The 268,448-nt window shown below is 41.6% G+C and overlaps 4 protein-coding genes across 7 annotated transcripts; 2 read left to right on the top strand and 2 right to left on the bottom strand.

Moving 5' to 3' along the window:
- Positions 1 to 13,849: 13,849 nt before the first annotated feature.
- Positions 13,850 to 25,364, bottom strand: nfyba (nuclear transcription factor Y, beta a). Of its 2 annotated transcripts, none has more exons than XM_061070194.1 (7): positions 25,295 to 25,364; positions 22,740 to 22,833; positions 22,532 to 22,662; positions 16,422 to 16,619; positions 14,698 to 14,776; positions 14,480 to 14,559; positions 13,850 to 14,382 (listed from the first exon to the last, which is right to left on the bottom strand). In XM_061070194.1, the coding sequence occupies exons 2-7, from the start codon at positions 22,831 to 22,833 to the stop codon at positions 14,350 to 14,352; spliced, it is 615 nt and encodes a 204-aa protein (XP_060926177.1). In that variant the 5' UTR covers positions 25,295 to 25,364; the 3' UTR covers positions 13,850 to 14,349. The 2 variants fall into 2 exon arrangements, with proteins under 2 accessions (XP_060926177.1, XP_060926186.1); XM_061070203.1 differs by lacking the exon at positions 25,295 to 25,364 and adding an exon at positions 25,005 to 25,282.
- A 17,402-nt stretch (positions 25,365 to 42,766) lies between these two features.
- Positions 42,767 to 113,353, bottom strand: tmtc1 (transmembrane O-mannosyltransferase targeting cadherins 1). Its single transcript, XM_061075801.1, has 18 exons — positions 113,183 to 113,353; positions 93,486 to 93,559; positions 92,724 to 92,900; positions 88,718 to 88,799; positions 85,684 to 85,787; positions 81,312 to 81,501; positions 77,126 to 77,247; positions 73,662 to 73,829; positions 70,625 to 70,738; positions 67,442 to 67,585; positions 60,387 to 60,495; positions 60,004 to 60,106; positions 59,162 to 59,297; positions 55,548 to 55,692; positions 55,079 to 55,216; positions 53,013 to 53,135; positions 43,894 to 43,971; positions 42,767 to 43,341 (listed from the first exon to the last, which is right to left on the bottom strand). Exons 1-18 carry the CDS (start codon positions 113,336 to 113,338, stop codon positions 43,216 to 43,218), a joined length of 2,289 nt encoding a protein of 762 aa, XP_060931784.1. The 5' UTR covers positions 113,339 to 113,353; the 3' UTR covers positions 42,767 to 43,215.
- A 15,077-nt stretch (positions 113,354 to 128,430) lies between these two features.
- Positions 128,431 to 206,764, top strand: ipo8 (importin 8). 3 transcript variants are annotated; one of them, XM_061078264.1, is made up of 25 exons: positions 128,431 to 128,614; positions 136,826 to 136,907; positions 144,689 to 144,845; positions 145,126 to 145,284; positions 148,886 to 149,042; positions 154,626 to 154,715; positions 155,547 to 155,641; positions 155,736 to 155,820; positions 155,911 to 156,045; positions 156,410 to 156,509; positions 156,875 to 156,951; positions 162,107 to 162,223; positions 162,343 to 162,432; positions 165,396 to 165,561; positions 175,274 to 175,434; positions 177,253 to 177,378; positions 177,455 to 177,521; positions 182,892 to 183,017; positions 183,187 to 183,284; positions 183,407 to 183,502; positions 185,528 to 185,748; positions 187,585 to 187,790; positions 197,658 to 197,873; positions 205,892 to 206,021; positions 206,475 to 206,764. In XM_061078264.1, coding segments are annotated over exons 1-25 (3,042 nt in total). In that variant the 5' UTR covers positions 128,431 to 128,530; the 3' UTR covers positions 206,476 to 206,764. The 3 variants fall into 3 exon arrangements, with proteins under 3 accessions (XP_060934247.1, XP_060934239.1, XP_060934256.1); XM_061078256.1 differs by having other exon boundaries at positions 177,455 to 177,530; XM_061078273.1 differs by lacking the exon at positions 156,410 to 156,509 and having other exon boundaries at positions 156,875 to 156,943; positions 177,455 to 177,530.
- A 24,953-nt stretch (positions 206,765 to 231,717) lies between these two features.
- On the top strand, positions 231,718 to 253,739 carry dbi (diazepam binding inhibitor (GABA receptor modulator, acyl-CoA binding protein)). Its single transcript, XM_061072067.1, has 4 exons — positions 231,718 to 231,858; positions 233,345 to 233,462; positions 236,873 to 236,935; positions 253,413 to 253,739. Exons 1-4 carry the CDS (start codon positions 231,844 to 231,846, stop codon positions 253,484 to 253,486), a joined length of 270 nt encoding a protein of 89 aa, XP_060928050.1. The 5' UTR covers positions 231,718 to 231,843; the 3' UTR covers positions 253,487 to 253,739.
- The last annotated feature ends 14,709 nt before the right edge of the window (positions 253,740 to 268,448 follow it).

Genomic DNA, 268,448 nt, shown 5'->3' with positions numbered 1-268,448 from the left:
TATTTACTTACTCCCCACCTCCCTCACACACAGTGTAGGCTACGATGGCAACTAAATAAAATAAATTGACACCCAGCAGGTCAAAATGCTGATGTAATCGTTTCTTAGCGCAGCGGTTCCCCGGTCTTGTTTCCGAACTGTGTTGCTAATTCCACAGCTTGAAGCTACACGGAGCTAGCTAGCTTCCGCCCCAGCTAGCTTCAACTCCAGCTTCCACACACAGTCAGCAGGGACACCCGATACTAACTACTACCCAGTGTTTGCTTGTAACCTGACGGTATTGTAGAAACAGTGTAATGATAGAAGTGGAATTAAAGTCGTGACAGCGGGTTTTTGCCCTGTTACCACCGCAGTTAGCATGGTTGCTAGCCCGCTAGCCTAGCCCGCTAGCGCCATTTTTTATAGCTCGTTATAACCGTATGTGACCGTGCACACATGCCGTCAGTGCTCTAACGAGCCACCGTCAGCCGGACAACTCCGCTGGCTTAACACACAAGTCACATTAATTGTAGAATCGTAGTTGTGTTTGTGTTTATTGTGATACAGGAAAAGCAGCAGGAAGTTTGAGGTCCGGATATGACGTTGTATGGAAATTATGTCGTTAGTGGACCAATCACAGCCAAGGGCTGTCCGTAGGCTATCCGAAATAAACACGGAGAGTTAGAAAAATCAGAGGTGCACTTAAAGCTCTCCGAGGCGCTCGGAGAGGGCGTTCCACGGCGGATAGGGCAGTCCTATCTGTCCGTGTCCGTCAAAAACGGAGAAGCATATATCGGCCTTTACTTGTTGTCCCTTAAGTCTCTAAAAGTAGAGTTGGAGCCAGAGCTTTAGGCCATCAAGCTCCTCTCCTGTGGAATCATCTCCCTCTTTCAGTTGGGGAGGCAGACGCCATCTGTACAAACGTACATCTGGTCTTAAACAAGAGTAGGCTCAAAACCTTCCTTTATGATAAAGCGGTCCAGGCTTGTCTTAGACCTGCTCTTAGTTATGCTGCTATACTGTAGGTCTAGAAGGTCGCAGGACACATGACACACTGAGCTTCTTCCCAGCTTCTCCTTCCTCTTCTCCATCTCACATCCAAGAAATGAATATCTCATCAGTACAGACTTGGCTTATTCCCCAGAGTCCTTTTGCCTTATCGTCCGCAGATTAGCCCAGGCAAAGTAACTCATTTTGAACCCCGAATGCACCCAAATCGGCTTAATTTTTCCTTTACTCCTACCACAGTAAAACTTTACGTGGTAAAAGTATACATGAAAAGTAACTTTTCTTGTATTACAAGTTTCTTTTGAAATGAATATGCATATGAGCTCCACACTTAGTGACTATGTCCTAATTTGCATAGGCAGAAACACCATTCATATGTATGACAAATACATTGGCCCAATCTTCATCCAATCATCCTACTGCCAATGGGTGATGGCAAAGCTGCTTTTAGACTGGCCTCTAACCTGAAAACTGCCTGGCTTGGTAGTACCTGCCAGGGGTATAACCCCCGCTGGTATAGTCTTCATGGTCACAGAGGCACACAAGCCTCCCCACCATGAAAGAATAAAGAATGACACTAGCTTTCTCGAACTAGCTAAGGTGTTCAGCCAGTCACAGGAAAATGTGCAGGTGAAAAAGCTCTAGTTAAGATTAAGATACATTTATTTGTCCCAAACACATGCACAGACATGCACAAGCACACTCATGCAAGGAGGGAAATGTAACCTCTGCTTTTAACCCATCTGGTGCAGGACACACAGAGAATTGGGCAGCCGTGTACGGCGCCCGGGGAGCAGATGTTGGGGGAGTAAGGTGCCTTGCTCAGGGGCACTAGACAGGGTAGGGAGAATCCTCTTGGATTTTTTTTTTTTTTGGACAGATCAATCCAGGTCTGTTCCTCTTTTTTTGGTTCTTGTCAGGAACATGCTGCAGCATTTTGGACAAACTGCACAGATGTTAACAATTTACTGCTGGAGCCTGATAATAAGGAATTACAATACTCAAGTCTGGACATTGTAGGTTATTGTTTAGTAAATAACGCTTTTCCAGTCTTGATGACCACTCAAAGCTCTTTACAGTACAGTTTTACATTCACCCATTCACACGCAGATTTATACAGTGCATCTATTGGCAGCACTTTGTTGTTCAATGAGGGGCAATGAAGGGTTCAGCATCTTGCCCAAGGACACTTAGGCATGCAGATGGGGACGGCTGGTGATCAAACTGCTGACCTTCAGGTTGAAGGATGACCGCTCTAGCCCTCAGCCACAGCCGGCCTTAGTAGGATTCTGAGCTGTTCTTGAGATTTCTGAGGTTGATGATGCATTAGCATCAATTGAGGGCAGGAGATGGTAGATTATATTTCTAATAGTTAGAATTTAATCGTTAAACAAATTCATAAAGACATGGATATTCAGGAATGGGGGAATACCTGATACCTGTGAGTCTCTATCAGCCAGGTTACAGTGCTAAAGATAAACCTGGGGTTGTTGTTGTTTTCTTCTATTAATGTGGAGTAATAGGCAGATCTTGCTTTGTTGAGGGCCTTCTTTTATACTTTAACAATATCTAAACAGGATTGGTAATTTTCAACACAGTTGCTGGAGCACAGCTTCCTTTCTAGTTTTCTTGACGCTTGTTTTAATTCATGTGTGTTGGAATTATACCAAGGAGCTAATTTAATATGTTTTACACGTTTCTTTTTTAGAGGCGCTATGGAGTCTAATTCTAATCGTAAGGAGTCTGCAGTGCTATCAACAAGATGGGCAATCTCAGTGGAAATACCGTTACAAATCCGGAATAAGGCCCCGGAGCAAGGTAAACTACAGCAAATATGATTGGCTGTTTTGATTTCTTGGATGGGTTGGGAAGACTAAGTACAAGACTTTCAAATGAGTTATAGTTTAGTTTAGGTTTCGGAGTAATTGGTGAACTGGAGTTAAAAATAGCTGCAACTCCACCTCCTCTCTCTGGGAATGTGTGTATTTATGAAGCTCGCGCAAGTTCAGTGAGGAAGACTTAAGCTGCACACGGTCAGCTGATCTACGGAGCACCTAACCTGCAAAGTGATCAGCTGATCGTGGGCGTTTCTAAATGCCCAATCAAGTCTGGCGCGGGCTTTTCAGCCAATCATTCAGCACCTGGCAAACTTTAAAAATCCCTTCTGTTCTCTTCCGCAGTCAGGCGTCCTTCAGCGACGCGCATAACCCTTCCTCCACCCCAATCTCCTCCAGTCCCCAGTAGGATATTCATCGACCTCAACCGACTACATGCCTAATCTCACATCATGCTGGCAGAGATCATGGACCTTGATGACGGATCCCAAGACTGTCAGCGGATCGTGATTACGGCGGCACCCGATCACGGTGGGAGCTGATCGCGGACTAAAAAGGCAACAACCTGCCGACAATATACCTAGTACTCGTGGCATCCATTGCACTTCTGTCCGTCCTGGAAGAGGGATCCCTCGCATGCGGCTCTTCCTGAGGTTTCTACGTTTTTCCTTTAAGAAGGTTTTGTAGTTTTTCCTTACTCTTGTGAGGGTTAAGGGCAGAGGATGTCACAATTGGCGAAGTCCAATAGGACAATTCTCACGGACATGGGCCATCCAAAACTATCGCTTGACTGATGAACCACCACCAGTGTCTAGACCCCGGGGGGGTGTTCCTGTTCGATGTCCTGCTCCGCCCCCTTCTAACCCTGACATCTCACAGGGGTCTAAATGCCACAGACCGTAAACATTCATATCTTGTGTGTTTACAAAATAAATATTGTAAAGTAAAAACCAAGTCTCTCCTCATTGAAATGTGACAGGGGGGAGTACATTCATTTAGGCTGACAAATTCTTCAGAATGCAGCCAGGTCTCAGTGAGAGACAGTAATTTAATATTGTGATCTTAGATTAATTCATTAACTAAAACAGCCTTCGATGACAATAATCTTACGTTTAAAAGTCGACATTTAAATGTCTTGTTGTGTTGTTGCAGAGGTAGTGTTAATTTTAATTAGGTTTTTATTTAAATAATTGAATGGGGTGCGGGGCACACACAGTCTGGGGTTGTGGTTGTGTGACTGATCCAGAGGGAGCGCAGAGAAGTGTATAGGACTGCAACTCTGCCTCCTGGGCCCACCTCTGGTTTGTCATTTTGGGTTCCTAATCTGTGCTATATTCCTAGATAGCCGGGGTAGGATGAATGCTGTCTCTCCTCACAAGACGAGGTTTCCTAAAGAAAGTTTTCCAATTGTCTACAAAGCCCTCACCGTTTGTAGGACACCACTTCGACAGCCAGCGGTTGTGCACTTAAGAGTGACACCATCAAATAGTGTGCTTTTGCGCATTCAATAAATTTGGCTAGTCAAAAACATATTTGATATTAATATTAATAATATTAGTCTTGGACTAAAATTACTTTTGCATCAAGATTTTCCACTCACAATTTAGTTTAATCCCGCACTAGACATGATCTGTGTCCAGGAAACCATTCCACAAATTTTGATAAAACAAACTGGTGTGCATGCTTCAGTCAAGGTATACACGACATTTCAAAACATAAACAATCAGTTGCTTACCTTTGGATGAATTCCAGGGTGTCATACATAAAACAGAGAGAAAGTGTATCTCAGGACCAAAATGGGGGTGTTGATGGCGACATTAACAATTTCCTAATCAACAGTAATATTGATTCATCTGTCACCTAAATATATTTTGGTAAAAACCTAAGACTTGCTTATAATCTAAATTCTTTTATCAGCAACCACTTTATTTTTCCTCGGGACATTTTCTCAGCCTAACATCTAAACACAGTGGAAGATTTCTGCATATTCAATCCACATTGTCCTGATCATTACTTCAAATCAACAAACTCCCAGGGCCATATTTATAAAGATTCTTTGTACTAAGAGTAGCTCATTATCTATTCAGTTTAAAAGCGTATCTTTTATCCAAACTAGTGAATTACCTCTTTAAGAAAATCCTAAACATTCAAGAATACTTTTTCCCCAATAAAACGGAAATATCAACAGGTAGCCCTTGGTTGGCATGGAGAACCACTGACTTTGAAACAAGACCACCTTGGACGCAGACTCGCAGGTGCATTGACATGCATCACTCTGACTTCATGACCCGTGGGTGACAGAAGTCCTATTCCACGACAACTCTTCACACACATGCAGTCTCCTCAGACCTTGACCTTGGCAATCAGAGTTCAGTACAGCTCCTCTCCATAGTAACTCCACAGGTGAGGCAGCTGGACCCAGCTCCTCTCCTCCGACGGCTTTACTTCTCGTCCCACAAACACACACATGCTGCGAAGAAAATGCTGCGCTAATGTTTAGGCAAATGATTAGGCTAACATTAGCACTGCACGGCGAGAGGCTATTATGAACAACCTTTTTTCAAAAAATTATCCTCTCCTCCGCTGACTTCCCCAGTGGTTTCCACAATACAGCCAGTCGTCCTTCTCTCTTCTGGAAAACAGACAAATACTCCCCGGTTATGTTTATTTGTGCATCACCCATTACCCTACCGCATGTCCTCCCTCTCCACTCTCCTGCTGACTGCGCTCACTTTACATGTTAACAATAAACATCAACACTAATCAAAAGTTACACGTCAGTACTTAAAGTTTACTTTGTGATTGATTTACTCTGAAGTTTATGAGACACATACTTATCGGGATATCCCAGTTAGTCTGTGTTTTCGGCCACCACCACAAATTATTTTAAGATATGTTGGTGAGAATGCAAATATCCGAATGAGAGGCTCTGGACTCACTTTTGCAAAAAAACACAGGTGTCGATGTGCTGTAAATAAAAACACCTGTACTTCTTATGAAAGCATTTACGTTTTCTAGGTTCTTTTGACCCTGTTAAGAGAACGTTTTTTTGTAATTTTTCCTTACTCTTGTAGAGGGTTAAGGGCAGAGGATGTCACACCTTGTTAAAGCCCTATGAGACAAATTGTGATGGGATTACAATAAACTAATTTAAAATAACTTGTGAATATACCTTCTAAAAAAAAGAAAAAAACTTCTGTATAATTTTTTATTTCAGGATGAAAAAGCATTTAGAGCCTCTGGTAACACTCAACCTTTCTTTTCAAGTGAAGGATTGAAATAAGATATTGATAATAAGCCATTCTCTTGTTTTAGTTTAGTTTTTCTAGTCAGAAAGGAGTCTTCATCGTGTCAGCTGTATATGGCCAGGACTGGCTGACATCGGACATTGCATAGCAACCCTGTTATACCACGCACCCTGGTAAAAATGTGTCTTTTGGGTGTGCGACTGTTAAAAAGTCTTGGCAGTGAGCCACACCCTCTCATGTCCGGCATTCGGAATTCCTCAGCTGTGAGCTCAGCCACTCGATGTTGGCCGACACTCTGCTGGTTTTGTCCATTCTGTGGGCCCAGGACAGTACTCCCTCGCCTCATTAGCTTGCTACAATCAGGCAGGTATGCCAGGAATGTGAGTGTATATTATTCCTCCTACCCCCCCAACTCCCCACAAGAAACCTCCTCAGCACCTCCTCTGTCTTCTTTAAATACTACTGCCCCCTCCACCACAATCCTCTCCTCACACTTCACATCAGAATCAAATCAAATTTTATTTGTATAACCCATATTCACAAAAGACCGTTTGCCTCATAGGGCTTACCAATCTGTACATGGTGCAACATCCTGTAACCCTCAAGAAAACCTGTGAGGAAAACCATCCAAAATAGAAAAAGAACACAGAAACCGCAGGGGTGAGGGGTCCCTCTCCCAGGACGGACAGATGTACAATAGATGTTGCATGTAACAGAGCACATCATAACATACACATACATAAAAATTCATGACCAAAAGCAATGTTTAATATAAATGGAGAGGTGTATCAAGTATTTATGTAAAAAGCACAGAAATGATGTGCAAGGGGCGGTGGACATATAAGGCAGAGCAGCAGTGACAATTGGATTGTAAGCTTAGTTAAAAAGGTAAGTTCTAAGCTTATTCTTAAATGTAGAATTAGTTGGAGATGATTTCACTGGAGAGGAGCTTGATAGCAGAAAGCTCTGTCACCCACTCTACATTTGGAGACCTTAGGGGACGACAAGTGTGCCTGTGTTCTTGGAGTGCAGTGCAGTTATATGTCACGATGAGCTCTTTAAAGTATGTTGGTTCCATATCATTATGAGCTTTCTAGGTGAGGAGGAGAACTTTAAAGATATATATATATATAATTTTAATAGGAAGCCAGTGTAGTGGAGGTTATACGGGAGAAACGTGATCTGTTTTCCTCCTGCTTCTTGTCAGTACATTTGCTGCAGCATTTTGGAGAAGCTAAAAAGTCTTTAAAGACCAACTATTGCAGCCTGTGACAATTCTCGCATAACATCCCCCCTACACATATCTTCCCACCCATGGCTCCCCTCCTTACCAGATTCAAATGTTGTCTTCCAGACTCTAGCAGAGCTTTCTGAAATTCTTTAGAGACATGGTACCAATCGCAGGGAGATAACATTCCAATCCTCCCCATGATTTACTGGATATTTGTTATTTGCTCTAAGCAGATAAATTGTGGGTAACCCTAACATCTGGGTCGAAGAGAGAAAGGTTCACTTATGCTTGTATAGATCTGACTGATACTGTGATAAAACATTTCCACTCACACATGGTGAATGGCAAAATGGGTGGAAAAATTACCTGTAAAGCGCTTTTAATGGTCATCAAGACTAGAGAAGTGCTATAAAAATACTAGGGCTGTCAAAATTAACGTGTTAATCTATGAGATTATTGTGCCCGAGATTAATGCGATAATAATATTTAACGCAGTTAATGCAACTTTGTTTACTTCCGGTGTGCGGAAGAAAATTCAGCTCCTTGAGCAAGCTGCCAGCGTCTCTCTCACCAGTGACTACTGCACGTCAGTCAGCACTTTCACCGGAGCTGGCTAAACTGGAGAAGTTGGAGAAGCTACTTGTACCATGCAGTCAACTCCACTCTTTCCGTCCTCTCATGTGCACTTTTTTTATCTTCCTCGAACTGTGTGTGTGCGCATGTTCGTCTGCGCGGCGATAGCGGAGCTTTCGCGGAGCTAACCGTGGCGCTAGCGCGGAGCTAACCGGGTTGCTAACCTGAGCTATGGGCAGTGGGCAGTGGGAGCGGGCCTGCGCTGGGGCTCTAGCAGCCAGGCTTCGGTCCACCTCACTCTGGTTCAAAACGATATGGTTGCAATATTGTATCTTCGTCTCCAGCATTCTAAACAGGTCAATCTGAGGAGGGCTGTTTTAGACAGGGTAACAAGGTGCTGTTTTAAATGATCCTTGTGGTATTTTGACCAAAATATGTGTCAGACATTTCATTAAGACCCCAAGGAACCATATCAACTGTGTTAAAATGTGCATATGGTGGGACCTTTGAAGTAGCAGAGATCTTCCTGTTTGTTTGCACTTTAAGTTTTTGCACTTTAACATTACAGATTTGAATGTCAGTTCAGTTTACCAAGGCCACTTGTTATGCGGTTGTGTGTGTTGTTCAATGTTAAAGGTGACAGTACCAATGGTGTCTCAAATAAACCTCTTTTTTTACCTTTTACTAATCTGGATGTTTCAATGAAGAAAGAAGCAGGGTTATTGTTTCCCAGGACATTGGGAATATGGTTTTAAAAAAAAAATTTGTACACAATTTATCATACATGATATTTAACGACCTGGCTGCCACTTTATAGGTAGGTGTTATAGGCCTGAGCCTCTTTGAAAACGCAACATTGTGTAAAATACAGGCTGTCTGAATTGATTACTCGTTAATTTATAAGATTTAGTCTTTAGAAGAAAAACAAACTTTTAATCGCGATTAATCTAGATTAATGAATTTCAAAATGTGAGATTAATTAGTTAATTTTTTTTAATCTATTGACAGCCCTAATAAATACAGATCATTTATCAAGGTGACCTCCTTTGGGCATAGTAATTATGATGGGAGCGAATAAGGAGGCGTAGTCAGTCAATGGAGTGCTAAAATAGTTACAAACGCTGACACATACATGGACATTCAATTTTGAACAACCATTGTTTTCAGCAGTGTTCTGTGTTCCAGGCCAGCCACTTCATGCTAGGGCCAGGGAAAAATAAAAACAGTCTGACTGTGCTTAAATACAAGGGTTACACTACTATATCTGCTGTCTAGTGGAAGGAACATATATCAGACTACAAAGTCATAGACATAAATTATTTTGTGTAGTTCTTATCATACTGATGTATGTTCAAGAGTTAATTTTCTTGATTGTAAACATCAGTAATTGTGTGATTTAATGTCTCTTCTCTCCCGACCACCCTTCTTTTAACCATCCCTATGCTAACCCTCCCTCTACCCCACTTTTAATGACAATAATTAAAACCAAGAAAAACAAATGATAGTTAAAGATGAGGTACATCAATGTAGCAAGAGAGAAAGATAAATATATAATAAAATACATAAACTGATAAATAAAGTTTTAAAAAAGTGTTAAAATGGAAACCGAGAGGTTGTGGCATGGTGAATTGTCATACACCCAGCACTTAGTATGTTCTGACAGCTATTATGTTAGCTGTCTCATTCTGGGGAAACTCTGGGGGAGCTCTAATTAGTAAAAGGCTGCAAATTTCATGATACAAATATATAAATCTAAATTGTACGCAATGTTTATCTGAACATTTGTTGTTGGCTACTAAATGAAGCTACCCTCCAGTATTAAACAACAAAAGACCTTATGATAAATTAAATAAAGTGCTCTCGAAAGCCAAAGTGCTCTCGAAAGCCATTGTTTTAAGGAATAGGAAGTAGAATAAGTGGTTCCATTCCACTTGGTCAAGCGATAGTCTGTTTTTACTGTTTATCTTTCTCTTTTTAGAGCATGCCATTATTATTTTCTTACTATTCTCTGACTAGTGTACTCCTGCTCTCTTGTCTATCCCTGACATGTGTATCTTACTCACACATTAAAGAAAAACATCTGTGATGTGATAGTAGTATACAGATATCTTTGCATCTTTTTGTGTTGCTGGTTTGTGTCAGCCAGTTGTTAACATTGTTAAAAGTTGATACTGCAGAACAGAGGCAGCATAGTTGATCCACCAAAAAGGTTATGTTTGTTTATACAAACTTAACAAAGACAGACTCTGGCAATATTTTACTAATATTTCAATGGTGACAAAAAGTTCTTAGTTGAGAAATAATAATAATTTGATTCCATGTTTTCCATATGTTAATGTGTGTAGTGAAAACAACAAATGTTTCATCAGGAGAATGTTCAGTGTTCGGCAGTGGGAGGAGGTCTGACATGAGAGTAATAGTAGGACACAGACCATTCCACACCTTGTTATCAGAAGCCTGGTACCAAGTGGAGCTGCATCTGGAGCCTGACGTACAATAAGTGTGTGTGTGTGTGTGTGTGTGTGTGCGTGCGTGTGTGTGGTGTGTGTGTGTGTGTGTGTGTGTGTGTGTGTGTGTGTGTGTAGGTGTGTGTAGGTGTGTGAGAAAGAGAAAGATGTTCAGTATCAGGGGATTCTGCAAATACCTCTTTCCTCTGCTTTGTCTCCAAAAAACCTTTGTTGTTAGCCATACAACCAGCTTCCCCTTTCGGGGGGGAACAGGAGGATCTATGGTCAAAGGTTCAAGGTTAAAGGAAGGAAGGAGGTGATGTAGAAAAAAAGAAGGATGATTTGGAGTGCTGAGGAATTTTTTACCATTCTCACACATCTGTACAGGAGAATAGTTCCTGTCTAATTCCACACATAATCCCTTCTCTCTCTAAGCAGTACCCAAGGTCAGGTTATAGATAAAGGGCCAACCAACAGTTCATTGTAGTGTCTAGGCTTAGCGACTTTCATATCTAAACCAGATGCGCCAGACAGAGAGGCACCAACTGTAAATTTTTTGAGTATTTCCCCAGTGGCAAGACTTAAGGAGAGCGTGGTTTAGAAATGCATATTTAGGCCTAACTGTCCAATAGGATGCCAAACCTACATGTAACATAGAGACTTGGATATGCTGTTAGAATGGGCAATGCAAGTAGAGGCTGTGGGACACATCTCCAGACTTGTTGGGGACAATTGCTCATGTTACTCTGTTAGTGTTTGTATATTATTTAACCTTCTGGTCTTGAGCTCTAAGAGGAAGCTATCATTAGGGCAGAGGAGTGCCAGATGAATCAGTGACAGCCAGGGTCAAGTTGACAGTCTGATATATCTATCTGCCTTTGATAGGACACACAACACAGACTTATTTGGTGGTGCTGCTAAATTGCTACTTTTCTGACTGATATCACAATCTGGTTGGCCACATTACATTAACTTTCCACTGAATTCAACAAGTTACCTCTTCCCTTTTGTTATGCTGTTAGTTTTATGTCAAAAGTTGCAAGCACAAAAACACATCAAACTGTATTTGTACAGCCCATATTCACAAATCACAATTTGTCTCATAGGGCTTTAACATGGTGTGACATCCTCTGTCCTTAACCCTCAACAAGAGTAAGGAAAAACTACTAAACCATCTTTGTATTCTCTCGTTCGGAGCCATTTTCTGCTTTGATGTTGTTTGTATAGTTTTATGCACTGGACTCAATATTTTCTCTGGAGCAGGTGTATGTGTGAACGCAAACAACACCAAGAAGGACCAGTGGTGGACCATGAAGCTTGAACATGAGCTACTCAAAGGAGGCAAGGTTGTTACAGGCTATTAGGTCACAATTTAAGTGATTCTTCTGGACAGTGATAAGGCTGCCACCAAGGCCACAGTCCCTAGGTCTGTTAAATAAGTTATAGTATGGAGAACACAATTCAGCAAGCTGTGTGAGTTGAACAAAGATCCTGTTAAAGACATAACATCCAAATTAGTTGAGAAGATAAAGACATTTAGAATAAATTAATTTAGGGGCAATCTGAGGGTTCAAGATGCGACTGAGCTTTGAGCGGGATAAGGCAGTGCTAGCAGTTTGAAAATTACAGTTAAAACACACATTTCCAAGATGTCCAGAAGATACCTATCTACCTATGAAATGCAATTGCCAAAATACTGTTTTGTGTGTCAAATACATGTATTATAAATACTGCCCATCACTGCATGGAGGAAATTTGATTTGTTTAGTCTTATGGGACAATTTTCTGTTATTTATAATACCTTAAATACAAAGAAATGGTGAAGGGGGGATGGACCAACAAATGGCTAAAACTGCTGAAAAGGAGGAAGAGGAAAGGGAGGAGGCTGTGTTGTGTGTGTCTTTTTTGGGAGTTGCTCCTCAGACAGAAGATAAATCTGCAGCCAGTGTATTGTGAGTGTGTGTGTGCGTGTCTGTCTGTCTGTCTGTCCACGAAGGGGATGTAGGAGCCTACAGGCAAATAACGCAGTGTGCTGTTTATTCAAAGAGTGGGAGTGGCTCAGGAAACCGCCAACAGAAGCTTCCCAAGGAAAAGGCGACAGGCGATCCCAACCGTTCAATAGAAGGAAATGAGCCATATGCGCAAGGGCCTGAGGGAGACCACTTCCAGCTCAGGGGCCCTGATGTGGGGCCACCCACAGGAAATATGACATTTAAATTTAACATTTCATGCACTTCAGATATTTAGATGATCAAAAATGACAGTACAATAAAACACTAAGTCAGGGAATGAATAAGATTATCTAGAAAAGGAAGAAAAATTATTCAACTTCCCAGTCGATCCCAGTCTTCCCCATCTGCATGCTACATGAATTGGAAGTTGCTTTGGATTGAAGTGTCAGCTAAATTACATGAAATGTAACTTCAACAATACACAACAAATCTGCAGCCATCTTTTACATTTTGATTACTATATATTACTTCTGCATATCTCCACTGCTGTAAATTTAGTTTGACCCACATTACACTTTGCATTCAGTTTATCTTTGCACATTATGTCCGACCTTTTGTTAAATCTCTGTTAATCAAAAGCTCATTCAAATGTTTGTAGTTCATTTGTCTAGTTTTTATTGATTTACTGTGTATTTATTGCAATTGTTACTATTTTATTGAATGCTGATTGATCAACTGCAACAGTTTTTCTGCCTGGGCCACACTGGATGGGCGGCATGTGTGGCGAACGTGCATTATGAAATGTCGGAATTGCCGGACTGTCCTTCCAGAGAGTTGAGGCCATTTTCTTCATATACCGCATGCAGTTCACAGCAAAACAGAGTGATAATTATCTTTCACCCCAGTTTCAATGTCTATATCAGTTGATTATGTCACAATCATAAATACTTGAAACACTTCCTGTACTTTCTAACCATCAAAGCAAAAGCCCTCTAGCATATCCTGTTGAGTCCATTAATTTGTTTTAACAAAGTTTTTAGGTTTTTGCGAGTCAGGAAGATGCCCAGCTTCATTGTCCTGGCATTTAGTTGAGTGCATAGCCTCTCTTTTATTCAAGGATATACGGTAGTCATACCAGAAACTCCAACTAGGCTGCAGGCACGCTCTCTGAGTGAACAGACGCCCACAAAACAGATCAGTGACACAGCCATCACGCAATGCACACACACCTTGTGTACTGGTGTCTACAATATTCAGTCCTCTCTTTTTTTGTAAACTAACCACAGATTTGTGACTATCCTTCATTTATGATAGACGTGAATTAATCACAACCACTGTCCTGCTACTACTGAAGATGAAAAACTGATCATAGACATTCAACTGTCACTGACATTATGGATACATAAAAGTAAAACTTTCACATCTAAAACTCTCACCAAATGCCTGAAGGACTTTTTTAGTGCCGTTTCCCTGCAGAGTAGGAAAATGCAGTGTAACCCCTTTCCAGTTGCGATTGCATAGCTTTAAAAGACTAATTCCATCTTCATGTCAAACTTCGTAGTAATAAAGGTGAAAGTTTCAACATTTACTCGAGTATTTATTCAAAGGATTCACATGACATTAAAGCACATCGTAAATTTTCCGAACTTACAAAAGAGCTGTATGATCTGATCTGACAGCAACATCTCTCAATTCAAACACAGGACCTTCAAAAATAAGCTTCCTGCATAACATTTCCCCCTACTACCACCCAACTCACGAGAAAAGAATAAGTACAAGCAAACACATACACACAAAAAATTCCACCACTAAATCCTGCAATAAGACTAGCCTTTAAATAAAGCCTCACATTGGCCAGCTGCTTCGGAAACACTCCAAAACATTTGGTACCTCACAACTAAAAACAACACTTTGTACTCAACAGATAATGTTTTCTCTGTACATGAGGGTTTGTGTAGATGCCTCTTCCTCCTTCCTCCCTGTCTGGTAACCCTTACTCTGTGGCAGGGCTTAGGTCATCAGATGAATGGAAGCCCAGTGTAGAGCCCCTGTGTTCGTGCTCGGAGTATGTCCTTGTCATGAAAACTGGATCTGTTGTACGGTGGGAATCTGGAACACAGCAACACAGTTTAGTTGGAGACAGTGTGAATCATTCTCAATCATTCATCAGTAAGGTGAGCTGCCACTGCTTCAGTAGGGATTCTACCTGTTGATATGAGGTGGTATACACCATGACGTTCTGCTGCTGTCCATCGGCTGTGATAATCCCGGCTGGCAGTGGATTTGCTGAGAAAGAAAATGTAAATTAATGAGAATGAATTTGGAACATCAAGGACAAATTGGCCATAGCAAATAGACAAATGCTGAACCAACTAGAATTAATTCTAAAATATTAACTATAAAAACCTGACTAGTTGTACTTACTGAAGCCATCATCTGTGAGATCCTCTCCCAGGCTGTCTCCCACCACCACCCCAGGCATCCCCTTCTCCCCTTTCATTGCCTGGAAAGCACCATATGAGCACAAAGCATTGTTATGTACACGTGAGCACAATAATACATGGAACTAATCCTTATTTCAGGCCTTTCCAGTGACATGAGTTAAGAATTGAAGAAACTTGAGTGTGTTCAATAAAATCAGATTAAGCATCCAATCAGGTGTATCTAAAAACATTCCTGCTTCACAGAGAATGTTCAAATGAATTTGACCACGATAGATTAGGTCTTGATTTTCATCCAAGTGTCTGTAAGCCCAGAAATTCACATTCAACTCGAAACAAGGTTATCAACTCGTGAACTCGGCTCTGGAGGAGGACAACAGAGGCATAAACCAGAACATTGTTTACCTTGTTTGAATAAGTGGTCACCATTTACTTCAATTGTATTGGATTTGGCTGCAATTTTGTTTACATAGTGGTGAGTAGATAATGAGTGAATTAAAATTTTTGCTTGGCAGATCTACAGAGTTCAGTGTATGTCATGCTCCAGCGTTTCATCAAATGGTGTGGTCTATGCATCATTTCTTATATGCATTCACACTGCAGTTAAAGAAAATCTGTAATGTGGCCCCACATCATCACACCATTCACTTGTTTGAGAACAGTCCAGGATGGAATATAAGACTAGAAGACAACAGACAAAATGTCAGTGTTGGTAACTGAATAGAAAATGCCTAAATCTTACTTTGCCATTTTCTCCAAGCAAGTTCAACAGATCTGGTCAACATGAAAATGTTCACTTTTAATGTAAAACAGATTGGTCTTTTATTTTTCTGGTGTGACAGCAATACGTTTCAATTGCTTTCACATCCTGATGGCAAGGTAAAAAAAACTGGTCACTGGGATATTTGACCACTGAAATATAATCACTTCACCTTTGAGTTCAAGTGACATCTGATCGAAAGTTGAAGACATTCCCTCAAGCAGTCTTGAGATAATACATTAAAGAGGACCTTTGACCACAGAGATCTAATCAGTTAATCGCCAAGTCCAAGTGTACATGTTTACTAAATTTTAAAGAATTGCCTTGAAATGCTCGTGAGATATTACATTCACAAGGCAAAATGTGTTTGAGAGGCCACAAATTCTAATCAGGTCATCCATGAGTCAAAGTGATTTGTGCCAGATGGAATAAAATTCCCTGACGGAAGTCCTGATATATCACATTCACAAGATTGTGAGGTCACTGTGACATTGACCTTTGACCTCTAGTCATAGTGATCGTTTGTACCACATTTGAAGAAGTTTCTTAAAATACCTCTCTAATCGCTACTTTGAAGAGTTCACGCATAGCAAATGATCACTACCTAGTGAGGGAGCGGCCATCCCAGTGTAGTGAGCTTGGTCAGCCTTCCCCTGCCTAAGCAAGCCCGCTGCCATTAAACTCATCATTCCTCTGGGCAGTGTGAACTGTGAACGTGATTTCTCCACCACAATTTATAGTAATATAAATCGACCCTTTATTTTAGAATTTACCTAAAAAAATATCCTCTTCACTTTTTGTAGGTTAAAGCAGACCTGATGAAAGGTAAGTACTTGGAGGCGACAATTTCCATACCATGATGAAACTTTTTTCCAAAACCAAGTAAAAAGGTGTAGCAATGACTTGTGCAGTGTTCATGATCATCAAAAAAATGCTTTCTATCTCACCTCTCTGAACTTTTGCAGGTAGAGCTTCAGCGGCTCCACATACATGTCAAAGCCAAGCGTAGACATGGCAAAAAGGATGTCCTCTCCATTGATGGTCTTTCTCTTCTCCTGGTGGCAGCGCTCGCTCGCCTCCGATGTGATGAAGCTGATGAACTCACTAACACACTCCTGCACACACTCTTTGGCATCTTTTGCTATCTGTGGACGGACACACACACACACACATAACAAAATAGTGTTGTAACAATACCAACATTTTTGTTTTGATACAGATACAAATTCATGAATTTCGATTACATTACGATTTTTAGATACTTTAAAAAATGATGGTGATACATTTGTCATAGCAGAGTGTTTAATTATTTTGTGAGGCTACCAGTAGTATGCAAGATAATCCTGGGTTTAAGCTTAATCACCATAAAATTCCAGACTTACAATGTCATTTATGTTAATTATTTCCCTGCTAAAAATTTTAACAATTGTTTTGTTTGTTTTCATGAATGCACGGCAGGTTTTTGACAATGGATAAGTAGCCTTCATCTTATAGCATTAGGATACTTATAATCTCGATTATTGTTTAAATCAAGATCATAACACGTTACCTTTAAATAACTAACGTTAATTTTGGGGGTTTTATTGCCTTCAATGTCACTCAGTAGAGTAGAAAGCATCTTTGCATAAGATGAACAGGGGTGAAAAACATGTCTTTTAACAGTTAAACATATGGACAATTAATCTTTACTGTAAACGTATTGCCATGTTTTCATTTGCATAGTGGTTGTACATTCCGCTGTTAAATGGTTTGTATATATATATGTATGTAATAATAGGTTTATGGCTAATGGCTTCACTACACTTGAAAATATGGATTTGTGACATGCACTCTATGCATTAAAGGGATAGTTAGGGATGAGGAGTCTAAGGCAGCAGTGTTGCAGCAAAATATAATACAATTGAAGGAACTAGTGATCTCTTCTTCAGATGTAATAAAGCAATAGAAAAAACACAACATGCCCTCATATTGTTCCTGTCGTGTCATCCAAGTGTCATTCGTTCATTTTCTCGTGGCCGCGCATCGGCGGGTCACGTGAAAAAGGATCCAAAGACTCGTATCCGGCAGAAGAAAGAAACATTGATCCAAAGACACGGTCGGGAGGTGAAGGATTCGTTCATCTGCCGGGTACGAGTCTTTGGGTCATTTGCCACGCTAGAGAAAACAGAAATGATTCGTTCATTTTGACTGGGTCTTCAAATAGGGATCTTTGGATCATTTTTCACGTGACCTGCATAGGCTCAGAAGAGGAAACAGAAAGGATTTGTTTACCTTTACCACACTGTTTACCACTTTCGCATGACTAGGTAAGACGTGAATGATATTCGTTCACAAGTAATAATTACAGGTTTAGTTATTTTAACTTTTTTGTACTTTACTAACAGTTCGGTGCAGCGTAATTGTTTGTTATTTTAACTTTTTTGTACTTTATTTACAGTTCAGTGCAGCGTAATTGTTTGCCGTGATAATTAAATGCTAGTGTTATAATAAATGACCATTTCAAATCATCCAAACTGTCATGATACATTATCTTAATGCAGGAATTTCATGCAGGAATCCCCCCCCCCCCCCGGTTGAAATGAACGAATGACTCGAAAAAAGATTCGTTCATTTTACTGAACGAGATTCAAAAAATCGAGTCTGTAAAAAGATCCGAACTTCCCATCCCTACATCCTGAGGATTTGACAGTGGTGGAGACACACCATATCTTATAGTAGGGAAGGAATCGACAGGGACCTCCCGATAAGATACAATCCTGATACTTAGCTGGCGATACAATATGTATTGCGACTCTGTGGGTATTGCGATTCTGTAAGTATTGCGATTCGATATAACGATTTCTTTTGGAAATTTTCTTTTTTTTAAATACTGGACCATGTTAAACAGTTGAATCATACCTTAAAATATAACAGTCAAATTCACTTAGAGCTTTACAAGTTTTATTTTAAATATTAACATTAACTTAATGACTGCCGGGCAGCCAATAGAGAAAGAAAATAAAAATGTGCCCAATTATTGTATAGCCCCTGTCGACTGCACACAAACTGACAGATTAAGAAATGTATGCCACTTAGGCTACTTTAAACAATAAATAAAAGGTAAATTAAAAAGAATGAATAAAACTTAATATATAAACTTTGAAATAAACAAAAAGTAGGCTATGCTTCACAGTTGTTTGCATGTAGGCTATGAAAAGCTCGTGCTTGGGTATGTTTAGATCCTTGTGCAAAAACAAGAGCTGGTCAACATGCTCAGGGGTGAGGTTGCTCCCCCCCCCCCGCCCCCCCCCCCGTATAAAACCAATAAATAGATGTTTAAAAATGTATATATATATATATATATATATCGATTTGGGAGGCAGCGTGGCTATTTAAAAATCGTCATTCACAAGAATCGCGATTTGTAACTGTATCGATTCCCCCCCCATCCCTATCTTATAGTACGTGATATTAAACTATCCGCTGTTATAATAGAGGATGATACTGGACAAATTCCTGCAGAGCAACTCTGAGGCAGCAAAAGACAGAATAAAACACATCTACATTTAACCAGACTGCATCTTGTTTGCTTTTTTACCTTTTCTTGAATCTTAATCTAACCCGGGCCGTCGGTAAGTGCAGTCATGTCTTCTAAAGCAAGTAAGGTGGTAGGTCGATCAGCAATTAAAATGCTCACAACTAATTTAATTTTCCTCCAACTTTTAAGCCGTGTATTTATGTTACAGAATGGTTGGTTACACTAAAAATGCAAATCCTGTCTAAAATCTGAGAAAAAGTTGTAGCCAATCAGCTGTGTGAGTTTCTCCAGGAAAATAATATATATGAAGACTTTCAGTCTGGGTTTATAGCACAGGGACAGCCTTGGCAAAAGTCACTAATGACCTTCTATTAGCTTCAGACCAGATATTTGGGTCTGTCCTTGTTCTGTTAGATCATTGCATTGATTGTTAGATCATTGCAGCGTCAATTGTGTTGAATGCTGCAGTTGACCATCACATTTTATTACAGAGACTAGAACAGTTAATTAGCATTATAGGAACCGCCCTAAACTGGTTTAAATGTTATTTTTCTAATGTTTCCAATTGGTGCAAATTAATGATGAGTCATCTGTGCACACCACAGTTAACCATGGTGCTCGGGGCAATTTTATTCTCATTATATATGCTTCCACTAGGAAACATTATCAGGATACACTCTATAAATTTCCACTGCTATGCCGATGACACCCAGTTATACTTGTCAATAAAACCTGAACAAAGTATTCAATTAACTAAACTTCAAGCATGTCTCAAGGACATAAAAACCTGGTTGACCCGCAATTTTCTCAAACAAATTTCTAGGACCGCCTTTTTCCACTTGCGTATTATCTAAAAAATCAGACATGTCCTTTTGCAAAAAGATACAGAAAAACTAGTCCACATCTTTGTTACATCCAGACTGGATTATAGTAATTCATTATTATCAGGCTCCAGCAGTAAGTCGTTAAAAACTATGCAGCTTGGAGAGACATTATGCTGAAATGTGCGCGGGACACTTTACTGACGTTGCACAGCAGTGGAATGTGTCAAATAAAGTCACCACACGTAGCACAGATAGTGCACGAAATATGATCTCTGCTGCGAGACAACTGCCTTTTGATCATGTCCCCTGCTTCGCGCACAGTCTCCAGCGTATGACCATCTGCATAACAGTGCGTTTGACAATATCCTGGCCAAGTGTGGAAAGGTTGTGGGGCACTTTAAACACAGTCCAGCAAGTTCAGCAGAATTAGAGCAACAACAAGTTGAACATGAACAGAAGAAGGAGTCGCCTATGCAAGACGTTCAAACCAGATGGAATTCTACTCTGGACATGAAAAAAAGCATCCGCAGAAACGTACAGCCACTGAGGGAGGTCCTCACCACAAACACCAAGATTGTCATGCCAACAACAGCTGAAATGGACAAACTGCAGAGGTTGGAAACGCTACTGGAGCCTTGCAGGTATGTCTCATATTTCTCACTATCCTGTCTTAGTGCATGTAAGAGAAATAGTGTAAATGTGTAAATGGAGCATGAATATGTAGAGGATAATGTTGTGTATACTGTAAGTGAATGCAATTTATTTTTTACTGAAGTGGAGTTGATTTTCTGTTGCAGGTATTTGACTGAACTTTTGGGAGGAGAAAAGTATGTCTCATGCTCTGTGGCTCTGCCTGCTTTTTGCCATCTGTCCCGGGTGATGGAGAGCTCAGATGATGACCCTGTCTACGTGACCAAGTTCAAGTCTACATTCAGAAACGACATGGAGACACGCAAGGGAAATGCCAACATTGCATATCTGAAGATTGCTTCTGCATTGGACACTAGATTCAAGGACCTCAAGTCTATACCCAGAGCTGAGAGGAGTGAGGTGTGGGCCTCAGTCACCAACTTAGTCAAGGAACAGAGGGTTATTGCAGAGAAACCTAGGGAAGAGAAAAACTCAGAGCCACCAAAGAAAAAGTTAACCCTATTGGCTGTTTCATCTGAGTCTCATTCTGAACAGGAAGAAGACTCAATTGAGAACAGTGTGCGTCGATACAGAGCAGAGCCTGCCATTAGTTCAGATTCCTGTCCATTAGAGTGGTGGTTCAAACATGCAGGCTCACACAGCAGGCTGGCCCCCTATGCACAGAAGAACTTGGCCACACCGGCAACCTCCGGGACGGTTGTTGCCGGTGCGAAAGGTTGTTTTCTCTTGCTGGTCATATTGTCCAGAAGAAGAGAGCTTCTTTATCATCTGAAAATATAAATAATCTGGTGTGCCTTAGCAACTGGCTTAGTGCAGAGGAGTAAAAAACATAAAGTTTTGGGAATCTACAAACTGCACTGAAAGTGTTTTCTGGTTTGCCAGCAGTGAACTTTTTGGTGCTTCACCACACTCTAACATTAATGCCCTGGCAGTGTTAGTTTTGTGTTTGTTTTGTTAACATTGTTTAAGTTGAGATTTACACAAAGTATTTATTTTATTTAACTGCTGCTATATAAAAATGCTGATGTTAAGTGTTTGTTTGCACAACAAATGTTATGGCACTTTAGTTCATATGGCAGTACATTTAAAATAACAGTGTCAAGTTCTAGGATTTGACAAACTGCACTGAAAATGTTTTCTGGTGTCTCACTCTAACAGGGACATTTGGTACTAGACTGGTTATGCTGCTCCCTGAAGAAAGTAAAATGTTTCTGCTGTTACCTCAGAAATTGCCTGTTTTAATGATATGATTGTGGCTCAGGATTTTTTGGCCAGTTTTTTTCTTTTTCATAACGAACAGGACAGATACTATATACTGTATATATTGTCTTACTGTATATATTGTTGTTTTGTACAGTGCACCAACCACACCATGGCAATTTCCAATATATGCAAATATACGTGGCAATAAAAATAATTCTGATTCTGATTCTGATAATGCCCTGGCAGTGGCAATGAGCTTTAATTTTGTATTTGCTTTGATAACATTGTTTAAGTTGAGATTTACACTGAATATTTTATGTATTAAAATGCTGATCTTAAAAGTGTTTGCACAACAAATGTTATCGCACTTTTGTTCATATGGCAGAACATTTAAAATAAAAGTGCGCTATAAACTACTTTTGAATTCATTATTGGATTTTGCATATACAAATGCGATTAATCGCAATATATCAGGGAAATCATGCGATTAATCGCGATTAAAACTTTTAATCGTTGCCGAAGCTTAATATTTAGATGTCTGTGCCAGTGTCACTACTTCATGACTCCATCCTGCGCTTATTACAGGAATGAATGTAATGTGAACAGAAGTTAAGTGGACAAAGGTTGAAGATGATAGCAGGATAGCAGCGGATAACATTGCAAGAACTGTCTGGTGAAAGTAAAATACACCGTCAACACCACAAAGCCATCTGAATCGCCACCATCCTGAGCAAACGCTAACATTGTAAGTCCAGCCTGTCAACATGAGGCTTTGAGTTATAATTAGATTAGGACAGTGGAAATAAACTACTCAAAAATGAAACATATTATTCCCACTCCTTCCTTTCTCTCCCTCACAAACCTTTCCAGTCTGAGGAACAGCATTCTTCATGATACGAGCCACATTGGCAATAGGTAGATAAATGTCCTGTTCCCTGTAGTTCTCTTTAATTCCGCCATCGTCATGGTCATTCAGATTCTCCTCTCCTTCATCTACAGAAAACAAAACACACAGAGTCAGCAAGTCTTCACTTCCTACAGTGATGGTTGTTTTTATACCAGCTCCTCACCATCTTGAGACTGGAGAACATAGTGACTGGATGCCATGTACTCTCCAGTCATTCCCAGCTGGGAAGCATCGGTGGTCGTGCCGTCTCCGTCCATCTGTAATGCAAACACACATCACACACACACATTGACTTCTGTACACAGGAGAAACTCAGATCACAGATATAGCGATTGACCGCTTATATAGATTTGGGACAGAATCATTCCTATGCAAATGCTGTTTAAATTATTCGGTTAAGTGATCAAGTAGTCCACTTACAGTTTTTTTCTTTTGGGTCTTTTCATGCCTGGACCATAAAAGTTATTCTTTTAACCGTATTAACTGGCTCTGTAAGTAATTTACTGCTCCTCTCTGTGTCTCTATCATTCGCACTGCACACTGCCAACTGAATCGAGCCAAATCAAGAATGGCCTGCCATCTCCTCCTGCTGACCATACATTGAGAAAGTTTACAAATTCTGTTTTTACCCAGTCTGAGTTAGCACGTGTCTGATGACACTGTGTGTGTGTGAGAGTACGTGTGTGTGTCAGCAAAAGAGATGAGAATAATGAATGAATCAAGGCAAGCAGCTATGAAGATTTTACTCATTTAAGAACAGTATAGTTTATTATGTGGTGATCAGCGTTGACATCATGGTGGTCATTTGAAACAACAGTGTGTGTATGGGGGGGTTCTCTGCTCCCACATACTCACAACAGCAACAAATTTTCCCATGGATTAAGGAGAGGGGTGGTGCAGTAGGCAGAGGCAGGATGTCAGCTATTAATTCCATCTTGGAGATCCCATGATTTTGTTTACTGCACATCAACACTTGCATCTGCTGTTATTCCAGCAAAATCGCTTTGAAATTTTTACCTATGTCTTCTTCATGTGTGACACCGCTTTTTCACCCTGATATATTTCTTTTCCTTTTTACGTCTGTCACGAGTTAGAAGCATCATCAAATCCCCCACTTGCTCATGGTGTATCCAGCAGGGGATCCCCTGTTGTGTTCTCACATTGATTTCTGCTTACTTTATACTAGGTTACTACACCAGGCAGAGAATATTCACAGAAACTCAGAAGGATCTAACAAGGACATTTGCGTTCACACATACACCGCATCCGAAGAAACTGAAGAGGATCTCCGGAGTGAAGTGCTAGTCTAGATGTATCTTAATTGGACACTGATATATATGCAAATTAGTAAATTATATTTTTTAAGTACTTGTTTTAGGCAGATTATTATGGAACTTTCTACCCCAATTTTTTTTTACTGAAGGAAATTACTGAATTATGTTTTCGGTGTATTGTCTTTTATTTTATTTGAAGAGGGATTTCAATTAAATAGGCTTCAAATTATATAAATGTAATATGAGTCTCAAGTTTGTTTTGCACAGATACAGCTAGTAGAAAACACCTTCAGGAGATACTTCTTACTCTTACACATTGAGTAAACTTCAGAGCCTTTACATTTATACTTTTATTTGAGCAAAAACTGTGATTCGGTACTTCTACTTTTACTTGACTGTTTTTAAAGACAAGTATATGTACTTATACTTGAGTAAAAAAAATATAAATTTTGCCACCTCTGAATGCAACCTCATCATGCACAAGTCACTTGAAATGTTAATATTCTTCTAAATCTGTATCGTTTACAGTGTTTGATTAAGCCAGATTCTTTCTGCGAGCCCCATCATGTCATTACAGTCATATGGAACTATCTTCAATGTTAAGAATAACAAAGAGTTATGTCATACTGTTTATAAAAATGTACAGTTACTACAGCCATAGAAAACTTACATCCTCATACGAAATCTCAAACAAATTATTTTCAATTAAATGGAGCGACTTTCAATTACAATAGTCCACAATCCTTTTGTTTTGTCTGTAGCTGTTAACGTGAGGGACGACCCCCTAACAGGACATTAACGTTCTGTTTCCATTTGAGATAAGCTTGTTGTGCAGCCTCATTCTGAGGACTGGCATTTTAGACACTCTCTTCACATTGTCGACAGTTTGGAGGGTTGTTATGAATTGCGTAAATGGGCTCCGACACGACAACTACCTAGTTGAATTACATGTTGTACAGCTATAACCTGGGCAATAACTATTTTCGTTAGCCACACGCTAAACACATTGATCTCTGCTTAGCTATCGTGTGCTAACCAGACTAGCTTATGTCAGGCGCGGGTAAGCGACATGTTCAGCTAACTAGCCACTTTACTGGTCTCCAATGAACTAAGTTAATGAGTTGAGTGAGGAGAGACTATTGATGGGATGTTACCTTCTACAGTTACCAGTTCAGGTACAGACTGTCCGCTGAACAAATTCGCACACCGGAGCTGGTGCCAGCACAGACCGCGTTGGCCTGTTCATTGTCGTCGGGAGCAGAGCAAGACGTGGCCCAGGCCGGAATTATTAAGACTTATTTTTAAAGTTTCAACCACTAGACACTTCCTGATAAGCAAGACTCGTTGACTCAGACAACAAATACAAAATCAGACAGAGACGGACATTTCCATTCGAGCTAACAAGAAATCGGTTAACAATCATTGGCCGGAGCCAGGCACAAACCTGCAATGAAGCCCTGGTTGGTTACCTCCCTGAGACGGCTGTTTGGTTGGACAGAAAATGGCTGCGGAAGGACCAGTCCCAGCGCGGAGCCGCGGCTGCACTACCATCTGTAGTCGAGAGGAGGCCGCGCTGCTTTCATGAACTTCTGACAAACTCCGAACGCAGAGGTGTAAAAAATATCCGGCGGTCGAAGAATATCAAATTAAGTATACGATCTCAATTGTGTTTCCAATTGTATATTTTGCATTTTGTTTATTGCAACAGTTAATATCAGGTTTAGCTGCGCTCTGAAACGACAGAACAAGGATAAAGTACACACATAACATGCATTGATTATTAAAAACGATGATCATTTAGAGCCTTTACACAGCAACTTGTCGCGTGGTATTATCCCCATTTCAGGCATACTACAACGCAGATTCTGCGTAAAACCTTTAGCATACATCGAAGATCAGAAGATCGCTGTGTTGATCCTCACATTTCCGACGGCATGTGAAGGCATCTCTTACCATTTCCCTCCTGTTCGAAGCGCAACTCGTCTGCCTGTGTGTGTGCGTGTGTGCGTGTGTGTGTTCGCGTTCGTTCCTTTATGCGTGCGTGGACGCGCGTGTTCATGTGTATGCTGTTAGGAATTTCAAACTTTTAACTATAGGTTGTGTCTGAAAGAACTCTTAACAATAAAGATAGAAGTAGTTTTAGCTATATATTAGGCAATCATACAAATGATTTTAATAATAACCTTTCCTTCCTAGGGTTTAATCTACAAATTAAGAATTAATGTTTCACTAGTTCTCATTTCTATTAAAGTGTTATTCCATCAGATTCATTAAACTGTGACTTTGTTGATTTCATTCTGTATTTTGTTATGGTTAAGTTGGTGCAGCCGAGATGGCTGGACCAAGACACTTTCTACTCAAGGCTGAATTACGAGACAACATCAGACTGTCAGGGTAGATAGGGTTGCCCTAGCAACCAGCAGAGTAGCGTAGGAACATGACTGAACTATATCTACTCTGGTTTCAGTGGCGGCTCCTGCCAAATTTCTCAGGGGGGGCAATTGTTGCGATGATGGTTAAGGTTACTGTTAAATGGGTAAATACAGAAACCTGTGTTGCTGTGTATGGGGTGCCGTTTGTCAAGCAGCTCACGCTGAAAATAACAGCAACATTTTGTCACATTTAGCTTCAAACCATGTTTAAAAAACTGGTGTGAATTTTTGAGAGTCACTTTTTTGCACATTTACAACAATGTTTGTCAACTTGGAGATATTTTAAATATTTAAATCCAAATGTTAAATGTAACACTTAAATGTTAAATCTAAATGCTAAATCTAAATCTAAATGTTAAATCTAAATCTAAATGTTACATTTAAATTTAAATCTAAATGTTAAATCTGAATCTGAATCTAAATGTTAAATCTAAATGTTAAATCTAAATATAAATGTTAAATCTAAATGTTTAATCTAAATGTTAAATTTAAATCTAAATATAAATATAAATGTTAAATCTAAATGTTTCGGGTGAAACTAAATATTTAGCTAATATGCAAATTAAAATGCCGGTTACAGGAAGTAGTAACAAAATAAAAGCTCGAGGAAGTCAGAGTGTGTTTATTGCGGAGCCCCCCAGGGGACACGGGGGAAAATGAGGACAGCAAAATGACTTTTGCGAGATCCCGAGAAAGTTTAGGACAATGTACATCCGGGTATCTCATAATAATGACATATTAAGTCATTATTATGAGATACGGGTTGTGGGCGGGGCGCCACAGAGCAGGGAATTCGAGGCTTAGCGGCTGCGGGGACAGCCGCCCTACTCGCGGAAGTGGGCGACTGTGCATCGATACAGAGACATAACAGGATCGATCCATGTTTTCTGCTCCGTTCATTGTCTTAGCGATGTGCTGCCGCTGAATCATTATAACCAGCGCTGCTCCAGCATCAGAACAGACGCTCATTAAAAGTCCGGTTGTCCTGTGTGTGTCTGTGTCTGCTTCCGCCTCACTTCCCTCTGTCCCGCGCTCGCTTTACACTTTAACAATAAACACCAGCGCTGATCACAAGTTATTAGGACACGTACAGGACTGATGTTTACTTTGTGTTTGTTTGAGCTCATGAAACACATGTTTAAACACCGTGTACACGTAGTCCCCCGCTCCACACAACACGAGCAGAACGTGACGCGCAGTCAGGACTGACAGCGTTAAAGTGACGGAGCGATCCGAAGTCATGATCGGTCATCATCGGATAATAACTAAAAAATACATGTGATTATCAGTTTTAGTGAAGAGGAACAGAGACAAGCATACACCCCCCCAACACACACACACACAAACGCACACAGCCCACACACACACACACAGTCTCCCATGACAGACCCTGCAGTCAGTATCTCATTATTATGAGATAGTATGAGATCATAACATCAGTCCTGTAGGTGTCCTAATAACTTGTGATCAGCGCTGGTGTTTATTGTTAAAGTGTAAAGTGAGCGGGGGACAGAGGGACGTGAGGCGGAAGCAGACACAGACACACACAGGACTTCGCTTAGACTTCCTCGAGCTTTTATTTTGTTACTACTTCCTGTAACCGGCATTTGAATTTGCATATTAGCTAAATATTTAGTTTCACCCGAAACATTTAGATTTAACATTTAGATTTAGATTTAACATTTAGATTTAAATTTAACATTTAGATTTAAATTTAACATTTAGATTTAAATCTAACATTTAGATTAAACATTTAGATTTAAATTTAGATTTAACATTTAGATTTAGATTCAGATTTAACATTTAGATTTAAATTTAACAATTAGATTTAAATTTAACATTTAGATTTAACATTTAGATTTAAATTTAACATTTAGATTTAAATTTAACATATAGATTTAAATTTAACATTTAGATTTAGCATTTAGATTTAACATTTAACATTTAAGTGTAACATTTAACATTTGGATTTAAATATTTAAAATATCTCAAATCTGCAAAAAAGTGACTCAAAAATTCACACCAGTTTTTTAAACATGGTTTGAAGCTAAATGTGACAAAATGTTGCTGTTATTTTCAGCGTGAGCTGCTTGACAAACGGCACCCCATAGCTGTGGTCACTTTAAAACTCCTGCTGTTGTTGATGTTGTACTGAGCACAAAATGTTGACAAGTAATTTTTCATGATGTTTAAAGGCAGTCTCATAAACTATGGAGCAAATCAAACAAACACTTCAGGTAAACTTCATGTACTGACCAGGGGTCTCATTTGTAACAGTTGCTTACGCACAAAACGGGGCCTGAAATGTGCATACGCCACTCCTCACGCAAACGTTTATAAACTTTAGAAAAACAATGAATAAAACTTGACGTCAAAATGTGCGCATTTCCACGCAAACTCTGACCCATGCATACAAGAGACGTAGACGGGAAAGTGGCGATGCAGACCCTCTCCCAGGACAGACAGAAGTGCAACAGATGTCAAGTGAAGAGGAAAACATCATCAGGATAAAGGTTTTAGCAGCATTGATGAGGGTAAACATTTTGAAGGATAACTGAAGGTCAGATACTATATGTCAAGCAGTCCTGCTGCAATCATAGTCTCTGGTCAGCAGCCAGCAAGATCATGATCCACCATCAAGATCGGATGCCATTATAGTCCATAGTCATTGTCCACTGCTGCCAATTAGGATCCATCATCAGCTGCCACCTAGGTCATGGTCCACCACCATTATCTGATGCCAACGCGATAAAGGATCCGCCATTATTATTACCATCAGCCCGCACGATATAGAATCCGCCATACTGGATCCACCATTACGATCTCTGATACGCAATCCACAAATCCTAATCCGTGATGATGTGGCCACAGCTGCGGCCCTGGATCTGTGGGCGATAAGGCAAAGGGACTCCGGGGAAGGGTTCAAGTCAGTAACATGTATTGATGAGATATGAATTACTTTGATGTGATAAGGATGGAGAAGAGGAAGGAGAAGCTGGAAAGAGAAGCTCCGTGTGTCATGTGTCATAAATTCCCTTGGCACCTTAGCGTCATCAGGTGTTTTTGCCTTGATACAATGACACTGAGGCTCAAGGTAAATCTGACTGGCTACTGGTTTGTATGGCAGTACTAGAAAAGCCATGTGGCTCAGTAGATCAGACATCAATACCTCTATGCCTTTTTAAACTAAACGCTTCCCATTTTAGAACATAGGACAAGTCACGTTCTGATGCACTAATTAATGCATACCGCCAGTTGATGTTATCGACCTTCTAGACCAGGGGTTTTCAACCGGGGGCCCTGGTTGTCCGCGACGGCATTGCAGGAGGTCCGTAAAATTTGCTTTGATATTTCCACACATATCCAGATTATTCTTGAATATTGTGAAAAATATCTAAAATAAGACAAATATGTCTTAAATAGTATAAAGGTGATAAGGGGAACCTTGAAACCGGCTTGGGGCTAGAAACTGCCAGTAGTTTCCCCCTGTGTATGCGTGTTAAAGGTAGATGTAGAAGAGCGGTTGAGCTAGGTAGAAAAACTCTCAGGAGGTCTTGGAGATGTAGTTTGTATGATGGCAATTTTTATTTTCCCAAAAAGAAAGCCCAAAAGGGCAGAATTAATAATGAAATTATTAAATAAAACAAAAGAGTGTAAAACAATTACTTTGGCCTCCAAAGAGCTCAGTGTTGAGCTCAGTGATGTGTTTGGTGTCGTGGTCAAGACTGTTAACTTCATTAAACGTAATATATTGAATACACGCCTGTTTTCATCAGAGAGTGGTAACCTAGAGATGTTGTCTTCAGTTGAAGAATACTCTGACAGCACTGACATCGACAACACTATATGTGAGCGTTTGAGGAAACTTGTGCGTCAATTCCAAAAGTACTTCACTGATTCTGATGAGTGGTGCCGTGACAGCAAGTGGATCCTGCTCCCATTCAGTGACGATGCAGCAGTAAGGTCAAGTCTGATGGCTGTGGAAGAGGATGAGCTGATTGAGATGTCCACAGACTCTGTCAGGAGGAATATGTATGACACACAGCTCTTGTTAAGTCCTGGATAAGTTGCCAAACAGAATTTCCACAGCTTTCTGCAAAAGCAATGAGGTGTCTTTTGCCCTTTCCAACAACCTACCTGTGTGAGAGCGTTTTTTCTACACTGGCGTACTTGAAGAATAAGTACAGGGCAAAGCTTGAACCAGAGAATGATATGAGACTGTCGCTGTCTACCATTTCGCCACGAATAGACATGCTGTGTGGACTTCACCATGCCCAGATATCACATTGATAGGTATTTCCCTCTCGACACACACACACAGAAGTACTACTCACCCACCACCCTCCCCCCCAACACTAGCAGTAGGTAGGATTTGCTGCTGGTGATCATGAGGTTAAACTTAATTAGGCCTCAATTGTGTGTGTGATATTGTATGATTATCATTTGTGACATATTCTGAAATACTTTGTCATCTTCCCTCTTCAGTTGTAGCCCCAGTTTATATTGATTGTTATTGATCACCGTTACTTTAACGTTCTCTCAACATGTCAGCTTCATGTCTGTACATTTAAGTCATGAACGTTATATATTGATGTAAATATGGTTCTGAGATGCAGTACAACTACAAACTGCATTTTAATTTTGTTTTCAATTCTTAATCACTGAAAATCCACCGTTTTTGTTGTTTTTTACACCGATTTGTCTAGATTTGTTTGAGGTTTTTAAGTAGATATATCTAGATTTGTTTGAGGTTTTTAAAAAAAAACAACATGGAAATCCAAATGTTAAAACTTCCTTCTATCCACATGTACGCACGCACACACACACGTAGGCACGCGCGTGCGTATCAGTGGGCCGCGGATTACTTTCTAGTCAGAATGGTGGTCCCTGGGACAAAACCAGTTGAAGACCCCTGTTCTAGACCTATAGCAGCATAGCTAAGAGCAGGTGTAGGACAAGCCTGGACCAGCTCTAACTATAAGTTTTATCAAAAAGGAAGGTTTTAAGCCTACTCTTAAAAGTACAGATGGTGTCTGCTTCCCAAACTGAAAGTGAGAGATTATTCCACAGGAGAGGAGCTTGATGGCTGAAAGCTCTGGCTCCTACTCTACTTTTAGAGACTTTAGTGACGACAAGAAAGCCTGAATTCTGGGAGCGGAGTGCTCTAGTGGGTTGATAAGGTAGTAACAGCTCTTTAAGGTAAAATGGCGCCATATTATTAGAGCCTTGAAGGTGAGGAGGAGAATTTTAATTTCTATTCTAGATTTAACCGGAAGCCAGTGTAGCGATGCTAATACTTGAAGAAGTGGAAGATGGCGGTCCTAGAAATTTGTTTTAAGTGAGAATTAAATGACAAATCAGGATCGAAGATCACTCTGTTAAGATCACGGTGCTCTAAGACTTTTTACTTTGTGCCTCCTGCATGTGTGTTGTTATTTCATGTGTTTCCCCTGTTTATTTATGTTGTCATGTGCTTGTTGTGTTTACGTTGTCAGACCATGTGTTTTCTGTTATTGTCCGGAGACTCCGCCCTCTGCTGCTTCCCGCTCTTTGTCCCTCTCACCTGTTCCCTATCATCACCCTGAGTGTTTGCCTCATTTGTTCACCTGTGTCTTGCCTTTGTTCCTCCTCTTATATAAGCTCAGTCTTTCTGTTGTTCCCTGTCGGATTGTCTTGTTTGTTCCCTGTGAGAAGCCATGCCAGTTTTTGAGGTCTGTTTACTTGATATGTTATTTGGATTTCTGATTTTTGAAACCTCTTTGTTTTTCCATTTTTTGGAATTCTGTTTTGCCTTTTTGGATCCTTGTTTTTGCCATTTTTTGAAAGAATAAAATAGAATTTTTTGCATTTGGTCTGCGATTGAGTCCTTATCTTGAGAAAGCCTAACAGTACAATCCGACCAGAATGGACTCAGCAGACCAAGTGAGGGCCGCCATTGAACAGCATGACACAGTCCTGGGTCAACACAAGACTCAGCTGGAAGCCGCCCTCAAGAGCGTCGGAGACCTGACGGCCCAGATGCAGGCCTTGCAGCTCAGCTGATCCTCCGTGGCTAATCCGCCCTATCCCCAGCCTCCAGCACCAGCCCATGAACCTAAGCTGCCTCCTCCTCAGAAATACGCTGGTGAGCCCGGCACATGCCGCTCTTTTCTCTCCCAGTGCTCTGTCGTTTTTGAACTGCAACCAACCTCCTTCCCTTCTGAGCGCTCAAAGGTGGCGTACGTCATCATCCAGCTGTCCGGACGGGCAAGAGAGTGGGGGACCGCTCTCTGGAAGGCCCAGTCGCCCTCATGCAACACCTTCAAGGACTTTGCTGACGAGATGAGAAGGGTTTTTGATCGGTCCAAACACGGGCATGAGGCTGCTCGTGAACTATTACATATGCGCCAGGGGCAAGGGTCCGTTTCGGATTATGCCATCGACTTCCAGACCCTCGCAGCATCCTCTGGCTGGAACGCTGATGCGCTTTTTGATACGTTCTTGAACGGGCTGTCGGAGGAAATCAAGGACGAGCTGATTGCCCATGATCTACCCCACACCTGCGATGCCCTGGTCAACCTTGCCATCAGAATCGACACGAGGATGCAACAGCGCCAACGCATGAGGGCTTCCGGGGGGTCCCGCAGATTCTCCATGGTCACCCCGGTCACCCAACCAGCACTCTTTTCGGCTTCTGATGATCCTGGACCAGAACCCATGCAGGTGGATCGCACCCGTCTGACCCTGGCTGAGTGGCAGAGAAGATTCGCCTCCCGTTCATGCCTGTACTGTGGCCAGCCAGGGCACTTCATCTCTGCCTGCCCGGTAAAAACCAACGCTCACCAGTAGGAGGGGTACTGGTGAGCGTGACATCCCTTCTACCCTCCTCAGAACAACGCACTTCTTTTTCTGCCATCCTGAAGTGGGGGGCCCAACAACAGGAGGTGGTGGCTTTGATTGACTCCGGAGCGGAGGAGAACTTCCTCGACTCCTGCTTCGTGGCTCAGTGGGGATTACCGACCATTCAACTTAAGACTCCAATGGTGGCCAATGCGCTGAATGGCCAAAGGCTGGCCAACATCACACACGTCAGCGCTCCGGTGAGTCTCTTCCTCTCCGGAAACCATCATGAAGTAATGAGCTTTTATGTTATCGACTCCCCTAATTCCCCTCTGGTGCTTGGCCACCCCTGGCTCGCCAAGCATAATCCCCATATCGACTGGAGAGGCATGAGAATTGTGTCTCATTCAAGCCCAGACCCAGTTGCCCCCAGCTTCTGGATCGCCAGAGGAGTTTCCAGACCTGTCAGCTGTTCCCCGTGAGTACATGGATCTTAAGACTGTTTTTAGTAAATCCAGAGCCTCTTCGTTACCCCCCCATCGGCCCTATGATTGTTGCATTGACCTCTTACCTGGCACTTCCCCCCCAGAGGTCGCCTCTTTTCGCTGTCATGGCCTGAGACAGAGGCTATGACTGTATACATCAGAGATGCTCTCGCAGCAGGCATAATACGCCCATCCTCCTCCCCCGCAGGAGCTGGTTTCTTTTTTGTTGGCAAGAAAGACGGCTCTTTGCGCCCGTGCATCGACTATCGGGGTCTCAACGACATTACAATCAAGAATCGTTACCCTCTACCTCTAATGTCCTCAGCCTTTGAGCTACTTCATAACGCAACAGTGTTCACTAAGCTTGATCTCCGGAATGCCTACCATCTCGTTCGTATCCGTGAGGGAGATGAGTGGAAGACAGCCTTCAATACCGCCTCTGGCCACTACGAGTACCTTGTCCTTCCATTCGGTCTTACGAACGCCCCTGCGGTGTTTCAGAGTTTAGTGAACGATGTCCTGAGAGACATGCTGAATAGATTTGTGTTTGTCTATTTAGATGACATTTTAATTTTTTCAAATTCTCTGTCCGAGCATGTGTCCCATGTACATTCTGTCCTTCAACGCCTGCTGGAGAACCGGCTCTTTGTGAAGGCTGAGAAGTGCGAGTTCCATCAACAAAGAGTCACCTTCCTAGGATACGTGATCTCCCCCGGAACCATCCAAATGGATAGGCAAAAGGTCGAAGCAGTCCTGGAGTGGCCCCCTCCTTCGACCCGCAAGGAGCTTCAAAGCTTCCTCGGATTTGCTAACTTTTATCGACGCTTCATCCGGAATTACGGTTCACTGGCGGCTCCCCTCACAGCCCTGACGTCCACAGCTGTTAAATTCCTCTGGTCCTACGCTGCGGAGGAAGCATTTCAAGCCATAAAACAACGCTTCACCTCAGCCCCCATCCTGATCCAACCTGACCCCAGTAGACAGTTCATCGTGGAGGTTGATGCCTCCGACATTGGCGTCGGAGCTCTGCTCTCCCAACGCTCAGCCAGAGATAACAAGGTCCACCCCTGTGCCTTCTATTCACACCGTCTCACGCCTACTGAGCAGAATTATGACGTCGGCAATAGGGAATTGCTGGCAGTGAAGCTAGCTCTGGAGGAGTGGAGACATTGGCTGGAGGGCGCTTCTGTGCCATTCCTGGTCTGGACTGACCATAAGAACTTGCAGTACATCCGCACTGCCAAGAGGCTCAATCCCCGTCAAGCACGCTGGGCCATGTTCTTCTCCCGATTTAATTTTACCCTGTCTTACCGTCCTGGTCACAAGAATGTAAAGGCCAACGCACTGTCTCGACGATTCAGTCCCCGTGAGAGACCCCAGGAACCTGATACCATCCTCCCCCCTCATTGTGTTCTAGGAGCAGCTCAGTTTGATATAGAGACTATTGTTACTGCTGCTCAACCTAATGAGGTAAAACCCAGTCAGTGTCCTACTAACCGTCTTTTTGTGCCCAGTTCTGTCCATCCACAAGTCTTACGGTGGGGTCATTCAACCCAGCTGTCCGGTCACCCGGGAACCAAACGAACGCAAGCCTTCATTGGCCGACGATTCTGGTGGCTGTCCATGAGGGAGGAGGTCCACAAGTTCGTCCAGACTTGTCCAGTCTGCCCTCGGAATAAAACATCTACCCGACCGCCAGCCGGCCTACTGCAACCCCTACAGGTTCCTAGGAGACCATGGTCTCACATATCGCTTGATTTTGTTACTGGTCTACCCCTATCCGATGGCAACACCACGATCCTCACGGTGGTGGATCGGTTTTCTAAGTCTGTCCATTTCATTCCCCTCCCCAAGCTTCCCTCTGCCATAGACACTGCTAAACTGATGTTTCAGCATGTTTTTAAATTACATGGTTTACCTGTAGAGGTTGTTTCTGACAGGGGCCCTCAGTTTACGTCCAGTTTCTGGAAGGCCTTTTGTGGTCTTATTGGTGCATCTGTCTGTTTATCATCTGGTTTTCACCCGCAGTCCAACGGCCAAACAGAGAGGGCGAACCAGCAGTTGGAGACAGTGCTGCGATGCCTGGCATCCCAGAACCCCACCTCCTGGAGCCAACAACTGCCCTGGGCCGAGTATGCCATAAATTCCCATATTACATCCTCCACGGGCCGGTCCCCCTTCGAGTGCTCCCTGGGCTATCAACCACCTCTGTTCCCAGACCAGGAGAGGGAGGTGGGCGTTCCTTCTGCTGAGGCATACATCCGTCGCTGCCGCCGGACATGGAAACGCACACGCTCGGCACTCCTGCTCTCCTCTGCCAGGATGAAGGTCCAAGCAGACAAACACCGCTCTCAACCCCCCCCTTATCGCCAGGGACAGCAGGTGTGGCTCTCCACCCAAGACCTCCCCCTCAAGACTGAGTCCCGTAAGCTCTCTCCCCGCTTCATCAGACCCTTTCCCATCGCCGGAGTCATCAGTCCCACTGCTGTTCGTCTCAACCTCCCTGGACCCCTTCGCCGCATCCACCCCACCTTCCACGTTTCCCGAATCAAGCCATATATTTGTAGCCCCTTGCACCCTGCCCCCAAACCCCCCCACCCCCACGTCTCATCGATGGTTCAGAGGCGCACACGGTGCGTCGATTGCTGGATGTTCGCCGCCGTGGCCGGGGACTCCAGTACCTCGTGGACTGGGAGGGCTATGGCATCGAGGAGAGATCCTTGGTCCCATCTCGCTTCATCCTTTGCCCAAACCTCCGCAAGGACTTTCACCGCCAGCACCCCATTCCGCCCAAGAAAACGCCTGGAGGTTTGGGTTTGGGGGGAGGTACTGTTAAGATCACGGTGCTCTAAGACTTTTTACTTTGTGCCTCCTGCATGTGTGTTGTTATTTCATGTGTTTCCCCTGTTTATTTATGTTGTCATGTGCTTGTTGTGTTTACGTTGTCAGACCATGTGTTTTCTGTTATTGTCCGGAGACTCCGCCCTCTGCTGCTTCCCGCTCTTTGTCCCTCTCACCTGTTCCCTATCATCACCCTGAGTGTTTGCCTCATTTGTTCACCTGTGTCTTGCCTTTGTTCCTCCGCTTATATAAGCTCAGTCTTTCTGTTGTTCCCTGTCGGATTGTCTTGTTTGTTCCCTGTGAGAAGCCATGCCAGTTTTTGAGGTCTGTTTACTTGATATGTTATTTGGATTTCTGATTTTTGAAACCTCTTTGTTTTTCCATTTTTTGGAATTCTGTTTTGCCTTTTTGGATCCTTGTTTTTGCCATTTTTTGAAAGAATAAAATAGAATTTTTTGCATTTGGTCTGCGATTGAGTCCTTATCTTGAGAAAGCCTAACACACTCCCAATCTCCTGACTGTTTCATTGGAAGCAAGGGCAATGTCGTCTAGCGCAGCTATATCATTAGATAATGTATCTCTAAGCTGTTTAGGGCCAAGTATTATAACCTCTGTTTTATCTGAGTTTAATTAGAGAAAATTGCAGGTCATCCAGGTTTTTATGTCCTTGAGACATGCTTGAAGTTTAGTTAATTGATTACTTTGTTCAGGTTTTATTGACAAGTATAACTGGGTGTCATCCGCATAGCAGTGGAAATTTACAGAGTGTGTCCTGATAACGTTTCCTAGTGGAAGCATATATAATGTGAATAAAATTGGGCCGAGCACCATGGTTAACTGTGGTGCACACAGATGACTCATCATTAATTTGCACCAATTGGAAACATCAGAAAAATAACATTTAAACCAGTTTAGGGCGGTTCCTATAATGCTAATTAACTGTTCTAGTCTCTGTAATAAAATGTGATGGTCAATTGTGTTGAATGCTGCACTGCAGCATTCAACACAATTGACGCTGCAATGATCTAACAATGAATGCAATGATCTAACAGAACAAGGACAGACCCAAATATCTGGTCTGAAGCTAATAGAAGGTCATTAGTGACTTTTGCCAAGGCTGTCTCTGTGCTATGATTAGCTCTAAACCCAGACTGAAAGTCTTCATATATATTATTTCCTGGAGAAACTCACACAGCTGATTGGCTACAACTTTTTCTCAGATTTAAGACAGGAAGGGGAGATTAGATATTGGTCTGTACTGTAATTGGCTAAAACCTCTGGGTCTAAGGGTTTGATTACTGCTATTATAAGGGACTTTGGTTCCATATCCTGATGATAATGCCATATTGATTGTGTTCAGTAACGAACTATCAATTAGGGGCAGAATTTCTTAAAGTAATTTTGTAGGAATGGGATCTAAGATAAATCTCAGGTTGGTTTAGAACCTGAGATTATTTTTGGTAAACTGAACACGGGTGATCAAAGAAGCTGTCTAAATAATGGGTAGGATTCTCAGCTGTTTCTGAGATTTCTGTTCTTGGTAGGGTATTAGTGCCAATTGAGGGCAGGAGATGGATGATTTTATTTCTAATAGTTAGAATTGAATCATTAAAGAAGATCATAAAGATATTGCTATTGTAGGAGCCATATTAACCTTTGTTATCTTTCTTTATTAGCCATGCATGTGTGTGTGTGTGTGAGAGTGACACTGTGTCTGTAGGTGTTTTTACCCCATCTACAGGACACCTGAAATGAACCTGAGAGGCGGAGGGTGGAGCCAAGAGGAAAGGCTTAAAGAGCCAGCCACGAGAGCATCTGGGCGTGGCTGAGGAAGGCAACACTTTTTTGACCATGTTTGGTGACGTTCGATGTGCTCTACGAGATACTCTTTAGTTTAATGTATTTAGTTTGTTTTAAGCAAATTGTAAACCATCTTTTTTCTACAATAAATGGTCAAAGGGACCAACCGGACAAACCTCTACTCCTCATTTTTTATAGATGCGTCAGGATCAAACCCAACTCAGCCACCAGTAGCAATTAAATAGAAATTGCTGCTACAGCTATTTAGGGATCGAGGAATACTGGACTCGGTGGAGGTGTGTCTCAGTCAGCCTGGCTACTGTGCTGAAGAGAAATCTGGGGTTGTTTTTATTCTCTTCTATTAGTTTTGAATAATAGGCAGCTCTTTCTTCGTAGAGAACCTTTTTATATTCTTTAACACTACTCTTCCAAAATAAAAGCAGGATGGTAATAAGACCTTACCAGGAAGACTGAAGGAGGCTAGATTTTCAAAACAAAAAGTCCTGGATGGTAATGACACCTTACCAGGAAGCCTGAAGGAGGCTGCCACAGTGGATTTTCAAAATAAAAGCCCCCAGACAGTTAGAGGATGTTACCAGGAAACCCAAAGGAAGCTGCCACAGTGTCTCTCTCTCTCAAATTGGCACAGTCTTTTTCTCTCTCTCACCAACCTGTTATTCATCATAGACAATCATGAGTACCCTCTCCTTAGTCGACAGACAGCAGATCACTCTCTCCAACAGACTGGTTTGCTGTAAGAACAGATACAGGAAGTCTTTCCTGCCCACAGCTATACGACTGTACAATTCTCGTCTCTTGTAGTTTCTATCCACAAAAAAAAATGTTTTTAATCCAGCCCTATGACCAATCAGAAATCAGGAAATTCTGATTGTGGTGAATAAAATAGGCGTGATTGGCAGATTCAAATAGCATAGAATAGAGTCAATTGGGTGGGCAGAGCAGAGAGGGTCCTTGTGAATGTCCATGATGAATAACAGTTTGTTCAATTCCCTGCTCTCCTCCACCACTTCAAAAGATCCTGGTTTGCAGGCAATGACAGAGCCAGCCATCTAAATCAGCTGGTTAAGTCTAAGTCCAATGCTTCACCCCCAGCAGACCACAGCAAAGTACAGTGCACTGGCTAAAACAGACTGATAGAGGATTTCCAACATCTTGCTGCACACGTTGGAAGATCTCAGATTCTTCAGGAACTAGAGCCTGCTCTTTCTGCTCTTTCTTGTACACAGCGTCAGTGTTGGTTTTCCACTTCAGTCTTGAGTCGATGTGGATGCCCAGGTAATCCTCCACTGTCACAACATTCTCTCCCAGAATACACAGTGGCTGTGAAACCGTCCTCTTCCTCCTGAAGTCGATCACCATCTCCCTGGTCCTGGCAACATTCAGAAGACGATGATTTCCACCGGCCCACTCCACAAAACCCTTTTACAGGCACTCTGAACTCACCCTCCCTCTCATCACAAAAACCCAACCACTGCAGTCATTAGAGAACTTCTGCAAGTGGCATGACTCTGAGTTGTACTGAAAGTTAGAGGTGTACAGAGTGAAGAGGAAGGGTGACAGCACAGTCCCCTGCAGAGCTCCTGCAGGACTCTGAGTGGGCTCACTGCAGCAGGTAGATAATTGCATGATCCACTCCCAGATGAGGCTGGTAGGCGAACTGTAGAGGGTCAAGCGATGATTTCTCCTTTGGTCTGGAGTGGGTGTAAGGATTTCAATATTTTAACTATAGGTTGTGTCTAACAGAATTCTAAAAAAATAAAGATAGAAGCATGTCAAATTATACTTGTACTCTTAACAATAAAGATAGGAGTAGTTTTGGCTAGATATTATGCCTTCATACAAATGATTTTAATAACCGTTGCTGCTTGGTGTTAATCATGAATCTTTTACTTGTTCTCATTTCTAACTTTTGATATTAAAGCATAATTCCCTTAGCTGCATTCGACATCAGACAGAGTTCAAGGAGCGACATTGTTGACATTGTTTTGATAAAGCAGGAACACAATATTTTCTTCTCCAATGGACAACCACTGGCCCACAATACGTCGGCCGAGTCAAGGCTAGTTTATGAGACACAACATCGAACTGTCATGGTAGGAACAGTTGGCCTAGCAACTATCAGAGGAGGCGTGAGATTGGGAGTGGCTCCTGTTCACTTCCTTATTCCAATGCCAAGATGATGGACTACGCCTGCACACTATCGAGGAAGAACCAAGGACTGTTATAAAATCTTACAGACGCGGGCTGTTTGATGCGTTCTGATGCGACTCGAGACTGTGTTGGAGGCCTGTTGTTTAGCTGTTCATACCTTTCATTGCTTTCTAAATAAATACTTGATTGAACAAAGCGGAGTTCGGCTCATCTTCTCATATTCAGGATAAACGACCACGCAACGACATCTGCCGAGTTGGGGGAGGGCAGCAGTACTGTATACATCTAGAGCATTTGCATACAAATGGTTTTGGTAAATGGTTTTGTATTTATATAGCGCTTTTCTAGTCTACAGCAGGTCAAGCGTTTTACTGTCTCTTGCTGGGCAGTTAACATGATTGAAGTCACCAGGGATGGCTATAAAAGCATTGAGATGTTGTGCTTGAGTCCTTGCCACATTGGAGTGAATGGTGTCGGTAGCTACAGTCCCATCAGCTGAAGGAGACATTTAAAGCGCCATGGCGGAAGTAAACTCCCTCGGCAAATAATATGGGCCCATTCCCACTGCTAGCAGTTCAATGTCTGGGCAACAGAGACGCCACTTCTGATTAATATGTCCAGGATTACACCATTTTTAACTCACATATAGTGCAATCCCTCCTTCCTTCTCCTTACTGATCTGTATAACGCCCCTGTACACCCGAACAGTCGTGAAGCCGGGTAACTCCGCGCAGCCATGTCTCGATGAAACACAACAAGCTGCACTCAAGGTATTATCTCTGAAGGTTCAGTCTTCGCTTAGTTCCTGCTCTGCCTCCACGGCGTCTCCTATGTAGCTCCTCTCAGCATCACAGGTTTACTAAGGGCAATCAGCTGGTTGCGTGAGTAAACAATGCTCTCATGGCATGGCTCGTCATAACAAAGAGTGTGGAATTCTGGGCTGCATGCAAATGCCCAACACAAGGGTTATTAGAACCTGGATAGAATCAGCCTTGATTTCACCCGGCTGAATTGTGTTAGTTGCCAAATTTTCCAATCGTTTGTTTAAATGTCATTATCATATCATCGCATATAAAGTTCGGATGGTCATATTGGGGATATAGATGTCAGGTTTAACCTTACTTCAATACGCCGCCCTCAAGATGCCGCACCGTGTTTTGTGAGTGTATTGAGCAGTACAGGGTTAACACAAATCACTTTTATTGTTTTAAATTAAAAAAAAAAATTGCAAGTCCCTGTATATACAAAACAATATTTTTTATAACGTATAATATATATAAATATACAGAGTTAAATGAGAAAATGCTTAAAATTATTATTTTATAATTGCCTATTTGTCTTAGGGTTAGAGTTATCTCACATTTACTTATTCTCTTTATTTATCTCTATATTTCCAACCATTATACTTACTTGTTTATTCTTTTATTATTCCAATTGTACTCCCACACATGATGGAAAGCTTCAAAGGTTTTGGCCACAAATATCAAAAAGACTCATCCAGACACACTTATTATACTTGAAGAAGCATTGTTTCATCAGGTTGTACATAGAGTTCTGAAAAATGGAAGTCATATGAACATGGAATACCTGATATTAACATCTGTCGGGAGAGATACAGTCACACGTGGCCACCATCTTAGTATGTCAGTTACAGCTTGACATTAGAAGATGTTCTGAATGTGTTCATTAAGGAGGCAGTGCTTCAATGTGGCCGGGGACATATTTGCAAAACCACTGCTAAAAAGAATGTGGTCACATGCTTCCTAGACCACCTCATAATCGAGCCTGAATGGATCTGAAATGGGTCCCCAATGTATCTTTGGCGTGTTCACACCAATGCTAAGACCTGTCCGCTGGTGATTGAACCTGTGTCTGACCTGACCCGAGCAGAAAGCAGTTAAAGTAAGCTCCAATGAATTTGTGTTACTCTCTGACACGAATGGTAATTTTTCACAGATTACAGAAATGAGCAGAGTAAAACATCAGACCAACCAACGTGACAGACCTGACCCAAGTACTGTGTGGTCAATGATGCGCTGGTCCAACTCAGATAATACATAACTTTGTGTTTTTTTAAATAATTTTCTATCCACTGCTGACACTACAAAATATAACAGCTTTTTCCTTTGTGCCATCATCCATTTCGTTTAGACATTCTTGACTTCAGTTTCATGCCTTTTATGGGCTTTGGCAAGGTTAACCTATGCTAATAAGGAACTTACATGACATGTCATTCGTCAATATAAGAAATCAGGTGCAAACAATTTTGCAGTTTAAGATTACATCATGAATCGAGTTTTCTACAGAATATTCTTAAGAACAAATTAAAGAAAATTCTAAAGAAGATATTGGTGCATGTCGCCCAAAGTCACTACCAGTTCTGCAAGATCAAATAGACTTAAATTAATCTTATGTCAAACCATTCCAAAACCATTGCACAATTTCACAATGATCCAAACTTTATGGTCCATTTACTTGGCTTTCAACAGTTACACCTCCGATAATTTTGAGTTTCACTCTCTCTATACCCCTCTCAGGAGAAAAACTGCCTCAGCCACCTGAGATGAAGGTGCCTGAGGCAGGTGAATAATGAAGACAGGTGAGGAATGAATTTCATTCCCTTCCTGAAACACATGAAGCAAAAGGTTTCTGGACTGCGGCATGACCCATCTCCTTACACACCAAACACCCTAAAGTCCAAACAAGTCCATCCAATCCTAGTCTATTTTGTCCAGACTGGCTCCAGAAGTGTGGGCAGTGTCTTCCTCCCTTGATCTATACCCATGATGATGCAGAATCTTCCAGAATGTGGTGGTCTATGCCTCGACTGTCCTTTTCCTTTCTAGCCGGTCCAGCTTGGCCAAGTTTTCCGTCAGAACTTTGAAACCAGGGTTCAAAAGCAGGGCTCGCTGGTAGTAGATCCTGGCTGCTGCATAATCTCCCTGCATGTGCAGACACATAGAGGAAAAAAAGCCAGTTTAATCATGTTAAACATAATTTAATTAGATAATAAAGGTTTACGGAGAAGAACAGAAAAGAAACTGGGTCTATGTAAATGTGATTTGTAGCAAGGCTAGGAGCCAACTTCTATGAAGCAGGGAGAGTAAATTGGCCTACCTGAATTAGGATTACAGTGTACAATTAGAGGTCATTAGAGGTAAAGGAACTTCAGATTTTCCAGTGTGTGCTTGTTTTTCACAAAATTGATTTGATTGGTTTCATTTATGTCAGGGGCATAATTATATTTTTACATATTTAAATTTTTTTTTTTATATCCATCTCACAACACATGGTGCAGAAATCTGAAGGGAAAATACTATCACACTTTTACACCCCATGATAAAACTGTCTAATCTTCCTCTCCGTCTGTGTTTCGGTCTTGACAAAAACAGATATAGGTCTAAAAGACAATTACAAAGAAATTGCATTCATTCTACAAAAAACTACTTTTGTTTGCATAAATAGTTAGTTCTTAGGGGGGAGCTAAGCACTACCTTAATGTGTTGAATCCCTCCCATATTCATCCAGGCCTGGGATCTATCAGGTTTGAGTTCAACCGCTAGTTTGTAGCTCTAATGGGAGAAAAAAACAAAAAATGTTAATTAAATCTAAAGACTTAGTGATGACAGTGATACCATTTTGTTACAGCAACTCCATATATAATGTAACAGTATTGAGATACAGCTAAAGTTGTCTTCCAAACAAAGTCATATTAAATCTTTGCATTAGGGACTAATTGGTGTGTTGATTAAGGAACCATAGGAAGACAGGAGGAGCTGGAGATTGAACCAGTTACTCAAAAGTTAGACAACCAGTTGGACATTCTGAGCCACAGCAGCCCAAATAAATATGTAATACTTATCTTTTGATTTAAATGTAAGCTTGCAATGTACACCATTATTTCTCCAGTTTATGGATTTAAAGCTCCATCACTTGTGGATCCTTCACTTTCTATGATTCAAGTCAATAGTGACACCTTCTACCAAATTAACACCCACTGCTTTCAGAGTTTGAGCCCTTGAACCCCTTCTTGCATGCATCACCCAATATTTCTGACGATACGACAAAGCTACACAAGCCTCACGCAGCCCGCAAGGCTGTGATTGGTCTGCTAACTACATTCTTTCAGGAGTCACATTTCCGGTTTCACGCCCCATAATACCGGCAGAAACCACGGAAGATTTAGAAGAACCAATATGGACCAAATAGAAGAGCGTTTGGCAGAAGAGATCTGAAAGTATGACCACTTGTATAACCCGTCATTGACTGGTGGATTTGTCCGCCAGAAAAAGGTTATGAGGAGCTGCAGTGGCGATGTAAATAAAAAGTCGATGACGACTGCCACACACAAAGAAGGTGTCTCTAATGCTCGATCAAATTTAGCTCGTACAATGTGATGTTGACAGTGTTGACACTTCCAAACTATCCGATTCCAAGGCAGAGTAAAAAGACGGTTGTAAGAAAGAGTGCAAAGAAATGAAATTATTATTACATGGAAATCATTTGTCAGATTGTCAGGGAGAAAACATTGCAGAAATATATTGACAATTAAACCAATTCAGCCCCAGACAAAGAGGCACCAAACTCCAACTCTTTTGCGTATTACACCAGTGGCAAGCCGGCAAGCTAGCAAGCTGGTAGGCTGTGGCTGATTGGGTACAGCAGTTGTCCTCCAACCAGAAGTTCAGTGGCTCAAATCCAAGCCCATGGCCCAAAAATTGTCTAATTGTTATGGGGAAGAGCAGTTGTCCTCCAACCAGAAGGTCAATGGCTCGAATCCCAGCCCATGCCCCCCAAAAATAGCCTAATTGCAATTTGGACAAAAGCGTCAGCTAAATAACATCTAATGTTATGGCAAGACATAAGGACACATGATTAGAAATGCATCTGTTAGGCTTAACTATCGACTAGGACGCCAACACCTACGTGTAACATGAGGATGCTGTTTGGGACATATTCAGACATGGGGTGACAATTGCTTATGTTACTCTGAAAGTGTTGTTATATTCTGTAAGCATTGTAAGAAAATAGAAAAAGACTCACATACAACTATTACTAATCAATTTTTGCCCTATGTTACTCCCACATTAGCCTCTTTATATTGGCTTGATGTGAAATTCAGAATAGAATTTCAAATCCTGCCCCGTATCTACAAAGCCTTTAATGATCAAGCCTCATCATATCACAAAGGAGACATTTTGTGAAATTGTCCCCTTTCAATGCTTTTGAACTTGTAATTGGGTCTTTTGGAAGCCTAGGAATGCAGATACCGATACATTGCAAAACATTTTCACACTTTCATCTATTTCCTTGTGAGTGATGCATTGATCTTACTGAATAAAAGCATGCTCATTTATTAATGGACTAAATGTATGAGTGTGTGCAATTTGGTGCGGATCCAAATGAAAATCTGGATTCTAGTAGACTTAAATGGGGACCTGGACAGAGGTATGTATTGTAGTGGTTCTGAAGCACACATTTTTGGGGACCTGGTCACTAGGGGCGCTGCTACAAAACTAGCTGAGTGAAGTTACACATTCCTGAAAGCAGCAGTGTCAGTGTTTTACATTGTATCAGTTCAATGAGAGTTTGAGGTGATACTCTGCTGTAGCCTGTAGTTGGTCCTCCAGTTGTTTTCATGTGTGTGCTGTGGGAGCCCGGCCTTGCAAGAGGAGAACAGTGGGTATAAAAACTGGAAACAGAGCAGTCAGACGCAGGGGTCTATGGCAAATAGAAATTAGGCGTTTATTTACAACTGAGGGGGAAAAGGGAGGAGGGCGCATAAAGATAACTCAAATAGCTTTGCCGGACTGGCAGTTGGGGTCTGGGGCTCCAGCGGGCTCTTCCTGATTCAACGAGAGAGAAAGACAGCAGTTAATCCTCTTCATCTGACAAAAAGGCAGGCCGTTGGCCTCTTACCCTGAGACTCCTTTTGAAAGTGCCTGGTTCCTACTCCCTCAGTGGCTCAAGAGACTCTGGCCCCATTTCCTCTGGTTTTTAAAAGGGCTCCTGATTGCCTCTTGATTCAGTCCACCTGTGAGGGACAACCAGAGACACCTGGGAGGGGAGGAGCTCTCCAGGATGATCCCCTGGGGTAGTACAGCCCCTCCAACACCACGCCTCTGGATTGCCCCTGCCTGGCTGTCCTCAGCCATGTGTGGCACGGCTGACAGGCTGGGCCATCACAGTGCGTCCAGAGGAAAGTAGAATCAGATTAGAATTGGGATGTCCAACTTGATGTTGTTTTTGATGGTGTAAAAAGCTCTTCCTGCCTTGTCTCTCAGGTCATTCACAGCTTTGTTAAAGTTACCTGTAGAACTGATGTTTAGGCCGAGGTACGTATAGGTTTTTGTTTGTTCTAGAGCAAAAGTATCTAAAAATAGTTTGTATTTGTGGGGTAGAGGCTGGATCTTTTTTGGAATATCATAATTTTAGTTTTTGTTAGGTTCACTGTCAAGGCCAAGGTCTGTGAAAATTGGTGCAGAAGGTCGAGGTGCCGTTGTAAGCTTTCTTTGGTTGGAGACAGCAGAACCAGATTATCTGCAAACAGTTGGCATTTGATTTGGGGAAAAAGGTCTGTGTGGTTTTTGACAAACTTGACGCACTTGTTGTTTGTGTACATTGATTTAATGATGCCATGTGTTTATTCCCCCAACATCACTTTCTAACAGTTTATACAGCAGACCCTTGTGCAAAAGTGAATCAAAGGCTTTTTTGAAGTCAACAAAGCAGGAGAATAATTAACTTTTGTTCACAATTGTTTGGTTGTCAATTTGGGTGCTGAGGGTGAAGATATGGTCTGTTTTTTGATAATTTGGGATTTGCTGAGGACATTATTTTCAATAATAATGTTGCAGGAGTCTGGGATTTATAATCCCACGAAGGATTTTCCCAAGGTTACTATTACTACAGATCCCACGGTAGTTATTGGGGTCAAATTTGTCTTCACTCTTGTGGAGTGGTTTTATCAGTCCTTGTTTCCAAATCCCAAAGCTAAGAACAATATTAAAGAGTTTTAGTATAGCCAATTGGAATTCGAGGTATGCGATTTGATTAAGGATGCCGTCAATACCCCTGTCTTTCTTGGTTTTGAGCGATTTCATTTTGCCCTGTAGTTATTTTAATGTTATTGGGGGGACTAGGGGGTTCTGATAGTCGTTTATGGTTGATTCTAAACTTTGTAGTTTATCTCGAATGTGTTTTTGCTGTTCATTCTTTTCTATGGTTAAAAGAGATTGGAGAAGTGTTCCACTTTTCCAGAAGTCGTTTGTTTTTATGGATTCCTCAAAGGCATGGAGCTGGTTTCTAACATGGTTAATTATTTACATCACTATATTTTTACACTGTTTTAAGGTTTCACCATAGTGAAGACGTATATTCTGGTTTTGCTGTGGTCTGACAGGGGTGTTAGTTTGCCGACAGTGAACGCTCTGAGAGACACCAGTCTCTCTCTATCTCTCGATCGCATTTCAGTATCTAATGTGGAAAACCTGTTGACTCAACTGTAAATGCAGACTTCCCAGAAAGAAGTTATGATGATAAGGCTGAAATGTCCCAGGAAGATCGTCAGTTCCTTGAATCTACTCAGATATTAAATGGTCATTACTGCATAGGATTGCCACGTAAAGACAAAGATGTAAAAATGCCTGACAACAGACAACTTGGCTTCCACATAGACTAAATTGGATTATGACAGAGAAAGGAAATGCCACCAGAGTTCCAGAGGAGCAGCTAGACTGCAGCAAGCTTTTTGATTGACGCTTTTGTCCAAGCGATTACAACTAGTACACTCAACATTTATGAGGGGCCATTTAGGGGTTCAGTATCTTGCCCCATATGCATGCAGATGGGGAAGAGTGGGAATTGAACCGGCAACCTTCTTGTTGGAGAACGACCACTCTACCCCCTTGGCCACACTGCCCTACATCTATCTTCTATTCGCCAAATTGTTCATTTACCTCATTGGTATACTCTCTCAGACTCTCAATCTGAGGTCTGAGCCAGTAGAATACAGGATGTGTGTACAATTGTTATGAGCAACTTCCTCCAATAGCAGTGCCCTATAAAGGACAGCTGAAGAAAGAATTGAGAGAACCACCTCTAAAGCAGCTTTTATGTTGCTCAGTGTCATCAGAACAACATGCTTTTGTTCTCGCTGAGGACTTGAGGACATATTGACTGGGTAGGATTTTGCTTGACTAAATGGACAAGCAACTCAAAAGCATTGATAATGTTGATTCCAAAAGTAGAGAGGGCTTCAAAGGTTAAAGACCTCAACCTTGAAAAAAATGGGCTCACGTGCAGAGGGCTTTAGGTGTCCAGTGGTGCACACAATCTGACACCTTTAAGCTCAAAATTGAAATGCAAGAGAAGCCTTGTACAAGAAAAGGAATCTTGTCAACCATAAGTTCAGCCTACAACCTCAAGGTTTGCTGGCGCCTTTCATCCTTTTTGAGCAAAGACAAAAAGTCTTTGCTCTCTTTGCTCTTTTCCTTATGTTATTTTTTTTAGCATACCAGTTCTTGCTATTTACTGCCTCTTTAGTTTATTATGAATTGTATTGCTTGGTTTTATCGTGCACTATTTGCACCCGTTTTAATAAGTCTGTTTTTATTTTTTGTTGTTTCTTCACTTTATTGTAAAACACTTTGAGCTACTAATGAACCCTAATGAATCAACTTTTAATCAAATATAACGTTTTAGGCATAGCTGCTAAAATAACTGTCATATGCCATAAAAGAAAGGTTGAGATCATCACAATTCAGAGCGGGCACTTTAAAGCTTTGAAACACACTTTGAACACTGACCAATCAAAATCCTTGTCCCGCCTGCTTCATTTGCTTGCAGTCCACTAGTTTTCTAGTGGACATTTGCGCCCCACTAGTGACACTAGTGGCTGCATTTGCAGTTTACATGTTAACTAGTGAGGCATAAATGTCCACTAGTAAACTAGTTTGGGTCTGTTTGACCTTACTAGTTAACTAGTGCGGCTTTAAAAGAGTCACTAGTTTAACAAGTAAGAGCCAAATTGTCCACTAGTCACACTAGTGAGGTTGTTTATTACTTTACTAGTAAACTAGTGAGGCTCAAAATTGCTCACTAGCTTACTAGTGGAGCCTAAAAGTCCACTAGTAGCACTAGTTGGGGTCTTTTTGGCAGTACTAGTGAGCTAGTTACAGCCACATTATTTTTACTAGTAAACTAGTAAGGTCCAAAAAGAGCCACTAGTGAACTAGTGGCACTGATGTTTCCCTCACTAGTTTACTAGTGAAAGACATTTTGTCATTTTGTCTGTACAGAAAATGAAGGGACTTTTTTACGAACATGTTGAACATTTTTCTTACATGTTGGGCATTTTCTTCAGCTAGTTGAGCTTTGCTCAGAACTAGTGAACAACTGTGCGCTACTAGTAAGACACTTGTTCAATATGTTGGGCTTTTTGTCCAGCTAGTTGAACTTTTTGGCGCACTAGTTGATGTTATCGTCTTACTGGTCTGACAAAACTGCTCGCTAGTCAACATGTGCATGCAACTAGTTAACTAGTGAAATTCTGTACTGTCATACATGTAATCTAGTGACCCTTTATCACATCACTAGTTAACTAGTTGCATGCACATGTTGACTAGTGAGCAGTTTTGTCAAACTAGTAAGACGATACATGCATTTTGTTGTATCAACAGTAAAATAAAAGAGGAAGAAGCCTGTAATGCCAGCAGAATATAATTGAAATGGACTTTACTGATGTGGGATTTTCAAAGAGGTAAATTTTGACCCCTGCCACTCCCGAGGCTCCCGAGTCCTGGGACTATACAAAACTTGAAATATCAAAACATTAATGGAGGGTGCTATATTGTAGACCTTAAATGCGCTTAGTGATGATCCTTTCTGATAGCTAACCATTGTAACACTAGCACATTAAGATGCTGAACTAGTGCGTCCAAATGTCCAACTAGTGCTGACAAAGACCAAACTAGTGGAGGGGACTGCTATTTTATACCAAGGATATGGAATAAATGCTCAAAACCTTCATTCATAATGTCCTATCACTGCCCAGTCAAACTGATGGGCAGAGACCATCTGTCCATTTTTCCATAGTTTTGGCATCACACCCAGATGGTTTAAACGTTTCTATAATGCCTGTAGCCAGATAGTTACACTTCATTCATGAGTGGTAATTTTTTCGATCTTAATGACAGTGCCCCATTTTCATATTTGTGTGTGCTCACAGTACAAAGGCAGAAAGTATCACGACATCTGATTTACACACTGCATGTCAGTAGGGCCAGGTGCAAAATAGGTGGGAGTTTGCAACAGGAAGTCAGTTGCAGTAGAAATACTGTATTTATTGGACAGAAGAGGTTGCTGCTGTTTCTGTATCTCTGTCACATTGACAAGCTAACTTCTGTGGCAGGCTTTTAATGTCACAATCCATCCACAATGTCTTATAAAGCTAAATTACCCTTGTAGGAAGTGTGATTTATGGTATATACTAATAATTAGGGATGAGCGAGTACAGCATTATCTGTATCTGTATCTGTTAACCATATGAATTATCCTTATCCGTACTCGGAGTGGGCGGGGCCTAACCCGGAAGTGGGTGTGATTTAACCCGGAAGTGGGCTGGTTCAACATAACTTTCTTTTTTAACTTTGAAATTTTTTTATGATTTTTTTATTTTTATTTTTTTTAAATTTATTTCCACACCAGGTGTGTGTGTGTGTGTGTGTGTGTGTGAGTGTGTGTGTGAGTGACATGCGAGGGACGTTCACTGTCTCCCGGAGAAATTAACACTCTGTGTTTTTAGTATAGAAAATCGTGAATTATATTCGTTCACAAGTCATACAGACTGGTTTTGTTATTTTCACTTTACATTAACACTTAAAGTTTAGTGCAGTGTAATTGTTTGCCGTGATAATTAAATGCCAGTGTGATAATAAATGACAATTTCAAACCATACAAACTGTCATGTTGTACTGTATTTAATAGAGGTTTACTTTACTGTAAAGTAAGTGTAAATGTAAAGTGAAAATAACAAAACCAGTCATATTGACTTGTGAACAAATATAATTCACGTCTTTCTATACTAAAAAACACAGAGTGTTCATTTCTCCGGGAGACAGTGAACGTCCCTCGCATCTCACTCATCAAGACTCGTACTCGAAGACCCAGTCGGGAAATTAACGAATCATTTCTGCTTCCTTGACTGAGCCTATGGAACAGTCCCGATGCGCAGTGAACCTGAGTGACTGAGAGACAGAGAGCTGTTCTGTGAGTGAGTGAGCAGAGCCGTGTGTGAAGGGGAGCGCTGTGACGCTGTGTGAGGATTTTCATTCAGTCCGAGCACAGATAATGACTCCGATTACTCGTATTATACTCGTAGTCGGCAAAAGTGCTTTATCCGTACCGGATACTCGTTTCAGCCGAGTATCCGGCTCATCTCTACTAATAATGACACATTGTTTATGCATGCCTTATGGTTAACTCTACATACAACATTATTTCCCTTCCCATAAATTTCCACCACAGGGAGAAAGAACTCAGCCTTTGGGGGAGCAAGTGCTGATGGTCCAGCAACCAGTCATGTTTGCACAGTTTTACTTTCCTTGGTGGCAAATGTTGTGCACCCTTACGGGAGCTACTGAACTGGGGAAGGTGGAAGTGCAGCTCATTGAGAATGGAGTCACAGGGGATGGCGTTATAGGCACACTTTACATAGTGTGGTCGAGACCTTACAAAAGAGTTCAGTATTGATCCATACAACAAAGTCTGAAGCGAAATATGAAGAAAAATCATTTTTTCCCACCGTCAACCTATATTTCAGCTTGTTGTACAGTGTACACATGAGGGGAAAAAAGTATTCCTGGTAACAGTGTGTAAAGTCTGTGCCAGCAGAGATACACCAGCAAGTTTCCCTCTTCTCTGGCATTTCATTGCATGGACAATGGCAAGAGCACATTTTACCAGAATGTCCAGGAAATCTTCAGATGAGGTAAGAAAAGTGAGAAATAAGTCCATTGGAGTTGTTCCTCTGATGTTCCTGAGCATTATAGACTGTAAGAAAACATTGAATTAACAAACAAAACAAGAAAAAACAGTGCACATTAACACAATGAGGCAGCCATCTGCAGCAACATTTTGCCAACATCAAGTCAAGCTTGTTAGGTCAGGGAGCAGAATTAACTGTTAACTGAACCAATTTGGTCAGACCAACTGACAACCTGTGAATAGTTTTACACGGAAATGACAGGAATAAACACCAGTTTTAAAATAAATCAGCTACCACTTTTATTGTGTGTTTATGGCTTTTTATTAAACACAATGTGACAGTAGTTTATAATTTCATGTTTCAAATCATTGACAGCTCATTAAGGAATACAATAATGGCTTTGTTGAAAATATGTCAAGTTCTTTTTCTTCTAAGGCATTTCATTTTCTCTTGGCCGTGTTTGCGAACATTACTGTTTTCTTTGCAGAATACATCAGCCAGGGTGCTAGAGTGCTGATCTGTAGCCACAGACTATAGAAAAGGTTTACCTGCTAGGAGACATAGTGGGGGGAAAGGCAGTGGGCAAGAGAAAAAAAGTAAAAGAGAGTGTGGAAGATAGCGTAATACCTCAAAGGCCCGGTCCAGCTGGTTCATCTCTCGGAGCTGGTTTCCTTTGGAGAAATACAGCTCTGCTCTTACTGTCAGATCACTGGGATTCTGCTGCAGGGCCCTATCCAGAGCATCCAGGGCCTGGCATGTACACACAGCGAAAGCACACATAAATACAGAGCCAACACATAAAAACACATAGATATCCATACACATTTTGAGCATACTTTCTTGCTAACCTACTGAGAGTCACTGCTGGTTTACAACAGAAATTACATCGGGCTCTGTAAAAAAACAGCAAATATTTTGAACAATGAAGGAGAGCAAGAAGGGGGAAGGCACGAAAGAGCTGAAAATTAAGAAAGGAAAAGGTCTGAACTGATTTAGAACAGAGTAGTCAGGCAGAAAAAGGAGGAGGATAGAGATCCAGTAGAAGAACTGAGAACAATGAATATGCAGGAGGTCAAAATTCTAAACAGGAAAAAAATATTATCATGAGAAATTTCTATATCCTATGTATCTGAAGAATTACTGTGAATTACTATCTTTCACTTCTTACGTGAGAAGTAAAACATGCAGACAATGCCCAGTGCTTCACTCAATATCCAAGGACAGGACAAGATAAGATATCTTAGGAGATGCCCTGGGGCCTGTAGTACTATGAACCAGCATTTGCACTTATCCGAGTATCTTCAAGTTTAACTCAGGGTTTTCAGTCTTACAAAGCTCTTTCACTTCTTATTGGGGTAAATCCCCATGGTAATTTATGATGAATGGCTAAATTGGAGATTCCAGATCAGCCAGTACAACAGCACCACCAACTGACCAATCAATTACTTTGAAAAGTGACATCACATCAAAAACTCAACAAAAAAATATATATATATATATTTAGTACCACTTCTATGGCACTTAAAATATAGAGCTTTCTAGTTTGGCTTTCCTGAAGAAAATTGTACTTGCTTGATTCTTGTTGTTTTATGATTTGTACCCTCATGGTTAAATGCAATTATTGTAAGTCGCTTTGGATAAATGCTAAACGAAATGTAATGTAATGTAGTGTTCTTAGAGGATCCCGTGGAGCTTGGTTCATGGATTGTTAGAAGGTCTTTGAGGATGCAGAGCTATAGTCAACAAAAATAATCCATACATAGGTGTCTCGCTGTTCCAGGTGTGCCAGAACAGTGTGAGCCCTGTTAGCAAACTGGGGCTCCCCTGCAATGTCAGCTTATTTATGGGCGGGTTGTTGCTTCAGTCGTACCATGCAAAGAAATGGTAAAGATCTTCAGGGAGAGATACGTTTTCTGTGTGTATTGGCCAGGAGTTGTAAGCTCTGTCGTCTGTGATGGCTTATTTGCCCAAGCGCCAAGAGTCAGAGTTGATGAAGTGCCCTGATGCTATTTTATCAGGGTTATAGTGAGTATTTTAGTTTTTGTCAGATGATGAGGAGAGGACGGATGTCAGTCTGTTTGTTGTTAAAAGAGAGGAAGGTAAATAAGTAGTTCATGTGGGATGATATGTCCAGCATATGATATGTTAATTTAAATTTGATAAAATCTAACAGTGTTTTTGTATAATTTCTCTAATAAAAGACATCAGAGATTGTAGGTTTTTTCTCTCATGTTATTTGACTCTTTATTGATATGATAAAACACTAAAAGCATCAACACTGTCAGGCAATATGTCTGGAATCTTTGTTGAATTAAAATTAAGCTGTAATGGTTGATATATTTTTGTATTCCGATGGAAGGTCTGTGAGTGAACACATGAAAGTGTGGAAAAAAACAAACTAGGTTCAACAAAAATATGAATGCCACTCTCAAATTGTGTTCTCAGTCAGTGTTAGTGAGACAATCTGTCCATCTGACAGGTGTGACATTAAAAGATGCTGATTATTATTGCCTTCTACTAGTCACAACAAAAGGCCATTTTAAATTGTGCAGTTTATCTAAAAGAGAATCGGAGGTGATTAGATCCCTGGGCATAAACAATGTATCAGAGTCTTAGGAACACAGATTATGTTATTTCATAAATCATCAGCAGACACCATCAGATAGACGTACACCTGCAACATGCACACAAACCTCTGTAAAGTTGCCATGCTTGCTGTAGATGGCAGACAGTAGTCTGTAACATTCAATACAGCTGCCTTCTCTGGATATGATGTCCAAGGTTATCTTCTCTGCTTCTATGGTGTGGCTGACCATAACTAAAACCTGAGCCTGGTAAAATGTTTGAAACAAGAGAAGTATCTTATTTAGTTTGTCAAAGTGTTTAAGGGAACACAAATGGATTAGGGTTGTGTGTGTGTGTGTGCACCCATGTCTATCTATGGTTATGAGGGGCAATTTTGGTTTAATGCCATCATGAAGAGGACATTTTGACGTTGGGAGGACATTTTTGCTGGTCCTCGTAAATTGAATGGGCTGTTTGAGGGTTAGGACTTGGTTTTAGGGCTATTTTTTTAGTTTTAGGGGATGTTTGTGTCAATGAGTGTCCTCACAACTATAGAGAAACATGTGTGTGTGTGTGTGTGTGTGTTTGTTTGTTCACCAGAGACAGCCAAATGTCTGTGTTGTCTGGCTGCAGGGCTGCAGCCTCTCTATACACCAGCAGAGCCTCTTCAAATCGGCCTGTGTTGTAGTACAGTGCTCCAAGCGGTGTCAGGATGTCCACCTTCCTTGTTATCTGCAGCGCCCTGCAGGCAATGGGTCAAAGGTCATGAGGATGGCCTGTTATGGAGGTGGTTTACACCCATGTACAGGATCAACAGCTACAGACTCACTCTATCTGCATTGAAACTGTAATCTGCAGTTGCTGTAGAAAACTTTTGAATGCTTATGCTGTGCGTAAACTTTGAAAAACATCTGCTTTTGAGTTGCATCTGATTATGTGTATGATAAGCCTTCAGCACTGTGCATAGCCTTTGAAAAATGTCTAATAAACAACAGACACAGAAAGAGTCTCCCTCGAAAGGAAATGCGCTCATCCAGCTAAGCATGTTACAGTTGACTATGTGCTACACTCAGGGATGACAAACACCCACCATACAGGTCAAACCCATGCAGAACAGATTTCTCTGTGCAAATACACGCCTTCACAAGACTAAATCAATCTCTGTGAATCGCTAACTAATCGTGGTGAAGGGGTTTGTGTGTCACAGTGACATGACAGTTGTGTTGTCTGGAGCCTCTAGTGGGGTCTCCCAAGGCAAAGCAAATACAGGGGAAGGGTCAGACAGTGATGAAGAAAACCATGATGAAAAATGGTAACAGACTAATGTTAATCTTGCCTGGAATAGGGAACCAGTGGCCCCAACCTTGAGTCAGACCTGGGAAAGGAGCTCAGTGGCAAGCATCCAGTGGCCTCATTTATTACAGTTTGTAGGATTAATACTAGAAATGTATGTGAGCACAAAGGCCTGAAAATGGCAAAAACAAGATTATGATTTATAAAACTGTGTGCACACACACCTGAAAACTGTAAGAGCACTATGCAGCCTGCGTGTGTGTAGTTAGATATTTATGTTGGTTTGATACTTTCTTATATTATCCAGGTTTGTAGTTTTAGTTTTATACAGTTAAAATACATTTTGAATAGTGTGTCTGCTCTATTCAATTATATTCTGTTCTGGTTCATCGCACATGCGCATGGGTCTTGTGGAGGCGCATGAAGATCGTGGTGAGCTGGAGTGGACACAAATCTGACATATGTCACAGGACCATGACTTTAGTTAATGGAGTCTGTTAAGTGGAATGAAACAAGTTTTGACGTGGAAACGTGATAAAGGGACATCGTGACAGGTTTGGAAAGATAGCTTGCCAATTTCGATAAAGGATAGTTAAAAGGTGTGTCTGTAATGTGCTGGAACGGAAAATAAAACCCCTTTTTAACCTGCCTCCTGGAGTTGTGTGACATTGGGTTCTCACAACGGGGCAGGGTCTATTTGTTGGACATGAGTCAAATGCAAGAAACACTCCTCAGACATAATACAAGTGGCCATTGTAATGTGGAACCAAATGGAACAGCCACTACAGACAATATTCCCCTTATATATCACCCTCCACCTGGAAACATGCATAGTTGAATCTGTCTCTACACGCCCATTTTCAACCATAAGTGGCAAAGCACCTCATTAATGCTGATGCATATAAATGAACCTACTGATCATTGAATTTTTACGGTGAATCATGTCACAGAGGGAGACCAACCAGCACAACATAGCGGACACTAAAATCGAGGCTTGTGAGTGAAGAGTAGGTGAGAAAAGCAGGTATTGTTTGGTGGCCACCGCAGTGGCATAAAAAATAAGAGAAAATGTACCGAGTGGCAATGTGTAACTGCTGAAGTTAATGCAGTGAGTGCCACAAAGTGTAAGAAGGGTGACAATGACAGTCACTACCTTTACATGATGGCATAAACCCGATTTCGGCTGAAGCCCGGTTTCTCTATCCATGGGGGGTTAACTGCTCTATCTCAGGGTACATGGCACTGAGAAATCTGACTCTTGTCCGAAAGCATTTCATACCCCGCTACGATAGGTGGCGCTGTTTTCATTACAGCTAGTGGTGATACAGCCATTTCCGCTTGACCTCGTCACCACTTCCAACAAAAAACAACAACAGCCTTCAACTCAGCATGCGAGAAAGATGACGAACGGAGAGCAAGGTGAAGCTACTTCCCTCTACATGATGTTGTGCATGTTTACTCTAGGAGTACTGCGAATGCGAACGCCGCATTTCCGGATCACGGCCCGGAGGGAGGGGGGGGGGCAGGATCTCAAGCATGCGCAAAGACGTCATCTCTAGTTGTTGTCTAGCTTCCAGAGTTACATGCGCGCGTTGTCCGATATACAGCCAAATCCGATCCACTTATCTGGAGGTGGTTATCCGACTTCAGTCGAACACAAGAAATCTAGATTTGTGGAGTTACATGAAATGGATGTTCGATTGAAACCCGACAACGCCAGAAATCGGGTTTCAATCGGACACATGTAACCGTGACATGGCCGAGACCACAGAAGATCCAGTTAAACCACAGTTCGAAGTTTGATTGAAATAAAAATTAAACTCAAAAAAGTACAGTGATATGCTGTATCCTTTGGTTGCAGCATGAGGTAAGGAGGTCCCCGGCAGGGGAGCCACCAGCAAGAAGGCCCCTGTAGAGAGCAATACCCGTGCTGCACACGCATAGAGACAATAAATAATTTTTAATTGTTTCTTGCCTGAAATGCAGCTCAGTCAGAAAGACTGTTCTCTTGGGCATGCCTCCTAAATCACTGGCACAGTCTCTGCTGACCCTAAGCACTACCAGGTTATCCTCTTTTTATCTAATCACAGCCTGGCATGCTTGCCTTCAGCCAATCCTGCTTAAGGTGAGACAGTTTAAAATGCTCTTTCTCGTCTGTAATTCAGCTCTCTTTACAGCACGGTGCTACAGCATTAAAGCCCCCCCCCCCCCTCGCCAACTTTAATCTAGATCCCTGTTCATCTGCTCAAACCATCATCTAAAAGCCCCTCACAGACATTCCAATCCATGTACCATCCCTAATTATCACCAACAGTGTCACTTAAAGATTTATTGATCCCATCTCAAGTATATTTATCCAGTGTCTGACTATGCGGTTTCAATGAAGTTGAGTTTTGGCTATTAGTGGAGATAAGAGATGGGAATCTCCAAACATCAGACACATATGTGAAATGCTTTGGAATAGTCTTGTGTGTAGATCCTATGTCTGATCATAATGAAAAATTCGTCAACATTTTACTGCAGTCAGTGGAGGATCCAGATTCATGATCCGACACCATCGATATAAAACTAAATACACAATCGTAACTTTGTCATCTTAATTATCCCAATAAAAAACAGAACAAAGTGGTGTATAGGATAGACTGGACTGATATTATTTGGTTTGAGGATCCTGATATGATTCCGCAAAATGCCCGCATATTGGGTCATGCACACTTTAATACTGTTGGCACTTTGAGCACACTAGTGTTGCACTTAATTGCACTAGGGATCTAGTGCACTAGCACTTTATGTGTATGGCATATTAGCATTGGTGTGTTGTTGCTTGTATGGTATGTTGCAAAAAGAGGGGCGGTCTGAGTATTCTTCGCTAAAACCGGCAGAAGTGCACACGCCGGTCCTGCTTATCATATATTCACCTCTTGTACCAAGACTCCGCTGCTTCATTCTCATTGGATGATCTGAGAAGGCGGCCCAGGTTTACCATGGCAACATAGTGTGCTGGTTTAAGTTGAACTGCTTGCAAGTAGTGAGCTGCTGCTAGCGCTCCTTTTCCTGTTATAGAGAAATAAGAAGAATGAAAAAGCAAATGGATGAATGTAAAAGGATAGAGTGAAATCAGATTGAAGGAAAGAGGGAGAAAAAACTAATTATGTGATCATGTTTTCCCAAATGTAATGGCTCTTACTGATCATGAGACCTGTGTGGCCTCTGGTATCGACAGAATTAGTTGAGGTGAAGTGATAAGAAGTTTTCAGACATGACCTCAGGGTAAAACCCAGAAGAGGAGAATTTACCCAAAAAAAAAAAAATCAGAGAGAAAACAAATATCCCCAGATGAAAAAGCAGAGCCATACATGTAGAAGACAACAACCCAGTTGTCGAAGGGTTTGTGGCGATAAGAGCTGGTGTCTGTGTGTTGTCAAGTAAATCATGTGATCTCCGCAGTGGAATAAATACGTTACTTTCTTCTCTGCCTGCTTCACCACCTTTCACCTGAAAGATGCAGAGGATTTGTGACTGTTGTGAACACGCCTGTGCAGAGAACCTCTCGCGGCATTGTGCATGTGTGAAAAGCAGACTCTGGGTATACTCTGTAGCAAATTCTCTGGGTCATGTCTGGAAACGACTTTAGTGTATAATATTGATAAATTCAAGCTTAATTTAGTTAATGTATTTTGACCATCCTGCCTATTTTTGTCCCCTATGCCTGTATTGACCAACCCTTTCAGAGGCCAGAATGTCTATAGGCTCCACTCACCTGTATCTACCAGGAACACACCATAATTATTATGCAGGTCAGAATTGTCTGGACAGTTCTGTATGCCTTTCAGATACACTTCATTGGCTTCAGGAAAGAGTTTCTGTGGGAGAATGCAGATTAAAATATTTCAGGTTAAATTAAAACAGGCATGACCTAGACCATTGTTTCAAGAAGCTGTAAAGTGTACAAATTAACTTGTTATTAACTATGTGTCATTACTGTATTACAGCTACTTGCACACAAATCAACTATCTACAGCTAAAGCTAATTTAGTTCCATTAATTAGTGATGAGTCATAATACGCCTTTGAGCAAATAAGCCAAATACGGCTATGAGAATGTTGTGAATGTCGGAGGAAGTGCACTTTCTGTATGTTTCACCTGTTCAGCATAAAGTGATGCCAGACAGGAGTAAGCATCAGCAAAATGGGCACCGAAGTGTATGGAGTCCATCAGCAGAGCCTCAGCCTCTTTTGCCTTCCCCTGGTACCTGGAACACAGCATCAGTGGTATCACCCTGAATCTAAAGATGGCGCCCCCCTAGTGGCTGCCTGTTGCAGCAACTCTAGCTCTAGCGTTGAGCATTTTTTCTCTGTAACTTCGTCTTTTTCCTTCTTTCTATAAATTTATTTTATATTCCTACTGTTTACAACTGATGTCTTTTTGCTGCTGTAATATTGCAAATTTCCCAATTGCGGTACTAATAAAGGACTTCTTATTCTTACTCTCATTGTCACAGTCATGGTCATCTTCATCATTATTACTAAACTCTTTCTCATAATCATTTATTGTATAAGTTAATTCATATTTTCATACTTATTTCAGACACAGACATTGTAATTTTTGTAACAGTAAAGTTGTGCCTTTGGGCGTCCATTTAATAACAATAAGGCCCCACCCCTTAAAGAAAGGGAACACATAGCCAATTTACTTATTCAGTAACTAGGGATTTGGAACTTTGATTAATAACAAACTTAATAATGAAACCCCAAATCACCATATCAGCAGTTAGCAAGTTGAAGGATTTGTAGTTCTTGGCATTGTAGAGGTTTGTACAATTCACACTTAAAGAGACATATATTTATATTCATAAATAAATATAAACAAACAAAGTTCAAAAACAATATCTAATAAACAAATTTAGCTATATACAGTATATATATATGTCTGTGTTTGTCTGTGCAGTAGAGATGTGCAGATCGGCTCTGACGACATCTAAATCCACACGTATGTTTGACTCATCCACCTATCATCCATCGAGGCCTGTCGCACAGTGAGAATCACAGTCTTTGATTTTCCCAGTGCGTGAGGAAGAAAATGACAGTAAATGTAAGACAGAACTAGGGCTACATTGTAGCACTTGCTGGCCCGAGCACCCGCACGTTGAATCCTGATGCGGTCGGTGAAGACAGCGATCGATGACCAAGCGCACGTCTCCGTGTTGCATGCGTGTTGCGCACTGCGGGAAGGATAAACGCTTCACTTCCTGTCCGTCACGCGACGTCGATCTTTGCCTGCTAATTGCTCATTACAGTCCACGTTATCAAAAAGCACATCACTCTGTGAAAATTTTATGTAAATCGAATGATAGTTGTAAAAAAAAGCTTACTTCCTGTTGCCAGTAGGTGCCGCCATCACTATTATTACGCAAAGACATATAGATCTGTTCAAGTAGGCGCTCTGATGTAGCGTGATCAGTTTTGTGTCAATTGGACAATGTTACCACAACTTAATTTTCACACTGATCAGTAGGTGGCGCTATGACCCTGAAATAATATTTATATATGGAGCGGTTCAGGTCAGGATTGTGATCATAGGTCAGTATTTCAGAGCCTGTTGGATAGTGCAGAGTGGATTAACAAAGTACTTCCTGTTTCATGCCGAATCAGGAGGTGGCGCTGTGACACTGAGAAAATGTTGACACATAGAGTTGTTCAGGCTCGGACTCTGATCAGGAGACAGAAGTCTGGTAGTGATAGGACAATGCAGAGGGGAGTTATGACAACACCGGTCCTTTGGCAAAGGACTATCCTTCGCCGCACATCCATGTTTACATAGTTTGAGGAAATGTCAAAGTTGACCATGATCCAATGACTTGACTGAGCTCATTTGAGCAGTATATTGTAAAGCAGCCAGGAGCAGTTCATCAAAGTATAAAACATGTCACTTCCTGTAGCCACCAGGGGGCGCTGTGATTTCAAGTCATAATTTCTGTGTAGATGTCATCAGGCCTGGACTCTTGTCTTACATGTCTAGTTTGGACTCGATTGGACAATATATGTCCGAGATACAGAACCTCGTGTTTTGATGGCGTTTAATTAAACTTTGATGCCACGCCAGTCACACGGCCTTAAAACCATATGAATATCTTCGGTGGAGGGGGGGGGCTGTTGATACACACATGTAGTTTGAGTGAGATAGAACCATGAACACTGAGGTTACAGCAATTTCGTGTTTCACAGCGAGTTGATGAACTTTGATGCCACGCCACGGTCACACAGTTTGACGAAAAATCGATCTCTAAATCAGTCTTTATCTCCATCTTGTTATGATGACACTCATCTCAATCTGAAGGTGATCTGATGAAAGCCCTGAGACAAGTACATCAAAGTAAAAATGGTGAATATGGCCAAAAATGGCGGGCTTCCTGTTTGGTCTAGCATATCTATCCAAGAGACTTATTTGTTTGTAATAAAAAGACACATGCCCCAATCGGTTTTTGTACATGTCGGCCAAACGTAGTGCCGAGGCTGCCCTTTAGGGGGCGCTAGTCAGTTTTTTTGCCACGCCCATTCCTTAAAACCATATGAATATATTCGGGGGGGATGTTAATACACACATGAACACGGAAGTTACAGCAATTTCGTGTTTCACGGCGAGTTGATGAACTTTAATGCCACGCCATTAATATGACAAAAAGTCACAGTAATCTTATTCCTACATTATCAATGTCTTGAGACCCATTTGATAAAGTTTGACATGGCTGAGGTCAGTGGATGAGGTGGAATACATCCAAGTGTAAGACGTGCAAAAAACATGTCATTTTAAAGAATAAATAAATCTAAATCGAGTTAAAGGTCAGAGCTGGTGTTATAGTTTCTCAGCGTACAGACGTTTAGCTTCTCTCACCTCCTTGCTAAACCTGTATTTCGCCTCTATAAACCTGGTTCTGACCCCGCTCCTGAACGCCTCTTCCTTCTCCAACCTTAACTTTTGAGTTTGGCTGTGTGTTTCAAGTGAAAACAAGCTGATTAGGATGGCTGGCTCTCTCATTGGCTGCAAACCTGACTCTTTTGAAGTGGTGGTGGAGAGGAAGGTTTTGAACAAACTATTATCCATCATGGACAATAACGAGCAAGGAAAGATACGGGAAGTTTTCCTGCCCACATCAATAAGACTGTACAATCTATCTATCTATCTATCTATCTATCTATCTATCTATCTATCTATCTATCTATCTATCTATCTATCTATCTATCTATCTATCTATCTATCAATCAATCAATCAATCAATCATGTGTGTCATGCTATGTCTGGGGCCAGCACCGGAAATGTGAATGCACTCTGTCCTTTGTAACATACAAGCTGCAGTCAATATCATTAATAAGGAGCGCTTCTCTTTTGAGGGCATCATGCCATTCATGACAAGCATCCCGTGGTCAGCATCACTCACAACTTAATTGTTACAGCACGTCACATGCATTACAAAACTCTAGCTGATTCTCTCTCCAGTTTTAATTTCCACATATTCCGACGCATCTGTACAGAAGCCTGGTTCCATCCGATTCAAGTTCCTTCCCTCCGCGTTGTTGCGCTCTATTAAATAATGAACCCCTGTCTAAATACTTAGAATCAGCCAGGGTCAACATTAGAAAGGACTAGTGTGGTGGATGTGTCATTTTCTAATATTGTTTGCAATTGTTTGCAGGGGTTTAATTATCCGTGACGTCTGCGATCTGTTTCTTTGGTCTTTGGGTTGTTTTCACACTGGGGTTCCAGGTTTGGACAGTAGAGGGGGTGGCTCGTTCATTACACTTGGATGTGAAGCCAGCAAACACCGTGTCCGTTTCATTTCTGTCCTTTACCCTTTTCTAGGTAAGGACAGGTGTTGTAATATGGGGCTGCACGCTTGTGCTGTGAGTTATAGGTCGCGGGCAGAGCGCTGGTGGTATATTTGTTTACAGGGAGTTTGATAGGTAGTTTTAGAGAGTTTGAACATGAGGGAGCCCGCCCGATGCGCCTTGCTTGCTGGGTGGGCACACAAAGACGGCGCATGGTCTGGGTGTGCGGGAAGCGCCCGTGCCGCTGTGTGTGTTGTATGGTGGAGGTGTTACTGTTGTTTGGGTGAATATTGTCAATGTGTGTATTAGGGCTGCTCGATTATGGAAAAATTCATAATCACGATTATTTTGGACAATATCCAAATCACGATTATTCACACAATTATTAATATGTGCCCTTATTCTGAAGTCTATGCTTTATTCTTCAAATGACTGGAGCGTGCGCAATAAAGTGAATCACTTCCGGTTCAGGTAAACACCGATGACAGCGGCGTGTCTTATTCCTCCATGAAACCAGGATATCGGTGCCCGGTTATTCAAACCCTTAATTATGGCAACCCTAACACTCACCAAAAAAATAATTTGTAACTGAGAACTTTGAAATTTCCTCTCATTATTAAATGTACCCATCTGCGTTCATTTCCTATACCCGGCTGGATATAAACACCGTCCTTTCGGATCAAAGTTCTCTAAAACCCTGATCTCGGTAAGTCATGCATGTAACAAGTGGTGGTTTTGTATTATCTGCATGCTGTTGCGGGTCGTGCTAAAAATGTAAGTTACTTCTCATTTAAACATGCACTCACATGTCTTCAGAACTTCACACCTGGTCACTCCCCTCACTCATTGCATACACTGTCTTTGTGACCTTGCATGGTTTACGGACACCAAACGGGCTTCGCGACATATGTGCTGCACACAGTATTTTACTTTCGTTCCTTAAGACCTAAATTTCTATTTGTCAAGCTGACTTTATTTCTGTTGTGGTGGATGTACTACTTTAAAAAAAAATTTACCTTTTATTTAAGTTCGGTCCTTGGTAACCTTTTGTTACCAAGGACCGAACTTAAATAAGGTGTCGGTTTGTCAAGCTGAGTTAATTTCTGTTCCGTTTGCTGTTCCAATTTATAATTTCTGTTGGCATTTTTTATAATTGGGTCCTCTGAACTTAATTTCCGTTTGGTCAAACCTTAACCTTATTTCGGTCTTGCTGACCTTTGGTCATGCTCTACATTTTTGACCCAATATCACTATTATATTTAATTTGTTTTTTCTGCTCTAAATTTTGATCTCTTACTTGTTTGGTCTCCACACCTTTGTCTCAAATCATTATCAGTCCGGCTGCAGATGCATTCTATAATTATGTGTCTATTCTTACCAAGACATAAATCTTTATTTCACTAATGCCTAGAGTACTACATCAACTCGATATAATCTCACTTCTCCTCCAAAATCATCCACCTTCGTCACTTTTTTGTCTTCTCTTCTCTTTTTGGGGGAATTCCTGTTCTGAGCTCTGCTTCACCCCCTTTTAATCCTGCTGATATAACACAGGGGTCTAAAAATGCCAAAGACTTCAACATTCACATCACTTCTGTGCACTTGTAAAATAAACATGGTTAAATCGTAAATCAAGTCTCATGATTTAAATGAAGCACAGCGTTCAGGCAGAAAGACTTAACCTGCTTATTGATCAGCTGATTGTTGGCGTTTCTAAATGGCCAATTATATCTGCCACGGTATCTTCCAGCTCATCATTCAGCAGCTTTCAAACTTTAAATCCCTTCTCCTCTCTTCCGCAGTGAGCCGTCATTCAGTGACACGATGTTTATGAATATGGGCCATCCAAACAAATTTGATTGACTTATTGAACCACCACCAGTGTGTTCACCCTCTTTTAATCCTGATGATATCACAGAGGGGAATAAAATGCCAAAGACTAAAACATTCACATAACTTCTGTGCACTGATTGAACTAAAAACTGACCAGGCCTGACCAGCTGGGGTTCAGTTTCCACAGTAACTTTGGTCTAATGTATTTAAACCATCCTCCATGAAATGTTACTGAAATAACGTGTTACCTTGCTTTGTTAAAAACACCCCTTAGGTCATGGACCAGAACAAGACAAAAAATAGACATTAGATTAATGAAAGAAAAAAAAAATCATCAGTCTCTATGTCATTATTGGTTTTTGGTCAAAACAAATGAAGGTGATTGAATGATTAAATATATTTGTGTGCTCATACATTGGGCAGGGTTAAAGAAAAAGGTAGTTCTTTCTTAAGAATTTGCTGGAAGAAAATTGAGATTGTCCCTTATTGCCAGTTTTGGGGAGTTATTTAAAAACTTAAAAACAAAATAGTACAGCCGTGGCCAAAGGTTTTGAGAAATATTAATTTTCACAAATTCTGCTGCCTCAGTTTTTATAATGGCAATTTGCATATACACCAGAATGTTATGAAGAGTGATCAGATGAATTGCAATTAATTGCAAAGTCCCTCTTTGCCACGAAAATGAACTTAATCCCCAAAAAAACATCTCCACTGCATTTCAGCCCTGCCACAGAAGGACTACCTGACATCATCTCAGTGATTCTCTTGTTAACACAGGGGAGAGTGTCGACAAGGACAAGGCTGGAGATTAATGAAGAATGGTACCAAACATCCTCTGAGAGCAACTTCTCCCAACCATCCAAGAACAGTTTGGTGACGAACAATGCCTTTTCCAGCATGATGGAGCACCTTGGCATAAGGCAAAAGTGATAACTAAGTGGCTCTGGGAACAAAACATCGAAATTTTGGGTCCATGGCTAGGAAATTCCCCAGACCTGAAACACATTCAGAACTTGTGGTCAATCCTTAAGAGGCGGGTGGACAAACAAAAACCCACAAATTCTGACAAACTCCAAGCATTGATTATGTAAGGATGAGCTGCCATCGGATGTGGCCTCGAAGATAATTGATAGCTTGCCAGGGCGAATGCAGAGGTCTTGAAAAAGAAGGGTCGACACTGCAAATATTGATTATTTTCATAAACTCAATGTAAGTGTCAATAAAATCTTATGACACTTATGAAATGCTTGTAATTATACTTCAGTATACCATAGTAACATCTGACCAAAATATCTAAAAACACGGAAGCAACACACTTTGTGAAAACCAATACTTGTGTCATTCTCAAAACTTTTGGCCACAGCTGTACTTCCACTACAAAACAATAAAATGTTGCAACAGTTACAATGTTACCAAAGTTTACAGCAGTGTTAGGCCTCTTCAGTTTCTGTCATATTCACAAAATGATGACCAGATTTTTGATACTGTCACCATGTGTTTTCAAAAAGCATTTTGATGTGTTTGTGAGAATGTGTGTCCTACTTGAGGAGGTTGGCCAGGTTAAAGAGAGCGCGGTTATGTTGAGGGTTGGTATCCAGTGCTTTCCTATAGAAGTGCTCGGCCTCCTCTGGGCATTGTGTCAGAGTGCCAAGATTGTTCATGGCACTGGCATGACGAGGATATAACCTAAGAGGAGATGACAGATGTGAGAACAGAGGAAAAACGGGAGAGAAGAGTCAAAATATTTCCTTCTTTTTCACTGGAAAATAGATCCACAGTTAAATAACCAGTATGTGAACAATTTGTGAATAAACTGCTGGAACTCTGCATAGCTGAAAACTATTTTTAACTTAGTAGCCTCTGATGGCTCAACACTTTCACATGGAGGCATCCCATACCACGATCCTGATTGGACTAAGTGCATTGTCACAGTTATAGGGATTATCTTCGGAGCAGATAAATCATCAGAGTGTCAGTAATGGCATTTTCTGCTACTTTGCCTCAATGCTACAAACTCCTCTGTGTAATTGCAATAAACTTATATAGTCAGTGTCCTTATTGGTGACACAAGCCTGAAGAGCTGCCCATGGCAGGAGGGAGTTGGGTGCTATGGCAATATTTCTACAGCAACATTGTTCCACATATTATGGGATAAGCTTTCGACAGAGAAGACAGAGTAGCAGCTGTGGAAACACCTGAGAGAAATAGGCAAGGTTTAGTTAATCATGTATTTGGCAAAGAAATTAAATGAGATTCTGATTTGTCTTTTAATTCTCACTTCGTTGATTATGATGGTGGGTCGCGATTTCAGAGATCGTGATTGTAATGGCAAATCCTGTATCATGTTGGCATCCTGTATTGTGTAGGTGGTGGATCCTGATGGCGGCAGGGGGTCATGATTGTGGATTATGGCTGCATCCGATTTTGATGGTGGATCCTGATCGTGGTGGCTGCTGCTGACCATGGACTATGATTACAACAAGCCTGCTTGATATACAATATTGATACTCAGATACTCTACCGTTACTGTCAATAATCCATAATTTTTCATCATGGATTTCATTTACCTTCCATTATTCTACAAAGTATTTATTCTAATCAATGCTGCAAATAGAATTACACTTCTGTCCGTCCTGGGAGAGGGATCCCTCAAATGTGGCTCTCCCTGATGTTTCTATGTTATTTTTACCCTGTTAAAAGGTTGTTTTTTTTGTAGTTTTTCCTTACTTTTATTGATGGTTCAGGGCAGATGATGTCACACCTTGTTAAAACCCTATGAGAGGAATTGTGATTTATGCACACCAGTTGCCTGCTGGAGGCAATTTTGTAGGGCAGTGCTCCTCCTGTTCCCCAGGAGTGGAACTGGTGTGGTCTTCTGCTGCTGTAGCCCATCTGCTTCAAGGTTCAAGGTGTTGTGCGTTCAAAGATGGTATTCTTGGTTGTAACGAGTGGTTATTTGAGTTACTGTTGCCTTTCTATCATATCGATCACTCTGCCCATTCCCATCTGACTTCTGACATCAGCTAGGCATTTTCATCCACACAACTGCCGCTCACTGGATATTTTCTCTTTTTCGGACCATTCTCTGTAAACCCTAGAAGTGGTCGGCGTGAAAATCCCAGTCGATCAGCAGTTTTTGAAATACTATGATCAGCCCGTCTAGCACCAACAACCATGCCACGTTCAAAGTCATTTAAATTCGCTATCTTTCCCATTCTGATGCTTGGTTTGAACTTCAGCAAGTCATCTTCACTACGTCGCTTCGCTGTCTTCTGGATCAGCGGAGTTTTGTTGTCACGCGGAATTCTGGCTGCGGGTGAGGACAGCGGCCCGGTGCCCTACTCTCGTTCGCACGTTATAATCGCGCACGTTGCGATTAGGAAATCGCGTTTTTTATCATAATCGCGATTTTATCGCAACTGCAATTAACCCTAACAACAACCATAAGTAAACAGCCAAGATAACAAAGGAGTGGCTTCGGGACAGCTCTGTGAATGTCCTTGAGTGGCCCATAAAGAGCCCAGACTTGAACCCGATTGAACATCTCTGGAGAGATCTGAAAATGGCTGTCCACCGACATTCCCATCCAACCTGATGGAGCTTGAGAGGTCCTGCAAAGTTGAATGGGCGAAACTGCCCAAAAATAGGTGTGCCAAGCTTGAAGCATCATACTCAAAAGGACTTGAGGCTGTAATTGCTGCCAAAGATGCTCAACAAAGTATTAAGCAAAGGCTGTGAATACTTATGTACAAGTTATAATTTTATTTTTAATAATTTAAAAAAAATTTAAACAAACTTTTTTCACTTTGTCATTATGAGGTATTGTGTTTTGAGGATAAAATGAATTGAATCCATTTTGGAATAAGGCTGTAACACAACAAAATGTGGAAAAAGTGAAGCGCTGTCTTGTCTCAGGACAGGTTGCATTCACTTCCTTGTAGTTGTTGCATTATGTTGCTGTTATGGATTTAGAGGTTATCCCTAGATTGTCTCTGACAGTTCGTTAGATACACTATGTCAATCGTTGAAACTGGCCAATGGACTGCCGTAATCCTCTGCATGTCCATGTTGTGTGACTTTAAGATCACCTGCTACTATGCTATCGTATGTGGAGTTATATTTAGAGAGCTTGTACACCACTTTATTTAAGAAGTAGTTGTATTTAGATTAAATGAATACCTATTGTTAAATATAAGGGTAAATAAAGAAGTTTTCATCTGCATAATTTCATTTGAGATATTCACTCTTAAATGATACATTTCTGTTAGGTTTATTTCATATAACTTGTGTAATATCTTCATTATGTCTGACACAGTTACACCACAGACATCCCACAAGTGTTACCTTTATATAGATACCAAGATTATTTATATTGAGCATGCACTGTAGTTGCAGAATTATTATATTATTGTTGTTGTCACTCTTACTGTTGTCTCCTTGTCAATAAGAGTTTTGGAACTTCAAAGACAGTTAATCGTTTATCAAAGTAGTTGTGTATTCATGCCATTTAAAGACTGGCATTTTACCCACACAATATGACCATAAACACCATCAAACGTGTATTTTCATGCTGTATGGATTTTAAGTTTTCTTGTTTTTGTAGTTTTTATGTATTTATGTAAATGAATGAAGACATTGCTCTGCTAACATAGTGCACATGCTACCTCTTCTGTGTTAACACACTGCTTGAAGCATATACAGTCTCAGTTTGGAATGATATTACACCTGAGGGCAGTGGTGTAGTGGTGAATGGCCTCCTCGTGTCGGCCACTGTCTTTCAGGAAGTTGGCGTAGTTGTAGTGGGCTTTGGCATTGTGAGGCAGAGTCTGGATACCAGACCTAAAATAAGGAGGAAGAGAAGGAAGGAAAGAAGAGGAGGCATTATGTTGATCTAAAGAAAGACAAAAAAGGTTATCGGTAATCCCTGTTGGAACACAACACCTTTCGACGAAAGACAAAAATTTAGCCCTTTATCGACTACATTAATGATTATATTAGGTGAGATCATTTTGATATTACTTGCACTGATCAGTGCTTTTTATCCTGTCTGGAATATAGGTATGTATTGTGACTTCAGAAAGTATTCAGACTCTTCACTTCTTATTGTGGTGAAGAATAAAATTTGAAAGTATTAAAAAGGTCCCTCATTCTAACATAACATTTGTCGATAACAGTAGGCAATCAATAATAGCAATGTGAAAACAAGTATTACGAATTTAGTAAACATCAAAAAGTAAAATCTTTATCTTAACATGCCATTCAGTAATTTGTAGATGCCTCGGTGGCAGCTCTAACAATTTTCAGTCTTAGTCAGTACAAGATTTGTAGATCTTGATTTGGGTAGTTTATCCCATTCTTCCTGGGAAATATTCTCAAGCCCCATCTGACTGGGCGGAATGTGTCTGTCAACTGCTATCTTCAAGTTTCTCTACAGATGTATTACCACCACTGGTGCAATAGTGCCTCCAACTTTTTCCCAAGGCAAGAAATGGGACGTATTGAGAGCAAGTCATGAAAACTCAATGACACATTCATGTAAGAGCTGTGGCGGGCAAGGGAAACAAAGGCTGTAGCCACAACAGGGAAGGGGGCGTTTGTCCTTCACCCACGTGGCCCTGTAAGGGTGAGGATGAAAAAGCTTCATGGAGCCACAACCACATGGCCCACTACCCACTGGGATAGGAATAAGGCTTGGATGCTATGTAGGTCCTGGTGGCAGGCAAAGTCAGGAGCCTCTGTGTGCTGACGTCTGGCATTGCAGACTAGTTCTAGGGACATGGAATGTCACCTCTGGTGACGAAGGACCCTGAGCTGGTTGAGTGGCACCAGCTAGCCCACCTCAACGCATGAACATGGTTTCCTCAACCATAAACTCATTTTAAAGAATGTTAACCAGAGTGACAGGAATTTTCCCTGGATAATGACAGGGTTGCCTCTTTGTGACTTCAAGTTGCTTAGGAGAAAGCTCTGGGTGTTGTGCAGTTCATAGTACCTGACATTTTTGAATATCCCTAGGTGGGGTCCTGGTGCACTTCAATGCTAGGGGCAATGTTTGGGAGTATTGCCTTATATGATCTGAGCCTGAGCAGTGCCTTGTTATTTGACCCTCTGTGCAAGATTATCCATAATTAACTCCATGTTCAACCATAAGAGGGTTCATATAAGTGTACCTGCTTCAACAACACCTGAGCAGCACCAACGACAGATTATCTACTTTGAGGTTGTATCATCAGATCTGTAGTTGTATGTTGCATACACTGGTAAAGAGAAGATAAGGGCTGACAACTAATCGGCATCTGATCAGGGATCAGTGCAATCCAGAGAAGACTTGGCACACCCAAATTTATAGTGAGGGTGAACTGCCTCCTACAGAAGATAATCCTGGCATCCTGAGGTAGGTTGGGGACATGGAGTCCATCCTCCTTGACTGTCTCAGAGGAGAACTGCTGCAGAATATTGGCAGGCGGTAGAAAGAGAACTTCATAGCATCCCATCCTACACAGTCTCTGTGGATGAAGCAAAGTTTGAAGAGTCGGGGGAAGCATCATCTATTTTCCTGGCAGAGGTCACAGAGGTAAATAAGAAGCTCCTCGACTACAAGAAGCCAGAGGTAATAAGATTAGCCAGAACCAGTTCAGTTTGAAAGGTAAACTCCACTTAAGTTTAAGACAGATGTCAAGGATATTTATAACAGACTGGATGGAGTTGAGCACAGTTCAGAAACACGCCAAATGGTCTGAATACGTACTTATAAATGGGCTGTTAAATACTGGTATTCCATTTTTTTTGCCCTAATTAGCAATGTAGGCTCATAAAATATAATGAGTTACAACTTTAACATTCTTGGGGAGACTTTTGGCTTTCTTTTTTAGCTTTGTCTTGCTGAATTTCCTTATCTGTTACAGAAAAAATCCTGTATTTTTCTGTGTTTAAAATGCCATCTGGAATTATGTATTAAATTACAAAAGAGAACAGCTAATATTTCATTCACTAACTCTCCCTGTAATGTTGATCATGTCCTAGTGTTACATATAAAAGCATCTTCAAACAGATGTAATTTATCATGGAGGGAGAAAGAGATAGGTCATAGATAAATTAATGATCAACATGCAGGGTAGTTTGACATTCAGATAAGCTGAACAACATCATATAAGTATCATGTATGTAACTGACCTACTGGTTTGTGTACATGTGTAAACATTTGAACATATCCATCCTGTTAATCACAAGACACACACACACACACACACACACACATTCTTAAGCCTACATTTGCTTACATACTGGCACAATTTAAGATCTGGTGAGCTAGGTATCAAAATGGGGGGGGGGGGTTGTTGGTCCATTGCAGGACACAAGCCAGCAGACACACATTAAGGTTACCTGATGTCTGATTTGGCAACAAATCATTATTGAGCTGAAACTTAATTTTATTAAATGCATTAAAACAATTGTGGCAGAAGTGGCACAAAGCAGAAGGTAAGTGTTTTTTGAAAATTAAAATATCATACATGACATTAATCATGTTGTAATTCTACATATCACTGTTTTGAAAAGATGAGTTTTGAGTCTTCAGTTAATTCCCCATGGTGCATGTGAGTGGACTGCTGTCATTACAGTATGTTTATTACAGACATCAACATTCTACTTGTAAAAGTATAAAGCATTTATTGTGTGGCAGTGTGGCAGTCATTGTGAAATTAACATTTGTTCTCTCTCTCTTTCTTTCTTTCTTTCTCTCACTCTCTCACTCTCTCCTTACTGGAAAAGGGCCTCCCTGGTTAGCCAGACATGGTTCTGCTGGATGGTCTTCCAGGAGAAGAGAAGTAGGAGCAACAGCATGGAGACACTGAGGACTGTGGTGCCCCAGCGGCCTACCACTGCACACAACCGACCCATGCCATGAGCCACTAAGATACAGTAACCCATACTACAGAAAAGGGAGGGAGGAAGTAATTAAATGGAAAGAAGAAAATTATAAGGAAGTTTGGGAGAGCAATAAGGGAGGAAAAGAAAGTAAAGAAATGGATAGGAGGGAGGGTGAGAGACAAAGCAAAAATTCATTGTTAAGTCCTATATCATGTAGTTAAGTCCCACTGCCTGTTTTCAATCAGCATACTCATCTTTAAACAGATGTGATATAACTTAATGGCCTAAAATCTCTTGATGTCTCATGGCTGCATATATTTTCACTACAGTCGACCTGCTGTGGGCTCTTAAAAAAAAACACAATCTCAATCCCGTTCCTCAACTTTTTTGACCCTCTTACATGGTTATACTCGGGTGTGTGTGTTTCATTGAGGCTTCAGATGGTAGGGTTTAGTGACAAGCCTTCTAAACACTGGTTCCATCCAAGAGCATATACACAGTGTTAGTACACCTTGTAAAACAGCAGCACAATAAATGGACAGAAGGAAGGCAAATCTCTGAGAAAAAATATCAAACAAGGCTTTCACTTAAATCTTGGAAATGGTGAAGTGACTTAAAAAATAGATTTGATGAGAGCTCAGTCAAGACAGCAAAATATGGTTATGAAAGAAGACAAAGTGAGTTTCAGTACCTTTTCTGTGCACAAAATACTAAAAGAGGCCCTAATTGGGTTAATTCTACTTGTCCTTATAAAAAATGATTACTGTAGTCCATTCTTCATAGCTGAGCTGCTTCTGTCCTATTTCCAGTCTTTATTGCAAATGCTGTTTTCTACTTCAGCCAAACATAAACATTTAAAACTAAGTTTAGTTGATTTTGCATGTGTCATTTTGGCTAGTATAAGCCTTTGTGTTAGTTTTGAGGCCAAAAATAATTCCAATCAACTCTGCTGTTGTTGCAATAAAGTAGAAAGTAAGAGTTAAGTCTTTTTAAAATTGAAATATCATACATCGATCTCGTTGTAATTCTTCGTATCACTTTTTTGAAAAGAAGAAATTTGAGTTTGGAGTCTTCTGAATAATTCCCCATGCTGCATGTGAGTGGACTGCTATCATTACAGTAGGTTTATCTTGGTCATCCACATTCTACATGTAAAAGCATAAAGCATTTCTTGTGTGCCAAATGTCATTGTGAAATAAACTTGAATGTCACATTTGTGAAGCCATTTTGATAAAGTTAGCTTAGTTTCAAGCAGCTATTCAATTTCAATATTGGCATAATTACCAGTTGACCTAATGTTACAGAAACTAACCCATACATGTTGCACAAGAAATGCAGAAACATAATGTTAGTATTTTGGTGTTGGGTAAAAAAGGAGCTACATTTTCTGCTTTTTGAAAACAACAACACAGTGCAAAATGTTCTGGAAACTACATGTGTTCTCTTGAGAATAAAAAGATATTAAACCTTAAAGTGCCTTTACGGAGTGCAAAATGTAGTGGAGACTAGGTCTGTTCTCTTGAAAAGGAGTAAAGAGAAATCAATTTTAAAGGGATAGTTCGAAAAACTGAAAATTCACTCATTATCTACTCACCACTATGCCAAACAAGGGGTGGGTGAAGTGTTTGAGGCCACAAAACCCTTTAGAAGTCGCAGGGTTAAACAGTATTGCAACCTAATCCAATACAATTGAAGTAACTGGTGACTCCTTCTTCAGACTTTGCTATTACCAGCGTGATCTCAGTCTTGGTTTCGTACATTACAATTTTAAAGCTCTGGCTACTGTTCATCTTTCACTCTGAAAACATTACCATTATTCATCTGATCTGTTCAGTTTTATTGAACCATGATGAGAATGACTAGTCTGCATGGTCTAAGATTACGATGCCACCCCCTGGAGGCTGGTGCAAACAGAGTTAGGAGATATGAGCCGCCATCATCGATTAAGACCTAAATATATATGATTATCACATTGTGTGTAAAGAGGGACAGAGACGAGCACTCACACACACACTCACACACACATACACTCCTGCAGACAGACGTTATTCCTGCAGTTTATGACGCAACGCAGTGTTTTAACTTCATTGTTGCAAAAGAAGCGATGCATCGTTTATCCAGGAACATAAATATGAATAAAGCAGGTTTTTATAATGATCAGTTCTATAAAAACAGGCGAACCAGGTACGTGAAATAATTAAACTTAAAAACACGCAAACATAGTTTCTATACAAGAATCTCATATGATCCCTCATATGATGAAGAGAAGGTGGCAAGAACAAGTGTTTGGAGCCTCTTACAGCTCCCATGTTCAAGGAGTTTTAATTTGAATTCATAAAACAATACCATTCTGTGTAGACAATTCAATGATTGAACCTGAGGGCCAATGTATTATACTTTAAGGAAGCTTATTATATGAAAAACTCTATTTAGTGTCTACAAGTCTACAGGCTTGGATTTGTCTCAAAGAAAACCTAGAAAGTTGATATTAAACTTTATGAAGGATCAAACTCCTATGAAGTTTGGCCTGAACTGAACTCATAATATTGAATATTCTTGTTACTATAGCATACATAAACATATTCAAGAATATGTTTCTTTCTAATATCAACAAAGATTAGACAAAGATTAGAATGGTAATAAGGGTTACCATTATGATAGCATAGTAATATCGGATCATGCCCCAATATCTTTTACATGGATACTAAATTGATTAATAGCCCTCAGAGATTGCATTTCCATATGAATTTGCTACAGGACCCTGATTTTATAGAGGCCATTGGCAAACAAATAGATATGTTTTGACATACAGTATACAGAGGGCTGAATGTATATTATGTTCTTTGATATTATGTTGGAAAATTGCTTCTAAAGACATGTTACAAATAGATTTTTAATGGCTTTTTATTGCAATGCAAACCTCTATAAAAAACCTATTTCAACACTGTGAAATAAAAATGTTCAACCTGGTTATCTAATATTCTGGAAAAAATTAGGTAATACCTAATTTGCATGTTTACTGATGGAAATTCATAAAACCTGCAATACAATGAATAGATGTCCTATTGTAAATGAGTAACTGACCACATTTCATACTGATATCAATTCATTAAAATGTGTAACCTATTTACCTGCAGTGAACAGTACAATTGTAGAAGAATGAAGAATTGAATAAGGATCTAATGGTTTTACACTTGGAAGGTTTTAGAAAAACTGTAGACTTTGGTGATTGTTTAAAAAAAACTTGAGAATATCGAACAAAACAATATGTATTGCTTTATAGCAATTACAAGAGTATACAAGAGTCAGACTAGAACTATCCATAGATACTGTGGATGCCCACATGCACACACTCACCTCGGCATGTAGAGAACCCTTTCAGCCACAACAAATCCAACCCTGAAGAAAAGGTTACTGGCAGGAATGAATGGAAACACCAGAAACAACACTCCAACCAACACCTCCCTGCTCTCTTGTCTCTGCAGAGAGGGAAAAGGGGGTGAAAAAGAATACTGAAGACAAACACAGATTGTTCTTAAGCACATGTTGTTTGGGGACCTAGCAACCAAGGGCACTACTACACTTTTAGGAGAAGACATTACACATACAGGCTGCTTTCGGAAAGTTAGTTTTGCTTTGACCTGGAAGTATTTCAGTGGCTGCCAGCTGTTGGAATTCTCTAAATGATAAGGAAAAGAGCTGTACTGCTTCTGAACACATCTCCTTTACCATAGGAAACACCGGACGGTCCTTTATGAAAGGAAAGGAGAAAATGACGCCCCCCCCTATTCTTTGCGGCTGCAACATTTAAAGAGACGCAACCTCGTATTTGCACCTGGACACACAAACGTAAATATAAAAAACAGAACATCTGTTTTAATCTTCTGACACGATCCAGAACTGATGTGAATTCTCACACTGTCACATCTGTCCAGTGATCAACAATCTGATTGAACTTAGTTCACAATTTCATTATCAGAACTAAACTTCATAATACAATTTCTAAATTTCTGTCCTGTTTGTTTTATTTACATTTTTAACTATTTAGCTGTTCATTTCATTGAGGAACTGTTGGTTAAATGTTGTCTGTGCATAAACTGAAAATATAATTTCTCAGGACGTGTTATTCTTTTTTCGGAAGGAAACTTTATTATTACTGTCAGCACGGAGTACTGTACATTTTGTGCAAATCTTCTGCTATAAATAAAGTTGTTTTAAAAGAAGAATACTGATTTTCTCTACACAGTGGTTCTCCTTTCCTAACTCCTTACAGCTTGTCCTTCACATCTGTCCATCTAAAATTGATATCGTAATTAATTAGATATTATGGATTTAAGTGTGGTAGTTTTAGTCTGTTTGATTGACACACTGACTCATGGATGGTTGACAGGTAGAGCTTCGGACGCATCAGACCAGAAAGTTTAAAATTTACCGTAGGAGCAATGGAGCTGTATTCACATAGGTTTTAGGAATACTCAGATTTTTCATTATATGTAGGTGGAGAAGGTTTTTTACCGCAACAGTTTTACTGTTAATTTGTTTGAATTAGTTTGGTGTTCAACGGGATTATGACTTGTTCTTTGGTAATAACAGACTCAGACAAGCTGATATCCAGTTTGTTTGGTGAGTAAACTCTTGTTTTCTTAATGTTGTACAGTTTTTATCTTTGCATGTATTTACTATGCACCCCAAATATTACTGTGTGATTGTAGGTGTTCTGACTGGAAAATGGGAAACCTGTGCACTAAATGCTCCTGCCATAGGTAGCTGGGGTCTTTCCTTCCTGCCAGTTGTCTTTCCAGGCTGTAACCAGGGGTCTCATTTATAAAAAAGTGGGTAGGATTCATACTAAAAGTGTACGTACGTACAAAACCCGGATAAAAAGATAATTCCGATTTATAAAACCGTGCGCACGCTCACCTGAACGCAATGTTCGCTTTATAAATCACAGTGCACCTGGAAACATTCGTACGTGGATCTTCCAAATCCGCCCTCCACACGCCCACTTTCAACCATAAATGTCAATGCAAAGCACGGCGTGAATATTAAATGATGCTGCTGCTGACCAATGGGTTTCCACCGTTAGTCCTGACCGAGTCAGGGCATCAAGCGATGTGAAGAGGAAGTGAAACTTTCTGACACTGACATCGAGGTGTCTGATAGTGGGGTGGAGAACGATTTTATGGGACAGCAGTGATGTCACTAATAAAGAAAATACACTGATACTCTGCCGCTGCTGTGTATAACACACTGTGTGAGATCAGAAACTGCTGAACCCTCGCTTCCTCCTCATCCTTCCATTTGCATGCACAGATCACGCAGAACCCCGCACCACTGTCACGGCAGTATTTATTTATTTATTTATTATGAGCATCGGACCGATTCCGTCACATCAGTGGATCCTTGCCTCCACTCTGGGATATTATTTGGAAAGTTCCTTGTAAGTGATCTCCAGTGCGCTCTGTGCGCCTGATGGCACAGTCCCGTTCACTGCAGTGATCTGATGATATACGCACAGTGTTAAAAGATATTATTAAAACCTATTAATGACTCGGCTCTGTAGCTCCGCGGTTAAATCGAATCTGAACGTAATTTGCTGTAAATTGTGTAATATATTTTAAAATTAAAAAGTTTGTGTGGAACAGATGTGTCGCGCGAGCAAAACTAAGCTGTTGGTTTTAATGTAAATGATGATTTGGATCAATAATCTGCTTCTGTTCACCACCTCACGTCTGCATCACCACTTTCCCGTCTCCAAAACGTTTGTACGCATGGGTAAGAAATTGCGTGGAAATACGCAAATTCTCCCGTAAAGTTTGTTTTTATAAATCCTAATGTTGGCGTGAGAAGTGGCGTACGCACGTTTCAGGCCCGTTTTGTGCGTACACAACGGTTATAAATGAGACCCCTGGTCTTTCCTTAGTTACAAGTTGCTCTCTCCACAACACTGGGTGATTCAGGATGATCAGTTCAATTTTAGCACTAGGTGATACAATCTCTTTGTAGATTGCATATACCTGAGATGACATGTTGGAATGAAGGTGCCAACTGAGGGTTTCCAGGAGGGTGTCATGATGGTACTTGTTTTATTTGGAGCATAGGACAAGGTGGACAATATCCCTTGTATTTTAGAAGGTCTACAGCACTATTTAAAATGCCAACCACAAGTTGATCTTGACAGATATTAGCGACCAGCCTTTCAGCCTTTTAATCACAATTACGTTACAAGCCCAATCTGAGGGTGCGCTGAGTATTCAAAAATCCCAAACCCGATTGTCTATTCAGTGAGACAGGGAGTGGGCGGAGAGATTCACCTGTCAGTGCACAGGGGAGGAGATTAGACAAGGGTAGGTAATATAATGGCTGGGTGTTTCTTTTCAAATCCCATAGTCTGAGACCATGCTGCCACACCAGTAATTTTGTTTTATATAACTTTGATATATATTTATATATATAACTGTGAGTATGCCTACATGAGATGCATCCTAATTTAATTTGTATCTGACCTAACAGATCGTGATATATTGTTCCTGAGCAGGCAGAATGATATAAAATAATAATTAAGTAATCTGTTGAAATATATAGGAGAAGTGCTTTATTTTGTTATTCTGTACTTAATTATATTTTCTATAAAAACAACCTGATGCAAACTTGAATGATTCCTTAAATCCATAAATATGTAAGAAAACTTATGTACCTTTGTTGTTATTCTTATTTATGGTGGACATGGAAAGATATTGATTTGAGTTTGTTTATTGTACAGAAATATGCATCGATTCTACCAGTCCTCTTTTCATCGACCTCAGCCAATAAATGGTTAAATGATTGATTTGATTTTGATTTGATTTGAAATGGCTCTTCGACCCTTGTGTGTGTTTAAATGTAATCTTTGCACTACTGAATCAAGTATAGAGTTAAAAGTATTTTTCACTGAGGTTATAGGTAAATCTGACTGGCTACTGGCTTGTATGGCAGTACTGGTACTGGAAACAGCTTTAAACAGCATTTCTTAAGAGCACATTTGTTATAATTTAGACCCAGCACACACACACACAGAAAAAAGTTGAGGAAAACAAATTCTATTATAACAATTGATTCCTTTCCTATTGAGTCAATATATAAGACCATTTACAGTACATCGCATTATTGTTGTGTGTGTCAGTGTTTTCTAAAGTTCCACTGTCATACTGGTGGTAAAGGAAGCAGTGTTTTCTCATGATGGCCTATGGATAGAGGCTGCGGCTGTTTGCCAGTCTTGTTGTCCTGGACTTCACACATCTGTAACTTCTGCCTGATGGCAGGAGTTTAAAGAGGCTGTGTTGTGGATGTGTGCTGTCCCTGGTGATGTTGCATGCACTTCTTATTACCCTGTTGTGATAAATGTCATCAAGTAAGTGGAAGGTTTCTCCTGAAAGGTGCTGGAAGGCCTTCTTGTCCTGGGCAGTGATCACTTTAGTCTCATAATATGAGAGGTGCAAAGCAACAGGAAGAAGAAGACTTGAGAACTGCACATTTTAGCTGCTTGTCACATTCTTGCTCTTACCTGCAGTGAGAAGACGCAGTGCAGGCAAAGTGCAACTATTACAATGGCCAGCAGCATGGCAGCCACGTTGCGAAAGTCACTCAATGACTCCACCAGGGGAATGCTCCCCACCTGCCAGTCGTAACAAAGCATGATGGGGGCAAGCAGCAACCCAGCATTAAATGACAGCAGGTAAGAGTAGGTCAAAATCCTGTAGAGAGGAAGCAAAGAGAGGATGGTGAGAACAAGGAAAAATGGTTGATGGTTTGTGGAGAGAAATGGTAGGGATAAAAAGGAAGTAAGAGAAGAATTGAAAAATAAAGAAAAATATAAGTTGATTTCACTTTATTGTTGTTGCATATATTTGAAGTTATGTTCTTTTTGAATTCTCAACACCAGCTGTCCTAAATGTTCTCTTCCTGTACGTGCCGTTGTATTCACAAGTTTCTACAGACATTTCCTTGAAGTTCATGTTTTATTTTTCACAATTTTTGCTTATTTTAAGAAACTTTAAAAAAGCACAGGTGTACTGGATAAACAAAGACCAACTTTTGAAAATGTCACTGCATATCGCTGATGACAATCACTCAAGGTGTAGATGCCTAAACACTGCAATATAACTTGAATATCTTTATTTATTTGACATCTCTGTAGAAATGTTTAATGTTTAAAATTAAAGGATTTCAGAGATGTATTTATGATTTAGTGTTTTTAGCATTCAATAAAATACAGCAGTGCAGACTATTGCAAATATTTGAATTATGATAACACTTATGGATACTATTAGGTTTCAATTTCAATTATAATTTTAAAACTAAATCAAATTTCTAGGACTGCAAAGCAGCACTGGGTGGGCCCGAGCACCCAGCCGATGCATTTTGAAGCGTTGCATGTGTTTTGCCTGAAAAAAAAAAAAATGACTGAGGAAATATTGACATAAAGAGCTGTTCAGGCTCCGACTCTGATCATGAGACAGAAGTTTGGTGGTGATAGGACAATGCACAGTGGAGTTATGACAACATTGTCTCCTTTGGTGAAGGATGAACCTTCGCCGTACCTCAATGTTTACACGGTTGGAGGAAATGTCCCAATTCTGAGAGAGAGAGAGACGTGACCTTTGCAAGACATAAAGATTCCTTTGATCTTTGACCACTGACTGCAAGAGTGGAGTTGTTTGTTTACGGCTCAGCATCAAAGGATTCATGGTCCATGTATGTTCGCGTAACAGAACATCGTGTTTTAATGGCGTAATCAAACTTTGACGGCATGCCACGGTCACACCGTGTGACGAAGAATTGATCTTTGGATAACTTTCTATCTCCATCTTGTTGTGATGACACTCATCTCAATTTGAAGTTGATCTGATGTAAGCCCTGGTACAAGTACCTCAAAGTAAAAATGTGGAATATGGCCAAAATGGTCATCAAATGCAATATAGCTGGCTTCCTGTTGTGTTTTTCAATTGCACCTAAAGACGTTTTTGTTTGTCTGGTCATGAAACACATGTGTATTGAATTTTGTGAAGATCGGTCAATGTGAACACGTTCCGGGGGTCTCGGGGGGCACTGTTGAGCCATTTTGCGACGCCCATTGAAAATTCCTCCAGAATACGTAAATTTTCACCACTTTCTAACTTTCTGCAAATTTTGGTAATAATTTGAGCATGTTAAAGCCCTCAAAAAGCCAATTCATTTGCCTGAATAATAATAATATTCAGGCCTCATCTGTCAGTGCCTGTCAGTGCTCGGGCCCTACTGAGTAACATACAGAGGATATTAATTGTAACATTAATTGACTTAGAAATGTCAATTATTAAAATTCACTCTTTATCTAAACCTTTATGTGTCTGGCAGTTTACCTGAGAAAACAATAAACAGGTGGTTGTAAAAAGTTAAAGGAATAGTTCCCTCGTCATGATATAAGCTCATGAACAAAAATGTATAAGCCTAAAGTTCCGCTGATATCTTCCTAGGAGTTAGACTCACAGACTGACTAACCACTTCTGGTGAATTTTCGGGCTAAAAATACGGTGTAAATGACCTCATTTCAAATCGATTGCGGACACTTGGATGACCCAACACAAGCCTGATGGAGGTACATTGTGTTTTTTCTCTAATTATATTATGTCTGAAAAATTACTCACCATTGACTTCAATTGTACTGGATTCTGCTGCAACAAAGTTTATCCCTGAAACTCCAGAAGTGTATTGTGGACACTTCACCCACCCCTAGTGGTACAGTGGAGAGTAGATAATGAGTGCCCTTTCATTTTTCAGTGATCTATCCCTTTAATATCTTAAAATTAGGGAAAGAAATAGGAGGAATGGCACTCCCATGTCTGAGAAATTATTTCTATGCCTCTAGACAAACTATGCTCCTCTACTGTACTAGTGTAAAACCACATAGAAGGAAATATAATTTTCAAATTAAGAATGTGGCATAAGGTAGTTTAGGTTATGTTTTCAGATGGTGTGCCTACAATACATAATTCTTCCAATAAAAGGAGATAAACGATCTGAAACCCGGTTTAGGACTTTATATATATATATATATATATATATACACACTACTGTTCAAAAGTTTGGGGTCGCTTAGAAATTTCCTTATTTTTCAAAGAAAAGCACTGTTTTTTTCAATGAAGATAACATTAAATTAATCAGAAATACACTCTATACATTGTTAATGTGGTAAATGATTATTCTAGGTGGAAACATCTGGTTTTTAATGAAATATCTACATCGGTGTATAGAGGCCCATTTCCAGCAACTATCACTCCAGTGTTCTAATGGTACACTGTGTTTGCTAATCGCCTTAGAAAACTAATGGATGATTAGAAAACCCTTGAAAACACTGAAAAAGCTGAAAACTGTTTAGCTGGTGAGAAAACTGGCCTTCCTTTGAGCTAGTTGAGTATCTGGAGCATCACATTTGTGGGTTTGATTATACTCTCAAAATGGCCAGAAAAAGAGAACTTTCATGTGAAACTCGCCAGTCTATTCTTGTTCTAAAAAATTAAGGCTATCCAATGCGCGAAATTGCGAGGAAACTGAAAATTTCCTACAACGGTGTGTACTACTCCCCTCAGAGAACAGCACAAACAGGCTCTAACCAGAGTAGAAAGAGAAGTGGGAGGCCCCGGTGCACAACTCAGCAAGAAGACAAGTATATTAGAGTCTCTAGTTTGAGAAATAGATGCCTCACAGGTCCTTAACTGGCAGCTTCTTTAAATGGTACCCGCAAAACGCCAGTGTCAACGTCTACAGTGAAGAGGCAACTCCGGGATACTGGCCTTCTAGGCAGAGTGGCAAAGAAAAAGCCATATCTGAGAATGGCCAATAAAAAGAAAAGATTGATATGGGCAAAAGAACACAGACATTGGACAGAGGAAGATTAGAAAAAAGTCTTATGGACAGACAAATCAAAGTTTGAGGTGTTGGATCACACAGAAGAACATTTGTGAGACGCAGAATAGGTGAAAAGATGCTGGAGGGGTGCTTGACACAATCTGTCAAGCATGGTGGTAGGTAATGTGATGGTCTGGGGCTGCTTTGGTGCTGGTAAATTGGGAGATTTGTACAAGGTAAAAGGGATTTCAAATATATCACTACATTTTGCAACGCCATGCCATACCCTGTGGACAGCGCTTGATTGGAGCCAATTTCCTCCTACAACAGGACAATGACCCAAAGCACACCTCCAAATAATGCAAGAACTATTTAGGGAAGAAGCAGGCAGCTGGTATGCTGTCTGTAATGGAATGGCCAGCGCAGTCACCAGATCTCAACCCCATTGCCTATATTTTCTATTCATTTTGCATCTCATTTGATAAATCAAAGTGTGAGTTTTCATGGAAAACAGGAATTGTCTGGGTGACCCCAAACTTTTGAACGGTAGATATATGTATCTTTCATTCATGCACAAAAATGAACTGCTAGTGTTCAACACTTGTAGGAAAAACGTGGCCTACAGTAGTATGACTTCTTGATATACCTTCAAATGTGAGTTATTATTATCTCCTTCAGAAGTGCAGACTGCTAAACAGTAGATTTTATTTTTTATATTAAGGAAGAAAGGCAAAGATAGACTAAAAGGGACCAATGAGGCTTGTCGAGAAATTTGCAATTTTCACTGATCCTCAACCAATTCCATGGATTGGAGAGAACCTTTCTGGAAAGATATCCAAGAATCCAACTTACTATATACAGTGCCCTGTTTTAATGTGTGTTGTAATTTGGCAGTAAACAAATACTTTTTTATTTAATTGAACAATAGAAGGCGTACAGCAATCCCAGAGGCTTGACACATCCACACTTATATGTTTCAGATTTGAAACACCAATTTAAAATTCATTCAACGCCTACTTCTGGTGTATATGCATGCTAGAGACATTGACCTGGTAAGCATGTGAGGGGAGAAGGAGGCGGGGTTGTCCTGTTCAGAGAAGAGAGGCATGGATCCTCCCATCAGCCACAGCCTGACTGACATGATGAGCACCACCTGAAAGAGGGAGAATGGAGGGAAAATGTCTCAGCATGGAGTATTATCACTGCATGGAAAGAAGAATTAATCAGTTAGTGCCCCTGTAAATTTCTATGGAAGTTCAGGTTAACGACAGTAATTCCTGCCACAGGAATCAACAGGCAGCACAGAAAACTGCTAGGAACTGCCGGGAACTGTCGTGGGGTTACAGTTTTGGGCAGTTTTACTACAAGCCTGAGAAGCTTGGCAATTGACCTCCCTGGTCCTAGGTATATGAGTGCTTCGATATGTAAATACAAAACTTTGATCTTAACAAATGCAAATCAGGATAGTTTCACTCAGTGGTGCAGAGGAAACACCTTTTTCTAACAGGTACTGACTCCCTTTTAAGAAAATCTCTCCTATAAATACATAAGGCTTAGTACAATTATAGAATCATAAATTGTGCTTGAATAGATTTGCCTTATATAGAGATAAGTATAATATAGTGCTGCTCGATTATGGAAAAAATCATAATCACGATTATTTTGGACAATGTGGAAATCACGATAATTCAAACGATTATTAATATGTGCCCTTATACTGAAGTCTATGCTTTTATTATTTAAATGACTGGAGCGTGCGCAATAAAGTGAATCACTTCCGGTTCAGGTAAACACCGATGACGGCTGGGTGTCTTATTCCTCCGTGAAACCAGGATATCGGTGCCCGGTTATTCAAACCATTAATAATGGCAACGCTACCACTCTCCCAAAAAACACTTTTTAACTGAGAACAACTCGCCTTCTTCACTTTACAGCTGCTTGAGACTGAGCGCCAGTCAGTTGGGCCGCATTGAATGCTTTGGGGGAAGGACTGATTTGCGCATGTGCATCTCTTTCGAAAAAATGCCAAATAATCGTTCCAACTCGATCATAGTAGTTTGGAGATCGTTTGACCCCTTAATCGAAAATAAGATTAATTGCACAGCCCTAGTATAAAATAATGAGTGTAATCAGTGATACAATTTTCAGGGTACATCTGATGATACAGCTAAGAGATGTCTTTCTACTGACAACAAAACACTTTGCTTCACATAAAGCATATCAGTTGTGTCATTGCATGACAAAGTCCCAAACATATGTCCTCCCAAACTACTGGGAAATACTCAGCACCATATGCACATGTCCATAGCATACTAAGCTGTTGACTCTGCTGAAATTGCCTCATGATTTGGAATACAATTGTCCTATTGCTGTAAACTTTCTCAGTATTCCAAAACACTCAACACTTTTATCCAAAGCGACTTACAACCAGTGCATTCAACTATGAGGGTACAAACAGTACATAACCTTAATACCAGAAAGATAGTTATAATTGCTGCTTCAAAGTGAAAAGGTCAGTTGTGAAGTTTTACTCTGAAAACATCACACTCAGATTGTGAATACGTCCATTCCTGAAGATGCCACGTCAGTCGTTAATGTCAATCACAGCCTCGTGAATGAATGAAGAGTCTGTCTCCCGCAGTCAAGAAACTCCGGGCTGTTGTTTTTGGGTGGTTCGATAAATGACTCTGTTGCTGAAGTCACCACGACACTGTTTCCCTGGAGGAGAGGATGACTGCATTGGAAAGCAAAGCCGCGGGCCAAGTAGGGTATTGCAGACGTCCTTCACCCCAGACACTCTTCCCATCTCTTCCTGGGGAATTCCGAGGTGTTACAAGGCCAGATGGGATATGTAACCCCTTCTGGGAACTTAGGGTTTCCTCTTGGTTGGGGGTGAATGGTAAACCTGTCCATCTCATGCTGGCATGAGATAGACAGGTTTGGCTCAGGTTTGGCCAGGTGATGGCTCGCATCCAATTCGCTTCACGCTTGGCTAAAAATTCAGATTCACTGGAGGTCACACCTCTAAAGAGTCAAGACAACCACATTGTCTTTTGACCACATTATTTTTTTTTCTCAAGTGAAGGCAATACGCTTCCAAAGGAACCCACAACCACTTGAAACATTTTTGATTTTGAGCACATGCTCGTGAGTGAACGTCACTCACGTTCATTCTTGAAATCATCGCATCAGGCCATCATGAAATACCAGGAGCGAGAGAAAATGTCTGTGTGTGGTCCCAAACAGCACAGACACACACACACACACACACAGGCCCCGGGGCTCCGCCCCTACTCTCTTGCTTACAGATACACACAGTGTGATCAGAGCTCGTTCACGCAAGCAGCCGGTCAGTGACTTTGTTAAAGAACAGTGGAAACAGTGAAAGTACAGAGTTTCTCTCAAGTAACAGCTTCTCCGTGATCAGAGCAGAAGCTGCAGTTGGTTTATACCCAGCTGGAGTTTCTTTGTCCTCCTCCACTCTGACATGCTCTCACTATAACTAATAAACACGCATCACTAGTTATCAGGACCTGATCAGTACATGAAGTAACTTAGTGTTTGTTTGATTTGGTCTAGAGTTTATGAGACCGCATTTAAACATCATGAAAAATTTGTTAAAATGAGCGGAGCAACACGCAGACATGATCCAACACCATCGATTCATAACCAAACACATGACCACATGTTTGTCACCTAAATCATCCCAATAAAAAATGGAACAAATGAACGTGAACTAGTTCATTTTAATCTGCATGAACTTAACTCTGAACTAGTTCATTTTAAGGTTGAACTGGCAATGAACACTGAAAATAACTATATATAAAACTTTATAAGCTGTGCTATCAAATACGTTTTGCGCCTCCACACAAATTGTATTTGGTGGAAGAGAGGGCAAATGGCTCTTTTGATAATAAAGGTTGCCGACCCCTGGTCTAGAAGGATGGAAAACCATATGTTTATCAAAGTAGAAATCCATCTAATACTTGTCCAACAGTAATGTGGTGTTTGGTAGCTCAGTGACCAAAACATGTAAAATTAACTGAATGGTACTTTTTAATGTAAAAGAAAAAAAGTACTCACATATCCAGAGATAAGGCAGGCTCTTTTGACGAAGGGGCTGCAGATGTAAAGGAGGTTGCCTGGTCTGGAGCTATACAGGTGACTGAAGGAAAAAAACAAATAGAAGGTTGGTCAGTCTGCAACTAAAAAAATAAATATAATAAATGATAATACTAAAAGTAATTGATTGATAAGCAAGAGTAAGATTAGTGGCATGCATGAAAACATCTCAACAATACTTTGTGCTTCACATAGGAAAATATATTGCCTATATCTTAGTCCTGGAGCCCATAAAAAACTTGGATAAGGCCTACTTCTAAAGGCCAACTCTTGAGGAAAACTAAAACTCTGGTGACTGCAGTTTGGTAAGCTACCCCAACTAATGTGGCCACTCATAGTACTTAACGTTCCACAAACAGGAGTTGAGAATATGGAGAGAATGATAAGCTCAGAATAATATAATGGCCTACGAGTCCCACGATGTCTGAGCAACATTAGCCTTTATGGACAAGGCAACCTTGAGCTGCCTATTCCAAGGTATACATCTATACAACCTTTTCTTAAAAGGATGGATATGGACACCAAAAGAAGCAACTCAACAGGCAAAGGTTGTATTCCAGTATGCTGACATTGTGGGCCACGTTCAAGAAGGAAGAGGAGATTTGGGTCTATGCCAGAGTAGAACAGTTGCATCTTGAGTTCCGTCTGCCAGCTATGCTCTGCTCGAGCTGTCCTCATACACAACCTCACTGGTTGTAAGATTGAATCTCTCCCAAGATAGGTACTTATGGAGACACAACCAAGTACTGAAATGTCTGGTAGCCATTGTCTTCAAGCACAGTTCAGAGGACACCATTTGTTCGATAAGAGGACAGAAAGGGTTTCCTCCACTGACCAAGGGCCTCATTTATGACTATTGTTTATGAACAAAACCGGGTCTGAAAGATGTGCACGTCACTTATAAGGCAAAGGTTGGGATCTATAAAAACAATCTTACAAATGTCTTGGAGACAGGAAAGTGGCAACGCACACATGAGCAGATTATTGATCCAATTCATCATTTACATTAAAACCAACAGCTTAGTTAAGCTCACGCGACATATCTGATCCACACTAACCTTTTAATTAAAAAATATATAAAACAACTTACAACAAATTACGTTTAGATTCCATTCAACAGCAGAGTTACGGAGCTGAGTCAGTCTTTCCCCTAGGTTTCCAGTTTTTTGGGGGGGGGCAGACACAGACGCAAAAACTTAAAGGAATCATGATATTAATGTGTTTCTTTTAATGATTTTGAACTGTACATTGGATATCTGACCGGCGCTGACAGGCTATTCTGTGATGCTCAGACATCATGTGTTTGTCCAGTTGTTCTTTCTGTAGGAATGGCAGGGAGACTCTATATACTCTATAAATGGCCGGGTCTGGTTTCCTCTCACAACTGCCTGTTTATGCTGTCTACATATTCGACAGAACATTCCTAAAACCAAAAAGAAAACTGAAATAATCCCATATTCATTCTCTATGAACTGTATTTTATCTATCTATCTATCTGGCTATCTATTTATTTATTTATGCATGCATGCATGTATGTATGTAATGTATGTATTTACTGACTTCCATTCGTAACCTGGATTGCCTGAATCCGGAAACATTTTTGGATCCGGTACTTATGTTTATCACGTCTACACAAAGCCCTGTCACGAAAACACGGAAACGCTGGAGCAGAGTGGTTGAAATCGCTGTGAACTCGTCATGGAGCATGTGCATAAAGTGAAAGAAGACAAAAGTCGAGATCCTACTAAAAATCTTCCCATAACGACTTCTCCACCACCTGAAATCAATGTTACCACAGCAATCAATCAGGACTAGATAGAATAGAGCACTTCGCCATAACCCTCGTTTGTGTTAAGTTACCGCTTTGAAACTTCCGTCTATAATAAAAAATCTTTTCACGTCAGATTTGTGGGTTTTGAACAATGGTCCGATGAAAATAGATTAAACAGTGATAGATAAAAGTGTTGCTTGGTAATGTCATCCCTTTCCTAACCAGCTTCTTAACAACATCGATTTGGTTTATGTTGTTGCTATTATGAAGTGACGCAGCGGGCTTAATTAGGGTTCAGGCTGAGTTTGCGAGGCGAGGCGTGGTGCGTTCACGGTTAAATACAACAAGCGGAGAAAGCAGAATCGCGGGCTGACAGGGCGCTGAGCAATGTGCGTCCCGTTTGAACAGCCAGGCGCCTGCGCGCTGGAGAATTGCTCGGTGCTGCGCTTCGGCGTCTGGTGTAATACTTTACCAAGATCAGTCTTGTACCCGCAAAGCCCCATGAGACGAATTGTAAAGCCCCATGAGACGAATTGTGATTTGTGAATGTGGGCTATACAAATAAAACTTGATTGATTGATTGATTGATTGTACCGCCAGGGGGAATATTTTCCCTCTGAAAGCCAAGCTGGGTCAAAACCTGTAATACGGTGGTGACTGAACTGATGCTTGTCTGGGGCCGGGCGTGCAATACGTGGGCTCTTCTCTGAACTCGGACCCGGAGCAGGAGAGCTACTCCGGTTGCTACTCGCAGGAGAGTGGGCGTGGCCATCTTCAACAACATCATCACCATCATCCACCTGTGAGCGATTAAAAAACGGGGATATTTTTAACTGCTTCTGGTGGTTCATGCAACATGTTTTCAGATGGAGGCTCTCAGCGGGTGGGAGGTTGCTCACATGTATGTGTGCGCACGTGTCAGTGTGTGCGTGCGTGTGTCTGTGTGTGTGGCGCGTGCATCTAGATGGAACTCTGCAGTGCGAGATACAGAGAGCAGAGGAGAAATCTAAACGCGCGACCATGTCAAGACAGAAATGACATGCCTTTGTGTAAATAAGATGAATAAGATAAGACCATTTAGTTGTTTAATAAAAAAGCAAGCTATATACTTGTTTTATAGGAAATGTAACCTTAAAATGATTTTTGTGGAGATCTGGCGCTATATTAAAAAATAAAATAAAATAGGCGCCCTCCCTTATAGAATGGTAGGGGAAACACTGCGAGTCATTAATTGATTTTAATAATATCTTCTAACACTGTGCGTGCATCATCAAATCGCTGCAGTGAACGTGACTGTGCCATCAGGCGCACAGAGCACAGAGCAACCTCGAGATCACTTACAACAAATGAAGACACTTTCCAAATAACATCCCAGAGTGGAGGTAAGGATCCACAGATGTGAAGGAATCGGTCCGATGCTCTAAATAAATAAATACTGCCGTGACAGTGGTGCGGGGTTTGCGTGATGTGTGCATGCAAATGGAAGGATGAGGAAAAGTAGAGGGTTCAGCGACGTTTGATCAGCTGATATAGATTCTATTGATCTGTGATTGTGTTTTTACTTCAGGCTCCGTTCTTTCTATCGGCTTCACCCTCAAACATTGTATCCTCCACAGCAGCGGCAGTTTATCAGTGTAGTTTCTTTATAAGTGACATCATTGCTGTCCCATATAATTCCTCTTCACCTCTACCCCACAAACAAACACCTTGATGTCAGTGTCAGAAAGTTTTGCTTCCTCTTCTCATCGCTTGATGCTGTGACTCCGTCAGGACTCACGGTGGAAACCCGTTGGTCAGCAGCATAATTTAATATACATGCCATGCTTTGCATTGACCATTTATGGTTGAAAGTGGGCATGTTGAGGGCGGATTTGGAGGCAGATCCACGTACGACGCCTGGTGGACTGTGATTTATAAGGCGAACATTGCGTTCAGTTGTGCGTGGGCACGGTTTTATAAATCGAAAATTTATTTTGTGTACGCCATTTCCAGCTTTTGAGCAACAAAAAGCATGTTTGGTAAACACGATAAGTATTAAAGAATCTGCAATGCCATGTCCATCATCATGCCACGCACACAGTAAATATGGCATTGATTGCTAAAAAAGTATGTGCATGCTCATCGGACAATTACCAAACAATTAAATATAAGTAAAAACACAAACATTTAAAACAAATCAGGACTCTGAGTGCTTACTTAATAAGAGGCTTGCAGCAGAGGACCAGGGCATCATAGAGCACGCACACTCCAAACACTGTGATGCCTGTCTCCTTGATCAGCATGGCGCAAGTCCCCAGCAACAAACTGACAATCAGAGAACATGCCGACATGGTGGAGGGCAGAGAATCCTCTGAGACACACACACCCACACTTCTGAGAGAAAGAAAAAAGAACGACAAAATGCATCATATGGAATATATATATATGTATAGGATGACAGAAGATTCCGTTGAATCAGAGAGATAAGTAATGATTTATTTATAGCTATAAATCTGAGATCATAACAAAACATAAAGACAAACCCCCATTCATGCTCTCATTCACAAATAGGGTAATTTGTGTCTCTAATTAACCTGCATGTCTTTGGACTGTGGCAGGAAGCAGCGAAGAGCAACAGGGATAGGGCGAATGTGCAAGCTTCTGAAATATGCAAACTATTAAAATTGTTCTTAATTTAACATCTCTAATTTAGATCATGTACTTTAAAATAACCAAGGAGGAAATTCTGAACATACATAACCACCTCCATATACAGTATATGATACCCACACACTGTAGGAGGTTGATGGATGTTGCCAACCAGCACACAACCTTGTATAATCATCTTTTGTAGCAGCCAAATACTTGCTAATGAAAAACAACATTATCTTGTCTGCATTAAAAACATATCATCATCCGTTTCTCCGGCAGACTAATATCTTATATCTTATACGTGTGTGTGTTAAAGAGTCATCTTACCTAACATAGGAAAGAAAAGTCAGCAAGAACAGCAGACAGGCCAAAACATCAGCCCTGCCCACAACACCAGAAACCTGTAACACACAAACATTTCAGAGCTTACTCACATGTGGGACAGTGAGGAAATACAGCTGGATGTCCTTGTGGAGCCCATTATTTTTACTACACTTTAGTGAGATGCACAACTTAAGCTGCTGATGTAATAAATTATAAATATTCTGCTTAATTACTGACAAAACGCTGTACGCAAAGACAGAAAGCTAGAGTCTGGGACTCTAACCTCAACCTCTCCATCAAACAGGGTAGGCCTGAAGCCTGAGGCCCAGAGCTGCTAACCACTGTGTTCCATTTTACTTGGTGGCTGACAAATTTCTGGTGAGTGTAATTAAAGAATATTCTCGCCAAAAATATAGTGTTTTGTTTTGAATTCTGCTTTAATTTTAATTTGAAAAATGGTGGATAACCAATGAGAGAAAAAAATCATAGGATAAAGGTTGTCACTTGACTACAGCTGCAATGTTTACAGTGTTTATACATAATAAATTGTCAGTTAGAGATTAAGGGAGCCGCAATGACAATTTAAATGGAGGTGTGACAATCCTCAACTAGGCAGAGACTCAGTAGCAAAGAAAGCACGAGAGGCAGAAAAATAAAGTATTAAATAAAACTTTACTTAAATAGTCCAAAGTAACAAGTACATACAGGGAACAGGCAGAAATGGAATGTCATAAATTCAGGCAGAGTCCAAAAACCAGGTAGTCCAAACACGGAAGAAATCGCTGGAGAGCATGTACACACACCGGAGACAATGACAATCTGGCAGAGGGTGAGGGGAAACACAGGGTATAAATAGGGAATGCTTAATGACAACAAGGTACAGGTGTGTGGGGAAACCAACAGGAAGTAAAGCTAGACATGAGACACAAGAACCCAGACACCAAAATAAAACAGGAAGTGAAATCAAAACAGACACAGACTGAACAGATCGTTACAGTACCTCCCCCTCAAGGGACGGCTCCAGACGTCCCCGGTTGGTCCGGGTGACACCGGTGGAAATCTCTAATCAAAGTTTTAGCAATAATGTCCCTAGAGGGGACCCAGGACCTCTCCTCTGGCCCATAACCCTCCCAGTCCACGAGGTACTGAAGTCCCCGGCCCCTGCGGCGGGACCCCAGAAGACGCCTTACAGCGTATGTAGGCCCCCCATCAATGACCTGGGGGGAACCAGCGGACTGGTCCTGACGGGTTTGACCTCGGACACATGGAAGGTCGGATGGACCCTCATAGTCCTAGGAAGCTTGAGCTGCACCGCCACAGGCTTTACCACCTTCGTTATGGAGAACGGACCAACGAATCTGGGTGCTAACTTGCGGGACTCCAGGCCGGAGAGGAAGATCCTGGGTGGACAACCAGACTCTTTGGCCAACCTTGTAGTGTGGAGCTTGAGAACGGCCATTGTCAGCCACACGTTTGTATCGACTGGAGGTGCGGAGGAGCGCCGCCCGGGCTCTTCTCCAAGTGAGATGGCAGCGGCGCACCAAGGCCTGAGCAGATGGCACCGTAATCTCCTCCTCCAGCTCAGGAAACAGTGGGGGCTGATATCCATAAACACACTGGAACGGAGAAAGTCCTGTGGCTGAGACAGGGAGAGAATTATGAGCTTACTCAATCCAGATCAAATTTTTGCTCCAAAGGGAAGGATTTTGTGAAACCACACAGCGGAGTCCAGTCTCCATCTCCTGGTTGTAACGTTCAGTCTGACCGTTCGACTGGGGGTGAAAACCGGAGGAGAGGCTGGCTGTGGCACCAATGAGCCTACAGAATTCTTTCCAAAACCTGAAGGCAAACTGGGGTCCCCGGTCCGACACCACATCCTGAGGGAGTCCATGTAACCGAAAAACATGAGACAACATAACCTCTGCCGTCTCTTTGGCAGAGGGGAGCTTAGGCAGAGGGACAAAATGAGCCATTTTCGAAAATCGATCCAGAATAGTGAGTACAACTGTGTTACCTTCTGATGGAGGCAGTCCAGAAACAAAGTCAATAGATATGTGAGACCAGGGTCTCTGGGGAATAGGCAAAGGGAGGAGCAAACCGTAGGGCCGCTGGCGAGAAGTCTTATTCTGGGAACAGACGGGACAAGCAGCGACGAACTCCTGGACATCCTCCTTCAGTGTGGGCCACCAGAAACGTTGTCGGAGGAGACTAATGGAACGGGAAACCCCTGGATGACAGCTGAATTTGGATGAGTGTCCCCACTGCGGACGGAGAATGGACAGAACAAAAAGCCGGTTCTCCGGACAGCCTGCCGGGATCTCTTTCCCCTCTAGTGCCTGTCTGACCTTATCAGTAATGCCCCAGGTCACAGCTCCAATGACGCATGCTGACGGCAGGATGGTGGCAAGGGTTCCGGGGTCTTCCTCCCGCTCAAACTGGCGGGACAGGGCATCAGCCTTGACGTTTCTGGAGCCAGGGCGATAGGACAGTGTGAAAACAAATGGGTTAAAAAACAGTGCCCACCTGGCTTGACGAGAGTTTAGTCTTTTTGCAGTCCTTATATATTCCAGGTTCTTGTGGTTGGTCCACAACAAAAACGGCTGCTCAGCCCCCTCCAGCCAGTGCCTCCATTCCCCTAGAGCCAGCTTCACAGCCAGCAGCTCCCTGTTGCCCACATCATAATTCCTCTCAGCCGGAGAAAGCCTCCTGGAAAAAAAAGCACAGGGGTGAACCTTGTTATCTTTAGAACAGCGCTGGGAGAGGACTGCCCCTGCCCCCACCCCAGAAGCGTCGACCTCGACGATAAACTGCAGCTTCGGGTCAGGCAAGGTGAGGATGGGTGCAGAGGAGAACCGCTGCTTAAGAGAACGAAAGGCCTCCTTTGCCTGAGGACTCCATGAAAACCTGGTTCCTGGGGACGTAAGGACATGGAGAGGGGCTGCAACAGAGCTGTAGTTCCTGATGAATCTTCTGTAGAAATTAGCAAAGCCCAAGAACCTCTGCAGCTGCTTTCTGTCTGTGGGAACAGGCCAATCCATAACTCCACTGACCTTAGCAGGATCCATCTGGATGCTACCAGGTGCCACAATGAACCCCAGGAAGCTAACAGTTTGCTGATGAAATTCGCACTTTTCAGCCTTTACAAACAGCTGATTCTCCAGCAGCCGCTGAAGTACCAGTCGGACATGCTGCACATGCTCATCCTCTGACTTGGAAAAAATCAAGATGTCATCAAGATAAATAAAAACAAACATATTTAACATGTCCCTCATAACATCGTTGACTAGAGCCTGAAAAACTGCCGGGGCGTTAGTTAACCCAAAAGGCATGACCAGATACTCATAGTGGCCGCTGGGAGTGTTTAAGGCCGTTTTCCATTCGTCCCCCTCCAGTATGCAAACTAAATGGTAAGCATTTCTTGAATCCAGCTTGGAAAAAACTGTTGCCCCTTTTAATAGTTCAAAAGCAGAAGAAATTAGTGGAAGAGGATACCTGTTTTTGACCATGATATTGTTCAGACCTCTGTAGTCAATGCAAGGACGCAGGGATTTGTCCTTCTTACTAACAAAAAACCCCCAGAACCAGTGGGAGAGGAAGAGGGACGGATAATACCAGTAGCCAGAGATTCTTGAATGAACTTGTTCATGGCCTCAGTCTCAGGGGCAGACAAGGAGTAAAGAAGACCCTTGGGAAGAGAGACGCCATGAAGGAGGTCGATGGTGCAGTCATAGGGCCGATGGGGGGGTAAGGAGGTAGCGCGGGACTTGTTGAAAACCTCCTTCAAATCCAGGTAGACGGGTGGGACATCAGAGAGATCAGGGAAATCTGAGGAAGAGTCAGAGTTCTGGGGACAACAACTAGGAGAGGCAGACACAAGACAGGATGAGAGGCAAAATTCACTCCGACCCAAAATTAACCCAGTTGACCAGTCAATGTGTGGATTGTGTCTCTTGAGCCAAGGCAGACCCAAAACGAGTGGCACCTGAGGAGAGTCAATAAGCAAAAAGGATAGCATCTCAGCGTGGTTACCTGAGATTGTGAGGCTCAAAGCTGGAGTACGGTGGGTAACATGACACAACAGGCGGCCATCCAGGGCGTTGGCCTCTAGGGGAACAGGGAGTGGTTCTGGGATAAGCTAGAGCTGCTTAGCTAGCTCCCTATCCAGGAAGTTTTCATCAGCTCCAGAATCCACAAACACAGCTAGCTCCAGGGAAACCTCAGGTGAGCTCAGACAGGCGTGGGTTAATGGTCTGAAGGGAATAGAGGAAATTGAGGTTTGGCTCACCAATAAACCTCTCCTTAATGATGAGCCCGGTCTTTTAACGGACATGACACCAGGAAATGGCCCAGCTTTCCGCAGTAGAGGCATCTTCCCTCCCTACGGCGGCGCTGGCGTTCTTCAGAGGAGAGGGGAGTGCGGCCGAGCTGCATGGGTTCCTCCTGACCCCTAGGAGGCACTGTGGCGCTGTCTGCTGCCGTCACTGGAACCGAAGACGAAACAGGGATATGGGATGGCGAAGGCTGCCCCCACCGGGCTGGCGGTCCATCGTTGAATCGAGCCTTCTCCATCCTCCTTTCATGGAGTCGATTATCAATCTTTATAGCCAGAGTGACCAGAGCATCGAAGTCAGATGGCAGGTCGAGTGGGGCCAGGTGATCTTTAATGTCCTCGGATAAGCTGTGCAGGAAAGTGTCACATAAAGAATTCTCACCCCACTCGCTCTCCGACGCCAGGGTGCGGAAGCGGATAGCATGATCGGCTACTCGACTGCCTTGCTGTCTCAGGTCCAACAGTCCTCGAGCCGCCTCTCTGCCTGATGTGCGGTGATTGAAAACCTTCCGGAGGGCTTCCGCGAAGCTCCTCGCTGAGACACAGGTGACAGATCTCTTGTCCCACTCTGCAGTAGCCCACTCACGGGCTCTTCCTGAAAGGTGAGTAATCATGAAAGCCACACGAGAGCTCTCGGAGGGGTAAGAGTGAGGCTGCAGTTCAAAAGTCATTGAGCAGAGTGACAGGAAGGATCGGCAAGTTGAGGGATCACCATCATACCTCTCGATACTGGGGAGACGGGGATCTGGGTGAATAACAGGTTGAGCCTCCCTGGGCTGGGGAGCAGGCTGAGCAGGTGGAGCCGGAGCAGTGGTCGTCAGGCTAGAGAACATCTGTTGCATCTGGGTAGATAGGTTTTGGAATTGGTCTGACAGGGAAGTTTGAAAAGCGTCCTGCCTGGTTTGCAATTGCTGTACGCCACCCACCAGAGAGGACAGCTGTTGCTCATGATTGTGAAGCAAACTTCCTTGGGCACGGAGAGCCGAACGAAGAACGTCTTCCTCTGCTGAGTCTGTCATGGCCAGATTGTACTGTGACAATCCTCAACTAGGCAGAGACTCAGTAGCAAAAAAAGCACGAGAGGCAGAAAAATAAAGTATTAAATTAAACTTTACTTAAATAGTCCAAAGTAACAAGTCCATACAGGGAACAGGCAGAAATCGAATGTCATAAATCCAGGCAGAGTCCAAAAACCAGGTAGTCCAAACACGGAAGAAATCGCTGGAGAGCATGTACACACACAGGAGACAATGACAATCTGGCAGAGGGTGAGGGGAAACACAGGGTATAAATAGGGAATGCTTAATGACAACAAGGTACAGGTGTGTGGGGAAACCAACAGGAAGTAAAGCTAGACATGAGACACAAGAACCCAGACACCAAAATAAAACAGGAAGTGAAATCAAAACAGACACAGACTGAACAGATCGTTACAGGAGGAGTTATTGCCAGTAATGTTAGAATATGTGAGTAGGCATATGGTATGTCAAGCAGTCTTGTTGTAATCATAGTCTGCCACCAAGATCACATTCCACCACCACAATCAGCTGAAACCACTATCACAATCCACCATCATGATTCACCATTGCTTCAGAGCTGCCAACTCTCACGCCTTCGCGGTGTGACACACGCTTTTGCATGTTTCACACGCACTCACGCCACACATCCAATTTCTCACGCCAAAAAAATTTTGGGCCAAGACGCGTTTGTTCCTTTTCAAACTCCCCGACAGTAGATGGCGCTAAGGAGCACATCTGTAACCCTATTCGCGGCATAGAAATCCAATGTGTATGTGTGTGCTCCCAGATAGCGCACCGGTCCCGGGGCTCCGCCCCCGCTAACTCGCTCAGAGACTCACAGTGGGATGAGAGCTCGTTCACATGAAGCAGCCACTCACTGACTCACCGGCTGCTTCTTATCACTGGAAACAGTGAAACACAGAGTTTCTCTGGTCTCAGCTGATCTGAGATCAGCGCCGCACCTTCTTGGTCAGAGCAGAAGCTGCAGGTGGTTTCTACCGAGCTTCAGTTTCTGTGTCCGCCTGCAGTCTGACCTGCTCTCACTTTTTGTTTTCACATTTCCCCAACTAAAATATATCTTTTTAAGCCATTAGGCTGCAGCTATTTGTTTATTTATTTCAATTATTTCATACATTCCCCACAAATATGGTGAGGACTCAAATAGCCCTACATAGTTCTGTTTTAAAGTTTATTTCAAAGTAGGCCTACACTTGCCTGTGTATTTTCTTCTCCTCTTCATAAGAGTTTGGTGTTTTTAGAAAATGACTAACCAGCTTTTGATCTGGATCTGATACCTAATTTTTCGTTATTTTTGTCAAGTGTTGTTCCATTGTATTGCTTAAAAAGGCTACTGTTTAAGCACTTTATTTGTTGCACTATTTTGTTTGATCGAACGTGTGGTGGGAGGCTTTGAATAATGAAAAATATTTCTCCCTAACCAATCTTGTGTCATTTTTTGCTGAACATAAATCATTAACTGCTCTTAAGAATGCAATTATTAAAAATATAGGTTAGGTTTCAGTTAAGAATTAGTTGAATACAATTGTAATCAAAATGTCAATCAACCTACCTTGGTAAAATATTAAACACAGGTTTATTAATAAGACTATATTGTGGTTCATATTAGACAGTCACGACAATAGTTTTTCTGGTTGAATGTTCAGCTCAAGTCTAGAAGGCCCTACAAGTCATGATCAGATGAACATGAATCAGAATAAGTTCAGGTATTGCACATATTTAGCATACCACCCAAAAATCCACTAGAATGCAAGAAATAACATCTACTTAAACCAAAATTACCTAGGGGTGGACCTTCAGCTATGTCTTTGCTTCAGATAATGTAACCAATGTTGTCCATCTCCAGGAGGCCGCCCCTATCAACGACTTTGGGCCCCACAAACCACCAGAATACAGGGCACAACATGGGTACAACACCCAATTAATTCCAATTCTCTGATATTTGAACGACCAACGTGTGTGGCTGCGTGCGTGGCAAAGTTTTGGTCACCCCCGACAAAATCTCACTCCAAGGTTTTTTGAAAAGTTGGCAGCTCTGTTAGTATCAGCATCCACATCACAATCCATGATCAGCTGCCACCACGATCACGAACCACCATCACGATCTCTGTTTCACCGTCATGATCTAAGGTCCACGATCACAATGTACGGTCCACAATTGATGAAACATTAATGTGATGAAGAGGGAGAAGAGGGAAGACCAACTCCATGTGTCATGTGTCCCCCGACAATCTAGGTCTATAGCCGCATAACCAAGATAAGCCTGGACCAGCTCTAACTATAAGACTTAAAAAAAAAAGGTTTTAAGCCTACTCTGGGCTCTGGCTCCTACTCTACCTTTAGAGACTTTGGGGAGGACAAGTTAGTCTAAATTCTGGGAGTGCAGGGCTCTAGGAGAGTGATATAGTACTATGAGCTATTTAAGGTATGATTGTGCCATATTATATAAGGGCTTTGGAGGTGATGGGGAGAATTTTAAATTCTATTCTAAATTTAACAGGAAGCCAGTGTAGTGAAGCTAATACAGGAGAAATATGGTCTCTTTTCTTGGTTCTTGTCAAAATACCTGCTGCAGCATTTTGGAAAAGCTGCAGAGTCTTTATAAAATAAAATAATAATACATTTGATTTATACAGTGCCTTTCATACAATGCAGCTCAAAGTGCTTTAACGACTTACTGGTTGAGTCTAATAATAAGGAATGACCATAATCAGGTCTTGACACAAAAAAGGCGTGGACACATTTTCCTGCATCATTTTAAGACAGGACTTGCCAGATTTTTGAAATGTTACGCAAGTGAAATAAGCTTACTATGGCAAGTCACACACCAATCTCAGCCAGTCAAGGTAGCGTTCCCGGATGACCACACCGAGCAGGTTAGTTTTTTGATTTTTATATCCCTGCAATACCCGATTTGTTTTTGTATATCTGGATGACATTCTCATATCATGAAAAGACTCAGGTTCACCATGTCCGCCAAGTGCTACAGAGAATCTTTTAGTACCAACTTTATGTTAAGGCTGAAAAATGTTAATTTTGGGTCTCCACCACATCATTCTTAATTTTTGTTATAGCTGAGGGTGAAGTAGATATGGATACCAGTAAGATCCAGGCAGTTGCTGATTGGCCGGTGCCAAGCAATCGCAAAATTGTACAACAGTTTTTGGGCTTTGCTAATTTCTACAGACACAGTAATTTGATCACAGTAGCCGCTCCTTACCATGCTCTCACCTATACCAGAGTCTCTTTCAGCTGGATCAGGCCTCAAGGAGCTAAAGAAATGCTTCACTCAAGCCCACATTCTCATACTGCCCGGCTCCACATCTCAGTTCATTGTAGAGGTGGAAGCCTCGGACGTAGGCGTTGGAGCAGTCCTGTCACACAGGTCAGTGTCTGATAATAAAGCACTTGAGGGAGGGGGTTCTGTCAAGGTTATGACTCTGAACTATTTATTCTTGTATGAAAAGTTTTTTCAGTATGATTATCAACTTGTTTTTCATGTCTATCCTGTGTTTATGTTTGTATTTGACCTGTTCCTATGTTGCATAATTTCCCACTCTCTGTTTAATTCTGTGTTCAGATTTATGTTTTCTCCCTGTATTGTTTCCTGTTTTATTTTGTAGTTTCTACTCCTTGTGTGTTTGCCATCTTCACTTCCTGTCTTTGTTCTGTTTTCCGACCCTTGTGATTGTCTGCCATGACCAGTCCTCGTGTTCCACCTGTGTTCAATTTCCCCTGCCTTCCCTCGCCTTGTCCAGTGCCAGTTCGTCTCGTATTGCACGCAGCGTTCCAGCAATCTCACCAAGTCTTGTCTCATCTTAAGCACGTTTGCCCTGAACGATTGCAGGTAGCACCCCACATTGTAACCTGTTATGTCAGAATCAGAATTCTTTTAATTGCCACGTATATTTTCATGTAATGGAAATTGCCATGGTGTGGTTGGTGCATTGTACATAAAAACAAAACAACAATATATAGAATAAGACAATATATACATTAAGAAACAATACTTTATGGAGATAAATTATGTGCGAGGGAAAGAGTCAGAGTCAGTGTGATGCAGGGGGCTCGTTTGTGAGCCCCACTGCCATGGGGAAAAAACTGTTCAGGTGGCGTGAGGTTTTAGTCCTGATAGCTCGGAATCTTTTTGCGGATGGCAGTCTCTGAAAAAGGTGGTGACCGGGATTGGAAGGATCAGCAATGATCTTGCCCGCTCTCTTACTGCTCCTGGAGTGGAACAGGTCTAGGAGAGCCAGCAGGTCGCTGACCCCTTCTCAACTGACCGTAATATCCGCTGCAGTCTGCCCTTGTCCTTGGCAGTGGAGGCAGCAAACCAGACGGTAATTGATGCGGTGAGGATGGACTCAATGATGGCTGTGTAGAACTCAACCATCACTTTCTGCGGCATGTTGAATTTTTTCAGTTGCCGCAGGAAGAACATCCTTTGCTGGGCCTTCTTGTTGGTGGAGGTGATGTTCTCCGCCCATCTCAGGTCCTGTGCAATGATCGTCACCAGGAATCTGAAAGACTCCACTGTTTTAACTGGGGTGTCACACAGGGTGAGGGGGGCGGTTTGGGCTGGGCTCCTCCTGAAGTCTGCTACCATCTCTACAGTTTTTAAACTGGCAGCTCCAGGTAGTTCTGGCTGCACCAGGAAGCCAGGCTGTTAACTTCCTCTCTGTAGGCGGCCTCGTCCCCATTTGAGAAGAATCCAATTAGGGTTGTGTCGTCTGCAAACTTCAGGAGTTTGACAGAGGGGTGGCTGGAGGTGCAGTTGTTGGTGTAGAGGGAGAAGAGTAGAGGGGGGAGCACACAATCGTTTAGGGCTCCAGTGCTGATGGACCGGGACTCAGATACAAGCTTGCCTTCTCTTCTAGCAATGCTCATAATATTACACTAGCTAAAAATACAAACAAATAAAAAAAAAATGTAGTGCAATATGGTGAGGTGCAGAGTTAAGCGGAATTATGGCAAATTGTAAGAGTTTAAAGTCTTATGGCTTGGGGGATTAAACTGTCTCTGACTCTTAAAATGATGGTGGAGATGAGTGCTACTGGGCGGTAGTCGTTCAGACTCGTTGGTCCCTGTAACCAGGGCGGTGCCCCGCTACGATAAGTAATAATTACAGATTGTATCATTCTTTATTGTTTTCATTAATTATGTAACCTTATCATTTCCGATGAATTATTTTACTATTCTTAAGTGATAGCCTTATCATTTTTAATTAATTTTAATAAATAATTTTAATAATCATATTTCATGATTATTAATAGTTAGCCAACATCAAGTCTACTCCTATTGCACAACAGAGGGGTTCAGTATCTTGCACAGATGAAGAAAACTGAGAGTCGAACCGCTGTCATTCTGGTTGAAGTACGACCACTCTACCTCCTCAGCCACGTTTTTACCCCCTCTCCATCCCCTCTACCCATAGACTGTATATATAAGTGGACGTGGGGTCTGTGACGTCCCCCGTTGGTTTCAGCAGAGGGATAATGAGGCTAGTAGTAGGCGTTTACCCGGCGCCATCTTGCCGGTGCTGACTCCTCCCTGTTCTTGGCTAACCAATAAATGGGCAAAGAGGAGAAGCGCGAGTGAAGTGAGCCACGCCCGCAGAGCTCAATGTTACCTGGTTAGCTGAGGCTAAGGAGCTAGGCTACATGCTAGCCGCGGCTGCTAACCGGCTAGCGCTGCAGTGTTGCTGCTTTCGGATGGTCGCGATTATTACAACAAACTCACTAGAGGTAAGTAACCTTGAAACTACACAACAAAACCTATTGCTTTATCTGTTATCATAATCATATGCTTACATGCCTCAAGGGTATTTTAATATGTAATTGTTATTGCTTGGTTGTCACTTGATTTTAATAAGTAAATATCAATACGCTACATGTGTAATTTGCATGTGATAGTAACTATATGTGTCACAAATGTTCTGATACAGGCTGGTATAACCACCAATACTCTTAACACCTCCTTTATTTAGCCTGTTATGGAATTTACAGTGAATTAGACAGTTTAGATAAGATTATAATCTCCACACACCAGTGTTGTAAACAGTTCTCATATTTATTATATAATGTGTTTTCACACTGAAAAGGGGAGAGACTTGATGTGGACTGTTATCAACAGCTCTGTGGGAGATTATCACCTTGAATATTACAGATGAGGTAGAAAGACATTTTATCTTTTAGTACTAGGGCTGAACGATTTGGGGAAATAATCTAATCCCCCAATATTGCGATTGCGATTTAATATGCAATTTTTTTATTTGATCCTCTTTTTTCCAAACAAAACCTAATTAATGATTTAAATATGACCAACACAATATTAGATACATATAGTGTAAAATATTCTTAAAATTATAGGTGTCTTACTGCTCCCAAGTCAGTAACATTTCACACAACTGAAACATAGAATTTGCCTCTACTATACTTTGAAAATATTTTGTAAAATCAAAGTAAATAAAGTTATAAATAAAAAACGGAGAAATGCACAGGCCACAGTGCACAGAGTCAAACAGTACAACTGCATGTATGAACAGTTTCCTGAAGCTAATGAAATGGTCCCACTCCTCAGACTTTGATTTTTAACCCTTTCGAACACAAGTCATATAACAGACAAAGTGTGTGTGGAGCCACAACACAGCAGACATGAGGCGGTGTAAAGACCTCGAGCGTCCCGTTCATGTCCCGGTGGTCGTACAGCGGTACGGAGGCGCCGGGCCTCAGCAGGAACACCTCTATGCTGAGCACCTCCGTCTCGCAGATGTGCATGTAGGTGACCAGAGGGCTCTGGAGAAAAGCAAGCCGGAGCTCGGCTTGCTTTTCCGGGGAGCGATTTTCAGGTCCGCTGCCGGCATGGCGGTCACCAGCGAGATGAGCTCGCTCTGTGTGTCCGCCACGTCGAAGACTTGAGGCCCCTGTAGGTGACGTAGGCCTGCATCACTATCTTCTGGATCAGCAGAGTTTTGTTGTCCCGCAGCATTCTGGCTGCGGGTGAGGACAGCAGCCCGGTGCCCTACTCTCATTCGCACGTTATAAACGTGTACCTTGCGATTAGATTCAGCCCTAATTAGTACAATTTCTTTCAGTACTTTTATCCAAAGCGATTTACAATATGTGCATTTAACCATGAGGGTACAAATCCAGAGCCCAGTACATCGGTTCTGTCTGAAATCTGTGGTGCTTCTGACTGCTGAACACAGAATAAACTATAAGAACCAGTCTTTGCTGGAACATACACAAATTTTTTTTTTATTTATAGTGAGTAACTTCTTTTCATTAGATGAGGCACAGCAGCATCTGATGTCCTCAGCATCCACTGTGGCAGCAGCAACATGGTTGAGATTGGCAGCTTCAGGCTGGTCAACATGAGGACGACCTGCACCAGCTTCATCTGCACAAAACGTCATGTTTTCCTCCCTTAACTAAAGACGGCCTGCAACTGTTTAGAGTTGGCAGTCATTGCTAAGTGTCATGGATAATAGAGTAAATTTCTATATTCATTATGGTTGGTTAAAAAAATGAACACTTGTCAGAACAATGTTTATCTTTTACTTTCTGATTTGATACACTTTAGATAAGAACAGTGTTTTATTTTTCTTCTTTGCCATAAGAGACAGAAAACGGTCAGCACAGCTGTGTCCTTCAGGCTCGTCCTTTCCTAATAAAAAGACAGGAAACATTAAAAGTATGGCATTATTGTAGAGGAAGTGTTACTTATGAACAAAGTTTGTATCCTCATTTTCTGTGGATATTCAACTATGTATTTGAATATGGTTTTGGATTAAACTGTGCAATACCAAGACAATGAATGTACAGTATGGAGTTCTTCCACATTAAAAGTATTGCATATATTATTTCATTCATTATGTATTATGTGCAATACTTGGCTTTGATTGTTTGTAAGTTATGAAAACAGGTCTGTACCTGGAATCAGTGTTGAGGTGATGACTCAGTGTTCAGTCTGGTTGGAATCCAGTCACCATCCATTTTTAATTGGCCCGCATCAAAAAAAAGTAGCACTTAAATGGCACTTTCTCATAGCACTTTGTAGTTTTGCTTCAAAGTGCAAAACTACCCTCGGGGTTGAATGCACTTATTGTAAGTCACTTTGGATAAAAGCGTCAGCTAAATGGAATGGACGTTGGCCCACTGTATTTCACTTCTCAGTTTACTGACTATGTGGCGCCCAACTCACTCCTGACATGCCAGCTGTCCCTCAGAACACCGCCACGCCCCCCCCGTCCTGAGCGAGACGATTGAGGCGCACTGTCAACTGTCCGCTCCAGGGCAGGGGGGCGTGGCGACGTAAGTGGCCCATACCTTGGTATTTTTTTCTGTATGGGGCCCTTGGGATATAAAGTTTGGATACCCCTGTCCTAGAGGAACATTCAACACAAATACACAGATATGTAAAGTCATACATGTTCTAGGTTAACTCCTTAACCTCTTGAGCTGCACGCGGGCGCGCCGTTTGACCGATCGGCGTCAAACATTGTTATTTACAGAACTGCGTCGTACAGCTAGGTACTAATGCAACACATCGTTAGAAAGCTAAGATTCTTCTGATTCCACTGATGTACACCATTTCAAGATCCGATCACCACAGCTGGTACAAACAACGTATCAGTCAGACAACTTACATAAAAAAAAAAGAAGATAGGCGACGTCACTCACCTATGAAGCATCATATTAATCCACAGATCGATAACATTCGAACAAAAACGGTCCTGGTACATTGCCAAAGGTCCAGCCGATCCAATCCAGTAAAATGATCACTCCCTAACACACTATTTCTTCAAAGAATAGCCACAGTCAGCTGTTGCGTAATCTCAGAGTAGCCAGCAGCTACGTGTCAACTTTGACTTACTTTCCGTTGTAACTTATCTTAGCATGTAAACACAGCAGCTCTCTGGGTATCAAAATGGTGGCTGCACTCTGAACTTTAGATTGACAGCTCATTTGACCCATTTGGAGAAGTTATAGGTTGTCCACAGCCCACAATAGCCAACGAGGTACCTTGTTGTTGGAAAGAGCCTGCCCCTCTTCTGACTTGTATAGGTTGAGCCAATTGAAACCGAACATTCTGATGACTGACGTATAGTATAGCCCAGGGGTGCCCAATATGTCGATCGCACAACTGGACAAGAGGCAGTCACGTGGACACTCCGGCGCGCGTACCCTTTGCCGTCGCCGCCATAGACATATGATCGCCGCCGCCACGCCCCCCGCCCTGGACGATGTTGCGAACGTCAACCGGGGCGGACTGCTCGTCACGCCGGGTTCAAACCGGATGCGGAAGCGGCGCCGAAGCGCCGCGCTAATCCCTAGAGCGCCGGCGCTTGGCTGTTCACAGCGGACGCTGAAGCGCCGTGCTAATAATATCACATACTTTTGCTGTTATCAGCCTGCAGTAAAAACGGCATTTAATCATTTTTTTCAAGTACTTACTTGTTGCTCCAACATGAACTGCAACACAGCCCAACATGTGTCTTCTTTGTCTCATATGTGTTGAGGATCATACAGCTTACTGTACTTCTCCACTTAAATTATTAATTCAATATCATCCATCTACAAGAACTTCTCCGCTGTTTACTATGTTGGGTGTGGAGGGTAAATTATGTATTCTCCACTCAAACCTATGTGGAGAATACGTAGCCCCCCCCCCCCCCTCTCTCTCTTTTTATCTATATGACTGCTTGTGGCTGGGCAGAGGGGGACATTTAATAATTTGATTGGTAAAATTGGTAAAATTAAATCTCCAAGACAACGGAAGGGGAATACAAAGTATGGGATGTTTAATCATTTTTTTTATCATATAAAATATGTTATCAATATCGTTTAAAATCATTTTCAGTGTGTTTCCTGGCGCGAAAAAAGAGGGGGTACATGCGCGCGGGGGGGGGGGGTAGATCTTGTTGAGCTGGTCATTTCAAGAGTAGCTCACAAGCCTATAAAGTGTGGGCACCCCTGGTATAGCCAATGAAATTTCCAACATACACATGTGCTACTTGACGGGGGGAAAAAAAGGAGACAGCAAGCAAATCACTGCGCAACAGTGTTCAGCTGGTCCCAGAGCATCGTGCGTCCGTGCGTAAAAGTCAGAGCGTTGCCTGTGAGATCCATGCGCAGAATTCAGTCTTGCTTTGGAGAGTTTTGAAGCTACAGTATGGCGAAACATTTAGAGAAACGGAACTTCACGACCGATGAAGCCAGGGATCTGTGTCTTCGACGTGAAAGCGACAAGTCTGATGACGACGTATCAGTGGAAGACAGCGAATAAATGTTGTTTGACTCCGAGGCAGAGGCCATGTTTGAGGATGGACAAGACATTACTCTTGACAAGTACGTATTTTATTATAATATATAATTTATAAATTACTGTGTGTGTGTTCGTGTATTTGTGGGTTTTTTAGGATTTATCTATCATGGATAGATATTTACCGCATCTGTACGGCTTTTCTAATTGCTCCCGCCTTATTTTTCTATTCCCATATAGGTCCATCAAGGTGAATTGGTGACTGCTGCAATGGCTGGCATGTATCCAAAAATATGAAAGATGTATATTTGAATACATTTTAAACCATATGACCAGTTTTGTCTCCTTTATATAAAAGTATGATTTTTAGTGTAAAAGTAGCCTTTCTAGCCTATTTGGTTACCATGGTTCCAAAGGGTCCTTTGGAGCCTCCAAATGACATATTTGGAAAACGCCTAGACATGCCCTTAGTAAAACATCTGTAAAATATTCATTTTCTGTTGTATTGTGTTCAATTTTGAACTTGGGCTAGTCAAGCTAGGGTCCCATCATGTTTTCCTTTTCATAAGTCCCAGCTAGAGTCATCAGCAGGCATCTGTTTACCAAAAATATTCAGGCGAAAATAAAAAGCTTCTAACCCACTGTGTGCCAACTGCTATTAGTCAATGCCAGTAGCACTTTAGAGTGATTCTGACTGTTCAGAATGTTACCTTTCAAAGAGACCAAGATCATGCATGTACTCCAAATGGTTCAAGAACAGCTTTCAATATAATCTGGGTGTCCTCAAACAGGCATTTTTAGGCGAATTTCACCTGACTCTTAAGAGGTTAACAGACTTTTACAAGGTAAAAATAAACGTTTATTACTTCAAAGTTCATCAGATCATAATAATTTCAGTTTAGAAAATAGGTGATGGACATCAGCCTCAGGTTCTCTATTTGACTGTCTATTCTAGTTAAGTCACACTTCCTACAATTGATTTATATTTGACAAAAAAATACATATTCTGCATGTCCACTTAGCGTTAGACACACAATAATTCAGTAAAGTCTTCCTAAGATTAATGACAAAAACTGAAGGTACGAGACAAGTTTAGTTTTCACTGTAACACGTAACAACACATAAACACCAATACTCTCAATAAAGAGCTTTGGGAGATGTTATGCTACTTTAAACAGCTTCTATTAAAATGCAGATGTGACTTTAAATACTCACGTGTCAGCTGATCACAGTAAGTCTGTTTCTGCAGAATAATAATCTGTGTAACGTAGTCAAAAGGGTTGGTGAGTGAAACAACTTTACATAACATTAGATATCTTACGTGGTGGAGCTTATTCTCCAGACACACAGTCTCCTGTCTCAGTTTAAAAGGTTCATCCTCAAAAATTCTCTCTGTGGGTGGCCCGGTTCATGTCGGTTCAATAACTACCATTGGCATCGCCATAACTGCTGGTATCTTGACTGCGGGCTAGCGGAGCTAAGCTAACAAGCCAGGTATAGACACCAATACTTGCTAATCACTACTAACACATAAATAAAATACTATTTTTACTTACTACAGAAACGGGAGCGCAGACGTCTTGAACTTGTCCATTAGGGGGGAACAAGCCGAAATATCAAACCGTATTATCCATCCGATATGTGAGTGAGAACCCTCTCCACAGACTCAGGTTGTGTTCAGTGTGTTCGGCTCCACCTGTGAGCTCAGGTGGAGCCGAGCAGGCAACAGGCTAGGAGCTGGAGTCGCGGGCTAAAGGCCGGCGCATGCTTCTGCAACGCGACTGCGGCTTTTCACGCAGTTGTGAAGCAGGACTCGTTGTCATTCATGGTTTTCCAAACGTTGCGCTTGATGCAAAGCAATTCACAGCCAGACCACTAGGCGGAGTAATGTTTTTTGTTGAAGTCGGCTCTTCTTCGTGTGTGGCAAGAAGAAGAGACGTTTATTTACATCGCCACGGCGGCTCCTCATAGCCTTTTTCTGGCGGACAAATCCGCCAGTCAGTGACGGGTTATACTAGTGGTCATAGTTTCGGATCTCTTCTGCCAAGTGCTCTTCTATTTGGTTCATATTCGTTCTTCTAAATCTTCCGTGGTTTCCGCCAGTATAATGGGTCATGAAACCCGAAATGCGACTCCTGAAAGGATGTAGTAAGCAGACCAATCACAGCCTTGCGGACTTCATGAGGCTTGCGGAGCTTTGCCGTCTAGTTAGAAAAATTGGGCGACACACATAAGCACGTAAGAAGGGAAACGTATAGTAGGGTCAGGAACCTTAATTCCGTGACCATTCTCTGGCTAATATGTTTTGACGACTGATTTGACTTCTTTACACCTTTTACAAAAAAAATTAGCCCCCATGTCCCTCGCAAAAATGTCGGCATTTTTCGGTAGAGGGCCGAATCAAAATTGGCAGCCGGCACCATCTTGTAAAAGTAACTTTTTTACCAGAGCACCTAGAATAATGTATGAATACACTTTTTGGGGTAAATTGACCATAAGGATTGTGATTCTGACATCATTTTGCCATTTAGACATCATCTTGACCCCGAAATCCAAGATGGCCACCATCCGGGAGAGCAAAAATGTAAAGTGTTATACACAAATCAGCCCCCAGGTCTCCAGGAGCTGGGTGATGTATGTTCTTTATACATTACTTATTATGGAAGGACAAAAACAAAGAATATCAGAAATAAGTTTTATTTAATAACTATAACTTAAGAAAGGAACGAAAAACACTTGAAACATGCCAATAAGAAATCATTGCACCCCAATAATTTTAACTTTTGGTCATTAAAAAAAGACAAAATTGTTAATTACAGGATGCTTTCATGTTGTTAAATGCTACACATTATTCTAACAATGTAACTGGTGAATAATAAGGACATTGATATATAAGATTAGTCCAAATCAGAGCATTCTGCCTCACTAGAATCTAAATCACCACTATCCGATGAATCCCATCGCCTACTCTGCACATCATCATTTTTCTTATTATGTTATTTGTTATTAACAATTTTATGTCTTTTTTTAATGACCAAAAGGTAAAATTATTGGGGTACAATGATTTCTTATTGGCATGTTTCAAGTGTTTTTCATTCCTTTCTTAAGTAACAGTTATTAAATAAAAATTATTTCTGATATTCTTTGTTTTTGTCCTTCCATAATAAGTAATGTATAAAGAACATACATCACCCATCTCCTGGAGATCTGGGGGCTGATTTGTGTATAAAACTTTACATTTTTGCTCTCCTGGATGGTGGCCATCTTGGATTTTGGGGTCAACAGGATGTCTTAATGTCAAAATGATGTCAGAATCACAATCTTCATGGTCAATTTACCACAAAAAGTGTCCTCATACATTATTCTAGGTGCTCTGGTTAAAAAGTTAATTTGTGTATCAAAAATGACGTTTTTGCTCTACCAGATGGTGGCCATCTTGGATTTCGGGGGGTCAAGATGATGTCTAAATGGCAAAATTATGTCAGAATCACAATCCTTATGGTCAATTTACCCCAAAAAGTGTATTCATACATTATTCTAGGTGCTCTGGTAAAAAAGTTACTTTTACAAGATGGTGCCGGCTGCCATTTTTGATTCGGCCCTCTAGCAAAAAATGCCGACATTTTTGCGAGGGACATGGGGGCTAAATCTTTTATAAAAGGTGTAAAGAAGTCAAATCAGTCGTCAAAACATATTAGCCAGAGAATGGTCACGGAATTGAGGTTCCTGACCCTACTAGTAAGCACGTAAGGGGCCCGGAAGGGCTCTTGTGCTTCCGGGCCCGTGAAAACACAGAAGCATGCGCCGGACTTAACTGTGACGTCACATGATAATTCTTCATAATATCAAACCTCTATATAATTTAAATGAATGAGTTAGAAAAAAATTCACCCGCCTCAGAGTTGTCATGAAGGAAGAACTTAGTGATTGAGAATAAAACAGTTTTTTGAACCAGGCTGTAAACAGGTTTAATTCTGCTCTAAAGTCGGGCTTTTTAACATGGGAGTCACGTTTCTTATTTTAAAGCTAACCTGACCCAGTTTGTAACAGGCTGTGTGTCGCATACTCACGGCTTCAGTGTGGACAGGGTGCACAGCAAAGAGGAGTGCTGTGATGAAAGCCAAACGCGAGTCTTCAAACACACAGCTTTTACATGTGTGCATGAGCAGGCAGGTTACAGCACAGTGGAAACACACATTGACCATATGGAAATACAGAGGTGTCATTCCGCCCAACAGGATGTTCAACCTGACAGACAAGAGAAAGAAATATTAAGCACTGTGGGTTGAGACAACAGACTTTTTAAAAGTTATTTCGTCATTGTAAAAGAGTACAGTCGGTATCACCCTTTGTTCAATATATCCTTAAACACATATGGAGACAAAAACATATCAAACTTATCTAAACAATCATCCAGCAATCCAGCACCTGTGGCTCAGGAAGTAGAGCGGGTTGTCCACTAATCACTAAGAGATTGATGCATGTTGAAGTGTCCTTGGGCAAGATACTAATCCCCAAATTACCCCTGGCATTTGGCAGTGTATGAATGATGTATGCTAGAGAAAAACAGAGAAAGTGTCGGACATGGGTGCACTTTATGAAAGTGTGTGTGAATGGGTGAACTGGCAAAACTGTACGGATAAGCATTATTAGTGGTTATAAAGACTGGAAAAGCGCTATATAAATACAGACCATATTACCATTTCCTGGAGGAAGTAAGTCTTATTCCTGATTATGACTTTCAAACACTCATCACCTAATCACCTCCTGCAATCCCGGCTTTCCTTCGAGTCTTCGCCAGATTGTATTGCCGCTACAGTGGTAGCTATGTCTGACATTAGTGATGGGGGAAAAAATCAATTCTGTTCAGTATCGCGATATTTTGCGCACGCAATTATATCGATACAGTAGCACAAAGTATTGCAATATTTTTTATTTAAAAAAAAAAAAAATGTTAATACTTAATTTACAATTTTTGCAATATTTAATTATATATTTAAAAGCCCCTTGCTGGCAAAGCATGACAAGGAGAGTTTCAGAGTTTAAAAGATACCTGAGCATTCCAGGCACTAGTGTGCTGACAGGGTGTTCTCCACTGCAGGAGATATACAGTAGTCACGGCCCAGAGGAGCAGCCAACTGCACTGGGGTCTCATTTACAACCGTTGCGTACGCACAAAACGGGGCCTGAAACGTGCGTACGCCACCTCTCACGCCAACTTTGGGATTTATAAAAACAAACTTGACAGGAGAATTTGCGTATTTCGTGGTTAACTTTGGTTCGAACAGATGACTCATAATCAATTTGCAATCTGTGTTGCTGTAAGCCTTAGACTCTCATTCTTTCCAGTAGATTTGGGTCCATTTGGTACGTCAAAGGTCCATTGCCACGACCAGCTGTTGGCCACTAATCGTGCAAGTACATGAACCCTGATCTACATGCCAATGTTTCATAGTGCCACCTAGGGTTGCAAAATTCCGGGAATATTCAAAGTTGGAAACTTTCCATGGGAATTAACGGGAATATACGGGAATTAACGGGAATAAACTAAAAATGTTGTGGGTAATTTATACTAACTGTATTTACCTTGTCATACAGACATAAATATAAACATTTTGTTTTGTCATAGGCTGATTTGAGCCCTGAGGAAACTTTGGGCACTTGACTATACGCTTCTGCATCTTTGTGTCATTCCTAACATAGGTCTTTGCACAGTATTTGCAAATGTACACAGCCTTTCCTTCTATATTGGCTGGGGTGAAATGCCTCCACACATGAGATAGTGCACGTGGCATTGTTCTGTAGAATAAGATGAGAAAAAAGTTTGTAAAAAAACACTAATGCAATCCAGAGATATAAATTCTTAGCCAAACAATTGGAATCGTCTGTAAAAATATTTGACAATTGATGGATAAATGATTGTAAATAGGCTAGATGAACAGATGAACAATCCTCAATCAGCATGCTAATATTTTCCTGAGTAATATCATCGAAACTTACCTGACCAGTCCTGCTCACTACAGCAGGCCTCAATAGCCCTGCTGTAGTGTGAAGGATGCTGGGAATTATCTGTGCATGTGATGGAAGAATGCACAGTGGAGGGTTGAAATTCAACATGCAGTGTGTGCTGCATTCCATACATCTTTAAAATAGAGTTTTGAATGATGTTTTTATTGCTCAGCGTTAAATTTGCGTAGTTTTGTTATTTTCAAAATTCCCAAAATTCCCGAGCTAAACTTCCCATGGAAACTTTCCGCCCCTTTGCAACCCTAGTGCCACCTGATCTACATGCCAATGTGTAATAGTGCATCCTACTGTTAACAGGAAATATGCCTCATGTTACAACATCATCATCATTTAATTTACATAACATGTTCATGGTTGTGTCTACATGTGACACTCAGCTACAAAATGCATGTGAAGTGCATGTTCTCTAGTGCAGTGGTTCTCAAATGGGGGTGTGTGAGATTTTTTTAAATATATTTATATAAATTAGCATCCATACAAAAATCCTGAACTCATGAACTTCATTATAGATAAACACTAAATTCTTTAAGGATCGAAAAGAATACTGATCTTAAATTGACAAACTGTCAACACTAAAGATTACATTGTTGCATTGAACTGAGTGAGTGCTTTTGCATTTCAATTTTAGTGAGAAACTGCTTGTGCTTCACTGAGGATCTTTGTCAGTCTTGGTGGCAGAGAAGACCTCACATACATATGTGGAGGCAAAGGGTAGTAGCTGCTCCAAAGCTTTCTGTCCCAGATGAGGGTGCTCCTGCTTCACACACACCCAAAACTGTGTGAGTGTGGAATAGGCAAACTTCATCTGGAGGCCACGATCAGATGACACTTTCAGGAGTTTTTCCTGATAAGTGACAGGTAGCTTGTTTCTTCAGGGAGGCTTTTCACATCGTGTCTTGAGATGACCTGAATTCAGAAAGTTTCCTCTTAAAAAACTCAGGTGGCTTACCAACATGACTTTCATGTTTTGTCTTGCTATACCCCTGAAGATGTGCTGGCTTCATACCACTGTTGGCTAATCTCTCCCCACAGAAAAAAAACACTCAAAACAGGTCAATCTGAGGAGGGCTGCTTTAGACAGGGTAAAAAGGGTGCTGTTTTAAATGATCCTTGTGGTATTTTGACCAAAATGTGTGTGTATAATAGGCGTGTGCCAGGTTGGGTCAAACCATCGGTATGGGGGAGACTCAGGGCTTTTGGGATAATGAAATTGAATAGCCTACTGAATATAAAATTCAGTTCATGAACTTACACTTATATTTAATTGAATATTTATTAAATACAAATTTCTAAAGGATTTTTGAATGGATGCTAATTTTAAATATATTTAAAAAATATCTCACATACCCCCTGGAGTACCTTCAAGTACCCCTAGGGGTACGCATACCCCCATTTGAGAACCACTGTTGTAGGCAATACCCAGCCCTAAACTGTTATACTGTATATTCTCACCAAAATCATGTCACACGTCCAGCAAGTCCTGCTGACTATAATAAAGTACCAATGTAATATTCTCACCAAAATCATTTGGTCATATTGGTCATAAAAACAAAGGGAGGTGTTGGGATATTAATTTGTCGTTGCTTGTTCGTTTATCCTAAATATGAGAAGAGCCGGTCTCGGTTTCGTTCAATCAAGTATTTATTAAAAAAAAAATTAAAAGGTATGAAAAGTTCAGCAAAACAATTGGCACCCAACACACTGCATGGCACTCTAGCAGCACCGGACAGTCACGAGTCACATCAAACAGTCGGCGTCTGTAATATTTTATAACAGTAGGTACAACCGGATTGGTCAATAACGAGGGGAAGTCTTCCTTGGTTCTTTCTTGATAGTCCGCAGGCGTAGTCCACCCTTTTTTGCATTGGAATACGGAAGTGACCAGGAGCCACTCCCAATCTCAAGCCTCCTCTGATAGTTGCTATGCAAACTGTTCCTACCATGACAGTCCAATGTTGTGTTTCATAAACTAGCCTTGACTCGGCTGACGCATTGTGGGTCAGTGTTGTTGTCCATTGGAGTAAAGAATATTGTGTTCCTGCCCTATAGGCTGTATGTGCTGTTTGTGTAAACATTCAAAACAACTAAACCAAAACAATGTCACTCTGTCTGTCCTCCAGACCTTATCAGCTGCTTGAACTCTGTGTGATGTCGAATGAAGCTAAGGGAGATATTAGGGCTGCTCAATTAATCGAAATATAATCGTGATTACGATTATTGGGTCAAACGATCTCCAAACTACAATAATCGAGTTGAACCGATTATTTGGCATTTTTTTCTAAAGAGACGCGCATTTCGAAATTCAGTCCCTCCCCCAAAGCATTCAACGCGGCCCCGCTGACTCGCACTCGCTCTCAAGCGGCCGTGAAGTGAAGGAGGCGAGTTGTGTGTGTGGTGTCCGCCGATATTTAAAAAACAGCGCGAGTGGAAAATGGCAGAGGCAGGGCAGCCCCGTCTGATCGACAAAAAGTGTAGAAAAAGTTATGTTGTATGGGAACACGTCGGATTTGCAGCACCACACAGTGTAGCGGCCGCGCAGCGTCCATTCTCCAGCGCGCAGCCGCCTGGCTGTTCACACCAGACCCGCGCGGGTCGGCTCGCAATTCTCTGCTTGTTGTTGTATGGAACCCTTTCAATGTCGGGGTTCGGGGGTAAATGATGATGGTCCTCATAGCCCCCCCCCCACCCCTCTCTTTCTCTATCTCTGTGCTTGTAGTGGGGGGGGCAGATGGGGACATTTAATATTGAGAGGAAATTTCAAAGTTCTCAGTTACAAAGTGTTTTTATGGAGAGTGTTAATTTGCCATCATTAAGGGTTTGAATAACCAGGCACCGATATCCTGCATGGCTTCAGGGAGGAATAAGACACGCAGCCGTAATCGGTGTTTACCGAACCCGTTTGAATAATCGTGATTTCGTTTTTGTCCAAAATAATCGTGATTATGATTTTTTCCATAATCGAGCAGCCCTAGGAGATATGCTTTAATATAAAAATTCGGAAATGAGAACAAGTAAAAGATTCATGATTAACACAAAGCAGCAACGGATATTAAAAGTAAATTGTGTGAAGGCCTTATATCTGGCCCAAACTGCTCCTGCCCCCACCCTCCTTTCTTTTATTGTTTAAGAGTGCAGATCATAAACATCTTCTGAGACTCAGGCTACAGACAAGCTAAAATTTAATATCCCAACAGAGGTTCCCAAATAATTTTTTCGATAAAATGTTTTTATTGTGGGACAGTAACGAAACAATAAACTGTTCAGCGTGAAACCCACTTTTCAACTACTGACCCCTGGCAAGGGCTCCTACACCAAACGTTCAGCATTCTCAGAAGAAGTCATTTAGATGGATAAAATGGAAAATAAGAAATCAAATTAGGTTCTGGTTTGTCGAAAGCAAATATGGCACCTTCTTACATGGTTTCAATGTTAAAGAGATTCTGATTAAAATTCAACAAAATTGGGAAATACATTTTCTGTTGGTTCACATAACCATCAAGGGTCTTGTTTGACATGTAGTTGGGGCCAATACACTTTCTTAAACAACTTTAAGACCATTAAAACTAAATAAAGTACTGCAGCATAGCCAGCAGGACTTCCTGGACCTGTATCATGATTTTGGTGAGAATATACAGTATTAGCCTGAAGTTATTGAAAATGTTTAATAGAAAATATTTCCCAAAATTATACAAAACCATATTTTTCCAAGCAAAGTACTGAGGCATAGCTTGCAGGAGATCCTAGACCTGTGTCATGATTTTGGTGAGAATATACAGTAACAGAGTGAAGTTATTGAATATTTTTGTAATATCTTTTTTCATTGTTGCACTTTGTAGACGGTCCCTGCGCACTCGTTTCACAGCAGGCTGTACATAGACACCAATGTTCTGTGTCCATCACGGAGGACGACTCATATTGACGATAACTGGCCTGTAGCCCTTTGTCCACATTACTACGGTGGGAATTATGCAGCTTTTGTGCTTTAACAACGTTTCACTTATGACTTATTGATCCGGTAAGTCAGAATCTGTGAATATCTTTCCAGCTTTACTGAACTCGTGCGGGCTTCGCGTCAGCATCACTACTTTCGGTCGCGGACCTCTCGACTAAAAACATAGTGTAAATCACACCGTTTCGAGTCAAATTTAAATGGTTTAGAGCAGGGGTACAGCAGGGGTAGCCAACTGCTGTACCCCTGCCGGGGTTCCTGGGCGCCCGCAGGGACCCCGCGATTCGCCCGCAAGGCATGCTCTTAATAAAAAAAGAACGTTTTTTTTTAATTAAAAAAAAAAGAAATTTGAAATAAATAAAAAAAAGTTCAAACCACCATCTCACACTATGCCAGTGATTCTAAAACTGTGTGGCGTGCCTCACGTTCAAGTTTATTTGTTAAATCATCATAGTATCAGGCCAGCATGATACCAGGAGCGGGAAATGTGTGTGTGTGTGTGCGTCCAGACAGCACACACACACAGGCCCCGGGGCACTGCCCCCACTCATTCGCTCAAAGAGACACAGTGAGATCAGAGCTTGTTCCCGTGAAGTTGCCAGTCAGTGACAAACAAGACACAGTTTTCAAAAACCAAGTTGAAAAGAAAGTACGATGAAGCCTGTCTTGCTCTTGGGTTCACAGTGAATGAAGGAGGACATGAGGAGAGACCAGTGTGGATTTTAGGTCTTGAAACCTCTGGCAGCTGACAGTATGAGAGCCAACGATTTAAAAAGACACTTAAGTCTCCAGTATGCTACTCCGACCCTGTGGCACGCGGAGGGACGGACGGATATCCCACGGACACTTATTTATGCTTCTCCGACGACTGTTACTCCTGAGAACAATTCACCGCCAAACAGTAGGTAGCGCAACGGAAGACGAGCTTAGAGAAGCCTACCTCTAAGTGCAAAGAAGAAGTCTGCGTTTGTTTGTTTACCTCCTCCCGGCTTTCCTCATATACAGTGAACGATGACAACTAACAGAACTAAATAAAGTGACACCCAGCGGTTCAAAATGCTTATCAGGGTTTCCCCCAGTGCTGTATAGGCCTGGCGGGCCGCCAGGCCTTACTCCCCCTAGGCTAAGCGTCGCATGTTTTTTTTATTTAAAAAAAAAATAAAAATCCGTCACTCGCGCACATCAACAACACTTCACTTCCTCATTGAGCCCCGATCACAGACATGGCCCCAATCCCCAAGCAACCATCCTATTGGTCCAAACAGTCACATGTCCCACCCAGACGCCTTCACTGACCCTCGGACAACAGAATGCTCCTTTAACACAGTGTTTTACTGAACATAAGTCAAAACCGAACATAAACATAAACCTAGTCCGTTACACGATTAGGCTGCAGCTATTTGGAAAAATAGGGTACTTCTTATTTCATACATTTTCCACAAATATGAGGAGGACTCAAATAGCCCTACAAAGTTCTGTGTTTAATTTATTTCAAATTAGGCCGACACTTGCCTGTGTATTTTGTTTGTTTGTTATTTTGTTGCTTGTCTGTTTGAGTAGCTGGCTGAAAGCAAAGAAGTAGTACGCTTATCTTTTATTGGTAACCAAACTGTTACGGTTCATTGTTTTTGAAATAAGAGGCCTGACTGCTATGTTCACAGCAAACTTGAATTTTTTTTAATATTAAGTAGGGCTGCCACTAACGACTATTTTTCTATCGATTAATCTGACGACTATTTTATCGATTAGTCGATTAATCTAAACGATTAATTTTCCTCCCAAAAAATCAAATTGACCATTTCAATTCAGTTAATTTTATTTTGATAACAACAAACTGTATGTCACCATATAATGCAGCACAAAACAAAATGTAAACAAAGGCTCAAATATTAAAGTGCAAAACTGTAGGTTTAAACTAGCAACTCCAACGTGATAAAAATAAATAAAAAAGAGGGCTTATAAGTTAAGTCAGCAGTGCAACTCAAAAAGATATCAAAGTATCTATTTAACCCCTTATCAAAATAAAAAAGTTAGGTGTGCATATTAAACAAAGTGCAACATGTTTATAGAGTATAAGAAACAATGGTGTCCAGCTCAAAATCCGACTCAACACCCCCCCCCCACCCCCACCCCCCCACCCCCCCCCCGCGGGTGCCTTCTAGCAGCCCTACCACCAGGCTTAGCAAGTTTTCTGGGGGAAACCCTGCTTATGTTATCATTTCTTAGCGCAGCGGTTCCCCGGTCTTGTTTCCGAACTGCGTTGGTAATTCCACGGCTTGAAGCTACACAGAGGCAGCTAGCTTCCCCCCCAGCTTCCACACAGTCAGCAGGGACTCCCCATACTAACTACTACCCAGTGTTTGCTTCTTACCTGACGGTATTTGAGAAACAGTGTCATGATAGACGTGGAATTAAAGTCGTGACAGCGGGTTTTAGCGCTGTTACCACCGCAGTTAGCATGGTGACTAGCACGCTAGCGCCGTTATGACAGGGCGTTATAACCATATGTGACCGTACACACATACCGTTAGTGCTCTAACCAGCCACCGTCAGCCGGACAACTCCGCTGGCTTAACACACTTGTCACATTAATCGTAGCTGTGTTTGGGAATTGAGATATAGGTAATGAAACAGGAAGTTTGAGGTCCGGAAATGATGTAGTTCCGAAATTCTGTCGTTAGCGGACCAATCACAGCCAAGGGCTGTCCCTAGGCTCTCCATCATGCCGACGTGTAGTTAGAAAAATCAGAGGTGCAAGAAAAGATCTCCGAGGGCGTTTCTCTGTCCGTTTCAGTCCATGTCAGTCAAAACGGAGAAGCATATATCGGCCTTTAGAAACATTACACCCCAGTCGCATGCATGTGTTATTTTTGGTTGAGCTTTATCATCGTTGTATCAAAGTGATTATAATTTAATTAATTTCTTCTCTATTTTTGAAAAAATACAGACTGATGGAGGAATGTAGTGATAAATGTCACCAAAAGTACTTCAATTAAGTTGAATTTAAGCAAAATTTAAACAGATTAACAGAAATGAATATTGCATGTTTTAATATATCTGTTTCCTACCATCATTGTTGTGGAAATCATTGTTAATTATTATTGTGAGGAATAATTAACATTGACGTGATCAGACAGTCTCTTCCCATATATTATTATTAATATTAAAAGGTGTCAAACAAGTAACCCTTCGTACTACTCAGTACCTTCGAAGTAGCTCTCAGTCTCGAAAAGGTTGTTGCACCCTGGTTTACAGACACTTGGATGACACATCAGGAGTAGTATGGGGGCATTTTCTGTTTTTTTTCTGTTGTTTTTTACATTTGAATAATTGGTCAAAATGTACTTCTATTGTTTTGCAACACTGTTTATCCATGAAACTGTGAAAGTGTGTCGTGGACTCAAACACTTCACCCACCCCTCGATCAGCGTAGTGGTTAGTAGAAAATGAGTGACTTTTCATTTTTGGGTGAACTATCCCATTAACACGTGAAATTGCTAGTTTTGAGTAAAGAAATGCTTCGTCGGCTGTTTGGCCTTAAATTAGACTGGGCATTTATGTCTAATGTGGTGGCACTGTATTAATCCAAGCAGGTGTGATGTCAAGGAATGTTTAGCTTGAATAAGTTTTAAATTGGGTGTGGGGCTGCAAAAGCTGTATGACGTCAGCGTCAACTGCATGTTAACATAGCAATCATACCGTGGTTAGTAAGGGTTCTACTCACCTCAGTTAAATATAATTAACAGTACGGTAACACTACCATTTTTGGAGGTTCAAGGTAAGATGAAAAGAGCGTCCACTTACTTGAAGGAGAGGATGCAGAGCGGTCTGTAGGACTTGTGGCTCGTATTGTCCGCCATCATTTTGCCCCAGAAGTCGTTGCTGAATATGTTAATTAGGCTTGAGCCCGGTCTGACGTCCGGGTTGTTGATGATAGCCCAAACATCGTCGTGCACTAACTCCCCGCGGAGAGAGTTGCAGTAGCACAGGACACACAGGGCTGTCAACACAACATAGCGAACTGCAGCACTCATAGCCTCTGGCTGCACGGTCACCCGCGGTTGACGGCGGCCTCTCTTCTGCGGTTCCGGTGCTGTCAAGTCGTGCATGGCCTCTCCTGCAGCTGGGCTGGACTGAGGGTGAAGCATGTAGCACCAGTGTTTACGTCAACTCCGCCAAGCAGGTAGCAACTGTATGTGGTGTGGACCGAGGCGACTGCGTGGATCATCGACTGTTGTGTTGATGCATTGTGCTGCCTTCATGTATATGGTGGAACGTCGGACTATCTCATGTCTAGTCTAACGTTATACTTGTAATGTTTTCCTTTCAATGCAAAATCATAATTTCTGTATTTTATTTCATATTATAATTATATAATGTGAATTTACTTCAATTTAAATATAATTTGGTATATATGGACGATTGGTTTAATTGCTTATAACATAGCAATTTTCTTGGTCTCAAAATAAAAAACTATTGTGCGTGAAAGTTAATTCATTGCCTTGAAATGTCATTACACAAAACAAATCTTAAATCAATGTTCTTAGTTGTCAGCTTTCAAATGTTCTTCCTTCGCACAGATTTGCGTAGGAAGTTGTACTAAGTGTTTATTATTGTTCATTATAGCAAAAAGATTCTGACGTAAAATAATATATTTTATTACACGATAGCATCAAAATTACTTTTCAGTTAAAAGAACAGCCACAAGAGGTTCTCCAAAATGAGGAAAATACTGGGATTGAAAAAATCTAATTCAATTTTCATTTCATAGAAATCCCCATGTATTTTAGGTGGGAAGGGTGGATGGAAGAGGATCTTAAAAATTTGGATTTCCAATTATGAATGCTGGACAAATAGAATTGTTGAGTTATGAGATTTGGATTTACGAGTTTATGTAGGCACCTGAATACGGCAAAGTGAACTCGCAGTCGGAGCATGCGCAGCAGGACGCTGCCTCTTCATGTGGACCAAAAACATCAGCAGCAGATATTTAATGCACCCTGGCACATAGTAGAATGACCAAAACTGGTAAAATAAATAATAAAAACTAAAATAAATATATTACTGAGTAAAATAAAAATAAGTTTTCACCTCCAAGTTTGGGTCATCTGCCATATGGGCCTGGGAGGATCTCGGCAGTATCTTACCTGTTCCTAGGACTGTTCTCTTGTAGACAGAGACCTCGGATGTATGTCCTGGAATCCACTCGAGCCACTCACCACGTTTGGAGGCTACAGTTTTGCAATTACCACTGGCACCACTGTTGCTTTCACATTCCAAATCTTCTCCAGCCTCTCTCTTATCCTTGTTATTTTTTTAGAGTCATGTTCGTTCTGCTTGATGTTGCTGTTGCTTGGGATCGCTACATCTGTTACATATGCTGTTTGTTGACCACCATGTTGTCCAGTGAGATAGCCATCACCATTTTATCCATCTGAATCTATACATATATGCTGAAATACATAAGTAAATGCATTAATAAATTAAAAAAACATACATGTATACATACTGTACATGTATTTAATTTGTGGAATGTATTTATTTAGTTTTAACAGATAAAATATTAACGTGGTCCATAATACCAACAATAAGTGACTGTACACTACATCTACATGCCGGACTGCAACACCTGTAACAAATTACAGTTTCTCCTGTATGTCACAACCCACATCCTAAAAACTCCCTGTCTCACTGGCTCCCCTGTGCAGACTGGCTTTAACAGATAGGAACTGGCTTCTGACACGGGACTGCATTCAAACCCAACTACTCAACCTCTAAATTACATTCCTATTTGCCCCAAAGCAGACAGCAAAATGTCATCCCTAAACCATCCGGTTAAGTACACTATGGCATGCTTAAATGCACAACACAATTAGTTGCACTGTAATTAATTAGTTGAAACCTTTGATCTCAAACAATATGTGAAAGTCCCTACCCTCAGGTCTCTTAATCTCCAACCCAGTAGAAAAGGTTTTTCACCTGTCTGATCACTGAGTAATCATTTTCAAGCTGAGCTCAATCTGAATGCTCTACTGCATTTCAGCATGTTGAATTCCTCCAGTGCATTTAGGCTTCCAGAAGCCTATAGTGAGTTCCCCATTGTTGTCAGCATTGAGGCTGCAGCTTTTTCTGCAAACACAGTAGAACATTTCTTCATTTAACAGTACAGTTTTAGCCACCACCTTGACTCTGTTGCTCTAGTGACAGTTAAAAAGCGTATTATTTCAGTTGTCTTGACATTATAAATACTTCAAAACTTTTCAAAGAAGTTCTTAGTGTAATAGGTTGAAAGGCTATATGATACGTTTTTATTTAAACAGACACCCCCCCCCCTATTTTTGTTAATAATTGAATTAATCTAGTATTCTTTAAATATACTTCACACTTAGGTAATTCAGTTCTACCTCAGTAGATGTCACTCTAGTGCTTCCGTGGAGCCACCAGGGAGACAAGCGACAACATTTGGAACTGTCTTCTAAATGTGAGTGTCAACTGAATTGTGACTGAAAAGTTAGTATATCCAAGCTAGTTCACATATCCGGTCACTCGCCAACTGAGCCATCTTGTTGTAAGCCGACAATTTGGGGTTCAACATCTTGCCTAAGGACACTTCGGCATGCAAAGGTTGAATGACCATTAGCTGATATGTATGTGTTATGAGTTTCTGTAGGAGGGGAAGGAAAAGTAAATGTGTGTTTCGAGTTGTATACTTTTTGTATATGTATTTTGAGTTAACCCAATGACCCTGACGACTATACCGGCGGGGGTAATACCCCTGGCAGGTACTACCAAGCCAGGCAGTTTTCAGGTTAGAGGCCAGTCTAAAAGCAGCTTTGCCATCACCCATTGGCAGTGGGATGATTGGATGAAGATTGGGCCGATGTATTTATCATACATATGAATGGTGTTTCTGCCTAAGAAAATTAGGACATATTCGATAAGTGTGGAGCAAATTCTTTTCGAAAGAAACTTGTAATACAAAAAAAGTTAATTTTCATGTATACTTTTCCTATGTAAAGTTTTATTGTGGTAGGAGTAAAGGAAATAATTAATTATTATAGTAGTATAGTATTTTGGGCATATTCGATTAGTGTATAGCTCATTTGCATATTAAAATTCATTTTCAAAGAAACTTGTATCACAAACATTTTTACTTTTCATGGGTACTTTCATTGTGTAAAGTTTCATCTTGATAGGAGTAAAGGAAAAAAAATAGCCCCATTGGGGTGTATTGTTGCCTATAGCCTTATTGGCACACATTGATGAGAATTAAGAATATTTCCTCAACTAGGATTTCTTAGGACTTTAAGTATGTTGTTCTGGACACCTCATAGAAATGATCTATGCTGAAAAAAGTTATTTTACAATTAGTCGGTCGGTGACTGCACGTGTTTCCTTGCAGGTAACCATGGTTAACAGAGGAAGAACCATGATTTCAAGCACCACCCTCCTTTTAAAGCGTCCAGTCTGCTATTCTGTCTCAAGTGAGTGAGTGATCTCCAGCCTTGTCCTTGTCGACCCTCTCCCCTGTGTTAACAAGAGAATCACTGACATGATGTCAGTTGGTCATTTAGTGGCAGGGCTGAAATGCAGTGGAAATGTTTTTTGGGGTATTAAGTTCATTTCCGTGGCAAAGAGGGACATTGCAATTAATTGTAATTCATCTTATCACTCTTCATAACATTCTGGAGTATATGCAATTTGCCATAATAAAAACTGAGGCAGCAGACTTTGTGAAAATGTATATTTGATCTCAAAACCTTTGGCCACGGCTGTATACTGGGGAGATGCTGGAGCATTGCAGTGGGTTGAAGGGGTGAGACCTATGAGGGCAGTAATATGTTCTCATTCCAGTTCATCGTTAACCAGATTGAAGCACAGCCATTCAGACAGCACACCAGGGGTCTCATTTATAAAAGAGTGCGTAGGATTCACACTAAAAGTGTACGTACGTACAAAAGACGGTAATGGCGTACGCAAAAGATAATTCCGATTAATAAAACCGTGTGCACGTACACCTGAACGCAATGTTCGCTTTATAAATCAAAGTCCACCTAGAAAAGTTCGTTCCTGGATCTGCCTCCAAATCCGCCCTCCACACGCCCACTTTCCACCACAAATGGTCAATGCAAAGCACGGCGTGAATATTAAATGATGCTTTTGACCAATGGGTTTCCACCGTGAGTCCTGAAGCGATGTGAAGAGGAAGTGAAACTTTCTGACACTGACATTGAGGTGTTTGTTAGTGAGGTGGAGGTGAAGAGCGACTTTATGGGACAGCAGTGATGTCACTAATAAAGAAAATACACTGAAACTCCACTGCTTTGGATAACACACTATGTGAGATCAGAAATCGCTGATCCCTCGCTTCCTCCTCATCCTTCTATTCGCATGCACACATCGAGCAGAACCCCGCACCGGTGTCACGGCAGTATTTATTTATTTAGAGCATCGGACCGATTCCCTCACATCAGTGCATCCTTCCCTCCTCTGGGATATTATTTGGAAAGTTTCTTAATTTCTTATAAGTAATCTCCAGTGCGCTATGTGCGCTCTGTGCTCGCAAATTCTCCCGTCAAGTTTGTTTTTATAAATCCCAACGTTGGCGTGAGAGGTGGTGTACGCACGTTTCAGGCCCCATTTTGTGCGTACGCAACGGTTATAAATGAGGTGATTTAATTTAAATGAGGGGACAACAGTACAACACTTGGATGGATACCAGCACAAATAGAAATCAAAAGAAAACTAAATAGCTGAAAAATGTGCAAAGGAAGCCACAAAAATAATCATGTTGACGTCACACTATCCTTTAGTAAAATTGAAATGAAGACCACAATTATGCATAGGTTCAAATCAAGTCAAATATACTTTATTATCCCATGGGGAATATTGTCATGGGCAGAGAGGAAAGGTGGCAATAGCAATGGGAGAGAAAAAAGAAAGGTGGTTTTACAGAATTCAAAGAAAAGTAGGTATGATAAGAAACACGAGTAGAACCCATAGAGATTAAATAAAAAATGAAAATAAAGTTGAACTTTATTTGATTTATTTATCCATTATGGAAAATAAATGGGAATAGAAATTAAAAGTTTCAATCTCTATCAAGTTTGTTCAGCTGAGATACTGAAACAAAAATACTGCCATATAAATATATTTAAGTTTTTTAGAACAAGTTTATTTATTTAGGGTCCCTATCCACACTCCATACCAGTTGATGGCGGTAATGCAGCATAGCTTTGTTTGCCAACCGCCATAAAACATGAAAGAAGAAGAGGAAAGGATTTTATTTTGAATGCAGTAGCCGGAAATCGTATTTGCAATTGTGGCAGTTTTATCGTTCGAGCCACATTAGGTGCAGACTCTCACGCTTGGCTAAATTGAGGACGCAAACGCGAGCTCACGGGACATAAATGAGATAGCAAAACACTAAGGACAACGTAGGATGGATCCTAACCGGATAATGCAGGCTCTCAAAGGGACTATCGACCCTAATCTGAGAATAGCAGCGGAAAATGAACTCAATCAGGTGGGTTAGCTGAAATAGTTTTTTTGTTTGTTGTTTTCAGAGGGTGCACCGCGGACCAGTTGTGCTCAGAAATGATGTCGGTGTTATCGGAGGAGCTTAGGCCGTGTTTTGGTGAATCCAGCTATATTACGGCCTGGTGAATCTGCATGACTTCTCAGCAGTTTTCGCTAGGCCTGGGATCACCAGTTCCACACTCTGACTCATCTGCCTTGCAATCTAATACGAGTCAGTTCTGACAGCAATCGTGATCCATCAGTGACATCTAGTCTTGATCCTGTCAACACACACGCACACACGCTTCTGCTGGAGTTTCACACGGTACTAATGTCGCAGTGATAACTGATATAACTTAATATAACAGTATAACAAGTAAGAAATATAGCCTAAAAAGAAAACCCTAGATAGCCTAAATAATAACAATGACCCCTGAATAATTGATCAGTAAAGGGTGAGTAAAATAGTATTCCATATTTCAACTCGGGCATAATTCCCAAATCCCGAGGTCTCTGCTGAAAATGTGTTCATCTTTTCATTCCATCGGAAAGCTAATCAGGTTTTGTTTACATTAGTTTGGATAATTTTACCCCTTTTTTCTTCATCCTATTGCTCAGTACCCCAGTTTTATGTTCAACCTTTTCCCCTTTAAATCAGATTGAATGTTGAATAGCACAAAGTTCACTACATAAATTGGCATCTCCTCTTGAGGCATTAGAATTGTCATACCCTACTTCAAGGTCCATACTACTGTTTATCATTAACACATATCTCACCAGGCCTCCAGACTAACGAACCAGCACATAATTTAGGTGCACCCAAAAGTCGTCACTGTGCAATTTTGGAATGCAATAATACAGCTATTAAACATTTTCTCGACTGTTCCCATATACATTGGTAATTTCTTAATTTGGGCTGGGTATTATCACTGATTACCCACATCGACAAATTTGTAATTCACAAAGTTGGTGGTCAATTGGTGCATTATTTCTGTAATGATAACAAATTTTCTTGGACATTATAATGTCCCAGAAAATATAAGAATGAATTATATTATTGTCATAATTTTTTAACCATTTTATACCACTGATAATGAAATAGAATGATCATGCAAGCAGTCTACAACCTTTTCAAAGATAAATTTACATAATTCTTAAGAATATTCATTCTGAGCTTCAATTAGAATCAAAAATATTAAAATGTCAAATTTACATAAAACATTAATAAAGTAAACCACAAACAACCAAAATAATAACTAAAATTTACTCTCTGGCTCTGTTATCAAAAGTGCGTATGTGCTTGCACGCTTGCGTATGTGTTTACGTGTCTCATGAAGTCTGGAGCATATCAAACAAACACAAAGTAAACTTCAGTACTGCTCAGGTCCTAATAACATGATAAAACTAGGGTAAAAAGGGTGCTGTTTTAAATGATCCTTGTGGTATTTTGACCAAAAAATGTTACAGACATTTCATTAAAACCCCAAGGAACCATATCAACTTGTGGTAAAATGGGCATACGATGGGTCCTTCAAAACACATTCGGTAAAAGCATAAAGGGAGACTAGAGTTGGATAACATATAAAATATTATGCGTGCGTGCGTGATTGCGTGTCAGTGCAAGAGAGGGAGAGAAGCAGAGCAAGTGGTCAGAATGAGCTGAGTTAATAAATGAATGCGCGCAGCTATGAAGAAATATTTTACTCGTTTAACAAAAGGATTGATCATTATGTGGTAAACAGTGTTGATATTGTGGCTGTAATGTCTAACAAATCGACATTAGCGGAGTATGTGTTGGTCTGTGCAACTGTATGTAAGTGTATAGATAAACCTAGACAATTGGCTACGCAGTTTAGTGACGTATTAACGTTGCTGCTGATGTTTACCACACCCCAACACCGTCGTCAGCTCTTATCACCACAAACTATCTTGTTTTCTACGTGTGTGACACCACTTTTCACTGGGAGGTATTTGTTCTCCCCACTTGCAGGCGGTGAATACCCACTGTGTTCACACATCAACTTCTCCTGGATTTCTACGGACATCATACTAGGAGATTAGGATGATAAAGTCAGCAAAAACTCGGAAGCGTCTCACTCGGACAATTTATACTCACACATGCACCTCCACAATATATATTTTTGTTTATGTATGATATGAAAACATGATTATTTTGTTTTAGTAACGTTCACTTTGGATTCATGTTAATCTTCATTATGTAGACACTATGGATCAGCAATTTCATTGTAAAAGCTAAAGTTAGCAACGTTCCATCATAATGTTATCTATTCACAAAGCAAACAGCGGCTACAGATCGGTTGCAAGGCCAACATAAAGTACTCTGTTGTAAGCCAACTGCCGCTTTCTAGCAGGCAATACAGCAGACTAGCGAAAAGCTTATCACCTCAGGCTTTGAAACTTTTCAATTTAACCTATCTATGATACCACAACAAAACATCTATTTTTTTAAAAAAATTTTTCCAACTTTATTTATCATTTTCCATACTGAAAACAGTGACATCATTAGTTAAGCATTTCTTACAAAAGTTGTGCACCCGCCCCCCACCCCCCACCCCAGCCAGGTGGCATCCCACAGACATATCCACAAAAACACTCACGAATCACATTGACAGACAGAACACCAAAAGAAGAAAGCAAATATAGACAAATACAAAAAAGAGACAGCTCAAAGGAAAAAAAACAAAAACAAAAAAAGACTCAAACCAATCTGTGTTGATCATTATGGTCATAACACCAACATTCTGGACCGTTAACATAAGAAAAAAAAGTCCCAATAGTCAGAATACAAGCATTGAGAAGACTAAGACGGCAGTCAGAGAAGGAAAGAAGAAAAAATAAATACATACTAAGTAAGAACAAGGATTCAGGCAAAAGGCAAGCTCTTGATATGTGACATGAACTGTGACCAGGTTCTGTCGTATTTAACCTCCACCCCATGTACTGTATATCTAATTTTCTCCAGAGCCAATCCCAACATCACCTCTCTAATCCAATGTACATAGGCAGGAGGATTCTTCCCCTTCCAATTCAGCAGAATCAGACGTCGGGCATGCAATGATGCAAAGGCAATTGCATTTTTGTGGAGACGGGACAGCTTTAGCTCATCCCTTACTACACCGAAGATAGCTATCAAAGGGTCAGGCTGCAGTGTTTTGCCAGGTATTGCTGAGAGTGATGGGAAGACTGAGGACCAGAAGCAAAACATCTATTTTTTAATGATTTTATTTACGGTTATCCATTGAAATTGTTTTACAAGGAGCTTAAAGAAACAACTACAATTTCATTATACAATCCTGGGTTGCAAAATGATACATATATCCTCTTTATTTCTACCCTACCAACTCTAATAGCTAACTATTATCTGTTCAGGACCTCAGCTTTGAAATTGAGGGCTCAGTTTCAGTTCCTCTGGAGTGGGCAGAGAACATGGTAGAGGGGGAGCTGGCAGAGGTTGAGGTCAGATGATGCTTGTTCCCGGGACAAGCTTTTATGGCAGTACTATGAAATACTCATGTTAACGTTTGCTGCTTAGCTCCCACATTATTAGTCCTGCCGTCTGTAACGTTAATAGACAATGTAACTTTAACTGGATAACACAATTGTTTGCGTCTGAAAAGTGTTATGTTTCTCTTAAAGACCCAGATTAAAGATGAGAAGTCGAGCCTCAACTGGACATAAACAGTGATGTTGAGATTATTGCCTGTATTCTTATAATCTTTATTTAATTAAAATGTATGCCTCTTAATCTTTCATAATTAAACCCCGGTGGTATTGAAATTGAGTAAAGAGTATTTTCCTGGATAACTGGATTAAGTTTGGAATTGGGTGTCTTTCTTGTTCTTGGAGATTGCGGTTCTCTGTTCTCACATCCACTAGCCACTGAGCGCTGGTGTTATGTGATGCCTCCTCCCCATATGTTTTTACAGTACTTTTCAGTCTCCGCTCTTGGTGGATCTAATCTGGTGTTATTACCCTGCCACTGAGAGTAGAGCTCGGATGCTTTGTTGGAGAACATCCTATTTATTCTCCTTCTTCCTCCACTGTGTAGCTCTTTAGGCGGGTGGCCTGAAAGTGTGTTGTAGTTCTTAATTAATGCATTTCTGCAGTTCTGGGGCCTCATTTATAACCGTTGTGTACGCACAAAACGGGCCTGAAACGTGCGTACGCCACTTCTCACGCCAACGTTGGGATTTATAAAAACAAACTTGACGGGAAAATGTGCGTATTTCTACGCAAACTTAGACCCACCCTTACGAGCGTTTTGGGGAGACGGGAAAACGGCGACACAGACGTGAGGTGGTGAACTGCAGCAGATTATTGATCCAATTCATAATTTACATTAAAACCAACAGTTTTTCTCGCGCGACGTATCTGCTCCACACGAGCCTTTTAATTAAAAAATATAAAACAACTTTAAGCAAATAAGGTTCAGATTCGATTTAACGGCCGAGTTATGGAGCCGAGTCATTAATAGGTTTTAATAATATCTTCTAACACTGTGCGTGTATCATCAGATCGCTGCAGTGAACGGGACTGAGCCAGAGAGCGCACAGAGCACAGAGCGCACAGAGTGCATTGGAGATTACTTATAAGAAATAAAGAAACTTTCCAAATAATATCCCAGAGGAGCTGAGGATCCACTGATGTGAGGGAATCGGTCCGATGCTCTAAATAAATAAATACTGCCGTGACACCGGAGCGGGGATCTGCTCGATGTGTGCATGTGAATGGAAGGACGAGGAGGAAGCGAGGGTTCAGCGATCTCTGATCTCACATATTGTGTTATCCACAGCAGCAGTGGCAGAGTTTCAGTGTATTTTCTTTATTAGTGACATCACTGCTGTCCCATAAAGTCGCTCTCTACCTCCACCTCACTAACAGACTCCTCCACAACATGTCAGTGTCAGAAAGTTTCACTTCCTCTTCACATCGCTTGATGCGGTGACTCCGTCAGGACTCACGGTGGAAACCCATTGGTCAGCAGCATCATTTAATATTCACGCCGTGCTTTGTATTGACCATTTATGGTTGAAAGTGGGCGTGTGGAGGGCGGATTTGGAGGCAGATCCACGTACGAACGTTTCCAGGTGGACTGTGATTTTTAAAGCAAACATTGCGTTCAGGTGAGCGTGCGCACGGCTTTATAAATCGGAATTATCTTTTGCGTACGCCATTTCCGGATTTTGTACGTACGTACACTTTTAGTATGAAACCTACGCACTCTTTTATAAATGAGACCCCTGATATTTACCTAGCTTATCTCCCTGTTACCTTGATCTTGGCCCCCAGCTGTCTTCTCCATTGCTCCTTGTGGTTTATGGCATTCGTCTTGTATTCAAGCATCTCTAGGTTTACTACTGCAGTAGTGTAGTGCTCTAGCAGACTTTCTGATGGTATTTTCTTACCTTGCCTTGGTAATCGTCCACAGGGGGTTTCTTTTTTAGCTTAGATGTGGGTATCAAAGTATTCATTGATCCATCATCCTCTGCATTTATCTCTTTTCACTTGGATCACAAGAATAGTGGCATTCCAATAGTCCCATATTCTCCACTCCTGACCATGTCAGAAGACCACATCTTCTTACATGGTTCTTACAAGCATCATCTGACCTCAACCTCTGCCAGCTCCCCCTCTTCCATGTTCTCTGCCCACTCCAGAGGAACTGAAACTGAACCCTCAATTTCAAAGCTGAGGTCCTGCACAGATAATAGTTAGCTATTAGAGTTGGTAGGGTAGAAATAAAGAAAGAAAAATAGATGTTTAAGGCATACAGTCTATGGTTTAAGGCTGTTAATTTTAACCTTATATTAATACAAGCAACAAGGTTCATATGTATCATTTTGCAACCCAGGATTGTATAATGAAATTGTAGTTGTTTCTTTAAGCTCCTTGTAAAACAATTTAAATGGATTCTTGGTTCTTACGTGACCATGTAAGAAGACCACATCCTAGGTCTAGCTCACCAGAGCTAGACCTAGACCTGTCGCTGCAGACACCATGCCCTCCCTCCTCCTTTTCCAGGACAGCAGGGATTTCATCAGCTCCGTCCCCATAACAGCAGAAGGCTACAGGCCCTGATGGCATCCGCTCCAGACTACTCAGGGATTGTGCCGAGCAGCTCTGTGAGATGTTACTGCACATCTTCAACCTGAGTCTCCGTCTGGAGAGATTCCCAACCCTATGGAAAACCTCTTGTGTTTTCCCGGTACCAAAGACTGTGCACCCCAGGGAGGCACACCACTTCAGGCCTTGACCTCTTGCCTGACAAAGACCATGGAAAGGATTGTACTCATCACTTCCGCCCTCTGGTGAGCACAGAGCTGGACCCCCTACAGTTCGCATATTGACCAGGCATTGGTGTGGAAGAGGCAGTCATCTATATTATGGACAGATCCCTTGACCACCTGGAGAACACCAGTAGCACATTTAACATGTCAACACAACATTTAAGAACTTTTGGGAGAACATGTCAAGACATGAACCACATGACAGCTAAAATAAAAAGTTAAAATGCCGCTGTCCCACTGTATATTTAAACTTTTGGTTAAACTTTGGTCCACCTTTAGAGCATTAGTCTACAACTTCTTGTTGAGTTTGAGAATTATATAGCTGTTGCCTCTTTTGCGGTTGAAGGCAAACTGCTTTCTGAGATGTGGCCACAGGTTTTCTTCATCTGCTTAATCTCAACTGGCGGAAAGTTCGATGCTTCCGCTTGTTGGTCGTCGGCAGCTTGTTGGTAGTCCGCTATATCATCCTTCTCTAGCTCTTGTGACTCGGCACCGGCGGCTTGCATCGACTCCATCATCCACTCAATGCAGCATTTTCCACCAGTGTTGTGCAAGTTCACACCTCTCATGAACTAGTTCAAAGTTCAGTTCATACAAATAAACATGAATAGTTCACGTTCATAGTTCACCATTTAAATTCTGAACTAGTTCATAGTTCAGTTCAGTTCATTTCATACTTGTAAGGTGGAAAGTGAGAATGAAAGACTTAACTTGTTTTTTAAAGAAAACTTTATCCATCACTACCCCTTGCCTTAAACTGTTCTTCATATGTTTCAATTACTAAAATAAATGTTTTTTTTATATTGTTTTATTATTGCTAATTTTGCGTGTTTATTTATTCATACCCTGCAAACAAAAGGCACAACAAATCAAAGTTTTGATATATTTATTTTGAAATGGTTTATTTTATTTTGAAAAGGCACTTCCTGATTAATACGGAAAAGATCGCTACTGGCAGGTATGCCTCGCTGTTGGAATGAACACGTTCTTTTGAACTCGTTCATGCTAAAACACTGCCTACCACTGCAGTGACAATTGCTTTGCGCCTTGAACTATGTTTTTTTTACTCAGTAACAGATGTATTTTCCAATGTAGCGAAGTACAATACTTCAGTCAAAATCTACTTAAGTAAAAGTAAAATAACCCATTTCCAAAACTACTCAAAAAATTACAAAGTACACAAAAACAACTAAAAAACTACAGTAACGTGAGTAAATGTAATTCGTTACTTTACACCATCGACACAGTCGGGTGGTCTTCTGCAGTGTTCTACGCCATTGTCTGCTCTTACTCAATAACATTTCTATAAAAACCACTTCTACAGTGAAATGTGTACATTATGTACAAACTCAGCATTTTTTATTTCATTTTAACGCTTTTATTCTATGGCCTTTTTGTATTTTATTCTCTTGTCTACCTCAGTCTGATTTGCCTGCAGCACTAACAATTGAATTTAACCGGTGTGTGGATAAATATCTTATCTCATCTCATCTTATCTTATGTATATTTTTCTAAATGTAGGACAGGGGCACCTTTGTAAAAGATTATCATTCATTTTCACAACACAATTCATTTTGTCATATGTCGTGCACACACAAATGGAATTACAACTCATTGCAGGGTGTATAATTTAATTAGTTAATTAATTGATTGAATTAAATTTATATAATGTAATAAAAAGTCAAAATTAGAATATATCGGTTATATGTTGTCCCATATTTTTCATCCCAGATTTACACTCTGACCCATATTTCAATCAAACCGGTATTTTGTTACATCCTGTTCATTAAATGATTTTCTGGAAAAACTTTTAAATTTAACTTTGTAAACGTGCTAAAATCCTGTATTGTAATTTGTTCAAATTTGAATGTGAATAGATTGTAAAAACTGTCTTTTTCTTATTGTTTCAGTCTTACAAGATCATCAACTTTGCACCAACCCTGCTTCAGATCATTGTATCAGAGCAGGTAGAGTTTCCTGTTCGCCATGCAGGTAAGACACCAAAAAATCCAGATAATAGCACTGCTGCTGCTGCAATTCACTGCTCTAGGCCTTTTGGTTGTTAAGTTTTAATATTGACTATAATTTAAATAATTGACATCTCCATGTATTTTTCATTTTGAGAAATCTCATTGTTCCTGTTCATAAGGACTCAAGGAATAAAGGGATCTAGCCCGCCTTCTGCTTTGAAACTATTATTATTTTTCACAAAAAATCATACATGTTTATATAATTGGTGTGTTTATTCCAGTAAAGATGTGTTTTTTTCAGTTAACAGTCTCCTTTTATTCATAGCACACAGTGAAGTGTGATTTAAAAAAAGGCTCAGGTAGTATCCAGTCATTTATTAATAAGGCTAATGTGAAATCTTTAGGACTTGTATGACATGTATTGACAGGTATGACTCGCACGCACACATACACAGAGCACACGTTAAAAATAGGAAATATTCAAATAACAACAGAACTATATACAAAATAATAAAAATGGAACTACATACAAAAATTAAAAAATACAAATAATATTACTCCAGTTGCTGGGAAGGCAGCACAGAATGTTTTGAAATTAATATGAAAAGTATTACATATATATGTAAACATAAAAATAGAACTACAGGTGCATCTCAATAAATTAGAATATCATGGAAAAGTTCATATAAAGATTCATTACACACAGAGTGAAGTATTTCAAGTGTTTATTTATTTTAATTTTGAGGAATATGGCTAACAGCTAATGAAAACCCCAAATTCTGTATCTCAGAGAAGTAGAATATTACATAAGACCAATAAAACAAAGGATTTGTAATACAGAAATGTCAGCCTACTGAAAAGTATGTTAATATATATATGCACTCAATACTTGGTCGGGGCTCCTTTTGCATGAATTACTGCATCAATGCAGTGTTGCATGGAGGCGATCAGCCTGTGGCACTGCTGAGGTGTTACGGAAGCCCAGTTTGCTTTGATAGCGGCCTTCAGCTAGTCTGCATGGTTGGGTCTGGTGTAGGGGTGCAACGATTAGTCGACGTCGTCGACAAAAATCGATGACCAAAATAGTCGCCGACGAATTTACTAGTCGATGAATCGTTGGTGACGTCATAGCGCGTGTTTCTCGTGCCGCGCAGCGGAACTTAACGTCGTTTTACCGGAGGTTCTGATGAAAGCAGCTGAGGAGTGAGCCATCTCGCTTCCTTCCTATCTCTGAAAGTCGCGCATGTGCAATAGCGACAAAACATGGACCAATGTCGGCGCAGTCGCGCACCAGGAAGTAAAAAGTTCGGGAGAACTTCACCCGTAACAGCCCGAGAAAAACTACCTGCAGTATCTGTACAGCGGACCTGCTCTCCAGGGCGGCAGGACACACACATTTGAGGATTCACGTGTGACATCGTAACGGAGACGATGCGGACTCGCCTCTGTCAGATGTTATATAAACACGTATATACCTGCGCGCAGGATTCTAGCATCCATTACAAAAATATGGTTTAAACTTTTTATTAACGAGTTTAAAAGCGAAATGTTATCCTATTGCCTGACAAACGTCTTGTTTTAATCAAAATGATTTAGTCTGAAGAAGACTGTAGTTTCGTTTGTTGATGTTTTTATTAATGTTATTTTCCCTGTCCTTTTTTGTTAACATGAAAAATGGATACTTGAATTTTAATTCATTTTTAGTACCAGCACTTGGCCTGTTAACTTAAATTTAAATTAATATTTTTGTCCTTGGTTTTAAATGGACAAAAACTTGATTTTTCTTTGCTTTTGTGTCAACAGTACCCTTATATGCAGCAAAGTTTATTAAAAGACATTTTTGTTAATGAAGTATCAATCTTTATTGCCTTTATTTTCAGTCATCACATGCCTTGAACAACCTCAAGCTAAATTTAAAAGCTGCTTGCTAAATAATAGCAATTGAGAATTTGTGTCATTCATAATCCGATTAGTCGATTAATCGTTTCAATAATCGGTGACTAATCGACTATCAGAATAGTCGTTAGTTGCAGCCCTAGTCTGGTGTCTCTCATCTTCCTCCTGACAATACCCCATAGATTCTCTATGAAGTTCAGGTCAGGCGAGTTTGCTGGCCAATAAAGCACAGTGATACCATCGTCATTAAACCAGGTATTGGTTCTTTTGGCAGTGTGGGCAGGTGCCAAGTCCTGCTCGAAAATGAAATCAGCATCTCCATAAACCCTGTTAGCGGAAGGAAGCATGAAGTGCTCTAAAATAAAGATGCTTCTGACGTTGTCTCTGGTTCAGGAGTGGCTGGACAGGAGGAATGCAACAGTTGTAGCCCATGTCCTGGACACGTCTGTGCGTGGTGGCTCTTGATGGACTGATTTCAGCCTCAGTCCACTCCTTGTGAATCTACCCCAAACTCTTGAATGGCCGTTGCTTCACAATCCTCTCAAGGCTGCGGTTATCCCTGGTGCTTGTGCACCTTTTTCTACCACAATTTTTCCTTCCACTCAACTTTCTATGAATATGCTTGGATTCAGCACTCTGTGAACAGCCAGCGTCTTTAGCAATGACCTTTTTTGGCTTACCCTTCTTGTGGAGGTTAAGCCACAAAAGGTGAACACATGTGTACCGATTTTCTTGAAGATCATAATAATATGATAATTTCCAAGTCGATAGTGCCTTCACACTGTCAGTGCTCGGGCCCAAATAAAGCCTAAGAACTAGGTGACCAGACCATGACCTAGTCAGCGCAATTATGATGTAATTTGTCCAATCAGCTTATGGACACATAAATTCCTCCAGAGCGGTCTGTACGACCCTCCAAAGATATGCCTCCCCAGACCATCACTGACCCACCTCCAAACAGGTCATGCTGGATGTTACAAGCAGCATTATGTCCACCATGGTGTCTCCACACTCTTTCACGCCTGTCACACGTGCTCAGTTTGAACCTGCTCTCCTCTGTGAAGAGAACAGGTGCCAGTGGCAGACCTGCAATTCAGATGTTTTTTAGTAAATGCCAATTGAGCCAGTTGAACACACACATCATAACCATCTGAGCTGTAATAAAGATTTTACTCATTAATTTACTTACATTCATATATTTTAACAAAAAGGTACTTCTTCTACGCTATTCAAATATTCAGGTTCATATATTCATGCTTTTAATTTAAACGTGCAAGGTACAGGGTGGCCATGCCACTGCCATTTATAAACATACATCTTGCATACAACACTGAGCTATTAAAGTAATTCACAGATTCATGTTTTTATTTTAAAGATGTAGAAGAGACAGTGAATCCTCAAGCCATCTGTGGATGGCACACATACTCCCACATTAGTGAGGTGTGGGACCTTGATGGGCAGCACACAATTTATCTAACCTTGGGCGGATGGCCGTTGTCAGGCAGAGGGTCGTATCAGCCTCCCAATATGTTGGATGCATGTTAATGTGTATTTTAAGACATTTAAATTCGTGGGAAAAAAATTGGTTGGAAAATAAATTATTTAAAAAAAAAAAAGAAGTTGTCTAATCAACCAAACATTTTGCGACCCCCCCTGCAGTACCTCAGTGGACCCCCTAGGGGTTGCGGACCATCTGTTGAAGACCTCTGACCTAAGGCATTGGCCCGCTGCGCCATAATCATTGGCACACAGCATTTCTTATTGAAGAAATGTTCAAACGTTCCAATGATCCACAATCCTGCGACTCTGATGGCTCCCTCAGTGATGTGACGTCCCTGGAGCGTCACTTTCTCATGGTAGTATCTCACGGAGAGACTTTTCTTCTTTTGTCATGCAAGCAGATGCTAGGCGACCTCCAACCCTAAGTAATCCATCTTCATCAATGATGTGGTTTAGCTTTTTAAGTGGATTTTGAATTGGTAATGTCTGCTTCGTTTCCAAGCATTTGTATTTTAACCACAAGATTTGGCGCTGCACTGTGAGAACAATTACTATTTTCAAATGGGAGATCTCACTTATGGGGCTTGCTTCAGTGTAACACTTCCATCCATGACATTCTGAGGTCTTCGAATGCTGTTGCAACACCGATGAGTGAAGCTATGGTGTGGGACAGGGCCATTCATTGAGAAAATCTTTCAAAGGGATGATACTTTAACTGGTATTCTAGGCCATGACATCAGACCGTATCTAGAGTGAAGATGTCAGACTGTGCTGTCTCAGGGTTGGATTGTGTAACATTACATTACATACATTTTCATTTAGCTCACGCTTTTATCCAAAGCGACTCACAGTAAGTGCATTCAACCATGAGGGTACAAACCCAGAACAACAATAAACAAGAAAGTACAATTTCTTCAAAAAAGCAAAACGACAAAGTGCTATAAATAAGTAGGGATAAGTATCGTTTTTTTTTTCTTCCAATACCGGTGCTTAAACGATACTTCTAAAATGATACCGGTGCCTAAACCGATACTTTAAAAAAAAAAAAAAGTGCACAAAACGACGCTTGACGACATTTAAGAAAGGCTTGTTTTATTGCCAAATATGTGAACTGTCGGGGTCACTCAGAGACCCCATTGTCTCCGCGTCTGGGGCTGTCACAGGCAGGCTTTGGGCCGCCTTCGGGCCGCCTTCGTACCCCCAAAATGCAGATGCTTTTGTGAAACCTTTCTCGGCGTGGTCTTCGTTCCTCCAGCCCCCAGCCTTTCCAAGCTGACCCAAAGCTGGTCGCGGCGCACTGCCACGGAGGAAATGCGCCCGGCGGGGCCAGCCAGCGCCGGGGAGAGGTCTCGCGAGGAGATCCTCCCACACCTGCACAGAAACAGATGCAGCCATTGGAGGAGCGGAGTAATGTGAGTGAATTTAGGTTGGTTAAAGACCAGCCGAGCATTCTGGATGAGCAGCAGATGTCGGATGGCACTAGCAGGTAGACCTTCCAGGAGGGAGTTACAATAGTCTAGGCGTGAGATGACCAGGGCCTGGACCAGAACCTGCGCGGCCTTCTGAGTGAGAAGGGGGCGTATTCTCCTGATGTTGTTAGAGCAAGGAAGTCAAGCGTTGGCTGGGTAGCAAATCCAGAGATGAAGTCTGTCTTGCGGGTAGCTGACTGGCAGTTCCATAGGCCCCCTGTGACAAGGTGTTTGGTATGTTGGATGGATAAGAGAGGAAAGATTACGGAAGATTGATCTTGCTTTATGTTGCCACATACAATGCATCTGGAAAGTATTCACAGCGCTTCACTTTTTCCACATTTTATTATGTTACAGCTTTATTCCAAAATGGATTATATTCATTTTGGAATAAGGATGTTTCCTCAACATTCTACACAAAATACCCCATAATGACAAAGTGAAAAAAGCTTTTTCGAATTTTTTGTAAATTTGGTAAAAAATTAAAAACGATTTATATTTAAAAATGCCCAGATGGAGCAGTTGATAGGAGCACCGAATTCTGCAGTAAGCAAGTACTTCACCTGTCTGTCCGCCCAGACAGCAGCTACACTGCCGCTCCCTCTCTCGCCCACTCACTCACTTCGCTAGCTTACCGTTAGCCTGCCCTGCATACTAGCTAAAACACGACTAAAGGCCGGCTCATGCTTCTGCAACGGCGTCTGCGGCTTTTCACGCAGCTGTGTCCTGGGACTCGTTTTAATTTATAGTTCCCAAAGGGATGCGCTTGATGCATATGCAAATCACCGCCAGACCACTAGGCGGAGTAATGTTTTTTGTCGAAGTCTGCTCTTCTTCGGGTGTGGCAGTCGTCGTCGACTGTTTATTTACATGGCCACGGCGGCTCCTCATAGCCTTTTTCTGGCGGACAAATCCGCCAGTCAGTTGCGGGTTATACTAGTGGTCATAGTTTCGGATTTCTTCTGCCAAACACTCTTCTATTTGGTCCATATTAGTTCTTCTAAATCTTCCGTGGTTTCCGCCAGTATTATGGGGCATGAAACCGGAAATGCGACTCCTGAAAGGATGTAGTTAGCAGACCAATCACTCTAGTTAGCTAAATGATGCGAGAAGGAATTAGAAAAAACATATGCTGCGTTAAGCAATTGCAACTCTAAATCAAAAAGTCAATCACTTACGTTTCACACGAGATAGTCCAACCATGCAGCTTCTCTGTGAAAACCACCTTTCAAACGTCTCTGCTCCAACGCTGAATTCGCGGGCAACATTCAGAAACAAATGCGCATGCGTGGATTCACGGGCTTCGAATACTTTCAGATTAACTTAGTATTTCTAGGTTTATGTGCAGTGAGTGACTATACAACTTTTTAATAATATTTGCAAATCCATAATTAACTTTCTCTTCCCACAGTTAATTTATAACTTGAAGTAAATGTGTGCATATTTATGCTTTTTCTTGACAAATTCTAGTGAAGATGTGTTAATTTAATATAGTTCACTACCCCACAAAGTCATTTTTTTCAGTAAATTGAGGTTCCTCTGACATCCTGCCTTTGCCTGCTGCAACACCCCTTGCCTGAATACCTTGGAGGATTTTTTGCTGTTCTGAGTGCAAGTTAGCAATGAACCTCCCGCTGCATTGTTCATATGTGAAAGGAAACCTCTGGAGAAAGACCTGGGGTCTCATTTATAAAAGAGTGCGTAGGATTCATACTAAAAGTGAACGTACGTACAAAAGCCGGAAATGGCGTACGCAAAAGATAATTCCAATTTATAAAACCGTGCGCACGTAACCTGAACGCACGCCCACTTTCCACCACAAATGGTCAATGCAAAGCACGGCGTGAATATTAAATGATGCTGCTGACCAATGGGTTTCCACCGTGAGTCCTGACGGAGTCACCGCATCAAGCGATGTGAAGAGGAAGTGAAACTTTCTGACACTGACATCGAGGTGTCTGTTAGTGAGGTGGAGGTGGAGAGCGACTTTATGGGACAGCAGTGATGTCACTTATAAAGTAAATACACTGATACTCTGCCGCTGCTGCTGTGGATAACACAATGTGTGAGATCAGAGATCGCTGAACCCTCGCTTCCTCCTCGTCTTTCCATTCACGTGCACACATCGAGCAGTTCCCCGCACCGGTGTCACGGCAGTATTTATTTATTTAGAGCATCGGATCGATTCCCTCACATCAGTGGATCCTCACCTCCTCTGGGATATTATTTGGAAAGTTTCTTCATTTCTTATAAGTAATCTCCAGTGCGCTCTGTGCGCCTGATGGCTCAGTCCCGTTCACTGCAGCGATCTGATGATACACGCACATGCAGTGTTAGAAGATATTATTAAAACATATTAATGACTCGGCTCCGTAACTCAGCTGTTAAAATCGAATCTGAACCTAATTTGCTTTAAGTTGTTTTATATTTTTTAAATATAAAGGCTTGTGTGGAGCAGATACGTCGCGTGAGCAAAACTGTTGGTTTCAATGTAAATTATGAATTGGATCAATAATCTGCTGCAGTTCACCACCTCAAGTCTGTGTCGCCGTTTTCCCTTCTCCCCAAAACGGTCGTAAGGGTGGGTCTAAGTTTGCGTAGGAATACGCACATTTTCCCGTCAAGTTTGTTTTTATAAATCCCAACGTTGGCGTGAGAAGTGGCGTTTTGCACGTTTCAGGCCCGTTTTGTGCGTACGCAACGGTTATAAATGAGGCCCCTGACCTGTCCCACCTGCAGATGACATGTCTGAAAATGGCTTTTGTGTGTTCATGCTGATTAAGGAACATGCTACAGTGTTATTCAAACTGTTTGAGAGAAAAGAAAAGAAAAGAAACTTGATGATGCAGAGGGATAATATATATCAGGTTGGGGTAAAAACACAATAACTGTTGTTAGGAGACATTAATGAGATCAAGTACGTGTGTTTTGTGTGTAGCAGCCATCTACCTGAAGAACATGGTGAGTCAGTACTGGCAGGACAGGGAGCCATCTCTCGGGGAAGTCATCTTTCCCTTCAATATCCACGAGAATGACCGGCAGCAGATCAGAGATCACATAGTGGAGGGCATCATCCGCTGTCCAGAGTCCATACGGTACACACACACCACCCTATCATCATAAATGCAAGTCTGTTTCTCATCCCAGCAGCTTTCCTTAACTTTTTGTAATTCAATAGACCATTCTTCTCTTGAGAAAATCCCCATTAACAACATGTCTGCCTACCCGCCTCCATATGTTAAATTCAAAATCAATAAATTTTCCACTTAGATTTCTAGCTTTGAAAAGGTTCTCACAGATGTTACATACGAGATAGTGAGTTCTCCTGATGAACACAGACTGAAAAATACTTGACGACTCCAAATGTTTTTGTAGTGCCCAGCTGACTATGTGTTTGCGAGCCATCATCAAGCATGACTTCCCCGGCCGCTGGACAGCCATTGTGGACAAGATTGGCATGAACCTGCAGTCTCTGAGCAGCGGCAGTTGGTATGGCAGCCTGCTGGCTCTCTACCAACTGGTCAAAACCTATGAGTGAGTAAATTGATTGTCTTTGTCTGTTTTCTTGCTACCTTACTGCTGTGTACTTTCCCTGGAAGACATCACCCTCACATGAGGGCTATGAGTTATAAAGGGGGGCATATACAGTGATAATTCCAGTTTAAATTTTTAACATGAAAATTATTTATTTCAGATAAGAAAAACTGATCTAAAATCAAACTTCTTTTGTCTCAATCAAATCAAATCTTTGGAATTATAAAAGAGTGCATGGTCCATTGTATCGAACAATTCAATAGAAAATTTGGTTCAGTGTGTAAGATTTAGTGACATCTAGTGTTGAAGTGGCATGTTCCAGCTGAATACCCCTCACCTCACCCTCCCCTTCCAAACACGAACGAAAACCTTCAGTAGTCTTCAGGTTTAATAAAAACTCAAAATGTGTTTAGTCTGTCCAGTCTGGGTTCCTGTAAAAAACCTGCCGGCCTCCATAGAGAGGACCCACTCACGGTAGGGCTGCTCGATTATGGAAAAAATCATAATCACGATTATTTTGGACAATATCAAAATCACGATTATTCAAACTATTATTATGTGCCCTTATGCTGAAGTCAATTTTATTCTTGAAATGACTATAACCGGAAGTACCAGTCACTTCCGGTTCCGGTAATCGCCGATGACGGCTGCGTGTCTTATTCCTCAGTGAAACCAGGATATCGGTGCCCGGTTATTCAAACCCTTAATGATGGCAACCCCAACACTCTCCAAAAAACACTTTGTAACTGAGAACTTTGAAATGTCCTCATTATTAAATGTCCCCATCTGCCCCCCCACTACAAGCACATAAGCAGACAGACAGAGAGAGAAAGAGAGGGGTGGGCTATGAGGACCATCATCATTTACCCCCGAACCCCGACATTGAACGGGTTCCATACAACAACAAGCGGAAAATCGCGGGCTGATCGGCGCAGGGAAATGTGGGTCCGGAGTGAACAGCCGGCGGCTGCGCGCTGGAGAATGTGCGCGGCGCGGCCGCTACACTGTGTGCTGCTGCTCGTCGGATTCGAAGAGTCGCGCTGTTTTTTAAACACCTCCGGTCACCACACACACAACTCGCCTCCTTCACTTCACAGCTGCTGGAGAGTGAGTGCCAGACGCAGATAGTCAGCGGGGCCGCGCTGAATGCTTTGGGGGAAGGACTGAATTGCGCATGGTCAGATTACAGATTGAAAAAATTTGATTAATGTCAGAGGTTGCTAAATTATTATTATTTATTGCATATTTTAGTATGTATAATTTCTGATAGTAATGATTTGAGATTTGGTCTTGGGAAATTTGGTGCATCTGACACAGGCAATGGGAAAATGGTCACTGATATCAGGGCAAAAACCCTAGAGGTAGGACATTTATGTGGATTGTAAAAGATTTTTTAAGATCAGTCTGGTAGGTTTGTCTATAGGTTGAAACAAATTTAGTTCCAGGCACTGTTTTCATTTAATTTGTTAGAGCTGTCAGAGAGCCAGTCCAGGTTAAGATCTCCCATAATTAATAGCTCAGTGGAGGCAGGCAGCGACTAGAGTTTGGCAATCTCTTCCAGACTATCCAAACGGCCGTGGTAAATACCAATAATGATGTGTATGCCCCTACCAAGAAGGGTAGGGGCATACTGAGCATGAGGTGATTTCATGTAATTTTGTTTAAATCAAACCTCCACCTCCTTTGCTCACTTGATGACACCTAAACAAATTATATCATTATTAGGGATCTAAGGGGAAAGCCATGATTCAGACAAAATTAGAATGTCTGGGGGTTTTCATTTAGCAAGACACGGGTATAATCTGATTTGGGGAGCAGGCTTCTAATGTTGCGATGTTATAGGCCGAGAGCATTACACGATTTAAATAGTTTAGAATCAAGCACTACTTGCTCTTCAGCGATAGCAGAGGGGGGATGAAACAGATTAACAGACACAGGAGGATAACAGTGAAGTCGACTTCTGGTGTTGTCAGAAAACAGACTGTAATTACACCGCGTTCCACATTATTATGCAACTTACACTTTGCTCAGATTTTCCTAAATAGTAATGCACAGCCAGTCAGTATAATTTTCAAGTCATCAACTGTTAGAGTATAATTAAAATTTTATTGAACAAACCTCCCAATGGTAACAGTATTTTTTTCAAAAATAAAAACTCAAAATGCAGTGTTCCAAATTATTATGCAAGTTTCTGAGTTTCAGAGTTTCAAGATATTTTATAGGTTGTTAAGAACTAAAAAATGTCATTTGTTGAATTTGCAGCATTAAGAGGTCATATTTACTGAAATGTAGTCCTGAGCCCACTGCAACCTTTTTTGCTTGTGAGCTTGGTTTAGGGGCTGAATAACAGGTTTAAGGACACTTGCAAACCTCTTGAGCATCCTACATCTTGAAGTTTGCGACACTCCAGATGCACCAGTGGCTTCAAACACCTGTTTGCTGCTATTCAATGGCGTTTTAGTGGCTGCTCTCTTAACCCTACGCATTTGTTTGGCAGAAATCTTCCTTATTTTGCCTTTGTCTGAACGAACCCGCTTGTGCTGTGAATCAGTGACAAATTTCTTCACCGTCCGATGATCACGCGCAATTCTTTTGGAAATATCCAATGTTGTGATACCTTGACCAAGGTATTGCACTATTTGCTGCTTTTCAGCAGCAGAGAGATCCTTTTTCTTCCCTATTATGCCTGAAACATGTAGCTTGCTTAATAATGTGGAACATCTTTCTTAAGAAGTTTTCCTTTGATTGGGCTCACCTGGCAAACTAATTATCACAGGTGTCTGAGATTGATTTCAATCATCCAAATAGCCCTGAGACACAATACCATCCATGAGTTTAATTCAAAAACTAAAAAATGAATGTTTATGACCCTTAAATCCAATTTGCATAATAATGTGGAACGCGGTGTAGTGTGTTGGTCCTGGCTCCTCATGAGCAGCGGAACAGTGGTATGTCAGGCTGTGCTAAGACCCTGGGGATGTCAATAGTGGTGGGACTGGTCAGAGGGAATGGGCAATGTTGAAGTCTTGTGGCTGTTTGCGGGGCACAGGAATGGCTTTCAGAGAAAGGTTTGCCCCCAACCAGTTTGGATGAATACCATCGTCTCTAAATAACAAACTGCGTGCGTTCCTAGAAGAGGTTGAAGTTATCAATAAAGGAGACACTGTGATCAGCGCAGGCTGATGAGAGCCATGTGTAAAGAGACAGGAGCCAGCTTAAACGCCTGACACAGGGGCCACAGGAGGGGAGGGGGCCAGGTATGTCCCCCGCCATCATGTTTGTGAACCGGCTTTGTGGGCTGTGATGAGACATCAGATAATGGTGGTGGACCACGACCGAGGTGGCAGCTGATGATGGATCTTATTGGCGGCAGTGGACAATGACTGTGGACTATAGTGGCAACCGATCTTGATGGTGGATCATGATCTTCCTTGCTGCTGACCATAGACTATGATTGCAGTAGGACTGCTTGACATATAGTATTGAAGTTAGTCACTTACACATTTTTCAGCACATTCCCATAGTGATTTATACATATAAAGACCACTGACACATACTTTTTGGTCAATTCATAATGTGCGCGTGTGTCTGTCTCTCTCAGGTACAGAAAGGCTGATGAGAGGGAGCCTTTGCTAGCAGCCATGCAAATCTTTCTGCCGAGGATCCAGCTGCTCATCAGCCAACTGCTGTCTGATGCCACCATCTTCTCTGTCCTCATCCAGAAGCAGATACTCAAGATATTCCATGCTCTTGTACAGGTGTGTGTTCTTGAAATCATAGTAGATGTTTTCTTGTGTTTTTTAGACAATCAAACATATTTTAATGAGATGCAGTGAACGTGAGTAAACACAAAATGCAGCTTTTAACTGATCATTTAACTTATTGCAGGTAAAACATTTAGTAGTATAGTATTCAAAAAGTATTTTACACTTGTTTCAATTCAATCACATTGGAGAGTTTTTCGAGCGTGACTTGTCCGTAAAGTTTGTGACACAGTATCTAAATTGACTTAGTCCGGAATTTGACCAGACTACCCAAGCTTACTCTAGCCCTAGACTATCACAGTACCACCACTGTGTTTGACTGTTTGTGTGATGATCTTATTGTAGACTGCTCTGTTAGTTTTATGCCAGCTGTAACAAGGCCCATGTCTTCCAAAAAGATGAATCTGTCCAAAGAAAATCATCCCACAAATCTTGAGTGTAATCAAGATGTTTTTGGCAAATGTGAGGCGAGCCTTTCTGTTCTTTTTGGTCAATGGTGGTTTGCACCTCGCAACTCTCCGACAGATGCTTCTTTTGCCCAGTGTCTTTCTTATTGTGGAATTATGAACAATGGGCCTTATTCAAGAATTGTTTGTATGACTGTAAGTGTGAAGTTTTGTGTAGGGTTGATAAAGGAGAACTTGTAACATTTACACATTTTCTTGTATCTTGAGTTTTCTTGTCGAAAAAATAAATAGTCTGCTGTTATTCAGATCAAAGTCAAGGTAAATGGTTTGTATGTATATAGCACTTTTCTAGTCTTGATGACCACTGAAAGTGCTTTACAGTACAGTTTGCCATTTACCAATTCACACACACATTCATACGGTGCATTTATTAGCAGCATTTCTTTCTATGAGGGGCGATTCTTTGTTCAGCATCTTGCACAAGAACATTTCGGCATGCAGATGTGGAAGACTTGAGGGAATGTCTTCTCATTTTGTAAAATAATTCAATTTAATGCATGCACTCACAAGACAATTGGGTAAGGACTTTCTCCACAGTTTTCCCCTAAAGGCCGCATTATGAAACTGCGACTGCAACTGCGGCTGGCCACGCAGCTGCATCGACGGACTCGTTTTGGTTTATGGTTCCCAACATGATTTTGTTTACAGCATGACACCTGCTTAGGCTCCTATTACCACAAACTCTCTTGACATCTTCGTCGGTATCTCCACATGTGTGACACTGGAGTTAAATGTTTATTTTAATTTTTGCATCTGTCGAGTCATAAAATCAACCTGCCCACTCGCTTGCAGTAAATCTAGCAGAGGATCCCCTGCTGTGTTCTCATGTCCACCTCTGAGGACTTTTACTAGGGAGCCAGGCAGAGAAAGTCAACAGAAACAATGTTGCATGTTCCGGATTCATAATCTGACACCAATGATTAATTACTAAATACATGACTGTACGTTTGTCATCTAATTCATAACAAAAAATGGAACAAATGAATGTGAACAATCCGTGTATTATTCGTTTTTTTCATATTCAATTAGAAAAACCAAAATCTGCAAATTTAAAAAAAAGTAATTATTTCGTTATTTATCTTCAAATCAGATACCAAAAAACAAATAACGGTTTGTTTTTGCTCAGATCAAAAATAGGAAATGAAAAAACGGTTCACGGGTCGAACTTTATTGTTATATTAAATTTGTATGATTTGGGTGACCCGGAGATCCAGTGTCTTCTTGTGTTGCAAAAGATAAACGTGCAACAAATTTGCAGGGATGAATAACTTTCGAATTGGTCTCCACACCATGGCCGCTCATTTAATTAAAGAATTGTTTGAAACTGGCAAGACACATACAGAGATTTCCACCATGCTGCAGCAGATGGGTATCCAGTGATGCTCTGAAATGAGTGTTAGAAGATTCTGTGTTAAGCAAAAAAGACCTGTATCGGACACAGAACTGGAGTGGGCATTGATCGGATCCATATATGATAAACTGGTATGGTAGATGAGTTATCTATGCTGATACTCTACACCATGCACTTCGTAAGGTCTAAAGGTCTATGAGGTCTTAAGGGCTATGGTGTCCGTCATTCCCAGGAAATATGGCTACATTGTTGTCATCGATGATGTAGAGACTGGGACCATTTACCTTCTCAAATGTAAGCAGTGAGGGAAGGGTTTCACCATAACATTAGTTGTTATAAAATAACGTACATTTGTGCAATTTTTCAGAATAAATATGACGTAGTTTTAGACAAAACTACAATACCTGGAAGATCCTGCTGATTTATTCGATTTGTCATGTCTCCCCATGATTGATCAATCGTAAAGGTTAGCAAAACTGAATCATGTTAACCAGCACTGAACGTAAGGAGTCCGTTACTTTAGGGTCAAACAAATCATACCAATTAAGTTCGACCCGAATAATCTCTGTAAATCAATGTATCATTCATTCTCGGTATGCTCGACTATGGAAAAAATCATAATCCCGATTATTTTGGACAATAACGAAATCACGATTATTCAAACGATTATTATGTGCCCTTATTCTGAAGTCTTTTTTTTATTCTTTAAATGACTGTAACCGGTAAACACCGGCTGCGTGTCTTATTCCTCCGTGAAACCAGGATATCGGTCCCCGGTTATTCAAACCCTTAGTGATGGCAACCCTAACACTCTCCAAAAAAACACTTTGTAACTGAGAACCCCCCCACTACAAACACACAAGCAGACAGACAGAGACAGAAAGAGAGGGGCGGGGGGTGGCTATGAGGGCGGCTATGAGGGCCATCATCTTTTACCTCTGAACCCCTTCATCGAATGGGTTACACACAACAACAAGCGGAGAAATGCGGGTCCGGTGTGAACAGCCGGCATGCGCGCACTGAAGAATGCACCCTTCGCGGCGCGGCCGCTACATTGTGTGGTGCTGCCCCTCGCCGGATTCTTCGATTCCGAAGTGTTCCCGTACAAGAGAACTTTTTCTACACTTTTTGTCGATCAGATGGGGGCTGCCCTCCCTCTGCCATTTTTGCCACTCGCGCTGTTTCTAAATACCGCCGGTCACCACACACACAACTCGCCTCCTTCACTTTATGGCTGCTTGAGAGTGAGCGCCAGTCAGCTGGGTCGAGTTGAATGCTTTGGGGGAAGGACTGAATTGCGAATGCGCGTCTCTTGCCCTAATTCATTCTTTCCATATTCAATTACAAAACCAAAACACAACACAAACACCACCTCTTTCCCACCGTAGTAAGGTATACAACGGGCTACAAGCCCGTTTTCATCAATAGGAGCCGTCCTCGGAGCTGGACACACAACATTGGTCTCTATTTACAGCCGGCTTTGATAGGAGTGCGCAGGGACCGTCTTCAAAGTGCAGCACCGAAAAAGAGATGATTTAATATTCAATAACTTCACTCTAGTACTGCATATTCACCAAACTTACATTAGACATCTGGGCTCCAGATACACAGTATTAGAGTGAAGTTATTGAATAATTTTTCACAATAAAATGCTCCAAAAATTGTCTACCTTGCTACAGTGGGAAAGAGGGGGCGTTTGTTTAACAATGTTTTTTGGTATCAGATTCATAAATGAATAACGAAATAATGACTTGTTTTTCATTTGCTGATTTTGTTTTTCTAATTGAAAATGAAAAGAACTAATGATAATTCACATTCATTTGTTCCATTTTTTTATTTGGATGTTATGAATAAGATGACAAACGTACAGTCATGTATTTAGTGCGTGCGTGCGTGCGTGCGTGCGTGCGTGCGTGCGTGATAATAAACATCACTGTAAGGAGCTTTCAGTGGTCATCAAGACTAGAAAAGCACGAACCACAAGGCAGGTTTTTCACAGATGCCCGTAAAATAGTCCAGCACATCATAGTAACAGGGTCTAAAATGCAGGTTGGGATGGTGTACACTGAGCATAACTACGTAGCTGGGATAGTGTAAAGGAACATCTATACTGAGTAGAGTTGCACAAGTCCCGATAGGACGTACCACCAACGTGGGTTTAGTACATCAGAGCTAAATCCGGTGGGACTTTTAAATTTGTTTTGCTATTTAAATAGCAAATATACATTTTCTGAATTTTAACCCTTTTTTGGAGAAATAACACATTCTGGGATAATTCAGTGATGAGCATCAGCTTTGGCGTTTTTTTTAATGGGTCCCATTTATAAGAAAGAAATGAAATTATAAATAAAACAAATACAATTATATACACACACACATACACAAACAAACAAACAAGATGAAATGTGAAATGATTCTATGAATGGCACCAGTGACACCTGTGAATGTCTGTGTCAGTCTGATATGGAAAAGTAAAGTAGGAAAATCAATTTGATCTGGGATATTGACAGTTTGACCGAGTTGCTGATCACTACTGTAGTTTGTCTGAGAACCAAGAAGAATATGCTTTCAACTCAGTCTTCAGACTGAAGGCACACTGCCCTGTCCCCTGACTACTGACTTGCGCTAGTCATCTATTAATTAAAGTTTTATTAATCTGGAAATATTTCCAAAATGCACTAAATTCTACACTCCACTTCCTTGGGCCATTTGGAATACACAATGCAAGTGTGAAGCTGATAAAGCAACGATATATGCATGCTTTCCACAGGCAGACATTTGTGGAATTAGTTGGCTTATTATGTAAACATAAGGTTGCAACATAATGTAGAGCAATTCAGGGTAATGTAGAGCATACATATTCAGAATATAATAGAATATATGTCAACAGAACACTGTTTCTACCCCACATGGTCTTTGTCAGGCAAACTTTCATTTATGATGGAATTTCATCTCGTAATTTGATTTCTGGAACATCTTTAATGATTCAAAGTTTAAGGACACTAAAGGCCAGCGCATGCTTCTGCGTTTTCACGGGAACGGAGACGCAAGAGCCCTCCCGGGCCCCTCAGGGCCCTTCCTATGTCCTTACGTGCATCGGCCAATTTTTGTAACTAGACGGCAAAGCCCCGCAAGCGTCACCCGGCCGCGAGGGCTGTGATTGGTCTGCTGACTACATCATTTCCGGAGTCGCATTTCCGGTTCATGCCCGGAAACCACGGAAGATTTAGAAGAACGAATATGGACCAGATAGAAGAGCACTTGGCAGAAGAGATCCGACGCTATGACCACTAGTATAACCCGTCACTAACCGGCGGATTTTTCCGCCAGAAAAAGGCTCTGAGGAGCGTCCGTGGCGATGTAAATAAATCGCTCTTCTTCATGCAACACACGAAGAAGAGCCGACTTCGACAAAAACATTACTGCGCCTAGTGTTCTGGCGGGGAATTGCATGGCAACACGCACAACGGTTGGAGAACCATGAATGACAACGAGTCCTGCGTTACAGCTGCGTGCCTGCGGGCCCCTGACTACGCAGAAGCATGCGCCGGCCTTTAGATGTTGAGTACTTGTTTTTTCAACAGCACTTTTACTCATCTCTGCAGCCTTGTACTGGAAACGTTTGTACTGGACAAAAAACATCACCTTTTTAAAAACCGTAGATGAAGTCAGCATCTAAACAAATATTCCATGTGTAAAGAGATCTTGTGTGGGTCACAGAAATGATTATAATGATAGTAACTCATTGTTGCCTTACAGTATTCGTTGCCTCTCCAGCTGATAAACAACACGGTGATGACTCAGTGGATGGAAATCCTCAGAGCCATAATGGACCGAGACGTCCCTGCTGTAAGACTCACAAAGATGCACAAACACACAACTAACAGTGTTATTTTTTTATTATTATTATTTAGCTTTTTATTTGCAGCCAGGGGATTCATAAAAGAGTACAGATATTTCACTTTCTGACTGGTCTGACAATTATAAAATAGAACAAATTCTTGTGCTCAAAGAATAGAAACAAGCAGGAAAGCAGAAACAAACAGTAACATTAAATGGGAACAAACTTAAATATCCAGATCAGTTTGCATTAGATTCATCATCAAGACATACATTACTATTATCAGAGGGAATCTTTTAATCTACCTTAACAGTTACAAAGTCACACACTGACCAGTTGGATCACAAATAAAGATGAGACGTATGCAATTAATTCAATAAATAACAATGAAATTATGAAAATTACATTTTAACCTTCCCCTTGTTGCAAGACTGCAAGCTTCAATAATCTGATTATGAAAGTTTTTGAGTTGTGGCAAATTTTTTCTTTCCACAAGATATTTGACTTGTGTCTTATGGGATGCCGTGGAATGTTACATCAAAGCCATGAATTCAGTACTGAAAATAACTGATATGTTTTTAGATTTAGCAGAAAGCGATAAATACAAGGCCATTAGCATAAAATATTTTACTTATAACTAATTTCGTAAAAAGTTATACTTGTAAACATACACACAGGGTATACTCCAGTTACAAGTCCTTTTAAAATAGTCTGAAACATCGGGAAACATTTCAAATCTCAACCTCTAAATCTCAATGTCAAATTATCAGTTGTAGTTTTTTTTGTTCTCTAACTGGCTAAACAAGCCCCTTGAAGTGACCATAATGTCTGCTTGTTAGGAGACTTTGGAGGTTGATGAGGATGACCGTCCTGAACTGGCATGGTGGAAGTGCAAGAAGTGGTCGTTGCGCATCATCACCAGACTGTTTGAGCGGTTAGTGCAGAGTTGTCATTTCATCACCAAAAAACATAAATGTAGCTTTCAGAGATTTTACCAACTTTTCACATGCTTTTGGTCTGAATTACAGTTATGGAAGTCCTGGCAATGTGACAAAAGAGTACAGCGAGTTTGCTGACTTTTTTCTAAAGACATATGCAGTTGGCATACAACAGGTAGGCATGTGTGGCTTTAGTTTTTTTTTTTAATTTGTTGTCCAAGCTCCAACTGCTCTAGTTTCTCTGTCCTTTTATGTTGTTATCCAGGTTCTGCTGAAAGTGGTTGACCAGCACCGACAGAAGCAGTACATTACTCCTCGTGTCCTGCAGCAATGTCTCAACTACCTCAACCAGGGCCTGTCACACTCCCTGACCTGGAAACAGATGAAGCCACACATGCAGGTAGGTAAATAAAAGGATGAATTTCATAGCTAATCCATTTGTAAACTGATTTGTTCGGTTCAGCGTTCACAAAGAATAGGAACAAACTGTCAATTACCGGTTCTAAACTCTCTCTTTCCATGGTCTCTGATTTACCATCAGAGCCATGAAAGCATCACTGAAAAAGTGGTAAACACTCAGCCAATATGCCAACCTAATAAATAATAATAAATGAAAGTTGAATTAACATTTTTCTTCTATATACATAAGTGCCATCACTTTGTTCAAAGTTCCTGACAGATGAGCTTAAGAAACATTCGCATTTTCCCCATCTAATTGTTGACTATTATTTTAAAGCCACTGTAATTGCCCGATTATCTTACAGACCATATGCCAAGAGGTAATCTTCCCTCTGATGTGTTACAAAGATGAGGATGAGAAGCTCTGGCAGGAAGACCCCTATGAGTACATCCGCATGAAGTTCAGTGAGTAAACTTGATTTGATAATATACCAGCAAATCAAACCAGCAATCTCTCCAATCTTCATTGCCAAAAAGTAAGAGTATGTAGCAGGCCACTGAAATACAAGTATCTAGTTTTAATGATCATATCATACAGAAGTAAAACAAATTAACCTCAAAGTACAGGTAAAAGTTAAAGAAGGTGAAAGGGCTTTTGTTTTTTATCTAGTGCGGGCCAATATCACTTAATCTATGCTCTAATATTTAACCTATAAGCTGCTTTATTTCAATTGTAGTCTGTTGTGAAGGAAGAAGATCTGCCTTCCTTTGGAACATGTTGTTTGATCCCATTCTTTGTGTAAGCCTGTATTTGTTTGTCTCTGTCACAGACCTATATGATGACAATGCCCTCCCAGCTACCGCTGCTCAGAGCCTCTTGTGTAAAGCTGCCCGCAAACGTAAGGAGGTGAGGAGCATTTTAACACAGGTCAATTGTAACTGAACTAAATTTATTCAACTACAGTACCACACCGTTTTTAGATACTGGCTCTTAACCTAAGTAGATCCATATTAACAGACTTTTCCCTTTACTCCACTACATCTGATGGTTTTGACTACCATTGGGTTAATGCTTTTATACAAAACATTGCAAAGCTGTACTTTTTTTACATCATTGCTTTTTATGTTAAAGCTTCTTAACTCTACATGATTAATGTGAGATATTTTACACCTGCCACTAAATGGTTATTAAACTAACAATGGATTAAAATACTATGTATAATATGAAAGGTCTTGTTTGTTGTGATGGAGGGATTTTTCACTAACTCTGCAGAACCCCTCAGTTCCATTGAGCTTTTTAGCATTTTAGGCCTGCATGCCGGTGATGGCCGTTGGCATTTTGTTTTTCGGGTTGTTGGCCTGTCCATCCTGATCTTGTGAATGCGATCGCTCTAGAATGCCTTGAGGAAATGTCTTCAAATTTGGTACAAACATTTACTTGGACTCAAAGATGAACTGATACGATTTTTGTGGTTAAAGGTCGAGATCAATATGAAGTCTCAAAACACATGTTTTTACCTTGTCAATGTAATAATTTAGGAACACCTGAAGTGATTTTTTTTCAACATTTGGTACACATGTTCACTTGGACTCAATCACTGATTTGGGTTTTCAGAGTTCAAGGTCACAATGGCCTCAAAAAACATCTTCAACTGTTGATCAGTTGTCACTTAGCCTCAAAGATGAAGTGATAAGATAACAGTGGTTAAAGTTAAAGCTCATAGCAACCGTATATGAATCTGAAAAAATACTAGCGGAGGTATACAACGGCAGTGCCAGTTTACAAATAATGTAAATATCATTCGTTCAGCAGCAGGAAGCTGTTACTGAAAAAGTTTGATAAACCCACTGTATGCTGTGTATGTTTCCTGCAGCTGGGTTGATGTCCTTCTACATCCCTGTCCAGCTCTCCTCGTGTAATGACCAATCTCCTGGTATCTCCTCCATGCTCTTGAGTCTGCACTGGGACCACATTATACATATATAAAATATATATAAAATATATATATATATATATATATATATATATATATATAAATGCGGAAAAGTGGAGAGCATAAATAATTGTAGCTTATAGAGGAAAAGATTGCGCTTCAACATTTATCATGCCCACTGAGAGGCACTCGCATGGGACTAGACAGGAAGTTTATTGGACTGTCTTCCTGCGTCCATCGGGTTGCCCTTGAGAATGCATGCTGATTATGTCTCCGGTTCAGCTCCGAGGTCTGGAGACTGCTGGGACTGCTGTGATGGCCAGCTTCACCTCCGGGCTTTGGCCATCACGGCACCTGCGATCAGCAAAGCTCGGTGAGCCAATCAGTGAGCTCCGAGGTCAGCCATCCGTCCAGGAGTGTCTGAGGAAACACATAGGACAAGTTTATTCCTTTTTTTCCAGCACAGTTTGTGAGTCATACAGGGATTTCCTGGTAAATGTTAATTTAAATCAAAGTTGACCTTATCTGTTTTTTTAATCAAGGCTATGATCTTTCCAACCAGGTTCTATACATACTTAAATAACCTTTTAATACAATATCATACTTCAGTTTACCTCAAGTGGATAATGACTATTTCCTGACTGGTTATAATTGATAGAGAGTCCTATTTGTTATTTCATAATTTGTCCCTTCCCAATACAAATAACCAGGATATTGCATATTTGCTGATATTGAGTACTGACCGGGAAATATTGTCAAATTGCAGACATTTTAGCTCGCTCTGGCTAACGCTATACTACTGAAAATCACTTATTCTTTGCCGCTCCAAAAACAGCTCCTTCCAGTGGCTATTTTGGAGCGGCGAAGAAGGGATTTCTGTGTAAAGAAAATTGCTATTTTATCTTAGTGAAACTAATATACTTTAAAGATGTGATATAGGATCAATACATAGATTCACATACACGTAAATGCCATTGCCCAACCTGGCATTTTGAAGCTGGTATCTCTAGTTGTATTTCCTGTTACAACTAGGGGGCACTGAGACTATTATTAGGACCTGAGCACGACAGTGCAAGGACCCTATTGAATTTGTGTTGATTATTATAATTATTAGGGCCCGAGCCCCGACAGGGAAAGAGTCATACGAACTCCTCCTAGAACTTTCATCAGATGAACTTCAAATCCGTTGAGTGTGATCTAAACAAGATTTAGAGATTAAAACGTAGATATTTTTTTAGTTTTAGTCACACGGTGTGACCATGGAATGGCGTCAAATATTGATTACTCGCCATCAAGACACAAGGTTGATGTATCTCAGACATACAGTACATGGTCCAATCTAATCAAAACTGGATATGTATGACAAGAGTCCCAGCCTGATGACATCTGCAAAGAAATCATGACTTAAAATCACAGCGCCCCCTGTTTACAACAGGAAATGTCTTGGTTTTGCACGTCTTACACTATTATGTATTCCTCCTTGTCCATTGACGACAATCATGTCAAACTTTGTCAGAAGGGCCTTTAGACATTGAATATGTAGGCATATCGAAACTGATTTTCGTTGAATTACATGTTAATGGCGTGTCTTCAAATTTAAACAATGGCCAATTAGCTGAAGAGCGCCCCCTTAAGCGCAGCCCTAGCACCACATTGACTGATGACCGGCTTTTCAAAACGCACAAAAAAGTCTCTTGGATCGATGCTATACCAAACAGGAAGTCGGCCACTTTGAATTATGTGGCCATATTTGACCATTTACACATGTTGTATTTGAATAAATAACCTCCTAGACCTTTCAACAGATAAACTTCAAATTCAGTTAGTATAATATCAACAACATGGAGAGTAAAACTACCTTGATTTTTAAATATGTCACATTGTGTGACCGTGGCGTTGAATTTTGATGATTCGCCAAAAAGAGGGATTTATAAGAACTCCTCTGTCCATTGTCCAATAAGCCTCAAACCTCTTTCACACAATCACAGTCCCACCCTGAACAGATCCATATGTCAATATTGACTCATCATTTCAGCGCCACCTGCTCGCGACAGGAAGTGAAACGTTTCATACTTTGATGCTCTGCTCCTGGCTGTTTTACAAAATACAGCTTAAATGAGCTCAGGCAAGTCATAAAACCATGCTTAGAATTGTGAACTTTCCTCAAACCGTATAAACATTGAGATATGGTGAAGAGTTATCATTTGCTATAGGAGACGAAATTCTAAACTCCACTCTGCATTGTCCAAACGGCATCAAAATTATCACCTGAGATCAGATTTGAGGCTCCATGTGTCAATATTAACTCAGGGTCATAGCGCCACCCACTGATTCACTGTGAAACAGGAAGTTTTCTTTAACTCCACTGTGCATTATCCAATTGGCCCCCAAATTTTGTCACATGAGCAGATCTTGCAGAGATATTTTTACCTTCCTCCGGTTATCTATCTAGCTTCCTCACTCAACCTTGGGTCATATGCATACTGCAAAAGAGTAAAGGGCACGCAGTATTATTACACAGATGTGTTGAATTTGGGTCATCTTCTTCTAACTCTATTCTATGTACAGTCATTAAGAGTTAGAGAGGCCCAACAATATGACTATCAATATGAAGTGAAAAAGAATGAAACTAATTAAACAAAACAGTCCTAAGCCCTACAAATTGTGCGAGCATGGTCTATGCTAATTTTCCACTGTTGAATGAACTGCTAGGAAACATTCTATTTTTATATTTCCTCTACAACAAAAAGATTGCAATTTGCGTTTGAGTAAATTACTCCGTTTTTTGGTGGCCAAAAAAAATCTGAGAGAAGCCCCAAACCTGTGGATTTTATCTAAGCCTATTTGTAAGCACATGGCCGACATCAGTGTGTTGCTTTGACAGTGACTTGTATTCGAGACTCCAGAGCAGAGACACCTGTTATAAGCACAGACTGTATATAAAAAATGTACATAGCTTTCGGCTCCGTGAGAAGAAACACAAAAGAAAACATTCTCAAAACATAATTTGAAATAATTTGACTAGAATTAGTAAATGGATCAATTTCAGCAGTCACAACCTTCACAGGTATCATGACCTTAGAGTCATGACTAGTAAAACAGAGTTTCATAGATAACTTTATTTCACATTAAACTACATTCATTTATAATCCAGTAGAAAAATTAAATACAGTTTAGTGAGTATAATTTACAGTAGAACTGTTTGAAATGAGAAAGAACAATATTAAAGTAGTATCTTATATACATCTTACAGCACTTGATTCAGTTGTCTTTACTGTAAGAATAAAGTCCAAAGCCTGGAGGAACACAAGCTGCTCTTACATTAAAACGGTGGTGATGGAGGGAAGATGCAAACAGTCCAGGAGCTGTTATTCATCAGGAGTTATCACAGTTCATGTAGCAGTTCAGATCTGTTCTGACGTCTCTTCATGTGCTGCAGATTAAAACACACTGTAGTATGTTACATAAAACTATTTAACGTTAGCTCATATGTAAATTTCAGCAACAACTCATTACTGCTCTGAAATATGTATACATGTGCACCACTGGCTTTTCATATGACTTAATTAACTTTACCTCACATGATGAAAGCTAACTGTGTTAGCAGGTAGTTCTCAGCCCAGTCACGAGCTTGGGTCAGTAGCGTTGTAGATGGGAATGTGACTCCTCGAGTTGAGAGGTCAGAGGAGGTCAGACCCAGCTCCTCCTTTTTGTCCAAATATGGTAATATCCAGCTCAGCCTGGCTCCAAATCGCCAAGATGGTGCTGATCTAATTCAAAACTCTCGGCTTCAAAACAGCAGTTCACAAATCAATGGGTGAAGTCAGGCTAGGTTTCCACTTGGTTATAAGGTGATAATCTGTCAATTTTTGTTTTCAGCTTGTTCCGCTGTGGCAAACAAAATATTGCAGCTGTCAGTTATATTTATAATGTTGGACTTTAAACGGGCATTCCTCCAATATGACAATGAAACTTTCTTTATGTTTTTACCCCTGCAATATGTATATAAATTGTGAAGTTATTCAAGTGATCTCTCGGCCACAGACACCCTCATATAAGTCTGTAACAAACTCATTCTTTATGCATTAGCCTTTTCAATGTGAAAACTTCATAATTTTTTCTTGGAAGGTTCTTCCTCAGATGATGGAGTTCTGCCACCAGATACTGATGGACCCCTCTGCAAACCCCCGCAGTAAGGATGGAGCACTGCACTGCATCGGTGCTCTGGCTGAGCTTATACTGAGGGTACACACATCTGATAAACCTCTGTGCCTCTTTAATTTAATTTTCCTATAAAAATTTAAAAAAGATCAGATTCTGTGTGTTTAAATCACCACTGTGCTTTGCTGTGTGTGATTCTACAGAAGCGAATGTACAGGGAGAAGATGGAGCTGATACTACAAAACTATGTTTTTCCTTTGCTCAATTCTCCCATGGGTTACCTGCGAGCCAGAGTAAGTGAATCCACCATAGCTCCTTAATGGTTAATTATTTTTAGTCTTTTTTTAGTTTTCCATTAACTCAGAGATCCCTTGCTCTTGAAAAAACCTTAAACCCAGTTAGTGTGCATACGTCCCAAGAACTGGCTGATTTTTTTAGATCAGAATAATTATTTTCTCATGTAGGACATGCGACAAAAAATTCTCAGCTGATAAACATAATGTTGAGCGTATGTACACATTTCATCTCCCTTTTATTGTAAAGTACTTTCTATCTGACCTCTGTACTGCCCGCAGTCATCAAAAGGGACTATATGGAATATGATGTTTATTTCACAGTTGTGATGGTTTCTATTGTTGACATTTGACTTTTGAACTTGGTTCAATAACTTTAAATAATATGTATAAGAATTTTCTGATCAAACTGCTGTTTTTGAATTTATTCAAGTAGGTAATACAACAGAGAATATAACAGAAAATTTAACAAAGAATTTATCTAAGAATATAACCAAGTATATATCAGTCTATATTCAGCTGAATAGGACCTAGTGCTCAACTCTGCACCACTGGTTCAGAAGTCTGACAAAGATGAGTTCACAACTTCAGATATTTATGGTATTCTCGTCATACAGCTATCGTCAGTTAGAGGAAACACTTTGAACAATGGTATTCCGTTCCAGGTCAGGTGCACACGGTATTATAAATCTAAATGTTTTTGCGCACCCTTTTTGTGCGAACTTTGTGTACACACACACTTTTTGCGTCCCTGAAAACAACAGTTTAGTTATGCTCGTGCGACATATCTGTTCAACAAAAACCTTTTAATTCAAAAATATATAAAACAACTTAGAGCAAATAACGTTTAGATTCCATTTAAGAGCCGAGTTACGGAGCTGAGTCATTAATAGGCTTTAATAATATCTTCTAACACTGCGTGTATCATCAAATCAATGCAGTGAACATGACTGTGCAATCAGGCGCACAGAGGGCACAGGACATCACTTACAAGAAATGAAGGAACTTTACAAATAATATCCCAGAGAGGAGGTGAGGATCCATTGATGTGAGGGAATTGGTCCGATGCTCTAAATAGATAAATACTGCCGTGACAGTGTTGCGGGGTTCTCGTGATGAGTGCAAGCTAATGGAAGGATTAGGAAGAATAGAGGGTTCAGCAATGTCTGATCAGCTGATATAGATTCTATTGATCTGTGATCTTTTTTTTACTTGAGGCTCCGTTCTTTCTATCGTCTTCACTCTCACACATTGTATTATCCACAACAGCGGCAGATATCAGTGTATTTTCTTTTTTTGGGACATCACTGCCTCACTAACAAACACCTCGATGTCAGTGTCAGAAAGTTTTCGCTTCCTCTTCTCATCGCTTGATGCCATCACTCAGGACCCGTTTCCAGGTGAACTGTGATTTATGAAGCGAACATTGCATTCAGGTGTGCTTGCACACATTTTTATAAATCTGAATTTTCTTTGGCGTACGCAATTTCCGGCTTTTGTGCGTACGTACACCTTTAGTATGAATCCTACGCACTGTTTTATAAATGAGGCCCCTGGTAATTCTGTGTGCGAATGACAAAAGTAGCTAAAGTGTGAGCCTTCCCTGCTCCAGCTTGAAAGAGCTAAACACTTAAATGCTAACTGAAATAATCTCTGTCGACTGAAGGATCTTCAACTGATATTTCTTGGAAACCCCACTCACATGCAGATATTTAATATTTTAACACTATTTTTGTTTTAAGATGATTGTTTAACATTTTGTCAAAAAACATGGGAGAGAATTGGTTTGACATGCATTATATGTCCCCTGACCAGGCATTGAGAAATGGAACTTTCTGATATGTGCCCTATCTAATAGACTTCAACGGCACCTCAATATTTTAAGGCAGTTTGGGCACACACTGAAAATGTTGTTGAAGCCTGCATTGTGAAAAACATCAACACTAGGGGTGTCACGATACCAAAAATTCAGTAGTCGGTGCCAATACCAGTAAAATAACACGATTCTCGATGCCAATTTCGATACCACGGTAAAAAAAAAGTGCATTATTTGGATGTTGTTAATGTCATATACGGTAATTCAATGTGCTTGCGCTGCGCATATACTGAGGGTTATACGGTAGTTGCGGTCGCATGTGAGTGACGTTTTGTTGTGAGACACGTTATGCATTAAATGATACATCTGCCTCACGCCGGGTTTACACCGGACGCTGAAGCGACGCCAAAGCGACTCGTAAGCGCAGCACCAAGCCTTAAATAACAGCTGGCTCCCATCCACTCCCATGCACCGCTTCAGCTTCCGGTGTAAACAACCATGTGCCGGCGCGCTAAGGATTAGCGCGGAGCGGCGGCGTTGCTTCCGTGTCCGGTGTAAACCCGGCGTCAAACGCAAAATACTTCCATACACGACTCTTTGTGTCTTTTTAATAAACAAGTCGAGGTGGGGCGAACGCTGCAGCCGCAGTTGCCGTCTTGGTTTTCAGAATGTAAACGTCGACTGGCGCAGCACCGATGCTAATGCTAAGTTGCTAACAGCTGCTGGCATCGAAGCTGACGGTGCCTACGGTACTTCAAAAACTTGAGCATCGGCATCGTTTTGTTATGTTAGTATCGAAAGGTATCGTAGGTATCGGTTCTCGTGACATCCCTAATCAACACACACATTTGTTTTATTTCATATGTTGTATGGGTCACTAAATACAATTTTAATGAATAGACTGTATTTTAATGCTTTAACCTTTGGTTCCCTTGCTTTCAGTCCTGTTGGGTGCTCCATTCAGTCAATGTGAGTTAGTGTTTCATTCACTTTACCACCTTGTGCTTGCATCCACACCTGCTCCCGCAGCAGTGGACACTGGTGGTGGTTTCAGAGATCTAGAGATCTAGAGATCTAGATTTCTAACATTGACTAAGAAGTGTCCAGATGCTGTACTAATGTGATGTTCTCTGCTTTGTTTTGGCAGTCATGCTGGGTGCTCCACTCTTTCAGCCCACTATGTTTCCAGGATGAGCTGGTTCTGAGGAATGCTGTTGAGTTAGTAAAACAGGATCTGATCAACGACAAAGAGATGCCGGTCAAGGTGGAGGCTGCCATTGCTCTGCAGACATTGGTCAGCAACCAGGAGCAAGGTCTGTGGACAAGTATTGACATTTTGTCTGTGTTTTGACATTTATATTAATATTAAATAAGTGGTGAAACAATTTGGAGTACCACAAAGTGCAAGTAAGATCATAAATTGCAAACATATTAAAAAATCTGGGCCCCCAGGGATTCTATCTCTTCTGCTTCAGGTAATGATATATGAATTAATTGACTGACAGAATATAATCTCATAGACTGAGGTCTAATTTATTCTATTCATGCACAATTTTGTAGTCAGGGGAGCCTGACTTGTTCAATGGAAAAAAGGAATCATGATAATTTTCCCAGCAAAATGTAACTAATCCGAAAGGACGATTTTTAGCAGACTTTAATTTATGGATCAGACAATGAAATTGAGTGAATGTGTCATGCTTACATATGTGTCAGTTTTTGTAAAGTCTTTGGCTGAACCTTTGCCATGTTGCCACAGCAACAAAGGTCAACAAAAAACGCACAACATGTTTACAACACATCACTTGATGTCTTCATCACTCTCTTAAGGGCTTATTGACTGGATCTTGGGTCTCATTTATAACCGTTGCGTATGCACAAAACGGGGTGTGAAACGTGTGTACGCCACTTCTCTCGCAAACATTTGAATTTATAAAAACAAATTTCACAGAAAAATTACCTATTTCCTCGTAAATTCCGACCCATGTGTACTAAAATTTTGGAGACGGGAAAGTGGCGACGCAGACGTGAGGTGGTGAACTGAAGCGGATTGATCCACTTCCTCATTTACACTTAAACCAACAGCTTAGTTGTGCTTGCGCGACATGTCTGTTCCACACAAACCTTTTAATTGAAAAATATATAATAAAACAACTTTCAGTAAATTACATTCAGATTCCATTTAACAGTGGAGTTGCAGAGTTGAGTCATTAAAAGGTTCTAAATTAAAACCTTTTACTGATATCTTCTAACACTGTGCGTGTATTAAATCATTGCAGTGAACGCGACTGTGCCACTGGCGCACAGAGCTTAATGGAGATAACTTACAAGAAATTAAGAAACTTTCCAAATAGTATCCCAGAGTGGAGGTGAGGATCCACTGATGTGATGGATTGGGTCCATATGCGCTAAATAAATAAATACTGCTGTGACACTGGTGCGTGATTTCGCGTCATGTGTGCACCTGGCTGGAAGAATGAGGAGGAAACTAGGGATTAGCGATGTGTTGCGGGTGGAAATCAAAGGCAGGAGGCGTCGTTCTCAAGTTAAAATTAAACAGGTTTATTCAGAGGTCACAGGTCAGGAAACTGCTGTGTCTAGCAAATGATCATGCATGGTCCACTGATCCTACACAGTCAGCTGCACAGGAAAAATGGCGCTGAGACAGAGTTTGCACAAAGCTTATATATCGATACTGGGCATGACAGAGGTTCTTCTTGGATTGGGATTGGTCGGAGCACAAGGCAGTCCTGCCTTCCTGGCTCGTTGGCTCGTCCTCCTGGCGTTGCGTGTTGATGATGATGATCTGCATGCCACTGTTGTGGCCACCAGAGGTCATAAGCATATTGCCTGAGTGTGTGCTCATTACATGTGTGAAGTGAAACCAGAGGTCATAGTGTCCCGGCCTCAAAGCATTCCAAGACTGATAATTTCACAGGAGAGAGGTCATCTCAGAATTTAATATAATGAAGTGATTCATGGAAAACTGTGAGAGAAAGCCTCCCCCATGTCTAATCTGCTGTGTGTCCCTGTTTGATACGGACCATGAAATATCTGAAGTTGAGAAGCAGAAGAAGTACTACATGACGTAATGTGTATGTGTGAGGTGCACGAAACTTAGAGTTTGGCCGAGGTCTGATTCACCTCCTTGTGTGTGTGTGTGAACAATGGTGTATTGTCAATAGATGTCTTATCAGCTGATATAGATTCTATTGATCTGGGATCTCTGAGCTGAACTAAGTCCAGTATCACCCAGATCCGAACCATCCCAGTACAAACACGAGCAAACAATACTAATTCTGTAAAATTCTGTAGAGAGGACATCACAGTTGTCTCTGAATGTAATAATCCTGTGTTCTTTTGCCTCCACCTCTGAATTGGATTTTTTATTTTATTTCAGGCTCCGTTCTTTCAATCACACTCCCACACATTGTGTTATCCACAGCAACAGCAGAGTATCAGTGTATTTTCATTATGAGTGACATCACTGCTGTCCCATAAAATCTCTCTTCTCCTCCACATAGCTTGATGCCGTGAAGTTGAGTTTGTTAAAGTACAATGCATAGAACTGGCTAAAAGTGAGCACAAATTTTACATTACTTTTAAAATGGCTGACTCTCTGTTGGATTTAGGGTATGGGTCCGGAGACTTTTCTGTAAGATTGGAACAATTACATATACCTATACATTTTCATACATGTTGGTGAAACTTACCACAGGAGATGAATCGCTGAATTTTTGTAGGGGGCACTTTCCTGCCATTTGTCCACACCCATATGCAAGACTCTTATTGGAAGTAAAAATGTGATATTTCTGACAAAAACTCACAAAGAGGATATATTTTCTTTAACAAGGTGTTTAAATTGCACTGACCAAATTTGATCTGATTAATCCTCTACGATGAGTTTGTAAGAGTACGATGTGTGTCAATCACCATAAAAGACCACTTAATCTAAAATAGTTAACTTCATGTTGCGTTTGGAATATGGGTCCTCCGGACTTTGTGTACATCAGGACAAGATATATGGCCAGTAATTTTCATGCCGCAGTGGCTGTACTTGAGGGAGTTCTGTCGACTCAATTGGGCACTCCAATGGGCGAAAACCATTTCACACATACATTCCCGCACACGTCTGAATTTCGTGCATAATTTCAGCAAAAGTTACGCATATTAAGGCTGGCAAATATGCAATTCATTGGGAAGTTCAAAAAATAATTCCTTTAATTTCAGAATGTGCTGCTCTGGACCTAATAATAACTTTAATTAATATTAAAGTTACCTCAGGACCCCACCCTTCTAGGGAAAATATTGCCTGTTCACTGACTCTAAAACATTACTAACTTTCAATTTGGAAGTCTGATTAATAATTAAATAACTATAACCAAAATGACCTAGCAGTTGTTTGCAAAGTTAAAGGAGTTATTTCCAGTGAAGATGATGGTAAAATTCACACTTATGCAAGAAAAGGGTGCCAGGTTAGACTAGTGACCACATGGGATTTAAGGCACACAGTCACCAATAATAGCGTGAAAAGATGAAGGACCCTGGGAGAAGCTCTCTATTGTCTTCAGGAAACCTTTAATTTCAACGCAGCATTGCACTGCTGTCACGCAAATTCTGGATCTGGGATTCATTAGGAGATTCAAAATATTATGGAAGACTAACAGCACGGACATGAACTAAACAGGAAAAAATGGAAATAATAACAAAAGAAATCACATAATATACCAAAGCACTAAATGACTTATTCCTTGAACAGAAGGAAGTGTTCAAAGACAAGAAAGAGGCTTGGATATCTTCAAACACAGTTCACTGCCTCCCTTGGCTGGAGGCTAAATCACCATCATACTTATATGCTAAAGGATCTTAACTCTGTCCCCTCCCCAATCTCTAGTACATAGCCCACCTACAGGATGAGCTATTAAACTGCAAAAAGTGGAATCAAAACACTGTCAGAGAAAATCCCTGCAGGTAGAGTTACCACCTCCTTTGGAAATGCAAGTGTTTAAACCCACTTAGACGTGTTACAAGGGGAACAGCCACTCGATACCAACCACCTCAGGTTATATTCCTCTGTACAGTCTGCTCGACCCCGATCGACCAAGGCAGCCCGACCAACCTCCGGACGCTTAATTTCTCGCGCTGCCTCCCCGACTGCAAATACGCCGCCAGACCTGCGCATCCCCCAAGGCAGCGGCACGCGAGTGAGCGAGAGAGAGGTGCGCCGTGCGTAAAGGCCTGCGTTGCATCAACCTCCGCTGCTCAAGTAACAAGCCAGTTTTGAGAATGTAAGAAGTAGAAAGTACAGAAAGTTGTGTTCAAATGTAACGAGCAAAAGTCGTCAGGAAAATAAATACTCAAGTAAGGTACAGATATGTGATAAATCTACTTAAGTACTTTAACGAGGTATTTCTACTTTGTTACTTCCCACCACTGCTTCCAGAGATGGTGGGAAATAGAGTTCAGGGAGAGGGATACAGCAAATAATTTAATGGAGGAGGAACTCATTAAACTAATTTTGAAAAACATCAATCCCTAACTGGTCAGTCTGCTAAGAATAAGCAGAGTTATCTTGGTTGATGGACTTGTCTACCTTGGTCAGCAACTGGAGAATGACATGACTGGATTTATTTAAATTTAAAGAAAGCATCCAAACAGCCTCTGAGTCTGCTGCTCTGGCTCCTGACAGCAAAAGGAAGAGAAAAAAAAGCCAAGTCGGCCATAACGGCGACCATCAGGTGTACTGTTGTTAATACAAGGGGAGTAATGCACCATCTTCCTGTCCACAGTGGAGAGCTAATGGAGCTATTGGGAACCTTTACATCAAAAGCTGCCAAAACCTCCCCTATCCTAGAAGGTCTTGCTACTCTTGGTTCCAGCACTGTGTCAAGTCAACACCTCTGTAAACTGATCATTCCCTTTTTAGCATTCAACTACTTGTCAGTTGTTGGTGCCACTGACCATTGGTCCAAAGAAAGGTATGGGCAGGTGTAAAGGGACAACAGGATGTGCTAAAGCCTTGGACAGGGGGACCCTTGTACGTGGCAGATGGAGAAGGAAGACAACCTCAGGGATGGAGTGAAATTACCCTTGTTGTACAATTTCAATCAGTAACATTACCTTGTGTCATCTTGGATGCACAGAACATTGTTTATCCTGCAGTAGTTGGACTCTTCTTTTCGGGCTTGTAGTTTTATAATTCTGAGAACTGTTACTGGTTTAAGTGAATTAAATTCATTCGCAATGTCCAAGCTGCCCTCAGCTCCTCTGCCGCTAGCTGGTCTGAAGCCGGTGAAGGTCTTCATTCCATTCTTCTGCTGGGATTTTCCCTCCAGCTTCCTCATGTAGCTGTCCTTTACCTCCTTGATTTTTAGGTCCCTCTGAATAGTCCACAGCTCCTCGTTATTGTCACCTCTGAAAGCGCTCTTTGTCTCATTAAGGATGGCTTCGATGTCTTTTGTTACCCACGGCTTGTTATTTGGGTAACAACAGACAGTCCTTGTTGGGACAGTGCAGTCCACACAGACGTTTATATAATCCACTATGCACTTTCAAGAGATTCAAGATTTTTTATTGTCAAATGAACAGAGATAACATGAAGTAGTCACTGTCAATGAAATGCTTGGGTCACACACTCTCTTTAAGCAATGCTCAGTAATTTCAACCCAAAAAAATAAAATAAAAATAGAAATAGTATAAAATAGAATAAAAAAGAATAAAATAGAATACTGAAATAGAATATCTAAAATTTAAAATAGAAAATAAATTATATACATGTAAATATATATCTTTACAAATGAATGTTCAATTTGTGCAGTAGTGCAAATGTAGTGCAAACTTTGTAAGCACATCAATGTCCTGTCCGTGCGGCTCACTGAGTGCATCGGAGTCAGTCCCCTCAAAACAGACCAGCAGTGTCTCATAGGCCTCCTTTGACCATCTCCTAACTGTCTTTGTGATCACAGGCTGTCTTTCACCAGAGGCACATAGCAGGGGATGAGATGCACTAAAGGTCGGTGCATGGTTCTGCAACTGCGGCTGCGGCTTTTAATGCAGTTGTGTTGATGGACTCGTTTTAATTTATGGTTCTCCAAGGGTTGCGCGTGTTGCAAAGCAATTCACCGCCAGAACACTATGTGGAGTAACGTTTTTTGTCGAAGCCGACCTTAGAGATGCCTTCTTTGTGTTTGGCAGTCGTCGTCGACTGCCTTACCTCCTCCCAGTCTTGTTCTCCACACACAAAGTGAACGATGGCAGAGAGGGCAATCCTAACAAGTGGTCATATTTCGAATCTCTTCTGCCAAACGCTCTTCTATTTGGTCCATATTCGTTCTTCAAAATCTTAACTGGTTTCTGCTGGTATTATGGGGCATGAAACTGGAAATGTGAGACTCCGGAAAGAATGTAATTAGTAGACCAATCACAGCCTTGCAGGCTACGTGAGGCTTGCGTAGCTTTGTCGTATAGTCACAAAAAATGGGCGACGCACGCAAGCACGCAAGAAGGGGTTTGAAAGCATGCAAGGGGCACGTAAGGGGCTCTTGCGCGTGCGTGTCCCTGCGTGTCTCTGAAAACGCAGAACCATGCGCCGGCCTTAAGTTGTGATTTGATTTCCCCAGAGGGGGGAAGGGGGAACAGCTGTATATGCATCCTTAATGTTAGCATACAGCAGGTCAAGGGTCCTTTCCCCTCTAGTTTTGCAGGTGACATACTGGGTGAATTTTGTGAGTGTTTTATCCATGATTCTATTGCTTTCAGCTTGTCCATCTTGTTCCCCAGTGATCTCACGTTACCCATGATGAGAGAGGGGAGATACGGCTTATACACTCTTGATCAAAATCTTAAGACCAGTTAAAAAATTGCATGAATTTGCATTTTGCACTGTTGGATCTTTGGAAGGTTCTAAGTAGAGCTTCAAAATGCAAAAAGAAGAAATGGGAACAAGAGACCAAAAGTTGTGAGCAGGCAATTTATTGAAAACAACAATTTAACTCAAATAGGCTGTTCATCAGCTGATCAAAAGTTTAAGACCACAGCCTTTAAAAGCCTAAATCTGTGCAAAAATTTGGATTCCATGTCATTTCCTGTCAAGTAATCACACTGTGAAGATCTCTTGATGGCAAAGGCAAAAAAGCTCACCGTCTTTGAACGTGGTAGGATTGTTGAACTGCATAAACAAGGCCTCTCACAACGTGCCATCGCTGCTGAGGTTGGATGCAGTAAGACAGTCATTTTGCATTTCTTAAAAGATCCTCAGGGTTATGGAACAAAAAAATCAAGTGGTAGACCCAAAAAAATCTAACCGGCGCTGAGCCGCAGGATCCAAATGGCTGTCCGTCAAGACACGGGACGATCCTCATCCCAAATTAAGGCCATTACTGGTGCTGACTGCAGCCCAATAACCATCCGATGGCATCTGCGAAGGAAGGGCTTCAAAAACAAGAAACGTCTTCAATGGCCACGTCTCCTTCAACGCCACAAAATTGCCCGTTTAGACTTTGCAAGGGAGCACCAAACATGGGACATTCAAAGGTGGAAGAAAGTTTTATTCTCTGACGAGAAAAAATGTAACCTTGATAGTCCTGATGGCTTCCAACGTTACTGGCATGACAAGGAGATGCCACCTGAGATGTTTTCTACGCCGCACAGTGGAGGGGGCGCCATCATGATCTGGGGTGCTTTTTTCTTCAATGGAACAATGGAGCTCCAGGTTGTGCAGGGGCGTCAAACAGCAGCTGGCTATGTGGAGGTGTTGCAGCGGGCATCCCTCATGACTGAGGGCCCTCGTCTGTGTGGTAACGACTGGGTTTTTCAGCAGGACAACGCTCCAATTCACAATGCCCGTCTGACCAAGACTTTTTTCCAGGAGAATAACATCACTCTTTTTGACCATCCTGCGTGTTCCCCTGATCTTGATCCAATTGAACACATTTGAGGATGGATGGCAAGGGAAGTTTACAAAAATGGACTTCAGTTCCAGACAGTGGATGCCCTTCGTGAAGCCATCTTCACCACTTTGCGCAACATTCGCACTAGCCTTTTGGAAACACTTGCATCAAGCATGCCAAAACTAATTTTTGAAGTGATCAACAATAATGGTGAAGCTACTCATTACTGAGTCAGTTTTTGACACTTTAATTTCTTCTTTTAGGAGGTTTTTTTTTTTTTTTAAGCTGTGGTCTTAAACTTTTGATCAGCTGATGAACAGCCTACTTCAGTTAAATTGTTATTTTCAATAAATTGCCTGCTCACAACTTTTGGGCTCTTGTTCCCATTTCTTCTTTTTGCATTTTGAAACTCTACTTAGAACCTTCCTAAGATTCAACAGTGCAAAATGCAAATTCATGCAATTTTTTAACTGGTCTTAAGATTTTGATCAGGAGTGTATCTCCTCTTCTCCACGAATCTTTGTCGTTTAGCAGACCTGGCTCTTTTCCTCCTCTTCACCAATCCTTTTCCTCCGCAACCCCGGTGTGTTTTTCTCCAAAGTTCAGTGGGGGGTGTCCACTTTTCGATTTGCCAAGCCAGCTGGGTTCAGCCCCATCAGCTGATCGCTGAAGAAAACAGTGTGGTGTTGCTGAGCGAAGGTCGAGTGGCAGAACCAAACGAGTAGTTCCGCTGTGAAAAAACTGACCAACACTCTGCAAACAAATAAATGTGTAGAGAGGACGGAGCTTAAATATGTTACTCACAAAAGACAAATCAAATATGTCAAGGGAAAAAGATAAAAAGTATAACAAAATGAGCAGGAGCGACTGTAACAGGCCCACTTTATAGCAAGGATCTAACTATAAGCTTTATCATGAAGGAAGGTTTTTAGCTATCTTAACTGGCTTGCCGGTAAATAGGACGCCAGAAGAACTGGGAAAAATACTTACCTAAATTCAGATTTGCCTTAACCTCAGCTGTACATGAGTCTACAGGTGTTACATGTGTGAAGCTCAACCTCAGACGGCTCCTAAAAAGACCCCTTGATGCCGACCTTAGCCTCAGCTCTCTCCACAGTCACTCCGCTTGACTGTCAGCTGTCATTCAGTTACTACCCAGCAGTAATCTGGACCAGAAACCCATCACTGAATGATCTGAACTGACTGACTTTTTCTTTTTTTGTTTGATGGTCATTTTTCATTCATGATATTATTTATAATAATAATAATTATTATTATCATTGGCTATGACTTCCCAGACCATCACTGACCCACTGCCAAATTATGTTACAGGCAGCATTGCGTTCACCACGGCGTCTCCAGACTCTTTCACGTCTGTCACATGTGCTCAGTGGCAGTCAGTCCAATTCTTGTGTTCTCTGGTGAATGCCATTCTGGTGAAAGCTGCATAGTGCTGGGTTGTGAGCACAGGTCAGACTAGAGGATGTCAGGCACTCATGCCACACTCATAGAGTCTGTTTCGGACAGTTTTGTCAGAAACATGCACACAAGTAGCCAGCTGAAGGTTATATTGTAGGCCTCTGGCAGTGCTCCTCCTGTTTCTCCTCACACCTGAGGAGCAGATACTAGTCCTACTACTGGGTTGATGCCTTTCTACTGCCATGTCCAGCTATCATTGTGTAACGGCCGGTCTCCTGATATCTCCTCCATGCTCTTGAGACTATGCTGGGAGACACAACAAACCTTGCGACTGCACGTATGGCACATAACTTATGGATGTGCTACCAGTAGTGACCAGGACACTAGCAAAATAAAAAACTAAGGAAGAATCAGTCAGAAAACATAAAGAGAGGGCAATTGACTGTGGCCACCACATGCAAAACTATTCACTTTTGGGGGGTTGTCTTGCTTTTGCCTCTCCATTGCACCTATTGTCACTTTCATTTGAAATTAATTCACAATCACTTATGCTTCCTAAATGGACATATTTATACTACTGGAGTTTTACTGAATTGGTTTTATACTGTGATGATTAAGTGTTCCCTTAGTTTTTTGAGCATATACATGTCTGTGGATGCGTGTGTTTGTGAAATATACTGTAAATTGCTTACACACCTGCTCTGTTTTCATGTTTGTATAGCCAAGCTCTACATCAGGCCATACATCCAGCCAGTCATGCAGGCGATGCTGCATGTGGTGAAAGAGACAGAGAATGACGACTTGACTAATGTCATTCAGAAGATGATCTGTGAGTACAACCAGGAGGTTGCGGCCATTGCTGTGGATATGACACAAAACCTGGTAGGAACACAACATGAACATTTCCAATGATTTCATGACCGACTGGGCCTTATACAGGACTGTCTCAGAAAATTAGAATATTGTGATAAAGTTCTTTATTTTCTGTAATGCAATTAAAAAAACAAAAATGTCATGCATTCTGGATTCATTACAAATCAACTGAAATATTGCAAGCCTTTTATTCTTTTAATATTGCTGATTATGGCTTACAGCTTAAGAAAACTCAAAAATCCTATCTCAAAAAATTAGAATATTTCCTCAGACCAAGTAAAAAAAAGATTTATAACAGCAAAACAAAATCAAACATTTGAAAATGTCCATTAATGCACTCAGTACTTGGTTGGGAATCCTTTTGCACGGATTACTGCATCAATGCGGCGGGGCATGGAGGCAATCAGCCTGTGGCATTGCTTAGGGTTCATGGATGCCCAGGATGCTTCAACAGCGGCCTGTAGCTCATTTGCATTGTTGGGTCTGGTGTCTTTCAGCTTCTTCTTCATAATACCCCACAAATTCTCTATGGGGTTCAGGTCAGGGGAATTGGCAGGCCAATCGAGGACAGTAATGCCATGGTCAGTACACCAGTTACTGGTGGTTTTGGCACTGTGGGCAGGTGCCAGATCATGCTGGAAAATGAAATCCTCATCTCCATAGAGCTTTTCAGCAGACGGAAGCATGTAGTGCTCTAAAATCTCTTGGTACACAGCTGCATTTACTCTGGACTTGATGAAACACAGTGGACCAACACCAGCAGCTGACATGGCTCCCCAAACCATCACTGACTGTGGGAACTTCACACTGGATTTCAAGCAACTTGGATTTTGCTCCTCTCCAGCCTTTCTCCAGACTCTGGCGCCTTGACTTCCAAATGAAATACAACACTTGCTTTCGTCTGAAAAGAGGACTTTGGACCACTCTGCAACTGCCCAGTGCTTCTTTTCCATAGCCCAAGTCAGACGCTTCTTCCGTTGTCTTGAGTTCAGAAGTGGCTTGACCATGGGAATACGGCTATTGTAGCCCATTTCCCGGACACGTCTGTGAACAGTGGCTTTTGATACCTGGACTCCAGCTTCAGTCCACTGTCTTTGAAGCTCCCCCAAATTCTGGAAGCGACCCTTCTTCACAATGCGGTTAAGGCTGCGGTCATCTCTCTTGGTTGTGCAGCGTTTCCTGCCACATTTCCCCCTTCCAACAGACTTTTTGTGGATGTGCTTTGAAACTGCACTCTGTGAACAGCTTGCTCTTTGAGAAATTTCTTTTTGTGTCTTACCCTCCTGATGGAGGGTGTCAATGATGGTCCTCTGGACAGCAGTCAGATCAGCAGTCTTCCCCATACTTGTGATTTAGTTTACTGAACCAAGCTGAGTGTTTTTCAAGGCTCAGGAAACCCTTGCAGGTGTTTCGAGTTAATTAGACGATTCAAGTGATTAGTTGAATACCCTACTAGTATACTTTTTCATGATATTCTAATATTTAGAGATAGGATATTTGAGTTTTCTTAAGCTGTAAGCCATAATCAGCAATATTAAAAGAATAAAAGGCTTGCAATATTTCAGTTGATTTGTAATGAATCCAGAATGCATGACATTTTTGTTTTTTTAATTGCATTACAGAAAATAAAGAACTTTATCACAATATTCTAATTTTCTGAGACAGTCCTGTATATGAAGCTATATGTAATTTTTTCTTCAGGTTAGTCAGTTATTACAGAATATTTAATGTAATGTTCTAAAGTAAGTGTCTGTCTGTCTGTCTGTCTGTCTTTCTTTCTTTCTTTCTTTCTTTCTTTCTTTCTTTCTTTCTTTCTTTCTTTCTTAGGCAGATATCTTCACCAGGGTTCTTCAGAGTGAGGAGTATGAGGAGAACGAAGACAAGACTGTCATGGCCCTTGGCCTCCTTAGCACCATCGACACCATACTCACTGTCATGGAGGACCACAAAGAGGTCTCAACACACATTCATATACACGCAGAATAACTGCTACATTATTTGTCTTGTAATATTTGATACTTAATTTCAGATCACTCAGCAGTTGGAAGGGATCTGTTTGCAGGTGATCGGCCTGGTCTTGCAGAAACCCATCATAGGTATGGCAGGTGTGTGAGAGCTGCTAATTACTTTATCATAGATTTACTTAATTAATTAATTTGCTCCCTGAAATGCTGCTATGATCCTGTCAGGCTGCTTCCATCACAAATACAAGGAATATTCCTGTTTCCTCACAGAGTAAATTTTACGTGGGTGAATTGAATTACTGGTATGTTCCTGCGATGTAACTTAAAGGTTGCGACAGTTCTTAAACTATAGATTTTACTTACTTGCTTGTTTGCAGACTAAAGACATTCACATTTTGTTACTGACGGGAGACGCTTGAAGAACTGCTACTGAGTGCAAAACAATGGTCATGTGACAGGAGGCAGCCAAAAGCTTATCAACCAGCTGTATTTCTCTACTCTATGGGCCTGATCTACTAAGATCCCAAATAAAGAGTGCTAAATGCATGTGCGTTATTACTGATTGTACGTTTGGTCGGTGGGCCTTTTGCAGGTGATCTATTAACAATAATTGCCTATATGATAACAGGTGCAAACATGGTAGAGGCAGTTGTATTTAAATGAGTGTTTTGTGTGCGTTACTGGTTTCTGCCATGGAGCATTACGAAGAGCAGTGTGACTGCAAGCACAAAGTGAAATTTAATGCCATTGAATTCGAGGTGTTAGTAGAAGATGCAAACAAAAAAATTGTTGACCTCCAGCAAAGGAATATTAACATAACTCAATGAAACGCCATATGGTAGAGTATCTGCGAGAATGCTGTGGGTAAAACTAAAAGAACAACTGTTGAAATGAAGAGAAGATGCTTCTGTCAATCCAAACATCCTAATACGAGCAGATACAACTGATCTCTCCGTCTTCTACCATGCCGTGTCGTCCTCACTACAATAACTGCAGCCATCTGTGCGCAACACTGTCCCGATTCGCACCTTCCTTTCAAATGTATTAAATATAGACACAATCACCGTAATTACTTTGATACTGTTTTCAGCATGTGCTAAATTAAAATATTTGCGTCTGCACCTCCCAATATTTTGAGCACTTGGGTAGAAATGCCCGACATTGCATAATCATTCAGGCAAACGTTCTAAATGGACAGTGCGTTATTCTGCGTGCAATCCTCAGTGTGCATTGATCCTCCATGTTGAGGATCAATCCTGGGATCTCTGATTGTGTGAGTACTTGTCAAGCTGAAGTTGACTCTACTTGCACTGTTTTGAGATCACTGGTCACTCGTCCAACGCACAAAAAGTGTCTGTGTATGTATGTGTGTGTAATCGTAGTAATTGGGTTGATTTTCCCTGGGGGGTTGGATCACTCTTACTCTGATAAGGTCAGGTCAAGTAAATTATTCTTTCAGAAATCTAGGCCACACGAAAATACACACAGTCACAGCTGTGATGTTTACCCCTTATTACATGGCAAGAGGAGTAGGAGCTGAACACATCAGTGAAGTTTCCAGGTAAAGTACCTCTAAAACTGCTACCAGTTTATGTACTACTTGAGATGGGTTTTCCTCCTGTGACGACGCATTGTAAAATCGAGACATATTTTGCAGTAAAATGTGGTGAATGAAGCCTCTCAAATGTCCAAATGGAGCACTTTTATACGTAGAATCCAAACAATCAATCAATCAAATTTTATTTTTATAGCCCATATTCACAAATCACAATTTGGGATTTAACACAAGGTGTGACATCCTCTGCCCTTAACCCTCAACAAGAGTAAGGGTAAAAAGAACATAGATGGGTAAGGGTAAGCCATATTTTAGGGATCCCTCTTCCAAGACGGACAGAAGTGCAATAGATGCCACCTGTGATGGAGAACATCAGAAAGATAAGGGTATTTGCAGCATTGACAAATAGAGTGGTTGAAGAAAAGTCCCTGAATTCTTCATGATTAACAAGAGGTGACCAACTTCCTATTTAACTATTTCACCTGTTACCCCTTGTAGCTCCATTGTTTTCAACCAGTTGATGGGAAATGTTTATATCTCAGCTCCTCTCTTAAAGCTAAAGTGGGGAACATCTATAAAAATAGCTCCTTGACATATGTACTGTAACTATACTGTCACAGCTTCTCTGGCTCCACCTACAGCTCATAAAGCAATTTTCAAGAATCGCTCACATTTCTAAGCCATCAATCTGAACCAGCAGAAGTGTCTGAGCACTTGTCAATCCCTGCTTGTGCACAGTGATGTGGACGTTGCGTCGCTCAGGGTGGGGGGGCGTGGCGGCTGGGCGGATACCAACAAGAAACCAACATAAAGGGGGGGTCCAACCCGTCTTGGAACGTGGACCTAGGAGTCTGACACACGCATTGAAAGTGAAAGGTGAGGGCCGGCCCGCGCTGGCTGAGGTTGGAATCCAGCCCCCCCGGGGCCTAGTGCACCCCATGAACCACTTCGTGAACCAATGGTCTACAGTCCCTGACAAAAGTCTTGTCACTTATCCATTTTGTAGAAACATCAGCCTCAAACCTGACTTTTAATTTATCCATTGGTTTTAGAAATGGCTCATATGAAAGCTAAAACCCTCCCAAATTATGTTTAATATACTAAAATAAATTTGCTTTTCTGAAGAAAGATTGATCATTTAATGATAATAATAATTTAACACAGAAAGGTTAGATTTTGGCAAGACACAAGTTTTGTCGCCTACTGAGAGTAATGTGAAAATTGAACAAATAATTTACTTCAAATACAAAAATATGTTGCATAACATCAGTGAATTAAGTAGTGGTGCTGTGAGATCCATATGTAATATCTTGTATGACTTCCATGAGCTTGAAGGACTGCATCCATGCGGTTCGACAATGATTCATACAATTTATTGATGAAGTCATCAGGAATAGCAAAGAAAGCAGTCTTACATGCCTCCCAGAGTTCATCAAGATTCTTTGGTTTTGTCTTCCATGCTTCCTCTTTCATTCTACCCCAGACATGCTCAATGATGTTTATGTCTGGTGACTGGGCTGGCCAGTCCTGGAGCACCTTGATCTTCTTCGCCTTGAGGAACTTTGATGTAGAGATGGAAGTATGCGATGGAGCACCAGCCTGTTGCAAAATTTGACCCCTTTAATGGTTGGGAATGTAAGAGGTAGCTAATACTTCTTGATATTTTAGGGTATTGATATTGCCTTCCACCCTGCAAATCTCTCACACACCCCCACACTGGATGTAACCCCAGACCATGATTTTTCCGCCACCAAACTTAACGGTTTTCTGGGTGAATCTCGGATCAATGCGGGCTCCAGTAGGTCTCCCGCAATATTTGCTGTGATGTAATTCCATCGAAGATTCATCTGAGAAATCCACCTTCTGCCACTTTTCCAGCGTCCATCCTTTTAGCAGGCTGTGGGCCTTGGCAAATGCCACATGTTTTTTAATTGCCTTTTGTTTAGTGCTGGTTTCTGGGCACTGATTCGACCATGGAGGCCATTTCCAGACAGAATTCTACCAACTGTCCTGGTTGACACGGAAACTTGAGGTGAACAGGCCTGGTGGAGCTCTGCTGCAGTGTAAATTGGGCTGGCCTTGGATTTTCGAGCCAACAAACGGTCCTCCCGAGCAGTTGTCTTGCGGGGTCTGCCGGACCTGGGCTTGTCAAAAACATCTCCAGTCTCTTCAAATCTTTTTCTTATTCTTTGTACTTGACGCTGAGACACATTGAAGCTGTCAGCCACCTCAGCAGTGGATCTGGTCTTCAGCCTCTTGATAATCAACGCTTTGGTCTCAGAGTGAATCTAAAGGCCGGAGCATGCTTCTGCGTTGTCAGGGGCCCGCAAGGACGCAGTTGTAACGCAGGACTCATTCTCATTCATGGTTGTCCAACCGCTGCGCGTGTTGCCATGCAATTCCCCGCCAGAACACAGGCGGAGTAATGTTTTTTGTCAAAGTCGGCGGGGCTTTGCCGTCTAGTTAGAAAAATTGGCCGACGCACGTAAACACGTAAGAAGGGCTACGATAGCACGTAAGGGGCCCGGAAGGGCTCTTGCGCTTCCAGGCCCGTGAAAACGCAGAAGCATGCTCCGGCCTTTAGGCATGTTGGCAGAGGTCAAGTTGCAGTTGATGTGAAGGTCTGGTGTGCTGGGGTTCTTTTTATACACACCCACTAATTGATTGATCAATAATTGATCAAAGGTGAGGCTGTAATCTAGGATTGGGTGCATCATATGACAAGGCGACAAGACTTTTGTCTTTGCAAAAACTGACTCAGTGGGCTTTACTAAGCGTTGAACGTTAGAATGCTTTTCAGCAGTTTCGTTTGGCACCAAAACATTATTTCAAAAGCTGTTGGAATTCTTGTAAAAAAAAATTGATTACAAATATATTTGAGGGGCACTTAAGGTCAATTTGTACCCAAGCGACAAGACTTTTGTCAGGGACTGTATGGCAGGGGTCACCAACCTTTTTGAAACTGAGAGCTACTTCAAAGGTACTGAGTAGTACGAAGGGCTACTTGTTTGATACAAACTTCCTGAAAAACAAAGTTGCAAAGATCACCTTTTAATAATAATAACAATATATGTGAAGAGACTGTCTGATCACATCAATGTTAATTATTTCTCACAATAATTATTAACAATGATGATAGGAAACAGATATATTAAAACATGCAACATTTATTTCTGTTAATCTCTTCAACTTTGCTTAAATTCAACTTAATTGAAGTACTTTTGGTGACATTTATCACTACATTCCTCCATCAGTCTGTACTTTTTTAAAAATAGAGAAAAAATAAATTAAATTCTAATCACTTTGTTACAACGATGATAAAGCTCAACCAAAAATAACTGATACGATGATGATTTAACAAATTAACGTGAACGTGAGTTCACTGTTCTCGAAAAATATGCGCGACATGCACAACACTGTACAGGGAGCCGCTGCAGAGCCGCAGGTGGCTGACCCCTGGCTACTGCGAAAGAACGATTTGTTTACTGTTCGACTGTTAAGGAGATGCTGACGTCAAAACATTAGATCCACCTCACATTTCCCCCTCCCGGTTGCGCGCCCCACCAGTTTGAGAATCACTGGCATAGAGTGAGATGGCGGTTTTTACCCTTTTTTATTTTAATTTCAAATTTCATTTTTTCTTTTTTTTTTTATTTTGTATATGTTTTTTTTTTTTTTTCTTTTTAATTTAGAGCATGCCTTGCATGGCGGGCCGAATGTTTGACACCCCTGCCTTAAAGGGTTAATGATCTTGGTTTCCATTGACCATTTTTATGTAATTTTGTTCTCAACAATTATACAATGTTAAACAATAAAGATTTTCAACCTGCATAATTCGTTCATCGAGATCTGATGTGGGATTTAAGTGTTCCCTTAATTTTTTTCAGCACTGACATTGTCAATGTGTGTGAACATTATATTAGCAGCCCTGTCTTCCCTCTTTGCAGAGTTCTATGAGGAGATCCTCTCTCTGGCATTTGGCCTTACCTGTCAGACCATTTCTCCCCAGATGTGGCAGCTACTTGGCATCTTGTACGACGTCTTCCAGCATGACTGCTTCGATTACTTTACAGGTGCCTCACACACCAAGTTATGTTACACACAGTGTATCAAGTATCACATACACTGAGCACAATCAGTTTAAACGGTGTACCTGTACAGTAAACTTTACTTTTTGCATGATGATACACCATCCCAGAAAAATGATAACACTGTTAATGATAATATGCATTTGTGTTTCAGATATGATGCCTCTTTTGCACAACTACATCACTGTGGATACAGACATGCTCTTGTCTAACCCAAAACACTTAGAGGTCATTTACAGCATGTGCAAAAAGGTCAGACTACAGACGTTTTCCCTGCTGTTTGCTGTTCCATAAAATCTGAACAAAGATTCACTGTCTCCAGCAGTGCTACTTAGCCATGACTGCTTAACTATTTTTTTAACTTTGACCTGTAGGTGCTGACCATAGATGCAGGTGAGGATGCAGAGTGTCATGCTGCCAAACTGTTGGAGGTCATCATACTGCAGTGCAGAGGCAGAGGCATCGACCAGGTCAGAAATGACCACAAACATTACAGACTTTCATATAATTAATCAACAGAGTGACTGACATTCAAATATTCTACAATTAACACAACAGTTCCCAATATTCTCTGTCTAATATACCCTCACAATTTACACTAAGCATCATGTTCCATCATGTATTCCATTGTCAACACAATACTTTTTTGAACAATTTGATATAAAGTTATGCATCTATTTTTTTAACTGTATCCACTATTTTTACTTTCTTTCAGCATGTATCAGTTTTATGAATTCATTCATTATTGGCTTAATCCTTGTATATATTTCTTTGTGTTTTCTGGGAACTGCAAGGCATCCTAGTGAAGTACAAGTTACAGTTCGGCGTCACTTAAGGCCGATTTATAGTTGGATTTTAGGCAAGCACGCAAGAGAAGCAACGTGCCCCTTGCGTGCTTGCATGCCCCCTCTTGCGGCTTGCGTGCATCCGCAGATTTTTCTAACTATACGACAAAGAGACGCGAGCCTCACGCAGCCCGCAAGGCTGTGATTGGTCTGCTTACTACATCCCGTCCGGAGTCTAGTTTCCGGTTTCATGCCCCATAATACCGGCAGAAATCACGGAAGATTTAGAAGAGCGAATATGGACCAAATAGAAGAGCATTTGGCAGAAGAGATTTGAAAGTATGACCACCTGTACTGTATAACCCGCCACTGACTGGCGGATTTGTCCGCAAGAAAAAGGCTATGAGGAGCCGCAGTGGCGATGTAAATAAACAGTCGACGAAGAAGAAGACGTCTCTTCTTTGTGTGTTTTGTCTTTGACAAAACACTACTCCGCCTAGTGTTCTGGTGGGGAATTAACACGCCCAACCCTTGGGGAACCATAAACCAAAACGAGTCTGTCGATGCAACTGCTTGGCCAGCCACAGTTGCAGTCGCAGTACTATAAATTGGCCTTTATTTAACATTTCTGAATTTTATTTCTGGAAAAAATATAGGTTGTGGAAGGATTTGTAGGTGAATGTAAAATTCTCCAGCCACTTCATAATTGGCTGACTTAATGCTTTCTATTAGCCAAAATATTTTTGCGTGTTAGAGTTTACAGCAATGGCGAAAAAGACAAGAAAATATATATCAATTTGTCTGAACATCTGTAAGTAACTTTTTGCTCTCTGTCTCTCAGTCAAAATACACTAGAAATACAGTTGATTACTATAAACAAATTGCTTAGCTTCTGTATGATACTCCTAGAACTTGAGGGAAAGGTAACATTGCATCACATTATTATTGATACTTTTCTTCAATGAGTTAAATCTTTCCTCATAGTTGCGTGGCCATTCATCACGCACTAACACAAAAGCACACCAACACACGCACTCACACACACAAACAGTGTCATCTGACACATGTGTTAACTCAGACTGGGTGAAAACAACAGAGTTTGTAAACTTAGTCAATGTATGGAAAGCCGGAGGAGATGGTAGGGTGTGCCCTGTTTGACTCGATTCATTTCCCAGTCCACAGCTCGAGTAATAGAGACATAGAGAGAAACAGTAAATTACTGGCAGAGCCAGTAAGAACTGCAAAAGAAATTGTGGGCCCTTTGTGGGCTAATAACTATGGTCCAAACGTATATGAAAAGACCCAAAATTAACACACTATAACCAAATTATTTAAAAAGCATTTGTATAGGAACGAGTCTGTCCTAGGCTTTTTGATCCATACAAACAGTTGATCACTATATTTGTGATCACTATATTCATCATTACAAGTGGTTTCCACTGTAATAACAACAGATGGAGTTTAGTGATGTCAAGAAGCAGCCTGGAATTAACAGGGGGGCAAGCTTCACTCTTTCACATACGCTTGACTATTTAACTATAACTGCAGTGACTGGAATCAAAATGTGAAATCTTTAACCTGGCAATGAGACACATAACATTGTTGGGAGGTCTGTTGGATGGGATTATTGCGCATATTGCTTGTAACTTGCAACATTGTGAACAGTGTATTACCAAACAAAAATGATTTATCTGTGTTTCCCCATTGCAGTGCATCCCTCTGTTTGTGGAGGCAGTGCTGGAGCGTTTGATGAGAGGGGTGAAATCCAGTGAACTGAGAACCATGTGCCTTCAGGTGGCCATCGCTGCTCTTTACTACAATCCAGTGCTGCTCATACACACTCTGGACAACATGCACTTCCCACACAACCCGCAGCCCATTACTTCACACTTCATCAACCAGTGGATGAATGACACAGAGTTCTTCCTGGGGTAAGGATGAGGCTCCTTCCGTTTTAACACATTATGGTAGATCATTAGATGGTACCTCAAACACTGAGGTACTTAGGTTATAGAGGGAGAGACGTGAGGGTAAAAGGAGGAGCATGCTGGTATTGTATGCACAACTAAGGGTAATATATAATAGTATACCCCCTCAACACCTAGGAGGCAGTTGAGGTATTAACTCAAATTAAGCTTCTGACAAAAAGAAATGACTAGCATGTCATGGCACAAAATAGGTGGTGACATAGAAAGTAGTAGTTAGTTATATTAGTAGCTGAACTGTAGACCAATTGCATAGCTGAAAAAACTATGATCAAATACAATCTTCACAAGTTTTCTGGTGTCTTGTTTGAAAACCGTTGCCCATTCACAACTCCTGCAAAGACGTAGCAACGTTAGCAATCATTTGTCGATTTTCTGTCCAACAGACAGATGCAAGTCTGACACTCGCTCTCTTTTTGGTCAGTGTTTAGTCTCCACTTGTCTCTTTTGCTGCTAAATGCTCAACTATGTTCACCAGCTGGTTGCTGCTAAGCAGGTACTGATTTGTGGAGCTTGAAGCTACTGGTCATTAGGTGTTGCCTCAAAACAAAAAAAGTAATAGTTCCTAAATTGGAATCTGACCTAATGGTTTTGAACTTTTTTGTTTTCTGTTTTGTTCTGTTTTGTTCTGTTCTATTCTGTTCCTCTATTCTGTTGTGTTTGTTTTGTGTCTTTAGCAGCAATGAACAGGATAAGATTTAGCAAATGAGCTCAGGCTACAAATGCTGTCATACGTCATTGTTGATGCCATGTACTTTACAAATTTACAAGTAATGTTATTGTGTACTACAACAAGGTTGTAATCATAAGCTGCCTTCAGGCATGCACTGAACTCCGGGCATCACAGCAGGAAATCCTCCTCAGATTTCACTGTGGGAGTTGGGGTCTTCTGAAAATGAAAAAGACAAAATATAAACAAATACCTGCGGATGAAAAAGAGAAGCCATACACTCATAAGACACCAAAGAAGATGTTGAGAGAACTTTTTAAGATGAGAGCCTATGCCAGTGTCGATGTGCTGGAGACAAAAAACATGTGATCTCTGCAGCAAAATTGATACGTTACAGCCTGGCTCTGCATGTTACACCACCCCTCTCCTGTCAAAAGAGAATCTCCTGCTGCGTTGTGCATGTGTGTAAGGCAACATTTGCAGAAAGTTCAGGACCAATTCAGACCTCCTCTGGAGGTCATGTTTGAAAAAAGCAATAGTGGGCCACTCTGCTAACAATGCTGGATGATTCATTAATCTTTGTGTTTACCTTTGCACCTATTCTTACTTACTGTACTATTTAGCCAGACAATAGTCAGGGAAAGAAGCAAAGGGGGGAAATTAAATGGAAAACGCATCACAATTAGTCATTTAAACAGACAAGGACCTCTGGGATCCATAGGGGTAGATATTGTTCTTTAAGATACTGTAGATCAGGACTGCCCACACGTTATAGGCTTGTGAGCTACTCTTGAAATGACCAGCTCAACAAGATCTACCAACCAGATAATGTTGGCAGCCCCCCCGGCGCACGTACCCCCTCTTTTTTTTTGCCATTTCAGAGGTGTGTTGAGCAATCAACACAATCTTCAGACCCAAGTTCATAACTCTTCTTGAACTTCAGTTCAGTATAAGGCATTGGCTTCTTAGCGCCTCTAGATACCTAGAAACTAGATTGTCTATGTTCTGTGGATTCTTAAAAAAATCTTTGAGAACTTTTAGGAATACTGATAGTGTTACTTACCCTCAACCCCATTCTCTGTCTGCCTTCCTTTCCCTTATGCACACCTCAGGCTTCATGACCGGAAGATATGTATCATCGGCCTGAGTGTGCTGATGGAGCTGCCCAGCCGACCAGCAGTGCTTGATGGTGTTGCTGCCCAGATCATCCCCTCCATCCTGCTCCTTTTCCTGGGTCTCAAGCACCTTCACACCTCTCGCCTCATCAACAAACCAGATGTGCTGGCCCAAGCAGGGCCCCAAGATGAAGACCAGAGTGGTGAGAAAAGATCAGGAAAGATGAAATAGAGGAAGAGAGGGAAAAAAATTACTAAAAGGAAGAAAAAGGTGCAGAAACAAAGCAGATTCATCAGGGCAGACGGAAAACAGAGAGGCGGATTGGCTTTGGTATAATATTGATATTCGATTTTCTGATTTGATCAGTGGATCGGACCCTCAACTTGTCAGATCTTGATTCAGTTCCAACCGCAAATTATATTCAGCATATCTACTTTCCTAACCCGGAAGTCTCTACTTCACTTCAAGTCAAGTGTAAAAGAATTGGATTTCCAAAACCATGTCTACTGCTCATATAGCAGCCTGATATATTAACTTAGATCTACAGTGATGTCTAAGGGTTCCTCCTGTGGCTTGTTTTTTAATGTTCATTAATTTCACTGCATTAAATGCTTCAGAATGTATATGGTTACCGTACTCTACTTCTCTCATTTCAAATTTTCTATCATCTTATATCTGTATTGTCAATATCTACATTAGCACATTCTTCTTTCCAGTGATATCTATCTATCCATCCAAACTCATGCACAATTTTCACAATTTATAAAAAACTCCTGGTCTTGGCATAGCTTGCAACACTGTTCTGATGTTACCATCATTATGTCCAAAGATGAGGCATGGTCAAGATAAGAACTCATTACACTTGACACATTTTTTATTACTTCCTTGCATATTAAATCAACAATTTGTATTTTTTTCTATTTTACTTTCAATGTCTACATATTTGTAAAAATGTTTATAGTTAAACTGCATAATGACAAGTCAGAATTACATCTCTGTCAGTTTATTTATCCTCTATAGAGGAAATTTACAAACGACACAGCAGCACAAGAAATTAGCAGCACAACGGGAAAAATAAGAATCAAATTAGAAACACTATACACTAATAAGTTGAATTAATGTCATAGATACATAAGACAGTTTTTTTCAATAATGTGCGATATAGAGGTAAGAATCGAAGTTTAGTTCTTGTACAATTTGTCAATTTGTTGTAAAATATAAAGACAAAATGTGCAGAAGTTTTTTCCTGAAATATAGATTGTCCGTGTTTGACTGTAGGCCATCAGTCTAATGGCTGATGGCCCAAAAGATGCTTTTAGTCATGTGTCACTGGATTAGTCTGGCTAAATGTGCTCATGAGCCCCCTCAGTTCAGCTGAGAGGGGTTGTCCATGATGGATTTTCAGTCACACAGTCCCATTCTATTCCCACCACGGAGCTGGTCTTCCTCACCAGCAAGTTTGCTGGTTGTAATGCCACCTCCCCAGCACACCAGAGCAAAGACACTGTCCTGTAGAGGGGCCTCAGTATTGTCTGTCTTAAGATGCGCCCCCAGCCCCATTGACCATCTCCAACCCTTGTCCATTAATCAAAACAGGAATTGGCGATCTCCTTCTACGTGGGAAGTCCACTCCCAGCTCCGTGAATAGAAATAGTGACAGGACAGTTATTTGGGGTGTTGCCGTGTTGCTTACTTCACGTCTCACAAGTAGTCCTACAGCCTGACATACTGCGGCCTGTCAGTGGTCCATGTCACAAGGTCTCAGTCCACCTGCATCACAGAGAGCCTCTGGACCAGCCTGTGTTGCTGAACAGTGTCAAATGTACTGGAGAAGTCAAATAAAAATCATCAAGGTGCTGTGTGGCTTCTCCAGGTGTGTGTATGCTCTTTGAGGCCAGTAAGATGATAAGATCATCGACCCCAATGTCAGCCAAAGTAACTTGGAGCTCTGGGACAGCCCTTCTTGGGTACATGGACTATGCATGATATCTTCCAGATCTTGGGCACCTTTTCCAGCCTTAGCAAGATGTTGAAAAGATGCGTCAACACAGCTAAATCACGCACACCTTGACCACGTGCGGGTTAATGTTGTCCTGTCCTCTGGCCTTGTTGATCCTGGTACTGGGGAGTTGTTGTCTCACCTGGCTGGTCCAAATTTTTGGGGTAGTTTGGGGTGTGGTGGCGGAAGGACTGGGGGTGGTGTGAGGAGATGAAAGGGGGGAGCTGAGGAGGGTGGTCAGGGTTGAGGAAGGTATGAGAGAACGGGAAAGTTAGAGAAGGGAGGTAGGGGTTTATGGTGTTGATGGGTTGTTTACCAGTGGCTCTGGAGTCCAGGTGTCTGCTGCGGGGAGCTGTGGAGTTGCTGTCCCAGGGAGGGGGGTAAGTGAGGTGAGAATGGGGACATGAGAGGAGGTGGAGGGAAGAGTGTCCCGTGTCGATGAGTCAAACCTGTTAAAAAGCAGGAATTTGCGAACGACATCCGGTGTTGCAGCTAATGGAGTAGGACGTGTTTCTCAGAGCTATTGCAACAACTTTTTAAAAAACTATTTTAGGTACACCTTTTCCGTCTTTCTTCGGTGTGGGTTTTCCCCACCTCCATAATCTAAATTTAACGCCGTCTTTTCGCCGACCAAAATGCCTCAAAAAGCCAAACCACATGTACAACCGCCGCGGCCTGCTTCGCACACTGCATCCCTGCCTCGTAGTGATCCCCCCCTCCTGCCTGGTCGAGGCCACAGGTGGGGCTCCATCACACGACTTCAAGGCCGAGCTCCTCTCGTCACTCCGTGTTGAAATGGCAGCTATTTTCAGAGCTGAACTTCAGGCTGCATCGACCGAGACCTTGTCAAGCATCAAGACTGATCTACAGGCAGTGGAGTTATCCAGCAGCATTGCAAACATCCAGTCTGAGGTGCGCACTCTGAAGAACACCGTAGGTGAAATGGAAACATCGCTCTCCTCCTGCACCGATGACATTGCTACCATACAGGCTAAAGTGGAGCACCTGACAACTGAGCTGGCAAGACTGGACAATAAATGTGAAGATCTGGAGGCGAGATCGCGGCGCAATAACATACGGTTAGTGGGAATTCCCGAAGATTTTTCCACTTTTTCTGCTGCTGCGGATGTTTCCTCTCTGCTCATGGAGGCTTTTGAGCTGGAGAAAGAGCCACTCGTGGACCGCGCACATCGTACCCTCCAGCCGAAGCCGAAGCCCGGAGAGCGCCCTCGCCCCATAATCGCTCGTCTTCACTATCATACAGACTGTGTGGACATATTGCGCCGAGCCAGAACCCAGCAGCGGATCAAGGTTGGAGAGCTGAGTTTCTCCGTTTTTCCCGATCACACTCCGAAGACGGCTCGTGCCCGAGCCGCCTTTAATGATGTTCGTCGCCGGCTCCGGGAGATACCACATGTGGCCCGCGAATGAATTATATGTGGCCCGCATGATAAAATCTATTTACTATTAGAGCTGGCCCGTTGGCAGTGTTTTGCAAGTTCTCAATACAAAATAAGTATTGAGAATTCCTGAGGGTCAGTGAACACGTCGGGATGGGGCACGTGACCGTTCTAGACCAATGGCAGGCTCTCATTGGCTGACGAGTGGGCGGGTCAATAATGAATGACAGATCCCACAATGCACTGCCCGTGTATCGGCATGTCAATCACGGTCCTGCGAACGCGCGCCTCGCAGTCTGTATCACATATCACTTGTGACAACTTTCAACTATCCCGCTCCCAAAAATGTCTAAACGAAGGTGGCATTTGAAAACAGGAGCTTTCAAGACAGGTGGGAGGAACAGTATACGTTCGCGGATGTAAAGGGTGGATCCGAGAAAAGATGAAGGAGGAAAAAAGTGAGGAAAAAGTGAGTTGACAGCTTATCACTGCATCATACACCAGGAGTCGTTGTGTGGCAAAGCCTTGAAAATGAACATGAGCGGTTAACTTTATAAGAGCCAAAGGTTTAAATCACTGCCAGTTCAAGTCTTTTCTGGAGGAGTTAAGTCCAGAATATGGTGACTTGCCCTATCACACACAATAAAACGTGTCTGTGTGACATCACGAGCCACCCGAATGCGCTCAACCTGCAGCTTCGGGGGGGGGGGGGGGCGTGTCATCACTGTCATGTACGCTACAGTGAGGGCTCTTAAAACCAAGCTGCGCCTGTGGGAGACGCAGATGCTGCAGGAAAACTTGTTTTTCTCTTGCTACTACAGGACATTTGATTTTTCTTTGAAGTCAATTATTTTTGGCTGTTGTCTGCCTGTAGAAAATGTTTTCACTGGAAATTACTCTGGAAATACTGCAGATAGAGCCAGAAAGCAATTAATGAAACTGATTTTATTACTTTTATATTTATTTATGTATTATTTATTATTTGTATTTCATTTATTTCATAATTAATGTTGTTTTATCGGCATACTCTATAGGCCTTGTTAGTTCCAGGTTCAATTTGCGCACTAAGTTTTCAATAAACGTTGAACCCATGTGGCCCTCGACTTGAAGCAATTTTTTGATTTCGGCCCACTGCGTATTTGAGTTGACACCCCTGCGCTATGGTCTGCTTTACCCGGCGCGGCTTCGGATCACACACAACGGTGCGGAGAAGAGGTTTGACTCGGCGGAGGAGGCCAGCACATTCATCAGGTCGCTCAACTTGTAAGAGAACCGTGAGGTGATACACACCGGTGAGGAAGCAGTGACAGTTCATATTGACATTTATTACTTTTTTCAGTTAATCTGTTTCCTCTTATTTTCATAAACACACAGTATGTGGTTTTCAGTTTAACTTGGTCTTGATTGGCTGTACCTTCTTGTCAAATGTTGCTAGACTTGCAGGAGCTTAACCCGAAGCTTTATAGTTATGCAAAAAGCCGAAAGTGTTCGCTTTAGGGATCTGACTCCTTGTGGAGTTGGCACTGGGTTCTCCATCGTTTGGGGATGGGGACGTTGTAAGTGCAGTTGGGGGGTGGGGGGGTGGTTCAATGTGTGTGTTTTGTTTTTTTTGTGTATTTTTTCTTTCTTTTTTCTTTCTCTTCTCCCTTTTTCTCCTTCTTCCTTCCTTGGGGATCCGCATTCAGTCTATTTCTATCTCTAGGGATTTAACATATGGCCACCAATACTAATACTTCTGATGTCCCACTCACTGGATCCTCTGTGAGACTCTTGAGCTGGAATATTAAAGGTATGGGGAGTCCAATTAAGAGATCAAAGATATTTGCTCATTTGAAACGTCTTAAAGCGGACTTAGTGTTCCTGCAGGAAACCCACATGCATACTAAAGATCAGGTCAGACTTAAATGTCCCTGGGTTTCTGAGGTGTTTCACTCTAATTTCAACTCTAAGGCCAGAGGGGTCGCTATTTTAATTGGTAAGTCAATTCAGTTTTCAGCTTCTAAGGTGATATCAGACAAAAACGGCAGATACTTAATTGTTGCAGGTACGTTATTCCATATTCCCATTTTATTAGTTAACATATATGCCCCCAATTTCGATGATCCACACTTTATGAATAAGCTATTTGAACGTCTTCCCTCATTGAACAACAGCCTCCTCATAATTGGCGGGGACATGAACTGTGTAATTGATCCAAACTTAGACCGCTTTAACCCACGTACTCTGACTCCTTCTTCAATGGCGAGGTCTCTTTCAGATTTTGTGTCCAGGAACAGTTGCACTGATCCTTGGAGATTTAATAACCCTCATAACAAGGAATATTCCTTCTTTTCTCAGATGCATCAATCTTTCTCTCGGATTGATTATTATTTTATTGATGCTAAACTAATTCCCAAAGTACTGTCTGTTAATTATCATCCTATTGTTATTTCTGACCATGCCCCTCTTTCTTTAGATATCCAGTTCTCTTCACAACCCCGGTACTCAACACCTTGGAGGTATAATACATTACTTCTCTCAGATGATAAGTTCACCAAATTTATTACAACTAAAATAGATGATTATATCTCTCTAAATCAAAATGATATGGAACCAGTTTCATGTTCACTGCTGTGGGAATCATTAAAAGCATACTTGAGGGGACAAATTATTTCTTACTCTGCCCACTTAAATAAGTAAAATTGCAAGAAATCTCTATCAATATCACCAAATTGGACCAACAACTCGCTACTTGCCCCTCTCCCATCAACAGCGTGTCGATTTACAGACTGAATTTGATCTCATCACCACTAGTGATGCAGAGCGACTTCTTTTACGATCACGCTCCACATATTATGAACATGGTGACAAGGCAAGTCGTCTTCTGGCTCCTCAGCTACGCCGCTAAGCTGCTTCACGTATGATCCCTCAAAAAAAAATAAAAGATTCATCTGGCTCATTGCCTAAGGACCCCACCACCATTAATTCGGTCTTTCACTCATTCTAATCAAATCACTTTCGCTGCGAGAGGTATGCAAAATAACAAGACTCCTGGCCCTGATGGATTTCCAGTGGAATTTTTTAAGAGATTTCAGGATAAATTGTCCCCTTTGCTACATGCTGTTTATAAGGAATCACTTGAACAATGCACTCTCCCTCCCACTTTAAGGCAAGCCTCCATAAGTCTCCTCTTAAAAAAAGATAAGGATCCGAATCTCTGCGGCTCATACAGACCTCTTTCATTGATAAATGTAGATGCTAAGATTCTTGCTAAAGCTTTGGCCTATCGCCTGGAGAACATTGTACCAACTATTGTCTCACATGAGCAAACCGGATTTGTTAAGGGGCGACAGTTATTCTTTAACGTCCGAACACTCCTAAATATTATTTATTCTAAAACTGCCACAACAACACCTGAGGTAGTGATCTCGGTCGATGCTGAAAAAGCATTCGATAGGGTTGAATGGGACTATTTATTTACTGTACTAAAGAAGTTTGGACTGGGTAATGGGTTCATTTCGTGGATACGTCTCCTTTACACATCACCACAAGCAAACATTTCCACTAATGGCATTCAGTCCAATTTTTTTACTCTAACCCGTGGCACCAGACAGGGGTGTCCCCTATCTCCTCTATTGTTTGCGCTAGCTATAGAGCCCCTGTCGATCTTTCTGAGGTCCTCCTCCACTTTTACTGGGATCTCACGATTGGGCACAGAATTTAAATTGTCACTTTATGCTGATGACTTATTGTTGTATGTCTCAGATCCTGTCCTTTCGATTCCCACAATCATATCTGCTTTCCAGAGATTTGGTTCTTTCTCAGGCTATAAAATGAATACTTCTAAAAGCGAATGCTATCCTGTCAATGCTTCAGCATCACAGCTCACACAATCAGATGTCCCTTTCAAAATGAGCCTTTCTGGCTTTAAGTATCTCGGGATCAACGTAACCAGAACGTTAAACTCTCTTTTTTCTGCTAATTTCTCACTTTTAATGTCTAAAATTAAGTCTGACCTCCAAAGATGGAAGAGCTTGCCTCTCTCGTTAATTGGAAGAATTAACGCGGTTAAAATGAACATTCTGCCCAAATTTCTTTTTTTGTTCCATTGTCTCCCACTTTTCCTGCCAAAGCAGTTTTTTAAAACAATCGATCAGACTATTTCTGACTTCTTGTGGTGTGGAAAAGCTCCTAGGATCCGCAAATCCACACTTCAGAGATGTAAATTCAATGGCGGATTAGCACTTCCGAATTTTCAACTGTATTATTGGGCGACACACATTCAAAAAATGTCATTTTGGTTCAAGTCAGTGAATCTGCCATGGTGCCACCTAGAGGCACAGTCATGTGTTTCATCCTCCTTACCTGCTCTACTTACCTCTTCTATTCCATCCAACCTCTCAAGCTTCACAAATAATCAAGTGGTTCACTCCACCCTTAAAATTTGGCATCAGTTTAGGAAACACTTCAAATTTAAATCAACATCTACTTTAGCTCCTTTACTGAACAATCATTTATTTCAACCTCCACTTACAGATTCAACCTTTCTCACTTGGCATAATAGAGGCCTGAAATGTTTTAAAGATCTTTACAAAGATGGCAGCTTTACAAATCTCTCAGGAGAATTTCATCTCCCAACTTCTCATCTTTTTAGTTACTTTCAAATTAGACACTGCGCTAAAGCTTTGTTTCCATTTTTTCCCTCCTCGCCGCCGACCCTACAATGGGAGGTGCTTTTAAATCACGATCCACTTCAAAAATCACTCATCTCTAAAGTTTATAATGAACTTCTGTCTTTTGATTGCTCTCCAGTTACAAAAGTTAGGGCTGCCTGGGAAGATGAACTGGATCTAAATTTGGAGGATGACTGGTGGGACACTGCTCTTAAGAAAATTCATACAAGTTCATCCTGCGCTCGTCTCACACTTATACAATTTAAAGTTCTGTTTAGAGTCCACTTTTCTAAAGCGCGACTGTCGCAAATCTACCCCAGTATCACTGACAAATGCGACAAATGTCATGCCTCATCCTGCAATTTAACCCATATGTTCTACTCTTGTCCGCTACTCTCTTGTTTTTGGCTGAACTATTTTGATACCATGTCAAAAATACTTTCAGTGATTATAAAAGTCTCCCCCCATGTTGCCATATTCGGGCTCCCAGAGAACCATAACCGGTTTACCTCTAATCAATTAGACATTTTAGCTTTCACTTCTTTACTGGCAAGACGCCACCTTCTTCTCAACTGGAAGTCAACTAAAGCTCCCTCTAGCACTCAGTGGCTCAACGACACCATGTCTTTCCTAAAGCTGGAAAAGATTAGATATTCGGTGAAAGGTAGCTCTAACAAATTTTATAGTAAGTGGCTTCCCTTTCTTACATTCTTTCACTCTCTCCAGTCTCTGCCCCCTGATTGACGGACCCCCCCTCTCTCTCTCTCTTTTCTCTCTTTCTTCTTCCTTTTTATTCACTCATTTACTTATTCTTTTTTTTCTGTGTTTTCTTTTGTTTTTTGTTTTTTTGTTTTCCTTTTAATTTATTTATACTGTGCAGCTTTAATACTTAATTATTACTTAATAGAATTTACAGTTATCTATCTTTCATTATTATTATTATTTTCATTAAGTTGTGTTATGTATTGTTCGTATGACCACGTTCATGTGGTCCATAAAATAAGAAAAACATCCTAGGAGGAAGACTGTATACCTTACTCTTAATCCATTGTGATGCACAGTGTTTTTATGGTGTCAATGTCTCTATATATTGTTAATTGTCTGACTGTGATTTTGAGATACCCAATGTAAATTTGACATTGCTTCCTGTTCTACTGTGCCATACCTTCTAATAAAAATATTAAAAAAAAAAAAAAAAAAGCAGGAATTTGCCCCCATAACCAGTGGCGGACTGAAACATTAATTCAGGCCGGGAATTTGACTCTATCACAGGCACCTGCCCCCATGTTCACTTAACCCACCAGACAACTAATCCTGTAGTAGGCTTAACCTATTTGTTGATGTAACCGGTACCAGATTAGTTGTGAATTTGGCCTTTATGTTCATCTGGGAGGAAATTTCAAATTTGGGACTAGAAAAATATTGTATCTCCATATCTAAATGATTGTGTTAGGTTGTCATAAAATTTAGATTTTTTTTTAAACTTCAAACGTTATTTTTTAAATATTTTTTGGATTCCTATTAACTTCTACAAAGTGGACTTTATTTAATGATAGCTACATAGCCATACTGATTATGTTGTGTGTATCTGTTTTATTAAACGTTCTTGGTCCACACAACTGCCGCTCAGTGGATATTTTTCTCTTTTTCGGACCATTCTCAGGAAACCCTAGAGATGGTTGTGCGTGAAAATCCCAGTAGCAGTTTTTGAAATACAAGCCCGTCTGGCAAACATCCATGCTAGATCAAAGTCACTTAAATCCCCCGTTTTCCCCATTCTGATGCTTTGTTTGAACTTCAGCAAGCCATCTTCACCACAATTTGGGAGGTTGAGTCTGTGGGTGTGGTGGGATCTGATCGGATGTGGGGATATACAGTGGTCATCGTAAAATGTTACGATATATCCTCTTTTTTTTTTTCTCTCTTTTGGAGAAGTAACTGATTTCTACTGTAATTGAATTTCATGTTGACTCTAAATGCTTTCATCTAAATGGGTATGCTATGTTTTATGTTGGCAGAGGAGATTCCCAGTGATGAAGATGAGGTGAATGAGAACTGGAATGCCATGCAGCAGCAGTCCAGCACAGTGACAGGCCATGGCAGTGAGGAAGATGATGAAGATGAATACTGGGATGATGACTGCTTTGAGGGTACGCCCCTAGAAGAATACAGCACACCGCTCGACTACGACAATGGAGAGGACGAGTATCAGTTCTTTACCTCCGCACTGCTTGGTAGGTAATCATTCAAGCCATAAAAGTAGTAAAAGTACGAATGGAATTTCCAGTTATGGCGACCTGCTAGGAAGACGATTACACTAGGTGCTCCACCACTTTCTGTTCTAAATCTTATTAGAGCAATCATTAATCAACAAATTGCTGTGTTGTCTTTACGTTAACGAGCTAGGATGTTGACCGCAGCCTGAAAATCTGCTAAAAGCCATACAAAAACGCTGCAATCAAAACTACCGAACTTCGGATCATCGAACCTAAACTCTGAAGCTAGCGAGAATGATGCTAACACTAGCTTAGCTCAAGCAATGCTGACTGATGAAAGCAGGAGGAAGCTAGATTGGAAAAAGTTCTGTCTGCCACAGCCAATAAAGCAAATGTTTCGAACGTGTGACAGAAGCTGAAATAAGAATTTTGACTAACAAGGCCGACATGAGCTCTATGCAGAACTCCTGAAGCTAGAAACAAGAATTTGGAAGATAAAGTTGGGGAGGAGGCGAGGTCCAGACTAAACAATCTAAGACTGGTGAACCTGCCCGAAGACACTGAAGCAGTTCTCTAGAAGTGCTTTTACACTTCTAGAGAACTGGCTCCCTGAAGTGCTGGATTTAGCACCGTTAAGTCTTAAACTTATACTGGAGAGAGCTCACAGAATAGAGGGAGCCCACCGCCATGGGGTTGCACAAACGACAGAAGGTGATGATGTAGTGCGGAAGAAACTATGGAACATGGGAATCCGGCTCGTCTCTTGGTGACTTATAAAGATACACATTTGAGAACAGATTGCAAAAGAAAAAGGGGCAGACAAAGACTTATTAACTGGTAACTTGAAGACATACTTATTTATTTTCTTTTTCTTTCTTCTCTCTTTCGTTTAACAGTTGTGTTACACATTGGCTCATGTTGTGCAACAAGAAACAAGGAAGGCCACAAAGTTATAGTATTTATTCTACAAAAAAAACTAGACTTGAAGCTAAACGTGGTAACCCGTTCTGTGGGTGGGTGTATAGAAGAAAGACTCACGCAAATGCCAATCTGGGATGTGCATGTGGAGGTAGACCCGGTGACAGAGAGAGAGAGAGCCAGAGCCCAGTCTGCAGGCCTCTTAAATTTAGGTCAGCCCAGGTGTGCCACATCCCTGCTGATCACTAGGGTCTGACTCCACCTACAGGACCCTGAAACACAAGCACAACCCCACAGCAGGACAACTCCAGGGTTGTCACAGTTGTATTAGTTATATTAGTAGTAAGTCCTGCAACGCTTGGGTAGCACACCAACACTAAAGAGGGTTAAATTCAGTCTTTTAATAAATGCAAAGAATTGTATTCTCTATAATGGGCTGTAAGCCCGTAAAAAATACTTTAAAAGTGAGCTCCTGTTTCGTACTTTGCAGCAGAGATATGCTCTCATTCGTTTGTACTCTGTGTCTGCATTTCACCGGAGTTCATTCCATCTTAATTTTGAATGAAGAGGTCTCACTCCCTATATTTTTTATTTAATTTATATAACTTTTTTCAACACTACATACATTTCCGGTATGTTGGTCTAACCAGGGCTTAATGTACATTTTGTTAAGGTGGCTTATACAATATAATTGGGCCATGTTGTTGTTGAATGGCGGAGAGCACTAAAACACCTAGATTTGGAAGACCTGGGCTGTTGTGGGTGGAGTGGTCATTAGCTGTAGGGGAATGTCTCACAATTTGGGGGGGGCTACCCTTCGGGGTGGAATCAAGCAGGTCAGGGGATTGTTAGAGGTCCTCAATGTTTCGTGTTTATTGGAACATCAGTGTTTAGAATATTTATGTTTCTCAAATGAAATCAAGTTTCCCCTTTTACCCTTCGTTTTTATCCTTCTCCTTTTTTTGTTGTCGTTGTTTTCATCTATTTGTCTAATATAATCACTGTCAAAGGTCATATCGCTGGGTGTGGAGGTTCAATATCTATTCTGGAATTGCAGTGGTTTGCATAAACTTTAAAAAATCTGGTTATGAACAGACTTAAAAGTTTGTTATCAAAACTTAGATTTCTTTAAGAAACACACTTATTGGCAAGGGATGATATTAAAGTACAGAGGAACACATTTCAGGGTGATTCTAATTCATAGGTCAATACTGTTTCAGGTAAAACATCTAATTGAGGTTTAGAATGGTAGATACTTGATTGTACAAGGTACCCTTCTAACAGAAAAAATTAGTTTAGTTAATATTTATGGTCCTAATAATGATGATTCAAGATTTTTCAAGGGCTTGAATTGCATATTGGAACCAAAAAAGGACCAGTCATCAGGCATAGATAAATCACATATTAAGAGCAGGGAAGTAATACTTAACTTTATTAATGATCCTTTATCGTGTTGGCATCTGATAATGGTAGTGGACCACAACCGAGGTGGCAGCTGATGATGGATCCTAATTGGCGGCAGTGGACAATGACTGTGGACTGTAGTGGCATCCGATCTTGAAGGTGGATCATGATCTTGCTGGCTGCTGAGTGCTGACCATAGACTATGATTGCAACAGGACTGCTTAATGTATAGTACACTTGACATCTATTGCACTTCTGTCCGTCCTGGGAGAGGGATCCCTCACATGTGTTTCTCTGAGGTTTCCATGTTCTTTTTACCCTGTAAAAGGATTTTTAGTAGTTTTTCCTTACTCTTGTTGAGGGTTAAGGACAGAGGATGTCACAACATGTTAAAGCCCTATGAGAGAAATTGTGATTTGTGAATATTGGCTATACAAATAAAATTTGATTGATTGATCATGAATGAGCTAAACCTAAAAGATGTATGGAGGGAATTACAACCATGTACAACTGCCTCCGAAACATCAGCATGTTTTAGATTGGAAGCTTTCAAAGCATTTGTTAGAGGCCAGGTTATTCATTTTGAAACCTCGAAATCTAGAAAATCATCAAAAATAAAAGCCCTGGATAATGAAGCTTTTCAGAAAAATTACCCTAAAACCCTAACCCTAACCCAACAAAAACTGTTATAACTGGGGTGACAGTATAATGAACTGACAGCATCTAAAGATGTGGCAAGTTTATTAAGTCTTAAACAGTTTTTTGTTTTTTTTTTCAGAATCAGAATTCTTTTAATTGCCAAGTATATTTGAACATACAGGAAATTGCCTTGGTGTGGTTGGTGCACATAAATAACAATCAGACATTAAACAACAATATATATATATATAAATATATATAAAACAATATAAAACTAAACAATATATACAATGAGAGAGTTTTGGGCATGTACAGTGCTAAGGTGAACTGTAAAGCTGATGTGACTTGACAAAAAGCTCCAGTTTTATTTCATCTGTCCAAAGGACATTCTCCCAGAAGCTTTGTGGCTTGTCAATTTGCATTTTGACAAATTCCAGTCTCGTTTTTTATTATTTGCTTTCAACAATGATATCATCCTCGGTCGTCTTCTAGGGCATCTAGATTATGGAAAAAATCATAATCACGATTATTTTGGACAATATCGAAATCATGATTATTCAAACGATTATTAATATGTGCCCTTATTCTGAAGTCTATGCTTTATTCTTTAAATGACTGTAACCGGAAGTACCAGTCACTTCCGGTTCCGGTAAATGTCCCCATCTGCCCCCCCACTACAAGCACACAGACAGAGAGAGAAGAGAGGGGTGGGGGATGGCTATGAGGACCATCATCATTTATCCCTGAACCACAACAAGCGGAGACATGCGGGTCCGGTGTGAACAGCCGGGCGGCTGTGCACTGGAGAATGGGCACTGCGCGGCAGCTACATTGTGTGGTGCACAATGTCGAATCCGAAGTGTTCCCATACAAGAGAACTTTTTCTACACTTTTTGTCGATCAAACGGGGCTGCCCTCCCTCTGCCATTTTCAACTCGCGCTGTTTTTTAAATACCGCCGGTCACCACACACACAACTTGCCTCCTTCACTTTAAATGGTAAATGGTTTTGTATTTATATAGCGCTTTTCTAGACTTGATGACCACTCAAAGCGCTAAATTTACAGTACAGTTTTACATTCACCCATTCACACACACATTCATACAGTGCATCTATTCGCAGCACTTTGTTATTCTATGGGGGGAGCCATTCAGGGTTCAGCATCTTGCCCAAGGACACTTCGGCATGCAGATGGGTCAGACTGGGGATCGAACTGCCAACCTTCAGGTTGGAGGACGGCCACTCTTCCCCTCACTCACAGCCACCCTAAAACTTTACAGCTGCTTGAGAGTGAGTGCCAGTCAGCGGGGCCGCGTTGAATGCTTTGGGGAAGGACTGAATTGCGCATTCGCGTCTCTTTCGAAAAAATGCCAAATAATCGTTTCAACTCAATTATAGTAGTTTGGAGATCGTTTGACCACATAATCGAAATCACGATTAAATTTCGATTAATCGAGCAGCCCTTTCGTCTTCCATGAAGTCCACTTTGGCTCAAGCAGCGACGGATGGTGCGATCTGACACTGATGGACCTTGACCTTGGAGTTCACTTCTAATCTCTATGGAAGTTGTTTTGGGCTCTTTGGTTACCATTGATATTATCCGTCTCTTCATTTTGTCAAACATTTACCTCATGCGGCCACGTCCAGGGACGTTGGCTACAGTCCTGTGGACCTTAAACTTCTGAATAATATGTGTAACTGTAGTCACATGAACATCAAGCTGCTTGGAGATGGTCTTATAGCCTTTACCTTCAACATGCTGGTCTATAATTTTCTTTCTAATCTCCTGAGACAACTCTCTCATTAGCTTTCTGTGGTCCATGTTTAGTGAGGGACACACCATGATACCAAACAGCACAGTGACTACTTTTCACCCTTTAAATAGGCAGACTGACTGATTACAAATTCGAACCTGCAATGCTAATTAGAGGACACACCTTAGTTTAACATGTCCTATGGTCAAATTATTTTCAATCTTTTCCAGAGGTACCATCATTTTTGTCCAGGCCATTTTCATTAGTTGTTTTTTTTAAATGATTATGTTGAACCACAATTCATGAGCAATATCTAAATTTCATTAGTTCATTTTAAGTACATTTGTATTTATTATTACTTTTGTTAGTTACAAGTTATTTCAGTGACCATCGTGGGTTTTTCTTTCTTTAACCGAAGGGTACCAACAATTTTGTCCATGTCTGTACTTCTGACATGTAACATATTTTTAGATAATCTTGATTCAGTCCTATGTCGTTACTACAGCTTTATCAGTTGACGAATCCTCACTTCCATCCCGGCAAGTAAACTACATTTATTACAAGTACCGGTATAAATATTGCTATATAAACCTAGACTCAGTGGGTAAGATAGTCAATACACAAACACCAGAGATACTGGAAGTGAGAACTCACTGCAGCACATCAACTTTCTTTTATGTTTACACAAATATTAAATACAGAAAACCTTGGTGATCATTGGACTTAGTAGAAATGCACAAACACAAGTGTTTGCTTCTGATCAGATTTCTATAATTTGTTATTCATATAGGGGGCAGTTTGTCTCATGAAACAGGTTGAGTTTCGTTGGTCTGCAGTTACCATGGAAACTGAGGATGCTTGAGGTCAGGAAAGGTCAATTGGCCTCGTTCACTAACAGTGCGTACGCACAAATCTGTGCTTAAATGGTGCATACGAACGTTTGCCGTACGAATCTGGGATTCATTAATATGTTAGTACCCATTTTGTTCGTACCGTGTGACCAAGTTTAGAACTTCCTCAGACCATGCCTACGCACAAATGATTTAGGCCAGACGGTCTTGGAAAATGTGAACACACCCTCTTTTGCCTAAATGCATAGTATATTAAAACTCCATTTATTTAAAAAGAATTTACTAATTCATTTACCCAATATATTAAAAAACTATGAAATTGACACCCTTTCATCCTCATTATCTCTCTAAAGCCTGCTGACTTCATATTTATGTTTCTGGATAAACGGGGCGACACTTCTTCTGAAACAATGAAGTTAAAACATTGTCTTAATCTGTGGGAGGACTCTTCTGTCTGCAGGAGTGTGTGTTAATTTCTGTCCCTCTTCACACACAAACTGATAATCATATGTATTCATTTATTAATCAATGATGTTGGATCATGACTCCGGGTCGTTCCGGTCCCTTTAGACCTGATGTCCTGATTGTGCGCGTCACATTACTTGTGTAGCAGTATGTGTGTCATAAACTCTAGAGAGAATCAAACAAACACAAAGTAAATGTCAGTCCTGTACTTGTCCTAATAACTGGTTATCAGTGTTTATTGTTAAGTGTAAAGTGAGCGCAGGTCAGAGGGGGAGTGATGAGGGAACAGTCTCCAACAGAGACTCAGACACAGGACGACCGGACCTTTGATGAGTGTCTGATCCTGAAGCAGCAGTACTATAATTAATCAGATGGAGTCCACGTCGCGATGCATCTAAGATAAATGTCCACAGCTCCAGTGCTCAGCTCTGTGCAGGACACAGCATTCAGCGCTTCAGATATTGCAGCCCAGGCTTCATTTTTTTTTTAAAACATCGTCACTCTGGAGGACATGTCACAGAAAAGTGTGTGTTTCGTGTCTTCCACCTCCGACGCCTTCAATTTCTGGTGTTGTGAGATTCTTGTGTTTTTTACATCAACAACACTTCACTTCCTCATTGGCCCCCGCTCCCCAAACCACCCCATCCTATTGGTCCACAGTCACATGTCCCACCCCGACCCCTTCACTGACACTCAGGATATCAGAACGCTCCTTCAACACAGTGTTTTACTGAACATACGTCAAAACCAAACATAAACCCAGTCCGTTACACTATTAAGCTGCAGCAGCTATATGGTTTTATTTATTTCAAAATAGGGTACTTCTTATTTCATACATTTCCCACAAATATGGGGAGGACTCAAATAGCCCTTCAAAGTTCTGTGTTTAATTTATTTCAAATTAGGCCGACACTTGCCTGTGTATTTTGTGTGTTTGTTATTTTGTTGCTTGTCTGTTTGAGTAGCTGGCTGAAAGCAAAGAAGTAGTAGGCTTACCTTTTATTGGTAACCTAATATGGTATAACTACTATGGTTCATTGTTTCTGAAATAAGAGGCCTGACTGCTATGTTCACAGCAAACTTGAAATTTTTTAAATATTAAGCCATGCTTTAAAGGGACTCTTACCTTTGTTGCATTTGAGAATTACAGCACATTCGAATCATCCCGCCTTCCTCCAATGCCCCACCCCCTCGTTCCCATCCGCAGTGTTTTTTCTTTTGTTTTTCCCCCTGGGAGCGGCTATTTCAGTACGCCGTGGACAACTTTGGTCTGCCATCGTCAGTCGCTACGGTCGATACGGTCGCTACTCGCTACTGTCTGCCGTGGAATCAAAACAAACCCTATAGTTGAGGACGCGCCTTGATGACGCGGGCCCGAATGCGCCAGAAGAAGCAGACGGGCTTCCTGTCTGTTTCCATGCAGCAAACAGACAGGTCTGTCGGCCAATAAGGTCCTTCGGTCCGAAGAATTTTATTGGTTGAAGTTTTCACTAAATATTACGAGAGTGAAATAATTGTTTGCTTTAACTCCTGGTGGGTCTGTCTTGCATTTTAGAGTGTCATTACCTTATTAATACCAATTTAACCTTATCCACAAAAAGTGTAAAAATGCAACAAAGGTAAGAGTCCCTTTAACTGCACTATAGGCTGAGTCCTAATTTACCTGAAATGTGCACTTTATAATTTTATTTTGTACCGCCCTGTTTGGCAATGTTGTTTTACAATCAAATAAAACATTTGCATAAAGCAAGCCAATCCACTTTTCCATGTTGATAAGAGCATTAAAACGGAAAAAAAATGATGGAGAAAAAATAAATGAAGGGACATTTAGAATAGATTAAAATTTGCGATTAATCGCGAGTTAACTATGACATTAATGCGATTAATCGCGATTCAATATTTTTATCGTTTGACAGCACTAGTTTTTTTTATTGTCAGCTGTCAAATCTTTTTGCACCAAAACACTTAACATTATAAAATGTATCTTTGTCCCTGTATGTTTTAGGGGTGCAGAACAGTGATGCAATCTGGTACCAGAGTCTGACTGGTCCACTCAGTGATGACCAGAAGAAACAGCTGCAGGAGATATACAGCATCTCGCAGCAGCGTAGGAGCACTGCCACAAAGAGCCAATGGTGAGTGGAAATACACACGAATGAGGAGGAAAGGATTTAGTTTGGAACAGAGGGAAAGGGAGAAATAGAGACAGGCAGAACATTTCTTAGAGATATTTCTTAACTAGAACCCTGGCCTGACGGGTTGAGAGCAAAATATGTATTTTCCCAAAGCTATTCCTTCAGTTTTTTCAGACATTTTTTAATGTTTTCAGTTAGTGGGTAAGACGTCTAAATAAATTACCTTACCTTGAACACAACGATTTAAAAACATTGGATTTGGGCGTTTTTTTATCCACAGTTTGTGAGCACTTTGTCAGATCATGCAGAGCTATTTCGGACAACTCACTTTGTTTCCTCCCATCTTTTGTCCCTTTTGGAGTTCTGTATTAGACATTTAGAATGACTACCAGTTATAGAGTGAGTAGAGAAGTATTACAAAATATACTGTATCGTATCTTGATGTGTTTTCAGAGTGCTGATGAGACAGATGAACTGCAGAATCAGTGAAGGGGGCCGAAGAAAGAGAGCAGCTGGTCTGACCGAACTTGAATTTAATTTCAGTCTTTTGTGAATGATATCAGTCCAGATAAGATAATGGATCCAACCAAAACCAGGTTCCAGATTGCAATCAGAATTGGATGAGTACCAGGGGCTGGATTAGCATTATAGCAGTTTGAGTCCGAGTGCACTGTATAAAACCACATCTACTACTGGAATATTTCAATGACCAGAACAGGACGGCTAGTGTGTGTGTGTGTGTGTGTGTGTGTGTGTGTGTGTGTGTGTGTGTGTGTGTGTGTGTGTGTGTGTGTGTGTGTGTGTGTGTGTGTGTGTGTGTGTGTGTGTGTGTGTGTGTGTGTGTGTGTGTGTGTGTGTGTGTGTGTGTGTGTGTGTGTGTGTGTACACACGCAGATTTCGGTCAAAGATTTGCATTATAATTTTAAATTTCTTTGACCAGCATTTATGTTCACGTAGAGTGCAGTCCTTTGATCCAAGTAATTTTTGTGTGCCTGTGTGGGTCCGAGAAACTGTAAAAACTAAAACCTCAACGATGTGCATTTGTATGTACCTGTATCTGAAAACTTTTCATCATCTCATGAGGATAGCTCCTATCCAAAAAAAAAAGAGCCTGATTTCTGCTGGGGGAGGCCTTGTGTTCAGATTGCAGACAATTGAGAAGAATGAGGTCCAAGACTTGTGGCCAACGACTATGACCACAGACAAATTAAATGTAAAATGGGAGGGATGGCTAAAAAGAAGTGGTTTTTAGTTTTTCTTCGACCGTGGTTTTTGTTTTGTAACACTTTTCAGAGCTTATATAAGAAACAAAAGAATAATGTATCATTTCCTGTGATATTCTTGATATTCCATGCTTCTTTTCCTACTTTAATTAAATATCTTTGATGTTTCCCCAAGAAGCATTGTGTCTAAATAAAGTCTCACAAAGCCACTAATATGGCTGTTCAAATAAGTCTTGTTTGATAAAAACTAAACACAAAGAACAGCTGAGCCTGATGTCACAGTTTTGCAGGGAAACAAAAACTACAACTATTCACTATTTGTCATGAACATGTTTATAGACAAAGAATATATTAAGAAATTCTAGCAACAATGTTATTATTGCTATCTGTAATTTGCTACATTTCAGAGACTCAAGCTGTGTGTTTACTGGGCTGCAATTGCAGCTGATATATTGCAGAGCAAATGTCTGTTTTTTCTGGTCTAATATTGAAACACTTTTGTTAATGTACAGCTCTTTAAAAATCTCAAACATCATACATGTGTTTTTTGTCCATCTCTCCGTTCAAGTAGTAGTCAATAATGATTGGCTGGACCAATCAGCGAATGATAGTTTTCACATATTTCACAATCAAGCTAAACATATCTTTAGCAGTAAACTTTCACAAAACTTACTTAAAGTGCATAGAACACCTTCAGTTAACAGTGCAAAATATCACAACACTCACACAGGTGAATTTAGCAGACACAAGACGGCAGCTGCACTTGGAATTACATTCCTTTTACTCCAATACAAAACAGCAAGTAGTTACGTGAGTTGAAACTGAAACTATATATCCCAGATCACCCAATTAAGTCTAAATAACCAGTTAACTCTTTTCATACTTAAATTTATCACCAAAGAATAATTTAAACAATGTAAAATAGACATTTTAATCTTTTTAACCTCAGATCTTCCAACATTACAGACCATGAATATATATATATATATGTATATATATATATATACAGTTGCAATCAGAGTTATTCAACCCCCTTGATGGCCCTTGATGAAACGTTGGGCTTTCTTCCATGGCCAGACAGGTTTGCAGTTTTAAACTTCCTTATAATGCTCCCAATGATGTCTCTTGGAATATAACATTTTTGGGAAATGGCTATTGCAAATGAATGCATATAAATTGAAATGCAGGGTATTCAATCCAGAGGTACAAAATGCTTAACTAGCATTATGATTCAGTGTAATGTATAGACCTATTCAAATATTACATGTAAACAATGTCTGTGTCTAGATAACTGCCGAATCAAAGGAAGAATAATTTAATAATATTTTACAATATTTGTTGTCAGTTTTTATATAAAACAGGAGGATTTATTAAGTACTCTAGTAAAAAAGAGATGTCGGATTTCTCTTTTTGAGTTAGCTCTCTAAGGCTAGCACGCTAGCAGAGGTGTATAAAGTACTTGAAAGCCATACTTGAGTAAAAGTACAGATATCTTACCTGAAAGTGATTCCGGTAAAAGTTAAATAGTTTTTTTTATAGTAGGCCCAACATTTTTCTCTTCAGACTTATTATTTAAGTATTTAAGTATTTCAACTGACTGACAAATTATAACAAAAATATACATAGACTGTATTATTTTACAAATGTTTTACCCCAGATGCTGAGGTTCAAATATAAATGGACTAGTGCATCTGAACTTCTAGGGACAACAAAGAACCAACACAACAGAATAAAAAAGTGCCTCTTGTGTCTGCCTAAGAACACTTATAGACCACAGTATAACCACTAAAAAATTCTGTAAATATCTCTACTACCCATTGGATGGTTTAGTGAGGTCCTCAGATCGGCCCTGCCAGAGTTGGTCACGGCCCTGGTGGAGCGGCCGAGAAGACGATCAAACTTCACTATCTAGAGGAAGTAAAACTCTTAACAAGTTTCTGAAGGTGAACATGCGGAGGGATCATTACCGGTACAGCCTGCTTGACCCCGGTGGACCATGCCAGCCCGACCAACTTCCGGACGCTTAGGGTCTCGGGCTGCCTCCCCGAAGGCAAACACGCTGCGGGGCCTGCGCATCTCCCGAGGCAGGGGGCACGTGAGACAATTTTGAGAATATAAGAGTAGAAAGTACAGAAATGTGCAATCAAATGTACGAGTAAAAGTAAAAAATCGTAAGGAAAATAAATACTCAAGTAAAGTACAGATATGTAACAATTCTACTTAAGTACAGTAACAAATGATTTGTACTTCGTTACTTCCCACCTCTGCAAGCTAGTCTATTAGAGATGGCTGCTGTCTTTTGCTCTTTGTGTCAGATGTTTTTACTCTGCCTCCTTTTAAAGGTTCACAGTATAGCGTAGGGTTTACATTGTAAAAAACTGAATGCCCTTCCCAAGCGTACAGAGAACTTCCTTCATCAAAATGTTGATGCCCATATTGTGCTCTCTTTTCTCTCAAAGGATAAATTATCTTTAGACTGATATATTTAGAATTTTAGTCTATAAACTGCCCAGCTAGCAAAGTTCTATCGGCCTTCATGTGGCCTGAATCATGCGTGGGGGGAATGCATAGTCTCGTCGAGCCAAGTCGTCTGAGTGCAGACTGATATTTCTGGCATTAGTCCGGCTGGCACACACAGACATCGAAGGAGGCATGGCCCCCTGCCCCTTTTTCTTACTCGATAGAAATATAGTTAACATGTGTCTTGGTAATGTACACACATGAGCTACTAACTATTGTAATGAGTTAGGGCATAAGGGCTAATGTCATCACCTTGATATACAAAAGAGGTTTACCTGTAAATTTGTTTGTGTGTCCCCTGCCTTGCCTTTTTTCAGCTCAATGGATCACAGTCTCAGCCAGCACCCAGCTTGTTACCTGCCTGGCTCTGCGCTTCATTAAATTCTTTGTTCACTCACTAACCCTAGGCTGAGAGGATCAAGGGCATAGCTTGGGGCTCATCTCCCCAGAGGATGGAGTCTGATAAAGTCGGGCCACATTAAGGATACAAGGAGAAGCTGGATGTTTTGAGGAGACTCTAAACAACTTTGCCCTGCCAAATGTTTAGGCAAAATTGTAGGATATACGGGTTTTCACTGGCAGGTGAACACAAAATAGCGATGTTCACGGATGACCTCTTGGTTTTTTCACACTCCCGGCCCATTCTCCCCCTGCCTTAATGCAAAAGCTTTAAGAGTTAGGAAGAAAGCTACTGGAAGAACATCAGAGACAGCATGGAAAAGGTTCTAAATATTAAGATGATATTTGTCTTCAGGTCATGTACCTCGCTAGGTTGCCAACACAGCTCCGTGGATTCACAAGGATATATAGGTTTAGAATAATGCTGGTCATCAGTAAAAAAAAAGCTATCACAAAAACATGTCAAGGTTGTGGTGGACCACCCTTTCTTTATCATCCTCCGTTGCTCGCACCAGGTTGACAGGTGAACCAGGTTGTTTCTTTACAACAATGTATAGATGTGACTCCCATCATTAAATCAGACATGTCAAACTCAAGGCCCGCAGGCCACTTCCGGCATTTGGTACAATATATCTGGCTCATACAAAAATTAAAATCATCCAAAACTGCAGGATTATTAAATTCAGAGACAACTGTGATGTCCTCAATCTATAAATGTAACAGACATATTATTATATGCTTGTGTTTCTAATGGGATGGTTCTGTTCCATCAGTTCACTTGACTCAGTTCAGCACAAAGATCACAGATTCGGATCTACAGTATAGAATCTATATCAGGGGATCATTCATCTTCATGGGACAAAAAACCTTTGTGATCGCTGAACCATCGTTACCTCCTCAGCCTTCCATTCGCGTGAATCTATCATGCAGCATTACGCATGAGTGTCACACCAGCATTTACTTATGTAGAGCAATCTGACCGATTACCTTACATCAGTGAATCCTTTCTTCCACTTTTGAGGCTTTCCACAGCACAGAACATAACACCAAACATTAATGAACTGGCAGCCAAGAAAAAATGCCAAACATCTGGCTCTTGCACATGCACATAAAAGAAGAATGTACCTCAATGTGTTTTATTTCTGCACTTTATCCAAAATCCTGTCTATGCTGTTTAATAAATGTCAACCATATTTGGCCCTCAACTTAGTCCCAGTTTGGAGTTTTAGCCCGCTCTGTGATTGAGTTTGACACCACTGTTTCAAATGAACGCTATCTATTAGTGTTACAGACTGGCAGGACAGATAAAGTTCGCTGCCTAGCTCCTACATTTTTTCATTTAATTTTGTTTAGCTGACGCTTTTATCAAAAATGACTTACAATAAGTGCACTCAACCATGAGGGTACAAACCCAGAACAACAAGAATCAACACAGTACTATTTCTTCAAGAAAGCCAAACTACAAAGTGTTTGCGGCGGGGCATGTATAGACTTTCTGCTGTCCTGATGTAATTGGGTAGCTCATTCCACCATTTAGGAGGCAGGACAGAAAACAGGCATGATTTTGTTGAGTGTTTCGCTGGCAGTGATGGAGCAACAAGCTGATTGGCAGATGCAAAGCGGAGTACGGGCTAGGGTGTAACGACCAGACGAACTTCTGCATTGTGGATGAGCTGCAGAGGTCGGATGGCTCTGGCAGGTAGACCAGCCAGGAGGGAGTTAGAATAGTCTAGGCGTGAGATGACCAGAGCCTTGACCAGAACCTGCGCCACCTTCTGAGTGAGAAGGGGGCATATTCTCCTGATGTTGTGCAGCATGTATCTACAGAAACGTTCTGTTGCAGTATTGTTGGCAGTAAGGGGAGAGTTGACTGTCGAGTGTCAAACCAAGGTTCCTAGCAGTCTGGGTGGGGGCTAACACAGAGTAGTCAAATGTAATAGTCAGGTCGTGGGTGGGAGAGCCTTTCCCTGGAAGGAAAAGTAATTCAGTCTTGTCAAGGTTAATTTTCAGATGTTGTGCTGACAACCACTGAGAGATGTCAGTCAGACAGGCAGAGATTCTTGCTGCTACCTGTGTTTCAGATTGGGGAAAAGAGAGGATAAGTTGGGTGTCATCCGCATAGCTGTGGTAGGAAAAGCCATGTGAGTGAATGAGAGAGCAGAGAGACTTGGTGTACAGAGAGAAGAAGAGGGGACCCAGGACGGAACCTTGAGGGACCCCAGTAGTGAGAGGACAAGGTTCAGACACAGATCCTCTACAAGTTATCCGGTAAGTGTGGCCGTTGAGGTAGGATGAGAGCAGGGAGAGTGCAAAGCGTGAGACACCCAGGTCCTGAAGGGAGGAAATAAGGATCTGGTGGTTTACTGTGTCAAATGCAGCAGAAAGGTCTAGAACAGGGATCGTCAACCCGCGGCTCTGGAGCCGCATGCGTCCTCTGCAGTGGCTCCCTGTACAGTATGCCCAAAGCTGCTCATTGATCAGTGTCCCAGCTTCTTGGTCAGAGCAGAAGCTACAGTTGGTATTTACCGAGCTTCAGTTTCTGTGTCCGCCTCCAGTCTGTCCTGCTCTCACTTTTTGATTTAATATTTCTTAAACTAAAATATGCGTCACATCCGATTACGTCTACGGCCCGGCGCTCTTCCCTGCAGGTGGCTGATCTAGAGTTTCCAACCCCCGGCCTCAAGAAACTAACTATGGATAAATCCCCAAAAAGAAAAGTCTGGGTTGAAAATAGAGAGTTTAATTCTGCGTGGACAGATTCATTTGCTTTCACTCCCCAACGATGCTGGCTTACCTGTACGTTTGATTTGTGGCGAGGAATTAGCAAACAACCAAAATGTAATGTTGAAAGACATATCCAGAGCAAGTACACAGCATTTGCTGAAAAGTAGCAAGCTGGAGATGAACAAAAAAAAGCAAGTTCTGTGTTTAATTTATTTCAAAGTAGGCCTACACATGCCAATGTATTTTGTACTTTGTTTTAACAGGTTTTATTGTCGTTCTATAATTTAATAAATGCAACAAACTATAGTTTTTATATATATTGTATAACTTTATACATAACTTTATCAGCTTTGTTATCAAATATGTTTTGCGGCTCCAGACAGTTTGAAATTTTGGGGAAGAGGGGGCAAAATGGCTCTTTCGATGGTAAAGGTTGCCTATCCCTGGTCTAGAAGGATAAGGACAGAGGAGAGAGAGGCTGCTCTAGCAGTGTGAAGTTGCTTAGAGACAGCAGGGGAGACAGTCTCAGTTGAGTGGCCTGCCTTGAAACCAGACTGGTGAGGCTCAAGAAAGTTGTTAAGGTGGAGATAAGAGGAGAGTTGATTATAGATCGCTCGCCGGAGAGTTTTGGAAAGAAAGGGAAGAAGAAAGACAGGTCTGTAGTTCATTACGGTTGAGGGTGGGTTTCTTCAGAAAAAGGTTTACTCTTGCCTCCTTCAGAGAGTTAGGGAAACACCCAGTTGACAGGGAAGTGTTGATAAGATGGGTGAGAAAAGGAAGAAGGTCAGGAGCAATAGACTGGAGAATGTGAGATGGGATGGGGTCAAGGGGGCAGATGGTTGGGGGGCGGTAAGAACTTGATTGGAAGACGAGGGTGAAAGAGGAAAGCGAAGGGGTTGAATTTGAAGTTGATGGAAATGTATTTACTGAAGGAGGATTAAAAAATGAGGAGCGTTTGTCATCTATATTTTTTGTAAAATAGTTCACAAAGTGGCTTGGTAGAAAGAGGAGGGGGACTGGGGGGTCAAGAAGGTTGGAAAAGATGGACGAGTTTTTTTGGGTTCGAATATGAGGATTAAATTCTAATTTTGTAAAAATAGCTTTTGGCTGCAGAAATAGAGGCAGAGAAGAGGAAAAAAGAGATCGATAAGTGAGCAGGTCATCAGGGTGTTTTCGATTTTCGCCATTTCCTTTCTAATGCTCCCATAGTTGCTCTGTCAGCACGCAAAGAGTCAGACAACCACGGAGCTGGGGGGGACTTGCTGACATGTCGTGACGTAAGAGGTCAGAGGGAATCAAGAGAGGAAGAAAGGGTAGAATGGAGAGTGTCTGTGGGAGAGTTACGCCGGACGCAGAAAAAAATAGACTTGATGCCGAAACCATCAGTGCAGGGCGCGAGGCGCTGCGAAGCGCCCTCTGTGCTGCGTCTTGCATCGCAGCCGATGTGAACAGCACAATTGTGTAACGGGGCCAAAAGGAAGCGCCTGATTTTTCTTGGCACTGCGTAGCGCGGCGCTTCCGCATCCGTTGTAAACCCGGCTTGAACCCGGCTTAGGAGATGAAGAAGTGGTCAGGGAATGAAATGGGGTTACAGTGAGGTTAGATGTAGAGCAGTTTCTGGTTAAATTATGGTCAAGCTTTGTGAGTAGGAGGGGAAGGACTGAGTGAGCAAATAAAAATAATAGGTCAGATGACTTCTATGTCTGGATGTCAAAGTTCCCCAGCAGGATAAGTGGAGGACTATTTTCTGGGAGGTTTTACAGGAGGATGTCTAATTCTTCCAAGAAATCTCCCAGAGAACCTGGTGGATGTTAGAGAACAACAATGGTTAATTGTACCGGATGAGTAACTGTCACTGCATGGAATTCAAAAGACAGTGGGATCCAAATAAGAGAGAAAAACTCCATGTGGGGGAGATGAATCAACCTGTACCACCAACCCTACCAGTGGGTCTGGGTGAAAGAGAAGGCAGAGGAGAGAGCAACTGGGGTGGATGTTAATCAATCAATCAAATTCTATTTGTATAGTCCATGTTCACGAATCACAATTTGTTTCATAGGTCTTTAACAAGGTGTGACATCCTCTGCCCTCAACTCTCAACAAGAGTAAGGAAAAACTACTAAGAAAACCTTTTAACAGTGTACAACGAATGTAGAATTTCAGAAAGAGAGACACATGTGAGGGTGTATAGTCCACGGTCATTGTCCACTGCCGCTCTCAGGATCCATCGTCAGCTGCCACCTCGATCGTGGTCCACCACCATTATCAGATGCCAGCACGATACAGGATGTGTCATTATTATCACGATGTAGAACCGCCATACAGGATCCACCATTACGATCACGATCTCTGATTCACGATCCACAGATCGTGAATCCCTCCCGGCCTATCTGAATTATGTTGGGTTGATACAGTGCTACATAGAAGTTTTGGCAAACTTCATTTAATTTTGCAATCTCAAACTCAATTGTGTCGTTGATGTAACCGGTTACAGCTCCTAGTGGCGCTGGGGTCTTGAAAAATATTAAAAGGGTCTTAAAAAAGGTCTTGAAAAGTATTGAATTTAATCTCAGGATTGCTGCATATACCCTGGGCTAGCTGACTGGCAGTTCCAGAGGCCGCCTGTGAAAGGTGTTTGGTATGTGTGGAATGGGTGGGATAGATAAGAGAGGAAAGCTTACGATAATGGTGTGAACAAGTGCAAGGCCTATACTATCTACGGGTAGATATGTGAACAGGGACGGAAAGAAAACACATATTCAAATAAAAGCACAGATCAGCGTTATACTCCGAAAACTACAAAAAAGACTCCTTTGTCTTTATCAGGCAATAGAAACTCAGCAGAGTTCAACCACAAGTGACACTTGTCACGTTAATCAGTAAAATGGGGAGTTTAACTAAATCTCCTAGTTTGCCAAAAACCAATAATAGACATTATTTACCCACAGGTAGAAGGTAAAATAGAACTTAATTCTTAACAGACTTGGAATAGAACTCAAGCACATTAACTCTTACTGGTTATCTTTAACCCTCAACACTTGAGTGAAACAAAGCTCATACAATTCAAGGTAAGACAAAACAGTACAAACTAGCAATCTAGTTAGCCTAAGACAGCAGATACAATAGTATTCTAGCAGGGAAACTTATTTCAAGATATACTTTGTCAAAATCCAAGTAGTCCAGTAGTATGAAACCCCAGAAGCCAATGCACACTAAAGTTTTGCTTAAACACAAGTCATTTTATTATTAGCTATAGCTATTATCCATTAGTTAAATGATAACTTATCAGACGCCTAAGCTGACTATCGGCTAATTTCTTATAGTTAAACGTCCAATGTTAACATGTGCCGCTGGCCAGGTAAAAATATTTGATAACTGTTTAATACTCCAATGTTGCTGAATCAGGAGCTTTAGGTTTGCCAAGTTTGTCTTGCTACTCGACTTCGTCACAACCACTTTGTCGCATTGTTTGCTTATTGACATCCTTCACCTTTCCATGGTTGCTTGCCACGTATGCAAAATACTTCCAAATTGTCATGGCTACATTCACACTTACTCACAGCATTTCCTGTTTTACTTTGATACTGCCACCCCCCCGTGTAATAACCTTCCCCTCTCTATTTTTTTCAGCTGTGTCTAGTTATCTTCACTTCAGTAAGTATATATGGTCGGCGTTTCCCACTGTCATGTCCCAGTTCGTCTCGTCCTGCAGGTAAATTACCAGTGGCATTCCCAAGTCTTGTTTTGTGTTTTTGATCAAGTTTTCGGATTTAGCGACTTTGTCTTAGCCTCAGGTTTTTGGAAACCTTTGCCCTGTCTTTTGCCTTTTTGTATATCGAACCCGGACTGGAATAAATCGACTCCTGCTTTTAGGAAACTGGAATTTGTCTCTGAGTTGTGCTTTTGGGTCTTCAGTCCTCATTGCACAAAAGGCACATTAGCTTTTTTAATTTCCGACTAAAACTGGTCGCCAAGCCCCTTCAGCAGCAGCATTAGCACTTGTTATGTTAAATTAGAATTATGCTGTCAACCCCAGCTCAGTGTTTTAAGCGTCAACTTGCGTTCATGTGTTCAGCTGCTAATGAGTGGAGGGGCTGTGTGTCTGCCTGTCTACAGCGGTGCTGTGTCGATTTTGGTATTAAATTAGTATCTAATACGATTCTAATTTTTTGTATCGATTAGTATCTGAGTATGCATTTTTTTGACAACCCTAGGGTGGAGAAGTAGCCTGACGTTGTCATACTCATTATTCTAGTCAGAATATGAGTCTGAGACCGCTCCATTGGGCTGTGATTATGGGGCGTGTTTCAACAGAACCAGGAAACAAAATGCCTCTTCGCTCAATTGGATAGACCTACAACCAATCAGAGCAACGTAGTATGTGACGTATGTCAAGCGACGCATAGTTGTTGTGAGTTGTCTGTTTCACGAGTTTATTTACTCTCTAAATAAATCAATGGAAATGCTGCTAATGCCGCTCGTATATCCACCGGAGGCAAAGCCCCCAGGAAGCAGCTGGTGACCAGGGCTGCTTGTGAGAGCCCCGGCCGGCGGCGGCGTGAAGAAGCCCGCTACGGATCTCTCTCAGAGCCTGGCGACCGGCCCGCGACCGGCCCGGGACCGCGACCGCCCGGGACCGGCCCGGGACCGGGACCGCGACCGGCCCGGGACCGGGGCTCTGAGAGAGATCCGTCTGTCATGGTTCTGCAGGAGCCAGCGAGGAGGAGAAACGGCAGCTAATCATTTTACACTTCCTTGTTGCTACAACATTAACTACAACAGCGTCCCAACTTGTGTCTTTTTTGTCTCATATGTGCTGAGGAGCTCTCTTTTTATTTATATGACTGCTTGTGTGGCTGCAGCATCGGGGCCAGCTTATAAATTAAACTTTTTATGAATCACGTAGGAGGACGGCAAAAACATCTTTTCGATCTACAAATGCCTTGATCACGTTCCTCTGTTCCTCTTTCAAAATGAATGCGCTGTCGATGTCTGCTGAAACAGACTCGATGGCAGCATTGACACATCTCAGCTCTGCAGGCAGCGCTCTCTGGTGACGTGGTTGATTACGTCACTGTAGATAATCTGTCAATCATCGTATAAAGCCCGCCCTGACGATTTGATTGGTCCGATCAGCTCCTGATCGGCCAACGGAGCGACTCCAGACCGAACTTCCCGAACAACAAATGTTGTGGGCGGGGCTAAGTTCGTCTGGCACCCAGGCTAGTGGAGAAGTCCTTTGCCTGTCCCAGAGCGCAATGCCCTCTCTGTGTTGTGTTTAGCTTTAAGCCCTGACTGAATGTCTTCATATACATTGCTTCACTTGAGAAATTCACACAGTTGATCGGCTACAACCGTCTCAAGGATTTTAGACAGGAAGGGGATATCGGTCTGTAGCTGCCTACAACCTCCGGTTCCAGGGTGGGCGTTTTGAGAAGGTTTAATGGTAAATGGATTTGTATTTATATAGCGCTTTTCTAGTCTGATAATGACCACTCGAAGCGCTTTACAGTACAGTTTCACATTCACCCATTCACACACACATTCATACAGTGCATCTACTTGCAGCACTTTGTTATTCTATGAGGGGCCATTCAGGGTTCAGCATCTTGCCCAAGGACACTTAGGCATACAGATGGTTCAGACTGGGGATCGAACCGCCGACCTTAAGGTTGGAGGACGACCACTCTACCCGGGGCGGCTGTGGCTGAGGGTCATTTCAAGCTAGTTTAAATGACTGTGGTACATATCCTGATGATAAGGATAGATTGGTTGTATTCAATAAAGTAATATTTATTAAGGGCAGAATTTCGTTAAGCAACTTTGTAGGAATTGGATCTAAGATACCTTGCGGGTTTAGACAATGAGATTATTGAGGTCAGCTGATCAAGGGTGATCAGGGAGAAGCTGTTTCAATAGTTAGTAGGATTCTCAGCTGCTCCTGCGATTTCTTTGATGATGATCAATAGTATCAATTGAGGGAAGGAGATGGTAGATTTAGAAGTTTATCTTTAAAGAAGTTCATAAAAACATTGCTATTCAGGGATGTGGAAATACTGGATTGAATGTAGCTGTGACTCTCTGTCAGCCTGGCTACAGTGCTGAAGAGAAACCCTAGAGTAGTAGGCAACTCTTGCTTTGTGGAGGGCCTTCTTTTATACTTCAACTCTATCTTTCCAGGATGTGATTGTTTGGGGGTTAGGGTTAGGGGGACCAATTCCTTTCTAGTTTTCTTGACGCTGTTTTAATTCACATGTGTTGGAATTATACCAGGGAGCTAATTTACTTTGTTTCACATGCTTCTTTATTAGAGGTGCTATGGAGTCTAATGTTAATCATAGTAGGTCTACAGTGCTATCAACAAGATGGTCAATCTCAGTAGAACCAGGGTTTTCAAATAATTCCTCAGTTATATTCAGGGATGATACTGAGTTAAATGTATCTGGAAGTATTTCCTTAAATTTTGCTACAGCACTATTGGGTAGATATCGGAAAATTCGTTTTTCATTAATGGCATGTAGTCTGATTATATTATTATAATATAATTATAGTCTGACAGAATTGGATCATGTGGAAGTACTATTAGATGCTCAATATTGACACCATATGATAGTACAAGGTCAAGTATGTGGTTACAACAATGCATGGTGTACACACTGACAAACAAATTAAATCTAATATTGAAATTAATGCAACATAATTATTATTATTTTTATTATTATTATCAACATGAATATTAACGTTGTCGTTGAGTGGTCGTTTATCCTAATTTGAGAAGATGAGCCAAACTCGGTTTTGTTCAATCAAGTATTTATTTAGAAAGCAATGAAAGGTATGAACGGCATCAGAATCAGAATCAGAATTCTTTTATTTGCCAGGTATGTTTGCACATACAGGAAATTGCCTTGGTGGCATTGGTGCACTACTTTTGTACATAAAACAACAATATAAAAAACAACAATATATAAGAAATAGAATAAAATAAAATAGAATAAAATAAAATAAAATAAAATAAAATAAAGTATATACATATATACAGTAACAGAGTAACAGAGTTATGGGCACTTGCTGTGCGAAGGTGCAGAGATTGGTGATAGTGCCAGTAGTATATAAGTTATAAATTATGTGCAAGGGGGGGGCTGGTGGGGTAGAGTCAATGTGGTGCAGAGTCAGTGTGGTGCAGGGGGCTTGTTTGTGAGCCCCACTGCCACGGGGAAAAAACTGTTCAGATGGCGAGAGGTTTCATAAGGGGCGGCTGTGGCTGAGGGGTAGAGTGGTCATCCTCCAACCTGAAGGTCGGGGGTTCGACCCCCAGTCTGAACCATCTGCATGCCGAAGTGTCCTTGGGCAAGATACTGAACCCTAAATAGCCCCCCATAGAATAACAAAGTGCTGCAAGTAGATGCACTGTATGAATGTGTGTGTGAATGGGTGAATGTGAAACTGTACTGTAAAGCGCTTTGAGTGGTCTTCATCAGACTAGAAAAGAGCTATATAAATACAAATCCATTTACCATTTACCATTTTAGTCCTGATGGCCCGGAACCTTTTTCCGGAGGGAAGTCTCTGGAACAGGTGGTGACCGGGATGTGAAGGATCAGCAATGATCTTGCCTGCTCTCCTACTGGTCCTGGAGTGGAACAGGTCTAGGAGAGCCGGCAGGTCGCAGCCGATGACCTTCTCAGCTGACCTTATGATCCGCTGCAGTCTGCCCTTGTCCTTGGCAGTGGAGGCAGCGAACCAGACGGTGATTGATGAGGTGAGGATGGACTCAATGATGGCTGTGTAGAACTCAACCATCACTTTCTGCGGCATGTTGAATTTCCTCAGTTGCCGCAGGAAGAACATCCTCTGCTGGGCCTTCTTGGTGATGGAGGTGATGTTCTCCGCCCACCTCAAGTCCTGTGCAATGATGGTCCCCAGGAATCTGAAGGACTCCACTGTTTTAACTGGGGAGTTGCACAGACTGAGGCGGGCAGTTTGGGCTGGGCTCCTCCTGAAGTCTGCCACCATCTCTACAGTTTTTAAAGCGTTCAGCTCCAGGTGGTTCTGGCTGCACCAGGAAGCCAGGCTGTTAACTTCCTCTCTGTAGGCGGCTTCGTCCCCATTGGTGATTAATCCGATGAGGGTCGTGTCGTCTGCAAACTTCAGGAGTTTGACAGAGGGATGGCTGGAGGTGCAGTTGTTGGTGTAGAGGGAGAACAGTAGAGGGGAGAGCACACAACCTTGTGGGGCTCCAGTGCTGATGGTCCGGGACTCAGAGACAAGCTTGCCCAGCCTCACGCGCTGCTTCCTGTCAGTCAGGAAGTTAGAGATCCACCTGCAGGTGGGCTCAGGCATGCTCAGCTGTGTCAGCTTGTCACGGAGAAGAGCTGGGTCGATGGTGTTGAATGCGGAGCTGAAGTCCACAAACAGGATCCTGGCGTAGGTGCTGGGGGAGTCGAGGTGCTGGAGGATGAAGTGGAGTCCCATGTTGACTGCGTTGTCTACGGACCTGTTGGCTCTGTAGGCAAACTGCAGTGGGTCGAGGAGGTGGTTGGTTATGGTCTTGAGGTGGGTCAGCACGAGGCGCTCAAAGGTCTTCATTACTACAAAGGTCAGGGCGACAGGTCTGTAGTCATTAAGGCCTGTGATCCTCTGCTTCTTGGGAACGGGGATGATGGTGGATGTTTTGAGGCAGGCGGGTACAACACATTCAGCCAGTGAGGTGTTAAAGATGTTCGTGAACACTGGAGAAAGCTGGTCTGCACAGTGCCTCAGTGTGGAGGGGGAGACAGCGTCGGAGACAGCGTCGGGTCCAGGTGCCTTGCGGGGGTTCAGTTTCTTTAGAAGCTTGTTTACATCTCTCTCCTGAATTGAGAGAGGTGTGATGGGGGGGAGGGGGGTTGAGTCTTTGTCCAGGCTGGGGTGAAGAGGTGTAATAGCTATGTGAGGGGGCTGGGAGTCTGGGTTAGAACTGGTCCATTGTCTTTGAAATCTACAGTAAAAGTCATTCAGTTCGTTGGCAAGTTTCAGGTCTTCCACAGAGTGGGGGGATTTGGTTTTGCAGCCGGTGATCACTCGCAGCCCCTTCCAGACTGACGAGGAGTCGTTGGCTGCAAACTGTTGTTCCAGCTTCTTTGAGTACTGTCGTTTGGCCTCCTTAATCTCCTTGCCAAACGAGTATTTTGCCAGTCTGAAACTATCCATGTCCCCACTCTTGAAGGCCGCCTCCTTCTCCAAACGAAGCTGTTTGAGTTTTGCAGTGAACCAGGGCTTGTCGTTGTTATAGCTCACCCTGGTGCGTGTTGGAATACATCTGTCTTCACAGAAGCTGATGTATGACCTCACTGCATCTGTGTATTCATCAAGGCTGTTGGAAGCAGTTCTAAAAATGTCCCAGTCAGTGTTATCCAGGCAGTCACGCAGCTCCTCCACAGCTTCTCTGTTGCTCCAGTTCTTGGATCTCAGCACAGCAGGTTTAGAAAGTTTGAGTTTCTGCCTGTAAGCTGGGATCAGATGAATAAGAGCGTGGTCGGACAGGCCCAGAGCAGCGCGGGTAACTGCATGATATGCCTTGTTGATGGTGCTGTAACAGTGATCGAGAGTGTTCTCCCCCCTGGTCGAGCATTTGATCAACTGTTTGTATTTGAGGAGTTCCTGAGATAAGTTCCCCTTATTAAAGTCCCCGAGGACAATAACAGGGGAATAAGTGTTCTCTCTCCTCCTCTCCACCCCCAGTACCTGCTCGGCGAGTTGTCGTTGTGCCTCGCGCACGTCCGCTTGCGGGGGGATGTACACGCCGGCCAGGATGAAAGAGGTGAACTCACGGGGAGAGTAGAACGGTCTGCAGGTGATGAAAAAAGTTTCCAGGTCCGGAGAACAGGACTGTAAAATGACTTTCACGTCGCTGCACCAGCCCTGGTTTATATAAAAACAAATCCCTCTGCCTTTTGCCTTGTGTGAGAGGATCGGGTCGCGGTCCGCGCGTAACAGCTGGAAGCCGGTCAGCTGTGCTGCGGAGTCCGGTGTGGCTTCAGTCAGCCACGATTCCGTGAAACACAAGACAGAAGGGAAAAGTCTCTATTTGTCCGGATGAGGAGGCGCAGTTCGTCCATCTTATTGCACAGCGAGCGGACATTGGAGAGGAGGATGCTCGGGAGAGGTGAGCGTAACCCCCGCTCCCTGAAGCGCACCAGGGCCCCAGCGTGCTTCCCTCGTCGTCTCCGCCGGAGTCTCACTGCGTGTCCGAGGACCACCGCACCTTTGATGAGTAAAGGCCAATTTATGCCTCTCCGTTTTTTCTATTACGGACAGATAAGACCGCCTTATCCGTCGTGAAACGCCCTCTCCGAGTGCTTCGGACAGCTTTTCGTACACGTCTGATTTTTCTAACTATCCGTCTTCATGTTGGAGACCCGACGGACCGCTCTTGGCTGTGATTGGTCAGCGAACGACATCATTTCCGTATGACGTCATTTCCGTATTTCCGGACCTCAAACTTCCTGTTTACTTGTAGCAACAAACACGAACACAACTATGATTCTACGATTAATGTGACGTGTGTGTTAAGACAGCGGAGTTGTCCGGCTGACGGTGGCTCGTTAGAGCACTGAGGGCATGTGTGCACGGTCACATACGGTTATAACGAGCTTTCAAAACGACGCTAGCAGGCTAGGCTAGCGGGCTAGCCACCATGCTAACTGCGGTGGTAACAGTGCAAGAACCCGCCGTCACGACTTTAATTCCACTTCTATCATGACACTGTTTCTATAATACCGTCAGGTTAGAAGCAAACACTGGATAGTAGTTGTTAGTGCCGGGAGTCCCTGCTGACTGTGTGTGGAAGCTGGGGGGGAGCTAGGTCCGTGTAGCTTCTAGCTACATGTAGCCTCAAGCAGATTCAAGCTGTGGAATCAGCAACACAGTTCGGAAACAAGACCGGGGAACCGCTGCGCTAAGAAACGATTACATCAGCATCTTGACACGCTGGGTGTCACTTTATTTAGTTCTGTTAGTTGCCATGGTTCAGTGTGTGGGAGGCAGGCTAACATGTAAACAGAGACACGTGGACTTCTTCTTCCCAAATTGGGTAGGCTTCTCTGAGCTCGTCTTCCGTTGCGCCACCTATGGGTTTGGCGATGAATTTTTCCCGACGGACTGTGTTGGAGAAGTAAATATCAAAAAGACTCTTTGCCCCCCGCTGAGACCTCTCCGAGAAACGGACACGTAGTAGTATATAAGAGCCTTTAGTCCACTAAATCCACGGAAGAGGCGATAAAGTTGGGACATAAATCGGATGGTGTTGTGTCCCTGATGGAAAGAAGCTCGTCCATCGTGAAAGTAGTCCGAGTAGGGTTGCAGTAAACAGAATTAAATACTAAAAACAAACACAAAAGTGCGCACCAACACACCGAGGCGACCGTTCGTGGCGCCATCTTGCATCTTGTTTTTTCATACAACGGGCATCCAACACACTGCCCGGCACTCTTGCAGCAATGGACAGTCTCGATTCGCATCAGAACGCCTCAAACAGCCGGCGTCTGTTATATTTTGTAACAGTCCTTGGTTCTTCCTCAATAGTGCGCAAGCGTAGTCCATCCTCTTGGTATTGTAATAAGGAGCCACTCCCAATCTGACGCCTCCTCTGATAGTTGCTAGGCAAACTGTTCACTTCTTGAAAGGCCTTTACACAGCTGATGCCATGAGGGCCAGTGGTTGTTTATTGGAGAAAACAATATTGTTCCTGCTTTATCAAAACAACGTTCTGTTTGTGTAACAACGAAACCAAAACAATGTCAACAATGTCACTCTGTCCGACCTCCAGATGGGACAGCTCCTTGAACTCTGTATGATGTCAAATGCAGCTCAGGGAATTATGCTTTAATATCAAAATTAAGTATGAGAACAGGTTAAAGATTCATGATTAACACTAAGCAGCAACGGTTATTAAAATCATTTGTATGAAGGCATAATATCTGGCACAAACTGTTCATGCCCCCCCTCCTGCCTTTATTGCAAAGAGTTGAGTCAGAGACACACAGACCAGCTCAATTTTGAAACCCTAACAACGTCACCTCAGTTGTGCCAATCATCTGTTCCTGGTTCACCTGAAGGTGCTCTGGGGAGTTACCTCCACATACCCCTATTGCCAAACTTAGCCAGACGACCTTGATCCGTGGACACTGGGGGAACAAACTGGTAAAATTCCTGGCGATGATGCATTCTACACATTAACCTTGCATCATAAGATATTTTTGGGTCTACCTGTTTGTTGTTAGTTTGTTCTCAGAGCCTTTGATGTGACGAATTACCAAACAGTATGATTGCAGAAATAGTACCCAATGCATCAATCTGTGATGGGGGCAAAACAAAGAGTGAAGTAATATGATTGGATTTTGGTCCGTGTAAACCAAAATGGGAAATCAAGAGTCAACATAAACTTTGAAATGTTGCAATGCCAACACCAGAACAAGAGTTTATTTTTCAATGACAGACAAAATTTACGTGGCACAAATTAAACTTCCTGGATAAAAAACTCACAGGTTGCTCAACACCATCACTGAAACAACACAGCACCTGCGTCACCCGCATCCACCTGCAAGCCAAAAGGAATCATTTATGCTGGGTGCCATGAGGACTGGAGGTGAGCAGAGAACAGTTTTAATATTATCAAAAGCTTGCTGGCAGGCAGCTGACCGGATATACCTGGCTCTACCCTTCAACAGATCTGTCAAGGAAGCAACAACAGAAGAAAGGTTCCTGCAAAAATTGTGGTAGTACTCCAACAAACTTAAAAAAACTAGCTGAACCTACCTGATCTACAGAGTCTTCCATGCATGGCAGTGCATGAGAACCTGAGGCTGATGTCCACCACCTAAGCTGAAGTGATGTCATCTAATGAACTTTGAAGTTATAAACTTTTATTTTGATCATGTAGAAGTCTGTGAATGTGTTCACTGGGTCTTGACATATCTGTGTATTTGTGTAAAACTTTCCTCTAGGTGACTCAGACAGCCTGCACCAGTGGATGTCCAACATGAGGAGACAGAACTGAACTCTAACAAGACTGAACACTAAGAGTCATCACTTCAGCACTGACTCCAGGTTTCTTAACTTACAAAAAAATCTAAGCAAAGTATTGCACATCATACATTCAATTATATATGTGACAATTTGAATGTGGAAGAACTCAATACTGCATATTCATTGTCTTGGTAGTACACTTTATTTAATCATAAACCATATTCAAATACATAGTTGAATATCCACAGAATATAAGGACACAACTTGTTAATAAGTATCACTTCTTCTGCAATAATGCAGTGCTGAAGTGCTTCATATTAATGTATTAAAATTACATTCAAGTGACAACGAATCTCGTGATTAATGTGAATAACCGTCATACTTCAATAACCCCTGCAGCTTTAATCTGTCTTGTGTTAGTTTGTAACTTGTGTTCCTCAGCAGAACAATGATGCACCGAAGAATACATCACTATACTGGTTGTACTTTTAAAGTGATCGTATTCATGATGTAGTGCAATATTCATGTGTTCTATGATATGAGTGTGGTGTGTAGTGTTGTACATTATTCATGTAGTGACTACTCCTACTTCTGTGTCAGCCAAAACTTCTGCTGTAACCATAACAACTCTATCTTGGACAATAACAAGACATTCGCTGACAGTAGGACTTCTACTGTGCCGGTAAACAACCCAACTTTGAATAATAACAGTTCCTAATCCTGGGTCAACTGGACCCTGCAAGTTAAAAGCTTTCATATCTTCCCCCGCGAAATAAATTTCTCTTGGGAAGGATTTGCACATTCCTAAAACTTTCCTGCCACAACCACTTATCCATGGAATGATAACCGTTTGTGTGATCAGACTCACTGTGACCTTTTAATAAAATGATACATACTTATACATTAGTGTACATTTATATAACCATATGAATATGTGTAGATTATTGTCATCCTTCCACAACAATATGCTTGTTGTTAGCTGTGACTCCTGATAGAAAGTAGGTGACAGAGAAGAAATCAGGAGGTCAGACAATAATGCAAGGATTTACATCAGTTCTCGGTCATGTCATGAAAATTGAACAGCTGCTTTGTTTTTTTCATATATACGTGGATTGTTCCAGGTGCAACTACAAGGCCACTATCATCTGAATCGATTACTTAGCTCCTCAAATACAGGTTAACTTGTGGTTCACAGAGTCTGTATAAGTAGAATGGTAGGTAGAGTCGTCAGTTAACAGGCTCGTCTACTGTAGAACCATCTCGCACTCTGGGTTCGGGAGGTAGACACCATCTCAACATTTAAGGTTTGACTGAAAATATTCCTTTATGATGAAGCTTATTTTTAGGACTGGATCAGGTGAGCCCGGAATCATCACTAAATTATGTTGCTATGAGCCTAGACAGCTGGGGGAACTCCACTAACCCTAACCTGTAATGCACTGAACATTTATCTGTCTCTCTCACAATGTGTGCCCCCTCATGTCACTAACCTTGTGTTTTTTGCTCCCATACTTTGTCTCTGTCTGTAGTGCAGGCTGAAGAGTTAACAGGTGGGCAGTCAGGCAGAAAAGCAAGCTACTAGTTACAAAAACACATAGACTTACCCCAAAAAAGTGAAAATTGACTTGGAGTTTGATGGTCTGAACTGAAATTAACTCATTGTTGCCGGAACGATATGGGACGCTAAAGCTTATGTAGAGACTAGTGGTTGATGATGGTGAATGAGGATCTGAGGCATATGACGATAACTCTGGCGTATCACCACAACCGCCAGAGACTTACCACTTGCTTTTCAGCATTATTTAATTCTCTTTTAACACACGTGAGAAAAAATAAAATCAAAACTAAACATAAATTGTGTCTCTTCCCCTGTGTGTCTTTGTCTCACTCTCACCCCTCTGGCAGCTGGGCTGCTGCCTTTCGAATCCATGGAGAGTTGATTGGCTATCGGCAGTGTTGTGCAAGTTCACACCTCTCATGAACTAGTTCAAAGTTCAGTTCATACAAGTAAACATGAATAGTTCACGTTCATAGTTCACCATTTAAATTCTGAACTAGTTCATAGTGCAGTTAATTTCATAGTTTTAAGGTGGAAAGTGAGAATGAAAGATTAAAATTGTTTTTTAAAGAAAACTTTATCCATCACTACCCCTTGCCTTAAACTGTACTTCATATGTATCAATTCTTGAAATATGTTTTTTTTATTTAGCTAATTTTGCCTGATTATTTATTCATACCCTGCAATCAAAAGGCAGAACAAATCAAAGTTTTGATACATTTATTTTGAAATGGTTTCTTTTATTTTGAAAAGGCACTTCCTGAAATACGGAAAAGATAGCTACTGGCAGGTGTGCCTCGCGATTGCATGAAAAGGCATGTATGGAACGGCATGTATGGAAATTAAAAAAAAGATTGTGAACCATCATTCAGCCGGGGACGCCACAATATGAACGTGTCCACCGTTCAAATTTATTATTTGTCATTACGTTGCGTTCAGTTCATCGTTCTCATAAAATTGAACGTGTTCATGCACAACTCTGTCTATCGGTTAATGCTGTGGTCGATCATGGATAACCCTTACCACCCTCTCTGCCTCCTACTGGCTGAACACCTCCAAGTGGCATTTAACTTGATGTGGTAAAGTTCATGATGGGAGAGAACACAATAAAGTGATGAAATCTTGCAATGAAGTAAAGAAAGATACACTGATAGTGGGAAAAAAAATAATTTGTCCTGTTTATGGTAGAGGTGATAAATTGCTCATCACAGACAGATTAAAAAAGTAAGAAAATCAAGATAATTGTAAAGTCAGCCGAGAAATAACTTGGGATCAAAGAATTTAGTTGGAAAACAGTCAAAGGAAAGCTAAGCGGAGGAAACTCTAACTCTCAGACATGGATTGGTGGCTCATAATGAAGTGATCATTGCAATTAGACAAGAATTTAAACTGTTTCTGTCAAAACTGCCAGATAAACCAAACATAATATGCATACAAGAGACATGGTTGAAGCCAAAATGGGATTTTGTTATACATGGATATACAACAATCAGAAATGACAGGAAAACTGGAAAATGTGGGGGGGATGCAATTTTTGTGAGGAGTGGGATGAGGTACAATGCAAATAAGATAGGCAAAGAACAAGAATCAATAGTAATAAAAGTATGGACAGAAACAGACAATTTAGAGATAGTGAATTATTAGAATCAATGTAACAGACTGACACCTGAGATATCAGTTATAGTTCCAATAATTAAACCTGTAAAAGATCCATCAAATCCATCAATTTATAGACCGATAGCACTAACATCACAGTTATGGAAAACCATGGAACAGATGGGTGGAGAGGTTAACACATCATCTAGAGAGCAAAAACTTAATCTCCGGATATCAAAGTGGATTTAGGAAAGGACGAGGAACAATGTATGTGTAGAGTCAGTAATAAAAAAAAAAAGCAATAAAGAAATGGTTATTGCTGTGTTCTTAGATATTAAAAAAAGCATATGATATACTCTGGAAAGAGGGACACCTTATCAAAATTCATGAATTAGGCATAAAGGGTCAATGTTTCAACTGGGTATCAAATTTCTAATTAGACACCCAGTATTCTTTGATATAATGATTAATGAAATTTTTTTTTTCTGTTCCAGATCTTCCATCAGACATTCCACTTTAAATAGTCCTTTGTTTTGTTAGCAAGGGGGCTTTTTGGGTTGAGCTGTGGCAGAGCTTTGGTGGAGCTCTGGCTGAGCTCTTAATGTTTTTGCTTGGTCTTGCTTGGTTGTTTGCTGGTGTATTTATTTATCTTTAGTTTGACCACATTTTTTAAACTGTATTATTTGAGTTGTTTGCCTACATTTTTTTTGTGCGCACAGGGACAATGAGGACAGGTAAGATACTCCGGAGTCTATATATATAACACACACGTAGGTTTACTTCTTGTTAATACCCCAGGTTAGAGTGAGCACCACCTGCTGTACTTTTGGGTGCTAAGCACCTGTATGGCGGGGTGGGGGGTTATTTATGCTCTTTTCTTTGGTGCCACTGACATTCCTTGTTGATCCCTGTGTTGCTTACTGTAAATAAATACTTTGTTTGCTTAATATGGGGTCCTGGCTTTTGTGTGACCTCACCCTGACTTCCCCAAGCCTGTTGCCTTTATGTTATTGCCAACTCCGAGCCACCAGAGGGCGTAACAATAGGAAATTTGCAGATGATGGGTTAGGGGGCGGAATTTGGAGTACTTCAAAAATAAAATGCAACTGCAGTAAATATAGTGGAGGAATGGTCCAATAAATGGGGTTTAAGAATGTCAATAGAAAAATCATATTTTACTAAATGCCACAAACCAGTACAAATTCAATTTAATGGACAGCTATTGGAACAGGTTGATATTGTAAGATTTCTTGGAGTTCACTTTGATAAAAAACTTACCTGGTGCTTACATAAAGATAAAGTAAAGAATAAATACAAGTAGATATATAATATACTTCGATTGTATGTCAGGGTGAGATTGGGGAGCTAGCAGAACAGTACTGTTGAATATTTATCAGGCTCTTATGAGAGCAGCTCTAGATTATGGAAGCATAGCCTACATGTCTGCTGCAGAAACCAACCTAAAAAAGATAGATGTGGAACAAGCTCAGGCCCTCTGGATGGTAAATGGTAAATGGATTTGTATTTATATAGCGCTTTTCTAGTCTGATGAAGACCACTCAAAGCGCTTTACAGTACAGTTTCACATTCACCCATTCATACACACATTCATACAGTGCATCTACTTGCAGCACTTAGTTATTCTATGGTGGGCCGTTCAGGGTTCAGCATCTTGCCCAAGGACACTTCGGCATGCAGATGGTTCAGACTGGGAATCGAACCGCCGACCTTCAGGTTGGAGGACGACCACTCTACCCCTCAGCCACAGCCGCAGTGCAGCATTTAAAACATCACCAGTTGCAGCAATACAAGTTGAGATGGGTGAGCTGCCATTAAGGATGATAAGATTGAAACATAATTTGAAATATTGGGACATAAATCACATCCGCCAATTTGCATTGCAGTGGGCAGAGGAGAGAAGCCAGGCCAAAAGAAAGAAGCCAGGCCACTTAGATTATCATATCATCAATTAAATCATCATGCAGACAAGATATTACCAATTAAATTTTCCATATGATGGTCAAACTATATCAGAGAGGGTGCAATACCTCCTTCATATGGGTTCCAGCTCATGGAAGGTAACGCAAAGGCAGACATATTGGCAAAACAGTCATTAAAATGAACGACAATCGACAATCAGGTACCACTAAGCAAAGGAGAAATAACAACAATCATTAACAAATAAACTCACAAAACATGGCAAGAATACTGAGATTTAAACGAAACAGGAAGATATTTTCTATCAAATTCAAAAAATAATTAGGCACTGGTGAGAGGAACAGAAGAGAGAAAGTCATTTCCTGTCTGAGAATTGGTCATACAGTATTGAATGATACACTTTATAAAATAGGTAAGCACCCAACTGGACTATGGGTTAGGGTTAATACTGCAAAAAAACGGAAACTGTCACCCAGGACTTAAGGAAATAATTTGATTGTAGGTTATTTTTGTTTGTTTTTATTTATTTATTAATTATTTATTTTTGTTCGTTTTTTTGTTTACTGCCAATCTACTGATCCACTGTTCAGAAGGGCGGTAATGCATCTATAAGCTGGTTTGCCAACCGCCAATAAACACTACAAGAAGAAGAACAGGAGAGGGCAGCAATGCGCCATTGAAGCGTCTACTCTACCTAATTCAAAGAAGAAGAAGAATTAAATGGTGGTGAGGGGAGGGCTTGCGTCCAGGGATCGATCGAGTAGGCAGTGGTTGCTTAATACAAGGACCAGTTGACTACCCTTCCTTCTCTATAGCGTCCGTTGTACGGCAAGCGCGCTTCTACGGACAGATACAAAAGATGGCAGACCTCCAGGTGGGTATGGATCTGGGCAACGTGTTGATTCATAACGGTTTGTCCATATTTCATAGCGTCCAGCTTTGTTCTAGAGATCTTGGCTTTGCCAAATAAACTGAGAGCAAGTTTCAGTTTGCCTCTGTTAATAATGTTGCCGTATTCACACTTTTTTTTGAGGACTATTGTATATTATCTGAACGTTATCGGTGTTTGTGGCGGTGTTGGTAGTTGGAATTTATCCAGCGTTGTCCGCCGCGGGTCACGTGTGTACGAAGTGTATGCTATGTTTTTGTCTTTAGATAGTAATTTCTATCCAATGTGTTCCCCCTCAGTTTTGGTAGAATGGTGGACTGTGAATAACAGTTGGCCGGGACGAGATCAGCGATGGGAAGATTAATATCAAATATCCATGTTTGGCGTCGCATCAAACATGTTTTCGTTTTAATGCTTGTTTCCACAGAGTGCACTGGTCAGACACACTGCCATATCTTACAGCTGACCAGCACAAGGTTTTTTGTAAATGATTTGGTCTTCAGACTTTCAGCGGGGACCTCTCACCTACTTACTGTAAATAATGGATACCGGATATTTGCTCCTCCTATAATCTGATTGCACGTTGTATTCTTTTTTTTACGTTTGGATACTAACACCAACACAATTTTTGTAGTGTGGGGGGTTTTAGAGTAAACATTGTTTTATGTCATTGTGTGTTATCAATGCACATTTTTCACATAAATATCTGTCTTGCGTTTCTGGTAATAAGAAAGCAAAATAAATACTTGAAGCATGAATCAAAATACGTGAACCTGTTCCACAACATTTTACTGGGACCTTACAGTTTCTAATGTGGTCCTGACTAACTTGGCACAACTAATGGGGTTTGGTGTGAAGGAGTCAGAATTAATCTATGAGCTTATTGTATATGTAGTATTTTGCAGTTTCACTGCATTAATCCGCAGATTCTCTCTCACTGGAAAGATTTGAGGGTGAGACTCGTCATGTAATCAACAAATTGACAATCAGAATTAATATGTCATGAAACTCTTTGTAAGGGTCACTATTGCCAGTAAGCTAGCCATACTCATTACATATGAAGCCTTTCCCATGTATTCCATTTACAAAACTGGGCACTGCATAGTTGCCGATCCTGACCTCCATTGGGATTAGATGCTACTGTTGACGCTTTCATTGATCAGCTGGGCCTCTCCCTTTTTACGTTGCACCTTGCATAAAGACTTTCACAGTGATGACAGTATTGTACAATCCATGTCATGATGATTTTGACATCTGTGTATTACTTCCCCCCCTGCTTCTATGAATCTCATTCTCACAATTCCAGCACTGGCACTGCTGGCTATATTTGGGTTCGGTAGCTTGCCCAAGGACACTTTGGCTTATGCACTGTAGGTCCTGCGGTATCAACCCTCTGATAAATAAAGAACACTCTTCCATCTGTGCCACTGCCATTAATTGTTGATCAAAATTATTGTCCTTTCCTCTTTAGGCTAAATTTGATACAGCAACAGCTGAGGTGAAGCTGCTGACGGGGAAGCCAACAGATGATGAGATGCTGCAGGTCTACTCCCTGTTCAAACAGGCCACTTTGGGTGATGTCAACACAGGTGAGACAGCAGATAATGTGTATTAGATAAACGTCTACAAAATATTTCACCTTTTGATTATCATATTTTCTACTTAATTTAGTATTATTTATTATCTTACAAATTAAGACTGCAAAACTTTAAGTCACTACTGAATGTAAGCTAGTGCTGGTTTGTGATTTTGTATCTCTTTTGAGTATTTTCTAAATTATATAATATGAATATTTTTTCCACCATAGATGTATTGTTGGATCCAGGGCATGAAAGAAATTCATGTAAAGACTCATGATTTAGGTCTTCCTCTCCAATAATAGACAACATCAAAGAAATGCCCGTATGTCTCTTGCAGTGATGCAAAAGCTACTTCACAGAAGGCTCTGCTAGGTGTGGGGAAATAACCTCAAATTAATATCCTGGTAATTTTCACTTTTTGGAAGTGATGATATTACATAACTTTATTACTTAATTTATGAGTATTGGTAGGTGAAGCCTTTCCTGTCTAGTGATATCTTTCCATTTATAACTAGTCTTGCTGTATATGATAAACGATACCTGGATGCTCCGCTGGCACTGGTTGTCAGCAAGTTGGTTTTGGCTGTGTTGCAGGGTGCCTCCTCGTATTCATGGGTTCTCTCATGTTGGCTGGCCTGTCTACTTGATCATTTTACACAACACGTCTGTCATCAGTGAAAACAAGCAATTACCATGCATGTCAGGAAGAGTAACACAATCTCAGTGCAGGTTATATTTAATTGATTAGGCTTGATTCGGGTAAAGAAAAAAACTGAAAAGCCTACCATTGAGAAAGGTAAGTAGTTTTCCCTAAGGATTAGACTGTTCCATGTTATCATAGAGAAGTGGCATAACAGTGATTGCAGCATAAAGCATCCTTTTATAGTCAGTTTTTTCTTTTCAGTAAATGATGCACTTATCACACACATTCATTAATTCTTCTCCTGCAGTCACAGTATGGATTGCAGTGATGATGTCTGCACTGGTGCCCAGAGAGTTGTAGAGACCCTGGCGTGCTGGACATTTGAGTCTGTTGCTTTGACTGAGGTGTATTGTAGTGGAAAGGTTTTCTACCCGTCTTATCCTGCTCCCTGCAAGGAAGAGCAGCACCTGATGTCCACAGCATGCACTGTAGCAACATGGTGGAGATCGGCAACTTCAGTCTGGTCAACATGAGGATGACCTTCACCAGCTTCATCTGCACAAGATCTCATGTTTTCCTCTCAATTTAAGATGACCTGCAACTGCTTATAGTTGGCAGTCGTCATCATGATACTGTTGAGATAATTTCTATATTCATGAGGGTTGGTAAAAAAAATTTAACATCTTTAGCCACAACACGGTTATTACCTAAGTTTTTCCTCATCTAAACAATCCCATATAAACAACACAAATTAAATACTGCATCCTTATTACCACCGAAACATGAACACAGATGCTTGAGTAGTTTTATGACGCAGGGAGAGAATTCCAGAGGTTGAGGGCTGTTTCCAAAGGTTTGCAGTTTGGTGTTGGCGATGGAGAGCATGAGTTAAATAACCGCAACCTTCTGAGCGAAGTGTCGGTGTGGAGGATGTCAGTAAAATATGGTGGGGCTAGGCCGTGGGGGGGATTTATAGGTGAGTATGAGGAGTTTGTACTTGATGCAGGCCTTGATTGGGAATGGAGTTGAATGAAGGTCGGGGTGAGCTGCCCAAAGTTGCTGGTGGATGGAGTCCACTTTAACCTGGAAAATTGGTTTGGTGGTGAATGGTTGTGAGTAAGTTTCTGGGGTGGTTTTGCTGGTTGACAATGAGGGAGGAGTAGTACTGAGTCTTGGTGTGTGAGAAAGCTTCCTTGTATGAACGCACATGGTCTCTGTAGACAGATCTTTTATAGAGCTGATCCAGTTGACAGCCGGAGGACTTCATGACGCGAAGTTGAGCTGTGAACAAGAGGGCTGGACCGGTGTAGGAGACAGGATGGGTTTTGAGGGGGGGGCCAGAGAGTTGAGACTGAGGGATAGAGCACTTTTGTAGTGGACGACCAGGCCATCAACCATGGTGCTGGGGTGATCTAAGGCCAGGTGTGTGGCCTGTAGGTTTGCCAGGGCTGGTGAACTAACTGTCGTGGTTCCTAGGTCGCGCCAGGGGGAAGGCGATGCATTCAAATTAGGTGGTAAAGTGCAAAGCGAGCGCAGGCAGGTAGGGAAGGAGGGCACTATGACAGGATATTGTGGCACGGTAAAAAGCGAGCATCGCAAATTGATTCTGCCCTGGTCCTGAAGCAGTGGTAATCAAATTTTGCAGCACGGAACGGACGGAAAGAAGTGCAATAGATGTCAAGTGTAGGAAAACATCATCGGGATTAAAGTTTTTAGCAGCATTGATGAGGGTAATCATTTTGAAGGATAACTTCAATACTATATGTCAAGCCGTCCTGCTGCAATCATAGTCTATTGTCAGCATTGTCAGCAGCCAAGATCACGATCCAGCGTCAAGATGGGATCCACTATAGTCCGCAGTCATTGTCCAATGTCCACTGCCACCAGTTAGGATCCATCATCAGCCGCCACCTCGGCCGTGGTCCACCACCATCCGATGCCAACAGGACAAAGGATCCTCCATTACCACTACGATCAGCCCGCACAATATAGAATCCGCCATACTGGATCCACTATTGCGACCACTGATGCTTTATCCACAAATCGTAATACATGGTGCGGCCACAGCTGTGGCCCTGCATCTGCGGGCGATAACCCACAGAAACTCCGGGGAAGAGGTCAAGTTAGTAACATGTACTGATGAGATATGAATTACTTTGAGGTGATAAGGATGAAGAAGAGGAAGGGGAAGCTGGAAAGAGAAGCTCCGTGTGTCATGTGTCATAAATTCCCTTTGCGCCTTAGCGTCATCAGGGTTTTTTGCCATGTAATCAATGATACAATGATACAGGCCAAACTTGAGGGTACACTGAGGCTCAAGGTAAATCTGACTGGCTACTGGTTTGTATGGTAACCATGTGGCCCACTCAGCAGATCAGACATCAATACCTCTATGCCTTTAACTTTTAACTTTTAAACTAAACGCTTCCTATTGTGGAACATAGGACAAGTTACTTTCTGCCGCTCTAATTAGCTCTAACTATAAGCTTTATCAAAAAGGAAGGTTTTAAGCCTACTCTTAAACAAACCGATCGTGTCTGCTTCCCGAACTGAAAGTGAGAGATTATTCCACAGGAGTGGGGCTTGATGGCTGAAAGCTCTGGCTCCTACTCTACTTTTAGAGACTATAGGGACTACATCCCGACATTCCTAGAGAGGAGATGGCTGTCATGTGAGCTAATGGCTTACACTTTAGCCAGATGCTTTGAATGCATTACACCTGCTAACATGTTTCATTTAATTAATTTACATCTGTCTTTATCTTTCCTTTGTGAAGGTCGTCCTGGGATGTTTGATTTCACTGGTAAAGCAAAATGGGATGCCTGGGAGAAGCAGAAAGGTATACTTTTATTACTGTGGATACAATTTTCAGCACTTTGTGTATACTTTTTCCACTAGCAGCATTGGCTTTAGGGGCAACACAACTAAATTAGACGCACCACTTACAATGACATACAACACAACACATTCATATTTAAAATCTTAACTGTTTTACCGATTTGGTAATAAATAGAACATTTACAAAATAACAACTACAACAAAACAAGTAAAGACACCCTAAAGAATAAATCTCCTTCCCCTCGCTATAGAGCACATCCCCCTGAGGACCACTAGGGCCTGGCACCTCTGAAGGTTCTCTTTCAACATTCGTTCGGTATCTCACTATGGGACACGCCCTTGCGCTGTCCCCCAGAAGCAATTCTGCCAGCCCTGACTGGCAGGCAGACGTGACGTCTGTCACTAGAGGAGGGACCTCCTACTCTATATAAGACTTTTCAAGTCATCAACTGTTAGAGTATAATCAAATTTTATTGAACAAACCTCCCAATGATAACAGTATTTTTTTCAAAAATAAAAAACTCAAAATGCAATGTTCCAAATTATTATGCAGAGTTTCTGAGTTTCTTAGTTTCAAGATATTTTTTAGGTTGTAAAGAACTAAAAATTGTCATTTGTTGAATTTGCAGCATTAAGAGGTCATATTTACTGAAATCAAAAAAAGTTTTAATCAAAAACATCTTAACAGGTCAAGTTACATGTCAACATAGGACCCCTTCTTTGATATCACCTTCACAATTCTTGCATCCATTGAACTTGTGAGTTCTTTGATAGTTTCTGCTTTAATGTCTTTGCAGGATGCCATAATAGCCTCCCAGAGCACCTGCATGGATGTGAACTGCCTTCCACCCACATAGATATTTTGCTTGATGATGCTCCAAAGGTTCTCAATAGGGTTAAGGTCAGGGGAAGATGGGGGCCACACCATGAGTTTCTCTCCTTTTATGCCCATAGCAGCCAATGCCCCAGAGGTATTCTTTGTAGCATGAGATGGTGCATTGTCATGCATGAATATGATTTTGCTTCGGAAGGCACGGTTCTTCTTTTTGTACCACGGAAGAAAGTGGTCAGTCAGAAACTCTACGTACTTTGCCGGGGTCATTTTCACACCGTCAGGGACCCTAAAGGGGCCGACCAGCTCTCTCCTCATGATTGCTCCAAAACATGACTCTGCCACCTCCTTGTTGACGTCTCAGCCTTGTTGGGACATGGTGGCCATTCACCAACCATCCTCTACTCCATCCATCAGGACCATCAAGGGTTGCTCGGCACTCATCCGTAAAAAAAACAGTTTGGAACTTAGTCTTCATGTAGTCCTGAGTAGGGATGCACCGAATAGAGAATTTGTGGCCGAAGCCGAATAATAATCAAACGCTTGGCCGAATACCGAATACCGAATGTGGTTGTTAAGTTTTTCATTTTTTTTTTTTTTTAATTTGCAAAAATAAAATACATAGACATGATTTTCAAAGAAAGTAAATGTTTATTTAACATTTCTGACATGTAGTGCAAAAAAGTGCAAAAGTTGGCACAAGTCTACTAAGTAACAGTAGGCTATAATGTAAACAATAATGTAATGGCTGAGGTAAATCGCAAGTGTGCTTGTAACATCAAACACTTACAGGTACATAACATATCCCTGACCAGAACAGATTTGTCATCAGAAAGAAACTGACATCTGAGACAAGACAACCCAAATTGCTTTACAGACAAAAACATTAAAACAAAACAACTGTGCCTGTATCAAGCCATAGGTCTACTTAGCCTACTCCTACAGGAACAGTGGCAGGTTCTTCTTTATGAAGAGAAGCTTCTCTGCTTTATCACATGTCAGTCTGTTCCTCTTCTCATCAAGGACATGTGATGCAGCACTAAACAGCCTCTCACTATCAGTGCTTGTGCATGGAGCAGCCAGGTACCTTGGAATGGAAACAACATTGTAGGTTCAGTTCATTGTTATCAAGCAATAAAAAAATAGTAATAAAGAGAAAAAGAAAACCAATCCTTTCCCATACTTTTAGCTTATTGTTTTAAATGTTACTGTACATCACCATTACTCTTGTGCACTTGCATTGTAGTATTCCTATATTGTTTTCTGTTGCATTAATTACATTATACATTTTGTTTTACCACTGTAAACCACTTTGTAAGTATGTTTTGAAAGGTGCTGTAAAAATTATTGACTGTTATTACCTGCGTGCCATCTGTGCTAAGTCAGGAAAGCGGCCTTGATTGGTCCTCCAATATGTTAGAGGATTGTCACTCCTGGGGATGGGGACTTCTGACAAGTAAGAGTCCAGCTGTTGAGCAGTGGCACTCGTTGTCTGCCTGGCATCTGGGTTGTTTTCCTGGAGGATCTCTTCAACCATGTCAGAGAGTGAGGGCACACGTACTGCCTCCGTGGTGCGGATTCTTTTTTTCTCTGCACCCTCTCCCCCCTCTCTGTGCGTCACTTCACTGTCTCCAAGTGGCTTTAATAAGTCCAATTCAGCATGGACCATTTCCCTAACCCTCTGTTTTTTCTCCACATCAATCCTGTGCGATGTGCTTTGCGAACTTTTTTGTCTTTTCAAAGACCGCGGCCACGGACGGAGTGTGGGTGCTGCTCGGAGCTTTCCTCTTTGATGCTACTGCAGCCGTCGCTCGCTCAAACTGAGCATGCTGCTCGGGGTGTTTGGCTTTAAGGTGGTTAATTAAGGCAGTAGTGCCAAAGGTCTAGATATTTCGGCTAAACACTGCTTTCAAACTGCAATTCTTGTGTCGCTCTCCGACACTTTAAAACATGACCACACCGCGAACTTTGTTTACGTTTACCGCGTCACTAGACGCTGTTTGCTTGCGTCATTAAAACGCGCCGCTAATATTCGGCCTTGTTTTTCACTCATTTTACCGGATACCGAATGTGGCCGAATATATTCGGTGGCCGAATATATTCGGTGGCCGAATATTCGGTGCATCCCTAGTCCTGAGCCCACTGCAACCTTTTTTGCTTGTGAGCTTGGTTTAGAGGAACGAATATCAGGTTTAAGGACACTTGCAAACCTCTTGAGCATCCTACATATTGAAGTTCGCGAGACTCCAGAGGCACCAGCGGCTTCAAACACCTGTTTGCTGTTATTCAATGGCATTTTAGTGGCTGCTCTCTTAACCCTACGCAATTGTTTGGCAGAAATCTTCCTTATTTTGCCTTTGTCTGAACGAACCCGCTTGTGCTGTGAATCGGTGACAAATTATTTCACCGTCTGATGATCACGCGCAATTCTTTTGGAAATATCCAATGTTGTGATACCTTGACCAAGGAATTGCACTATTTGTTGCTTTTCAGCAGCAGAGAGATCCTTTTTCTTCCCCATTTTGCCTAAAACATGTAGCTTGCTTAATAATGTGGAACATCCTTCTTAAGTAGTTTTCCTTTGATTGGGCTCACCTGGCAAACTAATTATCACAGGTGTCTGAGATTGATTTCACTCATCCAAATAGCCCTGAGACACAATACCACCCATGAGTTTAATTCAAAAACTAAAAAATGAATGTTTTTGACCCTTAAATCCATTTGCATAATAATGTGGAACGCGGTGTAGAAGCATTATCTCAGACGGCAGGTGTAGCTAAAGGCTAACAAAACTGTTCACAGAGCGAGCTAACCACTCGGTCGACAAGCGTTACCTTAAAACTACATAGCTGGCTGGGGTTAGTAGGTAGCCACCATACTATCTACTCAGCCGCTTACAATTAATCAAGGTACTTTCTTATCCCGAAGAAGGCCGAGGGTGTATGCCCGATAGTGGACCTACGGTCACTGAACACACACTTGAGGCGGTACAAATTCAGAATGCTGACACATTCAGCGCTGATCCGTTTTGTGCGTCCAGGCGAATGGTTTACAGCCATAGACCTGAAATACCCATATTTTCACATCCCTATCTACCCTCCTCACAGGAAATATCTCAGGTTTGCCTTCCAGGGCATGACATACGAATACCTGGTGCTCCCGTTCGGTCTTTCGTTAAGCCCACGGGTGTTTGTGAAATGCACCGAGGCAGCGGTGGCACCCCTGAGAGAGGGGGGTATGCGTATAGCGATGTATATAGACGACTGGCTCATAGCGGCACAGTCGCCCCAGCAAACTCAGGCCCACACCAGTCAGCTCACATCGCATCTGGCAGCCCTGGGTTTTGCGATAAACTGGGAAAAGAGTTTTCTGATTCCAACTCAGAAAATCACATTCATAGGACTGTCCCTCGATTCAGTCACATTCAGAGCGCGTCTCTCCGCGGAAAGGATAAAAGCTTTCCAAGCTTGTCTGGCACTTTTTCGCAGGGGGGCGTTACTAAAGTTCAGGTCGTGCCTCAGACTGTTAGGGCTGATGGCCTCAGTTCTGGTGGTCACTTTACTGGGTTGTTTACACATGAGACCAGTTCAGCGCTGGGTAGCGTCGCTCAAACTGAGCCCGACGCACCACCGTCATCGCCAGGTCTTGGTCTCTATGGCCTGCGTCCATGCGCTGCGCCCATGGAGATGCACGGGTTTTCTGACCAAGGGCATTGCCATGGGAACGGTCATGACAGGGAGGGTTATTACAACAGATGCCTCTCTGGCGGGCTGGGGGGCCACGCACGAGGGGAGGTCGGTGAGCGGAACTTGGACTTTACTAATGCAGACCGCTCACATAAATTGTCTGGAACTGTTGGCTGTATCGTTGGCACTAAAACATTTTTTGCCCCTTCTCAGAGGGCAACATGTTATGGTCAGAACGGACAATTCCACCGTGGTGGCATATATCAACAGACAGGGGGGGCTGCGCACACGTCACCTTCACACATTGGCACACAGACTTATAGTGTAGAGCAGTTCTCACCTGTTATCCCTCAGGGCGACAGGCGCCGGGCACACGGAACTGGGGAGCGGATTTGCTCTCTAGGGGCAGCCCTCGCTACAAGGATTGGAAACTCCACGGCGAGGTGATAACGCAGATATGGAGAAAATTCGGCCGGGCTCAGGTGGATCTCTTCGCGTCAGAAGAAAACGCACAGTGCCCGATGTTTTACTCCCTGACCGGCCAGAACGCCCCGATGGGGGGGGATGCTATAGCGCACAAGTAACCATAGGTTCTAATGTCATCAAAACCATTCAGAGCGCCAGGGCCCCTTCTACACGCATTGCATATGATGGCAAATAGCGTGCGTTTGAGGATTGGTGCGCAAAAGCAGGTGTGGAGGCTTTTCAGAGCCCTTCAGCTGGCATTTTGACATTCCTACAGGAACGTTTGTACAAGGGTCTCGCGTTCTTCACGGTCAAAGTGTACTTAGCTGCTATTTCAGCATGTCACATAGGCTTTGGGGGCAAAACGGCAGGACAGCATCCTCTCGTTTGCCAGTTCATGAAGGGCGCAAGGCGGATGCGGCCGGTCTCAAGGAGCTTAACCCCACCGTTGGATTTAACTCTGGTGCTCAACGCGCTATCTGGCGCACCTTTCGAGCCACTGCAGCAGGTAGAGCTTAAGGCTCCATTATGCTTCTACGTATCTGTTTCGCGGAGAGTGACGCACGGAGACCAGAGAGTCTTTTTGATTTTTGCTTCTCCGACGACTATATTTTGAAAACAATTCACCGCCAAACCCATAGGTGGCGCAACGGAAGACGAGCTCAGAGAAGCCTACCCCATTTCTGGGAAGAAAAAGTCCACGTGTGTTTATTCACTTCTGTTGGCTTGCCTCCCACACACTGAACCATGGCAACTAACAGAACTAAATAAAGTGACACCCAGCGTGTCAAAATGCTGATGTTATCGTTTCTTAGCGCAGCGGTTCCCCGGTCTTGTTTCCCAACTGTGTTGCTGATTCCACAGCTTGAATCTGCTTGAGGCTACATGTGGCTTGAAGCTACATGGAGCTGGCTAGCTTCCCCCCCAGCTTCCACACACAGTCAGCAGGGACTCCCGACACTAACTACTACCCAGTGTTTGCTTCTTACCTGACGGTATTGTAGAAACAGTGTCATGATAGCAGTGGAATTAAAGTCGTGACAGCCGATTTTTGCACTGTTACCACCGCAGTTAGCATGGTTGCTAGCACGCTAGCCTAGCCCGCTAGCGCCGTTTTGAAAGCTCGTTATAACCGTATGTGACCGTGCACACATGCCGTCAGTGCTCTAACGAGCCACCGTCAGCCGGACAACTCCACTGGCTTAACACACACGTCACATTAATCGTAGAATCGTAGTTGTGTTTGTGTTTATTGTGAAGCAGGAAGTTTGAAGTCCGGAAATGTGAAATCCGGAAATGACTTCGTACGGAAATTATGTCGTACGGAAATTATGTCGTACGGAAATTATGTCGTTCGCGGACCAATCACAGCCAAGGGCTGTCTGTGGGGTCTCCGAAATAAACACGGATAGTTAGAAAAATCAGAGGTGCACGAAAAGCTGTCCGAGGCGCTCGGAGAGGGCGTTCCACGGCGGGTAGGGCGGTCTTATCTGTCCGTTTTAGAAAAGACGGAGAAGCATAAAGGAGTCTTTAAGATGCTCTCGTTTAAAACGTCTCTCTTACTGGCGCTGACATCTGCAAAGCGCGTAAGCGACATTCATGCACTGTCAGTGAATCCTTCATTAATGCGTTTTTTTAGGGGGGATTTTTCTCAATCCAAATCCCGCGTTTGTGCCTAAGGTTTTTAACTCGGCATTAGCATATCGCCCTATTGAACTGTCGGCGTTCCATCCTCCACCATTCTCCACGCCGGAGCAGGGACGGCTGAATGCGCTCTGCCCTGTGTGCGCATTGCGCATCTTTGTGGACCGGACATCTGGCTTCAGGAAATCAGAGCAGCTGTTTGTGTCGTGGGCTACGCCGCACTTGGGGAAGCCTCATACGAAGCAGCGTTTGTCAAGCTGGATCATGGAGGCAATTGCCACAGCCTATCATTGCAGGGGATTACAACCCCCAAAAGGCCTGCGCGCTCATTCCACTCGGGGGATCGCGGCGTCATGGGCACTGTTCCAAGGCGTGCCTGTTGAAGAGATATGTGAGGCAGCCAGCTGGGCAACGCCTCATACCTTCACCAGATTTTATAATCTGGATATCATTGTACCTACATGGTCTCATACAGTTCTGAGCGTGGGGTCAGTCACAAATGTCCCTGTCTGACTGACTGATTGAATCGTTACTTAGTGGTCTTTTGATAAACTTATCTGGAAATACGGGAGTCGCTATATTCCATAGTGAGATACCGAACGAATGTTGAAAGAGAGTTTAAGGTTAAGGAGTTAACCCCAGTTCTTTGAAACATGAGTGAGGTATCTCACCAGATCACCATCCTTGCCTGGAGCATGGAAGAGGTGTGCTTATTTTTTTAGACTAAAGGCGATGACGTGACATCCGGTCTTATATAGAGTAGGAGGTCCCTCTTCTAGTGACAGACGTCACATCTGCCAGTCGGGGCTGGGGGAGTGTAAAATTGCTTCTGGGGGACAGCGCAAGGGCGTGTCCCATAGTGAGATACCTCACTCATGTTTCAAGGAACTGGGGCAAACTCCTTAACCTTAAGTTCTTTAGCCCTGACTGAAACTAATCTGTTCAGCCTCTTTTGCATCAACCTCCAAGCTAGTTCCCTCAAGATTTATTCTAATGAGGTCCTCCACTGTCCCCATGCAGGGGACCCTCTTACATCATATTTAATCCTATTTTGTGCTGAGAATAGTCATAAATTATTCTGAAATTGGCTATTCTGCACTTTTACTTGAATTTAATGCTGATTAGGGCTGGTTATCACCACTGATTTCCCAAATCGATTTGATTACGATTAACAAGGTTTCGATTTAATTTAATATCGATTCAGTTATAGATATTTCAGTCTACAATTCCAAGTTTGCTTGGATATGAAAGAATGTCTCAGAGAACTAAGGCTGTAAACAGTGAAAGGAAACCTCTAACTTGGTGCATTATTACAAATATTAAGGTAGGCCTGTCATGATAACAAAATTTGTTGGATGATATATTGTCCAAGTTACTTGTCGATATTGTCGGGTCATGATCACATCACTTTGTGTGTGAGCATGTATGTGACTGTTTGCAGGCATTTCCCCCCAGTAGGAGATGGTAGACAATTGTAGTGAACCAAAATGCGTCTTTGTATTACAATATGGCCAATTATGCAAATTAGAATTAAAGGTAGACAAGCCTTGATAGAGTACCAGGCTGGACGTTTTGGGACCTGGTGGGGGCACCAATTGGCCTGACAGCCAGCCGGGCCAGTACTACTATTGGGGAAACAGTGTTAGTACAACAGTGTTAGAGTCAGGTTTCATAGATACTCTTTGAATGTAGAGTATGTCACTAGAACTGATACTTTGGAACCAAGTCAATGCCAAAATTAAAAAAAAATGATTACCATCCTCACTTCCCCACTGACCTTCGCTCCCTCTGCATGTTGACGGTGAACACCAGGACAGGCAGCAGTGTATAAAGTACTTGCCATACTAAAAGTACAGATATCTTACCTGAAAGTGACTCCGGTAAAAGTTAAAGTTACCCGTAAGAAAATGGCTTGAGTCAAAGTCTTAAAGTAGCTCATATTAAAAGTTTTAAAGTATCAAAAGTACAGGTACAACAATTAACAATGCAAAGTGCTTTTCATAGTAGGCCTACACACAGACAAAATATTAAAAAATTGTTCTCACTAGACTTTATTTCATGTGACTGAAAAACTATAACAAAAAATATAATTTAACAAATTTTGAACCCCAGATGCTGAGTGTTGGTGAGGGTTGGATGTAATGACTGCATACGAGGATCTTATTCTTTTTAACCAGTTCTAATAACAGCTCCGCTCCAGGTGTGTATGCTAAAACACGGCTCTGTCGATTTCTCTCTCTTAATGTCCTTTAATTTGGCAACAGCACATTACAACATATGTCTATAAAAGGCAGCGCAGAATATGGGTGGGAGTGCGTGGAGCTCTACAAAAATAAATGATACAAAATACAACGATGATAAGAATTATGGAAGGGATGAACTGAGCCAACTACACAATCAAAAGAACCTGTAGGCTGAACATACACACTACGTTAATGATCATTTATGCAGACTACACACATATCTGTGTGAACAATATATATCCTTATCTACCCGTATATACATATTAGCGAGGAACCAACCGATACACTGGAGCTTTGAGTGTGTGTGTGTGTGTGTTTGAGAAGAGCGAGTAAGGAGACTGATGAATGCACTGCTCTGAAGAAAGATTTAACTCATTAAGATATGTATTAATCATTATGTTATGATCAGTGTTGATACTGTGGCGTCAATTTAAACAAATCAACATTTAAATGAGAGACAGACAGTTTTTCTATAGAATTTTTCGATATATTGTAAATATAGATCATGCCCAGTATTGACCCATAAGATGCCAGTGGGTTAGGTTGATCCTGGCCATTGGCTTGCATCCTGGCACTGCAAGTCCAGTTCCAATATGAAGTGACTGAGATGACAAGTGGTAAATGTTTTTATGAAGCAGAGAAGAAGGTTCTCAACCTGTTATGCATTTGTTTTCATTCTACCAGCTCTACCAGTGGTGTCACTAAATTTGAAAAATCCCTCAACAGTAGATCGCATACACCACAGATGTCTACACAAAAAGCCTAAATTACATATACAGTTTGGTGACCAGTCTGGTTTTCTCATGGGGAAAAATAGTGTAGTGTGTGTGACCCCCTTTCACCAGGGCACAATCCAATTTTTCCACTCTTGTTTTTGAGTTATCTTGCCCCTTGAAAACGGAGTCACAAGCTCTTCACAAAGCTAGTAGTCGCCCTTGTAAACAGATGTTACAAAACAGGCAGTTTTGACAGGGATTTCATTGTAATAACATTGTTGAGATTGGATCCCTCACATGTGTCTCTCTCTGAGGTTTGTACGTTCTTTTTACCCTTTTAAAAGTTTTTGTTATTAGTTTTTCCTTACTCTTGTTGAGGTTTAAGGCCAGAAGATGTCACACCTTGTTAAAGCCCTATTAGACAAATTGTGATTTGTGAATATGGGCTATACAAATCAAATTTGATTGATTGATTGCGCTTCAAGTTGCTAGCAGTGGTCTGTATGCAACTCTGCCAGGATGCTTTGTTTTTAGAGGAGCGGTTCAATTCAGTTACATTCCTACTATACGCGGGTTCAGTCAAGTGCATTGTTTGTCTTTAAAGAGAGGGGGGGGAATTGTGTATATATATCTTTAGCATGCTTATGCTAGCATGTTAACGTTAGTGCGGTTGCAATCTTTTGTTTTGAAGTTGTTGATGAAAAAGTTACCATAACACATTGAAATTATATTAAACTATTACAATCACTATCGCAATTTTTAAATCGTTATTAATGGAGAAAATACTCCATTTGTTGGTCTCTCTTCCAGCTCCCCCTCGATTGGCTGTTATTGTTTTTGCAAGCTTAAAAACTGTTTAGCAATTCCTACTCTGTTTCAATTAAAGGTGATCGTGACTGGTCCATAACAGGCTTCACAGCCTTTACATCAAGGAATGTATCACTTTATGGATTCAGGGCAACAAGTGCACCAACCTTTATTGCGCTACGGACCGGTTGGATGTCAGACAATATTTTCCTGAACCGGCATTTAAGGTGTGGCTACGGAGTGTCACTACGGAGGCCCTCTGGTACGGCCTCTCGTGACATCGGTAGATTTTTTTATTTATTTAACGAAATTAACGAAATGTTAATACGCGGCCTCAAATTAATCATTGCGTGGTAAGTTACCAGCAAGACGGAGACGGACGGATACCAAAGCTCCATTACGCACACGCTGCGCTTCTGTGCGTTTTGGAGAGTTTTTTTGTTATTTAAAATAAAATGTATTCCACTGATGGTACAGATATGATGTCGGAAATGGCAACAGAGTTTTTAGTGCTGTTGTGGCGATCTCAGGTTAATCTGCCGTGACTTTAATCCACAACACCGGCAGAGTTGTTTTCTCGAACATACTTTTAAGGCCGCCGTCATTTGCGATCTCCAGCAGCTGATTTTCTTCTTGCACAGACATGCTGGATTCACCTGGTTTGTTGACAAATGGGTCCGACAAATACCGTGTGGGTCTGTGTTTAGCGAAAAAGTCACGTGACTGAGACAAGCGTCTTGACATGCGTAAAGCATGAGTTTTAACGGAGAGGATCTGGTAATTTTTAAAAATAAAATGCTGTTCAGAATCAGATAATAAATAAAACGGAAATAATGTAAGTTGTTTATTCTTTCTGTGGGGCCCGGTACCAAATGACCCACGGCCCGGTACCGGGGGTTGGGGACCACTACACCAGACAACAGTGAGTTGTGCTCGCTGAATCTGTAATCCAACTCTGCAAGCACTGAATCAATAGTGCTGTGGTACAGTCTCTGAAGCTCTGTTTTCTCGTCATCATCCCCCTGTCCTGTAGTTCCCACAACGAAATACTCATTCAAATTTGTGTTGGCTTTGCGTTCTTTGTTTGGGGATGTTGGGTCTCAGTGATGCACTGGCATCCGTGGACATGTCCTACACCTTATTAAACTCTACATCATAGCAGAGTATCCTCAATCAAGCTATTCCACTAGCCACGATACTTAAACCTGCCATCAAGTCAGAGTCCTCTCTCTGTAGAATCTTGTTTGGTGGATCCAGCAGGGCAAGAAGTGTGTGCAGTAATTTACCAATGAATGATAAACTGTGCTCGGTCAACTCTGCGCCATAGGTAGGTCACTGGGGGTCGCCAGGTGGGTACCCTCCTTCATTGATGTTCTGTTAATGAGTCCACGACATCTCCACAGGGCTCAATGGTGATACCTGGAGTCACAGTTACACCCCCCTCTGCTCCATACCCCACGCCATTTAGACTTGGTGCGAAAAGTAAGCTAGAGAAGTAGCTACTTTAGGGCCCAGCAACAGTCTTGCTTCTTTATCCAAAGCCACTGGCTGCTTCTCTCAGCTGCCTCCGACACAGCTTTGATGGTTTGGGCAGGCCTCTGACCCAAAGTCTCTTAGCAATCTGGTGTTAGATGTTGCAACGAACCCTCTGCATCTCAATTCCACTTTGCCGAGTTGAGTGTTCCAGCCGCAATGTTGCGCTTCAGCAGCAAACTTGGCATAGCGTAGATGTTTCCGCTCTTAAGCCTTGTCCACTGAGTCCTCCTAGGGTACCATGAGTTCAATTATGAAGACCTTCTTCAGAGAAGGGGACCAGAGAACAATATCAGGCCTTAGGGTAGTGGTTGCGATTTCTGTAAGAAAAACAAGCCTCAGGCCAACACCCACAAGCATCTTGCAGTCGCAGGCTACTCAAAGCTGATCATGCTTTAGTAGTGTTGGGCTGCCCCTGGTTTCTTTTGCCTCTTCACGGACAAAAGATTTCTGTTGGTGGTAAGGCCCTTGAGGACTTGGTTGTAATGCCAGGTGTTAAGTCCTTGGGTTAGGCTGATTTTGGTCTGGAACAGAGGGCACATCCTGGGTCTTCACCCAAACTGATGAAGATTGCTTGTGGTTGGAAGGATGTCATATGGAGTTCTGCTGATGAGGCTGAGCAGCTTCATCTCCATGCTCCACAAGTCCTTCCAGCTGATCTTCCTCCTCTCCACATTGTCCCAACGTGTCCACCGCCCCTGTTTACCAAGGTAGACCACCTTGGCCCAGCTTGCTGCCTCCTCCTGTTGGTGCATTACCTCCACCACCATCTTCCTCCGTTTTGGTGCTGTGGCTCTGTTCCAGGCTGGCCGCCAAGTTGTTAGACCAAGGCCTCTATACAATATGCCTACTCACATACTATACCATTACTCTTATTTTGCTGATGTTTTGTTATACGTGGCATCTATTGTACTTCTTTCTGTCCTGGGAGAGGGATCCCTCACATGTGGCTCTCTCTGAGGTTTCTAAATTGTTCCCCCTGTTAAATGTTTTTTTTGGTAGTTTTTCCTTACTCTTGTTGAGGGTTAAGGGATGTTGCACCTTGTTAAGCCCTATGAGACAAATTGTAATTTGTGAATATGGGCTATACAAATTAAATTTGATGGATTGATGATTTTTGACTTCATACAATCCTTGATACATCTGTCCATCTACCAGGCTACTTCAAAATATATGGCACATATATGGCACTGATTCATAAGGCATGTTAGACTTTATGATGTCTTATTCTCTCAAACTGGACCTCTTTGAAGTTTAATTGAGTGATCTAAAGTGTGGGAGTTTTGAGTCAGAGACCAGTTTTCATTTATTTTGTTGTTGGACAGCTTAATGCACATTGATATATTCCTCTTACTTGAATAGAACAAGCTCTTGCACAAACTTTACTTTGGAGAGATTTTTTTATGGAACTGTAAAAAGCTGATTATCAGTTCAGACTGGGCTATATTTTGTTCTGGAATAATGCCTTGCAGTTCATAGTTGTGCTTATGCTTGTCTTTTGTCATATTTGTTTGTATTTACGAGAAGATTATTAAATAAATATAAATGACAAGTTTTGAAATAAAAAGGGTCGCCTGGAATGGAGTTGAAGTCGTCACAGTGCACATGCATGCATGAGCATGACCGTGATACCAGCTTATGACCGGGGTAGCAGCATGACCGGGGTAGCAGCAATTGGTTAAACCAGTTGTGTCTGTTAACATAATATTGCTTTTCTTTCTTTTACCGCCATTGAATTTGCATCTCTTCAATAATGTTTTGCGGATTCTGGATGCTTTTTCTTACATAAGAATGAAAAAATATTCTGACCCATAGTTAGAAAGCATTTTGCCGGGATAAGAGGAGACAATTGAACAAAACAGAAATTTTGGCATGATGTTTATTTTCACTGCATTAATTCTTCCAATCAAAGAGAAAGGTAAACTTCTCCATATTTGATGGTCAGAAATATTGCGTGTCTGTATGATTGCCCCCATTGAAATTATATATCCCAATATATAATTAAATTCGTTTTATCTTTCTTGTGGGGCATTTTAAGTGCTCTTTGGGGCCCTCTGGTGGCCATGGGGGCCCTAAGCAGCCACGTAGTTTGCAAAATACAAAAAACAATGGCATCTTCAATCATGATGTTTGACTGCACACATGATCATATACCAGTTAAGTTGACATCGCCCAACCCTAGTCCAAAATTGTCAAACACCAGTAAGGCCCTGACTCTAAATTCCTATCTAAAATGTGGTCTCAGAAAAGACAGACCTCACTATCCCTTGCAAATATTTTTCACTTCTGCTTGTGTCCTTTTAGGCTGCATGGCTATCCATAATGCACATAATGCCTAATCTGTCCTAGTGTATATCGTATTAACAATGTAATAGAAATACAATTATTATAATACACTAACATTCTGCTGATTGGTTTGGAATGAGCTGAGCTAGATGTTTACAGTGGTTGATTGGAAAAATTATAAATCGTAAAAAGGAAACAGAAAAAGAGAGCACCTACTCCCCATCACCTGAAGTTATTTAGATTCACATTTAATATAATAACAGCCTTTCAATACAAAGATACAAAGTTGACAATGTGTCAGAAGCATTCTAGGTGATACAGAAATGGAACAGTGGACATTTTAGATTTTTCTGGAATTCCAAATGGACAGATGATAACCAAATGATATTCTGAGACTAAAGGTTTTTCTTTACATTTTGATATATATCATCTCTTGGAGCTAAAACACTCACACATTTCCAACTTTTAACTATTTTTACACAAACATAATCCAATCTGCATAACTGTAATAAAGTCCTTCAAGTTATATATTTGGTGGAGCAGATTTATTGTGGAAAAGTAGAAAAAAGAGAATAGGAGAATAATCAATTTGTCACTATGAAAGTGGCACAATAATAGTTATTCACTGAAAGATACAGTTTAAAGAAATGAGAATAGTTAATAATCACCATTTTGAATTTCAAAGCAAATCTGAAAACACAGGACAATACAAGGACAATACAGTAGATCACAATAATACACTGCTCAACAAAAATTAAAGGAACACTTAAATCACACATCAGAGCTTGATCAACAGATGATTCAAGTAGAAAATCTTTACTGATGTACATTATATAATTTGTTGAGAACAAAATTACATTACAACGGTCAGTGGAAACCATCGTCATCAACCCATTTGGGGCTTGATTCAAAACCACTCAAAAAAAATTGCCTGAATTTCATCACATCAACTCATGATGGCACTCTGTAGTGTGTAGGCCCTGTGTGTGTCTCTATGCACACCCTAAACATCTGGGCATGCTCCTGATTAGTTGTTGGATGGTGTCCTGGGAGATCTCGTCTCGAACCAAGAGGTGAACGTAAGGGCCAGTCAATGGCAGTCAGGGTACCGTTTGCTATGACACTAACTAAGCAAAACTTCTTGCGAGCACAGGTATTGATGTGCCATTCTGGAGTAGCTGGACTACGCAACCTGATTGGGCTGCATGTTCACCTCACGAAAACTAGAGAAGAATCCGTCAAGAAGGATAAGCAGAGAGAAATTGTCTGTGGCCACCACAGGCGAAGCCGTTCCCTTTTTGGGGTTGTCTTGCTTTTGCCTCTCTATTGCACCTGTTAAAGAGCCAGCAGATGAAATTGATTCACACTCCCTTGTGCTTCCTAAATTGACAGATTGATATCCTTGAAGTTGAACTAACTTGGTGTTATACTGTGTTCCCTTAATTTTTTTTGAGTGGCCTACATTGATGCTAAATACCAGCATCATAATAATCATCATCTTCTTGCTTTTCGTCTTCATTAAGACTGAGAAAAAGAACAAACCAATAAAAATAATCAATACTAATAACAACCAATAACCTGTGATAACGTCTCATATCTAGATTATTGCAACCACGTGTACGTCATCAAAAAGTGTTTTGAAAAAAACTAAACAATGCTACATTTAGGAAAATACAATGGAAATGATTCTAATTCAATTCAAAACAACTATTTGTCCCCAGATGGCAATTCTAAGGCACAGAGCATGTCAAAACACAAGTAAAACGAAAAAATAAAATATTCTGAGCATTGCTATAAGAGAGCCTTTGACCCAAGCATTTAATTTCCAGCAACTGCTAAATGTAATTGTTGTGCATATGACAATAAACTCTTGAATCTTAAATACCCTGGAAGTGCATATAATAGAGCAGTGGTTAACCTGAGAACAGAAAACACTGCACCACATTTCAAACAGCAGGACATCATTTGGTTTAGTGTTTCTGTTTACTATGAGGGCACAATGGCCTAACCTAAGCAAATGTATTTCAATTTAATATGATTTGTCCAGAAATGAATTCTCACGACACCAAAAAAATTCCCGATAGCTAGTGGACAAGACTAGAGTGAAGATTCAAACCCAGTAATTAAACTTAATTTGAGAGTCAACTGCAGGACTCTGAGGGCTACCCACTGCATGCAATGAGGAAGAAGTTATAATGTTATGTTGGAAGCACTGGATATTGATTAATTAATATTTTGTATTGTATTTACTTAAATCCATTTGCAGGTAAGAGCAAAGACGATGCCATGAACGAGTACATCAACCTAGTGGAGCAGTTGAAGCAAAAATATGGAATCTAACATCACGTTAACCCCAAACTGCCTGCTCCAATGGCTGGAGAAACTACACTCATTCCTCACCCTGATGCTGTGAAGCGCCCAAGATCTGTGTCCTAAAACAAGTCTAAATACAGTTGATGGTTCCAGTAAAATAAGTCAATCTGAATATCCGCTGACTCATGATCAAAAAGTCAGAATATCACCATGTTTTAGTAAATGTTCTCAAATATTATCTGCACAGTGTATCTTTTCAAAATAAAATCAGTTTTCTCTGCATTGTGTTATGTTTACAGATTTTGTGATGTGTTCTTGTTATTATATCATGTATATATAGCATGTCGTAACATAGACCTTGTTGCAATGCGGTTTTGAGCAGGCCCATTGACAACTATCTACTTTTTGTAGAGCTCTGTTCAGTTTGTGAGACTACAGACTGCTAAGGCAAAAAGCAGCATTTCATTGTTGCCAGTGCTTGTAAATGATAGATTGTGCAACTCTATGTACATCACTACAAAAGAACAGCACTGTTTTTTTGCAACACTTTTTGATCAACAAATAAGTTTATGTGTTACTTTATGTTGTTTTGCTACTCTCATAAACAAATACAAATAAACAGATACAATGCCAGGGGTTTTAAGCAACGTTTCACATAAATAGAGACAGCGATAAAGTAAACAGATATAGTTAAGAAATGTGTTAAACTGACTTCTGCAAATACACACTTAAATAAATTTCCCATATTATAACACTCATTCTTGCCAAAAGTGCCTTTTGAGTACTTAATGCTTTATGTACTAATATATTTAAGTCTCATGACTGCTTGACATATAGTATTGAAAAATGTTTACCCTCATCGATGCTGCTAAAAACTTTAATCCCGATGATGTTTTCCTACACTTGACATCTATTGCACTTCTGTCCGTCCTGGGAGAAGGATCCCTCACATGTGGCTATCTCTGAGGTTTCTACGTATTTTTAAACAATTTAGCAATAATTTTGTCCTGTTGCCTATTGTGATGGAAATCTGGAAATACAAGAGGCTGGAACACCATCATCTTTTTGATTTCTAAATTGTGTATCTAAAGCAAAGGTTTTAAAGTTTTGGAGTCCCCAATGAAAAACTGTGTGGTTTCTCCTGTCTTAGTTTATTTTTGGCTATAATGATAAGTTCCTACAAGTGTCCGAAGTATTGCAGATATACCAGACCACAAGTGTGGGACATTTTTCGGCATTTTGCCTCTATGATAAGTGCAAATCTTGAAATAAAAGAGGCAGGTGAACAATTCTAACATACAGCCCCGTCTGCAATGCACAATTCGGGCTTTATTTTCGCCTGAAATGCGTAAGATTTTCGTGAAAAAATGTCACTGGATCCTCCAACCGGAGACTGGCTGATTTCTACCCGGAAATAGTGCCTCATTTGTGGGTTACATTTCAGGCGCAGTGCCTGGATTATGGCGGGGGGGAAAAAAATCATAAAAATGAATAAAATGCCTGTGTGTCATGCCATGTCCTGGGTCATCTGAGCAGGATAGACTGTGTCTAATTTCATTGAAATACATGAATTTGATCCAAAAAAGACCAAAAGTCATTAAAATGAATCCCTTGTGTCCCTGTGTGTAATACGATGTCCTGGGTCATCTGAGTGGGATACACTGTGTCTAATTTCATTGAAAAGTCATGAAAATGAATAAAATGCCTGTGTCCATGTGTGTAATGCCATGTCCTGGGTCATCTGAGCGGGATACACTGTGTCTAATTTCATTGAAATACATGAATTGGATCCAAAAAAGTCATGAAAATGAATCAAATGCCTGTGTCCCTGTGTGTAATGCCATGTCCTGGGTCATCTGAGCGGGATACACTGTGTCTAATTTCATTGAAATCCATGAATTGGATCAAAAAAAGTCATGAAAATGAATCAAATGCCTTGGTCCCTGTGTCCCTTTGTGTAATGCCAGGTCATCTGAGCTGGATAAACTGTGTCTAATTTCATACAAATATATGAATTTGATCCAAAAAAGTCATGAAAATGAATCAAATGCCTGTGTCCCTGTGTGTAGTACGATGTCCTGGGTCATCTGAGCGGGATACACTGTGTCTAATTTCATTGAAATACATGAATTTGATCCAAAAAAGTACTGAAAATTAATCAAATGCCTGTGTCCCTGTGTGTAGTACCATGTCCTGGGTCATCTGAGCGGGATACACTGTGTCTAATTTCATTGACATACATACATTTGATCCAAAAAAGTCCAAAAGTCATGAAAATTAATCAAATGCCTATGTCCCTGTGTCCCTGTGTGTAATGCCATGTACTGGGTCATCTGAGCGGGATACACTGTCTAATTTCATTGAAATACATGAATTTGATCCAAAAAAGTAATGAAAATTTATCAAATGCCTGTGTCATTGTGTCCCTGTGTGTATTGTCATGTCCTGGGTCATTAAAATACATGAATTTGATCCAAAAAAGTCATGAAAATGAATCAAATGCCAGTGTCCCTGTGTTCCTGTGTCCCTGTGTGTAATGCCATGTCCTGGGTCATCTGAGCGGGATACACTGTGTCTAATTTCATGGAAATACATGAATTGGATCCAAAAAAATCATGAAAATGAATCAAATGCCTGTCCCTGTGTGTAATGCCATGTCTTGGGTCATCTGAGCGGGATACACTGTGTCTTATTTCATTAAAATACATGAATTTGATTCAAAAAAGTCATGAAAATGAATCAAATGCCAGTGTCCCTGTGTTCCTGTGTCCCTGTGTGTAATGCCATGTCCTGGGTCATCTGAGAGCGGCATACACTGTGTCTAATTTCATTGAAATACATGAATTTAATCCAAAAAAGTCATGCAAATGAATCAAATGCCTGTCCCTGTGTGTAATGCCATGTCCTGGGTCATCTGAGCGGGATACACTGTGTCTAATTTCATTGAAATACATGAGTTTGATCCAAAAAAGTCATGAAAATGAATAAAATGCCTGTGTCTCTATGTCCCTGTGTGTAATGCCATGTCCTGGGTCATCTGAGCGGGATACACTGTGTCTTATTTCATTGAAATACATGAATTGGATCAAAAAAACTCATGAAAATGAATCAAATGCCTGTGTCCCTGTGTCCCTGTGTGTAATGCTATGTCCTGGGTCATCTGAGCGGGATACATTGTGTCTAATTTCATTGAAATACATGAGTTTGATCCAAAAAAGTTATGAAAATGAATCAAATGCCTGTGTCTCTATGTCCCTGTGTGTAATGCCATGTCCTGGGTCATTTGAGCGGGATACACTGTGTCTTATTTCATTGAAATACATGAATTGGATAAAAAAAACTCATGAAAATGAATCAAATGCCTGTGTCCCTGTGTGTAATGCCATGTCCTGGGTCATCTGAGCGGGATACACTGTGTCTAATTTCATTGAAATACATGAATTGGATCCAAAAAAGTACTGAAAATTAATTAAATGCCTGTGTCCCCAGACAGAGTGCACAAAATACACTCATTAAGTTTAGTCACTAATGATACATAACTCTTTCGTTAACTGTGGGTTTAAATGCAATGTCAGGAATAAAGGGTAATTACCCTAAATATCAATGGTTTACACAATCAAATTAAGAGGGGTAAGGTAATTGCAAAGATGAAAAAGGCAAAACTGCAGGTAATGTTTTGGCAGGAGACCCATCTTACTACATGGAACATGAAAAGTTACAAAAACTAGGGTTTAAAAATACTTTTCATTCGTCTTATAAGAAAGGGAAAAGGAGAGGAGTCCGTTTTGTTGGGAAGCAATGGTTAAAATCTTGACTTTTTCATCACATATCAGCTCAAGTGTCAAAAAAGCGCTGGAAACAGGGAGATAAGCCTTTTTTTCGAAGAAATGGTTAAAATATTGACTTTTTCATCAGACATCATCCCAAATGTCACTAAACAGCTGGAAACGGGGAGATAAGCCTTTTTTGGAAGCAATGGTTAACATTTCTGACTTTTTCATCACATATCAGCTCAAGTGTCAGAAAAGCGCTGGAAACAGGGAGATAAGCCTTTTTTTGGAAGAAATGGTTAAATTCTTGAATTTTTCATCACACATCATCCCAAATGTCACTAAACAGCTGGAAACGGGGAGATAAGCCTTTTTTGGAAGCAATGGTTAACATTTCTGACTTTTCATCACATATCAGCTCCAGTGTCAGAAAAGCGCTGGAAACAGGGAGATAAGCCTTTTTTTGGAAGAAATGGTTAAATTCTTGAATTTTTCATCAAACATCATCCCAAATTTCACTAAACAGCTGGAAACGGGGAGATAGGCCTTTTTTGGAAGCAATGGTTAACATTTTGACTTTGTCACCACATATCTACGGAAGAGGATTAGGGCCAGTGTGGAAAAAAACAGTGAGTTCTGAGTTTAAACTCAGAATTCTGACTTTTTTCTCAGAATTCTGACTTTAAACTCAGAATTCTGACTTTAAACTCAGAATTCTGACTTTTTTCTCAGAATACTGACTTTAAACTCAGAATTCTGACTTTAATCTCAGAATTCTGACTTTAAACTCAGAATTCTGACTTTTTTCTCAGAATTCTGACTTTTTTCTCAGAATTCTGACTTTAAACTCAGAATTCTGACTTTAAACTCAGAATTCTGACTTTTTTCTCAGAATTCTGACTTGAATCTCAGAATTCTGAATTTAATCTCAGAATTCTGACTTGAATCTCAGAATTCTGAATTTAATCTCAGAATTCTGACTTTAAACTCAGAATTCTGACTTTAAACTACTTTCCCACTTTCCCTCGGACCGAAAATGTCGGACCTCAGTGAGTTTTTACGTGCTCGAAGGGTCCCCGAGGAAGCCATTTCATTCATGGAAGAGCAGAAGGTGAGTGAAGAAGATATGTGTTGGTTTGGTGCTTGGTGTTTGCAAAAACAAAGAAATGGCTGCAGATATGATGAATGTTACAAGCTCGTTAACTCGTCGCATGTTTGTTAGCTTAAATGATTGTGCTACTGCTACCGGACAATATCCACGAGTGCTCTGCCGCTGTGAGGAACACTGCTCGCTGTCTACACCGGGCACTGGTAGGTAGTGATGCCGGTAACGCGCTACTTAGTAACGCGTTACTCTAATCTGACCCCTTTTTTCAGTAACGAGTAATCTAACGCGTTACTATTTCCAAACCAGTAATCAGATTAAAGTTACTCCTCCATTACTCCTTATTATCATCTACACGAACATGTGCACTTCTCGCTCTTACTCCGTCACTCGCACAAATCAACAACACTTTACTTCCTCATTGCCCCCCCCCGATCTCCAACACAAGCAGCCAATGAGGGCCTGACATCGCCATCCTATTGGTCCAAACAGTCACATGTCCCACCCCGACCCCTTCACTGACCTTCAGGATATCGGAACGCTCCTTCAACACAGTGTTTTACTGAACATACGTCAAATCCAAACATAAACATAAACCCAGTCCGTATGCTGCTTTATACTATATACATAGTAGGGGAAACACTGGCAGATGCACCCAGCACTTTCAACTCAGCCGTATGGCGAACATTTTGGATTCCCAGTTTACACAAATGCAAACGCGCGAAATAGACAGACAAGACTAAAACAGAAGACATTACATGACTTCGTGTTTATGTAAATTCATGTGCAGGCATTGCACTCCCTAGGATCATTTAGCCTGTTGATTTATTGTTTGAACCATAAACAGGACAGTGCTTACAATGGTTAGATGTATATATAATGATTTAGCCAGCTCTATTCATCCGATTCTCTCAAGTCTGACAGATGTTTAGTAGCACTAGTTTCACTTAAGTCAACGCAAAGGCTTTTCCTACATGCATGAAAAGTGTCCAGAATACAGTAAACTAGATGATTGCAGGCAACATCTCTGGAATCTCGGGCGGCTGTGGCTGAGGGGTAGAGTGGTCGTCCTCCAACCTGAAGGTCGGCGGTTCGATCCCCAGTCTGAACCATCTGCATGCCGAAGTGTCCTTGGGCAAGATGCTGAACCCTCAATAGCCCCCCATAGAATAACAAAGTGCTGCAAGTAGATGCACTGTATGAATGTGTGTGTGAATGGGTGAATGTGAAACTGTACTGTAAAGCGCTTTGAGTGGTCTTCATCAGACTAGAAAAGCGCTATATAAATACAAATCCATTTACCAAATCCATTTATCTGTCTCACAGTGAGAGCATTTAATATCACTTGATCATTTTTGCATGTGCACATTGAAAAAAAATCATTGTCTCTTATTTTATGTCCTCCTCTGTGCAGATCGACCTAGATGTCATTGTACTCATGGATGATGCAGAACGATAGATCCCTTCAATTTCCTTTTCACAACAACGCCTGCAGTGCCTGATTTGGAGGACCTAATCAAATTGTACTTCAGACTTTCTTTCAGTAACAAGGAAATACTTGCAATTTTAGCACATTACAACCAGACAGTGATAAGTGTCAGAACTTTAAAGAGAGTTTGTAGAAGACTTGGTCTGTTCAGGAGGAAGAACCAGTCTGACATGGAAGAAGTGCTGGCTTTTGTCCAACATGAGGTGATGACCAATGGACAGATGCAAGGTTATCGCTGGCTACATCTTCGAGCAGTTCAGAGAGGATTTGTTGTGTCACAAGACACCATAAGACGCATCATCAAACTGGTTGATCCACAAGGTGTAGAATTGAGAAGAGCCCGGCGCTTGAGAAGACGTCAGTACAGCTGCAGAGGGCCAAATGCACTTTGGCACATGGATGGCTATGACAAGCTGAAACCCTATGGCATTGCCATCAATGGCTGCATAGATGGTTTCAGCCGCTATGTGTTATGGATGGAGGCCTTCACCACAAACAGTGATCCCAAAGTAGTTGCAAGTTACTTTACCAAAACGGTGACAAGCATAGGTGGATGTCCAGAGAGAATTCGTGCAGACAGGGGAACAGAAAATGTTTGTGTTGAAGAAATGCAGATGTTTTTGCAGAGAAACCATCCAGACAGTTTTGCAGGAGAGAAGAGTTTCCTTAATGGAAGAAGCACAGCAAACCAGCGCATTGAAGGATGGTGGTGTTAGGATTGTGTTGGTTGTGTCTCCTCCCCCCTTTCTGTATGCGCCCTGGGTAGGGTGTTGTGGTAGGGGGCGTGGCTGGCTCCGGCTGATGCGGACGAGGCACACCTGCACTCAATCTAACCCAATCATCGCCTCCATATATACCTGGTCTTCTCAACACTTTGGCGCCAGATTATTCCGTCTTCGATGGTATTTAGTATATAGCTTAGTCTCGCCATGTTCTTGCCTCCCTGATTTCCGCTAACCTTTGTGTCCTCTTCAACCCAGAACTCTGTTGTGCTTCATCACCTGGATTTGCGACTCGCCGTGTACTCTGTCTGCTACGTGCTTGCTGCCTGCTGCCTGCTACCTGCTACCTGCTGGAAACCTGCACGCTACCTACTTGCTACCTGCCTGCAACCTGCCTGCTACCTGCCAGCTGCCTGCCGCTCCTGTCTGCCAATAAACACCGTTACCTCCATACTATCCACTCTCCGTGTCTGCTTTGGGGTCCAACCTGTACTAAACCTTAACAGAATAATCTGGCCAAAACATGGACCCCGCAGACACGGAGAAACTCAGAAGGCTTTCTCCTCTCAGGAGAATCGAGTGGCACAGCACGAGAAAGCGTTGCTGGAAGTAATGGAGGCCCTCACTGCACTTACCTCCAAGGTGTCGCTGATCGGGACTCAGATGGAACGGATGTCGACACATCTCACCTCGCTGCCGGCTCCCTCATCTGCTCCGGTTCCGGATCCGGCTCCAGCATCTCCATCACTGGTTTCATCGGGCTCGGTTTCCACTCAGCTCCGGGAGCCCGTCCTCCCCATCCCCGCTAGGTTCACCGGTCAGTCGGGTTCCAGTAGGGAGTTTATTTTTCAGTGTAGTCTGGTCTTCGATCAACAGCCTTCCACTTATTCTACTGACAAATCGCGGATAGCATTCGTCATGAGTCTCCTCTCTGAGAAAGCCGCGGCTTGGGCTGTGGCTCTCTCACTTAACAACTCTCCGGTTTGCTTTTCGTTTTCCTCATTTTCGGAGGAATTCTTAAAAGTGTTTGATCATCCGTTGCGCAGCAAGGAGGCCAGTAGCCGGCTCCTGTCGCTTCGTCAGGGGGAAAACTCCGTGGCCAAACACTCAATTGATTTCCGCATCCTGGCTATCGAGAGCGGGTGGGACGAGAGAGCGCTTCAGGGGGTGTTTCTCCGGAGTTTGAGGGACGAGCTGAGGGACGAGTTAGCAGCTAGGGATGAAACCTCCTCCTTAGATGAGTTAATCTCGTTATCCATTCGATTGGATTTTCGGCTGCGCGAGCGGCGGAAGGAGAGGTCCGGGAGGGGGAGTCACATCCCTTCCATGATGCGGACACCGGGTCCTCTTCAGCGGGGGTTTCCGCCATCTCCACGACCATCATCCGGCTCCGACGTCATTCCTTTTGGACCGCAGCTTCTCCTTCTTACTTCGAGGAGCCTATGCAGCTGGGGAGTACGAGACTTACTCCGCGGGAGCGTCAACGGCGCCAGCTGCAGGGTCTTTGCCACTACTGCGGGCAGGATGGACATCTGCGGGTGCACTGCCCGCTCCGGCCAAAAGAGGGGGCTCATCAACCACTGGAGGAGCGTTGGTGAGCCAGTCCTCTGTCTGCTCGTCTCCTCCTCGCTTGATGATCAAAGGTACAATTTCGTGGGACCTGATCTCCCGCCCTCTGTCTATCCTAGTGGATTCAGGGGCGGATGATAACTTTATTGATTCCAGTTTGGCTACCCAGGTACGCATTCCTTGTCAGCTCCTTCCTCACCCGAAGGAAGTTTTTGCTTTAGATGGCAGACTCCTAGCTCAGGTCACCCATCGCACTGTGCCCATTAGTCTTTTGTTATCCGGTAATCATCATGAAACTATTTCCTTTTTTTTGATTCCATCTCCGGCCTCCCCAGTAGTTTTGGGGTTGCCATGGTTAAAACTTCATAACCCGCAGATTGACTGGGTCACCGTTTCTATCCAGAATTGGAGTCTATTTTGCCACTCGCATTGTTTACATTCTGCCATTCCATCCACATTATCTAAGTCACCTTCTCCTCCCAAACCAGTGGACCTTAGTTCCATCCCTCCTGCTTATCATCACCTCCAGGAGGTATTCAGTAAGGACCGGGCTTTATCTCTCCCTCCTCACAGACCATACGACTGTGGGATTGATCTTCTTCCTAACGTTTCATATCCCTCCAGCAAACTATATAACCTTTCCAAGCCGGAACAAGTCGCCATGGAGGTTTACATCACTGACTCGTTGGCCACTGGACTCATTCGTCCCTCTTCTTCGCCATTGGGGGCGGGCTTCTTTTTTGTTGAAAAGAAGGACAAGTCGCTTCGGCCCTGCATCGACTTCAGGGGACTGAATGACATTACAGTTAAAAACAAATACCCCCTCCCTCTCATTGACTCCGCTTTCGGCCCCTTGCATGAAGCAACTATTTTTACTAAATTGGACTTAAGGAACGCTTACCATTTAGTGAGAATAAGGGAGGGGGACGAGTGGAAGACGGGATTCAACACGCCACTGGGACATTTTGAATATCTTGTCATGCCCTTTGGTCTCACCAATGCCCCTGCTGTCTTTCAAAATCTAATCAATGATGTGTTAAGGGACATGTTGAACTGTTTTGTGTTTGTTTATCTGGATGACATTTTGATTTTTTCCCGCAACCTCCAGGAGCATGTTCAGCATGTGAGTTTAGTGTTAAAGAGACTCCTGGAGAATAGACTGTATGTGAAAGCGGAGAAATGTGAGTTCCATGTGGGTTCTGTTTGTTTCTTGGGATTTATTGTGGAGAAGGGTCAAATCAAGACCGACCCTGCCAAGGTTAAGGCAGTGGCCGAGTGGCCCACTCCTACATCAAGGAAGCAACTGCAGAGGTTTCTTGGGTTTGCCAATTTTTACCGCAGATTTATCCGGAACTATAGCAGAGTTGCCACACCCCTAACCCAACTCACGTCTGTGAAAGTGCCGTTTGTGTGGTCTCCGGCAGCCGAAGGTTCTTTTTCTAGACTAAAATGTTTGTTCTCTTCGGCACCTGTGTTAACCCATCCTGACCCTTCCTTACAGTTCATTGTGGAGGTGGATGCCTCCCACTCCGGGGTTGGAGCCATCCTCTTGCAACGCATCACATCGGACTGTAAGCAGCACCCCTGTGCTTTTTTCTCCCGGCAGCTCTCTCCTGTGGAGAGAAATTACGACGTGGGCAACCGGGAGCTGCTGGTAGTCGTGCTGGCTCTGCAGGAATGGAGGCACTGGCTTGAGGGTTCCACTCACCCGTTCATTGTTTGGTCTGATCACAAGAACCTTTCTTACCTCCGTTCTGCCTGCAGGCTCAATTCACGCCAGGCTCGGTGGGCGTTGTTCCTGGGGCGGTTTCAGTTCACACTCACGTTCCGACCGGGGTCGAAGAACGTTAAACCGGATGCGCTTTCACGTCAGTTTGCGGTCCCTGGGGAGGAGTCTTCGAGAAGCACCATTCTGCCATCGGCCTGTGTGGTTGGAGCAGCGGGCTGGGAGATCGAGGGTGTGGTCCAGGGGGCCCTGAGGGATCAGCCCGTCCCACAAGGTTGTCCTGCTGACAGGCTGTTTGTTCCCGAGGCTGTCAGGTCTCTAGTTCTGCAGTGGGGACACTCCTCCCGGATTGCCTGTCATCCTGGTGCCCGTCGGACCCTGGCTCTGCTGCAACAACGTATCTGGTGGCCCTCCATGGCGGCGGATACCAGAGAATTCGTCGCTGCCTGTTCTGTCTGCGCCCGAGGCAAGGCTTCACATCAGGCCCCTGCGGGACTGCTGCGCCCCTTACCCATCCCTCACCGCCCCTGGTCGCACATTGCGGTGGACTTCATCACGGGTCTTCCTCCCTCTGAAGGCAATACTGTTGTCCTTACCATCGTTGACCGCTTCTCTAAAGCGGCACACTTCATCCCGCTATCCAAACCTCCATCCGCCCTGGAGACAGCAAACCTGCTGGTCGTGCACGTTTTCCGGCTGCATGGGATCCCGGTGGACATCGTCTCAGACAGGGGTCCGCAGTTCTCCGCCAGGACATGGAAGGCGGTCTGCCTAGCGTTGGGGGCGTCGGCCAGTCTCTCTTCGGGATATCATCCACAGACCAACGGCCAGACAGAACGGGCTAACCAGGATCTGGGAGCGGCTCTTCGTTGCGTGTCTGCTCAACACCCGGCGTCCTGGGCCACACACCTCCCCTGGATCGAATACGCCCACAACTCCCTGGTCTGCTCCGCCACTGGTATGTCGCCCTTCATGGTTACTAATGGTTTCCAACCTCCGCTCTTCCCTTCCCAGGAGACTGGCGTGGCTGTGCCATCCGTGCAGGAACACCTTCGAAGGATTCGTCGGATCTGGCGAGAGGCCCGGGCAGCTCTCGTCCGCACGGCTGCCCGCAATCAGCGGGTGGCCGACCACCACCGTACCCCAGCTCCCGACTACCAGCCTGGACAGAAGGTCTGGTTGTCATCCCGGGACCTACCTCTCCGCCTCCATATATACCTGGTCTTCTCAACACTTCGGCGCCAGATTATTCCGTCTTCGATGGTATTTAGTATATAGCTTAGTCTCGCCATGTTCTTGCCTCCCTGATTTCCGCTAACCTTTGTGTCCTCTTCAACCCAGAACTCTGTTGTGCTTCACCACCTGGATTTGCGACTCGCCGTGTACTCTGTCTGCTACGTGCTTGCTGCCTGCTACCTGCTACCTGCTGGAAACCTGCACGCTACCTACTTGCTACCTGCCTGCAACCTTTCTATGCAGGATGAACTTGACAAAGTTGTCACCACCTGGAATTCACACAAAATCAGACCAAGATCAAGTGGTGACATGGCATCGGTTCGGCCAGTTGTGATGTATTCATTCCCAGAGCTGCACAGTGCTGAGGATAGACTCAAACCTATTTCCATGGAGGAGGTCACTGTGTGTATGGAAGAGTGCATTCGCAAAGGCGAGTTTCCTTGTGATGAAACCGTTTTTGAACTGTGTTGTCTCCTGATGGAGGAGAATGGGTGGGATACTCCTGCAGATCCACTTGCTGCGGCTGATCTGTACGTCATGTTAAGAGACGAAATGCTGCAAATAATTTGAGAAATGGAAGATATCTAAATATAAACATGAAGTTTTTCCAAGTCACATAATGTGAAAGTACTTGTCTTATCTAGATTATTATTTTCGTGTGTTTTATTCAAGATATACGATTTTAATAAACTTCATATGTGTAAACACAACCTTTTCTTGTCAAAAATGTACCAATAAAGGGCCACAAACCTTTGATTCGGCAGGGAAAACGAAGGGAAAATTTACTTGATGAGCGACTGTTTATCCATTGATTGTCTGTTTTTGGTGCATGTTATTGATGTAAAAACATTTTAAGTAAATTTTAGGTAAGATATTCACTTTGCTTGACACCCACTATTGAATTTGTGGGGATAGAGGGCAAACTGGAGAGACAGACTGCCCTCCGGGAGGAGATGGTGCATATCAAACGCCAGAAGTTGGAGCTGCACCGGAGACCTTCAGGTTAAGCACCCAAACAGCAATAACAGCAATAACAGTCACGTTACCAGGCGGCTACTGCCATCTATTGGCGAAAAGTAGCAACTATACTACTACAGCCAAAAATCTGGACAAACAATGAAATAATAAATCAGAAAAACTAAGGGGGTGGCCCAGTTAATAACATAAATAATACCAATGCATTATCCAGGGTGCCACATAATGTCACAGCCCTGTTATCTGGAAAAAAACAACAACTCTGGTATAAGAAGTAACATTTTATTCACTATAACTGCATGAAAATAAACATTTTTCTTTGTGATACCAATAACATGGTAAAATCCCAACCTATATGTCTGCAACAAGTTGGTCTCACAAGATACTGTAAGAAGTATTATTAAATTGGTTGGTTAACAAGATGTGTGTTATCAGGGCAACATGGCATCTGAGAAACATCAGAACAGCATCAGTATTTACTAAAAACACTTCATAACACTATACTCTCCAGACATTCTTTGAATGAGTTTGGAGGTGAAATATTAGCAATAACCAGAAAGTATCCAAACTTCCAAAGACCTGAACTCAATTAAATTAAGCAATGGCATACAATTGAACATTTTACTTATGCATAAGTAATGGATAACACAATACATATTACAGGGCAAAACTACAAGTTTTGGCTACCAAAAACTACAGGTTTCCTAGCCAAGACTGGGCTTCCTCCTTCACAGCTGGAGGATATATCTCTCTTTTAGGGACAGTGCAGAAGTGCATGTTGAAGTGCACGTATTAAAGGTCCAAAATAAAAAATTATAAAAAAAGAAAAATTGTATTGTCTCCATTCTTTGCAATTCGGTCCCTGCAATCCTGCCGTGAGGATTGTTCTGGTAATGGTTGTGGGAATCTAAACAATGTCCATTACCCAGACATTGCTTTCAAGAACTGCATTAAATTCTGAACTGAAATCCGGGAAGTTGTCATAGCTTTCAGCTATGTGCAGAATCTTTCCGCATGTGTGACCAATTGGTCTTCTGGTGAACTCACTCATTTCCTCAAATTCCACATAGATGCTGTCTGTTATTACAAGATCAGATCCGGTGCAGAACCGCAGAAATTTCTGCAGTTTAATTTCATCGAGCTCTCTGATGAATCTCTTCAGATGATTTCTCACTTCCTTTTGTTTTGGATTCAAATCATTTGCAAATTTCAGCAGCTGACAGACCTTTTTTGAGGTTGGTTGCAGGTCAGTTAACAACTCAATCAATGCCTGTGGAGTGAGGAAGAGATGATGATGGATAATCTCTCTCCAGCAGTCAATGACGAACATCGTTTTTTGGACAAGCTCTTTGTGTGCTATTTTGTCAAGAATTGTAGGAAGAGTCTTGGCTGTGATCCAGAGCTGTCAAGAATCTCAACAAGGTCATCACAGTCAACCGTGGAGAAATCACTCATTGCTTGCATGAAAATGTCACGTTCTTCCCTGCTTACAAACTGTAGAAAATGCACTTTCAGGTCACTATACACACAGTTAAAAAGCACTTGCTCAAGGAAGGGGAGTGCGAGTTTGTTTGGTAGATACTGACAGTCTTGGTAACCTTTTAAAAGGATTCTACCAATTGCCTTCCATGTTTCAGCAGGAAAATCATGCCGAATGAAGGGCACTTTAACTGCTGTACCATGTGTGCATCGCTCGTAGAATTCATGCCAGAAGCAGCTGAGAACACCTCTCATGACCCCGGATCCACTTCTTGCCTCTTCAGTGTTGTCTGGAAGTATGCGTTTCACATTCACTGCTTTGTTCAATATCTCTGCATCAGAGAAAGCGGTGATCATGTCATGTAAAGTGTTAGCATGATGTATAACGATTGTTATAACATCCTCTGGATTAGGTGGACTAGTGGGTATGAGAAAACCCTCATAAATCAACGTGTCATCTGTGTCTTCGTCAATATCATGAATGGGACCGAAGGTAATTTCAGCATCAACAGACATCTCTAAAGCAGACTGGACATCAAAATCAACTGTGGCATCTCCCACTTGTAGTTGTGCTGAACTGGTTTCATTGCTGCTGTGTGACGAGACAAGAACCACATCATCTTGGCATCATCTTCAACTTCTTTTGGCCTGGTTGCAATGTAAAAGCGTAACATACTCAGCTTTGCAGTCATGTACATAACGCCAATAGACTGGCGATTTTCATCGGTGAGGCAGTTCTGTTTGAAATCCCACACCTCAAACTGAAAATCAGACACTGGTCCTTTAGGAGAGATCCCACCAGGAAAGAAAAGTTCCTGTCCTTCTTCAACAATAGTTTTTAATCCAGCATCAGTTGGCAACTGTATCTTTCTAGAGCCACCGCCCTGTTTTGTCCTCACCTGTTTGGCTCCTTTACCA

The sequence above is a fragment of the Limanda limanda genome, chromosome 1 (genome assembly GCF_963576545.1).
Source record: "Limanda limanda chromosome 1, fLimLim1.1, whole genome shotgun sequence".
NCBI classification, from domain to species: Eukaryota; Metazoa; Chordata; class Actinopteri; order Pleuronectiformes; family Pleuronectidae; genus Limanda; species Limanda limanda.
The sequence above is the reverse complement of the archived record's forward strand: the minus strand, read 5'-3'. Positions and strand labels throughout refer to the sequence as shown.

Bases quoted from the DNA above. Each gene is read 5' to 3' on its own strand.
- nfyba (XM_061070194.1), bottom strand. From the start codon at position 22,833: ATGGACGGAGACGGCACGACCACCGATGCTTCCCAGCTGGGAATGACT. The intron at 22,663-22,739 runs GTGAGGAGCTGG...TGTTTTCTGTAG, and splicing joins TGTTCTCCAGTCTCAAGATG to ATGAAGGAGAGGAGAATCTG. The intron at 14,560-14,697 runs GTAAGTACAACT...TTTCTTTCTCAG, and splicing joins TCTCACAGATGATGGCTTCA to CAAATCCACTGCCAGCCGGG.
- tmtc1 (XM_061075801.1), bottom strand. From the start codon at position 113,338: ATGACACCTCTGTATTTCCATATGGTCAATGTGTGTTTCCACTGTGCT. The intron at 92,901-93,485 runs GTAAGATGACTC...TCTTTCTCTCAG, and splicing joins ACTTTTCTTTCCTATGTTAG to AAGTGTGGGTGTGTGTGTCT. The intron at 59,298-60,003 runs GTGAGTGGAGCC...TCTCTATAACAG, and splicing joins TGTGTTCCTGGTAGATACAG to GAAAAGGAGCGCTAGCAGCA.
- ipo8 (XM_061078256.1), top strand. From the start codon at position 128,531: ATGGATCCTAACCGGATAATGCAGGCTCTCAAAGGGACTATCGACCCT. The intron at 136,908-144,688 runs GTAAGACACCAA...TTTTGTGTGTAG, and splicing joins GTTTCCTGTTCGCCATGCAG to CAGCCATCTACCTGAAGAAC. The intron at 162,433-165,395 runs GTAAGTGAATCC...TTGTTTTGGCAG, and splicing joins TGGGTTACCTGCGAGCCAGA to TCATGCTGGGTGCTCCACTC.
- dbi (XM_061072067.1), top strand. The intron at 233,463-236,872 runs GTGAGACAGCAG...TCCTTTGTGAAG, and splicing joins TTTGGGTGATGTCAACACAG to GTCGTCCTGGGATGTTTGAT. The intron at 236,936-253,412 runs GTATACTTTTAT...ATCCATTTGCAG, and splicing joins TGCCTGGGAGAAGCAGAAAG to GTAAGAGCAAAGACGATGCC.